General features: G+C 51.3%; 7 protein-coding genes and 2 long non-coding RNA genes across 23 annotated transcripts; 2 read left to right on the plus strand and 7 right to left on the minus strand.

The window, feature by feature from the left end:
• Nucleotides 1–9,449: 9,449 nt before the first annotated feature.
• On the minus strand, nucleotides 9,450–23,485 carry LOC104150527 (uncharacterized). 2 transcript variants are annotated; one of them, XR_011135126.1, is made up of 6 exons: nucleotides 22,056–23,485; nucleotides 20,449–20,996; nucleotides 14,938–15,059; nucleotides 10,735–10,830; nucleotides 10,102–10,330; nucleotides 9,450–9,573 (listed from the first exon to the last, which is right to left on the minus strand). It is a non-coding gene; the product is annotated as an uncharacterized lncRNA (long non-coding RNA). The 2 variants fall into 2 exon arrangements; XR_695625.2 differs by having other exon boundaries at nucleotides 20,449–23,485.
• Nucleotides 23,486–37,983: 14,498 nt separating this feature from the next.
• On the minus strand, nucleotides 37,984–45,936 carry LOC138061374 (uncharacterized). Its single transcript, XM_068911085.1, has 6 exons — nucleotides 45,712–45,936; nucleotides 43,756–43,856; nucleotides 43,444–43,531; nucleotides 41,056–42,219; nucleotides 40,576–40,781; nucleotides 37,984–39,245 (listed from the first exon to the last, which is right to left on the minus strand). The coding sequence occupies exons 1-6, from the start codon at nucleotides 45,761–45,763 to the stop codon at nucleotides 39,108–39,110; spliced, it is 1,749 nt and encodes a 582-aa protein (XP_068767186.1). The 5' UTR covers nucleotides 45,764–45,936; the 3' UTR covers nucleotides 37,984–39,107.
• A 739-nt stretch (nucleotides 45,937–46,675) lies between these two features.
• Nucleotides 46,676–213,915, minus strand: OSBP2 (oxysterol binding protein 2). Of its 7 annotated transcripts, none has more exons than XM_068910958.1 (15): nucleotides 213,608–213,738; nucleotides 174,075–174,283; nucleotides 171,146–171,196; nucleotides 101,491–101,741; nucleotides 71,767–71,965; nucleotides 69,355–69,472; nucleotides 68,624–68,690; nucleotides 68,051–68,218; nucleotides 61,799–62,044; nucleotides 55,169–55,289; nucleotides 53,836–53,939; nucleotides 53,229–53,324; nucleotides 52,509–52,693; nucleotides 50,729–50,949; nucleotides 46,676–50,475 (listed from the first exon to the last, which is right to left on the minus strand). In XM_068910958.1, the coding sequence occupies exons 2-15, from the start codon at nucleotides 174,268–174,270 to the stop codon at nucleotides 50,333–50,335; spliced, it is 2,166 nt and encodes a 721-aa protein (XP_068767059.1). In that variant the 5' UTR covers nucleotides 174,271–174,283; nucleotides 213,608–213,738; the 3' UTR covers nucleotides 46,676–50,332. The 7 variants fall into 7 exon arrangements, with proteins under 7 accessions (XP_068767059.1, XP_068767066.1, XP_068767064.1 ...); XM_068910965.1 differs by lacking the exon at nucleotides 213,608–213,738 and adding an exon at nucleotides 198,299–198,410; XM_068910963.1 differs by lacking the exon at nucleotides 171,146–171,196 and having other exon boundaries at nucleotides 213,608–213,915.
• LOC104150526 (uncharacterized) lies at nucleotides 160,132–169,598 on the minus strand. Its single transcript, XR_011135028.1, has 3 exons — nucleotides 167,106–169,598; nucleotides 166,671–166,830; nucleotides 160,132–162,618 (listed from the first exon to the last, which is right to left on the minus strand). It is a non-coding gene; the product is annotated as an uncharacterized lncRNA (long non-coding RNA).
• A 5,365-nt stretch (nucleotides 213,916–219,280) lies between the features above and the next one.
• IQCD (IQ motif containing D) lies at nucleotides 219,281–226,383 on the minus strand. 8 transcript variants are annotated; one of them, XM_068911218.1, is made up of 5 exons: nucleotides 226,308–226,383; nucleotides 224,425–225,259; nucleotides 222,949–223,182; nucleotides 221,180–221,251; nucleotides 219,281–219,932 (listed from the first exon to the last, which is right to left on the minus strand). In XM_068911218.1, exons 2-5 carry the CDS (start codon nucleotides 225,115–225,117, stop codon nucleotides 219,654–219,656), a joined length of 1,278 nt encoding a protein of 425 aa, XP_068767319.1. In that variant the 5' UTR covers nucleotides 225,118–225,259; nucleotides 226,308–226,383; the 3' UTR covers nucleotides 219,281–219,653. The 8 variants fall into 8 exon arrangements, with proteins under 8 accessions (XP_068767319.1, XP_068767320.1, XP_009683104.2 ...); XM_068911219.1 differs by having other exon boundaries at nucleotides 224,425–225,156; nucleotides 226,308–226,365; XM_009684809.2 differs by lacking the exon at nucleotides 226,308–226,383 and adding an exon at nucleotides 225,475–225,581 and having other exon boundaries at nucleotides 224,425–225,156.
• Nucleotides 226,384–241,027: 14,644 nt separating this feature from the next.
• On the plus strand, nucleotides 241,028–242,877 carry DUSP18 (dual specificity phosphatase 18). The gene is made up of 2 exons (XM_068911212.1): nucleotides 241,028–241,188; nucleotides 242,054–242,877. The coding sequence occupies exon 2, from the start codon at nucleotides 242,108–242,110 to the stop codon at nucleotides 242,672–242,674; it is 567 nt and encodes a 188-aa protein (XP_068767313.1). The 5' UTR covers nucleotides 241,028–241,188; nucleotides 242,054–242,107; the 3' UTR covers nucleotides 242,675–242,877.
• Nucleotides 242,878–250,870: 7,993 nt separating this feature from the next.
• On the minus strand, nucleotides 250,871–255,845 carry SLC35E4 (solute carrier family 35 member E4). The gene is made up of 3 exons (XM_068911153.1): nucleotides 255,068–255,845; nucleotides 252,618–253,041; nucleotides 250,871–251,804 (listed from the first exon to the last, which is right to left on the minus strand). The coding sequence occupies exons 1-3, from the start codon at nucleotides 255,699–255,701 to the stop codon at nucleotides 251,750–251,752; spliced, it is 1,113 nt and encodes a 370-aa protein (XP_068767254.1). The 5' UTR covers nucleotides 255,702–255,845; the 3' UTR covers nucleotides 250,871–251,749.
• A 1,468-nt stretch (nucleotides 255,846–257,313) lies between these two features.
• On the minus strand, nucleotides 257,314–262,143 carry TCN2 (transcobalamin 2). Its single transcript, XM_068911152.1, has 10 exons — nucleotides 261,914–262,143; nucleotides 260,659–260,848; nucleotides 260,495–260,575; nucleotides 260,233–260,387; nucleotides 259,945–260,109; nucleotides 259,680–259,855; nucleotides 258,569–258,743; nucleotides 258,239–258,431; nucleotides 257,936–258,057; nucleotides 257,314–257,524 (listed from the first exon to the last, which is right to left on the minus strand). The coding sequence occupies exons 1-10, from the start codon at nucleotides 261,966–261,968 to the stop codon at nucleotides 257,463–257,465; spliced, it is 1,374 nt and encodes a 457-aa protein (XP_068767253.1). The 5' UTR covers nucleotides 261,969–262,143; the 3' UTR covers nucleotides 257,314–257,462.
• A 3,797-nt stretch (nucleotides 262,144–265,940) lies between these two features.
• PES1 (pescadillo ribosomal biogenesis factor 1) lies at nucleotides 265,941–276,779 on the plus strand. The gene is made up of 15 exons (XM_068911738.1): nucleotides 265,941–266,028; nucleotides 266,232–266,311; nucleotides 267,708–267,861; nucleotides 268,309–268,418; nucleotides 269,703–269,874; nucleotides 270,154–270,243; nucleotides 271,680–271,796; nucleotides 272,041–272,118; nucleotides 272,572–272,661; nucleotides 272,913–273,043; nucleotides 273,198–273,323; nucleotides 273,548–273,732; nucleotides 273,878–274,023; nucleotides 274,972–275,139; nucleotides 275,926–276,779. The coding sequence occupies exons 1-15, from the start codon at nucleotides 266,005–266,007 to the stop codon at nucleotides 276,010–276,012; spliced, it is 1,758 nt and encodes a 585-aa protein (XP_068767839.1). The 5' UTR covers nucleotides 265,941–266,004; the 3' UTR covers nucleotides 276,013–276,779.
• Nucleotides 276,780–279,816: the final 3,037 nt, after the last annotated feature.

A 279,816-nucleotide genomic window follows, 5' to 3' on the forward strand; every position in this document is an offset into this window, starting at 1 on the left:
TCAAAGGGATCTGTGCTTAAAGCAATACACTTATGCATGATCTACAAAGGAGAACGGAAACGTAACACAGTTTGCTGAACTGAGTTACTGAAGGTAGTAAAGGCAAGGGCTGACTGCAGAGAGTTTCAGAAGGAAGTCATAATATTGAGAGAGTGGATAACAAAATGGCAGATGAAATTCAATACAGATAAATGTAAAGTGATGCACAAGGGAGAAACAAATCCTAACTTCAGATACAGTGTAATGGGCTCTGAAAAATTACCACTCAGGAACAAGAGCTGGAGTTATAATGTACAGTTCTGAGAAAATGTCAGTTCAGCTCTCTGCAGTGGTCAAAAAAAAGAAGAAAATTTAATGTTGGAGTGAACAGAGAACAAAACAGAAATCTTCCTTATGCCTTTGTATGATACCAAGGTTCACCTATAACTAGAAAAATCACAGTCTTCCCTGTACCCATCCCCCACTTCAAAAATGCACATAGTAAAATCAGAAAATTTACTGACAAGGGCAGCAAGGAAAACCAGACGTTATTTGATGGAGAGCTGTTAAAGAAGAGGCACCAAAAGGAAGTTCTTGAGCCACAGACTGTGGGAGCCCAGGAAATCACATCTCTGCAGACTGCTCTCACAGGCTTCCCTTCAGCGTTGACCACTGTGCTTGCTCTGGCTACAGGCGAGCAGATCCAGGACAGTGCTCTGCTTGGATGAGGCAATGTGACCAGCCCCATGAGCCAGAGGTCTAGAGAGGTCTGGTGATATCCAGGCACCAGAGTGTGGAACCAGTTGTCTGAAAGCCGCAGGGCTTTCTTTTTAGGCTTTTTTTATACTGTGTGCTCTGGACTTGCGTCTCTGGACTTTATCTTTTGTTAGGGAGGCCCCAGCTATATTTTTATAGACTGTTTTAATGGACACTTGCTAAGAAGTGCATATTCTGTCACCGGGAATTATAAGTCTGTGTTCTCATCTTCACATACAGTTCAGCTGTAGGCCTAACCACAAGCCTGAGTTTTTCAATCATTATGAAGATCAAGTCTCATGGAACTCTTAATTGTGAAGGCTGACCTCTTTCTCCTACCCTCCATTTCCTGTTCTTTAACAGGACACATTTATGTGAGGACCTTCCTTCTCCTTTTGTAACAACTTTAAGACTTCTTTAAGAGCTTTTGGTTAGGGAACTAGGCTTTAGGAAATCCAAGTAGACTGTATCAACCCGATCTCCCTGCCCCCTGCCCTCATTGACTCCTTTGGAGAACTCTCATAAGCAAACTCAGGTGCGTCTTCCATTCACAAAAGCCTTGTTGACTTTTCAATAAATCGTGTCTCATTCATATGCTCCCTACTTCCTTTCCATAATACAGTTTTACTTCATTTGGACATCAGTTTTGGTAATCTGCTGTTCCTTGGATCCGCTCAGAAACATTGTTTTAAACCAAGATCTCACTGCTTTCACTCCCTTTGGTAGTGAGAAAATTTTAAGTGAGCGGTTTCACAGCAGACTTAATTCAGTTAATAGTTTAGCTATTTCATCCATGAGTTCCTTTAGAGCTCTTGACTGAATACCATCCGGTCCTGCCAAACTGTTACTGTTTATTTTGTCAAGTTGTTTTATAACTTAATCTACTGAAACATCAAATTGAGACACATTTTCTGACTCGTCCCCCATACAGAAAAGTTCCAGTCGGGAGACCTCTGTGAACTCCTCCACGCGAACAGAAAGCATTCACTCAGCTTCTCTGCTATGGTCTTATCCTCTTCACTTGGCACTTTTGCATCTGGATTATTAATTGGCCCTAGAGCTGCTCTCACAAGCTTCCTGCTCTGATATGTTTGGAAAAGAAAATACTGTTAGCATTCAATGCCTGAGCAGTTACTAGTGGGCAGTGTGGGTATCTGAGTGCCCTAAAGGCAGTGTGGATGATGCTGTAGGGAAGCTCTCACCCCAGAGAGGTAAACCTCGCATTTTGAAAGACAAAAGCAAGCATGGTGTGTGGCCAGTGCTGGCTGTGCCATCTGCCAACTCATTTGTGCTTACAGTGTGCTGGAGAGCTGCTCATACGAGTGCCTGCCTGGCCCTCCTGGGGCAGATGTGCTCGTGAGAGGATCCAGGGACATGAAATCATGTTGCTGCCAGCCACCCTTCTTCTGATGTCAGCCTCTTCCACTGCCTGCCTTTACCACCTGCCTCACCAGCTGTCACCTACAGGTCAGCATGGGCCCTGGAGGGTAGAGTGGCCGAATGCTTATATAGGTCTAACATTTTAGCAGTGCCAAGGGACTGTTAACTGGGCAGACTACAAGACTCTTGGAGGAAAGGGATCATGTGGCATGGATATGGTGGCCACACAACAGCTTCGGATGCCTTGGCAGGCCCTCTAGAGCCAGAGAACAGCAAGCTATGTGGTCACTGTGTGGCTGCAATGTGTGTGCTGGGCACAAGGACCTGCCAGGTTCCCTGTGCCAGATGAGGGATCGATCCCAGACACCTTCCTCCAACAGGTCCTATCAAGTGACAGTTAGGAACATCAACCCTCTGCACCTGCCTTTCCATGTCCCTGGACCCAAGCCCCCAAAGAATTTGTGCTCCATCAGCAGCCAGAAGGGCCTCCCTGGGCCAAGCGGCTGTTCTTGAAATGACCTCACTAAGCACCAAAGCATCAAGTCACCTCCAAATCAGCTGCAAGGTAACTTTTTCCCTTACCCACTTCCCCATGCTCAAACCTCCCCCCTTAGCATCACAGGGCAGACACATTCTGGCATAACTCTACTTGTGATGTGCTTGAGCAAGCAGCGTCACCATGTACAAGAAATCAGGTTTCTTGAACGGCTGCAGTTTTTCCTTATGAGTTGGCTGTGTTCAGAGCCCTGATAGCTGGGACCGCACATGGGCTGTTAGTGTCAGACAGGCTAGAAAAATCTGACTGCGTATGGCGCTCATCAAGACTGCCAGCTCCCTCCTTATCTCTGGCAGAAACAGGATGCCTTCCCTTCTGCAGCGGTGGGTTGGTGGTCGCTGTAACCCTTGGGTTGCTGCCTGCTCCCTCTTCGGGTTCCACTTGGCCACGTCAGCATTGCTATCGCCTGCTTCCTTTTGTGTCTCGTCACAGAGAAGCACCGCACAACCTTCTCACGCCTTCTTTTCGCTCTTCTATAACAGCCTCAGTTCTGCTCCCAAGGTCTCTCTCAGCCTGGCCCAAGTCTGCGTGTTCCTCCTCAGCCCCTCACAGCTCAGAGCTGCAACCTTTCTCTAACAGCTCTAATTCAATTACAGGCTCTTCAAATATTTCGTTAGGCTTTGAACTGATCGGTGGAATCTGTATCTAGCAAAAACTGGATTTGCTTCCCTATTACAGACACTTCCTACACATGAGAACAAGTTCCCACTGCATTAGCATTCTGGTCACTGCATCACCACATACAAAAGGTACCAGAGCTTTTTTAATGCTTTCCTTCCCCTGCTCTAGAGGACAAAGTCGCCTCCAGTTTCTCCTTGGTGTGTGCTCTGTGCAGAACACAAGAAAGCAGCCTCACAAGCAATCTGCAAGGGTCAGAGAGGATTCTTATTCATAATGGGAATATTTAATGCATTATTTTTCCCTTGGTATTTTTCTTTCCTTGGACACTGCAATCCAGATGCACAGGAGCCAGCCATGTTCTGCGCTGCAGGAAGGGCTTGTTCCTGACCCAGAGAAACATTTTCCACCTGCTTTACAAATGAGGAACATACAAAGTTTCATACAAGATCTCCCCCTCCTAGCTGCTTGCTTCGACTCCAAGCGTAAGATTGAGTCAGATAAAAACAGCCTCTCTCCAACCAAGAGTGGTTCAAGAGGGCAGACTGCCAACAAAGAGACAAGATGAACGTGAAGGAAAGGAACGTGTTCTGCTGCAACTAAAACTCCCTTGGCTATAGTGAGGATGGACTTGTAAATATGCTGGTTTGTAGAAGAGATTTCTCTTCCTGTTGCTTTGGCTGTGCAGGTAAAACCAGTGACCTACCGACTGACTATATGAAAAGGATATGCTTTGAGATAAAGCTCCTGCTCTGCTCTAGCACTCAGGAGGTGCTGAACAAGGCTTCTCTGCTTGCAAGTGAACAATGGTGAACAGAGTGCCAACTCAACTGGGCAGGTAGAGGCGTGCATGAGGAGAGATGCCAAATCTGAGTGGAAAGAGGTAATTGTGTCTTGTTTCCCCTTTGTGGGGCTAGATATAAGCGCAAGCCGTAGGAGTTGGCTTTAGGTGCTGATTCCACAGTTCTTATCCTACATAAGGATACGTGTGAAGGGTTCTGCAGGCTTTGAACCTTGGCAGGCACCACTTCTCCGTGTCAAATGCTTCTTGCTTTTGCTGAGGTCAGTCTGCTCCCCACACCGGGTGATAATATAACAGCAAAAGCTAGTGCTTTGGAAATGGCAGTATTCTAGAGGAAACAGAGTCTTACACTCCAGAAGCATCCAGCCATGAATCTGTATTGAACTGTGTAATCACTTGCCTCAGATGCAGACGGGTGTCCTTCCCTGTAAACCTGCAACCTGATGTGCCCATCTAAAGCAAAGCCCAGCTGCACCTAGATTTGCCATTTTGGCTTGTAGACTTCATACTGCTCTCTATCCTGCTGCTTTTGCAGCAAAAAAAAAAAAAAAAATCCTTTAAGTTTCTAAGTAAATAGGACTTTTTTACAATGCTTTTGCTGTTTTCCAGGCTTTCTGCAGATGAGTGATGCTGAGCAGGGCCTTGCATTGTGTAGAGTGAACTTGCCATCTAGTGGGTGACTGCATCTCTGCAGAGATGGCTTGGGTTCCTTTGCATGTACTCACCCAAGGATGGGATTTATCTCTACTGTGTATCATCTCAAAAGGAGAGCTTCCACCTAACCTAGTCAAGTAGGGTGAGAAAAGGACCTTTTCACAAGGACTGATCCAATCAGTCTACCTCCACTAATTGCATAGAGACGAGACACCCAACTTTGACGCCAAGCTCACTTTTAGCCCGCTAAAATTAGGTGAGATGGATCCAGAGTGGCACTGCCACAGGAAGTAATATGCCATGCGACACTGTCCTGGAGATTTACTGTCCGTCTCTGGCTGCCTTTTCTGCTCTGTGGCTGCAACCAGAGCTCCAGGGCCAGGTTCAGTGACTGTGGAGCTTTTCTTACTGCTCTTCTGCTTGCCATATTTTTCATTGTTCTAATTAAAGCAAGAACTCTGCGTATTTCAAATGTCCATTATAAGCATCTCCTGCAGGTAATTGGATTTAAAAACACACACACACACACACAAATTCTGTTTTTTTCTGGCAGTTGCTACAAATTAGTAGTGCACAAAGTGTGTTTCCCTGCAGTGATATAGCAGGGCTGGAGCCTGCCCTCTGTTAAATGCCAGTGAATGTGCTCAGACCAGCGCATCATGACCTGGTGGCCATTTCACAGTTATATCTTCTGGCGGTTAACCTTAATTTTGCAGGAGTGCGTTAAAATGCAAGGTTAATAACGTAGAAGGGACATCTGGGTTTAGCAGTGGTGCACAGGAGCAGACCAACTTGCCCTCCCTGGTCACAGAGAGCAAACTGGGAGTCTTGGTTGCAAAGGTCTCACAGGATCTCAGCAAAAGGAGGATTTTATTAGCAAAAGAACCATGCAAAACTCCCAGAGTAGTAACAGCTGCATAAATCAGGAGTTACTGAGCTGAGCTAGCTCTCACCTGCAAACTTTGGGGTTATTTACACTCTGCAAAATGTATGACGTGCAGTGTCGAACAGGGTGAAAGATGTCCTTCTCACACCGGGAGCATGAAATACTTTCTTGTCAGGTTGTTACTAGCTTTTGCCTATCATAAAAACAACACTGGCAAATCGTTTAAACGCTTTCATTAAAGTTATTGAAAGAATGGAAAAAAACAGTTAATGCATTGGAATATGAAGTGTTATGTTAAGGCTTTTTCTTTAATGGCAACCGTTACTCTCATGCTCTTTAGCTCTAAAGAACTTTTATGGTAAAACACCTTCTATTTGATAGCCTTTTAGATGTGAAACCGTTAAACGTGAACTGTTTCCACGCGGGTTTAGGAGAAGTCAGTGAACCAGCAGTATAAACAGCCGAGCAAGTGAGGGGGTTGTGAGACTGGAAGGTGCTTGTCCTAGCTGAGGACGGGGGACATAAGCTCCCAACAGAGGAGGCTGGGAGCTCCCAGGGGCTTTACCATCCTAAACCAGTGCCCTACGTGACCTTTCTTAGAAGCTGATTGGGCTCCATCTCCTCCCGGCGATGGCTGTCAGAAGCAGGTAGGATCTCAGATGTTTTGTAGGGATGAGCTCGCCATGCATGCCTCAGTTTCCCTAGGCCAAGGCCCGGAGCGGGTTTGCACAGGGAGGTGCTTGCACTTTGGGGCTGGTCCCACGCACGGCAGGATCTGAAGGAAGGGATCATCCACCAAGGCATGTCTGTGAAATGGTCACGTATGGGGTGATAGAAGGGGCTAGTGGGGCTAAGAGAAAAGGGAGAAGCGGGCAAGGCAGAGGCATTTTCCTAGGGTTTCCTGCCACAGGAGCATGCTTTTATTTTGCTTCCCTTTTTTCTCTTTTGTTCTTATTTTTATTTTCTTCTTTGCTTTTCTCCTCCTCTTTTTTGTCATTTTGTTCCCCATGAGGACTGAAATGTCATTAATTTCCTTTGATTCTTCCTTATTTTTTCTTATTTGTTAGTGTTTTATATCTCACAGGGAGAAGGGGAGACCAGCGCAGCTTTCATTATCTCATCCACCAGTGGGGAGGGCAGGATTTTGGCCTGCATTTTTCTAGGTCTCCTTTCATGCCAGGAAAGCGAGCTAGTGCCTGCTTCTTTGTCTCTTCTCATTTCACTGACAATTCCTTGTTTTGATCAAAAGGATTTATTTGCTTCTGTCTGTCTTCCTTCTTCCCTCACGTTCTCGTGCCTTTGTCGAACCTAATGAAAATCCAGCAGGGTTTGGGGCTTTTTTTTAAAAAAAACTCTTTTTCCACATTTTGTCCAGTTTTCCTGTTTTTTTTTTTTTTAACCAGAAAACAGCTTCCATGAAAGGTATTTTTTCTCATTTCCACAGTTTTTCTAATTCATTCTCTAATTTACTTCCTCGCTTGCCTCATATTTTTCTCATTGCTTTCAATGAAACGCAGCAAGGATTTCCTCTCCCCCCTAGATTTTCCCCTTTTGGGGTCTCATTTGCTCTGGGGGGTAAAGTGAAGGGACTTTTTTTCATCTCTTCTTGCCTGGGTGAGATAGCAGGGTGTGATCCCTGCACTGTTGTTCTTTCTGCAGCATCTTCTTTAAGACGCTGCCCTGCTGCCCTGATGTCATCCCTTACCATGTTTTCCCCTGCCAGACAAAATAAAGGCAAATATTCTTTCTCATTTTCCTCATTTCTTTCACACCATTTTTCATCTTATTTCCATGTGTTCCCCCAGGTGTAGTGACATGGCAGTGGCTTTCTCTCATTTTTCTATTCTTTAATTTTCTATCCAATTTTTCACATCCCCCAAGTGACAACAGCTTTTTTCTTCCCCCTTGGGTGGTGTTGTCGTTTTCCCTCCCTTTTCTCTTTTCGCAAGGGATGAAGCAACAGCACTTCTGTACCGCTTGGTCACACATCTCTTTGGGGTGCTGAGAGGGTGGCAGAGACGGCGTGGAGGGGGCCCGGCGCCTCACGGGCACATTCCCACGGAGGCCGGTGGGGGGACATGCAGCACCCAGCAGCCTCCAGCTGGCCAGGAGGGCCCCGCTGTGGGGCAGTGGGTGCAGCCTTCCAGGCCCACTGCTGTGGGTCAGGTGCTGCTGCTAACTTTAAGTGATCCTTTGTTTTTAGGCGACACCACAGAGAGACCTTTTCAAAAAGGAAACAACCAAAAAAAAAAAAAAAAGGAAACAAAAAAACAGCCAGCACAGCTATTTCTATTTTAAACCTGTTCCCTGTGCTATTTTTCAAACCCTCGCTGTTTCTGAGGAATCCACCTCAGCGGGTCTGAGATGTAGAAAGCAGGACAAATTGCAGTTATGACTTTTTATGTCTGATCGTACTTTATGGTTTCTCAAACTGATCTACAAGCAATACCTTTACTTCATTTTTCATAAAAGAAGGGCAGACATCTCATTTAAAACTGGTGGCATCCATTTTGGAAACAGACCTCACAAGGGAGAAGGACGTCAGAGGAGCCTGTGGTTGGAGAACCCTCACATTTTCTAAAGTGATCCCAACCCCCAGTTGCTATGCCATTGAAAAACAATACCCAGGATTTGCCCAGGCACTTCAAGTTTCCCAGAGCAATGGCCCTTTTGTAGTTTTCACACTGGTCTCTGTGCCCCAGATCTCTCACTGACTTCAGAAAGGCACTAGGGCATTTCCAACTTGGCCTCCACACAGGACTACTAGGATCATATTAAACATGATCACATGAAGGGATCTTTTGGACAGCTCTGCTTTGCGGCACAGTTTAGACACTGGCAAAATACCTTCTGCTGAGGGAAAGGACGTGGTGGGGGGGTGAGGGGGGAGGTCCAAGAGCAGGGACCTCTAATTGGTGTCATGCAGATCTTTTTCAAAATGTACCCATGGGTTAGATTTCAAGACTAGATTTCAGGACATCCTGAAAACGTTCCCAGGATGGATCTTGTCACAGCTGCCTCCTTCAGATAACTCAAGGATTTTGGAGCTGATCCTTGGTCAAGACCTGGGAGCTTGTACCCAAAGGCCCTGTATTTGGGCAAGTGAGGACACCCAGGGCCCTAGTAATGGTCCTTGGGTGATTTGCAACAGGGGCTTCATGAAGTGTTACGGAGTTGCTTTCATGATGGCCTATGGGAGGCAGCATGGTAGTTTTTAGAACTGTGTTTGCTGAAGGTCACCAGAACACCTGAGAAAATGCGAAGCACTCCAGGCAAGCGTGCAGATGACCTCTGAGCGCTTTGAACAGTCTCATGGTGGGGCACCTGGTTTGCTGTAGGGATGCAAAGTATATCTACTGGAAGATATTCACGTACATATTGCAGATGGGCTAGCCAGGCAAACTGAAGATACCACCCCAACATGAGGGGGTTCGAGGTTTGCCTGTTGGGCATTTAATTTCCTGTAGGAAAATTTCCCTGGGGTTGTTTCCCGGTGGAGCCATTGTGTCCTTTTCAGGCAGCTGCTTGTGGGGAAGCTTGAAGTATATCTCTAATAGCCTCTGCCCCTGTGAGTACTGCAGCATGGCTCAGAGGCAACACGGGGGCTTTCTTGGAAAGTTCCTTAGGTGGGGGCTTAGGGACTTAATTCAATGAAGAGGCTTCACTACCACTTCCCACAGTTCCCTAGGAAGGGCAGGAGTTATACACCATCACCCAAGGCTTCCAATTACCCAACATTTTCCAAAAATACAGGAAATAAGTCAGTAGAGAGACTCTACAGCTATACAGCGCTGTAAACCCACCTTTTCCCAGATCGCTGAGGGATGAGCAGCGCAGAGCTCAACTACCAAACTATCTCCAGCTCTTTGGCATCCTCCAGGGATGAGGGGAACTGCTAACGAAAGCACAGCGATGTCTCTGCCCATCATCACCTGCAGTTTCCTGGGGATAATGTGTATTGCTTATGTTCGGAAAAATTGCTTCAGATTTACTAGCTTTTCCTAAAGGGTGTGAGGATTGAGATATATAAGAGCATGCACTGCTGTATGACCACAATTCTGTAAGAATTAGGGTATGTGAGCAACATAAGCAGAAAAGCTGCTGGTTAACTGGTGTTCTCTAACACCAGGGAGATTTAATTACCATAAATCAAGCATGTCTTCAATTAATCACTGTCACTGACAGTTCCTTAGGAATGGTGGCAATTACTCCCATTTAGGAAAACACTTTTGATTAATCTGCATTACATAGAACTAACAGGAAATATTTGATAGCAACCCGTTATGCCTCTGCTCAGCCATTGCTACCCACAGTTCAGTAGGAAAAGGAGCATGGCCCTAGGGGGCCAGGAAAAAAAAAAGTCTTCAGCTGAAATTCTTTAGAAATGCTGCAAAATTGCCACTAACAGGTAAGTATGGCTCGTCATAACCATCATTGCTCAAAATTACAAGGAATAAGTAGAGTGAGTACCTTATCCAAAGTAAAAGTAGAGATACCCTGGCCCCTTGTAGAGATGGGGTTTTTTGCCATGAGTTACATCTGCTTCCTGTTCATCGCCACCATACGCAGCTGCCGAGGGGTAATTCAGCATTGGCAGAAGGTCACCGACTCCTCCAGCACTACCTATGCTCATGGCAATCCGCCAGCAGACAATTTAAAGGTTTCCATGTAATAACCACTTCCTTACATATGCCCTGGACTGGGTATACGAAGAAGAAACGTTAGCTGGAATTCTGAGGAACACTAGGAATTAATCAGCCTATGACAAATCTGCTTCTGATCAACCATCCTCAGCTCCCATTTCCCCAGGAATGGGAGAATTACTCACCATAGGCACAAAATGCCTCCAATTAGCTGACATCTTCTGCGGAGAACGGGAACGAAACAGCTAGAGACAAATACACCCCCAAGTGACTGCCAGTGCCCAAGTCATAAATAATAAGGGAAATTGCTCAGTACAAGTACAAAATGCATCTAATAAGTCTAATTACCTAGAAATTAAGAGAATTAATCAGCTTAAGACAAGCCTATCCCTGCTTAACTACCATACCCACAGTTCCATACTAACGATTAGATTATTCTCTTTATAAACAAAATATGTACCTGATTAACTAGCGCTCTTCAGGGATGATGAAAATTGATCGGCATACGGCATCCATGTGGCCATCACCGCTCACACCGTAGCACTGGCAGAAATTACTAGAAGTAGATGGAAACACAAACAAAAACCACAGTGCTGATGAAGTGGTGAGAGCTTTTGTCATGAGACAAGCAGATCTCTTCACCGCCAAAACTGATGCCTCCCTCTGAAGAGAGTTACCCTCTGGGAGCAAAATACTCCCTACTACTTGCTGTTTTCAGAGGTATTTAGAAGTATTAAATGCATTACAGAAAACAGGTGTGCATCTTCAGCTCACTCTGACCATCACAGAGTCCCCACGAATACCGGGACACAGCACAAGCAAACATGCTTTGGATTAAATAGCAACCTATAGAAAGTATTAGAATTAGATAGCAGAAAACAAATATGCCTTTAGTTAAGCACTACTGCACACTGCATTGCTGTATGATGCTAATAACTAGCCAGGAGAAAAAGTGTCTTTTATGAGCTGGTATTTCCTAGGAAAGATAGAAATTAATCAGTAAGTGTATTTCTATAAAACCCCCATGTTCCACACTTCATATTGACTAGCTGGATTTAGTCAGGATAATCAAAGAAATATATCTGATTAGCCAGTGTTGCCCAAGAATAATAGGAATTAGTTAACATAAGGCAAGTGCATTTCCATCTAGTCAACACAGACTAGGAGCTATGGGCATTTCTCATCATAAGCAAAAATTCTCAGCTTACCTGGCACTTCTTAGGAAACTGCTGCAATTCAATGTGACTATTTTAACTCTGTTTAATCCCAATTAACTGCCATCCCCTACAAACAGCAATAGCATTGGAATGTAGCAGCATAAAGAAAACGTATCTTCACTTAGCCACAATTTGTAATTTCACACAGACGATGATAGTTCTTTATTGTAGCTCAAAATGGCCCTGATTCACTAGCATCATAATCAGGAGAATTAATGAACAAAAGGCAAGTATACATGCAATTAAGCACCCTTATCTCCCATTCTCTGGCAATGGTTGGAGCTCCTTTTGTGCTCTTTCTCCTCAGTTCAGACCCCCAGGAAATTGCTCCAGGCCAGATGAGAGCAATAACTTCTTCATCAGTCATGAGCAGGCCAGAAGCATGGTCCTGCCCACCCTCAGCATCTTCAGCTTACAGGCAGCGGTACAGCCCAGTCTCCAGGCACCTCTAGTCGCCTACTCGCTTCTCCCTTTGGTCTCCGGATCATGCATCCCATTCACATTTGGCTGTGTCCAATTTTTTCCTTGCAGTTATCTGTGACTGCTTCTTCTCAGTATCCCTGCTGGCCTGCATGGGTGCTGTGACGCTTTGGGAAAAAACCTTCTGCTAACCAATGCCAGCTGAGGTCCAGCTGGATTCATGTTAGTTTGTGTGCACCTGCAGTCCGTGATAGCTGTTCGTTCACTTATTAGCCCCCATCCTGGACCAGGATCTTACCGTGCTGTCCCAGGTCACTCCCAAGGAGCTCAGCTGCAGGTCTCTTACCCATGACTGGCTCCCCAGCCTCCTTCCAAAGGCTTTGGTGCAGGGTGATGGTTTCTTGTCCAGTCCAGCCTTGCAAATGGCATCAACAAGGAACATGGCCCACCACTGTGTTTCAGTTCATCCTGCAGACTGATGGGCAGATACACTCACAGTCACTACCTCTGACCACCCCAACAGCTGGGTTCATTATTGCCTTCAAGCACCGTTATTTGTCTGATCCGTTCTCCCAGGTCAGTCCCGGATCATCCTCCTGAACCCTCCTAACCCATGCCCTGCCTTTACGAGCCTACTCAAAGTGGGTTTATTGTACCGTTTCTTTTATCTTCTGCCAGCCCTCAGGCCAATGCTGGCCAGTTCCAGTACCTCCAGTCAGTTCATGGTGACTGTCCAGGGCTCCAGGCCTGGCTGAGAAGGACTTTTGTTACCCAGGCCGTTCCATTCATATTTGCAGTCTGCTCATATCTGGCTACCTCTGGCTTTACAGCAGTTTTTCTACCTTGCAGTCAGTCCTTTTCCACTTCGCCCCAGGCTCTCCACGCTGTTCTTAGCACACGCTTTGACTTGTAACCTTAATGCTTCTGCTAAGCGATGGTAACTGAGACTCAGCTGTATTCCAGTTAACACACACCTGCCCACAGTTACACAGTGAGATCCAGACAGCATCTATTAAGCACCGCAAGAAAGCACAGAGCTCTCGGAAACAGCATTCTGGAAATGCAGTCACTGACTGGTGAAAAATTCCCCACATTTCTATGCCATAATTCTAGCTAATTACCTCACCTGCAATTCCTGCAGAAGGATGGGGATGACACCTTTCTAGTGACAAATACCTCCAATTACCCGGGAGGCTCTGGGGTTGCTGGGACATAATTATCCTGAGGCAACTGTACCTCACCTATCTAACCAGCCTTCTCCCCTTTAGGAAGGATGAGACTTGCTCACACGACATGAGGATGCTACTGATTACTCTGTGTTCCTTAGAATGGGGAACTTAATCAATGCAAAGCAAACATGTCAGCCACGAACCACAAGTGTCTGCCGGCCGCAGGCATTAAAAGATGCTCTCCATAAGTAAATGACTCCAGTACATGAGCGCTCTCCACAAAAACATACAAAATCACTCACTGGAAGGCAAGTACTCTTCCAGCTGAGCACTACTCCTGAAGGGTACATGTTTCTGTCAATAGTAGAGCAGATCTATCTGCCCTCAGTTCACTTCATCCAAACACAAGGTAGGGGCATCTCTGCAGCTTCACCCCTTGGAGGCTCAAGGACACCACGGAAGGTAGGATACAGGAGCTCCCAGGAAAGGTCCCAAGGCCTTAGGGTTCAACGTGCCCATTTCGCCATCCCAGTTAGCACATTGCCTTCTTTTCCCCTCAGCAAAGGAGACAGCAGATGGCCAGTCACAAAGCCTTCAGCCAGCCTCCCCAGGCTGCGGAGCAGCCCTCTGCTCCCTCTGCAAACACCCAGAGACACCAGAGCAGCTTTCCCTGAGCTGCTGTGGCAGCTGTGCAGAGCCAGGCCTGGTGCAGGTTATGATGGATGATGGCAACCATTTCTGCATCTCAAGCCGCACATCCTTAGCTTAGCGTAAGGGCCTCACAACGCCTCGCAGTCCTTTATTGCTATCAAGAGCATTCAACATCTCTGGCTGCCACTGCTGAATATCTTTTCAAAATGGTGTTCAGATGGAGCTCAGCATTTTCCTCAAAAACTACAGAGTGCACATCTAATATATTTGTTTATCACCATTTCCAGGGATTCAGAAGTTGCCAGGACGTTGAAACTCATTCACGTTCCCGGAAGCCAAAGCTTTGGGACTAGGAATCTTCATGTTTTTAATTGCAGCTCTCCGGAGGCATGTTGCAATGCTGACACCAATGTAGGCAGCCAGAGAAGACCACCAACAGTCCTTCTTTCCTGTTTTCCTCCGTTTTGTTCTTTAGGCTGATGCATGCATGAACAGGGGCTCCCTCAGCCTTGGGCTCTGACAGAACTTTCCTGATGTGCTGAAGTTTTAGGGTGAAAAGGATTTGTGCTTCACAGGCGGCTGGTGATTTAGAGATCCTCATTTCTGGGATAATACTTACATGTGTAAGTAGGATAATGCTGGCTGCCAAGGGAGAGAGAGTTCAGCGCATTCCAGCACAAAACACTCCCAAAACAAAAGAGCAAGAGGGAAAACATTTAGCTTAATGTCCATACATGCACATTTATCTAGTAGTCGGCTAGCACACACCAGTTACACAGCAAAAGCTTGCAAAGCAAAGATAACCTTTAAAGATACTTAATAGGATGCTTTTACCTGTAGATAGAGAGGAAAATTTCTTTTCTGGTGTCTCTGCCTGTTTATTAGAGTGCACAGTGGCTTACTAGAGAGGACTTCAGTTTGCAGCCCTGGCAAAGGTCACATTATTACAGAAAATTTTCAAATAGCCTTGCAAATTATAAGCATATACAGGCTATATTAGAGCCATCTTTTATAACCCTCATAACTAACTTCCCAGGCAATCTAACTGACAGGCCATGCTAGAGAAAACAAACAAAACGTCATGGTAACATGTGCCTCCTTCCGGACTCTAGCCCCTACTGCAAACATCCACGCTTCTCTGCAAAACGTACCAAGTAAAAAATAGTTAGCACAAGACTAGTGGAACTTAGCATATTTTTCACGTACCGTCAGAGTAGACACTATTGGAAAAGCAGCATTACAAGGAATCACTGATTGCATAGCGCTGCTGAGAGAGGTCATAACCCTTCTTTATGAGTAACAGGGGGAGTCCAGTGGATCATTAGACCCTAGAAAGGTGGAGTAAGATATGAAACCCAGTTAACAGAAGCAATATATTCAGCCAGAAAGGATTGTGCATGTAAATACAGCCATAGGATTGCTGATGCCGGTTCCAGGTCTGAAGCTGCAAGGGCTGTCCTGTCCAGGACAGGTTTCCAAGCATAGAAGAGCCAAAAAGAAGCATCCTACTGCTTTCTCCTGCAGCTGCAGGCTGGGTGAACTGAAGAGATCCCTAATCTGACACGCGAAACCAGCAACCAGTGAGGAAGACACAGCTGACCCCACAGTCACAGTAGGATCCAGGATTTAAGAGACATTGTCTCTACTAGGCCTTTTTACCATTTGAAGTAAGAAAATCTTTTCTTTTTAAACTTCCTATTTTTAAAAGAAAAAAAAAAAGCATGCCTCAAAAAACCTGCTGAGGTCAATGCTCTACCCGCAGTTTCCTTCGGCTTCATTTAGCACAGGCTTTCCCAGCCATCATGAGACAGGAGAGCCTAATTTTCTTTTTTTTAAAGAAAAATGTTGACTCGTAAGTAAGGAGCAGTCCCAGCTATCTCTGGCAAGAGTAACATTGGGATGCAGTCACCCACTATCACCGTTGTCACATTAAAAAGAGGGACAGCTGACAACGGCTGCAACTGGCATCCCTAATTGTAAGTAGCAGCTTTCTTAAGGGTTCTCCTTGTGCTACAAGACTTCCCTCTCACGCTCTCACGCTTTTGTTTCCTCTGTCCAGATAAGAGATGTGAATGCTCACAGCATGTGTTGTCATGTTTTACCCATCATGACTAACAGCAAGTTTTAAATGTTCAGCTCACCAGAGGGCATGTGAAAACGAGTACCAGCCCTGAGTTTTTCACGGATAGGAGACAGCCCGGGCTCCTCTTTGGGTCACCATTTAAAGACTAGTAACATAGAAAGTACAATAGAAATTAACAGGTCAAATCTCCACCCTGATTAAAATGAGTTATCTTACGAAAAGGAAGATTTGGTCTGATTCCGTGGTAAAAGTCATGAGTGAAGGATTAACAGCTTTCAGCCATGGTGTTTGAAATAGAGAGCTTTCATTCTTAGACACTTTTCTACAGCTATTTCTGTTACGCTTTGTCTTCTCCTGAAGAAAAAGCTCTTTGTCACACAGACCATGCTATTCCTGAAAACTCCTTACATATTCCTCATAAGCCAAATGTATTCACACCCTGACAGGAACTTCATTCAAGTGCTAGTGTTTGCAGCAGGCACCTTCTTCATTCATGCTCTTTGCACAGAGCAGATTTCAACGTGGGGCAGCTCTTCAAAATTTTTGCTAACAGTGCATTGTCAAAAACATCAGCCAAACCCAGACAGTGAAGCATCTGTCAGAGCTGAAATCTGCAGCTTTAACCATGCAGCTGCACAGCACTATCCTTTTCTTTAACCTTGGTTTGAGATCTTTTAAATCTTCCATAAACTGTCTCTCACAAGAGACGCACAAAAAGGTGTAAAGCAGACATTGTCAAATAATAACTTGTTGCAGAGGACAGTTTCTGTAGCATTACAAATTGTACATTCATCAGAACTTTCCAGATGCTTTATAAACACATCTTTTTTTCCCCTCTTTTTTTTGCTACATGATGGTTTATAATCTCTGTTACCATTTGCTCCAGGTATTTCATCCAACTTTCATCAGTTCTTTGGTTATACTAAATTAAAAATAACATCTGTTTGTAGATTCTTGTATTACCTTTAATAAGGACAAATTCTCCACCGGACGCTTTCATGTATCATGCATCAGGATGCCAAAGCTGCACAGCCTGATAGACTTCCGAGCACAGGTCAAGGCAGAAGAATCCAATTTTGTGGTTTCTGACCACAAAAAAAATGAAATCACACCACCCCGTCTCTCCCAAGCTCCCCTGAGCGCTTCTGTACACAGCGCTTAGATGCCACCAAATGAGGCTTGCACCATGGCCTGCATGGGTTTTTATGGCTGTGCAATATGACCCAGGCTGTAGTTATCCTACCCCAGGGCCTGCCTGTAGGACAAACACGTGGTTATGTGCAGGTTTCCTATCATCACTTTTCAAATAGTGAATGCACCGGGCCAGGTTTCACTTCATGTCTCCATAGGCCCTAATATTGACACAGCTGACAGGGAGGTGAGGGAGGGACCAGGGACCTCTTAAAGCAGGCCCTAGGCCCATGGAGAGCAGAGACCTCCTGGCACAGCAGGGAGAGGAAGGGGCACAGCAGCCAGCTAGAGCTGAGGCTATTGCAGCACCCTGTCTCGCTGCACCAGTGCGGCCCAAGACGTGTCCTGCGGAGTGGCAGCATCACACTGGGGAGCATCCCTCTGGCAGGCTCTTCCCATAAAGAAATCCTCTTCAGGAAAGCAGCTGATAGCCCACCGTTCCAGGACAAAATCAAAAAAAAACCACGACTCTGTTAATGCACAGGCCGGAGGAACAGGGGCCTTGATGTAGTGGCGTCAACCCCCTGAAGACAGTCATCCAGCAAGATGGATGGTTAGCGAGGCTAACCTGATGCAGATGCTGTAACTGCCAGCACTTATGATCTACCCTATACCCAAATTAACGGATTGAAAAGAGGTTTCAGGCAGCCCTAAAAATCCATCCCAAGGCCATTACATTAGAGGTCTTGCAGGGACTGGTGCATGCCAGAGCTGTGCCTGGTGTCCCAGAATAGCTGTTTTCACCTCAGTCAATCCCTCACACAGGAGAAAGGGCTGAGAGCTGAATGAGGAGGCAAGACCCACCCCAGCTGCCCTGCTGGTGAGCTCAGTTTGGAGGGAAGCTGGGAGAAGTGGCCGAAGGCAACCTGGCCTTTACAGAATGAAAAAAAAAAAACCAAAAAACACTATCTGATGGTTTTTTTCTTTTTTGAAACCTATGTCCTCTGCCACCTTCTAAAGGTAACCAGCTAACGTGGACACTGCCACATAGCTGTTAACAACATCACACAGGGACTCCAGTGCCTTGAGCTAGTGGGACGATTTCCAGACAGCACGTGGGAGATGCCTTTATTGGAAAGGGGCAGTGAAGAACAATGTGAGGAAGGGTAAGGAAAAGATAAAAGGCTTGAGAAGCAGGATTGCGCACCCAGACCCTACCAGGACTGAACAGATCTCCCCATCACAGGCAAGTACAATGATTTCTAAAATCAGGGCATGCTACAGCACCAAGTCCCCACATGCACTGTAGCTACCCAAAAAAACAGTCAGCTCAGGAGAACTGGACAAACTTAGGCCGGAAAGCTCTGGGCAAGTGGAAAAGGTTCTGGTTCAAGATGCCAAACATGAGGCACAGGCTTTATTGCAATTTGTGCTGTATTAATGAATGGCTCAAGACAGCCTGCAGCAGCAGGATGATACCTCTCTCTCTGATATGCTCTCTCCGCAGCATGTGACCAGGAAAAGCCCTGTGTCACCATCCAAAAAGTTGCCAGGCAATCTTGTGGGAGCTCAGATATCTAAGTCACCTACAAATCACTCCCAGGTTAATTACCAGAGCCCTCATTGGCACAGGAAAGCTGCAAGAGCTGCTGGGCTGGCTCCTGAAAGCGGGTGCTGGGAGCCAGACGAGGAGCAGCGCAGTAGTGCAGACCCTGGAGATGGCATCAGGCACGCTGGCTGAGTATCTCAAAGCACTGGATAAGGCTTTGACAAGGAGGGGCAGACTGGAAATGAAACTGCACGGGTGGATGGAGATGCATGGTTGGATGTGAGAAGCGGACGGCTGAAGACTGTCAGAAATACTGGTGAAGTGAGAACACGACCAGGCAGTGAGTGAGATTGTCACAAATGGGTTTTGTCCTGCTCACTCCCTCCTGGAGCAAGCTGCAAGGAAGAATTGCCTTAGGATGTGGCAGAGTCCACCAGGAACGGAGGCAGAGCAACAGGCAGCAGCAGATACAAGGACTACAGTAGCATCATCCCAAGATAGGTGTTGCTCTACTTGCTCCTCTCACCTTGTCCTTGGTCACACTTGCCCCCATCAGCCAGCCAGCTTTGCTGTCCCCCCAACATATCCCTGTTGCTCACTCCAGGCCAAGAGTCCTCACTTCAAGTAAAATCCTCAAGGGCTGTCTTGGGGGCCCAAATCAGCTCTCAGCACCCTTTCACATGCCCTCAGGATGCTCCCAACCGTACACAAATGCAAACCGGCTGCGCCGAGCTCCAGCTGAAGCTAGAGCCCTGGGAACCCTCGGGCACTGCACATCAACAAGGCCTTCCTACTCCTCCTCACCCAATGGTTGCTGCTGAAAGGGCGTTCAGAGCCGACCAGGCTGGCTGCAGCCTAGACAAGAGGCAGCAAGCGGGTAGGAGTGAACACACGATGCCAGGGTGCTCTGCGGGGCTAAGCATGACCTCTTCACATCCACACTAGGACAGTGATGGGCTCCCCCAGGGAGAGAGAGTGCTACATGTTCCTCAGCCTGCTACTCCACACTAGCCTTTTGCTTTTTCTTCCAGCACAGGGCACAGTAAGAGGGAAACGGATGACAAGGGAAAGGGAACCCAGAGAGAGCTCGGGATGGGTAGAAAACATAATATCAGGGACAGGGCCACTAATCACAGCTGCAGATGGCCAGTACATTCACAGCGATGCCACTGAGCCACCTTGACCTGCCAGACCCCAGCTCGCTACCACTGCCGTACGCGCGTGAAACATCACCACAGCAAGTTTTTGCACCATGCTTAATTCCTTTTGGTGTGCTGCTCCCTCTGGGGGCGTCATGCCCCTGAGCCCCCACGCAGCAGTGGTTTGTATTTCATGGAGGTTTTGATTTGCCGGTATGCTCTGCTTTCCACACCTCCTGACTTCTTTCCTTCTGAACATTGCACTATGCTTAAATCTTCTCTTTATGCATGGTAGGATTTGTACTGAATTGCAGTCTACAGCTTCCACATGTCTGTATCTGTTTCTTCACTCCTGTCTCCTTTGAATTTTTCTTTTTTGTGCGTTTCACAACAAACAGGAGTTTCTGCATCTCAGGGAATTTTTCTCACTCTGCATTTCAATGTAAATTTGGGGTTTGGCAGCTCATGCCACATTTCCATTTTAACAACCCGTTATATACTATTTTTGCAACTCGTCGCAAAACTTTGTGGCTGCATCATGCTACAACCCCCCCCCCCATCTCATTATGTTTCAGTTTTGAATCTCATTACATTATTTCTTTTGCATTACACATATTTCAGCATTTACATCTGATTAACAAGCACAAAACTCTCACAGCTAGGCAGGCAGATACAGTCTGGTCCCTTTTCCTGAGCTGCCCTCATATAATGAGCACACCTCATCCTCGTTTAGGATACTTAACTGCAAAAGCAAAAATACCAGGGGTGAGCCTCACAGCTAGCCTCAGATGGGAGCTTTGGCTGGGTCAACTCACCTCGTCTCCCCGCGTGCTCAGCAGCCTCCATCCGGCTCAGCCGGGCGGCACATCTTCTGCAGCCCACAAAACCCAAACGCAGAAAACAAGCAACGAGTTCAGGCTCTTCGTGACACCGGCACCTGCACTTCCAACTATGTCACGTCCTAATAGGCACCTTAGAGCTACTGGGCTCCCCCAGGGCACAGCGGTGTATCCGAGCGCTGTCAATCAAACCTCCACGACAGACTCCAGTGAACAGGGCAAACAACTTCTATCCATCGGGGCCAGGCCTGGGAAGCCCATCAGCAATCTCAGCCCTGCGTCCTCTTTGCAAAGCCTGAGAAAAAGTTGCCTTTGGAGAGCAGCCGCCACCCCAGCAAGGCAGCCAGCCGCAATTTAGTGCCTGTACAAGAAAACAGGGAGAGGGGCTACAACTGCTACAGATTTATCTCAGGCTGCTGTCTCTGCAGTGAAACACGGCACCAACCTCGGCATGTTTAAATCACCATGATTAGTTTCCCTCTTCCAGACTGAACAGCTCTGGCAACTGATGAGTGGATCGCAACCTGAAATGTAAGAGTAAAGGGAATTACTGAGCATTTTAAGGAGATTCACTATTCCTGAACATCAGTAGGCCTCAACTTGGTTTTTATTTTTTTCCTTTTGTAAATGATCTCTTTCCTGTGGAGTAAATTCCACTCTTTACTGATGGTGCTGGAGACACGCACCAAGGCCTCAGGCACCCCAGGAGGCCTGTGCCTGTTAACCACACTGAAGAGCAACGTGCTTACTCTGAACACAGACACGCTGGTAAGACCAAGCTTACTGCAGCTCCCCAGCCCCTCACCCCAAGCAACTATATAAGTCAAGGCAGAGTTCTGCAGGAGCACCTGCATCAACACCTAGCTCTCCTGGAAGCCCAGCTACGAGCTGGCACTCGCACCTCCTCACAGCCTGGCCCACAGAGTGACACTGGCAAAAGTCCAGTGCATACGCCAGCGTGTGGTCGGCAAAATCTTAATCAGCAGCAAAACTGGCACTGACCTGCAGGATTTGGCTGAGTCTCAGGCGCATTTTAGATAAGCCAGGAAAACACTAACACACTGCCCTGCACTTCTGCTCCACAGTTCAGAGAGTCCCTCAGTACATTTAGACTTAAAGTCATTTTGCTCCTCAGTTGGTAAGCAACTTGAACTCAGCACACGAAAGCTGAATGTAGCACTGGGACGTGCACAGGGTTTCCCCGGTTCACTCATAATCACAGCTATGGAATTAGCTTCCTAGACACACAGCTGCAAGCTCATGCCCGTCATTTCCCTCCGGTGAGAGTCAGCTAAGCATTAATTAATTCAAGTTTAACTGAAAGCTTTCCCCTCCTCTTCTCTCCCCAGCCTCTGTGGTTGTGGTGCTTCTGTTCGGTGACTGTTTTCATGCAAAGCCTGTACTGCAAAGGACCCGCGTAGCCAAGGTGCTACCACACTGCACCTTTATGGGGTCCGGGCTCCACTGGGCAACAGCCTTCAGGGACTTGCTGAAAAACCCTCCCTTGACAAGCTGCCCTGCGTTCATCCTCCCAGGATGTTTGCTTTCTCTCTCGAGGACAGCTTTCCGCTTTCGGGTATTACCTCTGGATTTTCCTGCTGAACATCTTCCTATTATTCCTCATTTCATCCCCTCACCTGCGGAACGAAATAAATCCAGACATTACTTGAACACATTTGCTTGTCCTTTGACCTCGAACACGCAAATGCAAGACGTGACTACCCAGATGAGCACACAGCTGCTTTTAGGGCAGGCCTGGTGAGCTGCAGACACTTAAAAAACAGTGGTAATGTTTGCGTGCCTTCTTTCAAAAGAGATATTCTGGATTGTCCAAAGTTAGTTGTGCAGCCATCAACACCAAGGCCAAAAGGCCTCCACGAACCCAGCCACTCAAGCAAGCGAGGGTTAAAAAATCTTCAAAAAGCATATGAAGTGCGGTGCTCTGAGACCTCTCCGTCCTGTGGCCTCTCCCCGGCAGCCTCCCACGCTTGCTCACCAGAGCAGGTAGCTGGAGCGAGTTCGCTCCTGGCTGCTCCTTGGGCTCCATCACAGGGACACGGGCAGCTTCAGAGACACCAGGGGCTGTTGGGGGAAAAAGCACTTAGGAAATCTTTTGCAGAGCTCAAAGGACAAAGTTGACGCAAGGAAAAGGAGGAGAAAGAAGTGGTTTGTGCAGCTTCCCAGAGCACTGCGGTGGAGCTCAGGAGCCACTTTCCCACAGGGGAAGCGGGAGCTCGAGCAGCTTAAAAAAGCTGTTTGCATCCACCTCCAGCAGCACCGAATGTTATCTGTACAGGTCATGGGCACCTTTCCAGCTTTACTCCTGGAGCAAACATTTTTTCCACATAGGCTAGGAAATACAAAACCCGTCAAAATCAAAGAAATGCTTGAGATGAGCTTTGCTCTGACTCTCCCTCAGAGCCCAAGTCTCTTCTCTAAATGACTATGCCAAAAAGTCTTTACCCAGGGAGATAATTTTCCCCAGTCATATCTGTATACAGCTCCTTCTGCCATTCTTCCAACTCATTCCACTCATCCTCCAAGAAGCTGACCGCGACATCCTGCAACGTTACAAGGGCCTGGGACAAAAATGAAAAACCCTGAGGATGCTGAACAGCAACAACAGCCAGGCTCTTTCTCCAGCTCTAGATCAAGATTTGCCTCTGCAAGCCTTGAGAATAAGGCAGACATTGGTATGGGGAGCTATAAACATCGTTCCAACAGAATGACCCAGCTTCAGGGCTGCCTGGAAAGCATTTTGTTATACATCAGCTTCCATACTAACCTCTTCTGCCTTTTCACGGCCAGAGAACCAAAGCAAGCTTCTTCTCCCTACTATCTCCACTGGATGGCTCCAAAGCAAAGCAATACAATTTGCTAGAGCACCTAAAGCAGCAGAGATGATGCTGCCAGCCATACACAGCCTGGCATTAGCCTTGCTCCCTCTTAGAGTAGGGGCTGCAGGTGCTGGTGCTGAGCAGGTTCCCACCTATACCCCACCAAAACTGGCTAATCAAAACTGGTCAAAATTGGCGGGAAAAGAAAGGTATGTATAAATGTCTCAAAATATGGAAGCACTAAGGTTTGACTTAGCACTGCCTCATGCTCTTTATTATTCTAAAGGTTTCTTCTAGGCATGTGTCAAAGTGCCTCCAGAGTGCAACACTTCTTATGGGGCTGCAAGCTCTAGTACGTATTCAGTTAAAAATCCATCATAAGGAGATTATTCCCCATTCAGTTCCCATTGAAAAGGAGATTTCCCACTCCCGAATCAAATACAATACAGAGAAATTAGATCATGTAGCTTTCAATTTTCTTCTATGATATAACTGTAAGTTATCACTGTTCCTGGCAGCCTCAACCTAAATCAAAGTGTTTCAACCAGGAGTCAGGTCACACTGGGAAAATCCTAGGTCATTCGAGCTGAACCACGGAGATCTGCATGTCAAAACTAAACCCAACAAAATCTAACAAAATTTGCATTTAATAGGAGTAGAGAAGGTGCTGCCTTGTTCTGCAGGGATGCCGTGAATTCAAGCACAACACACGTGCCAGCCCAAGAGGCTCATTGCCAAAGACCTACCTGAGCAGCCATTCTCCCCAGAGGATTGCTGCCGTGGCAGAAAGCTGGAGCATTTGTCCTGTATCTGTAGCCGGAGAGGCAGCCCAGTCCTTGCTGCGCTGTGGCAGATTTCACATCCAAACACCGTCAACTTAGAGTAACGCTGCTTTCACCACAAGCAAAGCCAGTCTTGCTTTTAGCAACGCACCAATATCTCTGCACCAAACTGTTATTGGCCACCCAGTCGAGTGCATGTTCTATTACTGACATGTTCCTACTCCTCTTCCATCCTACCCCTGCTGCAGGCCCTGGTGCCCTCAGCTTTGCCTGCTTCCCATTTATTCCTTTGCTGCATCTCTGTGTTGCTTCCCCAGCCCATACAAGGACTGCTGGGGAAGAGAACAGGCTCCAGGAACACGATACACCTTCCTGGATTTTCTGGGAAGCTGCAGGCAACCTTGGCCTTTGGGAGCTCTGCCTGCAAGACTTCCTCCCAGCCTTGTACCCAAACCCAAACTCTAGTAGGGGACTCAGCAGGCTGGTCCATGCCCCATCCTCCGGGCTCAGCTCTGACATGCCTGCATCTTCTGCAGCACAAAGTATTCATCCCCCCATGGACACACAGCCCTGGGCTCTGCACCCAGAACCCTGCAACCCGGACACCTTGCACCTAGCTTGGCACCCAGAATGCTCAGCCAGGCTCCTGCACCCAGGGCCTTGCACCCAAACCCTGCACATAGCAGCCAGGGCCCTGCATGCCAGCTTGCAGGACCCTGCACCAGAACCCTGCACCTCATCACACCTGCCCCTGCATCTGGACCCTGCTCCCCAGCACCATGCACCACAGCACCATGTACACCACCACCACCTGGCACCACCCTGCACACCAGCACCAAGGGCCCTGCATCTACCCCAGGCACTCCAGCACCTGGGACCCTGCACTGGGGCTCCATACCCTGGCTCTACGCACTCCAACACCTCAGACCCTGCACCCCAGCACCCAGTACTCTGCAGCCAGCAACATACACCCGACCTCCTGGGACTGTGCACCCAGCACTGCGCACCCACCTCCCAGGATCCTGCACCTAGCAATGTGCACCCCTCTTCAAAGGATCCTGCCCCCAGCACCATGCACCCCAGCATCTGCCACCCTGCAGCCGGCACTGTGCACCCAGCTCCCAACACCCCGCACCCAGCACCCAGGCCCTGCACCTGGAGCCCACCACCCCCTGGCAGGGCCGTGCCGCCGGGGAGGATTTCCACGGCTGCCCCCACGCAGCTGCTACCGGCCCCTGCAGTGCTCTCTGCGGCCCAGCCCGGCTGCCACGTTCCAGCCCCGCTTCCCCATACTGCCCTGGCAGCGTTTGGAGTCCGCGCAGCACCCAGCGGGCTCAGCCGCAGCGGCGCTGCACCCACTCGCACAGCCCCTGCGCCTAGCCGGCATCCGCACCGCACCGTGCAGCCTTGGGCTTCCGGCAGCATTGGCCTCTGCCTGCTGGCCACAGTTACAAGCATCATATTTCCCAGCATCAAATTTCCCCGCACCTTCCGCATCATGTTTCAGCGTACCAGCTCTCACGCACAGGCACAGCTATGTGATCCCTCCTTGCCCCCTTTCTCTCCCAGTTCCCTGCTTGGCTCAGGCAAGAAAGCATCCTGCTGCCACCACCTCACCCTGGAGTGAAGAGCCCAAAGCAAAAAGGAGGACTGTTGTTACGATAGGCTTAAAGAGGAGGAGCTGTCCAGGTTGGTTTGCCCCCAACAGCGCCTGGCAAACCAGCACAGAAAAGGACATTACTAGTGACGATCCCCAGCAGCAGCTTAAGAGAAAAGAAAAAGCACAAGAGAGAGGACATGTCTGAGGAGCTTTTCGTTTGATCTGAGCAAATCGCCATCTCATTTCTGGGAAGAAAGAGGCACCCCTACAAGACAATGTAGACTTGGAGAAGTCTCTAACAGATCTACTGAAGGACGAATTATCCTCGACACATGCAGCTGCTGGAGCTGTTGGGAGGCAAAGACTGTCCCATCAGAGAAAATGGCATTAAAACATTCTCTGTGTTATGCAGCCCCAGGAATAGGCTGCCTCAGTGGAGTGACTCTTCCCCAAATCCAGTGATCAGGCAACTCCCCACCAGGCCATGGCCCACCTGATTTTTCAGAATTAACCTTGACAATTTTGGTTTCTATGGAAGGCTCCATGCAGCCAGGCAGAGCTGAAAAAATATATATTCTACTTGTGCTGTGAGGGAGAACACCTGACAAAAGAAGCAGCACGCTGCACTGTACACCAAATCAGCAGCGGACACTGTATGCACGTCCCGGTCCTTCTATTACTAACAAACATGAACCATTCTACTTCTCTGGAGGGCTTTCTTTCTCTCTTTTACATATTCAGGAATCTAAAAAAAGCAACAAATTTTTAATCCAAAAGAAACTAGTGGAGTCCTCGGGAGTAACTCGCAACAGCCTGCAGTTGTGCCAGTGGATCAGAAGTGAACCAGGTCAAACAGATAGCCAACACACAAGTCATTGCATGCTAGGTGCCTGATTTGTTGCATTTGCAGCAACACCAACTTGGCAATGGCTTTGTAAATGCTGTCTCTGAACTCTCCTGGAGTGTAATTCTGTCACAACTAGGATCAAGTTGCACTTATCTTTTCCCTTCCATGGAGTTACCAAGAAAGAGAGAATGGCTGGACACAGACCTCCGAGATTAATAGCTGTAGGCATGAAAATTGTATTAAAAATTGCACAGAGGAAAATAGGCTTTGCTCTTAGCAGGGATTTAGACACTCTGGGGGAAAACGATGCAAGTACAAACCCAAGCATTGCACTCAGTTTCAAGAAGCACAGGCTGCTGCTATATTAAACTAGTAAGTCCTTTTTGGCCTGCAGCACAGGTTTCCTGAAGATCAGAGACTATTCCTGAAGCCAGCAATGGAAGAGCAATGGGCTGGGGACTCTGCTCTGTCATGCCACAGCAGCCACTGCCACATGCCACTCCATGAATTTTTGCTGAGAATGCCTAACCAATGCTGCCAGAGAGCAGTGATGGGACAAATGAGCCCAGCACAAGAAGATAATTGTTTCAGAAATCCAGAAAAGCACAACAACAGGTCCACCAATGAGAAGAAAAGAAGGCTATCTGAGATTTGAATCTCCCTGAGCATCCTGCAAATTCACACCCCTTCTTCCAAACCAGCCAACACTTTTTCCCATGCAAAGCCAAAGCCTCGCAGTCATCCTTCACTGCATCCTTGCACATCTCCTTCTGCCATTCCCCCTCCTCAGAGAAATGGATGGTGATGGACATAACTGTTTTGTTTAAAGAAGCAACAAATTTTTAAAGAATCAATAAATTCTCTCACGAGAAGTCCATTGCAAAAGCAACGTTAATCACAGTTCATCTTCCACTTAAAATGCGTCTGGCCTCCTTCAGAATCATAATCATTGTGCACGTAGCAAAGAGGGAGCAAGCGAGACTCAAACAGGGAACCCCATCGCTCAGATCTCCTAGATGACAACAGTGCTGTGATAATTCAAAGAGATTTGGGAGCCATTTCTGCACCAGTCTTTTTGAAAAAGCATGAGTCAAATCTGTCACTGAATTATTCACATGCTTTGACCAGTTAGCTCAGAGTATCATTTGCCAGGACATTCATGGTGCCCTGCAAGTATTTGGTTTTTAATTAAAAGCTCTCTACATAAAAAGTAGCGTGCACCACAGTCTTCTTTGTAAAACTTAAAATTAAAAAAAAAAAGATTAAATAGCTTCAGCAAGGGAATCATTCTGTCTTAAGTAATTTTGCAAACCTCCCCAAACCAATATTCCAGCAAAAACATAATGAAAAATACTTTCATTTTAATCGGAAAGAAAGCATACAGATACTTCAATTTTCCGGCCCTCTTTTCCCCCGAAAGGAGGCACAGTAGTAAAGTACTGCAACAAATACTCATTTTTGCAACTGCACAGGAAGAAACTCTCCTTGGAATTTCTTCTGCAAATTAAAAACAGTGTTTTCTCCAATGAGATGTGTAAACACTGAGAAATAGGCTTCTCCTTTTCAAAATTAAATGAAAGGTTCTAAACAGAAAGATTTCCCTGTCATTTCTTTTATTAAGCAGCTTGAGTTTTTTGCAACAAAACCTGTACAGGTCCCTGCAAACCTTGCAGAAGCATTTCCAGTTACCAAAGAAATACCTGGAATAGCTCCGCATTTCAATTTTGACAATTCGTGCAGAAGTTTACTGAGGACTTTTCAGTGCAGTGCAAGACAGGTCAGACTGTGAAATCCCCCAGAAAGGTTCCACCTCCCAGACACTATGCCCACTGGGCTTGTCCCCAAGCATGGCACACAGTTTGCAGAGACAAGAGCCAAGCTGGACCCCATCATCCCATGGCAAAGGCAGGAGAGAGAGGAGAGGAGGCAGCTGCTCTCTTCAGTGCTGCGAGGAGGTTGTTGACCCAGCTGAGGTGCTGGAGCAACATCCAGAAGCGCACCTAAGATCATGTGTGGGAAAATTAGTGCCTCCATAAAACACTATCCCAAAGGCAAGGTCTCCAGCAGGGGCATATTCATCAACAGTCCCAGGGAAAGAGTGAACAAGAGCTGCATTTATAAGAAAGTGGACTGCTTTCTGCAAGGAAAATCTTCTGTCAGCCCCTACCCAGTATCTCCATGCTTTTCCTCATCCTTTTTCTGCATTCCTGCCCAGTCCCTGGCACTTGTTCAGATACTTCACTGAGCCAGCTTATTAACAAAGGTGAAAACTGAGTTTGCCAGGTCCCTCTGATACTCTCCTCTGGCAGAACTCGCTCGCAGCATGGATAGACAGCCACTGGAGCCCCCACTTCAAGGGAAGGTGCAGCTAGGAAAAGAAAGAGGAAAGGGACAGCGGAGAATCAGGACCTCCTTCTTTCAGTGACAGCCATCTTTTAAGTAGTTTTGAACACTCCTATATAATTTTATCCTGATCTTGAGCTGGGCTGAGTCATCTCTCTAAGCCAGCAAGAAGGCGGGACCACTTTGCTGCCAGGTTAGTGACCTCAGCAAAGGGTGCAGTTGGTGATAGAACTCCTCCCAGCAGCAGAAAGCTGTTGGATCAGCTTATCTGCCTTGTGCAGCTTCACCTTCAGAAGGTGAAATCCTGACCCACTGAAGAAGTCAGTTGCAAACACTGGCTCTTCTGCAGCCAGTATTTCGGTGGCTCCATGGAGAGTCTGACTCTTCATGGCTCACCATAGGTTGAAATACAGGAAATTCCATTTAAATGCAAGACAAATCTTTACAGTGATCAAACACTGGAACAGGTTGCCCAGAGAGGTTGTAGAGTCTCCTCACTTGGAGATATTCAGCCCCCAACTGGCCACAATCCTGAGCAACCTGCTCTCACTGGCCCTGCTTTAAGCAGGAGTTGGGCTAGACGATCTCCAAAGGTGTCTTCCAACCTCAGCAGTTCTGTGATTCCGTGATTCCAGGAATATGTCCTCAGGAGAATTTGTAGGGCTTTTCTCCTCTGTGCATTCTCTGGTGCGGAACAACATGGGTGCTGCTAACAAAGCTTTTCCTCCCACTTGTCACACCTCTGCGGATGGAGTGTCTGGTGCCAACGGAGGTTTGAGCGCTGGCAAAGCTCTATTAACCACCCGGGCACTTGCAGGTTTTTTCTTCTTATGTGAGTCCTGCCATTGTGCATGGTCAGGATGGATTTCTCCAAGAAGCATTTGGCGAAGGTGTGGCACTGAAATAGCCCTGCTCCCATGGGAAATCTCGTGCTGGAGGAGATGGGAATGCTGGTGGAAGATGTTATCGCTCTTCAGACTCTTGAAGGGCTTCTTGCTTGTGTGGATACTCCAGTGCTTAATAAGGTCAGCTCTTCCCATGTTTACACCAGTGGAAGGATTTCTTCACCACATGCATCATTTGGTATTTGAGGGGCTTGGAGACCAGACTGAAGTATTCCTCTTTGCATATTTTGAAGGACATCCCACTACATTCAGAGCCCAGAGAGCTTTTTGCACAGAGGCAATGGTAAGGGATTGAGTTTATGGCCAGTTCTCAAAAGCAGCTGCTGGCTCTGAGCCTTGGTAAACAGCAGCAGCCCTATTTGCAGAAGGACTTGTCCCCTCTCACAATCTAGCTTCATGCCTACATGTTCAGAAATGCCGGCTATAACTATTAGCATACCTCACTTGCTAGAGGTCTGCTCGGTGGGATTTCTGACTCTATTGCAACCCTGTGCTGCAAACGAGAGGTACCACTTTGCCTGTGCCCAAAGGACATGGGAGCTGAAACCCCCTTTTCACAGGAGTCTGCAGCCTCCTTGGGGCTCCCGGGCCTCCAGGCAGGGCTGCAGCACAAAGTTCGCCTTGCACAGCTAAGGCCATGCTTCTAGCCCAGCAAGCCATCCAAGCCCTGGTACATCACCCCACATTCACTTGTACCAACCAACTTGAATCTTTGCTAAAGGCAAATTTTTAGATGTAAGTGGCCACACCATGGGTGCTTTAATAGAACAGGATCCTGGTTTTGTGGCAGCAGCATGACACTCCCTGATGGGTCTCATCTGGGACTTCAGAGCACTGAATGTGCTGTAAAAATAAGAGACAGGTGCTTGTCCCACTCATTTGATATGTATGTTCCCAGTTGCCCTCCCTTCCACGCTCACTGCACCCTTTCTGCAGGATGCCCCAGCCAGCCTGTCCCGCTGTGGCCTTGCAGATGTTGACACAGGACCTGGCAGGCTACAGATGTTTCTGAGGAGCTCGCTGCTCCCAAGCCTGTGCAAGCAGGCTGCCAGAGCCTGCCAACACTCCCTAGCAGCATTTGCAGTGCATGCGGAGATGAAAGGGCAGTACAGTCTTCAACAAAAGTTTGTCTTCCTCTGTCACGCTTAAGCTGTCTCCAAACAGACGAGCGGGTGCCTAGGACCAAAGCATTTATTCTGCTAGGAGATACTGTAGAGAGAAAGTTTATTTTGGCAGATTTCTCACATGTTTTCTCTTCCCAAACTCACATTGCTGCATGCTTTGCTGCAGGCACCCTGACTCTGTTCTTAGAGCACATCCAAAAGGGATGACGCTGACAACACAGCACCCACTATGCCCCTCAACATCCACACTCATATCAAATGAAATCCAAGTAGAAATATAGGCTTGCTGCGGGCAGGACGCTTTCCCTTTGAATGGCCTGCTGGTACTGGCACCTTGTATTTAATACTAAAAGCAGAGAGTCCACTGACAACTAGCTGCTGTGAAAAAGGGAAGTTCAGCTCCCCCTTTATCTCCTTGCCCTTCATCACGTGCTCTTCCTGCTCACTTTGGTCCAGGTCAGATGCTTGTTGGCTCCGCTGTGAGATGATTCATGGTTAACTCCATGGAAAACCAGCCACACAATACAGAGGGGATAATCTTCTTGGGAGCCAGTGAGAAGGAGCAGAGGCAGAAGTGCCCTAGGCAGCAGCGGGGAGCCAGAGAAAACTCCCCTTGCTCACAATACTGAGCTCTTAAGAGCAGCCAGGTGCTCACAGGACCACACTCTGCATCACAGAAAGTGCCACCCCACCGCAGACACCCAAAAGAAACCCCCAGAGCGAGGGAGCTGCAGTGAGATCCCTGAGCTCCAGTGCTCCTGATCACCATCCCTGGTGCTCTTCCAGGCACTCTCTGCAGGAGAAACCTCCTGAGTCCCCTTCTCTTCTGCCAAGTGGCCCTGCTTTATGCCAATCAGGTACATATCAACGGAACTCATTTTTACACCTGACATGATGACTTACTTGGAATTTGGAAACTGAAACTGACCTCCACGGTACAAGCTTGCCAGCCTTAACAGCACTTAGTTTCTTGGGTTTGGGAATTATTGACTGTCTTGAAGCCGGACTCCTAATTCCAAGGCACTGGCAATATGATTGGCTCCAGTCTCCACCTTGACATGAGAAGGCGCAAGACTTCTTCTAGTGTAAATTCCCCCATATACCAGATCTCCTTGCCTATATCCTTTCCCAGTCCAAAAGCATAAGCCTCAATGCCACTCTGCATCCCTGCAGCTTCACAAATGGTCCTTCTGGGCATGCACAGGGAGATCAAGCTACCAGGGACGGCTCACAGTCCCACTGCCCTCTTGCCCCAGCCCAAATCCTGGCCACAGGAGAAAACCCTTCTTGCGGTCCCATTAGCTCCTGCTGCTCACCCCAGTGCATGGGGGAAAGATGAGATCTGGTATCAGGAGCCTCTGCCACAAAGGAGAAAGAGCGATGCAAGCCCAGAGCAGCATCGGCTCCTCTTCCCCAAGCCCGCTGGATGGGGTTTCCTGGCTTGCTGGGGACAGTGGAAGCAGATGGCAGAGAGCAGGAAGGCCAGGAGAAATGTAAGAGACAGTCAAGTGGAGAAAAAGAGATCCGAAGAAGGTAAGTGGGGCAGAGTGCAAAGGCAATGTGGGCAGGGAGGATGGGCAAGGGACCATGTCCCACAACCCCCGTGGGGTTTCATGGGGCATGAAAACATGCTTCCTCATGGTGGAACAGAAGGGGAAATGCTACAGCCAGCCTGCCTGTGACATGTGCCCCATGGCTTTATCCAAGGGTAAGAGACAGGAGACTAAGGAGAAAAGAGGAGAAGCCACAGCCTGGAAAGAGAAGTGTAGGGGCCCTGCACCTACTCCAGGCAAACTCAGAAGAGGACTCCCTAGGTCTTACATGGCTCTCCCACTAGCAGATCCCTAGGTCCTGCACAAATAAGCCCAATATCACTAATCCCATGCGCTACGCATACTCAATGTGATCGGGGGCTTGCTCAGTCCCCCTAGGTTAGAAACAAAACCCTGGTGTCCTGCGCCCTGCTGCAGGGCTGTACTCATTCCACTCCACTGTCTCTTTGGAGTGCTCTGTGCACCTGGCACAGGCTCCACATCCCACCTGGGCTGGGCATGGTGCCATGGCGCTCTGCATCACTTGTTTGCTTTGGACTAGTGCTTTGGTGAGGCTGTGGCAGGGGACAGTCACACCTACCCAGGGTGTCACAGTACCTTTTCTCTTGCTGTGGTGCCCAGCTCTCCCCTTAGGACAGTCAGGTTCTCCAGGTTGCCCATGCAGTGGGTGATGTTCTCTGCCTGCAGCTCTTGCACACAGCCCTGGCTTTGGTGCAGGAGCCTCAAGGGCCTGAAGTTTTGCTGTTGCAGGCAGGGCATGGTGTTTGAGGACAAGGCAGAGGTGGAGCAGAAGTATGGATATTTGCTTTGCCTCTGTGTGAGAGAGTCTAAGTTTGACCTGGTCATGAAAGGGACAGGAGGGGGACCAAAGGCCTGGTATGGAGATCAGAACTGGGTTGGTTCCCAGACATGTCTCTGCTTCCCCATGACCTAACATTAAATGCTAGCCTCAAAGCCTGCGTCGGAGGTCAGCTGTGGACTCACAGGGCAATTGCACCAAAGGTCTGCATACACCTGTGCTTATCATGATGTCTGGAGAGACATAACACACATGCCTCACAGATGACAATGGAGAGATAGGGTGCACAGAGCTACAACCCCACCAATGTGGTCCCTTGTGAACAGCATCTCAGAATGCCAAATTGCAAATCCTTCTGCCATAGGAAGTGTATCACTAGACAACAGCAGCAGTTGCTAGGGAATAAGTCAGCAGGCCAAGGAAGGACATAGAGCTAGCCTCACAGCCTGCTGGCTGGGGGGGGGGCTGGAGATCCCTGTGGCTCTCTGCTACCCCAGCTAGAGCAGCCCCTCCTGAAAGCAGCCACTAGAAGCCCCTGAACCCATCCAGAGCCTTGCAAGGACCAGGGGAGCTTTGGATCAGGGAGCAGAGCACTCACCTGGATCAGCTGCTCGTTCAGGGCTCTCTGACCTGCCTCCTTCTCCGTGCGAATTCGCTCTCACAGCTGCCTCAGCTCATGCACCCTGCCTGCAGACAGAAACACAGGAAGCCCCAATTTGCCTGCAGCCTGCATATGGGGGTCTAAGTGGGGCTGGAAAGGTGGCTCTCTCTGGTACACATTTCCACCTCCTGTCATGCCGTGCTAGCAGGCTCCAAGGATGAGGAAGTCTCGTTCATTCAAGGGCTGACCCCATCACAGATCCTGTCTACTTTATTGCTGCAAAGAGAGGCAGGGGGCTTTGCAGCTGGTATAGCAGACAGAGGGTCCTCCTTGCTCCATCACTGCTCTGCCTCAACGAGCAAAAATTGCTTCATGCAGGCAGAGGGTGTGAGACTGTGCAGCCTAGCAGCTGCCATCCCCAATTCAGTGCTATGCCCTTGACCACTGCTGGATTTCTCCATAGGACTGTTTTCCCAGCAGTGGCCAAGCTAAGATCACAGACAAGCACAGAGAGGGGAAGAAACAGTCTCTGGAAATCTCCTAGTCTAGAGAAACATGGCTTCTGCTCCCCAGGGCTCTAATGTGCTGCCCCACTAAACCTGTACTTTGTCACAGTTGCTTCCTTGAGCCCTCATAGTGCCTTTCTCCAGCTGTGTAGCCCAGGGAGAAGGTATAGCCTCTCTTGGCTCCCTTGAGCACTGAGGCTTCAAGGAGGAAGAAGCAGGGCTGCGCTCTGGTTCAGGATGACCACAGCAGACATCAGTGGTCCAGAAACCACTCTGGCTGTGCAGAGTGAGACCCTCCTGCCTCCCCCTTTGCTCAAATCACCTTCTCTCTCTGAAGGTGGAGGATGGAGCCCCTCTGGGCTTCGCTATCCTTCTGTAGGTCTCTGAGGTGATGCTGTATTTCCTCCCTGAGGCCATGCAGGACTCGGAGCGCATGGCAGGAAGAGAGTGGAGATGAGCTGGAGGAAATGGGCTATGTTCAGAGATGGAGAGCCAGAGTGCCTGATAATGCCAAGGGGCTTCTCCACAAAGAATGCTCCAGAGATGCAGGATGCAGGAGTCTGCTTAGCCACCAGCCCACTGGCCCATGCTGGGCAGGCATCACAGGACTCTGGCCTCCCCTCCAGGTCTGGAATGCCACGTGGTTAAGGGATGCACCTAAACACTGCTGGTGAAAGGCTCTGCCCCATGGGGTTGCTAGGAAGCAAGTCAGGGAGGCACTGACATGCCAAGCAGATATGCCTTGCCAAGGAGTGCCCAGCCTGCCTTGGCACCACTGGCTCCTGCAGGGAAGTTTCCCTTTGTGGGCTGCACAGAAGGTGCTGCTGCTCCAGCCGCTGCAGCTGCACTTGCAGCTGGGTTCTACCTCGAGCTCGTCCTTGGGGGAGCAGCCACCAGAACAGACACATGTCAGAGCTGTGCCTACACTGCCCCAGAGCTGACCAAGCCAGGCAACAGATAAAGCCCGAGTCTGCCCAAATTCCACACAGCCTCTCACATAAAGGTTGTTAGTCTTGCAGCCATGCCAGAGCTTCTAGGAGGGACCCAGAGACACTACATCCAGCCAGTACTGACCAGGATAAGCTTGATTTGGCTTCAGTGCAGCGAAGGAGTCCCTACCTGACCCACAAACAGGTCATGCACAAAGGCTCCTTGGAGGGCATCTTCTCTGCCCCTGTGAGGCATCTCCAGCTTGGAGCACAGGCCTTGCACCCATGAGGCAGGCAGCTGCTGAGCTTGGCACCTGATGCACCATGTGGACCCCACTGTCCCTGCACAGCCCTTCTGGCAGCTGCCAGCCCAAAGCCCCCTGCCCCAAGCTGCAGCAGCCACGCCTGCTATAAATAGGGTGGAACAGCAGGTTGACCGTGAGGGAACAGCACATCTGGGCTGCTGTGCTCCACTGGTGGTCAGTAGCATTGCTTTGCTCCTCTGTGGCATTTGGGTAGCTGTAGTCCTCAGCCAGCTGAGGGGAGCAGCTAGCTCTGCTAGGGGAGTGAAGATTTTCTGTGGTTGTACATGACCAGCTATGGTGTGTCCTGGCAGCTGCCTCCTGCCCAGTGGGGTTCCCATGCTAACTCAGCTCCAGGGCGCTGAGTCCTTGACTCCTTACACGGGATTGGGGCTGAGCAATGCCACATCTCCAGATACTCGCTCTCCCTTTCCTGACCTGCTCCAGGGCTTCCTGGAGCTGCCGAAGCATGTCCATCTTCTCCTTCTGGAGCAGCACAGGCAGCTTGTCCAGGGCTTCCTGCCTCCGTTGCAGGAGGGAGCGGGTATGATGCTCCAGCTCGCAGAGTCTCTGCAAGGGAAGCTGGGGTCACACTACCCTTTCTGTGTGAGCCAAGCCTGTGGTACGAGCCCAGGAACATCCTGCTGAACTGCAGTCTTCACTCAGGGTGCCAGCCCTGTTGACGATGCCCGAGTCACTCCGCTCCCTGCACCAGGGGAGACCAGGACAGGCAAGTATCTGATGCTGATCACACTGCACAGCACCACCTCAGCCTGCTCACCCCTCTTAGTAGTGCCCAGTGACAGGAGGAGAGGCAATGGGCGCTAACCGAAACCCAGGAGGTTCCACCTGAGCATAAGCAAAATTTCTTTAGTGTGAGCGTGCCTGAGCACTGGAACAGGCTGCCCAGAGAGGCTGTGGAATCTCCTTCCCTGGAGATATACAAAAGCCATCTTGACAGGGTCCTGGGCAATCTGCTCTAGGTGACTGCTTGAGCACAGGGCTTCAGTCCCTCTGGAGCAGCACTGCCAGGAGTCGGTCTCTGCTGGAGCCAGGCAGGACGCAGGACTATTGCTAGGAAGTACCCACAGGCCTAGCACAACTGAGCCTTATGCTGACTGCAAGGCCCAAGTCCTGGCCTGTTAGGCTTGTTATCAAGTTATTACAATAACTTGCAGTGTGAAGCAGCACTTGGTACCAGGTGTCTCTTGTGATGATGTATATTTTCAGCATGGAGTCACAAGTAAAGCCCTTGACCATGAGTACAGGCTGAAAACAAGGAGCTCAGGACTATAAATAACTCAGTGGTCATCAAGTACTGGTCACAGAAGAGATGCAGCCTCCAAAGGCTGGAAAAAACTGCTTTAAGCATAACAACAGAAAGAAGCAGCAGGAAAGAAATATCTAAGCAGTGGAATACGGCACCTGCCATTACCTGGGACAGTAACACCCTCCAGCATTGCACAGTGCATAATGCAAGGGCAGAAGTCAAGTGCTGGGAACCGTTTAGAAACTCAAACTCCTTATGAAAGGACAAATTCTCAAATTTGGTGAGGGAAGACTCATCATTGTGGGGATTGCTACCCCACAGCTGTGGGATCTTTGGAGCTGAGAGAGCTGCCTGCTCCCTCTGCCTGTCCCCAGGACCCTTGCTCCCCCTGCCTCTGCCAGCATCTTCCAGGACTCTCCAAGGACCTTCTGATGATGTCTGGCTACGAGGCTTAGCCTCTAATGAAGGAATTGTTCTACTTGCTCTCTTTTGGTCCCTCTCAGAATCCCTCTGTTGACACCCTGAATCCACAGAAAATCCATGAAGACACTGACCTTCTGTAGCTCCAGTTTCTCTTTTTGCAAAGCTGACGTTTTCCTTAGCTCCTTCTCCAGCCCCTCCTGCCAGTCAGCACAGGCTCCCTAGCTCTGCTCCCACAGGAGCCCCTGTTGAGATTCAAAAATTCCCTTCTTTTCTGCCCCCCGTGTCTTTCTGTCTTCCAGGAGCCAGCTCAGGACCTAACATCGTGGACAGGAAAGAGGCATTACTCTTCTCTTGCAGCAGAGCCAGCAGCTCTGGCCAGCACAGCCTGAGTTGGGCTCTCTTACCCTCTGCAGCCTCCTGTCCTCCATGCTGCCAACATATGGCTGCCTGAGAGCCCCACCAGGACCACATCCCACCCTGGTTGCCTGCTGATCCCCCAGCCTCCAGCCTGTCCCTGCCTCTCACCTATGCCTGGTGAGCCCCCCCGTTCAGCCACCTCCGGGTGCTCACCTCCTTCTCCAGCTCTGTCAGCTCCTGCCAGCACATGTCATTGTGATGCACCACTATAGGGGCATCCGGGATTCTTTCAGATTCTGGAGTTACTTGCACTGAACTCAAGAGATCATCATTGGTCAGATATAAGAATTTATTAGAGCTAAGCGGTTCTACACATATGACGGACATTGGACAACACTACACAGTTAACAGCGGACAATCTACAAGTATAACAAAGCTAAAAAGTATAGTAAAGAACTAAAAATAGAAAACACATATCAGCACGCTATGGTTAAGTCACAGATGCACAGTACAATGACCATTCTTAGATGCACAGTGTAATGACTGCTCTCACACGTTCCTTGTCCTTATGGGTCACCCCTCTGGTATAGTTTTCCCCACATTGTTCTCACCACACTTGAGCTGCGCCAAGAGGATTCAGGTTCTCCCTGGCATTTGGCATCAGCGGTATCACTGTTGATGGGTGGGCTGTCTGGTCCGCAGACCAGCTGACGGTGAGTCCGAGCCCACACAGAGGTATGTGGCTTACTTCCTTTTATTCTTCCCAAGCTTAGTTCATTATTCAGTCGATCAATGCCAGACCACAGTTGGACAATAGAACAGATGGCCTCAGACAATAACAGTATGGATGCCAACAGGATGGTCAACAGAACACTCAGCAGTATGGCCAACAGATATCAGTACGCATATTCAAAAGATAACTGTGCATATTCAACAGCTAATCCAGTACAAAATTCCGCAGCGCCAAGATGCTTACAGTGTGAGCCTGCAGTGTCACTTCTCCTTTGCTGAGTAGGTTTGCTCAGCACTTATGGGGTCACTGGAGGGCTATGGCAACCCCACAGTGTGGTGGTTCTGGCCATGGTGCACTCAGGCTTCCTAAACTCCTGGGGAGCACCCCAGAGTAAACCCCTCTTCTATGGGCTGTACCATCCTGAGTCCCACGCTTGCCTGTGTGGTGCCTATCAGTCATGCGTGTGCTCCAGGAGTGCTGGGCCAGTCTTACAGCAGGGACAGTGTCACCCAAAGGGCACCTGGCGTTTTCTATCTATCTGCAGCACTCCTCTGGCTCTGCAAACAGGGACTCTGTGGAGATGTCCCAGAGCCCATCCGGCACCCCCACGTCCAGGACCCTTTCGTGGTCTCAATACCATCTTCTACTCCCAGGGCACTGGCAGACATCTGTGGGCATGACTGAGCCCAATTCCTGGGGCTGACACTTCAGCCTTAGTGCAGGATCAGTCTCTGAAGGCCCCAGCATACCGGGCTCTGTCTCCTTTGCTCTGAGTCTTCTTTGCACAGGACTCCAGCTCTTGCACTCCTTTCCAGTTCCTCTGCAAGGACCAATACAGCGATGCTGGCTCCCTGCCTGCACACTAGAAGACAAGAGAACGATTATAAAAGCCATATGCTCCTTTCCCCACCCTGAGGGTCCACGGCCTTTGCAAGGCCATGGGCAGGGCTTGCTGCCAGGTGTTGCATTGGACCCAAGGGCAGGGGTCAGGCCTGGCCTTTGGGCTGTGTCCCCTCCCACTCTCTGCACACCCCTGCTGGGCTGTGAGGCTGGGAAGCAAGACCATGGCTAGGCCCCCTCCCACAAGCTTGTGGGGCCTGATTCTGCCTGCAGCCCTGCAGGGGCAGTAGCTCTCTGGGATGCTTCAGTCCTTTCCCTTCTCCAGCCTCTTCTCCTGCCTTAAAATGAGGACAAAGCCAGGCTGCACTCACTGGGCAAAGGTCCTTAGAGGCCATGTAACAGCTATGGGCTAGCTTGCAGGGACAATTTGAGAGGTACTGCATCCAGATGTGCCTGTCCTACCACTGCAACCAGCACAGGTGGACTAGCCACACACATCTGGGCTTGACTCCCCCACACCAGCGTTGGGGCCCCTTCTCCCACATTGCCAGAGTCACCCTCCAAGAGGATGGAGCCAGGGCAGCCTGGTCCTGGGACTGACTCGCTTGGAGAGATCTCAGACCCCAAGGGTTCGAGGATGTCAGCAGACACGTGTGTGTCAGGGGGCTGGCTGGTGGCTCAGTCAACCTTTTCTCATGGAACAACCAGACCCATGAAAGTCCTATGCCCTCCGGCTGCTCCCTCCCTCTCGCTCACAACCAGGTCTTTCAGCACCATTCCCAGCCCCTTGCTCCCTCATGGCCCGTGGGTAGAGCCGCTGACACCTCTTTCAGGCCAGGAACCCACATTTCTCCCCAGGAACATTTCCACTTGTACAAAGAGCAGTATCTTCCCAGAAACCACCAGCCCAGGGTTCCAATAACTCCAGATCCCTGCAGACTTCAGGGAGAGCAGCTCTGCTCCCATGTCCTGCCCTCCTACGGTAAGGGGGCTTCCAAGTGCGACAGACACCCCGACAGAGAGCAAGGCTGGGAGCTATACCCTCACACATCCCTGAGCATCCTGGGGTGTCTCACTGTCGTGTCTCTCTATCTGGGGCTGTCCCGCTTGGTTGGCAGGAACAGTCACTCAAACAGGGATAAAAGCCAGCTTGTTTTCATGTGCAACAAGCCCTTGCCCCAAAATATAGTGTCTCTCCCTTGCTGTAGATGGATGCCATGGGCTGTGGCCTATTTGGGGATTATTCTCCGAGCTCCTATGATAGACGCTGAAGCCTTCACTGTGCCCCAACATGGGGTAGGCAGTGTGCACTCATCTTTGCAGGGAGAGCTGACGGCTGACCCAGGCAGTACCTTGTTAGTTAGGCTGGCTTCCAGCCTTGAACGTTCCCAACAGGGCTTGGCCACTTTGCCTGGGCTCCAGGTCGACCCCTCAGCACCGCTGTTCCACCAGTGGCTGCTCCCACAGGATGATGGATCTTTGGAGGTGTCCAGGGGGCCCCCATCCCTGGAGGAGTGAAGGCTGTACACTCTGGGGGATCTTGCTCCAGGATTGGTACCTGCAGTAAAAAACAGCATGTGTGTGCAGCGGGGGGAGCCAAACTACCACAGCTAAATCCCAGGAGTGACTAGAAAACCTAGAGATGTCCTAATGTCAGCAAGGCCCGGGAGCCTGCATACAGCTCACTCCACCTCCAAGGACAGCCAGCCTGGAGAGGTGGTCTCTGGCCCAGCCATGTTGTTTCCACCTTTTTCCCTCCTGTGCCCACAGGCCCTGCTCTCAGAGGTGGCTCCAGTTCCCCCCATCCTCTTCCAGCACCGCCCCACACTTACAATGTGCCCAGGAGCGAGCTCTCCTCAGCCTGTCACCAGCTCCTTCCACGTCCGCATCAGCCACAGCAAGGGAGACGTCCCCTCCAGACTGTCCCCAGAGAGCTGATGACTCCCTCTGTCTCAACCTCACAGGTCTGCTCATGGGATGCCATCTGGTCCCAGCACCGTCATACCCTGGCAAACTGCTGCCTGCAGAGATTGAGGCTGGAGGGACAGGAACTCCTGCACATCTTGTTGAACACCCTCTCTCATTAGCTCCCTGCAGAGTCCATCCCTGTCCCAACAAATTTGACTCAGGAGACCACCGTAAGCAGGGGCAGGGAGATGGGACAAGCTCAGGGCTGAGCCCCTGCTTGGAAGGCAGCGAAGGGCCTGAGGGAGCGGTTGTGGTGGCCCAGGAGCTCTCTGGGGAAGAGTGCCAATCTACCATCTTGGATAGGCTCTGAGTTCTTCGTGTACTCTGGGGCTCCCTGTCCCAGGCCTGGGTCCTGCTGGTAGAGGTGTCTGCAACTCTCTGGGAATACCCAGCACTCGGCTCGTCACCACTCAATGTGCTGTCCAGTGGGCCTTCCCCAGAGCATGGAGCCCAGCGGGAGGAGTCCTTCTGGCCCACGCTCACCTGTTTGGCAGGGGCTGGAATGGGAGCCCACCACTCTGGGAAGCTGGCTGGCTCCATCCCTGCCATTACAGCGTTGCTCCGGCTCAATCTGGATATCCTTTCTCCCAGAGACTCCAGGCTCTCCCTCCTCATCAGAGATGGAAAGGTGCTCTGCAACAGACAGCCCAGCTCCACCTCCAACTGCTGTGGGACATCCTGTCTTCTCCCTGTGGAGAGCAAGAACTCATCCTGCCCAGTGTCATGTTCCTCAGCGGGGAAAGAGTTGCCATTGCCTACTGCTGGGACATCCCTGGTACACCCGCTCCCCACTGAGAAGGGCTCATCTTCCTCATCCTCGGAGAACAGCAGAGGCTCGACCATACTCTCCTGAAACCTGGCAGCAAAGTCCTCCGTGCAGATAGAGCTGGAGCTGCTCTGAGCCCCTGATTGCTCCAGGCTGGACTGGGAGTCAAGGAGATGAGCCACCCTCCAGCAATCCTCCTTCTGCAAGGGGTTGGCTTCACCCTGGAGGTATCCAGCCTTGGATGCAGGGTATTCTTCCAGTCCTGCACAGGAGAGTAGAGAGTCATGAGTTTCCTGTACACCCTGATGGGCCCAGGGATGGGAAGGAGCTGGATCCATCCACCTGGATCTGAACCAGCTTGGAGGTGCTAGCAATATCTGCCCTCACAGGGAAACTGTCCACCTGAGCTCAGTTCTTGGCTGCCTGACTCACACCAGCACTCCTGAATGAGCGTTGAACATTCAGCCTGTATCTGAGACAAGGCACCAAAGGGATCTAAGGCAGCCCAGAAGACAAGGCAGGCTGTGAACCTGAAGAGGAGCAGATTCTGCTTCCAAAACGTGCATCTTTCTTTGGCCAATTCCAGGCATCGTCCCAGCAGTGCAGCTCAGTGGTAGGCGCATTGCAAAGGCTTGACCAGGCAGTATGGCATATAGCTGGGAAGCTGCAAGCTCTGCTACAGCTTAAGATGGTGTTTCCTTAAAGCAGGGCCTCAGGTAACAGCTCTGAGAGGTGAAAAACATCCTAATCCAGAGGGCATCTGCTCAGAAAGGACCTGCCTTAGCTGAAATGGTATCCATTGATGGTTTCTCCGGCTGGAACCATGCCAGGCAAAGCTACTACCTGAAGTGAGAACCCCTCATCCCAAACTGCCCTTTGCCTCTTCACAAAAGCCACATTATTCCCTCTTTCAACGTTTGTACTGCAACCCCAGTTTCCCAGGATAAAATCCTGTGCCGTAGCATCTGCATCATATTTTGGTCTCTGTGATGCTGTGTTGTTTTGTTTAAATAGTGGCAGCTGCAAAATTCTCCATCTGTGCATCCATTTCCTACTTCCCAGCGAGTCCCAGTGAGACTTCCTCTGTCTACAGGAGGATTTGGACTGTACATCCTACAGAGGGTCTGGCAGGCTGGGGAGGCAGAACCAGCTCTGAGAAATCTACCCATGGTACCTGCAGAGAGCTCTGTGCTGCCAGTAAAACTCTTCCGGTCCCTTACAGGGATGTTCCAGGCTGCTCTTGTGATGCTAAGACCTGGTCCGAAGCAGAACAGCAGCATGTCCCTGGAGAAATGCTCCAGGACATGCTGCAGCAGGATGCAGCTACTGCTGGACTGGCCCAGCTCCAGCTCCAGCTCCAGCTCCAGCTCCAGCTCCAGCTCCAGCTCCAGCTCCATCCCCTGCCAGTGACTGCTCTGGCCACCTCCTCCTACATCACAACAGGAGGGCTGCAACAAGAGACATTGCCAGAACAAGCCACACTCACCAGCTGGCCAAGAGACATTGAGGGAGGTGTCAGAAGAGATGTCATGGTCTCTGCTGCTGCCCATGACTTGCACACCATGGCCCTGCCACTGCAGAGAGGAGAGAGAAAGCGTGGGAGATTGCAGGTTACTGCAGTCCTTGGTGACCAAGCAGGGCTACATGCACATCCCCATGCTTTCAGAACCAACCAGGGCACTGGAGGGATGAGACATGGCAGGAACAGCACAGTATTGGTGCTTCATCATCCCCTGGACTGTCCCTCTAGACCTCCCACATCTCAGATCGATGCTGTGACCCAGCCCACCCCAATCACCTGCACCTGGCTGAGCTGGGCATTGATGGAGTCCAGTATGTGGTTGCAGTGCTCCTTTGCCCAGAGTCTCGCAAGCCCAGGCTGCTTCTCTGTGTCCAGGTCTGCAGAAAAGAGAAAAGCAGAGGGTCTCATCAGGGCAGAGCGTAACAGGTCTTTAAGCACTGGAGGTATAAATCCTTCCTTGCCAAGGGAGCTGGGGCAGTGGGGAGGGGGCACTGACTGGAGACCACCTCTGGGCCAGGGAAGACTGTCAGCATGGCCGCTGCTGTCTGCAAGCTACTGGGCTCCACTAAGGTGGGGGCTTCCTGCAGTCCAAAGCATGTATCGAGCAGTCTCTCCTCACAGGGTCTAGGTCAGCATGTGCACATATGCATGTGCTTGTGTCTATACACATGTGTATGTGCATGCGCATGCACCATATGTAGGGCACCTCTAGATCTGGGGCTAAAGGTTCCTTTTTGATCAAAGGCGCTGGTGGGTGCTGGCAGCCCTCTATGAGCTTCTTTGCAGAAAGCTATGCAGGGAGGTCAGGCCAAAGCATTTAGCAGGAAGCCTCAGAGCCTCTCGGGTTGTTTCTTCCCTCTCAGACACTGTCGTCTCTCCTGGCCCCAGGATCCCCATGAGCCCAGGATGTGAGGTGAACATAGGCCTTCTTGGCCTTCCCTTGCCCTGCAGACACTAGCTGCCTCTCCAGGTCTCTCCTTGCCTTTAGACCTGCGCAGCTCAGTCACTGCAGTGCAGTGAAACCCAGATGGGATGAGGAAGGGCTGCAAAATTAAGAGCTGGTTGAGGGACCCAGAGGGCTGAACCTTGGTGTGGGGACAGGATGGAGAGGGCAGCAGGCAGGAGCCAGGAGCTCTGACATCTTGCACCCTGGGCTTGCAAACCGCTTAGCTACTGAGTGGCCGGGACAACCCCATCCCCGACAGCACAGGAGCAAAGGCTGGTTGGTAAACAGCATGTGGAACAGCCGGGTACATCCATGCCATGGGCTTCCATAGGCTGGGCACTGCCTGACACTGCTGAGATCAGGACTGGCCCAACCCTTACTGCGATTCATGAGTCGCTCGCTCTGGCTGTCGCAGACAGCCGCTTCCATCTCCCCATCTGCCATGCTGCCCGGCCTGCAGCAGAAAGCGCGGCAGCAAGGCTCGCACCCACTCTGCAGCTCTGGAGGGCCCTCATGGCTGAGAGGAGCAGGATGCCCCAAACACAGATCTGCCATGTGGGCTCATGCACTTCACCACCAGCTGCTAAGTCCCGGTGCAAGCAGCGAACAGCAGCACACAGCGGACGCAGGGCTGTGGAAACCCGGGCCGCAGCAGTGCAGCAAGACAGGCAGCTCAGCCCAATAAACCAGCTGAGTTCAGAACTGGCCATCACCCCTGCACTAGCAGCTGGAAAACAGCAAAATATCCCTAAGCTATGCGGAGCCTGGCAGGGCAGGGGAGGTGCGCAGTCTGCTTTTCACAGCAAAGCAGTCTGTAATGCAAACAACTTGCTGGTCCCCACTCCCTGGGACCTCTGTGCAGACACAGCACCTAGCTGTGCGGGTTGTTAACAGAACCGGGTCCTGCTCTTCCCGGTGACAGTAACACATTCTAAAAGGCTCGGTGAACTCATTAGGCTTCAGAGTCAACACGTCAAGAACAACGCGGCCTGGTTCACCCACCTCCCAGAGCTGCTGGCTGAGGCTGCAGGGCGGCGCCGACGGGAGGGGAGGGGAGGCCACGCGTGTTTGTGGGCACCACAGGGGGCAGCGCTTTTCCTTCCCTTTGAAAGTCGAGACACCGATGCCCTTGCTGCACCCGGCACTGCCCACCCGGAACCCCCCTGCCCACCCCCCCAGTGCTGCGAGCCTGCCCAGCAGGCAGCAAGGCCGTCCTAGGGCCAGGGCCACCCACCTGCCCACCCGCTGCTGTCGGGGTCCCCAGCCCCATCCCAGCCCGCGCTCACCTGGGCCCCACGGCCGCAGCCCGGGCAGGCCCCGCGCGCTGCCTGCGTCCATCCGTCACCGGGCAACGCCGCTGCTGCCACCACCAAGGGGCCCTGGCCTGCCCCAACCTGCCTGGCCACCCTGCCGCTGCCATCCTGCACCGCCGCCTGCCCCAGGGCTGGCTCCCCCAGCACTCTCCGTGACCCTCCTCACCCCAGACACCTTCCCGGCCACCTCCTCTGGGCAACCTCTCCCGTCCCTCCTCCCCTGGGTGTCCTCCTTCGGGTTACCTCCCTGGACAAGCTCCTCCCCAAGCCACCTCCCCTGGGCACACCTCCTCCCCTTCTCCTCCCCTGGCCTTCTTTACTTGGGCTGTCTCACCTGGAAAACCTCTTTCCCTGGATAAGATCCGCTGGGCCATCTCCTCCCCTGTCCCTCCTCTGGGTCACCTCCCCTGAGCCATCTCCTCCCCTGGGTCATCTCTTTCCCTGGGCCATCTCCTCCCCTGGCCTCCTCCCCTGGGCAACCTCCCCTGTCCCTTCTCCCCTGGACCTCCTCTTGCTCTGGGCCTCCTTCTCCCCTGGGCCATCTCCCTGGGCCCACCTCACCCAGGCCACCTCTGCTTCCTTTGGGCCAAGGGGACGAACACAGAGCGCTCTTCAGACCCCAGAGGACAGGGGAGACAAACCTGCTCATGCACCGCCAGCGCTCCCAAAGCCAGCACAGGGGAACGCGGCGCCAAGCCTGGCTTCACCCCTGGGCACCCAGCGCTCAGTCTCAACAGCTGAGCTGAGCCACCCCGTGCAGCCCGAACTCGTCGCCCAGGCGGGTGGCCACCCCCTCACCACACTCCCGTCCCTGAGGGCCTCACCCCCACCCTCCACGTGCCCAGGTTCTGCGTGTGCCAGGAGGTGGCCCAGCTCTGGGATCATCCCAGGACCCCACAGCTGCAGCCTCCTGCAGCAAGTGATAACATCAGCACTGTACATTTTAAAACTCCCGAATCCAAGTTTTATTACTGTGTCGGAGAAGAGGGATCACTCACAATATATTGTTCAAAAGAAATACATTCAATAGCATTTACAGTAGAATGACATTAAAATCCTCTAGAGGGAAAATAGAAAGACTAGGAGATGGTGCTCAGATTAAGTGTTGTCACTAGATGACCTCTGGAAGATACAACAGTTTTTTAAAAATTAATCTAAAAAATGTGAGATTTCTTTCTTGGGGTTGTTCCTAGCACCCCCCTGGGCTCTGCTAAGCTGTGCAGTGTCTGTGATGGTGACTTCTAGACGGATGCATTTACTGGAGGTAAATCAGAAAGGACTTCTCAGTGTCTCGGAGTCCAGCAGGGCTGGGCACTGAGGTGCCAACACTTAATGAGCAACATTTCACTCTGCACTTTCCTCAACTGCAAGAACACATGTGTCTTGTTAAGGGATGGCCAGTGCAGGAATTTCCCACCTTTCCAAGCTCTTGGATAATGCTTGCATTGACAAAATAAACACGGAAAATAAGGCATTCTGAAAAGCTAGATTCCTAGTCCATTTTATAAAACTGAATCAGGCCTTCCCTGGAGGAAAACCCTATGTGTGACTTTTCTTGTCATTATAAACCAAACTAGGAGAACAGCATAAAGGAAGGTGTAGTGCAGAGCACCTGCCATTGTCCCACTTACAGGAATGGGTGTCTCCAAAGGAGAAGATATAAATGCCCTGGTGATGGGACATGCCACAGCTCTCTCAGCAGGCTGGATCCAACCAGCTGAATGCCTTTAATGCAGGAATTTGGAAAATTTAAGAGCTTCACTGGCTTTACTGAGCCATAGGCAAACCACCGGGAGGAAACAGTGACTATGGCAGGCCTGCCTTCCTGTAATACCCAGCTCAGCATTTCAGAGACCCAGCTTTGAGGGTCACACTCCTGAATCTGGGGCATCCTGAGAGCTGTCCCTCACACCCCAAATGCACTGTTTCTAGATAGGAATGACCTTTCTCATGAGAACATCTTTGGAATATGACCGCATCTGGCTTTGGAGCAAAATGTTACTTCTCTACTTAAGCAATTACTCAATCACCATTACCCCTACATCCCTACCTCCAGGACAAGTCTAAGGAAATATAGCGTACTCATACTACAAAAACTCAGACAGTTGCTTCTGTCTTCATTATTTTTCATCTATTTTGTACCATATAAATTTAAGCAAAATAATTTTTTATATATTTATATATATATAAATTAGAAGCAAATAAATAAGATTAAAGGGTACATTGAAATCGGTGGGTGTTGCCACTCCAATAGCCACTCACTACTGTTACATCGTACAAGGTCTATATATACTGTACACATAGGTATGCTGTAAATAACAGGTATGGAGGTGCCGTAAGAGAAGGTGACCAGAAGGGGACTGATGGTTTAGGAACCTGATTGCATAAGTGTCCCATGTGCAGCCTGGGTTTTCCAGTTATCATTGCCTCTAAGTTCATTATTGCTAATTATCTTCCAATGTGGATGTGACAGCCACAAGTGGCCTCTGACCCACAGGAGGGAGCAGTCAGCATGATATGATGTAGACTCAGAGAAGAAAACATCAGAAATGAAATCCAATGAGGAAAACACAAGTGTCCAGGTCTCCTTGAGTCTCTCTGACCCAGCAAGACTTGCTGGGCATATTATCTTCTGGGTTCTGCCACTCCCCCCGCTCCATTTCTGCATTCAGGGACCAACTATACCTGCACAAATGCCCTGTGTCCAAGTATCACTCACTTCTGCTCCTCACCAATCATCTGCAGGGCCTGTTCAGCTCTTCCTGGGGCATCCAGTGCCACAGCAAGATGACGGTGCACATAAGGGATGAATGGCAGATGTGGGGCTCCCTCATCTATGTTCTCAGGCTGCTGCCAACCAGCACTCACGGGAAGGCAAGGACATAGGCAGAAGAGAGGCTCCTGGATAGTCCGTGGGTCTTCCAGATGGATACAGAGCTGAGTTCAGCCTGGCATTTTCTTCAGAGACTGCCCCAGGGCTCCAAGGTGTTACGAAGAGTCCCCGTGAAAATTGGGAAAAGCAGAGGCACAGGCTTTGCCAAGGGGATCTCCCATTGCTCCAGGGAGGAAGCAAAGCCTGTGCCTGCTGCATTCAGGGGCTCCAGTGCAAGAGGGATATTTTAGTTATGACCTGAAACTCCTCCTGGGAGAGGTTTTTATACTAGGAAAGAGAAGTAAAACACCTGGAGGAGGCCCAGAGCCTGGCTTTCCTGGCACCAGGCAGCAGTAGCCTTCAGGAACTGGCCCTCCGGCCCTGGAGCCTGTGACTCGGCACATTTGGGGACTGTCTTACTTACTGGGGAAGACATCGGGATGTGAGCATGGATCCAGGACAAAGGCTGCCTGCCAGAGAACCGCTGGCACCCGTGCCTGTTCCAGGAGCATGGGCAGGAACCTGCTAGCAGGGAGGCTGCCCCTGCCTGCTGGCCAGTCCACACTACACCAGCTCTGCAGGAGACCTCTCCACCCGAGCAAGTGGCACCATGCCACCTCCTCCCTGTTTCTCTCACCTCTCCTTTGGGCTTTTCATGTTGCCTGGGGTAAGGCACAGCTCAACATGGAAACTCTGTCTGGAAAGTCCCTGTGCAAAAGTTCAGACTCCTGGGACCACTGGGTCCTGCTGCAGAGATATGGAGGGAAGAGCCCTGATATGCTGGATCCAGCATCATGGAGCATATGCTGGTCTACAAACCGCTCTTTGCTCTGTGCTCAAAACACCTCCTCTGAGCCCGCCAACATAAGCTCAGTATCTCCTGGGTAGACAGCCCACTTTCCTGATCTCAGCAAGAAACTCTTTCTCCTTAGGATGCAGCTGCAGGAAAACCAAACCAAATGTAACCCCAATCACCCCCACAAAGTATCATGTTAAAGACAGTCCTAAACCTTGACTAAACACTGAAGACTGACCGGAAACTGCTCAATATGCTTCTTCAATAAAAGAAATTTAAGAAAAGGTTACCAGCTGAAATATCCTAACTGGTATTGCTGGGATCACAGGGCACTGCGGAAGCCACCAAGAGAACACAGGATCAAGCACCTCAGCCACAGTCCCTGGAGGCAGTTTTCTGAGCAGGGCTCAGAGAGTTGCTTCTGTCTTTAAAGGAACCTGAACCAGGAGCAGATTTTTTTTTTTTTAATCCATAAAGTCCACACACAAATGGGAAAAAAAAATGTCAAAGGAAGAGCTCACACAAATGTACGGCATCCCCACAATGCGAGCATCTTTGGAAGTTGACGTCTCAACCAATACAGCTGAGGCGCTGAAAAATATAGGCAGCAACTCCTGATAGCAATAAATATGTCAGGCTAAAAATTAACCAGATTCAATGTGTCCTCATTCCTAATTAGTAGCTGAAAAAGCCACCATAAAAAAAAAAGAAAAAAAAGAATGCTATTTATTAGTGCGTAAAAAAATAGGTCTGGAATCCCTGTTTAGAATTTCTCTTTAAATTTCTGCACGTATTGACTCTGTGTATGTGTTTCTTTGCACTGTAACCTGACAGCAGGACGCTGCCAGCGTGTCCTCACTGTCCCTCTGTCTATCCCAGTGAAGAGAGAGGTCCAGGGCTGGCCACCCCAGAGCGAGCAGAGCAGCTCAGAAGATGTCAGGGCACATACTCCAGTCCTGCTTGTCCTTGGCCTCCCAATATCCACCTTTATAAACACAGATCAGCTCCCCTGTCATGGGATCCACCTTCCGCTCAAACCACAGTGGGATGTAGCCTTCATAGTCTTTGCCTGTACAAAGCAGAAAACACAGGGTCAGGGGTGGTTTTACCTCTGCCATGAAGTTCTGCCATAACTTCACCAGGGGCCCAAAGTGACACTATGCCCAGGGCCTGAATCAGTGAAGGCTCTGTCCTCCATCCCAACACCGGAGCCCTTTCAGGGCTGCCCAAGTCGGCTATTTTTTACCCCCAGTTTGGCAGCGAGGGGCACTAGGCCCTTGACCCAGCTCTGGTCATCCCTCTGACAGCTCAGAGCATCTCACCTTCCTCCAGGGCTTCCACGGCCTCAGCCTCCCGCCTCCGGCGCACGGCTCTCTGCTTCTCTTCTAGCCGCTGTTTCTCCACATTGGCCTCATCCCACCGCCCACTCTCCATGAGCCGCTGGTCAGGTCTCAGCCGGCTGTCTGTGGGGGCCACTCTCTCCTCAGGCTCATTCAGGGTGAGGGCCAGGTCAGAGAAGAAATACATGTTCTCGGCATTCTCCCTGGAGCCAGAGAGCCCAGATCAGGACGTCAGAGGTAGAGCTTACCTGAGCTAGACCTCTCCATCCATTCATGCGCTTTTGTCTCATCCCAGCCCATCAAAGCTGCTCCTGCTATTATTTTGATCCCCAAAAACACATGTAGAAGGCCCTTTGGGGAGCCCTGCCTCCCACTACCTTAGTGGAGATGCCAGCAACGTCTCTCCTGGACTAATTCTGCCACATGGCCTTCCCGGGGAGCAGAGACACCTCCTTCGTTGGCTAGCTCTGCGTGAGGAAGCTAAACACCTACAAGCTGATTGCAGTACTGCATACCTGAAATATGAAATAGCTTAACCCAAAAGACCTGAGACTGAAGAACAGGGTGGCTTAGTCCCGAGGGGCCATGCACAGCACGGGTGGCACTGCGTGGAGATGCTTTCCACTGGGAACCACTCCAATAGAGTACCTCCAGATCCAAATCAGGGACCAGCTGCCAGTGCTACCAATGGCTGAAGGCTGGTTTGGTGTTTGGTTTCTGGATGAGGCATCCAGCCAACAGGAACTAGCAGGGATGCTGGACACGAGCAGAGAATCACCAGAACTCCTAATACAATACAAAAAGGACTGATTCAATGCACTGGGGAGCTGTCGTGCCACTTCTCTGGATCAGAGCTGTTGGAGAGATGTCTGCTCACACACACAGTTGTTCTCCTGCTCTGCTATGCTACTCCGAATAAAAAAAAACACCATTACAAAATCAGCATCAAGCTGGGCTGGGTGGGAGCAAAGCTGGATGAAGAGGGATGAGAGCAGCCCACTGTGGCCAGGAACGTCAAGAGACGGTTGGTCCCCAGAGGGCTCAAGCAACTAGTGAGACAGGATGGCCAGTGACTAGCCAGCAAGGCAAAGCAGCCAATACATCTCCATCCCATGGTAGGGCTAGCAGTCAGGAGAACGAAAAAACCAAACCTACACGGTGTCTCTGGTTGCCCAAGAACAAAGCCAACTGCAAAAGTCCCCCAAAGTCGAGGAGGACGATAAAGAGTCAGAGCATCTCCCAGTGCGCTTGCATGGCTCGGCTGCAGGCGCACACCTGGACAACAGTGAGCTGGTTAAACTGCTGCCAGCCCTTAGCCAAATACCAAACAAGCCAGGGCAAATTCAAAGTGCAGGGCTAAGCCCTGTTCACAATGCGAACGCTTCCCTGCTCTATGAAGCAGCACACTGGTCCAGGATAACTCTGTGAAGCAGTTTTCCAGCCATGCTGGTATTCGCCTTCTCTTGCAGAGACTGCCCTACCTGCTCTCCCCTCCTGACACACATAACCCAAAAAAAGCTGCACAGCCACAGAAGTCCTGGTCCCTTTCCACTGTCTTCAGCCCTGTGCACAACAGAGACACCTTCAGAGCAATCCCCTCCAGAGCTCTTCCCTCCCTCGGGGCTATCTGCACATTACAGAATTACACCTTTATCCCCAGTGCATTTTGTCCATCGCTGCAGCACAAGGAGGCTGCAGCGGTTTAACAAGAGGAGCTCTGCACCCTAGACCCCTGCACCCTATGCCTGAGGACGTCACTCACGGAAGGGGGTACTTCTTCCACAGGACCCTTGGCGACAGGGTCTGGTAGACAGTTTTCTGTTTGCCCTCTGAGCTGGTGCTGCCATGGCTGCTCTGCACTATCTTGGAGCACTCCATCTTCTCATCCCACGTGCCAGACATGACGTAGTGAGCCTTACCATCAGCATCAGTCACCACCCCTGTCACCTGGCAGAAGGACAGATAAAATTGCAGAATGGCTCTGGTGGCGTTTGAAAGTACCCAGAGGCAAGGAGATGGGCAGGAAGCCAGAATGCCCTTCAAGCAGCCCAGTCAAAGTAGCTGGATCTGGTGTTTCAACTGGGGCTGTAGCGTCCTTGTACATCAAGACAGACCCTAGCTGTCCCTTGCACAAGGAGAGCATGGCCCACCCTGACCCGGCTCCTGCAGTCGGGTCTCCAGCCCATCCAATCCTTTCCAGGTCTTAACCACAGTCTGCTAGTGCTGCAACTTTAACACAGAGCCAAGCAGAGCCGAAAGACAGGCTCTGGTTGACATGGCTGGTTCCCTCCCAGGCCCTCCTGGTGACCTATGTCAGACAGAGGTGCCAGCCCAGCTCCCAGGAATGCTCTTTGCCCTGTGCTGGGTTCATCCTGTCTGCCGTATTGCGATCCCATGAGCTCTGGCTTGGCTCGGAGAGAAAAGCCAGGCCTCACTATGCACAAGGCTGCTAGAACAAGTAGGGATATCTTTGGACACGTACCTTTCGGGGGACATCTCTGGAGAAGTAGCTGTAGGGGGTAAATTTCAGCTGGCATTTATCTTTTGACTTATGGTTAACAATCTCTATTTCACCAGACTAGATAAAAGACACAGAATCACAGGAAGTGAGAGACTTGCAAGGAGATAAATCAGGCATTAGTTGTAGTTTGTGCAGATACAAATAAACATCAGCTGCAGCATTACTTCTGTTCCCAGCTCCGGGGGCAGGAGCAGTGCCACTGCAGACAGCGCCGCTGAGGGACCGGGGATGCTGGCAGCCCCAGCCAGCCCCATGGCTTGCCAGCAGCAGCCTGCTCTGCTCGGCAGAAGCAAAATTTATCACGCACCAGACCTGGCCATGTGTGGCCGGTTATACCATCCTGCTCCATGGAGCTGCTGGCTTTGGAAAGAGCCATTGGGAGCTCCAAACAGCATTCCCCCCACCCCTGCAGGGGAAACACATCTTCCTGTCATGAAAGGAATATTCTGGGGAAGTCAGGCGGGATTGGCACAGCAGGAAGGAAATGTCCTTCTAGTTCCTCTACCCTTGCCCTGGAGCCAGGCAAGGCTCGGACAGGGACCCTCCCCTGGTACCAGCAGCCACTGACCTGGTCAATCCAGAGCTTGCCCACGATGATGTTGTGAACGGTGGAGGTGACCTTCCTCCAGACGTAGTGATTCCCGCTGGCGTGGAACTCGAGGTGGATGGCGCCTGCGGAAAGAGGAGAGCGCAGGGCTCAGCGTGGGAGACTGGAGGGGCAGCGCAGCTCAGGGCAGCTGTCGTGCCTCCCCGGAGCACAGCGACACCCCAGCACCGTGCTCTTCCACGGAGCCAGCCTGGCCCCTCTACCTACATCCCCATTCCCCAGCCCCAAACCGCCTCTCAGCAGCTGAGAAACAGAAGGTTTAGTGCCTTTAGGCTCTGTCTTTACTCAACTTTGCAAAACATGGATTTTTGAGTCTGAGTGCACAGTGTTCCCTGCGGGCAGCGCCAGCATTACATCTGCATCCTTCCTTCCCTTTGCTGCATGCTGTCTTTTTATCGCTCTAGTGAAGTTGCAATATCTGCAAGGTCCTGTGCCCTCTTCCCTCCCTGCAAAAGCTCTGATTTTAAAAGTAGGTCAGAAATGTGCTGCCTGGTCGACTGTTCACTGTCATGAGACAAATCAGCCATCCTCGGTGTTAGCATAGCTCTAGGACGGGCAGAGGGGACCGACCCTGCGTGTGCCTGCCCAGCCCAGGGACTATGAGATGGGACCAGCCCTGCTTGTGCCCACCTCAGCCTGCAACAGGCAGAAGACAAATAAAATAGTTGCAAGGAGACAGCTTACTGAACGTGGCTGTTAGGGAGGATACTAAAACAAGCAGAAACTTAACCTCTGACTATCCTTTAAATAAAAATCCATTTACGGGCAAGCAGGAATCTGATTTCTGTTGTCTGCTGGCTGCCCTCACCTCCCACGGGCCATAGTCCTGCACTGGACAAGGCTTATACAAGGACAGTAACTCAAATATTGTGCCAGCTTGTGTGTCGTCTTGGCACAAGTTAAGACAGGAATGGGGTTACTTCCACATCACATCCACTGTGGTGCTGACAGTGAGCAAACCAAGTCCTCTTCTCTCAGTGTGGTATAATTTCCATTTCCAGGGCAGAGGAGTTGTGGTTGATGTTTTCAGGATTGTCTGCAACCAGGAGTACGAAGATCTGCACTCCTGCTTGCTCAGGATGGAAATCACCCTTTCTAGTTTGAGGCTGTACCTGCTCCTAGTTACCCAGGGCTCCCCCAGTAATTAAGGGAGAGAGACTGAGACCTTCTAGAGATCCCACCCAAGGTCCCAGCTGCATGTGTGCCCAAGGGATCAGCACCTTGGTTTAACTTTGAGAACTGCACAAGCAGCGCCAGGAAAGCCAAGCCCTCGTCCTCAACACAAGTCACCTACCCAGTGGCATGATAGAGAGGTATTTGCCCCTGAATTTGCTGGCGATCGTGATTTCTTGCCACAACGTCCAGCCTCGCTTAGAATACACATGATGGGCAGCTGCCGGGGGATGATGGCTCACCTGGGAGAGAGAAGAAACAGTCTGTCAGGTCACACCAACCCATACCAGAGAGCAAGAGGAAGGAGCAGAGGGCCCCCCGCCCAGGGCTTCTGCAGTACTCAGCCATGAGGGCATGAGCCCAAGGAGAGGCTACAGCTACATGCCAGCTTTGGCGTGAGGATGCCATGCTTTCTGACCTCCCGAAGAAGACTACCTTAATTCATAAGGAAACACCACCTTGGGCTCCCAGCCACGGCTGGGCATCTCCAAGGCCAGGGGAGGCACTAGTGTTACCCTGGGGCACAGATCACCTTCTCCATCACAGTCACTTCCCATGAGGTAGCCTGGCAGCACGCGCAGGTGCAGAGAACTTTTGCCAGGTTTTTCTAAGGCAAAGCATCAGCTGTAAAAAATTTGAATTCAGCAGTTTTCTATCAGTGTGAGACAGTGCTAGACCATGACCCCCTGGAACAAGGCCCCACTCTCCAAGGATCTCGGCTGAGAAAGAGTGATGTGCTGAAATTCAGCCCAGCAATGCCAGTGTAACAGCATCTCTCCCGCCCGCAGCAGCTCCCATTGCTTCTGCCTGGAAAAATCCTGGGGGACACAGCTCTCCACGTCACCTGCTCAGCCAGCAGGGGCTTGGCCTTGCCCCTGCTGGCAAACCAGACTGCAGCCAAAGGAGATAAAAATCTGCAGCACAACCTTCCTGAAGGCTCTGGGGACACTGCTCAAGTAGTGACCCTCGTGATGACTTGTCCCTTTGGACAGTGTTCATATTCCCCTGCCCTGGGACATTCACATCATGGGAAGAGCACAAAGCTGCCTCACAAACGCTACGTGAGATGAGACTAGGCCATCACAGCCCGTCTCCAAAGAGCTCAAGAAGACAAGAGGGACTGAGGGTAGCCCACTCTGCGGCAGGGGCATGCTGGCAAAATGACTTGGTGGAAGAAGGAAGTTCCCTAGTGATGCTCACAACACCTTTATTTCTGCAGTGCAGCTGATTGAGAAACAGCCAGAACGCTAAGACCACGTGGCAGTCCTTGATCTGCTGGGGGAAACAAAGGTCTCCATCTGCATAGGAAAATCTGAGTGAGCAGACTGGGGTGAGCTGCTGAATCACTGTTGTCCTCAGCAGAGACCACCGGGGAAGGAATCAGCCCACGCTGCTGGGCACCCTCCACCTTTCCCTCAAGCGGAGCCCTCATTCAGTCAATTTGTGGCTGCCCAGCACAACACATACCTTCATTTTCTGGGAACACCAACAGACCCAACAGTTGCGGCACTGTGTTAAGAGATGATTTGCACCGATGTAATTACAGCCTAAGTGCCTTGAGCAACTGGATTACAAATGTGAGCAGAACAAAAATCTCTCCGTTAAATCCCACTATAACCAGCAGGAGAAAATCCTGTTTGGATAACTGGATTTCATTCACAAGATTATCAATACTTTGCTCAGCACGTTGGAGGGCTGACCAGCAAACAAACATACACTCCAAGGAAAATTAAGAGCACTGGAAATAACATCCATCTGGCCACACGGCCCCAGGCCCTGGAGCATGACCCATTGCAGCCCGTACCTAGCATGGTGCCAGGATAAGACTGCCCATAGCAAGAGGTACTGCCAATCCTGCACAGGTGCAAACCCATGCTATCTCTGATTTTGCCCTTTCAGATGTGTCCAGAAGAAGGATTTAGTGACTCAGCTCCTGGATCAAAAGCTCCAGAGCGCTGCAACAGAGCAGTTTTGCTCCAGGTTGTGGCAAACCTCAGTTCAAGATGAATCTCTTCTACATGTTCGTGGGAAAGAAACAGGATGGAGTGGAGGGTTAAGAGCTCAAATGGCTGCTATATGCAAGCCTACACTTTTTGAGCATCCAGAATCCACACGTCCCCAAGGCAGCTGGTGTGGGCACACCAGAGGGGACTGAATTTTCCATTTCAATGTGCATTTTGCACCAGGAGCAACTCCACTCCTGCAGAAGTGAGGCTGTAGAGCACCAGAGTGAGAACTGGTTCAGCACCAGTGTTCAGACCGTTGTCCTGCCCTGGCCCACAGACCTCAGCCAGGTAGGAAATGGACAGCTTGAAATCATGCCAATGGGGTCCATTGGTGACAATGGCAGCCCTGGGGAGCATCTGACACCAAGATGTGTGTGGTATGGGTGAGGGAAGAATGAAACAGCCAGGCAGGAGGGCATGACATGACAACGACACATTGGATATGACAGGTAATAGCGTGAGAAGTGACAAAAGTTAGAGATAGCACCTGGAGGGATGGTCAGATTTGGTTAAGGGGAAGCAACGTGAGAAACAGCCAGACCTCAGAGATAACTGGAGGAGAGCGCTGGAGACCTTTTGGGGAGCAAAGTCTTGCAAGCCCAGTAGTACCTAGATAACTGTATCAGTAATAGCATGCAAGGCTGAGATTGCCTAGGAAATGAATCAGAAATACCAAATTTAGGTGGGGATGTAGCAAAACCAGGATCAACAGCAAAAAGTAATTCAGTGTGGGTTGTTTATGTAGGAGGTGACTGGGACGGAGAAAGGGAGTACAGTGATGGTGGAAAGGAGGGCCAAGAAAAAGGAAAAGGGCTAAAAAGGTATGCGAACGATGTGATCCAGGCTATCCTGTAGCAGCTGACAGGCAGCCCCACACTTGCTCACCGCAGCCCAACTGAGGACAATAAACCAAAGCTGTTGCTCTGACCACACCACATATGTGAAACCTGCTTCAGCAGCCAGGACGACTGGGATGTGGGGTGCTTTCCCTGCCTAATGGACAGATTGACCATCCTGGCATCACCATGTCAGCACCCACGCCAGGCATCAGCACCTGCTCACCGCTTCCTAACACTAGGTTGAGCAGGGTCACAGGTGGCATTAGGGAGGTATTTGAGAATGTACAAAGCCAGAGAAGCCAGAGAAAACACGTGATCATCGTTCCCGCTCCTGACTGCTTTGGCTTCTTGCTCCCCCAGCCTGGAAAGCACATTCTTCACTAAATTCTGAGTTATTTAGATATCAGTCATTCATCTGTACTTTGAAGCGACAGCAGAGGACATTCATAGCTGTAGTCCATAATGCTCTGGTCAGCAGTGCCCTCGCTTGCTGCAATCCCTGGCATGAGCTCTGGTGACTGAGACAGACCACATGGACATCACTGGTCACTGCAGGAGAGAAAAGCTGGCTGCAAGCAGAGCTACCCCAGTCAGATGTGCAGCTTTTGGTGGCATAAAGGGACAGCAGACGCATGAATGCTGGAGAATATCTACTGAAGCACCTTTATTTTTGTCACTGGCAAGAGGCCACACTTCCAGGAGATCCAACACAGCCTGCTCGCTGCTGGGGCAGGCAGGGCCCATGGCTTGCTACTATCACTGCCCAGAGGAGCACTGCAGGCTGCTGCCAGCCACTGCCAAGACAGAGGGGCAGTGCAGAGCTTGAGAGCTCACGGGGGATGATGCAACGGATGGATATGATGTGATGGGAAGTGTCACCCTGCCTTGGGCTACAGCTTTGCCAAGCATGTGCCAGACTTTGGGCATCCATTATCATTGAGTAGTTTTTGTTTACACCTGCATGTCCTGCTAGGAGCTGATTGCAGAGCATGAAGCCTGCTACAGCTGCTGCTCCAGACTCAGGTGCAAAGATTGGCCAAGAGCTCCTCAGAAATAGCTCAGCCTTGCACAGGAGCCATGCTGGCAGGCAGGCCAGGCCAGTGCTCTCAGGAGGGTACCAAGCAAAGAGAGTAACGGGAAAGTCTGCAGGGATAGCAGCGCTGCCTGTTTGTAGCAGTGGGCTGCCTGAGGAGGAGGAGATAGGAGCTTTGCAGAAACACAGAGTGCTCTCTGTGGAGGTTGGGAGGCTTGGAGCTGATTGCAGCCACCCACAGAAAACACCACACTTTCAAAATTAGCTGAAACAGAGACAATGTGGAGCTTTCAGGGGAGTGCAGCAGCCCAGGGGAAGACCCAGCATCCCCTCCTTGGAAACCTGCAGCTTTCTAGGACAGGGAGCTGAGCACCGTTCGCAGATATCTCAGTTCACTCAGAGGCATCCCGGTGACATCTGGGATGGCAGTTATGGGAATGCACATACCGACAAGGCTCAGAGCACACGAGGCATAGACCAAATGCCACAGGGGACATGAGAAAAAAATGCAGGGACCAGACCATGCTCTGTGTCACAGGGAGACTTACACCCCACACTGGCCTCATCGCTGCCTCACAAGCCCTGCAACCCCAGCTGCAGGTCTCTCACCCTCCACATGGCTCAACACGTTTATCCAGCTGCTGAACAATACTACCACGATGAGGGACTTCAGTGAGTACAAACTCAGTCTAGCACTACCGCGCTGGCAGGGCTGGACAACCAAAATCCTTTCAAGCAGAAAGCAGAGACAAACAAAGCAATGCCAGGGGAACGCAGAGGTGCCTGGACTTCCTCACTGCATAGTCCCGGCGTGCCTGTCTGCATGTCTGACCACGTCAGATGCGAGCGTCATGTAGCCCAGCACAGCATGTCCGGATTAGCAGCAAAACCCTTTTCCCTTACTACACCCCTCTACGGAGCTCTGTTTTTGTGCAGCTCTGCCAGGGCGCATCTGCTTTTTCTCAATAGAAAGCACTCTCTGGCACTCTGGGCCAACTCACTGCCAGGGTAGTATGACACCCAGCATAGACCTCCCCATGTCCTTGGTGGGTGCCCAGGCACATAATTTCTCCTTGCCAGGGACTCTCTATGCAAAGCTTCTATGGGGAGCTCTCTGCAGCAAGGGAGACCAGTTTGAGCAGTGTGCACCATCTCCAAAGCCAAAGGGGACTGGGCAGAGGGGGGCCTCATGGCCACCAGGCACCTGGAAGATGTGGCTTGCAAGCACCATCCCTAGCTCTGCAAAAGTCGGCTCAGCAGAAAAGTGGCTCATCCCCAACAGCAGTGCCTGGGGTGCAGCTGGGGAGACCCTGGCATGGCAGGAGGCACCCAGCTTTGACCGGACAGATCCCACAGGCAGCAGAAGTGGGCTGCACAGGCTGCTGGCCCTAGCTTCTGAGCACAGTTCAGACTGCAGGCTGGAAAAGCCTGAGCTCAGAGCAGGCTGGCCTGGAGGCAGAGGTGGTTCTTCACACAAGAGCTGGGCTCTGGCACTTGATGGGGAAAACCAGCTCAAGACACGCAAGACACTAGGGTAGAACCACTTGCTTTTCCCCTTTCCTGGACCCTGCTACTCTCACCTCAAAGCTAGGATCCTCCAGCTACTGCAGTCCTGGGCTATCTCCCAGTGCCCGGCCGGCACTGTTCTCCCTCAGCCTGCAGATGCCTCCATTCTATTTTGGGCTCATCTGGGAGATAGGCATGAGTACCAGACTGTGCTGCAACAGAGCGTACTTTTGCCGTGCAGCTCTAGCCTGTGGCCCAGTGCTCCTGCTTCATGAAGGCATTTCTCACCTATTTTGACATTAAAGACTATCACTTTAAATCCCAAAGGAAACCAGTGCAGAAGGGGGAAATAAGTTGGGTGTCCAAGCACTACTGCAGCTGCTAGGGCTGATTCCCATACCGTGAATCAATGAACTACAGCCCTGACCCACAAATCTCACCTCACCAGTCTCAGTGGGTACTGCCTGCCTCTGCAGGTCTTGGATCTACACTGGCCTTTGCAGAGGGATCGAGATTTGTGATTCTGATTGAAGTTTCTGAACTTTGAAAGCTGTGATAATCCCTCTGCTCCAGGGATCCCAGCCCCCGAGACAGCGCGGAGATCTGGACAACACAGACCACCCCCTCCCACCAATATTGTGTCCCACCTGTCACATCCAGCAAAGGGTTAATAAATGGCCCAGGAAGGCAGGATGAACCAGCCAACTGTGCTAAATGTTATCTTCTCAAGAATCAATTTTCTTCCCAGGTCTCAACTCATTAAGCACTCCAGGTTTTTAATTAAGACCTACTGTTTGACTGATGTGTGTCAGATGTGCTCTGCGGTTAGAGCATGAGGATGCCAGACATTCTCAGGTTGTCCTCAAGCTCTGAAACCAAAATCTTTTCAAGCCAACAAGAAGGAAATAAGACCCAAAGACTCCCTCTAGCCTGAAGAGATGCTGAGAAGTGGGAGGAAACATGCCACAGCTTGCTGTTATCACTGACACTGGCTACAGGGGAGCTCAGGTGAGGAGAGTTACTCCTTTTTTGCTTGAGTGTTAAGGTGGTGCAGAAACTCCAGCCCCAGGACAGGCTGCCAGGAGATCTGCCAGCATGACAGAGGCCCTTCTCTTCCCCTCTGCCCCGTGTCTCCTGCTCTGCAACACTAGGGAACAAATGCTCTTTTTCTGCTTCTGAAAAATGGCTTGCGTTGGATCCACTGCTCCTTCTGCCAACGGCAAACTGCTCGCTGTTTTGGCCTTGCTCAATGCAAGGAGATGCTGGTTCTTCAGGGAAGGGCTATTTTGGGCAGACATGAATCGTGGGACAGTGCTCCAGCTGCTGGGCAGACATCAAGACCCCCGCCTCTGCAGATCACGACTTACCTGCTCACACAGGGACCGAAAGCCAAATTCATCCAGCCGGTCAAGCTCATAGGTTTCCCCCAGCAGTGGGTTGAATGGCTTTGCTGTGCGGTGGACAGTCGTCGAGTAGGAAGACACTGAAAACGCAGCAACGAAGCACATCTGCTCCGTGGAGCTCTCACACTTGACGGCTTTGTCCAGCAGCTCATGGTACTCCAGGTCCTCCGTGAGCCGCTGCAGCATGGAGAGCGGCTCATTGAAGTTTACCTAGCGAGGGGGAGAGGAGTGAGGGTCAGCGCGCAGCATGTGGGGCTACACAGGAGGGATGCCCAAGTAGGCACTTACCCATCTCCTCTGCAGAGTCCCTGCCCCACCAGACCCATGTGCCCCGCGCCCTGCCCTGCCAACCACCTGCATCTCACGCCTCTGCCCTCTGAGCGCCGGGGACCGAAGTGGAGCGGATGCACTGCAAGAGTCAGGGGTTCAGGGAGGACGGGAGCTTCACCTAGCGGAAGCAGCAGCCTTTTAATCCTTCCTGCCCTCCTCTCACCCATGCATCAGGCGAGAGCTATAGCAAATCTCCTTTAAAAGGCCCCCATGGGACTGTGCTGCCCTGGGAGAGGTGAAGGGACCCGAGGGCAGCTCACAGATCAGTACCCTGCATGGGTGTTGCCTCTACAGCTTCATCTAAAAAACATCAACTAAAGACGAGAAAGTCACACTCTGCCACGCTCCCCGAACCATACCACGAGAGCCTGAAGGCTTTGAACTGCCCAGCTGGGATGAGCTGGGAACAGCCGGAGCAGGGAGCTGGCGGCCCTGTGAGCTAACCAGATATCGTCCCCAGTCACGCACGCACGCACACTTCGCTTCAGATCTCCAGCGGGCACCGATGACTCCCAAAGCGAGTCTCAGCAGCAAGCCCAGCTCCCTCCTGCCTCCCGGCGAGCATCCCGCAGGCCTCAAGCTAGGGGCAACACGGGGGGCAGAGATGCTGCTCGTGTCACTGCTGGCACGCTCTCCCTCTGCTGAGAGCAGTGGCAGCATTTGTCCTTCTAGGGATCCCTCCCGCCACAGCTACTGATGCTGTTAAAAAGCAACCCCTTTCCAGGCAAGCGCAGGGCACAGCCCCGTGTGCTGCTCCTCAGGCCCTTGCATCACCTCCTGGCAAACAAGCCCTTCCCATGCAGTCCTACACATCAGCGTGTTGGGAGACCCTTGAAAACCTTGCCCAGGGCCACCGAGACCGGCACCTGTCCTCCCTCCCGCACAACGCATCTGCCCAGCTTGCAGGTGCAACAGTCGGCGAGCCAAAGCATGGCCGAGGAGCGGAAGCAGGGCTGAGCCCCAGGCACGTTCATCTGCCTCCAAGATCCTGCTCGTCATCGACGTCTGTGCCCTCGATCCTCACCAGCCCCACGGCGGCAGCTGAACAAGTGCAGGTGTCTCACTGCAGGGCTGCCATCAGGTAGTGTCAGGTCGAACCTTGTCTGACTGCTAAACGGAAGCTTAGGGAAAATGATATTTTCTGTTACATGAGCGGAAGGTCTTCTGCCTGGAAACAAGCTGAAATGGGCGTTTTACATTCCGTTTGGAACAGCAAAATTATTTTAGAGCAAGCAGATGTTTGGAGGATTAAAGAACTGTTTTTCACATAAGCCAAGCTACATGTTGTACAGTAAGAAAAACAAACCCCAAAGCATTCCTGTCTAGGATTTAGCCTGTAAGCACCAGAGATCGTAGAGCATCCAAGAAAGAGAGAGTTATGTAGAAAGGGTAGCAGTGCATCCACGGAAGAGCAAATCACGACCAGCATGAGATAACTCTCAGAAGAAACCCAGGCAAAGCAGCCCGTTCAAACAGGCAGTACAAGAACAAAGCCAGCAGCTGCGTCCTCTCCATCAGAGCTGCTCAATGACAAATCAAAGTCTCTCCACGGAGGAAGAAAGATTAACCCACTAAAAATGCAAAATCCTCAAGCTATTTTACTCCATTTCAATGCTGCAGATTTGCTCATTCACAGTAAAAATTAACAAGTGTGCTAGTAGTTCACACACAGAAATTTTTCTATCCATCATGTCCCTTGGGGAGAGGATGGTGTCTCAAAAATGCTCCTTAAAGACCAAGAATCAGGTGGAGCACATGGAAGTAGAAACTCCTCGCGAGTAGAAACTCGCCATCGGCAATCCCGATCCACAGCACACAGAAGAGCCTCGCCGACTTTCTGTACTATATATAATTAGTTAAGTTTCAAAACAGCCCTTCCCAAGCTGCCTGCTCTGCTTCCTTCTCATCTCTCCTTTGCTCTGTTAACTGCAGCGTAGCTTTAAAGACCTTATTAGACAGCTCCATTTCAATTCACAGAGCTGCCAGTTTCTCCTGCGCTCCGAGTAAATGTGCCCGGCAGAGAGAATTTAAATGGCCATTTAAAGCATATTAAAGGGTCGCCCATCGCCTTTACCACAGGCTCATTGTTCTTGGAGTAAATCTCCCAAATAAATGCCATGCGAGGCTGTGCTTCCAGGGCGCAAAGCACCTCTCTGTCCTCCAATTTCAGACAAGAGGAAAAACCCCTTCTGCACCTGGGGGCTTGAGGGCTACCTTTATTTCCCCATAGTAGAGGATATCAAGACAGAGGAGCTAACGGCAAGCGGCTAGTGCTGGGCTAAGCAGTTTTTGGACAACACAGCTCTGTTGAACAGCTTTAGAGTCAGTAGGGCTGGGAAACTCTGGATCCGCTTGCCCCAAGGAAGGATGGTGTAATTACTTCCCTAGAGCTGACATCGGAAGCTGTTGTGGGAGGCAGAACATATTGTTCTCAGGTTTTTATTTGGCTTCAGCAGCTCCTGGAATGATTTGATTGATAGGAAAGGTATGAATTTCCTCTCCCCAGGCACTGCAGCTGCTGTATTTCTGTGGCGGATATCAAGACCTGAGCTCATTCCTGTACCCATCAAGCCTTTATCTGATATTGATGTTGATGCAGAAACACTAACAGACAGCACTGGGCTGAGTATCGCTGGTGGACACAGCACAAGGAAGAGACCAACTCACATCTCTGACTTGAGGGTTGTCAGGCACTGTCCTAAAAAGACCTAACGTATAACCAGTTGAGCAGGTAAGCTTCTGTAACACACTCTTTCCTCTATGTTCCACAATAGTACCACAATAACCTAAAGCCATCTTACAGTTCTCTCAAGCTTGTCAGGACTTCACATTTTGCTGGGAAATGGATGATGTACAGCAGCACCCGGTCCCATTCATGCTGCTAACTGGGCAGGTCAAGACCTGCTGGTGAATCAGCAGCTGTTTTGCTCTGAAAAGCTCTTTCTGTTGCAGTTCTAGGGGAGATTGCGTGGGCTTTGGCATGGACAGCACTTCATCTGGCTGGGTACGAGCTAGCATGACCCAGCCCCATCTGCAAAATCAGTGGCAGGATCCGTCTGCCCTTGTGTAGGGGACTGGAAGTTACACGGCTCCATCCGAGCCTTGTCTGTTGTACACATGCCATTGCTGGCCAGCCCTTTCCCAGGGAGCGCTGCTCATTAGTTAGTCTGCTGACAAGCCACATGCCGTGGGACACCTCCAGCCTCTGAGCAGGACAGGGAGTTTGTCACAAGGCGCAGGCTCAGCTCCTGCCAGGAGGTGGGTCTGGAGTTGCTCTAGGTCTTAGCAAAGACTGGGATTTCTCCTCCTCTTCTTTGAACGCAGTGAAACGCCTCCAAGCTCAATGGGAGTAAATGAGGCTCAGCATAGTTTATCTGTGAGAATTAAATGCACTGCCCACTCATGTTCTGCAGTAGCCCTTGTAAGAAGACTTTCTCCAGAGAGACCCCTGCCAGCAAACCCTCTCTTCTGAACATCTGCAGAAAGCCAGCACCCCAGGGAGTGAACGAAGCAGCATCCGGTGGGGGGAAATCTTGCCTGTAAATTTTTCCTGGGGTGCCTCCTTCACTAAAAGGCTGCTCTTTGCAGGGAAGATAAAGGTACTTTGGGTCATCAGGATGAGACCCACAGTCCCTCTGTGGGCCTCCAGACCATCTGCTCAGGGAGATCACAGTCTCCTTAGGCAATGCAATTGCTTGTAAGATATCTGTAGCCCTCACAAGAAAGTGTCTTGGCTCACATCACTAACTGGGGACTTACTTATCTAAAAAGGTCTCTGCTAAATAGCAAAGCTCTGTGAGAAGGAGCCTCAAAGCACATAGCTGCAATACATTTTCCCTCATGCAGGTGAATGAGACAGTGTTCAACCTACCAAAGTAAGACACTCCATGCCCTGACTGTGCAAATTCAAAATGTTGGCTCGGGAGACATGAGAAAAGCAGCATTACTGAGAGCTCCAGGATCCAGCCAGCTCCTGCTTTCACTAGGACAAGGGATGGGGATCCTGGCTAAGCCAAAGGAGACTGGACCAGATCGCAGCACGGTCTTCTGGGGGACAGCACCTTCCCACACTCTGCTTAGTGAGGACTCACAACAGGGAAACTGTGCTCTCCAATAAGATCTCCTGGTCTTAGGCCTTGGGTGCAATGCATGAATCCAAAGGGATTTGAGCTGTCCTGGTTCTCTCCTTGCCTCTACACCAGTTTGATTTGCAAAGGACATTTAGGCGATGCTCCTCTCTGTTCTAGCTCACCGTGGGCACTCAAGGGAGCAGATGCATGCGAGCAAGCTGCCAGGGATGCGGGTGCTCCAGGGCTGTCTGCATCCAGCACAAGGGCAGGAGAAGGGATCAGACCGCAAGAATGGCTTCAAAAGGTCCCCAGCCTAACAGTTACAATGCAAAAGCCGGTTACCACAAAGCAATTAGCAATACAGATTCATGGTACTGCATTCATCAGTCAGCCCCAGACATCTACAGCTCATCCGCTGTGGGCTGGAAGTCCACAGAAGGGAGGGAAGGATGCAAACAGCCTTCCTCCTGTCGGGCAGGCTTTGCTCCTCCTCAGCTTGCTGGCGCTACCCGACAAGACCACCTGCATTTGGCAGTAGGTGGAATTTTTCATGGGCCAAATAAATTGCAGGGAGAGAACGTACAGCTCAGTCAGACCCAGCAAAGCTGACCAACGAGGGCATATCATTGCTGCATCGTGGGGCTGGGAGGGAGAGGAGTGAAACGGCTTTGATGGGCTTTGCCAGTGCAGTGGGAGATGGCAGGCACAGGACTGCCAACGGGGCACGGCTCGTGGGAGAGGCAGCTCCATGCTCGACTTAAACAGGGATCCTGCAGTGGCCGCAGTCCCAAGGGGCTTTGCTCCAAGATGGGGGATGTTAGAGGAAGGAGCAAGACAGCCAGGTTAGTTCCTTGGAACTAACCCGAATTCCTTCCCCGAATATGCCAGCCATCTCCTTGATGGACAACATTCAAGCTGCTCTTACCTTCACAGCTGTATGTGCTGTGTGTACGTACGAAGAAGGACTTTGTGAGGGGCACCCAACACACTCGACAGCTGCATGACCAAGGTCTGTAACCTGACAGCTTCAAAATGGACAGGCCAGCCACAGCCAGAGACACTGAGCCACAGTAGCCACATCCTGACCATCACCCCAGAGGGAGCTGGTGACATGCTCTCTGTCCTGCCCAGGGCCTGCTGTGCTACCACAGCACCTCACTCATCGATAAACTAATTTGGAAGCAGATCTCCACCAGAAGCGACCAGCCAAGAAGGACTTCCCCAAACTTTGCATCTTTCAGACCTCAGGTCCCTGCTGCCTGCAAATGCCTCCTCAAGGTTTGTTTCCTCTGCACACCCTCACGTTGCACAAATGTCACCTGAATTTTGAAAGAAGACTATCCCCTCCACACCCTCCACACACTCTGGTGATGTTCTCCCTTCTTTGTGTGACACTACGGGCCTGCAGGTACCACCCAGCCAGTCTGTCCACCGCAAGCCAGTCAGGCCAAAAAAAGCGTTTAATCTGCTTTCTAAGAGTCGCTCAGATGTCAGCCCCTGACACCATGGTGCTCTATGCACAAAGCCTGGCCTCTCCGAGACAGGGCAGCCGGCCTCACTCTTCTTCACTCTTGGCTGATACCTGCAGACACTGCACGCACGCAGCTCCCCTGGCTGCTAGCAGGACCAGGCACGGCCCGTGGTCCCTGACCTGAGGAGCCAAAACCCAGATCCTTCATGTGGCGAAGAGCTGTGCCCAAACCAAGACCTCAGCTCAACGCTCACATCATGGCACCACCCTTTCCATGGTCCCTTGGCACTGCTGGCCACCCACTCGGCACCAGTCTGGTGGAGTGGCTGCGATATGCTCACTTACAGGCATGGGGATCTTGGACAGTTCTTTGCCAATGCAGTTTTTCATGATGCTCCAGAGGTTAAGGCTGTAGTTGGGTTTGTCGGGGATGCGGGTCCGTCTCCTTTTCTTGGGTAGGAGATCTTTGCAAGTTGATTCATTGTAGCTGGTTTGATTGGAGCTGTCAAACACCTGTGAATGCATCAAAAGAAACACAGGTTTAAGCCAGACTCTCCCAGCAGACCCAACCAGAAAATGCCAGCTCCTGGGGCTCCAGCTCTTGGACGCTGCTCCCTCCCCACTCAGGGCACATCGTTGGCATTGCTCAGTAGAGGCCAGGTAGGCTGGGTCAAAATGTAATGGGGTAACTGTCCCCCTTGCTCTGTCCTGCTACCCCCCAGGAGGACGTCTGAGGTGTTTCTGTAAGTTCATGGACATCTCTCCCACTGTGGCTCACAGAGCAACCAGCTCTGCTCCCATCCTCAAGGCCTGGCAGGGAACCACACGGAGAGTCCCGCAACCAACCTCTTCCCTTGCTCATCTCCCCTCATGCCATCGCACTGGGCCTGTCCCCCACTCCCTGTGCGACAGACTCACACTGTCCTCCAGGTTCCAGTCCTCAGGATGACCCTCGCTGGCCCCGCTCAGGTTACTGCCAGAACGTCTGCAGGGAACAAAGTGCCAACTGATAAATGCGAGGAAGGCAGACAGGAGCCATGTGCGGCACCGCGCAGCCACCGCCACCCAGGACGTCTCCCTGCCCTGGGAAGGAGACAGGGGGACAGAGGCTGTGCCGTGGGCATTACGAAGGGAAGGTCAGCACATGTGGCAAAGAGCACAGCAGTGCGAAGTGGGCCTCTAGCCCAAACAGATACCAAGGGAAGAGTAAGGACGGGACAAGGCAGAACCAGACAAGATACATCTTCCTTTGCCTGATACTCCCAGCCCCAAGGGATCTCTCTTCCAAGCTCCTGCCTCGGCTCCTCTTGAGCCCATGTCCGTGTTTTGCTGATGCCAGCTGCTAGGGCAGAGGATTCCCATCTTTGCCAGAGGAAGGGCTTAAGTCTGCCCATCCTCAGCCTTGCAGGCTCCAGGGATGCAAGCACAGACAGACACAGCAGGGACGGGCAGCCAGCTGGACAGTAGGCTGTCTGTTTTTGGGGACGTGCATGCACTAGTAACTCCCCCTCAGGAGAGGATGCTGCCTCTAAATCCCAAAAGCAAAGCCAGGCTATCTCTCCCCTGCTCTTCCCACATCCAAAGCAGGTTTCATCAGGCTACACCTTGCAACTAGTGGCCCTGGGGTGGGGGTGGGGGGGGGGTCATACCTGTGGTGCTTGGGGTCTGCGGTTACAGTGATAAAAGCTGGTGCATCCTCCATGGCATCAAAATACTCTGTCTCCTCATCTTCATCACTGGCTTCTCCTTTTGCAGACTGCACGCTCCCTGTTGGCACAAAGGGTCCGAGCTGCTCAGCTCACTGCTACCTCTGCAGCAGGATATCCATGCGTCCCACCAGCACACACCGCTGCTGCCATTCCCCCGAGCCCACCCTCCTCCTGCCGTGTGTCGCCCTCAAACGCTGGCTCACTTCACATCCTCGTCCCTCTCTTCTCCATCCCGCTCCATGCTGCTGAGAGACCGCTGGGCTGACTGCAAACTCCTCTGAAAGCAAGTATGTGCCCGGGCAGCCCGAGTCCTACTCTAATTCAGGAACACATGGCTCCTCTGCCATGCTTGAGAGAACCTCCAAAATGCCCTCAGCCTAAGTGAGCCAGATACATGCACGTCATGCAGCATCCAGTCACATCTGATACAGCTCCCATCCCAGCATGGGCTCGTCTGCCTGGAAATCCGGTTAAGATTGAAAGAAAAATAAGCCAAGTGTTTCGGGTGGTGCCCAGAGACACTTCCTGGTCTTCAGCCTTCCCAGCCACACACTTGTAAACATTTCTCTTCCTCGCTGCTGGGGGAGAGATCGCTGCAAAGACGGGAACTGTCTGCAGCCTGGTCTGCTCTCCCAGCCGGGGCAGAAAAGCAGCCCTCGCACGTGCGGTCATCCTCTTGCACCTCCCGCTGTGGCTGCAGCCTCCCTTCACCCTCCCCTCATCATGCTCCTTCGCCCCTCTGCAGACCCCCGTGGGACCCGAGCGCTTCCCCTCAACTGTCACCGCTAGCCTTGCGTGCCTGCTCACCCTGCAGACGTTAAACCCAGCTGCTTTGGAGGCACAGGGTGCCCGCTCCTGCCCTGCCTGCTGTGCCGCTGCCTGCGCCCTCCCCAAGCAGAGCCCCACCTCGGGCACCTGCCTGGCCGCCCTGCCTCAAAGTCATGAGTCAAGCACCCTCTCCGTGTAACTGAGCACCCACGACAAGGCAGGGCAGGTACGGAGAGCTGACAGCCTATAAAGCACCTCTTTCTCCAAGCGACCCGCAGCCACAGAACTGTGTGGCGGTGCCCACTGCTGCTCTCGCCTGCAGCCACCTGCCCTGCTTGGCTCCCAGTGCCTGTCACCTCAACTTAGGTTCACGTTAAAATGTGAGGTCTGAAGATGGACAATGTCCTTCTCCATCAGGGAGCTCAGGGACATTGATCCTGCTTGGGGCTACCAGGTGGTACTGCTGCACTAGCAAGAAGGGATGCTGCAGCAGCCACGCCGACCTGGGACAGCCCGGCGCTGTGCAGCCAAACAGCGAAAGCAGGACACCTGGTCTGCAGGCTTTGGCCATCTCACTGCAGCGCCTTGTACTGCTGAGTCGTTCACGCATCTTCCCGGTGCGGAAAATTTACCTCCTTCCTGGCATGATGGCTACGTTCTTCTTGCTTGGGGATGAACCACCGGAAGAGCAAGGTCACCTCTCGCAATGGGGTCTATGGTCAGGTCAGTCTGGATCTGTGTCGTTGTCTAAACTGATTGAGCCTCTGCCCACCCCAGCTGTGATGTATGGCACGCTGGGAGGTGTCCGGAATGAGGGTAACATAAGTCATCCCCTCCAATGGTAGCTATTCTCTCCCTTAGTCCAAGTTCTTTAAAAATAAGACAGGCTCTATCTGCAGTTTTCCTTTACCAGACTACAACTACTGCCTTCTTCATGGAAGGAGAGGATTTGGCACTGATATCAGAAGCCATTAGATTTTATTGCCTGCTAATTCCTGTGAACAGCAAACGAGCTGTGACACCAGCCTCCCTACCCAGCAGTGCAATCAGCAGCATGAGGGACCTGTTGGGTGCCTCTGAGTGATAAACCTGCCGTCCAGTGGCCAGAGACACGCCTGCAAGTCAGGGTTAAGGCCATTCAAATATTCCAAAGTACAGGTGGGCAAACAGGTCTAGGGACACTTCCCTCTCCTGCACTGATTTCCAAAAGCCTGGGGAGACACAAGTCCACAGGCAAGAGCAGCTGGACAATCAGAGATGCTTCCAGGGCTCCCGTGGGAACACACCAAGGGTGAGCTGCGTTAGCACCTCTACAAAGGGTACCACTGCCTTTCAACCAGCTTGTACTTAAGACAAAAATTCACGGGCCTATAGGGCTTGTGCATCCTTCTAATCCCAGCTGCTGCCCTCCATCCAGCCCACCAGCAGCAATGGGGTGGAAAGCCCTCGTTCTTCCCTGCTGTCCTTACGGCTTCCCTCCAGGGCTCTGCCCTGTAGCCATGCCCATCGCTGGCTGCTGAGTATGGGGCAGTCGCCCACAGCATCCAGTGCTCCCATGTTGGCACCCACCCCAGCAGCACTCACCCTTGGCAGCGTTGGCAATGCCCGTGCCACCTGATGACAGGCCGGGGGCCCCTCGGCAGGCTCGCTCCAAGCTGTTGTGCTGCTTGGCTAGCTGCTCAATTGTCTCCTCCAGGCGGATCCTCTGCTCTCGCTCATACTGGAGTGCCCGCTGCCATTTTCGACTGTGAGTTTCCGCTAAGTCCAGGAAATCACGGCAAGCCTGCAGGAGAGGCGGGAGCATGTCAGGAGCCAGCAGTGATCACCCAGCACAGCCCTTGCAACCCAGGAACTCGTTACAGGGACTGACACATTTTTAACTCCCAAGGTGGCTCCTCACTACTCCACCTCCTCCTAGGCCGGTATCGCTGTTTTAAGAAGCGCAGCTCCAGAGCTGTGCATGATTCCCATGTCCCTGGAGCTAAGAACAGTATAACTCAGATCATCCAAACCTTCATCATCTCAGCTGAGGTGGCCACAACGCGGAGGATCCCCATGGGAGACCCCATGGGTCTGGGAAGCCATCACTCCGATGTGATGCCTCATCTCCCACAAGAGCCTGGTAACTCACCGAGTGGGTTCAGCACAACCCCCATTTCCTATTCGTGCTCTCCTCCCCACTGATGGCTCTGATAAAGCTCCCATCCCAGGAAGTCCAGACTGGACTTTCAGAAACTTTAGCCAATCCTTTTCCAAGATAAGCAGCCTGGGAACTCAAGCAGCAGCCTCAGGAGACACAGAGAGGCCAGACAGGATGATGCGTCCCCAGGTGATGCATAGACGTAGCCGCAGAAGCTCAGCCTGTGAGCTGGAGAGCCCTTTCCTCCAAGGAAACAGAGAGGGGGGGCTGCCCGGGTTCTCCACAGAGCTGCCTGCACAGCCCAGGAGATGGTGAAGGGCCAGGCCTGTCCCCTGCAATGTATCTGTGACAGCTGAAAGCCCTAGTCTTTCTGTGATGTGTCCTTTTCAGGGGAATGGGACAAATCAGACACAAGGATGCATGCACACATGCTCAGCATAGCAAGGGAAGGAGGGCTCAACCGCTCATGGGGCTCTCGCGGCACCCGCAGGTCCCTGCCCTGGGCCACCAGGAATGGGACAGCGGAGACGCTAGGACTAAGGCTTGTGTGGTTGCACAGGAGAACTCCTCGGTGGCATTAATCCTGTACGTCATCAACCTGACGCAGGTCTGTTCAGCATCCACACACCCATAAACACACTGTGACAAGGCACTGCCAGGCTTGCTACAAACCCCAGTGGGGTCTGGAGGAAGGAGAGGACCGGGCATCAGCCCCAGCCCAGAGTGACCCAAAGCGATTTCCTCCCAGAGGCAGCCTGGAGGCACACAGGAGACCGAAGACTGCTCTCTGCCTCATCCCTTGCGGGAAAGAGGCTCCATTTAAAGTCATCCCCACTGCTTCTTCGCTGACAGTCCCCAGAGCACAGCCAGGACAGCGCCAACCCCATGGAGCCACGTGTTCTCCCTCAGGTGCGCTGGATGCGGCTCTGCATGGACAATGGGCTATTTCCGGGTGCAGGACGTCCACTTGCTGCCAGCTCCAAGAAGCTGCGTTTCTATTGTTTGACAAGAGGGAGAGACTTAAGAGCTCTATTTTTAGATTTTTTTCATGTTTGACCGAAATACCGAGTCTCCTCGGCTCCACAACTCCCTTTGCAATTAACCACATGTGAAATTAAATGTGTGCTCAGACACGGGACTGCACCTCCTCTTCTCTCCCCTAAATCTGTGCAAGGCCAGCTAGGAGACTCCCTAAACTTCTTATTATGTTTAAAAGTGGCAAAATGTGATTTTTACAAAAATTTTACAGGAGTTTGGAAGCAGAGTGGCATCTCACCGGCAGAATAACTGTGTTTTGGTATGGGAGATGATGTTTGGCTAGCTCCATCACATTACCATACAAAGTTAAGAACATAACATAACTCTTAATATAAATGCTGACCGAAACAATTGAAAACAATTCAAATGACTAAAAAGGGAGAGAATTTTGCATATCTAACAGACTTCTGACCAACAACAGGACCTAGACATTTTCTGTTTCAATCTACTTGGATTTCACACGAGATTCATGCAGTTCTTTGCACCTTACTCAAAACCTGGACTGACAGATTTTACCTGAATATCTGGTTAGTGCTGCTCTCCGTGCAAGCACTAGGCTCTGGGTTTCAGCTTCCATAAAGTGTCCTGGAATTACCAGGATTTGACCAAAAAAAAGTTTCGACTCATTAGTTTTTCGTGAAACCTTTCCTTTGGATAGGAGCAGAATTTGAGTCTAATCCAACTTAAGAAATCCTTCCTTTAAAAACATCAGAAAAAAATCATCAGGAAAGTGATAAAGAGCTGCAGGATTTCACATTTCAGGTGAAGCAGCAGTTAACAGAGGAAACTAATACCATAACGTGTGAAATATGGGAAAATATGCTGGGATGAGTGCGCATGTCTTTGGTTACATCCTGAGCACCACAACGTCCCCCATGAAGTCACTTCCCAGTTTCACATAAGCAAACTCCCCATTCCAGGGGAAGAGGCAGGGACGAAACTTAGATCAGATAAAGGAACGACAAATGCGACGAGTTTAGAGCTGCCGTTGTAGTCGTTACCTACATACTCTATTCCCAGTTGTCTGTTGGAAAAAATTGGTGTAACGCATCATATTTGTAGGGATGTTTTACTTTTTATTCACTTCAGCTGTTTCCTGCTTCCTAATATTTGCATCAAAGGACTTGCACAGAAGGACATGACCCCTATGCAGGCTTACACAGTCTCAATTCGACCCCGAATGCAGTCTCTGGGTTGCTCTAGCTCTGCAGAGCTAAGTCCAGAGGCAGGTTTCTGCAGGATCAATCTGAGCATCACGCTGGCCAGGGTGAAGTTAAATCTACAGGCTGCACATTCTTGCAAACCTCCTCCTCTTACAAGTGTGGACTGGTATATTTAAGCAGCCCCCAGGGTGAGCTACACTATACATTATTATTCAGCATCATTAAGGCTCTCTAACAAGATGCAACTGCATGCAGTTTTGTTAGGCAGAAATAACTCAGCCAGAAAACATCTGCAAGTTCTGAACACGGGTTTGTCCTACAGCCATAGCTTCTCGGCCCCTGCATTTTCATTTGCAGCCATCAGTGATGCTAGGAAGCAACTCAGAAGCGCTGCCAAGGCTACAGAAATATATGTACCTACCTCACCTCAATAAACATGCCCCTGCTAGCATCATGTTGAAATGTCAGTAAGGCTGTATCACCCACAAGGAAAGAGGGTGGAAATCGCTGCCTCCCGGTGCAGGGCTGAGAGGGACGAGCAGTTTTAGTGGCAGTGACCAATGGATCAGCTCAGCTGCTCATGAATGAGGATGGAGCACCCTGGTGCCCTGCTTCTTCCCCGCACCACGGGCCAGGCTCGGCTCCGGGCTGATGCACCGACCCTCACCACCTCACTTCCCACTGGAGGCAGGCAGGGAAGTGTGGGGCACCCCATCAGGTCTGCCAGTCCTGTCCCATAGCTGTATTCCCATCCTCACCCTCCTGACATCCCCCAGCCCCTCAACTGGACAGGGACCATCCCATTCCTCCTCACATGAGCACAGATCTCATAGGGCTGCATGGATGGGCACGGGAAGGAGATGCTCCCGGGAGAGCAGGGTGCCAAAGGGCATAGCCGAGGCCTGCCAAAGCTCTCCTTGCTCCTGATGAGGGAAGAATAAGAGACTGGACTGCAGATTTTCAGGGCACTTCATAAATCACTGCATTCTCGTCTCATTTTCCGGCAGCAGCTCAGCTCCTCTCCTCCACCCAGAGAAGACTCATTTGCTAGCTAGCCAGCAGCCACAGAGCATGCGGCAAAGGCACACAGGACAGACACTGCATTTCCCAGCCTCAAGTTGAAGTCTCCTTCCAAGAAAAAGACTTTTTTTTACCCTTGTGCCTTTCTGAAAACTGTCATCACTAGATAAAATTAAACTGTGGCCCAAGCTGGCACGCTAACTTCTTTTATTACGCTGATGTATTGCGATAAGAGGATGATACCACAATGGTAAGTAATCAGATAGCGGCCTTGACCTTCGCAGCCAGGGAAAGCTCATTATCTGCTCTGAAGGGCCTGTCTCTGCAGTCAGAGCCCACGCTGCTGGCACAGAAATACTCATTTCAGTGCCGCTCGCTGGAACATAATATGGAAATTACCAGCTGTCCCCAGCTCAGGAGGTTGCATGTTTTCAAATGATGCACTAGGACATCACCTGTAATTATCCTTCTGCAATTAAATGCAATTTTTAAGATTGTTACGGGAAATGGAACATTGCTGGTATAAGGGTAAATTATGGAAAAAGTAGGTGATTACAGATGAGCTACATGAAGGCAGCCTTTCCAAGCATTTCATAAGAGAACTGGAAGCCCAAAGGAAGTGGAGGAGAAATCTCAGGATCCATCAATGTCCTAAATAAGAACTGTAACAGATAAAACCTTGGGTCCTCCTGTCTCAAGGCTCCAGAGTTTCTCTGAGGAGCCACGCTTCCTGTTACAGAAGGGATATCTGCAGAGTAACTTCATCCCTATCCATGTCAAAAAATCCACACCATTGAGAAATGGCCATCGATGCTGTGCACGCTCTCCTCCACATCTCCACCAAGCCAGGCTTGAGCGTGGCCAGGTCGGGAGGTTTCAGGAAGGTCCCAGATGGTCCTGATGCTGCCAAATCTGCCACCATGGCTTCCCAGGGTGCACAAGACACCACACAGGAGGCAGTGGGACCTCCCCGCAGCCCAAGTAGCTGTGTCACCTGAGCAGCGGGTTGGGACAATGCTCCTTGCAGCATCCCACAACCTGTGCCTGCACAGATTTACGGGAGGACAGGGTATGGGGAGGACGGGGGAGATTTGGAGTAGGGGGAGGTGCCCAAGCCTGCCACTGGCCTCCTCAGGACTCTCCCTGTGGGGCCATGAGGCCGGAGCTGTGAATGAGGCCACACCCAGGAGCAGAGAGAGAACGGGCTCCGTCTCCTTCACACGTCCCAAGTGCTGTTCACTTGCACGGTTGCACCAGGGGTTTTATTTCTCTGCGCAGCCCTGGTCCCTGCAAGAAGCCCTTTTTAAGCAGGTGAAAGTGAGTTCCCTCTTCTGAAAAAGTTAAACGTTAAACTCCCACTCTGATCAGGCTTCCCTTTGGCGAAAGGCCACCAGTGCCGCGTGCACAGCGTGCAGAGGTTGCGACCCGCCCCGACACTGCTCAGCCTGACCTGGAAGTCTGTGCGGACCCTCTTGCCTTGGCGAAAGGTAACCAGAGCCGTCCCATCATAATGGACACTAAAACTACCATGCTCGAGATCTAACGAAGCATATGGAGGCACCAACCCTGCCAAGAGCAGCTGCCTATGAGGTTCAGGGCTTGGGGGCTGCATGGCCTATGAGCTGAGCCCAACATGTCCAAAGAGCAGCATCACTCGCAGCAAAGGTCTCCTCTTAACCTGCCACCATCCCTGGCCCACCGCGTCCCACAGGCCCTCACCAACCAAAGGCAGCAATGCCACAGTGCCATTGGTGAATCTTCCCTAGGACAGTGGTCTCCTGTCTTCCCAAACCTGCTGGTACAACTACGTGCAATTAACGTTGCTCCTGTCTGGCCCATTTGAGTTTTTAAGCGGATGCCCATCACCCACACCAGGGGTGGGTGCCACTTCTAAGAGTGGAGGATAATTCAGCTTATTAGAGTGCTTTGGGACCTCAGGAACCACGTGGAGTTGGAGTAAGGAGGATGCTGGACTCCCTCCTGCCGTTCAGCCTGCCCAGGGAGATGGCAGCTGCTGTCGAGCTGTATTTCTCTTGCAGCCCCTGCCATTGCAGGAATTGGTGTTTTGATGTATTTCCCTCCTTGTGTTATTTGCTTCAAACACAAAGTATTCATAAACTGCATCAGCACCGTGGGAGAAGGAAAAGATAGCTGCTGACGGGTGTCCTGTGAGAGCTGCTGCATGGGGTGTCCCTAAGCTGGGAAAAGCACAAGCCTACGAGGTATCTATTTCAGGAGATCTGTGACACCAGTCCTGTCCTGGCAATGCTCCTTGATGGAAAATGGAGGCTGAAGCATTGCAAGTGGCTCCTTTCCAGCTCCAAGATCCAGCAGAACAGGATTAGAAATCTCAGCCAGCCAGATGGCTCATGGGTAGGCTCTAACCCAGCAGGGTGATGGCAGTGAGCAGCCTTTTCACCCCAAGGGAGGCTGAGGGTGCAGAACCAGATCTCAAGTTTGTCAGGAAACAGAAGACTGCCCTCCCAGTGAGGCCAGAGGGGCTCCAGAACGGACACACAACTGACCCAACCAAGGTTCAAAGCCTTTCGTGCACATCCCTGCTTGCCCACCATGGGGTACTGTGCTGTCTGCCGACACCAATGCCTAGGGCTACTGCTGCGGCCAGGACACAGACTGGACGGCCCCATGTCTCCTCAAGACTGGCAATTCTCATGGTCATTTATTTGAAGACAAGTGATGCCATGCGAACGCCGGGATACATCAGAGGCGGTAACAGAAGAACATCCTGAGACAAGGTTCTGCAACCCCAGACCTTTAGTTGCAAGCATCAGCTTAACGGTGAAGCGAGCTTATTAATCTGGTTTTATTGCAAGATCGTGCAGAGTGTGAAAGTGAAGACCACAAACATCCACATCATGGCACGGAGTTAAAATTGACACCAAACAGGGCCCAGGGAACATTTTTCCACCTCCGCCTCTGTCAACAGAGCTCATCCCTGAGCCAGAACACACCTCAGACCTCCAGTCTCGAGCTTGCAGGGAGCTCTGCCGATACCAGCCAGACCTAGCGTACTGCAGCCTAAACGCTCTGCTGGACCTGGGCTTCTCCGGTGCTGTGACCTCTCCCCCCAGATCACCAGGGCATGTACCTCATAAGCAAGGGAAAGTGAAGGAAACTAACCCTCATGCACAAAGGTGACTGCAGCTATGGATGCTCACTGATCCATATGGAGAGACATGGTGAGAACTGCTAATGCCCCAGCATGACTCATCTTTTGCTCCCCAGTCACCCCGCCTTCACTGTGTTTATAGGATGAGTATGGAGCAGGAGGAAGGCCTAGTGGTTAGGGCCCTCCTCTTCCCCACGACTCTGACAAAAAAAAAGAGTGACTGAAATCAACGGAGCTTCTCAAAGCAGAGTCTTGTACCGTGGGCCAGTGCCAGGGTACCGCCCTCACATCCCAGGCCCTCCTGAGGTCTCAGCTTGCTCCCCTTTTGCCCACTGCCCTGGGCCTGATCCTGCTCTCACAAACACCTTTTACAGCCACTTCACTCCACTGACCTTAACAGCTCTAGTCCTGATTCATGCAGGTGTAAGCAGAAGCAAGGCTGCTCCCTCGGTCCATAACAAGCAGCATCTTGGCCCCTGGCCAAAGCGATGCTCTGAGCTCCATCCTTTGCTCAGATCGTCACTTGTATCCACTGCCGTGCAGGCAACCAAAACCCTTTTCTATGACCACACCTCGGCAATGAAACCAAAATAAAGCCAGTGCCTGTGCAATTCCCACCCTCTCTCAACCTGTCTGATGACCACAGGGCCCAACTCACCCCAGCTTGCATCCCCAACGTGTTAGGGTCCAGGACAGACCCTGCAAAGGCAGTGCATGCCCTTACACCATCCAAACCTCCACCACCAGACCTCAGCTCTGCAGCCACCTTAGTCAAGGCTGCTCCTGCTGTTCCCAGCCTAGCTGATCTCTGCAACCACACAACAGGGAGACTCGCTGGGATGTTATGTTAAAGCTCCAGCATTTGGTTGCAAAGGCTGTAGCACCTGTTCGAGCAAGGAGCAGCAATGCCATGCAAATCTTTTCCTAAGGCAAAGAAACATGCATATTAAACACTGCTGTGCTATCTGATGGTCTCTGCAGCTGGAGCCCTCCTCATCTGTCAGAAGTAATGATTAAAATACTGCTCACTGGTGCCTTCCACCGAAGGACATGACATGACTTTCCTGTGCTGACGGCTGCCCCCCAGACACGGGTGCTGGCGGGGGCAGAGGGCAGGCTGCACCCAGCTCTGCCTTTCCCTAAGCACCGATTGACTAATTCTCAGCAAAGCCAGCCCAGACACACAGATCAGCTTTCCTTTTGCGAGCACACGGCATCCCAGTGCACTTCAGCCACCCAGGCAGATCCGTGGGAACATTCAGTAGCAGGCACAGGGCATTGCAATAGCACTTACGATTTTCACAGTGCTTGCATTAGAGCTGCAAAAGTCGAAAGAACTGCACACTTTCCCCATGATCTATCTTCTGCTTCTAGGAAAACTGTAGTACGCTGCCTCCATCCCCTCAAGACACATAAAAAGACCTGTTTGACGTACCACACCTGGAGCTGTACAGCTAACAAACGGGGGAGACACACCAGTGAGACATGGTGCTGCTCTATATGGTGGGACGCACAGACAAGGACACCCCACGTCACCCAGATAAAACAACTCCTCCGGAAAGAGGAAACTGTTCACAAGACTCCTCCAGGGGCAGGTCAGCCAGAGGCCTGCCACTTTAGAAACACAGCCCAGATCCCCTGCTTTAGGCTGGAAAGATTTTGCTCTTCCTGAGCAGCCATCCTCAGTGACATCAATCAGTGGCCAGATGCTTCTTCCAGCCGGCTGAGCACCTTTCTCATGTCTTTACCGGCTCCCAGGGTTGTTCAGTGCAGTTACAGAAGAGAGACAGTGCTCCATGCAAACAGCACGAGCCCTCCGTGTCCTACCGGCAGCACTAGGCAGAAGCAAAGCGAACAAGGCAGAAACCCCCCAGAGAGGGGGAGGAGTTACTGAGCAGGGCGAGAAAGGGACCTGAGAAAAGGTGGACTATGCAGACAGAAAAAGGGGTTGGCAGCAAAGGGCGAGGAAGCAAGAATGCTCTCAGCACAAGAGCACTGCAGGGGGAGGAAGGTCAGCAAGACAAGCTGAGGAAGGAAGAAGAGTCCCAGGTTCTCCAGCGCTGAGGGTGGAGGCAGGACGGTGCAAGCAGGTACAGGGGAAGGCTGAGGGAAGCCCTAGAAGAGACCTGAAGGGGCTGCAGGACCTCCAGGAAATAATGCCAAGAAATAGCTGGAAACACCAGGCTGGGTTGCAGGAGCAGGAAGCAAGAGTGAGGAAGAGTACAATGACAAGCATATGGGACATCAGGGAGAAAAGGAAAAAGAGACCAAGGGCAACAAAGTGCAGGTGAGGATGGGGAAATGCCCCATCAGCACAGCCGTGGATAGGACGGGACAGCAAGCATGGGGGTGAGGGCAATCTAGGCAGCAGCAAAGGGGACTGAGGGGCAAGCCTAGGACGGACAGAAAGGGATCTGAGAGTGCTTGTACGGCCAAGAGGAGACCAGTTTCTGATCGCTCCTTTGCAAACGAACAAAACAATTCAGGCCGTCACGCATTGCTGCTGCCACTTTGCACTGCTAAGGCTCCCAAGAGGCTGAACCCAGGCTGACACATGCAGATTGGCAGGTCTAACAGGTTGGGCAGGGTTGAGGGCTTTGCATGGGAAGGATTACAAAGCTTTTTGGAGAAAACAGAACCTGCAATGTCCCCTGGGGATCAAGGCAGAGACAGGCTGAGCACCACAGGCAGAGGAGCCCAAAGGTGTCCCAAGGGATGCAGCAGCAGCAAGCAAACCTCAAATAATCCCCCAAATCATCATTTACCTCCATGTGCCACACGCCAACGCTCATGTCTCCTGACTGCTTCACATCTGCCTCGACCCAAAGCTCACCGCTGTTGCTCTCCGAGCTGAAGCAGGGGCGCTGGCAGCTGCCCCCCCGTGCCTGGAGCGCTGCCAGGCGCAGAGGGGGTCCCCAGGCGAGCCCACAGACAAACTGCGGCACAGAGCTTGCATGAGCTAATAGCCAGCAGGAAAGGCAGGAGGGTTTGAGCCCGTGCTGCACAGCAGCTGGGAACCCTGGGGGCTCTGTCAAGCTCCTATTGTAGCAAGGGGGGGCCTGACAAACCCCTGCACAGCCCAGGGCAGGATTTAACCCTCGGGCTGTTCCAATGCCAGCTCTACCATCATGTCAAATGAACCTCCCCCTCTCCCTCTCCCCAGAAAATCCTCTCCAAGCAGCAGTTTTGACAAACCTGGCAAGGGTTGGCTCTTTCCTCTTCAAATCCACACACGACTTTATTTCAAATTGCCGGCACAGTGTCTACCTGCCCCACTTCCCGGGAGCAATGGAGAAGCCTCCACGTGGCCTAGTAACAGTGAGAGCAGCAAAGCTTTTGGGGCAAGAGGAAAGGAAGAGCCTCTTTTGCTCCTCCACAAAGGAAAGTCTTCTCCAGACTCCAAGATCTGGAGGGCAGCAGAAGGGACTGCTTTAAGTAAGATCTGATTTTACTGATGTAACTCCACGGGGCTGCAGTGCATTAAGCATTGCTGGCACTTTCAAAGGTGACCCCCAAGCATCTCTTCCCCGGCTGTCATCCACAGAGCGCTCATGGATCTACGGCACCGAACACACCGTTAGCAAACATACACTCGACACTGCAACAGCATCCTAGCAAAGGAAGACAAGCATATTAATTGCAAGAAGGATTTTCACCCTAGCCCCCTGACTGTGAGAGCATGGTGATTTTCTTGGACATTTGCAAGAATCGATGCTCGAGCTCTGAGCAATAAGATGGAGTCCTCGAGAGAGCCCGTTAGCATATCTTCCTGCGCATCATTGCCTCTCGCCAGATGTCCAGCGCAGGAATCAAGTAGCCATTGCACTCCATCTGGCAAAGTGCAGCAGCAGCTACAAGGAGCCGCGGTGGGTCAGCATCAGAGCCCAGGCGCTTCAGCGCTCTGTGCTGGCTCTGCAGCCAGCAGGATTCAGAGTTGGCTAAATGACTTGGTGCTCTTCTTGCTAACGTGCCCTCTGCAGAGAAGTACTTGAGGCTCAGGAATTCCCATTAGGCAGGTCCCGTAGATGGCGTGGGGGGTGCGTGAGCCAGCCCCGGGCAGCTTTCCTTTTTGTGTTGGATAGAGATGGTGCATGATGAGAGCAAACCATGCAGCACAAAAAAGGGAGCAACTTTCCTTAATAGATTTGCTGATGTTCCTCTAATTTTCACTCTCCTCACTGGAAAAGCTCTTTGAGTGCTTGCACCGTGAAGAAGCCCTGATGCATTGCTGTTCTCACTGACCCAGTGGAGAGCAACTCAGGACTACACAGAGCTGGGAGAGTCCACGGTGAACACGTCTGCAGCTCACCACCTGGGGGGGAGTGTATCTGCAGCACGCAGGACCGCCCGTGTGCTGGATGACCTCCTCGGCTTCTCCCAAGCGGAGCTACACTACACAGCTGGGACTAACTTGGCCCCTCAGGCCCCTGGAGCAAGAGCTGAGGATTCCTGTTGTAGCTCAGCTGCAGGCTCCCATGCCCACAAGCGAGTCCACATATTCGCTCTCCTTCTCCCAGGCGGGTGGCAGTGGTGCAGGCAGAAAACTGCAAGCCCAAAGTCTGCCCCAGCAAAGCCAGGAGCAGCCCCCAGGGAAGGAGCTGACTCAGGCAGAAGCAAGTGGAGGTGCAGCTCAATGTGCCCCTTTCGGAGCTGTCGCCATGTCCCCTCCTCGCAGGAGCCGGAGGACAGGATGGGCTGCGTGCAGGGATGCAGAGTTCTCCCAGCACCTCATAGTCACAGCAGTGCCAGCCTGCGCCACCACCACGGCCGTGCACATTGCCCCAGTGCCCCTCATACCCCAGCCCCAGGACCCGCCACACGCCAGCCCTGCCCAGGGCAGTTCAGCGGCGACAGTGGTACTGCAGCACCTAAACACGCCAGGGCAACCACGAGGATTTCTTTTCTGCTGAAATCACTCATGAGCTGTTCCCTGGGCTGAGCTCACCCTCAGCATCCCCATTGCAACTCCACTGAGTGACAGCCCGCTTCGTCGCCCTCCCTTCGCAGGGCATGACCATTTCGGAAGAGGCCAGGGAGGCTGAGCGGCTGGGGACTCACCTGCCTCCACCAAGGGCACGTGGCATGGCTGCTACCTTACCTCAAACAGGCGGTGGAAGCACCAACAGGAAACCCAGACCATCTGCGCCACCACTCATACCCCTTGCTCTGCTTCCTGCAGTTCAGCATCTCTCAGTGTGTTGTACCATTTCATCCCAAACAGCGACAGATTTTGCAGACTGCTCAGGACAAAAGTCTAAGCCCCACAGAGCAATGGAGCAGGCAGCTCGTCCATAGCGCTCTACGAATGCTTTAATTTTTAAGCCTCCTCACTCCATCAACAGCTTTAAACTTTAACTCACAAGAGAGCCCGTCCTTTCTCAAGCGTTTGCCTTCCCAGGGTGCAATCCTCCTTCCACAGCATCAGCCGTCACCACTCAGACCTGTGTCAGCCAGTCACCGCCTGTGATGTGGGCACGGCGAGAGGGTGATGAGTCCTGTCCAAGCAGAGGTGTGCAAAGCAGGCGGATTTTCCCTGAAGGTGCTGATCTCACTCTGTTGAGCGCACAGGGCTCTCAGCTGCCTGGCTTGGACCAATCCTGGCATGGATTACCACGAGGCTAGGGGACATGAACCCCAGGCTAAACTTCAGCATCTCAGGTCATTGCTCATTCATTCCGTTAATCCCTCACGGATTGGCATGGCACTTCAACACTGAAAACAATTGCATCCACTGAGCTTTCTTGGGAACAATGTCTTGAAATCCAGCTTATAAAACACTTACAGGGTGATGGCTAAATTTAGTTACAGATGAACCTGATCTGGATTCTGAGCAAGACATAGCCACAAATCTATGTTACATTTGCAGAGCCATTTTCGCAAACGTCAGTGGACAAGAGGCTCAATGATGAACCAGGTATGTACCATAAAAGAGACCGCAGTCCCAGTTTGCAAGGTGAAAGCAAACAGAAAGCAATTCCCAAATGAGCTATATGACACAGGTGTCAAGGCTAAGTGTATATGAGAATATAGCTTTCATACAGATACAATCATCAGCTCCAACTCAGCTGCATACCTGCATCTAGCAGAGAGATTACCCGCGCCACAGCTCCTCAGCCTTTACTGAGCGCGAAGCAAACCACATCACGTCCTATATGCCAAAGTCTCCCAGGCACTGCATTAAACTGAGCAATCACTGCCCCATCGCAGCTGCTGCATTTTAGCAGTGTTTCTTTCACAGCCACAGTGCCTGGTCTTTCACCTCCAGCGCTGTCAGAGGGAATGTCTGGACACATGCTGACTCCTTCCCCTTTGCTGGACAGCCAATCTAAAGTCCGGCTGCTTCACCTAGAAATGAGATGAGGATGGTCTCCTTTCACAGAATCACAGAATCGTTTAGGTTGGAAGGGACCTCTGGAGATCATCTAGTCCAACCTCCCTGCTCGAGGAGGGTCCTCTAGAGCATATTGCCCAGGATCACATCCAGACGGGTTTTGAAGATCTCCAGCGAAGGAGACTCCACCACCTCTCTGGGCAACCTGTTCCAATGCTCTGTCACCCTCACAGTGAAGAAGTTTTTTCTCAGGTTTAGGTGAAACTTCCTGTGGTTCCGTTTCTGCCCGTTGCCTCTTGTCCTGTTGCTGGGCACCACGGAGAAGAGGCTGGCCTCATCCTCTCGACACTCCCCCTTCAGATATTTATACACGTTGATCAGATCGCCTCTCAGTCTTCTCTTCTCCAGGCTGAACAGGCCCAGCTCTTGCAGCCTTTCTTCAGAGGAGAGGTGCTCCAGCCCTCTAATCATCTTGGTAGCCCTCCGCTGGACTCTCTCCAGGAGTGCCATGTCTCTCTTGTACTGGGGAGCCCACAATTGGACACAGTACTCCAGGTGAGGCCTCACCAGGGCTGAGGAGAAGCGCAGGATCACCTCCCTCCACCTGCTGGCAACACTCTGCCTCATGCACCCCAGGATCCCATTGGCCTTCTTGGCCACAGGGGCACACTGCTGCCTCATGCTTAACTTGTTGTCCACCAGCACTCCCAGGTCCTTCTCGGCAGAGCTGCTTTCCAACAGGTCAGTCCCCAGCCTGTACTGGTGCATGGGATTATTCCTGCCTAGGTGCAGGACCTTGCACTTGCCTTTGTTGAACTTCATGAGGTTCCTCTCCGCCCACCTCTCCAGCCTGTCCACGTCCCTCTGAATGGCAGCACAGTCTTCTGGTCTATCAGGCCCTCCTTCTAGTTTTGTGTCATCGGCAAACTTGCTGAGGGTGCACTCTGTCCCTTCCTCCAGGTCACTGATGAATACATCGAACAAGACTGGACCCAGGACTGACCCCTGCGGGACACCACTAGCTACAGGCCTCCAACTTGACTCTGCGCCATTCACCACAACCCTCGGAGCTCGGCCATCCAGCCAGTTCTCAAGCCACCTCACTGTCCACTCGTCTAGCCCACACTTCCTGAGCTTACCTAGGAGGATGTGATGGGAGAGAGTGTCAAAAGCCTTGCTGAAGTCCAGGGAGACAACACCCACTGCTCTCCCCTCATCTACCCAGCCAGTCATCCCATCATAGAAGGCTATCAGATTGGTCAAGCATGATTTCCCTTTGGTGAATCCATACTGACTACTCCTGATCACCTTCTTGTCCTCCAGAACAACCTCCTTTCCTAGCCCCACCACTGCCACAGCCAGAGGCAGCAGCCTTAGCAGGAACATTGGCTGACATGAGAAAAGCACCCAGTGCGTTTGCTTTCCAGTTGCCACTGCACCATTTTATATGCAAGGAGGCTGCCTGTTCCTCCTCAGCTGTCTGTTCCTTGGGTGCTTCACAAAGCTTGCCTGCATGCAAACAGTGACAGTGTCAGAAAGCAACTGTTTTTCATGCCAGAAATAGCCAGTCTAAAGTCCTTGAGTTCTGCTGGGATTTCATTCAGCCATTAAAGGTGACATGGATGGCTTTCCGTGCAGCGCACAAGCTGGGACAGCTGTTCCTCTGGCCTTGCCCCCATCCAGGTGCAGTCCTACAGACTGTCACCCCAGTGCGAGCTCTGCTTGACCCTCAACTGCGGGCCATTCCCTCATGCACCCATACTTGCAGCGAGAACTCTCCTTGCCCAGCTGAGAGCCTTTGACCACCACATGCTGTCCCAACCTGTCTCCAATAGCAGACCTCTGCAGCACTGATACATAGCAACAAGCACATTAAAGTAAACCCCAAATCCCTCTCCAGGGAGGGAGATCCAGCTTCTCTTCATTTGCAGAAGGGACATGGTACAACATGCCACAGCTTTTGCTGCAAGGCAGTAGCTGAACAGAGTCCAAAAGTCCAATTGCCAAGGTTGCAGCCTGGAGCTAGCTCATTGAGACCAACCACATCTTTTCCTGTCACCAACACAGCACAGAGTCAAAGTTTGAGAACACTGGCCAAGATGTTCTCAACTTTGCAAGCAAGCATGTTTAAAGAAAGAAAAGCAGCCCTCCCAGAGAAGATAAGGCTAAGAAGCCAAGCCACTTAGTTATCACCAAACATCTCAGTCGGTGCTTACAACTCATTTTATTTGCAATTCTGGCAAATCACCAGCCACTAATGATAAAAGGAAGCTTCATCCATCTGCACTACAGGTGCAAAGTCCTGGGGAGAAGCCCAGTACTACTTGTGACCTGGTAGCAGAAGAGATGGAGGACTCTCCTCTTCTCCTCCAGGGGTAGAACAATTCATATAGGGGGTCCTAAATCAGCGTTGGATGGCGAGAGCACACATCACCATAAAGACTGAAGCTTCCACAAGGACAAGGAGGCAGGAGCCAAGCTGACCGGTGCTATTTGCCCAGGGCAGGGCTAGCAGCCTTTGCATTTGTCTTCTCCAGGTAGGAGTGGGAAGAGGGGAGGAGGGCAGCTCTTCCCCAGGCGCAGCTCTTCCCATGGGTCTTCTGGGTCTTGCACAAGACCTACAAGAGCATGTCTGTGCGGAGAAGCAGCACGGAGGCCCCTGCAAATTAGCGCGGAGAAAGAAGCAAGATGCTGCCGAGATCCTGCCTGCGAGGAGGAGACGCAGTGCCGCATTGCCAGCTTTGTGATCTACAGCAGGGCCCTGAAGCAGCAGCAAGAATAGGCAAATTTAGCAGATTTCACACATTTGTCATGGCAAACATAGCAGATTTCACAGTTTGTTTCAGACTAAAAGGAATGTCATCAAAGTCCTGCAGAATATTTATACAGCTGAAAATCATCATTCCAGGTAACCTGCGTCCTGCCAAGGTGAGAGCCTGACACATATGAGTAGGCTTCTCCATTCCCCTCTCCTGGGGAGCCATCGCCCACCCCCCAGGGCACGGAGCAGTGACACTCCCATGCTCTCCTCAGAGCCTGGGATGTCACAGGGAGCAGACAGTCAATATCAGATATTCAGAATAGAGAGAATGACTTAACTAGATTGAAAGTGCTGACTGTTGTTGTACCGAGGCAAACGATCACATCGGGGCGGGCCAGGTTCCTACTGCCGGGCTCTGAACTACGGAAGATGACGAGCTCTTGAGGAAGCCTCTCAGGGCTGCCCTCTCCAACAATTTCACCGCCTCCAAGGAGATACACCTCCAACTACCCCAGGAAGATGTTCAGGGAATGCATTTAAGCCTGCAGTCTGACCTGCCCAAACAGTCCCAGACGAACAGCTCCTGTGAATCTAACTGCAGGAGCAGGGCTTGGGGAAGGAAGAAGCCTACCAGGGAAGCACAGACTGTTCTTCGGAATTATATTTGCTGCTCGCCATCTAGATGCCTCCTTTGACAGCACAGGAGAAGAACCACTTCATTGCCCAGGAGCTCCAGGAGAGAAGGAAATTGCCAGATGTGTGCAATCATCTCTTTTTCTAAGGTGAATTATACAGCAAGAGCTGTTACCTCATTCACTGGAGCAAAGAGCTTCTTGCCATTTGTACGTGTCTGGTGCCTCATAGATAAGTGCTCACTTCCTTCCTGGATTCATCAAACCTAGGGACACATCTGCACTGCTGCTTACCAAAGAAAATCCCTCTGAAGGGAAAGGCAATTTCTGATTCTCTTTTTAGCTAAGTCCTACAAGCTTTGAACACATTAACACCAGGTCAGTGCTCCAGCCACATGGCATGAAAAAGAAATTAGCAATTTGTATTTAGAGCAGCAAGATATGCACAGCATTTGCAGCGAGAGAGGGTTAACTTCCTCCTCCTACTAAAACACTCTGATCAGAAACCAAAAGGGAAAATACAAGGAGTGCAAAGAGGGAAGACGGGAGCCAGCCTGAATCCTAAGATCATCTTGCATAAACAATCAAATTGCAATGAGACGTGATTTCGAGTCTAGTCATCTGCCCCGACAGTGCCAGTACAACACAGCCACCCAAGGGGCCTGAGGACAGCCTGTCTGGACACTTATCAGAAGCAGAGACACAGAGAAACATCCCTATCAACACAGATCGCTTAAATGACAGCAAATCTGCATGAAACCCTTGGAATGACCCTCAGCCTGCTCAGAAGCATCCTTGCTGCCCAGAGCAGAGAGGACACAGGCACTCAGAGAGCCGCTTTTCCTAGCGGCAGGTCTGAAGGATTGGTGGCAGGAGGAGCGCCTGGAAGAAGGCACTGGACTGAGCCCCTTGTCAGGTCAGGACAGTCATTCATTAGGAGCATGAGCATGATCTGGGCATGAAAATAGAGGCTATACAGGGTATGGTCGTGGTAAAATAATAGCTGGCACATAGGGAGAGAAAGTGAAAGAGATACCACCAAAAAGTAAGGCAGAATTGTAGTAAAAACCGGTGGGGACAGGAGGTGTCATTCAGATGTTGAAAAGCATCCCATTCCCTGTTGCTGTTCTTTCTGTCTCTCTCAACTTTGTATGGGAAGAAGCTCTGGATCCAGAGGAAATGGGTGCCACAGAAATGCATGGACACAGCAAAGTTCACTAATGTCCCAAAGGGGAGCATGAAGGGGAGCATGAAGACACCACAGCACAGTGAGGTCTACCCCACCTCTTGATGATCTGCAGGCACACACTGCACTCTGCTAACGTCAGCATCTCAGTAAGACCGTAACTAGTGACCTGAGGTCCCGGGGCAGGATCTTGCTCCTAAACTTTCTGCAGGTCCCATACAAGGAGGTGACTTGTGCCCCAGCAGCACCTGTTTCTCTCTAGGGACTATGAAGGGAGTCCAAGAGGCACTCCCTGGAGAGTCAGATGGAGACATCTAAAATCAGGTGGGAGTCAGATCTGGACTCACAGGTTGTCTCCCTTAGAGTTTTACTGATTTATTGGGTTATTTTGGGCCATCCACCTAAATGTGATAAAATCACTAACCTTAACCAGCCTCAGTGAGGGCTTGTTGGAAGAAGTTTGAGAGTCAGCTAAGGCTCTTGGTTGGAAAGGTGCAATGTGACTGCGAAGCAATATCTTTTGTTAACTGGTCACAATACACTGCAATGGTCACTGTCCTGAATAATGGGCTAGCAACTGCACTACTTTAAAATAGTAATTTTATCATCATAGATGGTAAACTAACGCCAAAGCTACGAGCCAGTTCTTCTGCATTTCCACAAGTCGCTCTCAGGGAGCAAATTAATCTATTCGGCTACCCATTTACTAAACACATTCTGTCGGGGGGTGTAGCTCCTCCGAGACCAACCCATCCCAGATCCAAACCAGCAGAGGTAGCCCAGGGATAGCCCTGGCACTACAGCAAGAGCCTGCCTGCAGCAAGCACTGTTACGGATGTGTAATCCACCCCCTAGCAATAAAGAGAGGATTAGCATGGAAAGAGTGGCAAATCCTTCAATACAGCTGTGTTAACAGAGGCTCCTTTAATCTGTTACCCATACAGCAGTTATGTAGGCTACAGAATCCATAATCATCACGCACTAGGCACGATAAAAGGAAGTATTCATTATGGTTCTGAAAAGTGGCATAAAGGAGCCACCACTCCTTACCACCGGCTACGCGCTGAGCGCTGCAGAGGGGCCCAGCATGTCCCGCTGCGGAGCAGTGCGGGGGCCGACTGCTCATTTCATTTACTAACACAGCCCCAGGCTCACTTCCTTCTTGCTGCAGATCCCAGGTCGGCGGGCGGCTGACAAAACAGTACAGCAAGGTACGGAGGAAACTCGCAGCGTGTCACCTACTGAAGGGCGGCCTACGGGCCTTTGCCCTCATGCCACCACCATTCATGGGCTACAAATCAAAGCAACGCCAGCAAGGACCTTTGGCACAGGAAATATGCAGGACCTGGTTTCCACAGCTTTGCTCTCCAGTGGCAAACCAGTGACGCATTTGCTTACGGTTTAGTGTGACAGCATCTGACAGCAGTGCTGTCCAAATTCAACCCAAACCTTGGGGGGCAGAGAGAGGCATCCTCCGTTAGCCATGCCAGAGGGCTTGGCTTGGCACTGCCTCTGCACTGCAGCATGCTGGGGAAGCACCGTGGCAGGACAGTGAGCCAGGTACAGAACATGTACTGGGAGCTCAGGTGGGACTTTCCCACCTCGCACCGAGAAGCCTCACAGAGCCCAGCTGCCAAGGAGCCCAATGGTCCCTTGTGGGGTTTTGCTGCTCTTTTTCGGGAACACTCACTTTTTTGGCTTCTCTTTTTGACACTCCTACCTGCTGCTCGGCTTCCCTGCTGCCTGCTACCAGCAGCATGGACTCTCTGTTCCCTGAGTGTACAGCCTCATTCTGCCAGAGGGCACTAACCCTGGAAGCTCTGCTCTTTACACCGGCCTCTTCTCCTTTTGCACTGTAACTAGGAGAGGCCGCTGGAGCCGTTTCCTTCCCCTTTGCTTACCCAGACCACCAAAATCATTGCAGCAGAGTGCGGACCTTCACAGGGAGCCGGTTTGCAAAGCAGCAGAGTCATCAGCACCAGAACAGCAGGTCTCAGTGGGCTGCCTCATCACCGAGAAACCGGTATCCCAGAGCAGGAAACCCCTGTTGCTCCCTGACTAGACTCATTTCAGGGGCACAGGTCAACATCTCTGCCTTCCCCTTGCCTTGGTGAAACTTTGCAAGGGTGGGAACTGGTTTCTGTGCTGGGCTTTTAGAGCATCTGGAGGCCTGATCACGTCCCTAGTGCACTGGGATAGCTCTCTCCAGCAGATGGCTATCACGAAGAGAGATTTAATGAGGTTCCTGCTTGACTCTGTCTTTTCTCATTCACCCAATGGAGTGAACTCCAGAATTGAAGAGCGTCAGTCCCCAGCCCCACAGAGGGTGGCCGTAACGTCAACACACGACAGCTAGCAGCTGGGTTTGCCAGTGGGCAGCCCTGACCCGGCTGGCTTCATAACATGGAGGAAGTCACTTCTTTCTGTGCCTCGGTTTCAGCCTCGTGCAACGTGCCTAACCACACTGTTGAGCTTGCAAACTGCTCTGCAGGCAGCCAGTGAGAGGTGCTGGATGAGCAGTAAGTTATTTCTATGAGTAGCACATCCAGCTGAAGCATACCCGTTATTCTCCACTCATCTCCAACAGTGACCACTGGAGGTAACTTCTTCCCGGGTAGATGTGCAAAACGGCAGTGCCTCCATCTCAGTAAACCGTCCTTTGTGAGGCACTGCAGGAAGGGGGACTCGAAGAGATGCGCCATGTGTCACAGTGCATTAGCCTGGTGAAGAGCTGAACAGAGCCTTTGCAGAACCAGAAAAGGGATTAATGACCCAGCGACATGTCTCCTTACTATTAGCTCTTCTATGTCCCAGTCTTGTCCTGAAAGTGTAAATAACCGTTACGCACAGCAACAATGCAGCTGCCTGCACATCTGCAGCGCTTGCTACAGTCCGACCATGTGTCCTTATAGGTAGTAAGGACGTTCACATCCCAGAAGAGCGGACAGAGTATTGATAGGGCTCACACTGCTATGGCAGGTGCGGTTTTTGAAAACAACTGGCTAGCCTGTCTCCCAGTTCTGCAGAACTGCTGGCTAACATCCATTTTTGACAGTGTCACTCCTGTCTCCTACGTGCTAACCCCACTGAAAAGCAACCCCTGTTATACAGCTGCTGCCTGGGCAGAAATATTCAAAACACTCCTTCTCCGAAGCTGGACTAGAAAAGTTACCAGGCTGAGCCGAAAGACCAGGCAGGGCAGAGCTATCTGGTGCTGGAAGAGGCATCCTTGGACTCTGGCTGCAGAAACAGCCCCCATCTCCTTCTAGCATGAGTCTCCAAGGGGAACTTGCAGGAGAGAGGCCAAAGCCTTCTGGAGGGCAGGTGAACACAGCACCCCTGGGAAACATAGCATTCTGGAAGAGAGCTGCAATAGGGAGGCATACACTGTCCCACTGCTCCCCTGGCCAAGACCCCAATTCATGGTGAGGACCAAAAGTCATCTTCATGATTTTCATGCACAAGTCATCTGCAAGTCATCTGCGGGAGCATCAGCCAGCATGTAGGCTCCCTGGATACGCATGAGGCATGAGCACAGGCACTTCCAAAACAATCTGGCTGGATCGGAGTCCGGCTGTGTATGTCCACAAGTGGTGATGGAAGGTGGGACAAAGCCAACCTCCCCCAGATCCCACGTCCTCTACGTTGCTCAGCAGGCTGCCCAGGATGCTCCTAGTGCAGAGGAAGCTGTGGGGCCTCTCAAAGGGCTGCCTGGGGCAGAAAGTGAGCTGTAAGAACTCAGCAAATGGTAGCAAAACTACAGGGAATGACAATGAGAGGAACCTGAGGATGTCAGGAAAGGGGAAGGCACTGCTGGTCTGGACAGGTCTGGTCAGAGATACCCTCATACTTATATCCTCTAAATTAAAGAAGCAATAAGGGATGTTCCTGAGAAAAGTGCTCTGCCTAGAGGCAGCTTTGAGTTCAGAAGGTTCTGCACCTCTGCTCTCCAGCTAACAGTGCTAGCAGCTCCCCCGGAGCCCAGGGCCGCACCAGGAGCTGTACGCTTGGGGATGGGTCCCTCAGAGCTCAAACAAGTCCCAGGCCACCCTTTCCCCCAGGAGCAGCGGAGCAGCGGCAGTAAACACCAGGGTGATCTCACAGCTCTGCTCCTCCAGCCCACTGCATGTCCCCATCCCTGATAGCCTGTCCTGCCCTAGGCAAGCTCTGCTCTGCCACCCTGCAGGGCAGCGCCATCTCGCCTCCTTCCCCAAATGCTTGGGAGCAGCACTGACCATGCCCTGGGCTCTCTTTCTCCAGCAAAGCAAGAGTCAAGGAGACCACAGCAGAGCCGGGGGAAAGAATAAATTCGACAGCAGAGAACTGGGGCAATCCACCCCATGGAAGAAGTGCCTCGTGGTAGCCAGGCGCAGTGCCAGATTGCAGGGCAGACGTGGCCTCTCGGACCCCTCGCCGCAGCTTTCTCGTCTGACAAGGATTAGGCTGGGGTTAGAGATTTAATTCCGAGGCCACGAGATTTTTGGGTCTGTGACATGGTCTTAGATGCGATGATTAGAGTAAATGTCATAGCGCAGCGCAGATAATTATACGCGCCCTGTTACAGAGCAGGCATAGAAGAGCAGGTCCACAACAATGTCACCAAGGAAGAGAAATCATGCCAAATTGCAGGGCTTTGCCCTAATTTTATGCAGTAGGGTATCTGTGTGGGGCCGCAACGGGTGATGGTGTAGGCAACCCCCATCTGAACCTACTCCAGGGACCAAAGCCAGTGTTTGCTAAGCTTGGTACCTGAATTAACCCCCATGCTGCAATGATACACAGGACGAGGGCTCTGCTGGGACCCCGCCAGCCCCTGGGCAGCCCCATGAGCCACGCTGGGCTTAACAGGGAGTAGGGTCTTGGCAGGCTCCCCTCATCCTCCAAGCCACCCAGGGCAGCCCAGGACACAGGAATGGGAAGGACACCCTGAACTTGAAAGTGAGTGGAGATGCTTCACTCCTGGTGCATGCTAGGCTGATCTGGCTCATGCCTGGGGTAGTCCCCCAGGACTCCCCAGGAGGTGTGGTGGGATATCCAGCACGGAGGGGAGCACAGACACTGCCCCCAGGACCAGCTGGGACATCCACCCTTGCCAAAAAGCGCTCTGGCACATAGCAGCGAGACCCTCTGCAGGGAGAAGCACAGGACGCAGCCAGGCCCATAACTGCCAGAGCCTACGGAGCGAACCACAAGCACAAGGCATTCTCCTCCTGCAAAGAGACGACGTGCAGAGGGAGATGTGCTACAAGCAAGAGCAAAAGACTCAACAGTGCCATTTCAGAGGTTGCTCAGTCCCACTTCACCTGAGCAGGGGCACTTCTGCTGCACAGCATGGGCTGGATCTCGCCATCCATCTCCAAGCAGCCCATTCCCACCTGGCACCGGATGGAAACACTTCTCTGGGCTGGCAGCAAGCTCGGTGCAGGAATCCAACTGGGTTTGCACTAACTCAGCAACTTTGCTCTGATCATGAGTGCGCTACCTTTAAAACGCACATTGTAACCCCAGCGTCTAAGCCCATTTGCCTCCCCGGGGACGTGATCCTGGGGAAGTTGAAGTTACCCGAAAAGGCCTGGCCAGAGAAGCGCTGATGCAGCCCTGCACCGCTCAGCCGCAAACGCTGACAGCAGCTCGTTTCTTCTGTCGGAAGCAAAGAGGGAGTCAGCAGCTCGAACACGGGATGAAGAATTACTAACAGTGGGTGAGGAAGCACCAGCAATAGGATCTAGGGCCCATCAAAACAGCACTGCAGTGCTGGGGTACTCTGCTGCCTATTAACTCTAAGCAATTTTTCATTCAAATATCCAGACGTATACAGTTGTTTATGCATCACTAAAACAAGTCATTAAAAAATACGCCCAGGGCTGGTACCTGCTCTCTGCTGCTCGGTGGGGAGTCTGAAGCAGCTCAGAGCATGTGCTCGACATCAGAGTCTGGTTTAATATTGAAATAATTTTCATATTACAGATTAATCACTGAGGGCCGTAACACTGTCACCAAGGGGGCACTGGAGGCTTAGCGTTTCATTCAAATAGCTCTGAATTTGTGCACCGCCTCCCACGCAGGGCGCTCAGGGGATTGCAGGAGCACAGCCCACGAACGGCCCTGGGGAAACGCTCCCTTTCTCTTCCAGCACCACTCCCCTGCTCCAAAGCTGCTGCCGGCAGTGCCAGTGGGGAGAGGAAAAACGCACCCAAAGGAGAACTGTGACACCTCCTTTTTGTAGCCAGGAAAGGAGCAATGGTGCCAACCTGCTGGCATGCGATAGCCAGGCTCTCCAGGTGCACACATGCTCTCAGCTCTCCTCCGGGCAATAATGCCGTCATCCAGCACTGCCGGGAGCTGAGAGCTGCCTGCACACAGCGTGCCACAGGGAAAGGCCAGGAAGGGTGACAGCAGCAGAGCTGGCCCCGAGGGCAGGAGCAGGGTGACCGCACACAGCCACCGGGCAGCTCTCTGAGAGGCTCCTGAGCAGAAGGTGGCCTACAACAACCTTTCCATCCCAGCTCGGATCCACCGTGAGCCTGGCTCAGCCGGATACACAGACACGGGAGACGTAGATGTGAGTCACCTTCACCTCAGCCAAGGCTCAGACTAGGCACGGCATTAAATGCTTAACCTGGGACGGCAGCTCTAAGTGTCACAGCCAGGGCAGGGATGGCCCCTGCGTCGGCTGCACGCCCGGGTCCCAGGGTGGCACTGCTGCTGAGGCCACGCAAACCCGGTCACCCCGGGCAGGGCACCTGACTTCAGGTGCCTCCATTCAGTGGATCAGACCGCAGAGGCTCCTGGGGGCAGTGGCCGGCTCTAAGCAGACGTTGGCTCCTCTGCGGGGGCCGCTGGCACAGGGTCACCTCTCTCCAGCCCGCATGCTGTTGGTCAGGCTTTGCTTTGCTTAACGCTTCATCTGCCCGCACCCTTTGCCTGCTGCCCGTGCAGCACCCAGTTCAGAGCACCGGAAATATTTATGCCTGGCAGCAATCACTGGGCAGCAGCGCATGTGTTTTCGAGAATATAATCGGGAGCCCTGCCTGTCCGCTCAGTGCTCCACCGTGCAAATTACCCCAGCAACGTCATTCCCACAAACTAGACGAGTCTCCGGGTCGGCCACCCCCATGCAACACGTACACATGAGCCGTGCACGCACGGCCTCGTCCCAGCACCTCTGCGCTTGCCGCTCTGCTCCCAGCCACTGCCGGCTGAGGCGAAGGAGGGGAAAGTCTCGGCAGAGAGCTGGACATGTGGCTGGACAGCCCAGACGGCATGGAGAGGCTGAACCGCACGGCCCGCAGCCCTCTCCTCCCTCCCTGGAGGGCGGGAGGCACTTTAAAAGTAGATCTTATTGATCCTGCTTCTGATTGAATCACTCTGTTTCCCATACTTCAAATTGTCCCTGCAGGTTCAGATAGTGACAGGACTCCTCTCTGCTGCTGTCTCGGACTGCTCTGGAGGGGGGACCAGGCGCCCCAGGAAGGTTCATTTCAAAATCTTTGCCCTGCTGCTCTCCGTGCTCAGATCAGCATGTCACTTTAAAAAGCACAGAGAGAAAAAAGGAGATAGTGGCTATTATGCTGTTCCATAAAGTTCAGCTGCCTCTGAACTTCACTGTAGCAAATCCATTCCCATTAAAAAGCTATTTCCAGCAACACCCACCACATTTCGAGCTCTTCCGGACTCCCAAACTGGCTTCCTCAATGTGTTTGCAAGGACCTCTCGCCATCTGTCTGCTGCAAAATTATTAGAAGGGAGTTTGCTTTGCTCATTGGAAGAGTCTACGCAACGTAGCACGCTGCTTTTCATCTCTGCTCCTCTAATTATCCTTTTAATTTCTTTCTTCTTATTTTTATGAACCTCCCACTCCTCCCCCATGGCAGATTGCGACTTGCTTTTCTGCGTCTCCTGTTCATTGCTCCTCACAGCTCCACTTCCAGTGGTCTTCTCTCTGCTTGGCCTTAGCAAGGCTGAAACACCGTCGCATGCTCTCACCAAGCTTGTTATTATGTAAGATTTAATAATCAGTACAGGAGTGGAGAGAACAGGTGGCTTACAGGGGTGTGGGCTCAAATTTCGGCTCCGCAACAGGTCACCTCTGGGCCCCTGGGTGAGTCATGCAGTCCCTCCATGTTTTGAATCCTCACCTGTAAAACATAAATATCTGGCACATCCTGCTCTCTTCTGGCTCTGGCCAAATCTACCTCTTCCATCCTATGCATCACTCACGCAGTGACAAGGTGCACCACTTTCTCCTCTCACATGCCACAGAATTAAGCCAGGGAAGATCTTCTAAAGGAAAAACACCCCTCAGTCGTCCAAGGCAAACTAGGGCACTGCACACAAGCTTGTCAGGTCTCCCATAGTAGTGCACAGCATGTTTACACCAAGGATGTCACCTAAACAGCAAAGTTGATTTATTTACATATGTATTTATTTATTTCTACTTGCTTGATGCTCTTCCCCACGGCTCCAGGGATATTTACATAATCAGATCATGCACAGCTAGATGGAAACCGCAGACACGTAACGCGCGCAGCCAAGCAGCCCGGAAAGCGCTCCTTCCTGCCACAGAGAGCAAAGCACAGCCCCTCTGTGAAAGCATCTTCTCTGCCCATCTCTCGCCCACCAGCGAGAGCAGGCTCGTCCCTCAGGGAAGGGACCAGAGTGCAGAGCAAAGACACACTGCCAGCCAGGGACTTGTGGGGGCCACAGAAAGAAGCAGGAATGAGCACGTACATGGTGTGGCTTCCTCTACAGATCAGCTGGGCAGCCCGTCACATGATGCTTGTCTCCAGCAGGCCAAGGCACGGACGTGAGCGATGGGATGCCCTTCAAAAGCAAAGCTCTGCTCACCAGGCACAGATGAGAAAGAAGCCCTCCCGCCTCGGGGCTGCCCTCCGCTTCAGCTGGGCTGGGTGGCAGCAAATTAGTGCCGTTTGGCTTGCCCGGATGGCAGCACCACTCGCACCAGTTCCCGGCTCTGCGCGTGACCGGGGGCGCCGCACGGAAAGAGAGCATCTGCAAACTGAAACAAGCCTGTCCCTCCTGGCTGGGATCTCTCTGGCCAAAAGGACTTGTGCAAGGATGATTTGATTTCTCCTGCAAGGAACTACAGGCCTGTCAAAAGCATCTTGCCCTCACTTGGGATCAGTGGCCCTGAGATGCCTACAAGAGTCTGCATGGACTCAAGGACAGTGTATTTTCATCTACTGCCAGGAGATGGCTTGATGCCATGTGCTGCTCTTCAGCAATGATTAACATTTCAACGTGGCAGATTTTGGTACCTTTCTATTGCATCCAACCACCCCCAAACAGGAGGACTCTGCCCACAGGGTCTTCACAGCAGTTCATAGAAGTCTGGGGCATTACACCATGCTAAAGAGAAGATAAACTGAGGCACACACTGTTCACGGGATCTGTACAAGAAAATGTGACAGTGTCCAAGTCTCTGACAGGGTCTTCCAAATCCATGGCCATCACCACTTCCCTTCACCTAGTATAACAGCCTGAACCACAGACCTGCTAGGAAAACACCATAATAGAGAGTGATTAATCACAATGGATAGTGATTAGTCACTGCCACCGTGCAGCCAGGAGCACCAGGCCACCATGAGGGTACGCAGTGTTAGGCTGCAATGGGTTCCCTCACTCCTGGGCTCTCACGACTTTGCCCACTGCTCCTTCTCCTCTTTCCTTACGAATCAATCCTTCAGAGGCCCTGCCCCAAACTCCCTGGGGACTCTGGTCTTGATCCTGCTTCTCTTCCCATGGCACCTTACTTCTCAGGACCCTCATCCTAAAGCAATGGTCTCATCAGAAAGCAGAGAGAGGCGAAACTACTGCCCCAGATCTGACCTTCTGCTCCCATCCTGCCTTCTCACATGATACCATCTTTTCTCTTCTGACATCTCCTCGAAAAGCTTAGCCATAAGCTGAAGTGAAAAAAAAAAAAAAGACACTGCTAAAACAGACCTCTCTGACGGCCACCTGAAAACACCTGCCTCCCTGCCGCCTTAGCAGTGGACGACACGGGCCCTCAGACCTGTTACCTCGCCTCTGCTTTGGACCCGGTCAAATCATGTTGAATTCCTGCCATTTTTTCCCTACCCAACAGTTCTGTGGTGTTTCCTACCATCCAGAAAAACCCGCACTCAAGCTCTTATCATCTCATGTTACAATCACCACAATGTGCTCTACTGCTCTGCTGGTCTCTATCCAAAAGGCTGCTGCAGAAGTCCTCTGCCCCAGCAATTTCCTGGCCAGGCAGCTCTTTCTGTATCCCTCCCTAGTCTTCCTCTGCTGGTAACATCGAACCCGAGCTGCCCCTCCCGCACAGAGGGCCCTGGCTGCCCCGCTGCTCCCTGCCACCTCTTCTGGAGCACCGAGAGCCAGTCGTGGCCTCACGCCACTCGTGACACTGCACGATCCTCACTCAAAAAACTTTAACAAACTCTCCACGAGGAGAGCTCTGCACGAGCACCAGCAGAGCCCCTGCAAAACACAAAACACCATCTCAGGAAACCCTTTTGCCCAATAACTACAAAATCTGGAGAGGAGGGGGGATCCGGTGAGTGCTGCGACTGCCTCCGCGCCGTGCTGCCGGGCTTTCGCACCACCGTCTCCCGCACCGCTGGGCGGCTCTCACCTTCGGCACCCGGCGAGGCCCAGTGCCGAGCTCGGCCCTGCCGGCTGGCGATCAGGCAGCGCCGGCTCCCGGTTCATCACTGGTCTTGGTAGGTGCTCTGGCTGCAGTTGATACCAAAAGCCAGGCAGGCTGAGAAAAGAGGTTAATGAATGCCCTCCGGCTCCTGGCATGAAGCCAGGGGGAAGAATTCTTTTTTTTTTTTAAACACATCTTTAAAATAACACATTACCTTTTGCTTTGGGGGAGAGATGGCTCAGAGACAGCGCTGCTCCACTCACGAGTCCCTGAGCTCTGCTGTCATATATCATGCATTATTCCAGGTCTGACAGGCTTCCTTTTTTTTTTTTTTGGCTTTAAATATTTTATTTAGTTTTGTTCACAGCACTTAGGTCACTCTTCCCCGCCCCAGCGGTCCCCAGGGAAAACGAGGCTCCTCGTGAAAGGACGCTTCCCTGAGATGGAGGCAGATCCACACGCCAGTCAGAACTGACATTGCCGGCCAAAAAATCAGAAAGCAATGTCATGCTGCGCAAAGGGCAAAGAGCGGCGACTGACTGCCGGGCACTTCGCGACCTACGATAAACCGGCCGGGGAGAGCGCGGCCGGGCACGTGGCAGCTCCTGGACACCCGCGGGCAAGTCCCCAGTTTGCGTAAAACAACGGGGAGAGCTTCACAGAAGTCAAGGAAGACGTGCATGATCTGGCGTGTGGATCTGAACCTGCAGCGGGAAACGGGCCCTGAATTGCCGTGCTGGCCGGAAAGCAACCCGAGCAGCTGAAAAGCCCCTTACAGCCTAAACTTCTGCTTTGCCGTGGGGACGTTTCGGTGCCGCCTGCCCAGGAAGGGGTTGTGTGGGCTGAGCAGACGCGTGTCTCAGCGGGCTCGAGCGGCTACAGAAGCACGGCAAAACGGGCCCGCTCCTTGGGCTGCGCCTTTCAACTTTGAATCCTCTGCCGGCCGCTCGCTGCCGTGCCCGAGCCGTCAGTCAGCGCCGCGCTAACACCAAACCCAGGCGCCAGCGCCTTCTGCTCTGCTCCGCTCCCAGAGAGCCAGGTGGCGGGGAGGGACCGGGGCGCGCAAGGGAGGAGGGAGACTTTGGGAACAGGAGGAGAACGGGGACATGCAGAAGGGAAGAGGAAAAGGAGAAAACGCTTCCCTCTGCGCCTCCGCCACGGACGCAAAAGCAGCCCCGCGTCGCCGGCAGGCAGCCGCTGCCCGGCCCCCGCTCGCAGCCCGCCCGAGAGCCGGCGGCTCGCTCCGCACTTACGTTGATCATAGCATTGGAGGTGATCCTGAAGAGCGTGGCTCGCTCGTTCACCGCCTTGATCTTCTCGCCGCTCTCGGCGGGCAGCTTCAGGTTCTCCAGCTCGCTCAGGGAGCGCTGCAGAGCCGCCCCGTGCTTCGCTATAAGGTCATTGCATGTGCTCAGGTCCTCCAGCTTGCTCGAGAGGGTCTTCAGCGTGCCGTGCAGCTCGCTCTTGTCAGACTGCGAGGCTGGCTCCTCGTCGCCCGAGTCATCTGCAAAGGGGGGGACGGAGAAAACACCGTTTCCATGGCTACCCCCGGACTGCGCTCAGCCGCCGAGGCAGCGCGGGGAGACCTCCTCCTCCTCCTCCTCCTCCTGCTCGGCGGCGGCGGCAGGGGGCAGCGGCCTCGTGGGCGCCCGCGCAGCACCGCGGCGGGGCGCGAAGCCCTCCCTGCTCCTCCAGCCGCCCGGGGAGGCCGCGGGCGGCGCAGGCGTCGCGCCGCCGGCCGAGCCAGCCGCGGGGCACAGGGCACGTGGGGACGCCCCCGGGCCGGGCCGCAAAGGCCGAAGGCAGGGTTTGGCGTTGGGCGGCTCTTCGGGACGCCAGCCGGAGCCCCGCAGAGGCGTCAGGCGGGCCGCGATCGGCTCACTGGGATTCGGTTCAAGGCGGCTCAGCCTCAGCGGCCAGGGGTGACGTGAGGAGCGGCCGGTGCCACCGAGGGCTGCCGCGTCCTCGCGCCAAACCTCCCATTCCCCCGCTCCCGTGGTTACAAAGAAAAGGCTCTGGGGCAGCTCCGGGCGCAGCACCCGGCGGCCGCAGCCCCCCGCGCCGAGGCCCGCTCGCTCACGCTCTCACGGACATGTCCGCGGAGCCAGGCGGCCAACGCGCCTGTGCTAAGACTGCACCACTCGCACCAGTTCCCGGCTCTGCGCGGCCTGGCTTGCAAAGGGAGAATGATTGCACCTGACGGAAAGGGCCTCAAAACGCAGCCTTTCTCCGAAACCATCCCACCTTCAGAGGACAGAAAAGTCTCTCCCCTCAGTCAGCGCTTCCCCGTCCCCAGCAGCCTCGCTCGGCAGCGGCGGGGAGCTGCACCGGGCCCAGGCCGCAGGGCCTCATCTTCCGCCCCGGGGTGGGCGGGAGGACAAGGTCCCCGACCACGATGCCACGTATGGCATCTGTTTTAAGATTTGCAGCAGCGGTGAAGAGAGCTCCCTTGCAGAGGGGAAGGATCTGTGGCCAGCATCCCCCAGGTATGTGGTTATTCCTGTGATTTCAGGATGCTTGGGTGACTTAAAAACCAAAAACCAAGCCAAAATCGAGTAGCGAGTACAACGCAGTGGATTCCTTTACACTGCGACACGCTGCCTCCCCCGAGCGGGTGGAAGAAGTGAAAGGCTCTGAGACACGGCCTTGCCTGAAGCATCGGACACAAAAGGCGAGCGCGGAGCAGGTCTACGCAGGGAAAGGGTACGGGCACTCCCGCTCTACGTCCTCACCGCTGCGCCGGTCTGGCCGGGGACGTGCAACCCCCAGCCCGTTTTAGTATCTGTGCTTGCTGCGGGCTGCCCTGCAAGCTCCACGGAGAGCCCGTGCTCCTCTGAGACAGGTCGCCCAGCTCAGGGCCTGGCTCAGTCTGTCCTGGTGCTCCGGTTCAAGCAGACTGCAGTCCCGTGCCCACCACGGGGTCCTTCGGGTTCGCCCTGGCCTCCAGCATACGCCCCTCCAACCTGAATGGGAGCGGCCTGCTCGCAGCAGCGCTACGACGAGCCGAGCTCTAGTATAGCTACAAGAAACCAGGGAGGTGCCTGGGACAGAGCCAAACGTGAGTATCTCTGGCCGCAGCAAGGTGATCGTAGCATCTAAATTACTGGGCAATAGATGAGGAGAACCTGCCCAGCCCTGTGTGCTGCAAATACCTGAATTTAAAATGGGGACACTTTTTATACACTGTGGGCTCGATGGAGGGATGCAGGCCCTTGCAGGGCATGCTCCCCCTGCCTTTTGAGCAAAAGGAAGTGCCCCTTAGCAGAGGCTTTTTCTCCCCCTTGAGTGAAAAATGAGCATGAGGTGAGGAGCTCAGCTATGAACCCCACACAGCACCAGGCTCATGCAGAGGCCTGCAGTTCTGCAAGTCAGCAATGGTCGGGCCACGAAACTACTGTAAAGAAAGCATCCGCCCGCATGGGCAAATAACCCACGTGGAAGAAAGTAGAACGTTCAAAGTTTGCCTGCATCACTCTGGGTGCAGCCAAAAACCACCGAGGTAGCACAGCACAAAATGACCCCTTCATTTCCCCTCCTTTAATCCCCTGGTTTTGGGATTATAGAGATGGAAACAAGCAAAACCTGCCTCCAGGGCAGAACCAGCAAAGAAATCTCCTACTGAAAGCCAAGGTGACTCTCTGCTGGCAAAGATCAGCAACAAGAGAGGGGCTAGGCCCTGAAATCCAGACAGCTGGTGCTTAGGGGATAGCTATCGAAGGGAAGGCTCACCAGGCTCTTCAGCCAAATCACCTTGACTCCACCATGCCAGCAGCTCTGGGCAGTAGGAGATCAATGGGCTCAACCACCACTGCCATCCAACATGTCCTCCACCTCACATCAGCCATGAGCCAGGTGCCACGTTTGGGCTGAGAAAAATGTTATCATCTCTCCACGAGGTGCAAATCTAACAAAAGTATCTCAACCTACAGGATGAATTTCTTCTCACAGTTAATCCTTCCTATCTAGCAAATAGATAGGCTTTGGGAATGAAGACAGGACATGCTTCCCAGTGGCTGCAGCTTCTTTGCTGGGGCTGGCGGGGCAGGGGGGAACGAGGATGTCCACTCAGTCAAACAGATGAAGAGACACCATGATGTTGCAAAGAACAGACCTTGGAGGTGCCTTGGTTATAAACAGGGATGTGGCACATGGCTTTTCTGTGCTGGGATGCAAGGAGAGAAGCCTATACTTGGCTGATATATGGGTGGGGGGTTTTATTCCTAGTTCATTTATAAGACCTCTCAAAACATTGCATTGAGAGTGATGTTCAGCCATCACTCAATATAAGCATATTGATTCTATAGCTCTTGGGTCAGCTAAGGAAACTGGAAGAAAAAGTCTTTCATTTAACAGTATTGAAGCTGCATTTCTACTATAAGAATCAGATCAATTCAGATAATTCAAAAGGACAATCAATGTAGAGAGTCAAAGTATCCGCAGAGCAGAACGTGATGGTACGGTCCGGAGCATGCTGGAGATGCACAGTTTGCAGCCAGAGGCGTGAACAAGTCTAACAAAGTCCCTAGAATCAGAATAACGCCCATGCCCACATGCCACAAGCACTTAGCAGGCCCCAAATGGCTGCAGCCACTTCTAGTGTAAAAGGCAACAACTCCTTGAACACCTGCAGGATCAAAGTACAACAGGCAGGGCAGCCAAACAAGGTAATTCAGCTGTCCTGAGCTGTGGAGTTAGTCTAATCCTCTTGAACGTGGACAGTGGTCCGTGTCCACGTAGAGGCTTCCTAAGCACCTGGTGGGACAGACAGGGCTCCCAGAGGGTCCACAAAGAGGCATAGTCCAATCAAGAATAGCCAAGCATAAAGGCCCAACAGAGAAACCAAGTTTGACCCAAGCACTTGGTGCCTCAGGATCCACCGCAGAAAACGCTGCTGGAGAGCATGGCAACCAGGAGCAACACCAAGCGTGCGAGATGGGGTGTGGGGAAGGACAGCATGCAGAGGCTGAGGGACCGGCAGGACTGGAAAAGCCAAACCTGTTGGTGCTAAGGAGCCAGGCTCTGATACCACTCAGCAAGGGTGCTGTAGGAACAGGACATAGGGGCCAGAGCCAACGCTTATGCCATACAACACGATTTACCCCAACTGCCTAAGGAAGACAGGAGAACAAAATAAGGCCTGTTGGGAAACAGGGCACAGAGTAAAAATGCAGGCCTGTCTCACGAAGGAAAGCACCAGGGCAGGATCTCCCTACACAACCACTTGATCCATCCGCAACCCAGCCCTGGGCCACCACAGAGCACAAACTTCTGATGAATATCCAAAGCAGTTAATAAAGCCAGGAGGTAAAGTGGCTTGTGGCCATCAGGGACAAGGTTCAGTAAATAAATAAATAACCAGTCAGTGCCAAAACCCACAGGAAGCAAACTGAGACCTTTCCCAGGAAGGCGAGCAGCCACATCAAGGTGCTGGGAGCAGAGTTTGCTCCTGCCGAAAGGTTGAAGAGCCATTAAGCTGCACTTCAGCAGGGGAACAGCTACGGTCCCTGGGATAAGGCCAGCATTTTGAAAGCATATTCAGTACCAGGCCTCAGGCTCAGAGGAAGGAGGCAAGCCAGGGAAAGAGGAAAAGGAACATGCCGAATTGGATGGGTTACGGGCCAGGACGGTGTCCAGAGGTACAGCAGACATGGGCTTATGTTGCGGGCATCTTGTAACGCAAACTTCAGAAGACCCAACGAGAAAATTTAAATCATTTTCTGCCTGTAAGGAAACTCGCCAAGACCTCCCTGAGCTCCTCTTTCTGTTTCAAGTATGTCTAAGGAGCCTTTCAGCCTGGGGCAAGCCATGGCCCTCTGAGTCACTGGCAGCATCTGCCTCCCACCGCGCTTTGAACATTGCCTTTCCGTCTGCCCCGAATGGGCACCTTTGAAGGATGGCGCGCGCTGTACGGCATAACGCCTCAAACACCCTCCTGGAGAGGCACAGGGAGGCACATTGCTGTTACAGCCCCTCAGAGCTGTCTCGCTGCTGTTCCTCAGGGTGACCTCAGGTGAAGGCCTTTACCCCTCCACTTTCATGGTGTCCTGCCCAGTAGCCTACACAAAGCATCTTCCCTTTGCTGTCAAATATAACATGAGCTTTCATCTGAGCTGCTGCCCAGCACCACAGCTTCTACTTTGGGAGGCTCCAGCTACAGCCGCTGGCTTTCACCATGCTGGAAACCTGTCACACAGGTGATGCAACATCACCATGCCACGTGGTCCCAGGCTGGTCCAGGACATCCTGTCAGTCTCCTGGGATGACACCATGGCCAGTTGTGAGCAGGGACACAGCAGGGGTTAGCAGGGCGCTGGAGCAGGCAAGCTGCAGCAGCACAGGATCCCCAAGCAGCCCCCTGTGGCTTGCAACAGCCCAGGAAGGGCTACCTAGGGGCACAACCATGTTCATGGGGCGACACGTTCCCAGCCGCCGGGGCTGACATCGTTGCAGGGGAGTCGGCAGTGGCGGGGCGGCCAGCGCCGCACTGACAGGGATGCTGTGCACAGCCGGGGCCAGGCTTAGACCCAGGGAGCTTCAGTCCCGCGCTGACATCAATGGGAGCATTCAGGGCTCCAGCTGCTTCACACAGGAAGGCAGCCAGCACCTTCCAGGCTTTGCTTTCGCCTCTAGCTAGTCTGAAAAGACATGAACCAGCAAGGAAGCCGTGCACCTCTGGAGCTGTTGGAGATGTGGCCTGGAAAAGCTTGCCCATGCCCAAGAGATGCCCAGGCTTTGCTTGGGGATGGCAGGAGGAGTGACAGCAGAGGGGCCGACTCCTGAGAAGGGCCAGCCTTCCCACGGTGCAGGAAGTGCATTAGCCTGGCTATTTTCCCCCAAAAGCTGGACCACAAAGCTCACAAGAATGTTGCTTCTACCTGGACGGAGGACAGAAACCCCCAAAGAACCTACCCAAAGTGATGCCTGTCCAGCTACAAAAGCCACACGTGTGCCACATCTCTGCTGTGATCACTGCCCTGATCCTCCCCTCATCCCAAGTGCCCACAATAACAGGAAACAGTGCAAAGCACTGTGCATCACCGCGCACCCCGATGGCAGGCGCATCTCCTGCGGCATGCCCACCCGCCATAGCGTGCGCACCCGCGGAGAGCAATGCAAATATGGCATGCCGCTCAGACAGCCAAACTGCACATGGAGCCGGAACGGGATGGTGGTGGTGTTTATGCAGGAGGGCTCAGCCCAGCCCAATCCACCAGCTTCCAGTTCAAGAGACCCCTCACCGCCTCCAGCATCTCCGCCCGCGCTCTCGCCGCGAGCATCCCCTGCAGCTTCAGGGGCACGCTGGCCCCAGCAGGCTTGCAGCGAGCTACCTGTGCTCAAATAAGTCAGTGGGAAGCACCTTTCTTCAGTGTTCAGTGATCCGGTCACTAATGAATCCAGTCATTAGTGCCTAAATGGTATTTTATAAACCTATCAGAAGAAGCCAACCCAGAAATTTGCTCATGGAGAAGCCAACCACCCTGGCTTGGTTTTCATCACAGACACCAGCCAGGCAACCATCACTGTGTCAAAAAATGCCATTACCTCTAGGTGACTCAAGGTGATGGACCCAGTTTGGACTTTTTCTGTTTGTTTGTGGGAGGAGTAGACACTGGTGATACTTCTTAGGCCCAATCTTGTCTATTTGCAGCGATTGCTGGAGGAATGGGGAAGGTGCAGGAGAGCCGATGTCCCCTTTTTGTGCCGTTGTTTGCAAAACCTCCGTGCCCGGCCTCTGGGGTTCGATTCCAGGCCCTACCGCTCCCCTCGTGTCACCTGGGCTTTTACATTCACAGACCTCAACTTGCCCAACCACCTCAAAGGGAACTGCAATAGCGACCTCGCAATGGGGCGCTCAGGCCAATTGCACTCCCAGTCACCGTTTTGAATTGAAAAGTGCTCCACAAAGGCCTCCGTCAGTTATTCGCAGGGCTGAATCCTGGCCCCCACAGGCTGTCCATGCTTGGCTCTTTCTGGGGCACAGGCTGTACAGTCTGCCTTCCTATGCATGGGCAAACCTGAACCAGAGCCTGGGGATTTTGCCTGTCGTTAAAAAACCCCAACACAGGGATGGCTCAGCTGTGCTGCGAGAAAGGGACTCCATCCTTTGGCGAAACGTTATTTCCTCTCCTTCACTCCCTGTACATCGAGGCTGCTCTAATGATTTCTCCTTGTGCACTCAGCTAAACACAGCAAATATGAACATGGCATGGCCCTCCCTTTTTTTTTTTTTTTAACCACTGCACAGAATTATATAAACGCCTCGAAGCCCAGTGAAAAGAGCTCCTTTCTTGCTGGGAGAAGGCACCTGGGTCAAACCATGACAGTTGTGATACTGTCCTTTCAGGCCGAGTTAGTTCAGATGAACGTTCATCAGCGGAAGCTAGTTCAGAAGAATATTCCTTTTATTCCCTCTTTATATAACGCCAGCAAATACCAGAGCTCAGTGAGACCCCGCTCAAATCTGCAGACTCAAAGGTCGCTCATCAATAACCAGCTTAGAAAGAAACTACAAAAGAGGAGAAAAGAAACACTGCGGGATGAACAAGTGCTGCTGAAAAAGCCTGCCAGCTCACAGGAGGCGTCCAAGAGAGGGGCCGCTTGCACAAGTTGCCCGTCTGCCTAATTGCATGCCCCAAAGCTGGTTTTATTGTCGGGCTGGGACCCAGGTGAGTCAGGCAGCAGGATCCCACATTCATCCGCTTTAGCCCTTTCAGGCCCAAATAGCACAAATCGAGAAAGGGCCTCGCAGGCTCTACTGAGGCTGCAAAGTCCAAACCAGATCTTGAACTCAGGCCAGACGGTCGCGACACACATGCAGGAGGGAGCAACGTGCAATATCTGTTCTGGAGAACTAAAGCACGCACAGCATGGAGAATGGAAACATGCTGTCCCGCGCGTCCCATCCCCATACATGTGTCCCGTAACCCCCAGGCAGCTCTGCCTCTGGCTGCAATCCTGCTGCCCAGCCCGCACGGGAGCAGGGAACAGTTTACATGGCTTCTGTGATCCACAGTAAAATAAAAATATCTCATATAACATAATTTGCTATAATTAGCTCCAATCAGAGTATAGGAAGAAGAAAGCACAACACTACCGTTGCATTTAAATCAGAGCAAGTTAAAGAGCAAAATGTTTGTGTAAAACGCACCCAAACAACCCTCCCGGCCCCTCGCAGTGATCCGACCGGGGCAAGCTATTAAAAGCATCTTTGAAGATCAGTTTCTAATCTGCAGCTGCAAACACTGAAATACCATCAAGCATTGAAATACTTTCAAACACTGAAACACTTTCCTCATTACTGTGCTGTCCCCCTGCAGCACCAACACAGACCAAATAGGACTGAGCAAGTCCCCTGAAACGCGTCTCTCTCATTCCTCAAGTAACCACCAACCTTTCAGATCTGCACCAGATTGCTGGTGTTGTTCCTAAGAGCATCCCAAGAATCAGAGTGGACAGAGGCCTGTTTCCATGTAATCTCCATCCAGTACTTTACGTGCTGAAATGGAGACTCGAGTCTAGCAAGAACAGTAGTTCTCCAGCTGATGTCTGTGTACCACCAGGACAACCACCGTAGGGGGAACCTTCCCATTTGTCCCAGCAGGATGGCTGGGATCACAGGAGACGGGGTCGTCTAGATCTGGACCCTACACTGAAAACAGGTCATCGGCCCTCTTTCTGCCTTTTTTCCCCATCTGGGAGAGAGAGGGCTGGGACCTAAGGAAGTCACCTCGCTGTGCCAGTGCGAGACCCTCTGGCTGTCACAGCTACTGCCAGCACCTATTTGTGAAGCGCTTGAAGAGAGAGCAGTAGCAAAAATTATTCTTGCTGCTGAGGATAAAGGATTCACTCATCCAGAAAGGTGAAAGAGCCGCAAGACGCTGCCTGAAGGTCTCCGCTTTGGATACAGCCAAATGCCGGGACATTCAGGGAGATTTCCCTATGTCAAGCCTTTGTAACCACCCAGCCAGGGAAGCCTGGATTTTGATTCAATGAGGCTGGTGAAAACACCCTAAAGGTCAGCAAATACCACAGTGAGAGACAGATTCTTTTCGGGTCTCCTCATTCTGGGGCCAAAACTGCACATAATTGGCACAAGCACCACACAGTGATGTCCATGACACCTGCCTTGCAAACTCCGAGCAGTCACATTTTCGGCAGGGAATATCACAGCCGCCCTAATGTAGGATTTTCTAACTTCTGCAACTTAAGATTTCAAACTCTCTTGGAAACGGGAGAAACTCATAAAATGCTCGGGGGCTATGGAGGAGGAGAACACAATTTCAAATTATTTCTTCTCTCGCCAGAATAGGTTCAGCTTGGAGGAGACCCGTTGAGGGCAAAGCTATTTCTCACGGAGAGTCAAGCGTCCTGTCGCGTAAACAGTGCAATACTCTTAAATAAAAGGGGCTCTGTGAATGACCCCTTTCCTTCCGCAAAGGACCCAAATGTTATTTTTACCTGTACGGCAAGCCCTTGTCTCTTCTTCGTGCATCACCTGGCGCTGCCGGGAGCAGCTCTGCCATCTGCTCTCTGCAGAAGGAAAAAAAAAATCCTTCCCTAAAGGAGCAAAACCCGGCTGATTTCTGCAGTTTGGCGGGGTGCGCTCCGCAGCGCCGGACCCCCTGCGCACGTGCTGGGACGCGGGTGCGCCTGCATGTCCGCAGCACCCTGCTTCATGTCCTCCGCCACCAGGAGGGGAGCAGAACATCCCTAGCTCACCTCGGCTCACCCCATCCCTCACGACGGGACACGCTTACGATAAAACAAAGGCTACCTTTGTTGAGCAAGAATTAACGGCGCTCTCTTCCAGCCTGCGCTTACAAGGCTGCAAACAAAAGCTACCAAAGGAAAAAAAACACACAAAGCTGTCAACAAACACTTGACGGCAAATTGCCTCCAGGCTTTTGTAGATACCTCTTAGCAGGTGGATCCTCGTGGCACCAGAAATGTTTCATGCATGCGGTTTCAGCTTGCCATATGATCAGCATTTCTTGGCACCCAGCATGCACGCAAGCCTCCGCGAGCACGAGCTTGGACACCAGTCACTGAGCAAACACTCAGCGAAGGACAGATCCTGCCCCCGGCTCGCAGGGCCCAAGAGAGCAAAAGCACTTCTCCAGCGGGACTCTGAGCAGACAGCGCAGTCAGAGGGTGGGAGCAGAAGGGGACAGGGCTTCCCTACGGTCACCCAGCAGGTTGATAAAAGGCACAAGGGGCCCGAGTGAGAGCCCTGGCGCTGGGGGCCGGCACGCTTCACGTGCACGCAGGGTCGTTCGCAGCAGCTTTTCAGAAATCTTCCCTGTAGGAACTCGCACGGCTCTTACTTTGACACGTGCCCTTAGTCCGTGCACAGTGTGCACCCCAAAAAACACCAGTCCCTGCAAACTGAGTCCTTTCTTCCCTTAACTGATACTTAGCCTTGACCTGCAAACAAACTTGAAGGAATTCTGTTTTGAGTTTTATTTGTAGGGCACTGGCATGAACCAGTTGCTATAGGAACAGCCGGCCTCACCATAAGCCGAGAAGATTATTTTTGGAGCCGTGATGCTATTTAATCTATGTAAAATGGATCAGCAGCCAGCAGCCGTAAGCTGCCTCCGGCCCTGGAGAGCAGCTACACGAAACCTCCGGGCGCAGAGCAGCATCGCGGAGATGGGGCCGGTAAGGGAGAAGCCGCCGCTACGTCACCGCCTCCTTCTCTCTCTGCCTCTAGAACTTCCTTCGGCTGAATGGTTCTCATTGCCTGCGGTCTTCCTGGTGCAGGACTGCTCGCTGGAGGGCCAGGCGCGACGCAGGCGTCTCTCGGGGTTGAGCCCGCTGCAGCGCGACCCAGTGACACAGGCGGTACGCGGGGGACAGTCGTCCCGCAGCGCACCGGAGGGACCCGCGGCAATGCCAGCACGCTGCTGCTCACAACCGCGTAATCTCAGTGGTTCCCCCGGTGCTGGCAGCCCCCTTCCGGAGGGAATACGATAGACTATAAGGAGGCGACGGGATGAAAGTGATTATATAGTGTTCGTCCTTTTATTCTAAAATTCCCAAACTTAATTCTGAGTCAAGCAGTAACATCTCCAGCCCAAAGGACAGCCAGTAAACCACATCTAGGGTATATAATTACTCCCCAGCGAGCTCCTTTACTCCTACCTTTCCCTCCCAGCCCAGCACAGAGGCTCTGTTCACGTTCCCGACATCCTGAACATTTCTTTTTCACCCTATTAGCAGAAAACTTTCCCTTCCTGGCTATTCTCACTTCCAGAAAAAGTCTTCTCCTTTTCACATCCTCCTTAGCTATCCTCTGAGCACCCTGCAACCCTGTTAACTGCTCGCCTGCTGCTTTGCTGAAGTCTCCGGAGCTTCTCAAAGGCAGCGTTGGTATTTTTTGGTAAGTTAAACCTGCCCTTTCTGCTGGATGGAAAACAGCGCAAGCAGACGAGGGCAGCAAAAGAGCAGGATCAACGTTGCGGAAGCACCGGCAAGCCGGACAGGCTCCCGTGCTCGGCAATGCCGGACACCAGCCCCGGAGCTGCAAACAAGGGCAGCCCCCTGCAACCGTTACACAAACACAATGCAAAAGCAAATTGAGCTGCAGAAAGACTTTTTTTTTTTTTTTAATCAAAACAGTTTCATTTTTCCTATAGGGAAAGGGATTATTTGCTGCTGTCCATGGGTGAAACCATCACGGAAGAGTGCCGCCAGAAGGGAGGCACGGTCTTCCATTTGGTCAGCTCGCTCAGGAGGTAGAAGTGGCCAATTCACCGAAGCACGTGAGCGTACGTTGATGTTTGCTTTATTTCCCCTTTTTCAGTGTCTCTACTCAAAGACACCAACGGGTGACTTCTCAGCATTGCCCCCGCCGCAAAACGAGCACGGGATAGGCTTTAGACACAAAGGCAAAACAAGAAAGTTTGTGATTCCCTCCAAGTCATACAGACTCTGGAGGAAATAAATGACCCAGGGAGCCAGCCCCAAAGCCAGACACCAAACTAGGCCACCCACAGCCCTCCCGGGGTCCCCCAGCCAGGGGTTTCCGTTTGGGCCATGGAGTGGCCGATCCGAACGTACAGATCCGTTAAGGCATCCGCACCAACAACCCAGCTCAACGTAGCCAATGTCAAAGTGGATTTTCTCATCCTGCTAAAATGAGGCTGGATCAAAGAAGCACTGAGGGGCGCTTGGTTTGGGAGAGACAGCTCGGGGTTTGATCTTCCCACCTGGGCACGTTACAAAGGCAGCAAGACCCACGCAGCGGGGGGAAGCGGGGAGCTCTGCTCCCTGCACTGTCGGCAGGAGCACCACGCACGATGCTAGAAAAGAGGGGAAGTGGAGGGGGAATCCACAGAAAGCAGAAACGGGGCCGGACAGGTTGGCTGGCACATCCACTCGTTCGACACACCACGGGAACCAACGCCAGTTCGCTAAGAGATGCCCTCTTTACCCCATCCATTCCTCTACCACCAGTTTCTCTGCTGACACCGTGGATTTGACTCAGAAATGACATCCATCCCCATCAACGATTGTCTGTATCTCTTGGAAGCGTTCATTGCTAGTCGTTTCTCAACCGGAGCAATATTCATGTTGGCTGTGGAAGACACATCTGCTTTCATCACTTTAAATAGCTATGAATATTAAATGGAAACTGGTATCTATATTTAATAGTCTAGCCTGGCTGCCAAAAGATAGGCGAGTTTTTACAGCATCTGCAAATACAGGCATAGGCAGAGCGTTCTGGGGTGTGAAGAACTGCGCTGGAAATTAAATCACCAAAATAGCATAGCAAATGATCACTATAAATCATTCCAAATTTTGGTGATCACTTAACAATTACCCGCAACCTGGCAAGGGTATTTCTTCTATTGCTAATGTAACTGGACAGCTGTTCAAGCAAGCAGAGGCCTAAAAGCAGCAAGTATTTGCTTGTTGTTCAGCTTGGACACTTCTTGAAGTCACACTCAGCAGAAGTAGGCAGTGGAAGAGAGTGGAGGGCATAAGGACCCCATCCTGGGCCAGCACAAGATCCCACAACGGGGCTTTCCACAATAAGTCCAGGGTTCAGAGATCTGTGCTCCTATTGCAATATCCGATCAGATTTGCCAGAAATCCTAAGTATTGTAGAAAGAAATGAAATGCATACATTTTGCAGAAATTTAGGTCTAAGGACTGGAGTAATCCGATCTAAGTTGGCCCTGGGTTGTGCAAGGGGTTTGGACCAGAGATGCCCATAGAGCCCTTCCAACCCAAATTACTCCACAACTCCATGTTAAATGAAATTGGGCTGCTTGAAATAATTGGTTTTGGATCATAATCAGGTCTAATGTAAAGCTGTAATAAAGGGGTTAGTTTAATATATATGCAAATGAGAAACATATTTGCATAAGCACTAAGATGCATACATACTAACATATCAGAATATCTGGTTAAAATATAAGGAAAATGAATACATAAAATAGGTAAGATATGAAAATGGGCTTAATTTTTGGAGCCTTTCTTTGGGTTATAGCTTGGACAGCACACCACCCTTCAATCCATGCTGAAATAAAGAAGGTAAGTAACCGCTTTCGTTTTGATTTTAAAAACTGTTAATACTATCTCTTGATTTCTGTAGCTGTGATTTCTTTAATACTTTAGTGCAACTGGCTGGAGTGAAACCTAACAGCAGAAGTGCCACTTTAACGTGGCCCTCCGTCACTTGCTTTGCTTTGGGCAGTGAACACCACAGCGACAGCAGGTCTGAAAGACCAAGAACAAAAGACTCAAAAGGATAAAAAGCAGCTGGGGTCAGTCTCTTGGCACCTCATCCGCGATAAATTACTGCTTATAAGAAAAGCAACTGGCAGAAATACACTGTAATAGTAGAGAACATGCAGAAACTAATGGAGACAGGACCCCAAAATCAAGGTAACAAGGCTGACTGCGAGATAAACATGCATGAAAACGCCTCCTTGGAAGAGGGGGCTGCGTGCGTAATTCCTCCGAGACATCAGAAAGTCAATGTAAGCAAGGAAGCTAAACAGAACGATCAACAGGTCTTGAGCTATTTTGGCACTAGCCCTTCACTGCTCTTGTGATTGACACTTCTGCTCTGATAAAGACACATTTCCAAATGAGGGAACGCTCCGTTCAGAGCTGTCTATGGCAGAGACGCCAAGTAAACTATCTGAGCTACCAGCCTGAAGCAAAATCTGCAGCAGAAGTGGAACTGCTTTCGAACCACGGCCCCAGGTCAGCGCCAGCACCCTACAGCCCTGTGAAATGAGTCTTTCCTTCAGCACAAGTGAACCCTAGGAAAAACTTTCCTTACACCACGAAGGAATACCAGAGGACCAAATTTCTGAGAAAAATCTGAAACGGAAAAGGCTGTTTTCACACTTTGTGCTTTTTTATTTAAATATACATTTTCAGAATTCATTTGGGAGGCACAGGACATTTGTCCCTTTTTTGCACAGTGCCATACAGGTTCTAGTAGTGGACTTGCCGTAGATTCCCATTAGGTGATCTAACCTCACAAATTTCTTTTGGCACAAATCATCTCTGCCATAAGGGTCCTGAAACCAGTGAAGTGACACCTCGGATGATTTTTGACCCACCTTACATTATCTGCTTCTTGTTCCGTGAAGTGAATGCTAAAGTACCAGACTGGTAGACCAGTCCATTAATGCTTGTAAAGGACTTTGGTTTCTTAAGACCAAAGCACTGGGAAAGCACAAAGTATTGGTATTACAATTACGGTAGCGTGCCCAGTCCAGCTATTGAACATTTTATTGCTGCAATTAGAAAACGATGATGTTACCAGTCAATAAGCCTCAGCAGCAAACGCTGCACTTTGTCGAGACTGCAGCCATTCTCTTTCCCACACACATGGGGTTTTCTGATTACCCAATCACCTACACCAGTCCAATAAACTACTAAGGCAACGAAGACGTACACATCAGCTGAAAACGCTGAAAGATAGAGTTCAAATTCAAAAGAGTTTGGACAAATTGGAGAAACGGAGTCTGAAATACAGGACACACAAAATGCTAGATACCATATTGCACCAGGTAGAGAAAACCAACTAGACATCAGACAACCACTAGTTCAGCGGAAAAGGATCCAATGAGCATAACTTATTATAAATACAATATTAATTAAAATGAATTTTTAAAAGTGCACTGAAAAAGCAAATAAATAGTCATATGAACAGAATAATACTATCTAAGACATGTGATGTCATTTCTGATAAATCTCCAACAGCCTATGCCCGGTTTGGAGTACTGAACTCTTAAGACACAGGGGCACCATAAAAAGACAGTTCATGGGAGCATCCATAAGAAGGATTATGTGGGCAGGAAAACACATGCTGCAGGGAGAGATTGAATGAAAGGACAGCGTTGAGCAAAAATGGGAGAAAACTCATTGGAGATATGGTAACGGTCTACAAAAAACCCAGGAAGTTGTTAACAAGCAGAAGGGAATAATCTGTTCTCCATGTCCACAGTGGACAAGACAAGAAACCATGAGCTTAAATTATTGCAGCAACACTGGATATTCGGAATAACTTTCTATCCACAGGGGTAGCAAAGCCTCAAAGAGGCTTCCTGCAGAGACCGTGGGAACTCAGCGCTGAGATCTCTGGGAACAGGAACAGCAGCCATCTGTCAAGAATCGTTTGGAGAGAGCTGATCCTGCCCTAGGGCAGACGGATGAATCTAACAGCCTCTTGGGGCTTCCTCCAGCCTCGTTCGCTAGGATCATTTAAAAGAAAAAAAAAAAGGCTAGAGAACAGTCAGGAAACAAACCTGCAAAAAGAAGTAAACAGGCAACCGACAGGCAACCGCATCACAAGCCAAACTGGAACCCTGCTGAGCTTAAGAGGAATTTTGTCTTGACTTCAGTGAGCCAGGGAAGGGCATCAGTGGGTAAAGGATGAGTCACAGGCATGTGTCAGTCCTGTTCTGCACACGCTTTAGAAGCAATTGTTTTAAAAACTGTCCCAAAACTCTTCTCAAGGGAAAGCAGGAGTAGGACTTCCTTTACAAGGAGATCTCTGCTTGCTGGCTTTTGGAGAAGTTGGAGGGTTTTTTCGATCCCTTTTTAGACTACAATTTTCTGCTCTCTCTTTCCAGGGGAATAATAAGTTTGGCAGATACCAAGAAAAATATCAAGCCAGACCACGAACCTGCTAAACTGGAGGCATACATTGCAAGGAGCAGAACTGGCCAGGAACACAATCAGAGCTAAAAATGAGTCCAGCTGATGCTATTGTTAAAACATTGACGAGCCAAAGTTAGCCACGCTGGGCAGAGCCAAACGAACGCTGTATACCCTAAAAAGAGTTCTGAATAACAGTGAAAAAAATTGTGGTGAAGGTGTGATTATAGGGAAAGAACCGGTCATTATCAGGCAATTAGCAGCTCACATTGCATATCTCAATACTAGGAAAAAAAAATGGCCAGATAAAAATAGAAACTTTTCCACTATACAACTTGGAAATGCAGTGGCACACCATCTGAGTAACTGAGAGGGTTCAGGATGCAAAGCACTGCTTCACTACAGGTCTGCTTAAAAGCAGAGGCATCTGCCTCCCGTTTTGCAAGCACAACCAACCGTGGGCCCCAGAGAGAGCTACTTTGCTTTCATTCACACCTGCAAAACTGCCCAGGGGACCCTAGCACTTCCCGCTGAACAGGCTGCGGTGAGCATAGTGGGGGCTCAGCACACCGCAAATTGGCTCCACGTTTCACTAGTTTGAGCTTTTGCAGAACAACTAACACCAAGGAGGAAACCCTGCGTGCAGTGACCTCACGCTAGGATCAGTCCAGGGAAGCTGCCTTAGGCAGGTTGATAGTTTTGAAGGGAGAGATGGAGACAGTCCCCGCTGGGAGCACACGCACGGACGCAGGCTGGGCTGCTCTGGAGCAGCTCACGGCACTACGCCCATTGGCAGGACCCCAGTTTCGCAGCACACGCACTGACAGCAGCGCTTTGAAGGCTGCTCGGCCCTCCCAGGACGAGCCTGAGGAGCACTTTGGGGTCTAGGTCGGAGCAGCAGATGTGGTCTGTGTGGAGAGGCAACCCACGTGCTTCTCGGAGCAGTCCCAGCTAGGCACTAGGAAAAGGAACAACAGATATTCTGCAATAGCCAAGAGGGGCTCTGCTAACCAGCATCCCCATAATATTCCCATTTCCCCTTCCCAAGGCACATAAATTTGAGAAGAAATTCCTTTCTACTAGGATGTCTCATCTGCAGAGGGAACCCAATCCCTCTTTGGACGTTTAACAACTGCCGGCTTTCATGCCAGATCATTCACAACATATTAAGAGTTCGTTGAGCACAGAGGGGAGCTTGCAAGCTGCTGAAAGATGAAAAAAGTGTGCTGCACCCTGGGATCACCCTGTCGGCTCCCTGGATACAATCCTGTCTTTTTCTGATTAAAGCAGACATAGGAGGACCTCTGTGCAAAGCAGCACTGCCCGGCAAATGACAGCAAGAGGCTCTGAGCTTGCTAAGCCAGTCGACCCCAAAGCCCAGCCAGTCTCAAGTTCAGTAGCTCTTCCCAAACACGGAGAGCACAGCCTCACTGACACCGCTACGGCATCATCCACAGCTTTAATGTCTCAGCACCAGCTGGTTCTCAAAAGTCGTCCCATACCACTCAGTTAGGTTTGACATGCAGACCCGTGGCAGTGGTGTGGGGCAGCAACACACACACACACACACACACACCCTGTGGGGCTGCAGCCTCCCGCTGACATTATCCCCAACACTTTGGGCTGAAAAGCAGACTAGTCCTTGTGGTCCCAAAGAAGAGAGCCAGAGCCAAGCACCATCGCGTGGACACAGCCATAGCGGGGGGCTAGCTCCAAGGCAGTAAGTTTGAAAGGACCCATTATGACAGTCAAGTCCTTTTTGAAACAGCAAGCAGCTGGCTTGCCAGAGCCACATTATAAAAGGCTCCAGACAATCTAGCCCATGAGTGCTACCCCAAAAGTCTCGGACACAGTCTCCGTTTGCTTCTTCCCCACAGATCTTCATGAAAGTAGTAATGATGGCAACAACGCAGAGCGAGTTCCCAGCCCACTTCTGGTGGCCAGTTCCCCTTTCAACACAAGCTTCGTAACAGCAGACCGATGGTAACATTTAAACCATCCCTTTGGAGTATAGTAGGATCTTTAAATTACTCAGCAGATGGAACTGAGATCAACAAATCCACTGTTCTGGCAGCCCTGATAACACTTGCATTTAAAAAGAAATCAGAAGTCAAATTCATGCTGCAGGTGTCAGACACACAGCCCGGGAAACAGAAGCCTCCACCAGATAGAGCAGATCATCTCATCACGTCGTGTGCCAGCTGCTGCCAGCTCTGATTTGGACTCTGTGTTCTTCAGCTTTTTACTTTTCTGTGGAGCTCACGGTTCATGAGGTGGAAAGACGTCCAGACAAGGAAGCCTCCACGCAGCCATGCCTTGGGTAACGAGGAGGTTTTTCTTCAGCCCCCCTAGCACTCTGATGGGTGACAAGTTTTAAGAGTGGTTTGCTAGAAGCAGGAATGAAACATTGCGTCTCACCTTGCACGTGTCACTGAAGAGCCCTCGGGAAGCTGGTGTGGGAGGTGACCTTGGAGGAGGTCCCGTTTACCTCCCAGCCTCACTCTACAGTTTTGCACATGTAAGCAGAACAGTAGGAGGTCTGGTTACTTGCTCTACCAAACTCCCCATAAAGCTGCTTGTGAAAGCATATTCCTCTGTTGTTACTATCTTTGGATATATTCATATCAACAATGCAGAAGTGAAAATCTCCATGACACATTCTCTGTCTCCAGGGCCAACAAGATCCACATCCAGATGAACATCACTAATTCGCACTTTACTAAACCGTCCCCCCTCTAATTTGTATGTAAACTCAGAGTTCACAGCTAATGTGCTATACTAGGCAACTCTGCAGGGAGGATTTATACTACCTAAGGCTTCAGGATTACCTCCAAGTAGAACGAAGAATATTTAGCCACACAGACAGAACTGCTGCCATAAATAATTAAAAGACATTTGCTCTTGTCTAACAGATGAACAAAGGCCATGAAAAAATGTATGAACCTTGTTATTTTTTAATTATCTGTCCATTTACTTCCTCAATCCTTTAGCATCAAGTGACTAACATGAATTTGCACAGTTCCTCTGCTGTGCAATAGAAGAGCCAATAGAGTTTGGTGGCACTTTGAGCAAGGGAACAAGAAGTCCCCGCATCTTCGCAAGGCAGTATGCAGGAGCACAGGTGCCTATGGGGACTCTATAGGGAAAGGTATTGGATGAACCAACCATGAGGCATGAACAACCTTCTTTGGCTGAGACAAGCCAGGACAAAGGCAAAAGTGGCATAAATCTTGCTTTTGACCTGGCGTTACTGAAGTTTTGTTTTTATGAAGAAGAAGGAAGAGAGAGGGCATGTTTCCAGTTAGAGAAACAACCAGCGCGAGGTGCAACAGAGAAGTAAAATCGGAAGGGACAAAGAATGTACAAAGAACGGAGCTTCCTTCCCTTCGTACTCCTCCCTTTCCTCTTCCTCTCCTTTCCTAAAACTTCCTCTCTTCAACGCTGTATTTCTGCCCTGGTGGCCAGCTGGACGGGCCCCTCCTGTCCTCACAGGGGACCATGCTGCGGGGACATACAGCCCGCGCTCTGCATGTGGCTGACATCCCCAGGCGCCTGGTGTCCTCGTGGGGACAGGACAGCTCTGTGACAACGAGGTTAAGGCTCCATTTTCTCTAACAGACGGCATTTCCAGGCTAGAGGATGCGTGACAGGGTGTTTCCTGAGCGGGGATGGCCAGGAAACTGTCCTCCTGTCCTCCTGTCACCCACTGGAGCTCTTTCACTTTATGGAAATGAATATTCCTCAGAGCAGTAACTCGGACCAGGGTCTCCCTCACGCCAGACGGGCACAACGACCATCCTTCAAGACGTGGGGGCTAAGCCATCTCTCTGCAGTATGGAGTCCCACACTGTCTTGGTGGTAGAATATCTTTGATGGTGAAAGCCTTGCTGAAAGGTGCACAGGCGCTTTCCAGTTCAACAAAATTACCTTTGGGGTTTTTTCTGAAATGAGAACCTGCTGCACTGGAAGTCCCCTAAGCAGCTCTATTGGTATCATCGTCCTTCTGAGCCCGGCCTGTGGAAATACATCCTTGCTACCACCACCAAGGGGCAGCCACCGCATCAGACCTGGAGCCGAGCACCTCCCATCCCTGCCCCGTCAGGGACATCAAGGCCCTCTTCTTCCGCGTGCAATGGTAACAGCGCCCTTGCATACAGCTATTTAATACCATCTCAGGTCTTGGATATCTTCCTAAGTGTGTCACCAATCATACATTGTTAATCACGTTTAAACATTTTCCAGCCTCAGGTTCATCTACGATTTCACCAGTGCAAGGAGGGGAGCTCGCAGATAGGTTGCTATCTCTTCTTTAGATCCGCAAGCAAAAGGAAAAGGAAACACTGGAAGAACACAACGTGCCCCAGGCTTTCTCTTCTTCTTGGAAAGTGGTCAGAGATTTTCACAGGACGCTCCTATATCCCTGTCAACCCTCTCGCAGCTAAACCTCAGTAATGAGAACAAAATGACAAGGGACCTTGTTCCAGGGAAGGGGAGCAGCGATCTGGATGGAAACAAGGAAGAGAGGTGCAGGGCCATGCTGGGAAGGCCCGGTGCACAGACAACACCCTCCCTGCAAAACCTGCAGCTGCACCAGGATCACATAGGGCCTTCAGTAATGTCCCTACAGATGTATAAGCTCTGCTAACCCCATTTGAAAACCAGCTAGGTTTTGGAGAACCCAGTCAATAGCTGTCGAGGCTGAGCTGCCAGACAGCAGGACTTGGACACCCTCACATTAATGCATGCCCTTATGTGCATCTAAATCTGCTTGACCCGCCTGTGCTCAGCTTACTCATATGTAAGAGGATCAGGGTTGGTGTAAGTTACAGATCTTCTTCCAATTCCACAAAGGTCAGAAAATGCCAGTGGAACGGAGGGATGCTAAGCAAGCAGGCAATCTTCTAGCCCCTTAGACCTGCTGCCCAGCATGTAATTGGGAGCCTCGCAGGTGGAGAGGTGAAAGTAGGTCACAAGCAGTCCAGCTAAGCTTACATCCTCTTGCCACCACTTCTGCATTCGGTTGTAAAACTTCTTCCTTGGGCACTGACAAGCACATAAGGCAAAGCCCTGGCGAATACGCCTCCACTAACCTCTTCTTGACCACTTGGCATTCGGGGGGTGCTGGGAGAGACATTCTAAGGGTTTGAACTGGAAGGAAAGACGATGCTGCAGTTAGTCTTTTGGTAGAGAGCATTTTTAAAAGTGCAAAAGACGACAAGAGCGAAGCTTGGCCTCGATAAACTTTTGAATTTCACTTAACAGTAACAGATTTTTCTAACTACATGAAGTAAACAGCCAGCCAGCATTAGGACAAGTAAAACCATCAAGCACATTGTGTTTGGGTCTGCTCTGAGGGCTGGAGGGCTCACAGATAACTTGCACGTGGATCTTCAACTGCATGTAACAACGGGATGCACACATTTACAAACCAGACTAACAATTGTTACAAAGGCTTCTGTAACCAGTGGTTATTTTCTCCCAAAGTAAGGCAGGATGAATTCCTGCACAAGAAAAGGTATATTTTATTTGACTGTGTGACCATTAATTAAAAGCTGAAGTTTATTAGCACCACTCAATCCTTCTTACGTCATAACGAACAGTGAAGCTGCAAAGACTAATTAGTGGGCTGCACAGTAGCTCGTGGCTATCCTGAATGATGCTGGTTCAAATCTGACACAAGCTTAGTCCAAAATGTGTAAGAACAGCAGCACTAAGAGGAAAGGCCTATTTTCCCTGCTTCATATTTCTGCAAAATACTGGCGAGAGGCTAAAACGCTGCGTGTCAGAGCAGCACAACGCACGGCACAGTGCACAGCCACAGCAGTGCTTGCACTGGGAGCTGGCTGGTCCCGGGGCAGTGGTGACACTGAGATGTTGCATTGGGTGGTTGAGCAGTCCCAGCCCTCTTTGCACTTTTTCCTTTCTTTGCCCCTCTTCTGTCCACTTGCTGGCAGCAAGGGTCTTTCCAAACATGCCAGAGCACACAGGTATCAAAGCACTGTACTCCTCAAGGGGGGGGGCCAAACAGAGCTCATTAATGGGCAAACAACCATAATAGCTCATTTCCTGCAAATGGAGAGGCAATCTAATCAGTCCCGCTCGATGACAAATAGGCCCATCACTGCCAGGGCTCACTCAGGCGTTCAAACAAATTTAAAGCACTAAACAGTTACTCCGACCCTGCTGATTAGTGCCTGGAGTGGAAACCCTTCTGCCACCCACTAGTGATGGACTCTGTCACATATGGGTCCATGCTCAGCTCGTGTCACCATCGCACCCCAATGGAGCCTTTCAGCAGCAGCACATTCATGCTCCCAAAGCTTACAAGATACAAAAAAATAATAATTTTCCTTTGGCTTCCACCCAGTTTTTACAGCTCCCTCACTGAGAGCAGATCCCACGCAGCGCAATGGGATCGCCCCTCCTGAGCTGCTGCTCCAGCCAACACAAGAACAAGAAACTTGGGGACACGCAGTGGTTGCCAAACATGCCTCATCCCAGCGTAACGGTGTGTCCTTACTCCAGCCCCATGTCAAAGATGTGGTTTCATGCGATGCACAATCCGGTGTAACTGCAGGCTGTCATCCAAATGGATGCTACACAGCTCTTTTCGCCCTTCTCCCACACCCCAGAACGTGATTCCAGCCATGGTCCCTGTGATCACACAGCTGCAAGATCTGTCAGGTCAGCAAGAACCAGCTTCCTCAGGAGCTGCTCGAGCGGATGCAAGGGCAACAGCAGCAATAGGAAACAAGGCATAGGAGCAGGCCAGATTAGGTACAAGGTGAGCTCACACCCCCAAGGTTTAATAAACTCCTGTGAAGCATGAAATCCCCCCGCAAGGAGTTCTGTATTTAATGAGAGGGAAACAAATGGAGACGGAGGGACGTGAAGAGGAAGGGTGTCAGCAGTCTGTACAGCAATGCAAAAAGGTCTGCAGTGAAGTGCAGCATTTCGCACTCTGTTTCACAAAGGGCAGAAAAAAGTAAAACGAATATGCAAAAAAAAAGCAAAACAAAAACAGCAAAATAGAACAAAAATACCTAACCCACTCTCCCCCAGCCGGGCCAAGACACAAAACCAAGTTCCTCAGCTTAAAATCTTAAAACGATGAGCAGGGACTGTGTCCCCCCTGCTGCGTTTGGGAGGCTATGCCAGACCCCACAGCACTACTTGGGGGAACGTTCTTATTTCCAGCCTGTATTTACTCAGAGCGAGTTTGCAGCTCCACATCCTCATGCCAGCTCTGTCCTTACGGCTCTTCTCTTTTGTATCGATTCCAGCTTGAGGCCATTTCTTCTGAATCCAAGTAATTAAACCCAGGGGCGTGCGTGTAGTCCCAGCGTATCCTGTGCAGCAGCACTACCTACACTGGAAATACATTCAGACTTAACCTCCTGAGTCCCCTTCCAGCTTTGGCACAGGTATGAACAAGAACACTGAGATTATACATGCTCATTCACGAATATAACCAGCCCTGTGGGCAACCTCATCTCTGCAGTGCAATCCCACACCTCTACCAACACAAGCTACCATCCTCCAGTGCCCATGCTGGCTGCTCCACGAGCACAGCTGGTTTCCCTGGGCGGTTTCCAAACATCTGGCAACTCAACACAGTGTCACCTGCCAACCTAAGTGCCAACACATCGTACTTCTGAGCTGATCCTTTCTACTCTAAAGGATGTGCCTGCAACCAGAGAAGCTACTTGCAAGGGTGAAGCTGGCGGCTCTTTGTGCTGGAGAGACCTTTCCAGCCCCATGCCACAGCGCTGGCATTGCCAGCGTCACATTGGGAATCAAGGAGGAGCACAGGCAGGTCTCCCGGTCAGTCTGGTCGTTTGTCAGGATAACTGAGCCATTCCCACAGCTACAGGTCTCCTGCAAGGTGCATCTGAGAGCCCCTGCACATCAAGGAGATGAAGAGCTGACCGAGCAGACAAGCGAGGGAAGGGGAGCTGCAGTCCACCTCCATCACACCAGCAGCCCTGTGCGGGAGATTTGATGAGTGGGGAATAAATGACATGGAAAACCGCAGTGTTTCTTTTTCTGCTTTACTCAAAAGAGCTGCAGGTGAAGGGCTTTGGGCTCAGCCAGCACCTGCACACTCAGCTCTCTCCATAAAACTGTAACTCGCAGCTAGGGACACCACCAGCCCGGCAGTCACCGAGGAGCGAGCACAGCGGGCTCTTGCTAGCCCACCCCGAGCAGTCGCACCGCCACTCTCTTGGGGCCCCCCAGCACAGCCTGCCATCCTGTTGGAGACAAACAGGGGGTAACTGCAAGCAGAAACCAGCCGCAAAACCACATGCTCCTTGGAGAAGGGACTAAAACCTTAAATGTCAGCTGGAGAGCGCAAAGCAAGTCGTCCTCTTCGGACGATTTCATGACAGGATGCGGACACCTCCAGGGGAGACACGTGGCCAGCTCAACTGCTCGTGCAGTCCCTCTTCCTCCTCGTTGCCCAAAGCCACGGATAACAGCGGAGCTCTTCTCTCTGCTACGTACACCCCATGCCAGTCTGCCAGGGACACCCGCAAGGTGCCGCGACACAGCTGCACGCACCCTGTATTGACTCGCCAGCAAACAGACAGAAGCATTCGGTGGCCTTGATCCCACAGGCCGTGCTTGCCTTCTGCGAGGTGGAGAGATGCATCTGTGGTGTTTAAGTAGTAGTCACACAACAGTTCCTGCTGCACACGAACACATCCGAATCCTGTCTGGTACCAACAACCTGCCCTAACGTCACCGGAGCAACGGCTGTAGCCAGGGTACAGCTGGAGCATCGCCACAGTCACACTGGATGGGTGCTCAGCAGAGATGAGCCACAAAGCCAAGCTCAACAGGGCTAATATTTTGGGGGGCATCTTTATATTCTCAAACAGGACAGCTCCTTTCTAGAGAAGGGGCGGTGCCTGTGTTTTACTTTACAACTTCAGGGATGATATAGACTGCTTTTTTTCCTGAAGATGCTTTAGATGACTGGCCTGGGCTGGGGAGGAGGTTTCAAGAACTGCATCTACCATGATGCAGAGCAGGGAAGTCAGAGCCACCCTTCAGTCACCCAAGACTTTGCGAGGACAGGTGCAATCAGGGAGCTTCTATCAGCACTTAGAGGCTCCTCTGGCCGGGTTAGTTTTCTGCTGCATGAGCAAACATGAAGTTCCCTTTAAACCCCCGTGAGCAGTGAGCACAGCACTAACAATGAGCAGGAATGAGACACACACTCTTTGAAAGCTGCTCTGCAGGACTAGGAAGCCAGATGGGAAACAGATGCTTTTCAGCAGCTCACTGAGGTCCATTTACACTACGGTCTCCACATTACAGGTGCCACTGATGACCTGCTGCAAAAATATCCACCAAGCTAGCAATTCACCCCCGGAATTGCTCCCCCCACCAGCAGCCTCAATCCAGGTTCGGCTGGGAAAGGGCCCAGGAACAGAGCAGGGCAGTTACCCTGATGCTGCTCTGCTGGTAGCATCCTCTCCCATAAAAGCGCTGCGTTGGCTATCAGTGAAGCCTAGTCAGTAAAAAAATAAATAAAATAAATCAATTTCTGCTGTACACAGGGCCTCTACTTAAAGACTCATATGGATGGAGCTCCGAGTTCATCTCAGATTTTTCCAATTCCAAATGCATTTCTGGTCTCTAATTACACCAGCAGGCTGTCAAGACGGCCACTTTCTCCATAATTATTCCCCTTTGTTTTTAAGGCACAGCTAATAAGCCCGCATTGTTAGTGACGGCTGTTGATTACCTCTGATGAGGAGAGCATCTCTCGCCTTAAGCTGAGCTGCTCTGGCCCCAGCTCTGCACAGTGAGAGCTCAGGCAGGCCAAGTGCCGTTACAGAGTGCCGCGGAGCGCCACCACTTCCTCTAGCACCTGCGCGCCCTTTGGGCCGGGTGCTTTTACAAAAGAGTCTCGCGCAAGCCCCTGCACATGTGTGCAGGAGAAGAACTGGGATTGCTTTGAATGAAACCAAATGGACGGTCCTACCCCTCCACATGCAATTCTGCTGGCTGCAAAGCCCCCCAGAGCTGCCGGCACGCTCGTGCCTTCGGCACGTCCCACCTGCAGACGGAGGGAAATGCCCCCTTCCCTCACCAGCGAGCAGCCCTGAACTTTGAGGGCTGCTAAGCTTCGAGAGCTCCTTTCTGCAAAAGATGTGGCCTGGCTGGCTTAGGAGGCAATGCATCACTCGCAGTTTTCAAAGCCAGACCTGTATCAGGCAGCGGTTACACAATATATAGTGCTCTCTACCCTATGGGCTTATCCTAGCAGGCTCCAGAGGCTCAGCAGATTGCAAGCAGCATCCACCAGTTTGCAAAGCCTGCGGTGCATCATCTTGGGCATGCAGGTATCTGCACAGCTGGCTGGTCTAGGGAGGAAGAAACATCTCTCTCTTATTTGGCAGCTGAAGGGGTCACTCTTTCCATGCTTCTTGAAGCAGTACTTGCTGCTCTGGTAACAGGATGGTGGGTACCCACTTAGGAAACCGTTTCAAGTAAGCAGTCATCACATACAGTTTTGTTCATCTAGGCCCAGAAGCACTCACTGCTCTTTAATTCAGGGCTCCCACAGCCCAGGGGGAACAGATGTCAGAGCTGCTGTCTTGCCAAGGCTCCCCCTGCTAACGGGAGATGTCCCTTGGTACCACTGGTGAAAAAGGAGGGTTTCCAGGTTGATCCCGAGTGGAGGGTTAGGAGAAATGGTTCATATCACAGCGCTTCTGTATGTAAAGCTGGGACCATCTAAATCACCTTAAGGGAAAAACATTTGTGAAGAGTTATTTCCAATTAACCCACAAATCCAAACATCACCCTTTTGCAATCGGCAGACGGTGGCAGAGCTACTGCAATTAACCTCCCTGCACAAAGGAAATGTTAACCCTTCAACGCAGGCAGGACTGGGCAAACCGGCAGAACGTGATGGAAGCAAAGGTCAGAGAAAGCAAGCACATTAATGAAAGAGGTAGCACAAGAGAACAGGCAAAAAGTTCAAAAATCTTCATTCCCGGGAAAATTGCTATGTTCCTTCTCCCCCCAGGGAGGATACTAAAAATCCTTTTGCAATATTGCCAAAGGGTGGAAAGGCTTTTTTCTCTTGGCAGTCACAACGGGGATCTTTCCTTTAGGGAGTCCTGAGTGTTTTCCCTTAATTGTCAGCGAATCCATTCCTTGCTATAACGCATGCAAAACACTCACACACCTCCTTTCTGCTCTTCTGCCAGGAGGTGAAGACTCAGGGTCCAAAACGAACCCTGCTAATGTAATCCGGCAGTCTTGGATCAGCACTGTCAAAAGGCAGGAGGCAAGCACCGTCTCCAAGGCACGAAGGACAGGGCAACTCCTGGCAGCTCCCAGACTGCCTGCACAGACCCTCCTTTGAGGGAGCAACAGGAGCTGAGGCTGAAGCCCACCAGGAGGGTGGCCGAGGCTGATACCTTCTTGTTTCCTACATACGGACAGATTACAGACCCGATTGGGCTTTTCAAGCGGCGCAATTGCCCCAGACTGAAACAGTCGCAGCCAAGCCGGGTGGGAGGAACAGCAGGGACCATGTAGAGGAAAGCAGGGAGCTGCTGAAGAGGGATGCTGTAATGCCCCCAAACACAGCTCATCAATCATGAAGACGATTTCTTCATTTCAACTGCTGTATTTCAGAGGAGGATCGAGGCAAGAAGTACAATCAAAATACAAAGTATGACAAGCGAAAACAAATAGAAGGTGACAGCAGTGAGCCTATACAAGGAAATAAGAAAATACAGAGAGCTGCTAAAGGAAGCAGTGTCTCCAGTGAGAGAAAATCAACAGTTGAAAGCTCATGTCGTGCACAGCCGCCTTAAAAACTACAGACATCGTTCAACTCTGATAGCAACTAACACAAGAACAAAAAAAACAAGGAACCAGTGGATTTATCATCACTTCCTGCCTTCACATCCAGGCGAGCTGCATTTCTAGGAGACGGGCTACCCAGACGCAACTCTATCACACAGGAGAAAAGAGATGGGTTGGGGGTCCGAGGATTTAACGGGACAGATATTAGATACTGTACTCGATCCTTGGCTCCCTGCTGTTTGCGGCTGCCTATGCTAAGGAAAGGAGTGCCATAAATCTCATGTAAGAGCCCTCCTGGGAGATTTCTAAATAAATCAGGAAGAAAGGCTGAATCAACATTTCAGCGTTTGGAAAGCAGGCTAGAGCGTCGCGTGGCCTCAGCAACGTACACCACCTTTTCCTGATGACTACGTGTGCATGTTCCCTCCTGGAAATTTAACATAACATTAATTATATAGCAGGCTTGATCTTTACAGCAGCTTAAGAGATTCATTTGAATAGTTTCTAACGGGGCCATCAAATACATAAATACTGCTGGGAATGTAGCTGCATAAATGCATTTCTTCATCTATTTATTTGATGGCCCCGTTAGAAACTATTCACACACACGTGTGCGTCGTTTTAGATGCTCTGTCATCTGCAAGCCCAATGCACTCAGGAACTAAAATCAGCATTGTGCAAACAGCGGGGACTCCTGCTTGCTGCCAGGTGGCAGCCCTGGATTTGACTTTCAATAAAAGAACATCATCCATGTTAACATCAAACATTAATGATAAATTACATTTGCTGACATTTCAGAGCAGGGGAAATCCAGGCCTTATTACTGTCCCCACCACCGAATGCTCCAAATGGACCTGGCAAGCGTATTTAATTCTCCTCTGGAAGCAGGATTATCGTATTGACTAATTTCTACTGCAAAGTACTTTGAGGTCCTCAAATTAAATTAACTAGAGATGAGCTAATTATCTTTATCAGCTACCTGCTGCCCTTTTTCGCACAGCAGGTGTGGTCCCCGTATGCCTGCTAAGCGGTCTAGACAATATTCACGTAGCATAAGGAGGGCTGTAACTGTAACCCACTGCCATAACGTAGAATAAGATGCTTCACTCTTCGGAGAAAGATTTCAGCACCTTGGGTTTTCTGCCTTAATTTGGCCCAAGCCAACATCCCTGAAGCCAAAAGACAAGTTCCCATCAGCTTTAATGGAAGCAGATCAGGTCTTTTATGTACAATACAGAAGAGTATATCTCCTTCCTTTCATTTTCACGTTTTTTCCATTTGCTCTCCAATCTGCAAGGTCTGCATCAGCTTCATCTTACAGACACACAGAAAAAAACAATTAAAATCAACCCCAAACCTTCAGACTGAGTGGTTTTGTTTATAAGAAATCTCCTGCGGAGCAAAAAGGCTGGGCTAGCTATCCCCTGGACTCCTCATTAAAAGTCATCACATTTTAGATATACTTCAAACATTTCCGTTTTGGTGGACTTAAGTCCTAAATTTTTGTGGAAAACAACTATTACAGCACATGGATTTTCAAATGAAAAGCAAGGTGTCCTTGGAAAATAGTTTCCCTTCTGGAAGAAGTATTGGATTTTCAGAATGTAACGTGCTTGCCAGAGTCTCTTTTACTGGACAGTTTCTACATTAGGTTTTACAGGAAATTGATTTCAAAAGCTGATGCATTCCCAATTTTTCAGTTCAGTTTTCTGATTTAAAAAGGTAAAAAATATTTGTGTTTTTCTCCTGGTTCTCCTTCACCACCTCCACTGCTAACCTTGGCCACGGAGCAGTGGGGAAGCTCTCCCCAGCCTAAGGGCTGCATCTTGTTCCTGTCCCAGGACACTCAAGAAATCATTCATTGGACAAGAAATTTCATCAGACAAGAAATCCTTCATCCCCATACTTGGGGGAAGCAGCTCAGCAACATGGCCTCTCTTCCTCCAACTGGGAAGGGCAAAGATCCCTTTGGATGTGCCAGATATGCTCTACATCTGGCATAGGCACGTGCACTCTGTAATATAGTGCAAGCTTTATATATTGTTAACGTGAAGTTTGTCCAAAAGCATTATTTTTTCCACCAAAAAGCAGAAAAGCCCAGCTAGGAGAACAATGCCCATTTCCCACTGGCTGGGTGAAGCACCATTGCAGCGCCTCTGCAAGATGCTGTGCCAGAAAAAGGAGTTGCCAAGAGAGACGTTAAAGGGAGTTTGGGAGGACAAACCCTATATTCACCAGAATGGAAGAAAAAAAGCCATCCTCCTGATTTAGGCTATCCCCTTCAGCAGGGCTCGGTACCACCTGCCATCCATGACGGGAGTCTTTACTCTGCTCAGCCTACTGAGATCAGCTGGGCACCACCTTTCATGGGAAAGGTTAATGAAGAATATCTGAAACTATTTAAAATCACATGTCTATTTTGTGTCTATAATACAATATAGTTTACATTTTATATGTGCATTCCCATGAATAATACCCTGCGCATTCAAAGTGCCCAGGAAAAAAAAATGCAAGAGCACATGTGCCTGGTCGCTGAATACTGCCCTGTGGAAAGATACAACCGTTTTGTTGGCATCAGATGGAAAAGGGCATTTCAGATGGAAAAGGACATTTCAACAGCTGGGCAATAGTTTTGTGGAAACAGCACAGAGAAAAACTAAGGAAACCCCTGAGGACATGTTAATTTAAAGGTTTCTAAACTGCAAATAGTGTGTTTTGTGCTCTCCCTCGTTCACTGTTGCAAAGACACAAAGCTGGCAGGGTTCTTTAGAGGTTACCTAACTTCTTCCCAGTCCCAAAACACACTCAATTTGAAATTATCTCAGACACCCTTGGGAGATATTTTCCTCACTTCCTTCTAAAATTGTTTAACGAGAGAGAGTCTGCAGTCTCCCTACATTAAGTCCTTACAGTTACAAAGGTTTTCCTAGCATCTGGCCTTGGCCGTTACTGAAGTTCCCCTTCGGTTTCAGCCGTGCCCTCCACTGACCATCTTCCCCTCAACTTCGTGCAATAGGAATCAGGCCTGTTTCAGTCAGCTTTTTGTGAGAATAATTCTGGTTTAAGGCATTCTGTTCTTCATTGAAACCTCGTTACGTAAACTGCTGTGCATGCATGTACAAACCTATGCTTAGACATATATCCTTATGTCATGTAGCTATAAAAACAGCTTGGGAAGAAAATCAGAGGAAAGTGAACAATCCGGATTTGGTAGAAAAGCTTTTTTTTTTTCCCCTCCACATCTGTCTGAAGCCTCCTGTAAATCCTGACCTGCTTGATTTTTGATTTGGCCTATTTGCATTTCTTCTTTCCTGGCCTTTTGCTTAAAAGGAAATTACATTAAGATAAAACAACTTACTGTGATAGTACGCTTGAGGGTACGACAGAGCCACGTGTACATGCACAGGGACCACATCAAACAGCGGCTAATGCTAGTGCAGGGCTCTGTAAATACAATTTCACACCATATACTGTTAAAAATAAAACAGGACCAGCGTTCCCATTAGGGAACTGGTGAGTTTAAGCACTTATATCTAAAAAAGGTGAGCTGACTCATCTCACCTGACTTGTGATAGTCAGAAATGAGAAGTCCAAGCCTGAGGAAGTCTCCCAGGCTTCCCCCTTGGGTCAATGGCAAGAAATCAGCACATTCAGAGGCAAGTTGTCTGCCAATCTGCAAAATCTAGTTTGGGAAGACGTTCTCTGAAGATGCTCAGTTCTCTTCAATGACAACAAAGAAAACTTTGGGTCACTAGATCGGGCTGCAACTTTTACATTTTAAATGGCTACAGTTAGGTGAGACAAATCCCACACTGAATGAAACAGTGACTTCATTTCTAATTAATTCTTGCATGATTTTTGTCTTTTCCTTCTTTGAACCTACTCAGTTATCTCAAACTGATCCAGAAAAGCAATAACTACACTGGACTACCTCAGAAGTTCAGGCATGCATCACCCATGACTGGTAGCTCCCAGCCATGAAGAGACCCTCTGGCACTATAATAAAACACAGAGAGCAATAAAAGCTGTTATCATTCCCCAAATCATCCCATTTTTTAATTAGGAGTCTGGTTTCTACTTAGGTCTTCCCTTGATGAGGTAGCATGAACATAAAAGTTGCCCGAATTGAAAAAAGGCTGTAAAACTAAATTCGGTAAATCTATGACAAAGCGGGAAAACAGCTACTTTCAGTTGCAGGAGAGAAGACAGCCAATCACTGCAAAACCACAGCAACACGATTCAGACGCATCACCCTGCCTCCTCGAGGGCCGCTCTACCCAGTGTCACCCTCTACCACCTCCCTCACTACGTTTGACAACGAGGACCCCCGACACGGAGATCTGTTCGGCTTTGTCGCAGGATCTACCCCAAAAATAGCAATAAACCACTAAATTTTTCAGTAGCGCTCCTAAGCAGGGATTTCTGTCCCAAATCGGTGCTGATTTGGGCAGAGGATCAATTGTCTTATAAATCACAGCTCTCCTGTGCACTGAGTGAGCAGCACTAAACTCTTGGCGGGGTTTTATTATAGTAGGAAATTCCCAAAATAACGGGCCAAGCAATAAAAGGCAAGTGCTTTTAGTGCAGAACCTTATAAGATAGCCTACCGCCAATGATACTTGTTACTCACAGAGAAATGTTTCTTGGAGAACATTTCTGCACTTCATATTAGGTGAAACAAAGTGCTGGCAGGGTGGGTCAAAGGACAAACAGGGAAACATTCACATTTTGTTTTAATTGCGACACATTTTTGCCTATAAGAAAAAAAGAAACTGATTGCCTGAAATCAAATAACAGGTCCAAAACAGACCATCTACAGCAGGAACTAATTCACCCCTGCTGAACAAACCAACCAAACGCCTTTTTGATGTTAAAAGGGCCCAAAATGCTAAAGAATAAAATATCATAAAACTAAACCCTTGCAACACTAGAATGTATATTTGAACCGTGGGTGAATTCTTTTTTTTTTTTTTTCCAACATCTGGCGAAGCGGAAAGAGAAAGTGCCATGCACTTTACAGGGCTCAAACCGACAAAGGATGCAGCAGATACGTCTTGAGAGCCCCTTCGGAGACACCAGTTCAGCTCTCTGCCCGGCAGAACATGCAGCGCCGTCATGCAAACACCAAGGATGGGCTAGCACAGCCCGTTTTCTCTTGGGGGATTCAGGCTTCTGCAGGAGGCTTTATACAAAACCACAGCACGGGAAGACACCTCTGCGGCTACAAGACACCCTCCATCACTCCCAAACGCATTGCCAGACAACCTGAGCGCAGGAACGGTGGTGCGTGGCAGCTGAAAAACCCATGCCTCCAGGCGCCGGAGCGCACACGCGGCTCACTGGATCATGCAGCGATACCCCGAGGGCTGATGAGACGAACACAGGCCTCCATGCGGAAGCCGGGAAGGCCACTGACCCTTCTTAAATTTATTCAGACAGCCGGAGTTGCAGAAGGAACGCCCGGATCCTGTCTCCCAGCAGCCCCTACCCTTCATGCCCACCGCTGGACGGCTCTCGCGGAAGCTAAGCGCTACATTACTATTAGGACGGAGGAGAAAAACGTCCTTATTCAGCAATCAGCTATAAGGCTGCATCGCTGCACTTACAGGTCCGCATTTCACATTATAAATTCTCGCCCCATGCTGTCCCCAGAGCACTACGGCTCTGAACTCGCAGCAACCATCAAACCACCTCGTTACCAGAATGCACCACTGCTCACTTCAGGCCGCGGAGCAGCCCTTAACTCCATCCGCGCCAGAAAGAGAGAGCGCCTTTCACAAAAGGGGGAAAAAAGCAACACCACGTACTGCCAAGTGAAGCTTCTGCAGAGGCTGTCTCCGAAACGATGCAGAACAGGCTTTAGGAAATTTAGGCTGAAAACTGAAGTGGTACTATCTCCGGGGAGAGAACGGTATTTGGAAGCTTGTCCCTTTAAATATTGCTGGGGGTTATTTTTAGGACACTTGCTTAAAGCATGCATCAGAATTTATTTCGTTTTAGAAGAAACTCGATTACACGTTCTTCTCACGCGGCTACGTTACAGAGCACCCCGAGAGCTCAGGAATAAAACCTTCGAGATTTACACCGATGATCACGCGCCCTTGTGAGGTTTCTATTTTCTCACCCCCTCTGTTGTGGGGCGATTGGACTTTCCCAGCCTTTAATGCTTCACTAATCTCGAGGGAACTGGCAGGTCCAGAGAAAAAATGCTGCATCAATCACATTTAAGGGTACACGAGCAGCTGCGGCAAACCTGTTACTGCATGTCAGCCCGTTAAATGAACAGTTCTGATTTTGGGAACTGCAGCTGGAACCGCTGTCAACTACTTCCAAGCATCACGAGTTTATTCTTGACAGTCCTCTCCAACTTCTGCTGGATTTCACGGCTTTTATAGCAACAAAGCAAGGGCTTATAGTCTGGTTCTTAAAGTCATACCCACTCTCTGGGCATGCATATAAAAAAAGAGCGACTGTCAAGGCAGTCCAGGTGGAAACAGCACGAAAAGTGAGCTTTCACACACTACGCGCATGGGGCAGAGGAAAATAATACTGGCCACACACATGCACACAAAGATTTCAACTCCCGTTTGTGTTTACAATCATGCTTAGGGTAAGAACCGACAGTTTGCCAAGAGGAGAACATGCACATCATATGAACAGCGCTGTTTCACTGGAGGGGAAGGCTTTGCCGAGGTCTGGCTCAAAAGGGGCACCTCAATTTCTGTTATCAGATCCAGCGTTCAGATGGAGCCAGGACCCGCGTTTTGACACGAAGGTTATGGTCAGTAACTATCAGTACTCATCCTTCAAACGCAAATACCCGACCCATGCATTAGCATAGGCATATGCCTGTTATCAACAGAGCTCCTACTATCACTGAAGTCTCTCCGAGTTCAGGTACACCTTCTGATCCAAGCACCCAAACCTGAGTAAAAGACACAGCTCAGCAAGGCTGGAGCTGAATAACCTGCTGCATACGAGCACGTCTGACGTAGGCGCCTTGAGTGCCGGACGAACGCACAGCTCATCGTCCAGGGTGAGGAGCAGCAGCTCGCCAGACTGCGGCCACGGGGCAAAAGGAGACACCGAGCCGCGCTGCTAATGAGCTACCGAAACGCCCATCGCTGCAGCAAGCTCGGAGACGAAAGCAGGAGGAAATCTGGAAATTTAAGTGCCGAGCACAAAGGCCTTCTATGCAATTACTTAAATCAGTACAACTCCTGATGGGGGCAAAAGCTCTTCCCACCAAGACACCCTACTTGCTTTGCTGGCAAGCCCTTCACTCAGCTACATTTTAGTTAAATGTCCATTGAAGTAACTGCAAAAAAGGCTCATAGCTAAACAAAGACCCTTTCAATCAGTCTAAAATTAATGAGTCTTTACAACTAACTACATCTCTCCCACCAATGCCATGGGCCTTCTCCTGCAAACACTTAAGTCACAGCCACAGAGCTCCTCACGTAAATGCGGGAAAAATTAGTCCTGAAGTTCCCTACTAAAAATACATTGCAGATTTATCACTGAATTTAATGCACTGTACTAGAAGAGGAGAGTTACTGAGCAAACTGCCTTAGTCCCTCAATCAGCAGAAGATACCTGGGAAATATTGCCCTGTTGCATTACCGTTGTGTACCAAGATGAAATTCCTTCTTGTTTGCTTTCTATGAGAAATACTCAAATCAGTTTCCATTAATTATGTGGCTACTTTTGCTTTTCTTCTAGCAGTCTGACGCTATGTGTTTGAGCACACTGGGCCTCAGTTGACATTTTAGGAGTGTGGAAAGCATATGATACACTCAAAATGACAAGAATGAAGTCAGTTCTTGCTGAGCAGTAGAAAAGAAGCAGGTGAATAAATGGTGAAAAAGGCTGCGGGCAGTGTGGGACACTCAGTGCTGACCGAGGGGAGCCATAGGGAAGGATTCAGGGAAAGACCTGGATAAAAATGGTGAATGAGAGGACCCAGAAGGAGAAAAGCTGTCTCCTCCTGGCACACGGAGCATCTTTACACCAATGCCGGGCCTCTTGCGTCACGGGCTCTGCCTTTAGGCCTGTTACTGAGCCTGTTTCCAGAAAACCATACAAGATTTTTAAAAATACATCTTCCCTTGCAACTTTGATCTTCCAAAAACTTAGCGTGGAAGAAAACAACACAACAAAGTTAGGCTGATTATTTCAGTCTTGTTTCTAGTATAACTTCCTTGCCCAAGTTTGATGAAATTCTAAAACAAAGACACAAAGTATTTTCTGCTTTCCTCTTCTAGAGTGTCACCTCTAACATACAAAATAACTACAAAGTTAGAGGGCTATAGATTTTAATATGACATTGTGTTTTTTTTATTATTATTCATCCAATCTTGAAAGCCTCTATAGTCCTTAATTTTCTTTGCAGCTTTATGCATATGTGCTACATCCATCTCCAAAACCAACGAATAAAAATGTTAGATTGATTTACAAAATACACAGCTCTTTCAATAGCATGAGATGTACTAAAACAACCCGTATTCCAGCTCCTCCTTTAAAAGCCATCAGAAACATTGCATTTGTAGCTGCTGAAATCAGCTTCTCTCTGGTTTAATTACAGAGATCAGGGCTACGTACAACTAGGAAAAAGGGCTGCCCCATTCGTTTCTGCAACGGGTAAAGTGACACCTCTGCCTACGAGTCTGCAAACTCCAAGGATCGTTCATATGTGGAAAGTTTCATAGGTTTGACTTCATGAACTTATACATTAGTTTGTCACGTGTGTTACCAACATCAAGATCTTTCTCAGATGGTGGCATAGCCCCCACACACTCATCACACGCACAGGAACGAGCACAACCATTCAGGCTGCAAAATCAAGCACTTGGTAAGTGCTAAAATTTAGGTTGCTCACGCATGCTAAATTCACCCCACCTTGTGCATTTTAGCAGCTGGTAATTATATAATTACATACTGTTTTTTCCACAGCACTTCTTCCTCATTCAGTGTGCAGACGGGCTCAGCTCTGCAGTTGAATCAGGGATGTATTGTGGAAAACATCGCAACTGCAAGGCTCCAGTCAAGGACGATCTTCCTCCCGTGAGCATCTCAGCAGGCTCCAGACCCTAATTTGTTCCCTTCCCCTTCCGCCTCCTCTCCGCAGCTCATCTCCCCTTTGCATTCGAGTCAGGGAGATTCCTCCCCTCCCCAGCTCGGGAACCGCTCCGCACAGCCCTGGCAGATCCTCCGCTCGGCGTCACATCGACCAGTCTTTGGCGAGTTGGACTCACCCAAAGACATCTACCCCTGGGAAAAGCCAGTTTCATCTCCTAGCCTTGCACTGGAGCAGCTCAGCCACGTTCTGGGAGCGCTGCCTGCACGGTCTGACCAGCACCAGCAAACGGGAGGGACAAAACCTGCAGAGAGAAAACGGGATCTTTGGAAATTTCAACTGCTCAGCTCTTAAAAGTTTCTCATGGAAAAGCGCAAAAAGTCCCTTTTCACAGGCCTCTTCTCGACCACATCGGAAAGATTACCATTTTCAGAGTGGCAAAAGTTGCACAGAGTTGCCCCCTTGCCAAATTTCAAGTCCTTGCTTCAAATCACACGGGAGGCAGTGTGATAAAACCTCCTTAAAACAATTCTGATGACTTTGGCCCGCGTTGAAAAAACATATTTTTCCCTCACCAGAAACACTCCCATATTCCAAAAGATCAAACAAACTAACAGCCATAAGTATACAGCTAGGACATAAAAAACCAAAATAGATGGGTAAAGTTTAATATAATTACAAGGAAATGGAAAGAGGGTCCTATAACGGGAAGCACAAAGGGTAACAACGAGAGGTGCCTATAATATTTACAACAGCGACGTAAGACCACAAGGGTGTCGAGAAGCCCTCCCTCTGCACTGAGAGAGCATCAAGAGTATCTAAACTATCTCCGGCAGCTGCTTGTCCAACCCTTTCTTAAAGACCCTGCTTCCAAATGCTCTCCAAACAGCATGCTCTGATACTCACGTATTTGTATAGTTGGAGAACTAGTCTCAGCAGCTCTCAGAGAATTTTCTTGCTCCAAACTAAAGAGATTACCTCTGCCCCCTGCAGACATGAAAAAGAAATGCTCACCGTTCTGAGATGCAAAAACCTGCAGCATGTTAGAAAGCATCTGTCATACTCTGATAACCAGTCTCCTTTTCTTCTAACAAGAAATTTGATTCTGTCACGCTTCCTAGATTTCCAGGTATTCCTCACAATTCTTGTCATGTTTTCCATTGTTTTAAAATATAATGCCCAAAACAGATTGAGTATCCCCCCCAACACAAGTAAAACTCGTCTCTTGCATACAACACCCCTCCGAATACAGCCATGAATAACACTGTAGTGTTGGAACATCTTCAAGCTGCAATTCACACCTGCTATATATCTGATACGACTCCCAAAACAATTTTGAATCCCTGCTGCTTTGCCAGTTATTCCTCATTTTGCATTTCTTTTTTTTTTTTTCTTTTCACAGATACAGTAATTTGCACTTAGTTTTCCTGCATTTCATCTTACTGGTTTCTGACCAGTTCACCAATTTCCAAAAATCCTTCTGAATTTTGACTCCTCCTGAACTTGAATCCTATCTTCCCTTTCAGAAGTGATTTACACAACGTCTGCGAAGCAGGAAAATCCTCAAGATTTTCAAGAAGAAATCCCATTTAGCTTTTTAAACATTCTCCTGCCAACTAGGTAACGCTACACCTTCTCTCTATCCCTATGCACCAAAAGAAGAATTACTTCAGGGCTAAAAAATAAAGAGGGATAAAAATGAAAAACATTAACAGCATTTTGCTCCTCTCTTTAGACCTTCTCATTCTTATCCCACCCATCCCATCTAAGTTTATTCTTAAAGACAACCAGTGAAGCCTGTCCTTGTCCTCGGTCCTTCTGATAAATGGCATCACGTCCAGCAGCTCCACGAAGGGATTCCCTCCTTCTGGCAGCAACCTTTCCATGTTCCTCACCACTGTAACCTGCTTTGGATGCAAACTAAGCCAGCTACACTCTGACACAGGATATACTCACTTTTCTAGTCGGTGCATCAGTCCCATAGTGACAGGACAAACACAGAGATCAGGGCATCAGCGCCCTGCGCCTGGTGCTGACCTCTCAGAGCGCGATTCTCCCAGAACGGGCGAGCAGGGTGGGCTGGCCGAATGAAGATGTGCTCCTTCCTCCAGAAGGGAGGATGCCATCCGACTGCTCCAGGACGCCGGCAATGTCTCCTCACCGCACGATTTCCGCTTGGCTCCCCTGCTCTGGTGCCGCTGCTGCCCTCAGCAGCCCCGGGACGAACGCCGGGCGGCACGGCTGCAAGCGGGGCACTTGCATTCCCCAGCAACGCGGGCTGGGGCACAGCTAATGTGGCTCCTCTCAGCCAGGGAACCAGCTTGGGAAAGATCGCTTTTGCTAGTAATTTGGTCCTTACCAAAGAACAGAAGTGCATCTCTACTCATATTCACATAGTGCATTTCCACCTCCGCAACGGCAATCCCTGACACCACGAACCCCAAACAGGCACCCGCTTATCTCCCCAGGGGACACAGGGGTGCAAGGCGGACTAAGGCATCGTACACAAATTGTCAGTGACTTCTTGGATCATCTCTCCACGTTCCCTTCTATTTGCAAGTACTGTACTTAATCTTGCATTGTCTTCAGCGTTCATTCATTGCCAGTAAGTCTGCACCAGCCTAGCAGCACCCAGTTCAACCATCTCAGTAAAAGAGCTTGCAGAGGGGGCACATAAGGCATGACACAAACCCAACGGGATACGGCTGCAAATCCAATCTGCCCCCTCCAATCCCTGCAGACCCTATTTTTCACAATCAACTTGATTCATAGGCAGAGTCAGGAAACTAGGACAAAAAGGCCATTCAGGGAAAGAAATCCTCGCTGCTTGGTTCGACCTTTCTCAGCCCCCACCGTATGCGCTTAAAATGCAGCAGTGCAGAAAAGCAGGGTAAAATTGCATCGGATTATTACTGTGGGTATTTCTTTTCCCAGTACTCATTTTTTGGAGACTAACATTGAAAAGAATTTCAGCCTCCGGATTTTCCCGTGATAAAAACGCATCTTTCTGTTTTCTGCAGCTCACGGGAACTGTGCAGGTCCAGAACGTCTTAAGCCCAAGCTCACCCCTGCCCGGCTGCGAATCTCATACCCGAGACAGCCAGAAGCAAAAGCGCATAACTTGTTCAAGGTCGGGCAGAAGGGCCGTTTCCAGAGAAACATACCTGGAAGGCCTTTAATTAGCCCTGCCTAGTGATTCGCTTTTTCCTTACTTTTTCTTCCTTCCTCAATTTATATTCTTCCACACCAAAAGCACTACTGGAATGAGAAAAAACACCCGTCGGCTCCATCTTGTTTACACTGAATTCCACAGAGGATTTGCGTACTATGAAAATCTCAGATTACTAAAGAATGTGTAATTCACCCTAAAGACGGAAATAAATGGAAGGCTGCTTTTTAGCGTGTCAGTCACTATAAGGTCACAGCCTATCTAGTTGGATTCACAAACTGTTAAGAAAATGCATTTTCTACACAACTTATCTCTGTATTTTTGTTTGTTTAGTCAGGTTTTGTTCTCTTCATTGCCCACATCAAGGAAAGCAGGAACAACTCACAGAAATGTAGTGCATTAAAAGCACAACAAATGGCTACCAAAAAAATCCACAGAAATGACAAAAAAAAGGATGCCAAACTTGATCTATCCTGTTGCTGTTTATCCTTCATAATGTGAAAACCTAACGAGAAAGCTAAGCACATGGGAAAACGGATTCCTGAAACTAAGGAGTCTCGCGTTTTCACAAGAGATGGCTTTAAAAATTTGTCTTGCAAATTGTTTTGGCTCGATGCAACACACGTTCCAAATTCCTGCACCTACTAACAGGCCGTGTGCGTCAGTCTGCATCAACGGCACACAACAGTTTTACTAGCTTCTAGAAAATATGTCAGAACATTTTTTCCCGTGGCCAATTTTTCATGTGACATCCAAAAGCAAGCTACTCCAGAAACACAGCAGTCGTTTCCACGTTTCACTACAGCGTTGAACTACCGCCCATTCACTGAGAAACAGGAATAAAAAAAAACTAGCAACGCCCAGAAATGCATCATGAGTATTAAAATCGTATTTTTAAACGGGCTGTCCCATGCGGGGTAGTAAGAACAGGACAATTCTGCTTTAACGCAATCCTGAAAGTTTCATTAAACCTTTATTGTCTTTGCTCTTGAATCTCAGTATCAGGAGGAAACACCCTGGAAATGAAACACCTTTCATTTTACATTTCTGGCATTTTCCATCCAGCTGTTTCCTTATAACGGTGTCTGTTTTCTCCGATGAGCTGTATGTAGCCCCTCTGTTCAAGCCTGATCACTCTAACCCTCTAGTTCAGGAAACCTGTCACCTAGAAGAACGGTAACGTGCAGTGTCACAACTTCCTTTTTTTATAAGGCAAACCACCGATGAAGCAGGAAACAAAAAGCCCAGAAAAACTGATGCCTGAGCTATAAATCCAAACTGCAAAGACAACAGCGCTGTTCCTCCTCCAGCCCAGGGAACTTGACTGCCACGTGACCGGCAGAGATCTCCGACGGCATTTTACGCTGGGATAACGCGGTCCAGCTCCGCCAGGCCGGCGACCCCATCCTCAAAGCTGCCCCCTGCGGGAAGCTGGTCGACACCCCCCCCCCGCTAGCTCAGAGCTTACGGCGACCGCGCTAGGCAACAGCGTTGCAAGACGACCTTGCTGTTAGCCACGCTTGCTCTGACTACATGCAAAAAACCCTTTTAACCAACAACTTTTCATAAATCTGGCTACTCGTTGTACACACGTGCTCTAACTCGGTGACTTAGCATGTCCCACGTGCCGTCGCCTCGCCCCCGCGGGGGACCGGGGAAGTTCATACCGCTCCGTGTTTCGGGCCGGCTCGCGCAGGCAGTCCCTGCTCCGCTCGCTGCGCTGACCCTGCAACGAACGCACGCCTTTGCGTTCGCTTTTTTTCCCCAAGTTTCAAGGGCAGGGAGGGTTTGCAAGCAGCGCCCTGCCGAACGACACGCCACAGTGGTCGGGGCTGAAAAGAAGCGCGGCTGAACGCAAACCGCACTGTGCCCGGGGGGCACCCCGAAACGCCTCTCAAAACAGCGCCGCCCTCGGCAGGGCCTAAGGCGAACGGATCGTTTTCCCGGGGGCCCCGCAGAGCCGCGGCAGCCGAAACACCTCGGGTGCCAGGGCGAAGCCATCGGTTTTCCAGCCCGTCTGCGCAGCTCCGTCCTCCCACCGCCTTCCTCCCCGCCACGCTCCGCGCTTCAGCCCCACGGCGGCTGCCGGGCCCAGACCCAGACCCACAGCAGCACCCCGGGTGGCACCCCAGGCCCAGACCCACAGTGGCACCCTGGGTCCTCATGTGGGCCAGACCCACGGCAGCACCCCAGGCCCTGGCCCAGACCCACAGCGGTGGCCCAGGCCCTCGTGTGGGTCAGACCCAGGCCGGCGCCCCAAGGCCCAGGCCCACGGAGGCACCCTGGGCCCAGCCCCAGCCCCAGCCCCATGGCGGCAGCCTGACCAGCAGCAGGGCCTCCGCCACCCCGCGGGCCGGCGTGGGCCGAGGCAGCGCCGCGGGCAGCCCGGAGCCCGGTTTGGGGGCAGCCAGCGGCGAGGCGCAGGCCCGGGCCGCGCCAGGGAGATCCCCCCGCGGGCGCCGGCGCCAGGCCCGGCCCCGGCCTCCCCCGCCGGGGCAGCGGGGCAGCCCCCGCTCCGCGGGCCGAGGGGAAGGAGTCGGCGCCCGGCTGGAGGCGCCGGGGAAGGGGAGCGGCGGCCCCAGCGGGCCTCGAGGCCCCTTCAGCGGCCGCGGACGAGCACCCTGGCCGAGGCGGCAGGCGCGACGTCCTCCCCCTTCCCGGGGCCACGGTTTGGCGCGAGGACGACACACGGCAGAGGCGCATCAGCCGGCAGCGGTGCATTAACCAGCTCGTTTAGCACCATCTAACGAGCGCGCATGGAAGCGACACCTCAGAAAACGCACGGCGGCTGCCCAAGGACCCTAAAGATCAGGATATAATTTTTTAAGATAGCTACATTTAAGTCAAATCACCTCCGCCCTCAAGGTGACATTACGCATTTTAGCCCTCGGAGCCCTTTGTTGTGGGGCTGTCTCAGTCAGAGGTTTTTCTCCTAAATTTCCCCTTGAGCTGATTCCCTAAGTTGAGCACTCACGTAAGTACGAAACACCAAATTAACGTTCTCCTATTAACCGTTCTTCCTCTGATTTCACCGAGGGCCTCTGAGAATAACCAGAGCCAATCTGGTGCGGCACTTGTTTGCACCCTCTGCCGGACGGCATTCTCAGCAGTCTCTGGAAACCTCGGTGCACGTGCTCCGCTGAGGCTTCAGCCATCTCCAGAGAGTCCAGTCGAGAGCTGCAGAGCCTGGCAAGAACGGGGAAACTCAGGCCTGGGGGCAAATCATCGGCTGACCGTATCAGTAAGGATGATTTCTTTCAACCCTTGATAACCTGACTTTATTATTTAACGGCTTGGTATAACTCTTCAACACATTATGTTGGTATGTATGACGTTACTGTAGACGTGCAAAGCGGTACAAGAAAAAGTGAAGCCAAAGGGAAGCTGCAAACCAGGAGAAACAAAGGCAAAAATCAAAGCCACTAAAGCCCGGGAAGCTCGGTCCCTAACGCCGGTCTTGCACACCTTCCTGCCCCTCGCGAAGCTCTCTGGCCAAGTAATGGTACGACCAAGAACAAAAATAACTCTTTCACGGCTACTGTAACACGTAATCATGCTTGAAAACTAGTGCCCAGGGAGGCTTTCTGGAGACCCTCCACTGCAGCATCAGAAACAGCACGAGCGCTAAAGGGCCGGCCCATACCGTGCGGAGAGCACGCTTCATCCTCATCACGCTGCTTAGTCACACAGAGAAGCATCTCCACCCTGAACCGCTCTCTTCTGTCGCACAGCCTGTCTCTAAGCTCAGCAAGGCTTGCTAGGCCTTGGATAGTAGGAATCAGAAGTTATTAACCTTTTAATAGCACTCAGAGCTTCTAATTGCCCTCATTTTTCAGGCTCTGTTTCAGTGTCCATTACCACGCCCCAGTAGCTAACACAACGTATCCAACCGTTCAGGCATTTTAGAAACTCCCACTTTTTTCAGCGTCCACGCTCATCGTCTTGGCATGTTCTCTGGAAACTCACTGCCCAAAATCTTTCCATACAGTCATGTCTGTGAGGGTCAACTTCTGGCATAGCACTTCGGGGGGACCTCCAGGACTCTCCTTCCAGCACAGGACATGCAAAATGGGATTATGAGAAAGCGATGATTACGCTGTAGCGAGAAGCTATTTAATTTAGTATTTAGGGCCCACCTGACATTAAACAGCCATATGGGGAAAATTCACCCCTGTGCAGAAGGAGAACACAAGGCTCCTTTCAACCCCCACTTGAGCAATACTGCTTCTGAAGAATTGCAGTGCTCATGTTTTAAATATCTTCCTGCCCTCTTACTGAACACAGCAGCTCTGGAGGTGACCACTGAGACATTCCTTGGCTTAGTCAAGAATTTATCAGCAAGGTACCCTCATTCCTCCTGCAGCTTCAATGTGTTTTCAGTGTCAGAACTGGCACTTCTGAGTGCTGCTTCCGTCTCCGCCAGCAACTGCCTTTTGACCAAGGATCAACAGAGCATCTCTGAGATGAACTTATTCAAAGCAGATAATGCTGTTAGCATCCACAGCACCAGCCTTCACAGTGAGGCAGAGGTAAAGGAAAAAGAAAGAAAAAAACATATTCAATTTTTCCCTCTTGTAATGTTACATACTTTTAATTTTGCACACCTGCTATTAGGTGCCGGGCCCTTGCAGGTATCAATAAAAATCCCACACTATTCATGGATAACAAATCTCCTGCATGGACAAATGCAGCTCTTCTGCCTGCACTCTCTGTTGAAGGCACCTGATGTGATGTTCTCCAGGTACAGGCAGTTATGAAGTAAATAGTAGAATAACAGACAAAAATCTATGCTGCCCTTCGTCAGATTTCAAGTGCCTTTAGATGCTCCCTTGGGTATATATTTTGTTTGCCTTTGATGTATAAGAACACAAAATACCTGAACGGGTATTGGGAGGCTTAGGTAAAAGCTCAAAAAGCTCAAAATCTAATTCCACAGCTCCTTTTTCCAGTATTATTCACAAAGAAAAAGAAAATACATTATATATGTTAAAAATGGAGCTAGAATATTTGCTGGGGCTTGTGTGCCATTAGGCAGTGGGACAAATACATTAAATGAGCTGATTTTAAAAAATCTCGCATGCTTTAGAGAGGGAAACTTCACATTGCCAAGTCCTAAAAGATATGCCAGGAGCAGCTCAGGATGGACAGCACAGGAGCCTCTAGTCCGTGCTAGATAAGTCAAGTCCACACACAGATTTTGCACATCGCTGGGTGGGCTGTAATAGCCAAAGTCACTATATGGTTACCACTGTTCTTGCAAATGTTGCTACTCAGCTTGTGCACAAAGATTTGGCCTTGATTATCCCTTTATAAATCTCTGAATGGAAGGGGGATAAAGGATACAAGAACTGTTGCAGCAGAATATCAGCAAGTAGGGACATTTGTCTTCTGCTGACACAGCCAGGTCTGAAAAGGGACAATGGGACACTGTTTACAGAGCTTATTCTTGAAGGGACCCAGAAAGAAGCAATACTGAGGTAAGCATCTTTATACTGACACAAATCAGGCACAGGAGAAGTTGTAGCATATAAATACACTGGCTAAAAATACAACCCTGATGAACATCAGCACAAACCTTTGGTTGGTGCCCAAGACTGACTGAAATCCCGTCCCCTCTCAGCCACTCAGATGGCCATCTCTGGGCTCCTGTGAACACTGCTGATCAGTCACCTTGTGGCTGATGCTATTATTCCGATCAAAGACCTTTGACAAGACCTGAATTTCTAGCAGTGGAAAAAAGACCTTTTTCCAAATGAAAGGCTCAATAGGAAGGACTTTCTCCATAGAAGTCAACACAAAAAGACACACATTCATTTTTCCCTCTTGTAGTTTAATTTATTTAATCACTTCCTTGACATAGTTATTCTGCAGGTTTCTCAATAGCCGACCAGAAATTATCAATAGGTCCTTTCTGGCTCTGCTGCCAGGTCCAACTGTGCAATCTATTTAAGGGGCCGCTTAAGTTCTTCACCTTCTCTGCCCCCTATGTCCATCAGAATCCACAGCTGCTGTACCACAACACTACATTTTTTATTAGTCAGCTCTAGGAAAGAGAGCTGAAGTTTCTTGTGGCTCAAATAAAATACAAACTGTGGTCTAACAGCCATTTCAGCATATTTAGCTATTTAGTTGTCACTAACTAGAAAGAGAAACCAATTTGCAGCCAGTGGTTTAGACAGATATGCTATGAGTCCTATTCTTTATTAGTGGTGTCTCCATACAATCCACACAGAACGGAGCTGGACCCACTGAAAATGGACAAAGGACCTATGTGCCGTAGTTTAGACAACCGACCTCTGGCAATGCCTATTTCTCTCTAGTGACTATGAAGTAAGAGTGGAGATACTGGTCCAAATCAGCAGGCATCCAAAGCATCACTTGGAAGTAAATGAGATGAAAGTTTTACAGGGTTAACTGAGCCACTTCTGAATTTTCACCAGTTTCACCACCACGACTCAAGATTTGCGCTAGTACAGGTGCAACAAGGAGGAGGCCCACCAAGCAGATGTGACTGGGAGTCAAACTATTAAAATTAAATGCCACAATACTACATTTATTTAGTCCATGGCTAGAGAGGCTTCTGTTGCAAGGGGCCTGAATGGAGAAGGGGTTGCTGCTGCAATCAAAGATAGTAGATTGGAAGTGCCACTCCATTTCACTCCCCATTTCACTGCCTCACCACAAACACTGCTGTGTCAGTATGGCAGAGCATCAGAGGGTTAGGGCACACAGGTGGGGGCAGAAGCTACCGAACCCAGCACTGCCATCAAAAATGACATGGGACCACAGCCTAGGTGGAAGCTAAAACCCTCCAGACTTAAAAAAGGCTTCTCACAGCCTACAGCATAACAGCATATAACCTCGTCTGTAAACCTGCCAGGTGGACTGTAACCTAGGAGCCCTTCCCCATTTATCTGGAAATGCCCAAAGAATAGGCTGTGTGCAAGAAAGCGTTTGGAGACAGTCGCAAGAGACTGTTGCACACAGCAGTGTCCTGCTGGACCATCCAGGCATGATGGGCCTGGATGTCCCTGGAAGTTAGGAAATTGGTTCAACCAGGAGTCAGGTTGCAGCTGGTTGCAACTTCACTTTTTGCTGTTGCTTCTTTAATCAAGCCATTAATACTACAGCATGTTTTGCTGGTGCTGTTGCCCAGCTTACTAATAAGATGCTAAGCAATGAAACGGAGCAGGATCATGCTTCTCTGAGTCAAGGCCGCCAAAGTTCACATAGCACAGGCAAAAAGGAAGACGCTTGCCAAGCTGACATAAAACGAAAGAGGATACAAAAGGGAGAAGGAGAATAGAGATCACCCCGCTAGCTCGGGGAGGCAGAATATCATTGAAAAAGAAACCCCACAGCTAGCTCTGCGGAGTCACAAGAGGTACGAGCAATAGCAGCCAGTTTCAGAGCCAGTCACATGCAGAGCTGGAGATAAAATATCCAGCTGCTCTCCATGGAGTCGACCATTCCCTGCAGTCTGCAAGAATTAGATTTAGGCAGGAGAGCTCTTCCAGTCCTCCTGCGTAACCTCCAGATAATTAGGTGCCCTAGGTCAAATAGGTCATGGTCTTTGCCCACACTATGAGACAAGTGCCTGGAGCCTGTAAGATCACCTGCTCGATCTCACACTCCACGACCTCGTCCAGACGGTAATGAGCTGTACTACAAAGGAGTGGAAAAAAACACCAGTAATTGTCAGAAATAAAGTACAAACTGCACCAATTCTTGGAAGAGAATTCAACTGTCCGATGACTCCAGGTATCGACATATTGACAGCCTGGCTGCAAATTAACAGCTCTGAACCTTGGCAGCAGCGTTATCGGTTGTGCCTGTGAGAATAACAAACCTCCAGCTGTCTTCACGAAGGATGAAGATAAACCCATCCCCACAGCCTGGAAACCTAGTCCTGCAGCAGAGGAGCCTATTTAGAAATGCTAAGTGCTGATCTATCTCCTTCATCCTCTCTGAAGGCAACGTCAGCATCCTACGCCACCGGGGCCTTTTCTTCTCTGCCTCGTTGCTGCTTCTTTTACCTCTGCTTGCGTAAAAGACCTCTCTCTGCATCCTTCCTCATGTCAGAAGCAGGGCTGATTACCGATGCCCGTTGTGTCAAGTCACTGTTGGGCTCCTGCACTGCTAAATATAACACCTGCTGTTTCCCTTGAGAAGGCTCTGTCAGCAATTTACACTCCTATCAATACATTCAGGGGAAATCATAAATTGGATTTTTATCAGCCTGTCATGCTTCCATTACTCCTTGCTCTCCCCTAAGAACTTGTCGAGCTTTAGTTGTAAATGAATATTTAAGTTTACAGTGAATGGCTACTGCCAAAGGGAGAATTTCTCCCTGAAGAGATTAGCTTAGAATTGGCAAAACTCCTCAAAGCCATATTTTCAGTTTAAGCTACACATAAAATAACTGAGGTCAAAAGCCACTGATTATTAGTCATGATTAACATCTTTCCTAACAGTATAGTGCTATTATACTAAAGTGAGAAGTGATTTCACACAGAAAAGGCCAAGCCTCCATGCTGCATTTATCATATCTGACTTTGGATAAGTCTCTTTGCATCCCATGCTAGTTTTGTGTCTTTGTGTTTGTCCAGGAGTACAAAAAAAGGCAGCACAGCACCATAGGAGATGTACTGCACGCTGCCCTGCCTTTGCACAGGTTGCGTTCATGGCACCCAGCGCTCACGTCGAGCCTCCCAGGTGAAAGCTTAGGCTGCAATTGGGTGAAGCGCCCAGATTGCATCACCCTTATCCCAGGATAGGGGTCCTACAGAAAAGGCTGGTGAACTACTGAAAAGAGGGCTCTGCAGGACCTCCGGGTGGATCAGACAGACCTCCTCTCCTCAGAGAGAAGAGAGCAGGGGATCCACAAGGACTTATGGTCTAGGGAGGAGAGTTGGGTGCTTTTCCTACCCACTAGAGAGAAGGACCAGACTGAAGCTACTAGGAGACTTTGTTCTAGTATGCCATCTTCATTCATGGCAACATCATACTTCCGCTTACAAGGGGAAAACAGTCATAACTCACCAAATCTGTCACTGTACCTAGAGTAGGAAAAGGATGTTCTTCCTCTTCTTGAAACACTGGTGGCTTGAAAGATGTACATCCAGAGTAACTCTACTGACATTCTGCTGCTGCAAGTGGGATTAGACACTGCCCCTTTTGGGGGGACTTTCTGGGGATTGCAAGTGCTCTACAGGTAACCAGAAATACTTCCTGCATGGCAAAACCCCCAGGGCTGCCCAGCAGAGCTCTTCCTGCAAGGCAGCAAGAAGCCCACAGAAGGCTTACGTAGAGCTACCAGTCCTGGGGCACAGTAAGAGGATGTTTCTCTGTCCATGCTTGAAGGCAAAGACAGAAATTTGGGATCTATAAAAGGATTTAACAACAGAGATTCATGAGAAATAGCAGGCAGGAGAACATTTTACTCCCAGAACTAGTTCCGACAGATTTGGGCTTTTCTGTCATCTGAGATAGATTTCCTCAGCGCAAGAAGCCTCAGAACTGCCTTCAGAGCCTGGAGCACCTCAGCAGCTCATCTGCAGGGCTCAAGGCAGAGGCATCACCAATTACCAGCTTTATAGTTTACAGTTTTATAAAGTTTATAGTTATAGTTTTATATAGTTTATAGTGACTCATTCCAGGAGAATCCGGTCTAGTAAAACTCTAATGCAAATCAACATGGACAAGGCAGAAAAGCCTAGGGGGGTTCCTAAACCATGGGCTTCAGGGACGTGCATCCCGCCCATTTCCAACAGGCTTTAAAGAATCTTAGGTATATCGGGAACATCTACCTCATCTGCTAAGATAAGATGTTCACTGAATCATCAATCCTTTATGTCAGTTCCTGCAAGCTTGACGCTCTTTCTGGTACCCAAAGGCGCCTTCAGGTCCTTTAAAGACGACATCAGGAAATAAAAGCAGTGAGTCAGGAGGCATCTGCAAAAAGCTTAAAATAAAAGCCAAGAAACACCACTTGCTGCTCACTTCAACGCTGCTCGTAAGCCAGATACCTTTAAAGGTCTTCAGGATACAGGTAATGAATTATCTTATTGTTGCCTTTAGTGAACTTTGCTCAGACAGCTGCAATTGATTTCCGCCTGTGACCCCCCTACACCTTCCGGACTAAGGAAATTGTGCTGTGTAACGACACATCGTGCTTCCTTCCCAGGGCAACATGCGAGCCATCACGCTCCTCGACAGCAGATATTCCCTCTCTGGCTCAGCTCTGCAGCCACGTCCTTCCCACCGGCACACAGATTCACCAGCCAAGTTCACGCGTCCCATGGAGCACGCTCGCTTTGGGAGTTCATATCTTGCACTTCTTACAGCCTGTTTACCCACCATTAAGCTACCTGCAGAAATATTCTTGTTGCAAAACCCAACACCCAAAATAAGTACACAGGGTTATTAACGTCCCTGCAATTGCAATTTGCCCTCCCCACTATTCACTGGGAGGCAGCTATTAGCGCACGCAAGAGGCGCACCTCCTTCTACGCGTTTGCTCAAACACAGAGCTCCAAAATAGGGACCAGCTTAAAAGGAAAGCGAAAACGCCATGTAAATGACGCATAACTGCCTCCTCTTCAGTGTGGAGGTGGACTCCGCAGAAATAGCAGAAAACCCTCTCAGCACTGATCAACACTGCGTGGCTCAGTTACTCCTGCGGCCAGCGGCAGCTGGGAGCAGGGAACGTGCTCCTGCTCCTGCAGGACAGCCCAAGCGTCTCGAGAAACCCTGTAAGCAGCACGTGCAGTGTGGTCTCCGCTCGGTCCTCAGGGACACGGCTCCTCTTGATCTCCATGCCAGCTCACAGGTCCTGTCTCCCTTCCCTAAGGGATCCAAGGATGAAACCCGCACTGGATTTGCCCCGCTGGCTCTCCGTATGTGCTCAAGCAATGTCAAGACCAACCTTGTGCTTTGCCTCTAGTCATGGCAAAATGCTCCCCGCACCCTCCCTTGCAGAGCACCTCCCTGCCAGCCACGTGCCAAAGCTCAGCCTCCGTGCGGTGGCCTGGGAAAGCTGCCTGCAGGGCCAGCTCCCGTAGGGCAGCCCCGGCAGTGCAGGGGTCCCATCAGCACAGCCACCGCGAACAACACGTACATCTCATTACCTCTGCCAAAGCTGGGTGCTGGCGTGAGGCTCGGACACGAGGGCACTGGGGGTGCTAACAGCTCCAGCCAGGGCGAATGCAGCCCTTGAGGTTCGTGCTACCTGCTGCCAATGCTGCTAGACGGGCTCAGGGCCTACATCGCTCCCCCGCAGGGCACAGAGCCTCGTGTCCCAGGCTAACGCAGGTTGCCACAGGGCCAAGTACGTTTGGGAAAGGACAGTTACGTACTTCAGCTATAAAAAGAAGCCACTCGTAATCGAGTACATAGATATGCAAATGAAGCTTGCAGTATCTTAGCCCTGGGATTTCTAATTGCAGATATAATATTTCCCGCTAAGTCTGTTTTTCCTTTGTAAAACCTGGTCTCTGCTTTGAGGGTTGGACTAGGTGACCTCCAGAGGGGCCTTCCAAACTCCAAAATTGTGCAGTTCTGTCACCTACCCCTTCCTGCAGGATAAGAAGTCACCTTCATTAGCAGAAGGTCCTTTGCCACGCGAGCCATGATGGGCAGACGCACAGACAACACTTGCTGGTATCTCCCCAGGGGCAAAGCAGCTCCCTTGCTGTTCTTGTGCCTCCAGGCAAGGGAAAAGGCCTGCAGCTCCCTCCCGGCGACATGCCCAGCCTAACAGTGGGCAAGGACAGCGCCCTTAGTGCTGGCCCTGGGGCCAAAAGCAGCTCAGAGCCAGCAGAGAGATGCTCCGGGAGCAAAGACACCTGGGTTTGGCAGACATGCACGTGGTGGCACGCTCCACGTCACGGTTCACACTGACCCAATTCCTGCACCACAGAAATCAGGGAGACAGGCCCTGCATTCAGCAGGAGCAAAAATAAAGCCCTGTACCAGCAGAAAACATGCTCAGCGCCGTCTTTCCTAGCTCCATTTCAACATAAACGGGAGGGGAGAATTTCAGCGCAAAGCCGGACCCTGGGAAACGCCCCAAAGGAGCATCTGTCAGCATTAAGTGGAGCAACCCTGAGTGCAAGGAGGAGAGGAGGGACCGCAAGAACACAAAGCACCACAAGATGACAGCACAGACCAGGCAGATGAGCCGCTTCTCCAGTGATGTCTCCGCGTACCAGATGTTTTGGGGTCTCCCAGGGGTTCCCCAGACTGCAAGCGCTATGCTGCAAAGGGCAGAAAGTCAGCCAGAACCACAACTGGGCCCAGGCAAGGAGTCAAAAACGCAACGGAGAGAAGAGGAGAGATCCTGCACCCCAGCTCCCTGGGCAGCAGCATCCACACCTGTTAGAAACAGGCATAAAGCAGTGCTAAGACCAAGCCAGCAGCACTTTGGAAAGTGTAAGCGGGCCAGCCAGCAGGAGAGGAATGAGCCCCTTATTCTCATCAGATCACCTTCTCTGCCCTCCCAGACAAACAGGGACAGGTCTGGCCACAGCGCAACAGGGGTAGACAGCAAGGGGACATAAGTAGAGACCATCTTCTGCACTGTCCTCCTTTTCCCTAAGTCCTCAGAAGTACCCCTGTAAGAAATCACATCATTTTGGCCAGCAAGGGAAACGTGAGTTCATGCTCCCTCATCAGCCCATTCTCATCCATAAAACGCCCTGGGGAGACCTCCCAGGCACGCCAGGTGGGCTGGCGTTGAATCTTGCCTGTCGAATCCTGTATCTCCTCCTCCCAGTAAGATCAGCATCTGCTGCTCAGCGAGATGCAGAAAAAATCTTAATGCATAAGCTCCTCCAAGTAAATTCCTTGATGTTGCCTGGAAAAAAGTAATTTTTCACTGCAAAGGTCTGAAATAACTCCACTAGCCCTTACTGTAATGACTGTTTTATAAGAGCCCTTTTCCAGCCCCCTTCCCTGAAGTCAGAGGCAAGGTTTCCTGGGAGCAAGGCTCCTGTGGACTTTAAACAGCTCTGACAACACCACCTTGATGAGCCAGTCCTACAAAAATACTCAGCCTCTGATACTTAAAACTCGATATGTCCAAGTATTGCTGGGGGTTTAGTCGTGAGAAGAGAACATTTTCCTACCCCAATGGAGAGTCAGAGCTGGGTTTGTCCACTGAACCTCTCTCTCTCGTAAGCCATCCTTAAAAGGATAGTTATAAAAGCAGGCAAATATCTTCCAGGCTTCAGCGCCTTCAATCCCAGGCTCTCTGCAGGTTGTCTCTTACACAAGAATGCAAGCGTCTCATGACAAATCCCACTGCGAAAGGCAAATTAAATTCTTGGGCTGCAGGGCCCGCTGCTCAGCAGTGCATCCGCGCTGCCCTAACAGGGAGCTTAGGGCTTTGTGGCAGGAACATGCCAGGAGAGGGCAACCTTATACTGCATCATCTTGGCTTAAATAGAGTAAAGCACTGACAAATCACCGCCGGGGCACCCGGAATCACAGCGTTCTTGCAGCTACAGCTCTCCCCCTATACCTGCCCTGGAAAGACAAGGTATTTCTTAAAATGAAAGTCAGCCCTTCCCAAATAAATCTTGTGGCAGGTTTTCTTGCTTTTCCAGAACTATCCCCTGGCTGAGAGCACTTGGGAGAATCCTAATCAACACGGGGAAAAATTACGTTAGCCCCACGGAGAGGTAGGGAAGGAGTAGGCACTGCTGGCCCATCGAGGGTGGAGCAAGCCATTTGTACAGCAGCTCTCCAGCCGGCGACACTTCTCTTCTCTTTTATAACCCCTGGGTCACCTAAAATTACTGGAAAAATTCTGCGGACCAGCCTATGCACCGTTATCGTGGTGGTTTTCACTTATGTCCAACCCCCTCCCAAAAAAAAACAAATTAAAAAACCCCAGTAACCTTGAATAAAAACATTCCCCTGCTCTGAGCCCAAATTTAATTCTTCATTTTGTACATGCTGGCTTGCTCGAGGGGACAGAGACAGAAATGAAGCATGCCAGGAGGCTTCCCTTTCAGCCTTTCGCTCTTTGTTATAAAACACTGCCGATGCTTATAATACTGCCTAAGCCCAGTTACTAAACAGATGCCTTCAGACTTTTTGAAGGGATCAGCTTTCATCTAATGACTCATTTCTAATTAGCTAGAATTGTTATTATTTTCAGAGTGAAAAATTGATTTTCCTCCAACAGCCGTTTTCTGTGCCAGCAAAAGACGCTCGGGAATTTTAAATGCCTAATAATAACACAGAAATATACTGAGCCAATTACTGGAGCTGAGAAAGTTCCCTCTTGGTGCGTCCAAGGCACACTCCTAACCGTACGAAAATCCCCGTTACGTTATTCAGGGTATTAAAAACCACTTACAAACGAAACGCGCTTTGTTTAAAACTTTTTAAGTAACGAGCGTCTCTAGTTCACCATTTAGGAAGAGGTGAGAGGCGGCAGAGCCGCGCGCTGAGCCCTGCTCCAGCTGCCCGCGCAGCCGCTCGGGGCCCTCGACGCGAGCGGCACCTACGACGCGAGGCAGCGGCAGCAGGCAGGTAGGGCAGAGGGAGGACGCAGGCCACGCTAACGGCTGGGTTTTTTCCCCCTAGAGTATTTCTATCCCATCTGCCACTGTTCCCCGGCATGACCCTGCCGTCGCGGGCTACAGCTGAACGGCAGCAGGAGCTCTGGGTTATCCCAGCAGAAGCCTTAGCAGGTGGCAACTAGGGCCATAAATCGGGATTTGGCCAGAGGTCCTCGCTTGCGCATCTGCTTGTTCTTTATCGGACGAGCGCCACGAAAGGCTGCGGCGTTGCCCGCGCATTGGGAAGACCTGTCAGCTGGGCCCCTTGGTGCCTTTCCAGAAGCCACGCTTGCACCTAAGCAGTGCCAAACTGGCCCTTCCAGCTCTCACAGCTCCAGCAAAGAGGACGCTCCACGCTTACCGGGTAACACGACCGCCGGGAACGCTGCGTGTGATGCAGCGGCGCCTGGTCCCACCGCGGCCCGCAGCTCGCTGAGCCAAGGGCCACGGGAAGCAAGGCAGCCTTGCAGCTCAACAAGACTCGCGTGCCAGCCTGCGCACGTACCAGGCCGAGCTGTGCTCAGCGTGAGGGAGGAGAGCTCTTTTTTCAGTTTTTCACAAGTAGCTGAAGTGATATGGATCAGCTGAGAAGGCAACAACTTAAACGTGTCCCGTCCACACTAGCACATTCAAACACCCGGAGCAACAGGCAAACACCACCAGATTTCCTCCTTAGAAAATAAATGGAAGGACAACAATTTTGAAGAAGCACTAACGCAACTCGCTCTAAACGTGTTACGAATTGTTGGCCATTCGCTTTGTTTCTCGCTATACACGCAGGATCCCCTCCGTGTCCATGTTAATTATAAATCGGCGTACGATTTGTGTTCAGAAGCAGCACGTGCTCTGTGAGCTGCTGATCACAGACTTACCTGGCTCGAGATTCATGAATGAGCTGTTGCAGGTTATGAACATCAACCATCCGGACTGAGGAAGTACAACAGCAACTTAAAATTGGACCTGGGAAGATTGCCTAGCATTCAAATCAACAAACTGGCCTTCTGGCATTCAGTAAAGAGAGACCCAACTCACTTTCATCCCGACTCCAGCTATAACAGTTAACAAAACGACAAATCAAACTAATATTAGCAAGCACAGCAGAAACCTAATGAAGCAGATCAGCCTTCCCACTTGTTCCACCCACGCAGGGCTTTTTAAATCGCAGGGAACAGACACTGCGTGCAAGGACAGGGCAAGAGAGAAACTCGCCTTTGGTGACAAGTCAAGTCTCGCAGGCTGCTTAACTGCACTTGCTCCCCAAAAGACAGACCAAGCTCCAGGGATTGCCCCAGGGACGGTTTACCAAGGCCATTAAAGGTGCACGCTCCTCATATATAATCTGCACTGAATATGGAGCTATTGCTATACATCCAAGTATTTAGGCAATTGACTGACGTGGTTGTCTACTTATTGAACTAAATAGGGAAGGTAGGAGCTAAACAGCTGATTGAACCTAGGCTGCACACAGCCAACCTCAGTCACTCATACGCGCCCGGGCGATGCCACGCACCAGCGGTCTGCAGTCCCTGAGTCTGCAAAGCAACATCAGTTTGATGCTTAAATAGAATAAACCAGATTGTACGTTTAAGCAAAACCTTGAGGGGGACAGAGCACCAGTTGTTCCCAGACTACATCTTCACAGCAGCCCAACACAGGGTGCTGAAGTAACCTGAAGAAATACCGCAGCAGAGGAAATTGCCCTTCTTGTCTGAGCCACGCAAGCACGATGCTACGTCCTGCTGCACAACTAAATCCTTGCAACGCGAAGGGGGCGAAAGCCAGACTTTAGAGATGAAGATCACCCTGCATCTTCAGAAAGATGCTCACAGCCCATATACACCTACGCCCAGCCAGGCTCTTCCCAAAGAGCAGCTGGAGAGCTCCAATCTTTCTGTAAGCTTCTTTCAAGGCAGGAGGCTTCCTGCTTGTAGTTTCCCAGACCCATCGCAGAAAGGGCAGAGGGCTGATGGCAGACAGGGCTTGGCCTACAAGAACATTTCAGCCTGGCAAAAGAAAGCCTGCAGGCTTATGGCTTTGCTCCCCACGATCTCCAAGTGCCGGACCAAGCGCTCAGGAACAGGACACGCATCAGCCGCTACTGCTTCCCAGCTATGAGCCTTTCCAGCTGATCACCAGCATCTGCTCCAGATCCTACAACTCGGCTTTGTTTTTGCTAACTGGCCTTAAGGACAGTTCTTCCCTGAAGGAAGCTGGGTAATAAAGATTACAGAAAGCTAGCTACACGCCAGCTCCGTCATGAAGCAACGAGCGCGCGCCGCTCGCCAGACACTGCTCAAGCATGGCCCGGTCAGAATTTCCCCTTGTCACTGCTGACGGGAACAGGAGTGAAAGAGCCCAAATTCACCACCCATTTGATGGCTGGACACAAAATGATGCCCCCCTCCCCTAGATAACTGCTGCCAGGGGAGGACTGACTTAATACTTGATTCAGCTTTGTTTGCAGACAGATACAAATTGGTCACTGAGCATACACTTTATTAAATCGATCCCAGAATTATTTTAAAGCATCACAGGCACTCAAGCTACAAAGGCAAAGGAGCCCCTGTTTCCATCCCATTCTCAGGGCATGGGATCACGCTACCCTGAAGGGACAAGGCACACAAGTGACATGACAAATTCCCACCAAGTTTACACTTGTCAGGACTAGGACAAAAAGGTAGAAGAAATCAGAGCTCACAGTGGCAACCCATCCCCCTTGTGCTCCCACTGCCTCTAAATCCAGGCCATCCCCATATTCTGGCATGGGCAAAAACACCCAGACTTCGTTTGGGGGCAGAACGGCGACACCACCAGCGCAAAACATTTGAACCAGGGTTGACAGGAGGAGAGGAGAGTAATAGGTGTTTACAGGAGAATGAGAATATTATGCTCTACAAGGAGCACGGCCTCGGGCTGCGTCCCCACCCCTCCAGCACGGAGATCTCAGGACAGCAGCACGGGCAGGCAACCAGCCCCCTGCTACCTACTCACAAGCCTTCAGCTTATTTCTCTTACAGCATCAAACCTTGCAGTCTCCCTGGGGAAGGCCCTTGCTGAAGAAAGCTGCTGGTGAAGGCAGAGACTTCAATCTCCCGGTGAAAAGGTCCGGAAGGGCCCTGCGCTCCTGGACTGAGGTCACAGAGGAGCGCCGGGCTCGCGCCCATCCCAGAAGTCCCTTTACGATCTCCCAACAATAGGGAAACATATTTATTTAAAGTATGTGCTTCTCCTGTGATGCATCTTCTGCTGGAGAAGATATTAGCAGATATCTTGTCAGTCGGACAGGCCAAGCAGCATCCCCCTTCCCAGCACCCTCTCCCAGCATCAGGCACCTGATAAAACAGGTCAGGCTCTTCAGTACAGCAATGAAACCCAGCAGCAAACCGTTCTGAGGACCCTTGGTGTACCGTCAACGGAGCCTTTCCAACCAGCCCCTGAAAAAGTCCTCGTCCAACGGACAAAGACAACAACATTGATGCAAATCAAAGCTAGGGCCTCTCTTCTTTCACAGTTACTGTTTGAAACCAGCCAGCATCATACTAAAGCCAGAGGGCTCAGGCAATTAATCCTCCCCACGACGGTTCACAGAAGCAGACATCACCCATGGATGAGTGGCACGTTGCACTTTGCGGGTTTCAGCATTCATTTGGAACCAGTTTGGCACCAGAAAGCACCCACCACCAGCTCATGGGCCTGTCGAGATGAATTTGTTCTGGTCTCTGCATTAAGCCCTGTAAAAAGCTACACAGTCAGATGCAATGACTCCCCCTTGTTGCATTCACACACTCAGAACAACAATTAAGGGGAAATGGACTGGACACACACAAAGCAAAACCTCCCTGACCCAGTCTACCGCAGACAGAGGATGGGACCCTTCAAGGGGAGAGGAAAGGACAGACAGCAGATAGTTATTTCACAGGGGTTTGAACTAAGTGCCACTTGCCATTTTCAAAATGAGGTACCTGAATATAAGTTAAGGTAACACGTATGCACAACTTCCCCCCACTTTTTTTTTTTTTTTTAAAGTTTTGCTTTTTAGTCCTGACAAGCGACCTTGACAAATTCTTATTTCTTACAGCATGTTAGAATGATAGAAACAAATGGAAGCAACAGAAAAGCCACAAAGCATTAGACAAAGGAAACATTTATTTACAAACAGCAGAAAAACATGAAATGATGGAATTAAAACTTACTCAAGCCATGCACTCATACACAATGAATCAGCAGCAGTGTTTGTCCACAGCACAGGGCAAGAGTCCAATAAGTAATGAAATGAAGAAAAAAACATAAGTTTTACACAAGCAAACAGGACGAACACAGGAAATAAAGCAGTAGCATGATGATCAGTACTTTTTAAATAAAATTTTTACAGCAAATACAAATATGGCAAAACAAAATACTTAAGGAGTAGCATAAGCCTCACAGATATACATCCCTCCCCCATTTTTGCTGATGAAGATTTTGCTTTTCAAATGGTGGAAATTTGCCAAGGGGAAAGAAAATAGTTTATCACTGTTGCTACAAATAGCTACCTTTGGGCCTTGTCTTTGCCCAACCTCCTGCTCCTACAGCCATGATGGTACCACCGAGTGGAGACCAGGAAGGATTTTCTCCTTCCTGCAAACTTGCATCAAACTCCTCACGCATCAGCTCCATCAAAAAAAGCCTTTTCCTTTGCTACAGCTGTAGCCACATGAAGGTCCCTCTTGCACAGCCCTGGTAGCTTTGCAGAAGAAAGGAGGTTGAACGTTTCATGCTCCACACACGCTGCACCAGCAGGCTTCAATGCAGCCTTATCCTTGCTGGACTCAAACATTTGCAAGTCACAGAATTAGCAGCCCCCATCCTTAAGTGAGCTGCACGTAGAAGGTATTTTGCACAGAAGGGATGGCCAGAAGGACAGCCTGGGGCTGAGGACAGATGCAAGGTGGGAGAGTCCTGCACAGTGCGGTTCCAAGAAGAGTCACATTGCTGCAACATTAGCAGATCCAAAGGAACAGTGAGCTACAATTTAACAGTAATATTTGTCCTATAAAAAAAATTCAAAGGCTTACTTCAAAAATCACAGTGAAAATGGTTTTTCCGCTGAAAAAGTTCTAAGTCACACTCAAAAAGTTCCAAGTCAGTGAACCCTCACAAAAGCAGAGTTGGTCATGCAGGTCAAACAGCTCGCAAGTGCTTCAAACACAGATTTGACGCAAACTTTCACATCACGCGTCCTGTTTCTTCTGGCAGAACTGGCTTTCCAAGAGCCGGGGTGGGAACGAAGGCTCCTGCCCACCATTAGATGCATCGCATCACTTCTGCGGTGGCAGCTGTCAGCATTTACTCTTGAAAGCAGTTTATAAAAGCTCACCCTACTAGCTCCTCTGCACAGTCACATTCAATTTTTTTTTCCCCCCTCTCCTCAAGGGCTTCCTTAATGCAGCCTCACCTGTAGCCCCTGAGTATACAGGAGCCCAGAGCGCTCCAGAAACAAGTGTACTAAGAACAGGCAGTATGGTCTGTCATTGACATGGAGCACATCTCATCCACGCACAACCCACTCAGTTACCATCTCCTGTGACGGGATTTTAGAAGGCCTGAAATACGTCTCACAGGTTCATGCCACCAGTCTGCCAGACCATGGAAGAAGTGCAGTCACAGCGTGCCGGACAAGTTTCAGTGCAGAGGTGACTGACAGGCCAGCACATCTTTTTACCTTGTCATTTTTAAACAGCAGTAGCTCAGCCGTACATCTGAGCATGCACCTCTCCTTCTCCAACTTTGGAGTGCTTCACTTTGCAGGCTGGTATGCGCCATGAGAGCAGGGAGATGGTGAAGCAGCATGCTCAGAAACCAAAGCAGCTGCCTCCATCCTTCCTCCTGCACCCTGGCACAGCAGTGCAAATATTTTCTCCACTAATCAAAGTGGTTACAGAACCACAGAAGGGTTGAGGTTGGAAGGGACCTCTGGAGATCATGTAGTCCAACCCCCCCGCTCAAGCAGGGTCCTCTAAAGCACATCACCCAGGATCGCATCCAGCTGGGTTTTGAATATCTCCAGGGAAGGAGACTCCACTACCTCTCTGGGCAACTGTCCCAGTGCTCTGTCACCCTCACAGGAACAAAGTTTTTCCTTATGTTCAGACAGAGCTTCCTGTGTTTCAGTTTGTGCCCGTTGCCTCTCATCCTATCGCTGGGCACCAGTGAAAAGAGTCTGGCCCCAGGTACTTATACACACTGATCAGATCCCCCCCTCAGTCTTCTCTGCTCCAGGCTGAAGTGTCCCAGCTTCCTCAGCCTTTCCTCATAGGAGAGATGCTCCAGTCCCTTCAGCCTCTCAGTGGCCTTTGCTGGACTCGCTCCAGGAGCTCCAGGTCTCTCTTGTACTGGGGAGCCCGGAACTGGACGCAGCACTCCAGGTGTGGCCTCATCAGGGCTGAGGAGAGGGGGACGATCACCTCTCTCAACCTCTTCCCAATGCAGCCCAGGATACCGTTGGCCTTCTTGGCCACAAGGGCACACTGCTGGCTCACAGTCAACTTGTTGTCCTTCAGGACCCCCAGGGCCTTCTCTGCAGGCTGATTTCCAGCAGGAAAGTTTCAATCAGGACATACCTGAGCTGTCAGAAAGGCGTAAGAGCATGTTCTGCAGAAGAAGTGAAGAGCACGAGCTGGGATCTCGGCTCCCATGCTACATCTGAGCCCCACTTGATCCCACGTACACCACTCACCTTTACAACACTACCACGTACTGCTTCTCAAATAACACTATGCGCTTTCTCTTTTTTTGTCTTTTAAAACAAGGAGAGAGTACCTGGGTACACGCTGTCAGTCTTTCCCTTGCCTTTAACTGCTGCTGCACAGTAAGTTATTTTCCCACCTGCACTGCTCCAGCAATCAGCTGGCAGGCGTGCAGCGCACAGAGCAGCAGCAGCGCAGCACGCCTTCAGTTTATTCCAAAGGACGAGGCTGCAGCAGTCGAGATGGCCTATATACTGCAGCCTCCGCTATAGCTCTCTGCTGCAATATTTAATTTGCAGCATTATGTAAGTACCAGTTTCTGTGTTCCTGTGCTATGATTATCACGGATCACCTCTGCTATAGAATAATAAGTAACGTATCTTTATATGTAAGACAAGCAGAAGATCAGTACCAAATTCAGGAGTTGAGCATATTTCTCAGCTAAGTATAACACAGAAGTGAAGTGGAAAAAGGTCATAGGAAAATTTAAAATTATCTTAAAAAAAAAAAGAAGGGATGCATTTTATGATATATGGAAAAAGCCTTGAGAGATTCCCCCCTGCATTGCTAGGCAGAAGCTTTCTGCTTCTTTAAAATTCAGCTTCACTAGTCTTCAGAGCAAGCAGGAACCACAGCCTAAAGAATGGCAGTAGTAGTTTCAGGCTGCTCAAGTTGCAGGCTGTTTACAGTTCATTTCAGTTGAGTATCCATTTATCAAGGCCTCATCAGTGGTAGCTATTCAGACACCCTGATTAAGCATTTGCCCCTTGCTCCTCGCATCTCCAGGCCTTTGAAGCACTGAGGGCTTCTGTGAAAACAGTGGAAGCACCTACTTAGTCTGCACACTCTCAAGGGTAAGGAAAAGCTCCCAGGCTCATCAGATCTATGCTAAAGCAGCAAAAAAAAAAAAAAAAAAAAAGGGGGGGGGTGGCTAAGCTTTTCTCCCTTCCATTTTTGAACATTTATCTGGCATGTTCTAGGAAATGCAAAACACTTACTTGAACAGCCTGCATTTTAAAAAGGAGTCAATCCTCCTTCCCCCTCTGTATTTGGAGGGTTTGTTGCAACAGCTCCATCCGTGCTAGTCCCTAAGCGTTCTGCCTCCGACAGCCTAGGAGACAGGGTGGGCTAAGGCCATGTCCAGACATCTAAGCCCAAATGCTCTCACATTGCCTCAGAGGCCGCCCTCCTCTGTTCCTCACAAGATGCCCAGATGCCTTGTTCCATCAAACTGCATGATAGCTAGGGACAGACTCTGCCCCACAGAAACGCTGTGTTAATAGAGAGGCAAAAGCTCGCGAAGCAAGGACTGAACCGCAGCAGACCTTGCTTGAGCCCTGCAGGACGTTGCCAGGATGTAGCTTCATCAACTCAAGCTGCAGGTTTACAGCTAACCAGATTACTGAGAGAACAGGGAAAGTAAGGGCTATTTTTACAGCTTCTCCCCCAAGGTCAGGTTTTCAGTATTGAAAGTAAAAGGTTATGAAACCAAAAGCAGCAGCACGTAGAGAACACAACAGGGGACAGAAAAGCTACACAATCTCCCACTCGAGTTGGGTCAAGTAGCTCACTGAAACCGGCTGGCAAAAAGCTTCATATTCTAATGCTTGATGCCGAAAGAGCTTCAGAACATAGCCTTCATCCGACCCTGGATGTCGGACCCCATCAGGTATGCAGAACTGACAACCAGCATAATTATTTCTAAGTGAGCCTAAATTAACCCCATCTTGCAGAGACTAAGCGTTCAGAAACAATGTCAGTATTAGACCTTGCCCTTCTATTAATGACACATTACAACTCATGTGGGATTACCTCTGAGAAAGGACTGAAACAACTAAAAGTATTCAAATCTTTTCTGGATGCTGCCAGAAAGACAAAGGATAAAAGGCCTTTCCAGACACTTTTTTATATACATATATATGTATATATCTATCACATAGATATATAGGAAAAATCCTGAAGGCCACTGTGAAGCATTCAAAGAATTTCCCCTTGCCATTTTTGAAAGGGGTGCAACAGACTGAAATTCTGCAAAGTTCAAAAAAAAAAAAAAAACCGCTACTTGGACAAAGCAACAAACCTCTTCAGTGGCGTCTAACACAGCAGGCGCAGTGCCGGCTGGTTTCCTCTGCTGTCGGGATGGCTGGTTTGCAGGGGATTCACACATCCCACGCTCCTAACGCGTTACGCCATCCCTTTGGCTACAGCGGGAGAAGCTTAAGTATTTACCATAGCACACAGGTTGGAGCAAAGCCGAGATGGAACAATCCATCTGGATAGCAACTTCACAGGAAAACAGGAAAGAGACCACCATGATGACATGTGTTTGCAGAGAAGAACAGAAGCGAGCAGCAGAAGACACTGAAAAGAAACAGGAATCACTGAAGACTGGGAATCCAAGAAAATTATTCTATCTCCACAGTACTGTCAATTATCCTTTCCACGGCAGCGACTCCTGGCATGCTTAACAGCAGCCCGCTGTCCTAGGAAACTCCAGGCTCCAAGGATCAAAAAGATCATTAGAAGAACAGAGTAACCGCATGCTGGTAGTGAACACCTCCGCAGATATGAGCCCTACAAACAGAGGGTAAAACAGTTAGTAACAAACCAGCCGGGCAGATAAACAGGATGAAGAGGCATCACAGGGAGGATGGGAAAAGGAGCATTTTTGCAGAAAGAGCTGATAACAGCTAGAAATAGCAAGCACTCTTATGACAAGAAACGGGATGGAGTCGAGAGCACATGGGCCAACAATGTCGATGACTGTCTGCGCTCACCACGATCACAGCCCAGAAACACAAGCAAACGCCACCTGCCCAGGAGCTAGCTGCAAGGAAAGGGAGCAAACCGACAAAGGCATCATTCACAAAGCCGGGGCAGGGAAGGTTGTGGATGCCTTACATTATCACATTCCCAAGTCAAAATATTCTCAAACAAAAGAACCCTTAATTGGAAGGAAAGGAAAAGCCCAGTCAAAATACATCAAGCAACAAAACTGAAACTACCACTGGTAGAACTACTGGAATAGGTAAGAAACTACTAATTTTGGATCCTTTTTAATAATAATACTATAGAGCCACTACAAACTAGCTGAAGCTAACATGATAAAATAGCAGAACTACTCGCTGATAGCCTGCTTATGCAAGTTGCAACCACAAGAGCTGTATCTTGGCTCTCTCCCTACCACCTGCAAGCCAAACCTATGGGTGGGACTCCTGGCCTCCAAGGTAACATCTTTGCCCTCCAGAGTTGCATTTACCCTTTACGTTCTGCTGCAGAAACTCATCATGTGAATCAGAGCAGAAGACACCAGAGGCATGAACCGAACCTTCCGTCCTTCTCCATCTGCCACCTTCCATGACACTTTGCACCACTCTAAGCTCCTGACCTCCTACAGTCTGCAACTGTGGGAGCCCCCATGCAGCTGCTTTTAATCACTCCCAGTACTAAGAAGAAAACAACTGATTAAGTCAGTAAGAATAACCATACCCAAGCAGTCCACCTCATTGTCCCAAATCCCTTGAACCTTTCCCCCCTGCCTTCTCCAAATGTATGTTCTGGCATTGCTTCACTTCAAAAAGTGTCAGCGCTTTGAGTGGGTTCACCTAAATGTAGATACTCCCACAGGTGCTGTGTGCCCAAGCCCCCATTACAGTCAAGGAGTCCAGACTGAGTTCACTCAAAAGGGATGAACTCAGCTGAATTGCTTAAGACTCCTGATGAGGTTTCCTCTTCCCCATTCATCAGCAGCTCGGACCCACAACTCACACAGACACACCTGGGTGTTGATCCAAAACTGAATCCAGCCCCCTGCAACTGCAGGGACCATCACAACCCCAAGAGGCTGAAACACCGTGCAAAGCCTGACACACAGAATGGTGAGATTTCAGGGAGCCCCACTAGAACGGCAGACTTGCCAGTATGCTCGTACCAGCTCAGCTGAAACACCCGTGCAGCTTCGTCTCTTCTCCAGCCAGCGAACAATGATAAATGTTTAGGAAAAAGGATAAAGCATGGCACAAGTAATTTTTTTCTGGGCATGTTCTCTAGCTTCTAGTAGTATGCCGTTTAAGGATCTCCTGGGCTGCATCCTGTGCACGGAAAATTACAGTTAATATCCTTCAATGACTAAATTATGCGCAAATCTGTCCAATCTCTAACCAAGCTTTGTGGCTTCCTGCAGCGAGCTGCACCATTTAGTTTTGTGTTATATGATATCCAAATTATTCCTGCTTAAAAATTTTAAGACTACAGTCTCACAATTTCCTCTTTGTTCTTGCTATAAGTAATTGTTCCCTGTCTTTTCCCCAACATTTACTGTCTTCCATATCTGCAGCTGTTATTTTTCCAGACTGAAAACTCTTACCTTCCATATGTCCTCTGTGGTAGAGGTTTTATTAGTCTGGTTAATCATTGCCACTTTCTTATCTTCCAGTTCTGCTGAAAAGCTTTGGGAGATGGCATGATGAGAACCACAGTTTTTCCAGGAGGTAGGTATCACAGCTCCATGTGGAGCAAAATTTTCGGTTCTGTTATTGTTCTAGCAATTCCCAACTTTGCTTCTGCGCTGACAGCTCCTGAGCCCTGGCATTAGGCACTAGACGCCTTTGGGAGAGGTTAGTCAGGCGAGCTGATTTTGGCATGGATGCAAACACTGACCTATCTAGCTCACGCCTGTATTTTTAGTATTTTGCAGAAAGAAAACGCATTGGGTCAGCCCATGTTCCTATGTAGATGCTGACCCCAGGCGTAGCAGTGGATTTCACTCTCACAGACCACAGTGCAAGGGATCAAAAAAACAAACCACACAGCACAAACCTCTGATCAATCACTAAGCAGTCCAAGTTCATTCCTGGGTGCTTTCTAGCACAATATAAAGAATTTAAAGCACCAGAAATGACACATTTCTGCCCTTCCCTTGCAAGCTTTGCCAAAGACCCCCTCACTTACAGAGCCACAGGATTAATTCTCGAACATTCAGCATTCACAGTTTCACATAATTAACTCCTATATCTCACAATACTGCCCCAAAACCAGCAGATATTTTCGCTCCCTCAGCAAGCGTAGGTTATCCCAATCCAATATTGTAACTTTGCATCCCCGCGACTTCCAGCCACGTCTGCAGAGAGAAGAAAGCCCACAGCGCCCACATAAAAGTGTTTCTACCATACATCACGCCTGGCCTGGGAGACCTGCAGGCGTCTCGCAGTATATCACGCTCAGCCACGCAAGCTCAGCCCAGGCAGGAGAGAAACCACCTGCAAAGGAAGAAAAGCCCTGTCTCGCAAAAGGCACAACACAGCCGCGGCAGGTGTTTTCCTCCCTCCCAGCACCCGGGCCTCCCTGATACATTTCACCACCCCGCTCAGTGTGAAACTCAGGCTAATGCATAAGCTGACAAAAATCCAAGGGGTGATATGAGTACAGTATGGTAAACAGAAAAGGCTGGAATTATTTGAGAGCTTACAGTAATACAAACAGCGGGCGATTACAAAAATCTATTTTTGGCACAGATAAACAGCCATTCACAAAGGGCCAAATCAAGTGCTGATGCATATATAACCCGTTCTTGCTGTTTCCATGTGATGGTTGAACTGGGTACCACTGAAGCGAATCAAATTTACCAGGACTTGGGCAACGCTTTATAAACGCAACTGCAAAGTCGTCCAGATTTTGAAGAACAGGAGGCTACAGGGGAGCCATTCAGCTGAGTTTATTGCCCTTCTGTCACAATATTAAAGGAATTAAGTGCTATACTGTCAGAGCGGAGAAAGATTAGACAGCAACTCAGCTCTGCTCTCACCTTCTGCCACTAATACACTGGGTATCAGCAGGTGATACCGGGCAGCTTTATGAACACCTATCAGTTTCTCATCAGTAAAACAGGATAAGAAGCCAAGCTCTCTCACATAACATCTGCAAGTATTTACATGCAACTGTCCCAACTCACAACCAGAATGGTCTTTGCTTCACAACAGATAGAGTGGAAATCAAACCTCCTTCAATTACAAACGAGCAGAAACAGCAAAGCCTCCGATCTCGTACTTGGTTTGGATATTAGTTTCACTATCGCTTAAGAATAGAAAGGGGAATTAACCCCGCGAAAGTGGAATCTATCCTCAAGCGCACAGTGGTTGAGTTACAAGAGGCCTTTGTATATGTTTATTTCAAGAAAACTACTGAGGGGGGAGGACAGTTCTCATCCACCCCAAAATATTCTCCCAGGAGTCAGAAACTCGTATAGTTAACCTGAATTACCAGTCCTATAACCTGTTAAATCTCAAACACCGGGAAACGCTCCTGGTGAAGCGGCCACACTTGCACTCGCTATAACCCTGATCTTAGAAGCTGCAGTACCAGGTACAGCAGTTGTAGCAGTTATAGAGCACTTTTACTAACTAGGTACACACTGTCGGCTCCCTACCGTTCTGTACCTCCTGGGAACGGGAAAGCAGTAAGAGATCACTTATCTGGGGAGACATACAAATTAATGGAAAAACCTAGGTTACACTCAGGCCACATGCGATGCTCCTACGGTTGAGCAATAAACGTACCTGTTAAACCCAAGCTGACAGGTAACGAAAGGTGCTCAAAGGCCCCAGAACAACAGGACGCCTGTAACACAACTTTGTACAACATGAGTAATTAAGAGATCCACCCAAGGGCTGCAGATTGCTTCTCAGCCAGCCCTGAGGTAGATACTCCGAAATCCTCTTGAGCATCAAGCTGCACGTGTTATGCTCATTGTTACAAAACAAACAAGTTAAGCAGCACGGCTGACAACTGGGCTGCAGTTCTGATTTTCAGTAGCAGCTAAAGTGTGGCTCATTTTTAGGACATTTCAAGAAAATAGGTCAAGCTTTTTTTTTTTTTTTTGGGGGGGGGGGGGCGGCGCGTGGGGGGAAAGCTTTTTGAACACAATGAAAGGAGGACTCCAAAGGACCTCGGCTTCTCAGAGCTCCAGGCGTGGGAGCCCTGGGAAGCACGGTCAATCCAACCCTAGTCTTAAAATAGAAAGCCCCCCAGAACTGCCAGGAATTGCAGACTGGTTGTTTGCAATCCAGGGACTAAGGACTCCTGTTCACCAAACAGTTAGGTAGGTACTTACCATTACTTATCCTAAAGCAGGATTATAGCTGAAAGAACTGAAACATACCCCCCCCACACACACCAAAAAAAAAAATTAAATTAAAAAGAAAAAAAAAAACACACACACTGATAATTCCTCTGTTGACAAAGGCCTTGAAGAATACTCAGAGGATAAACAAGTGTCAGGGAGTGGGAACACAATCACTTCCTTTCCTCTCCTGAGTGCACCTTGCCACATCCAGAGAGACCTGCTGGAAACCACACAGTCAGTCAGAAAAGCTTCTCCACATCCGAGACTGCCACACTAGCGCTCGTCAACTGGAGATGACTCACAGGAAGCTCACTTGAACTCACCTGTCTTCTCCCCAGAAGAAAACATGCCACCTCCCCCAGAGCTCCCCTATTCCTGTGCACACCAGCGGGGACCACCGAGGACAGACCCCTGCCACATCCCAGGCAGGCCTTCCCTCGAGCTGGGAGGGCACCAGGCAGTGCCCAAGGAGGAAGTCTCTGTAAGGACACCTTCATTCCTTCCCCCTCTGTCTTCCCCAGAAGCGCAGGCAGCATTAGACACAAACCTATTTCTCCATCCTCAACAAGCCTGTTCCTACTGGAGAGACCAAACCGGGAGTGCTGGGCCCAGTCCTGGGCTCTCCAAGACGACATGGACTCAACTGGAGCAAGTCCAGCAAAGGGCCACAAAGATCATTAAGAGACTGGAGCATCAAAAATAGCAGAAGCGACTGAGACAGCTGGGAATGTTTCACCTGGAAAAGAGAAGGCTCAGGGGTATCTTATCCGTGTGCATAAATACCTGATGAGGGGAATAAAGATGACAGAGCCAGACCCTTCTCAGTGGTGTCTGCTGACCAGACAAGAGGCAACAGGCACAGAAAATTCCACTTAAAAATAAGACACCCCCCATCCCCACCCCAGGAGAGCGGTCAAACACTGGAACTGGCTGTCCAGAGAAGCTGTAGAGCCTCCATCCTTGGAGCCATGCCAAACCCAACCGGACAAGATCCTGAGCAAGCTCTAGTTGACCCTGCTCCATGCACAGGGGTTGGATTAGATGACTTCCAGACAGCACTTCCAACCTCAGCAATTCTGTGATCCCTTGTGCTTCAGTGTGCACTACTCCAGCCACGCCAGGCAGTTCTGCTGGAAGTTTCCTCCTCATGACCGGCCCCATGAAACTCCCATCCCTAGCAGGAAGGCAAGCTGCAATGCTCTCTGACAGTTTTCTGGCCTCACAGAGCTATCGGTGCTCTCTCCTTGGCTGCATGCATCCAAATGGGTACAAGCTGCCCTTCTTACCCACTGGCCGAGACAGCCCTGATGCATCAACATGGGTTCCGCAGAGCGGTCCTGCAAAACACATGAGCATTGGGGATCATTCAGGATGAGAGAAATCAACTCTGAGGACTCTTCACTTGAGCCAATCTGAAAGACCTAGGGACTCGAACATACCCACAGCCTCATCCCTGCACTTGTAAATACCTACCTCACGGCTTCGTGCAAGGCTCAGGACTTACAGGGACAAAATGCTGAGACGTTTATTTCAATTTAAGTAAGATAGTCAAACCTAATACACATGCGTTCTTTATCTTAATTAAAAGGTCTCTAGCTTGGGACAGAACAGTACCAGCTAGCTGAAGGTAAAAAGGCATAAACTAATTCACCAAAGTGCTCAGTTCTGATTCTGCAGCACAAGAATTCAGCACCCGTTTACAGAGTTCTTATCCTCTCAGTCAGATCAGAAAAGCCTAGCAAAACCAGAGGTTATTTAACCCAGATCAGCTCCCTGGCCTAGTTCACAGCACTGCCTCACAAAGAGTTGGGTCAGCACAATGGAGAAGCAGTGCAGGAATGGAAGCGAGCAGCTGGGAGTATTAACACCCAACAGCAGCATCAGTGCTCAACTTCATATCAAACTGTGGCCTGAGCTTACTGAAATTTGGAATTCAGCACGTCCAAAGCCTTAGACAGGAAGTCTCTATGTTCAATATTTTAATGTAAAGATAAACCAAAATGATCACATACAACTCTGAAGGCAACATCACTGCTAACTTCAGGAAGGTATGTACCAAACTGCAACTCAGTAGTAGGCTGTCCGCTCTTAAAAGCGTGCCTTCACATAACCAGTGTGTTATGCAACCTCCATGCTCTAATGTTCAAAAAAGTGAACGTAAAGGCACTGATGTAGGAAAACAACTAGCAGTAAGCTCCTTTTGCCTGCATATAAGATCCTTTTCAAATACCTACCCGGTTAAAGGACTTTGTTTTCCTCTAGGGAAGAAGCAAGGTTCACACAAATGCTGGCCATGCCACACCCATAGCAAGTTCACCGCATACATGACCTGGCAGAACGTCATGCTTTGCCAGGCAAAACAAGCGCGCCTAGAAATTTACCCTCTTCTGCATCTTAGTTTTATTCCCCACTAGGATTTGCATGCATTCTAGAACTGCAGTATCAAGGGCCAGGGGGTTCACAACACTGTCACTGAATCTGTAGCTACTAGCACCATGGAACTCATTCATTTCCCATAATTATTTAAATGCACTAAGTGGCTTATGCACTAATCAACTGCTATATGAACTTACAGGACAGCTAATTATACAAAAAATCTGATCACATAACTCAGGGACTAGGGGATCATTCTCCTACAAATCAAACTGTTCATGTTATGGCATTCTGCTGCTATCTTTAAAGCATTATGTTAAGCACAGATTGCCAACACTACGCCCCTGGCAGCCAGCATCAGAAGCGACTGTACCACTGATACAGAGACAAAAAAAAACATTAAAGCACTGCCTTCCAAAAGTGTGGTCCAATTCTTATTTTAACTTTGACTGTGCATTTTGACAAACCAGAAGCATTAAAAAATGATCCCTATCCACAGTCTAGACTGCTGCTCAGGAGGAGAGCTGCACCAAGCGCACCACATCATGTTTTGTTGTGGATATGGCAACGCTTCCCCTAGGAGAACAGAGGTTTTCACTGATGCACTGACCCAACCGCAGCCTCCTTCGGTGGCAATTCTGAAAGCTAACTTTTAGGAACACTTTACTTACGTATGTACAGTCATCGCAGCTGAAGCCACAAAGCAGCATTTGCAGGTGCCCCAAAGCCCCACACTTGCACCAGGAGAGCAATAGCCTACATGCTATGCAAGCACTGACCCAAAGCAGCCCCAAGCTGTAAAGCTGTGTAATAAATGTCTTGCCACGACCTTTCAGTCTCTCCTTCCCACACACCCATCCTAAAATACTCAGGGCATTTTATGAAGTTGCATTTTCATTTTTAAGTAGAACGTTATAACGACCATACCCAGTTGATCCCTACATCTTGTCCCTTGAATAAAGTCCGATTGTCAGCAGTCAAGGTAAGACCTGAGAGTGATTTTATTCTAGGGCAGAGGGGGTGGCTGGCTTTTTAATACATTATGTATTATTTTTGTTTTCTGTGACTTGAAGCCATACTTATTTGTGAAAGAAAAATCAACTATTAGTCCCAGAAGAGTATGAACACTGAAAGATTTCTAAAATATACTGTTAAGCATCTATTCCATGCATTTCATAAAGGAGCAGTAAAAATGATGCTCTTGGGAGGAGCTGCATAATGTGCATGTGGCTTTGACAGCTTTACGTAACACAGTTGCCCCAAGCATACACTAATGAATACCACGCTACATTTGGGGGGGGGGGGGCAGCAGGGACAGGAAATATGCATTGAGAGAGAGCATTGAGCTAAATGCAAGTTTCATTCATCAAGGGATTGTACCTTACAGAACTATCAAACCATGACTGTATAAGAAAGGCTCTGGCATTGCATCGTGAACTGGTGCTCCTCAGAGTGCCACTCACAGCTGCGCGTAGTGTTTCTTGTGGTATTCCCTACCCACTCTGACCCACTCAAATTCTCCAGGAGGAAGCCAGTTCATCCCACTTCCCAGCAGAAGTAGAAGTTCATTTCTACCAACCCTCTGCAAATACAATTTATAGTCATTACCAGGGCTTTAAAAAGATTGGCTTAATGCTGCGCAACCAGAAGAGAAGACACTTGGGGCACACAGTACTGTTGAAAACCCTCTGCAGCTCAGGGGAACTATCACTTGTTTTTAATTGCGTATGAAATAGCATCTCCTAAGATTTCTGCACAGTTAAGCAAGCACAGAAGAGTTGATTTATAACCAAGTTTTAAAAAGGATCCAGCTCCATGTTTGCATTCTAGCACGCACTCTACCTGACTGGTTGTTCCTCATGCGGATAGCTTTGGCTTTGGCCAGCTCCAGGGCCGTGACCCATCGTTGCCTCTCCACTTCCGAGTTTGCCTTTAAGTGGTATGTCCTTCCCCCATTGGAAAGCACAATGTTACAAGAGTCCTCCGTATCGATATGAGCCGTTGACAGGTTGATGGTTCCGCGACACGTGTGGGCCATTTCAGCCTGTGTCCTGCACAGGAACAGAGGAAAAGGAAGCATAAATCCCTCTGGATTCACTCTGCCCCCACATCTTCCCTTCTGCTCCTGAACACCCATTGCTCGCTGCTGCGGGTACACCCTCTGAGGTAGCGAGGGTCTACAGTAAAACACTCTGAGAACGCAATAAGCACACTTAAGCCAAGAAAGCTAGAAAAGCTTCTCAAACAGAAAAACAAGGAACAGGCTAAAGCGTTTGGATTGAGCTGTGTGGCTTGTTGCCTTGCATCAACTCCTGTATTACCCTCAACCCTTACACTGGTGGGTTTCATACGCAGCTGCTGAGCTCTGGTGTTGCCCCAAAAATAAAACTACTCCACTGTACATCACCGGCATTTCTTGTCTCATTTGCATTGCTGCTTTTCTCCCTCTCCCTGCTATTCCACTTCTAGTAGCTAGCATTGCGTAGCTCGTTATATCTGCTCTTTTCAATCATGGTCTTTTGTCTAACAGTTCGATTAGAACCTGCATGCAGAGATCACCGTTTGTAAAGCAAACGAGCATGGCATAATTCCTCTGCTGCCATTAAAACACCTTGACTACCGACAGCGTTGCTGCCTACTTCAGTAGGTTTACTTAGATCAGTGACGAGAGCAGGATGTTTTTCTGGGGCTAAGCTCCCAAGGAATCAATCATTTCACCCCAAAGTAATTCAGCTCAGCACACCAAAGAGAAATGGGCATGCTGGCACTACTGCATATAACTCTTAGCGACCAGTTTACAAAGCAGCAGCTACAAAGCCTCCCATTCAGTACAAACCTTTCACGACATCGTTATTCGGGGATCAGGCTCTTTGCTCAATCTGCCCTGCAGCAGACTTGATCCACAGCCACCCCACTGCTTACAGCAGCATCCCAAGACTTGATGCTAAGAGGCCAAAGTCAACAAAACCTTGATAAAAATACGACAGGCATCCCTCTCCCATACGCCAGTTCTCCTAGTCCAAAAGAGAAACAAAGGTACAAATGCAGCAGACTGATTCAAAGCAACCATCCTTCAAACATCAGCGGTAACTGCAACTCTCCCTTTCAAAAAGGCGTATTTCTGTCTTTGAACGTTCTTAGGGCTTTCAGCTTTATCAAAACTAAAATGATTACTTGTCTTCATTATTAATTTTCCTTTTTTCCTTTGCTTCTCCTTCGCAAGAGGGCCCAAGTCCCACGAGACTAGCAGGTCCCACACTGACTGCCAGCAAAGGCTTCAGCAGGTATCACACCAGTTGGAAGCTGGCTTCTCGCCCAAGTAGAGATGCTTTATCTTTTCAGAGCACAAAAGCTGTGGAACAGTCGCATACAAATTGATAGCCACTTCCTAAAATACAACTTAACATAATGTTTTCAGAAGCACGTAAAAAAAACATTTTTTTTTTTAAATGATGAGTTCCAGAGACTAGATTTTAAGGCACTTGGGCACAAAGATAAATACTGCCACACCCACTGTTGCATTTACAGAAGCCTAAAATAGCTCTACAAACATTCAGAGAGTCCTGAATGCTTGCCACCACCCGAGCAGATGTACTCAAACCAGCCAGCTCAGACGCTATCAGCAGCACGGCGATGTTGGCAACACCCCGCAAGAGCCACCCGCGCCACGGCACACGAGGGGCCTTCGCTGAGCTCCCTGCTCCCCGACTCCAACCCCCTTCCACGCGTGCCCCATATTCCTCGCTTTTTATCCCCCTTGACCACTTCCTGCTGTCCAACACCATCTCTCCCTCTTGGTTGCTTACTCCATGCCAGAAAGGAGGAGTACGTTAGTGGTTGTGACACCCCTGGGTCTGCAAGTGTTTCCTGGCTGCCTCCAAACTTACTTTTGTCCCATGCACGTAACACTACAAGCACTTCAAACCACAGACTACTTACTACCTCGCGTTTATACAGCACGTTGCAAAATAGGGTCTTTCCAGGCTGGAATTTACTACAGTCGTCTTTATTAAAGACAACTGAAGCAGGACAGACGTTATTAACATTCTGAAAATTCAGTTCCTCCGCTCTTCTCCCTGCTACTGCTAGCTATCACTTCTTATAGCATAGTTTAATCTTGTCAAGCACGTTCATCATTTTCACTCACATAATAAGTAGTCAGGGTCCCAGAAGAGTTTTTAAACCCAATTTAAAACCCTAAATCACCCAAAGTCCACGTGATTATGCTGGGGAAAAGAAAGACGGATCAGAGCAATGCTGTCATTGGGACCAGAGGCCTTACGTAGTTTTGCACGCTTCTTGTCCGAATCATTCCCAGGGTCTTCATTTCAGGATCTTTTCCCTGACATTAAAACATGCTGGAACTGGGTCGATTTCAGACAACAGTTAGAAGGATTTTGCTAGCATTTCACCAAAATGCATTGCTAAGCAGTTGCTCATGGAACTGAAGTATCATAGGAATTTGCAGAAATTTCTTTCAATTCCTAACAGCTCCCTCATTTTCCTCCCCCCCCCCCAAACATAGCAACATAGTCCTCACTAAGGAACGTCCCCAATGACAAAAGTTTGTCATTCTTCACTTCAGCTCTTGTGGATAGAGGCATTAGATAATGCCATAATTCAAGGAAATATTTTCAACAGTTTAAAACATGCAGCAATAAGAGGCTACCAAGAAGCATCACGAGACTTCCGCCGAAGGACTCACTACTCTGGGAAGATGCACTACCTGCACATCACCCAGCATACTTTAGATGAACATGCACACAAGAACAAGTCAGACAACAACACATAAAACCACTAGGTTTAGCAGCAGGACAGGTGAAAGCCTCATTACACAACTGCTTAGCTCCAGCATTTTGCAAGAAGTTTGCATCAGCCACTGATCTATCAGCTTCTGTGAGCGAGGAGAGCCTGCTTCACTCAGGGTGGCAAAGCAACTCGGAGCAAAAGGGCTATCAAAGAGCATGGCGCGTGTGCTCCTCAGGCACCCAAGTGCTTTTTCAAAGAAGCAGTTATTCTTTTCTCTACCACTAATAATAATACCACTCCGTTACAACAGCAGCCTGTACCAAACAGCCGCCCATCATCCTGCTGCATAGCTCCTCACCGCCTCTCAACTCTCACAGTAAGCTGCATTTTCCTCAGTTCACCAATGCGACACCTCGCTAAATGCATTAAAGTCCAGATGTGATAGTTGGCCACAACTTCTAAAACTTAAGAAGTTCAGAACTGCAAAGACTTATCTGCTCAGCTCTGACACCACTTCGGAGAACAGATTCAACCTAGCATCACATCCAAGCTCAATGTGCAGACACGGTATCCAGGGACCACGTAGAAAAGTAAAGCTCCGAGTAGCTAAGAGGTATCAGGAGAGGTCAGCTCTGGCAGCACCACAGGTTAAGTTCAAACCCGGTGAGCACAGTGCGGTTGCATTTGTTTGTGGAAGGGGTGAATTTTGCTCCAAATGAAATCAAGCACTGGTTTTCATCTCAGAAGTCATCCTCCTTATGATTCAGCACACACTGACATTTTCTCAGGAGGGAATACTTTTCACTTTGAGAAAACTGCTAAAACGTTTTCCTCTTATACAGAAAACAAAGGTCTCCAAGGTGACTGCGTTAAACTGATTTAAATCACATAAAACAGCCTTGCTCTTCCACCCAAGAAAACTGTTTCTGCACAAGATATTGTTCTTTAAGCTACCTTTGAGTGAAAATTTGCATGGGAAAAATCAATTCCTATCAATCACCACCCACAAGGCAAGCACCTGACCAAGCTCTGAGCCAACAACCAAGCAATTTTCTCTGTCCTCATGCAGAAAAATAAGAGGTGCCCTTCAGAAGCACTCGTGTTTAAATGAATCTGCTTATTCATTGCTAGCAGCTCAACTATTGCATAACATGATCCAGGCAGATTTCCTGGTTCTTGACTTTCTGCAATAATCTGAGCGCTACGCATATGGGAGACCACGTGGGCAGGCCACAAAAAGCTGAACTGAGGTTAAACATGGACATAGACCACATGCAGAGGTGGACACTGCTGAATATCTGGGATTTTTTTGCTGCTCCTTCAAACAAAGCTAATTCACAGGATCCACCTTCAGAGGTTCACAGTTAAAAATCATGCATGGTACCTAGGGGTACCCAGAAGATGACTGCCATATATATATATTTTATATATATATATATATAGTGCTTGTCAACATGCACAGTGAAAGAGGCTATGTTGCTCCTGTTGATCGGATTGCAATCACAGCAATAAGGCTACCAGAGCGAGAGAACTGGCTCCCCGCTCGTCCCCCCTTGTGCTCCTGACATGCTCCTCCGGCTTCAGCCTGGGATGGCGTTAAGCTACACCTGCACAGAATCTGCCTCTGGTGAGCAAGACGTGGCTTTCTCCTCCCAGACCCCCAACGCAACTGCAGGGTTTTTGAACACGTCTCACACAGGCCTGTGAGCAAGCCAGAGGCTCACTGAAGCAGCTTAGACCCAGTTTAGCTAACTCACCAAGCAAAACTACCTCCAAGAACACAGATTAGCCAATCCAGTGTATATGCAGTGAGACATTTAAAAGATTTTCTCTCCCCTCAATGCTAACAATTTTATAGCAATTATTAGCTATAAGTGCTAAAAGAGTGGGAAAGAGCACTGCTGTATAATGGTATGGGAATATTTGCTCTGATTTGTTCAAACACAGGTGGTTAAAAGCGGGGAGAGTTGGACTAAAGTGACTATCGAGCAAGGGGATCCTCAAACGAAGGCAACACCAAAGCATGCGCATGTCTGTCTACTTCACCTCCCCTAGTGAAAAAGGGCTACGCACTAACCCAACTGAGACTTGCTTGGAGCAAAGTCAATTCACTGCTTTACAGGCAAGAGGCATACAAGACTTGGGGCAACTCCACACAAACCTTGAGCAAGTAGCAGTTACCTAGGAACAGGCTGCAGAGCCCTCCCAGGGGATAGCACAACTCAAGTTCACGGCCCTGAAGGAAAAAAAAAAAAAAAACTTAACTATGGAGTCAATTGCGATAACTTATTCCCAAAGGCTTATCAGAAAGGAGATTTTTTGCTCTGAAAGCATGAATAGACTTGATCATGATGTCGCCAGGTCCTTAATTGAGCTGTCAAACCTACTCTGCATGTACAGGTCCCAATTCCTGAACAGATTTTGCCAAAGCTATCAGAAGGTGCTTCTCAAAATAGAGTAGAATTAGCTTTTATTATTATTTCTTCTACAGCATGTAGGATACAGTAATAGAAATTTAAGACTGGCATCATCGCTCAGGTGTCCTACCCATAAGTATAGCAAAGTTCTTGTATCACAGTTCGCATAATGCCCTATTTCACAAAAACTTTCAAAGATCTTCTAGTTGTTAAAACATTACTTGCAGCACTTATTTCTTTGACCAGAGATGCTGCTAAGACTACTTTAATACCACAAATCTAAACATACAGAGCTTGACAAGACAACTTACCAGCTTGTCTTATTTCAAAAGGCCTTCAATGTAAAACTCTAATTTTTGGCCCTCTGATATTTCACAGCGTGATAGATCAGCTGCATGCCATAATGTAATAGAAAAGGGTAATAAACCACAATTTAAAGATCTGCTTTCCAGTTCTGAAGGAACACTCAAGCATTGCACAAGATTGTCCGGTGTGTGTCAGCTGTACAAGACGCTCCCACTTTTCAACTACTGAAAAGAATCTTACAGTAAGATCTCTCTCTTTCATAGAAGAGCTCAGAATTAGCAACCGAGCACAGAGGAAAAGGTGAAAAAGCAGGTAGTAATGTTTCTCATCTAGTGGCTCCATAGTTTTGATCTCTGAGATATCCCCACTTTATATACAACAGCCTAAGTTTCAGCTCCAAATGCTAGTAGGATGTTGCAACAGCCAGCGCCTGCCCATTGCAAAGGCTTCCTTGGAAGACGTGGGTGGGGAGAAGATGGCAGGCAACTTCCCAGCCAAAAAGGCACAAGTGAATACATTCAAATGCAGGAAACATTTGCAGGTCTACTATGTTGACTTGCTTCGACTTTGGGACACTTGTGGAATTTCTCTGGTCAGCGTTTCCACCACCAACCCTAAACACCGTTTCTTCATAGTCTCATCTCTAAAACTTGACTTCCCTTCTTTTCGTAGCTCAACCTATACCAGGCAGAGAGCCTAGAAAGAGAACAAAGACTGCGCTGCACAGCCTCGATCCACCTTCAAAGCAGCCAACACTACTTCAGCGTGCTTTACACTGTTCAAGCACAGGCAAGGAGATCATGAATAGCAAAGCAGTCCAATTTTCAGATCAAAGTAGACATTTGCAGCCCTGGCAGTTCAAAAGCTATTTCAGTTCAACCGAGCAAAGTGGATACGGCACGCGTATGGAACCTCAGTATGTTACTTCCTGGCTAAAAGCGTTCAGCTTCGAAAGGGCGCTAAGAAGGACTCTAACAAGCAAACAGTTCTCCCAACTGGATCATCCCAAAAAATAAATAAATAAAATCAGAAAGATGCTACACAAACACTGACCTGAACTTCCTAGGCTGGAAGGGTCAATACTGCCTGCTCACGTATTTCCACACAGCCCATTCCATATCACCAGGTACCTTCACAGAAAAATCCAAACAACTACAAATTAAGTTATAGCCATGAAAATGACTTTCTGAAATGCTTTCTTCTTCTTCTCTTTCTTCCTTTTCTTCTGTGATCTCAAGATAATTTGCTCTAAACCTCAACAAAACAATACACCTGATTCTACATCTTAAATGCCAAATTCATGTTTTGCCACTCATAAACCAGAGAGCAAAACTGGCCATAAATCCCAGTCTCTGCAGGGCTCCAAAATCCATCACGGTGCCGATAAAATTGGCCACCTCCCTGCTAGCACAAGATGATGGTCATTTAAAGAGTCAGATGCTCTTTTCTTTCCTATTCAAGTATATCCATCTCTGGGTTTCATTAACTGCAGTTATGTCAAAACCAAGTAAAATTCGGGCATGTACATTAGAGGCCATACCTGCACCTTCAAAGGTCTCTCAATCACGCGCGTAAAGAAAATTTGCCCTTCCTCTTCCAGTATAAGGCAGTTATGATGAAAGCTAGCATAATTTACAAGCTGCTGTCTGAGTCATTCTTCCTTTATGAAAGCAGCACTGAAAATGTTCGAACGTAAAGCTGCTATATAAACTAGAGCCCTGGCAACATCCAGAAGGCATTAATAGAAACTCCAGCCCATTTGCCAGGTTATCTTTCAGTTATAACAGTATCTTTGTCACTGTTTACAAACTGGGAAATATTTTAGTATAAACAGCATTTACATGAAAATCAACTGCTGTTGCCATGCAATCTTTTCAAAGTTTATAGCTCAACTCATTATTGGAAAAAAAAAATGAAAAACTGGTCATGCGCGGATGAAGTTTTTCAGGGACGTTTTAACATCCGCATTTCTCTGTCCCGTTGTGAGCATTGGTTCAGATACAGCTTCCTCAGCACTGACAGCATCATCAGCCTGGTTGTTCTCACCCAAGCGCTTTGGCTCATTTCGACGCAGCAACATCCCAGCTTTCCCACAGAACAAGGGGGTACTGCTCCAGGGAGCTGCTGGGTGGTTAACAGGGACTGAACGGAGCTCTTCACTGCAGTTACACAATGTGACTGGTTTGTCCTCCAGGGTGTAGGATTTGGGGAGAAAACATAAGACATATATGAAAAGTTGAAAAAGGAAAAGCCACAGCCCGTCAGGGAAGGGAGTGAAACTATTCACCACATTTATGATATTTTTGAGTCTCTGGATGTGAGGTATGAAGAACTGAATATCACCACTACTCACACTACGTGAAGTTGGAACAAATACCATGCCCATATTTTGGGCTATGAAACAGACATGAAGAAGAGTTTCCCTAAGTGAGTTCCCCCATCAAATCATATTCTAAGAGCCAAGAGTTTGGAAAGTTTGCCACTACCGTAACAGAGAAGAACTATGCATCTAGTCTGCTACTCTGCTATTGCAGATCACCTCTAAAGAAACAAGCCAGTACTGGAAGATTTCTTAAACCATCAGAAGTAAACACTTCTTCTATAGCAGGTGGAACCACAACACATGGACCCATTTAAACCCATGCCCATGGAGCATTCAGCTGGTACAGCCAGAGTTAGATATGAGGCACAAGGTCTTCCACAGCCTGTAGGAAACAATTCCATGTACAAGCTGAATGACCAAGACCAGACAGTCACTGAGGCAGCGAAAAGATGAACACAACCTAGACGATTTGGTTTTAAAATGGAGTGCACTGCAGAACAAGTCAATTATCATCTTGCCAGATTTCAGAGCGTTTAACTCATTTATAGCTTGATTTCTTCACCATGAAAACATGCATTGGGCTGAATGATTATATCGGTTAAGAAAGAACCCTGCAAAAGGGATGGGATCACTCCACTGGACTTGTTACAAGATCCCGGTGCAGCCACTCTTGCCAGAGCTTTCCTTCCTTCAGCACTTGCCCGAGACTTTTTCCTCAGACAGCCTAAGGTTATACAGACATTAGAAACTTTGCCGTCTCCTAGATATTGCTCGCATCCATCAGCTTTTGAAAGCAGAAAGCGAAAGAATCCTCCAGAGGGAGATAAGAGATTTAGACATAGGTCTGGAAAGAACTTTCCAAGTAGAACACAATGAAGGCTAAGCCACTGACCAACTTTTTAAAAAAAAAAAAACCAAACCACCCACACCCACGCACAAACACACACACACCCCCATGCACAAACACACAGCTTATCGAGCTGAGCCCTGGTCTACCTGTTTGGTTGGCGTTTTGTCCACCCACCTTGCCTTCCATGATTAGGCAAGCAATCAGATCTCCAAAAGCAGTAAAACTCTTAAACATAGAGACTTTGCTCTCAAAATAACCCTAACATATCTCCTTTGAAAAGGAATGAGAAAATCGAGGGATGAAGGCCCAGAAGAATTAGAGGTTTTAATCAGTGCTGTAATTTCCTTTCAAGCAACATTTCCTACTGCCTATTCCAAGAAGATGGCAAGTCCTTATATCCCACCTTTCAAAAAAAAATACTTTTAAGGGACTTAAGAGGGATGCTTATACTCCCCCATGAAATCAGAGCAGGGCCTCCAAGCCCAACTCTTCAAATCTCAACTTTTACCTTTGTAGTATACTGCACAGACCTAGAGCTAAAAACACATTACTTCACCTGAAACAGGGCCACAGGGTTGCAGATCAAGACATGACAATCCTTGTACCTAGGGGAAAACAAAATGAGCAGAGTATTTCATCCCAACAAGGTCAAGACATTACAGTTGCAGGTCTGTTATAGCTTCTTATGACTCACAGATAGAAAAAGAATTGATTATTAACGCCCATTAGCACTCAAAAAAAATTCCTTTTTGCATGTTGATTCAGTCTTGCCATACAAACATTTATTCATAAATCTAAGCAAGAATAGAATGAGCTTTCTTCTCAAAGTCCAACCTGGGGATAGAGCAAATCTAACTCATTACAGGGAGAAACAAGACCCGGACTAAAATTTGCATTGGATGACGCTTCATTCTTTAATTGCTTGAGTAAGAAGTCACATAAACAAGACCTCGCTTCTAATGTTAAGCTGAAGCAAAGTCTATCCCAGACAAGAATATGGGGTATAATAGACTCCCACTCTACCCTCTTCCTCCTCTCATACAATCCCTTATATGAACTGGTAATCCCAGAACTGTACCAGAATCAAGGTGGAGGGGAGGGAAAAAAAAAAAAGACACCTCCACTTCCATATATTTATTCATCATCCTGTCTTTTGCATAAGTCCAACACAATCATCCTTAACTGCTGCTCTGTATTTGGGCTGAAGAATGTTAAGTGCTTTATCTAGTGGAGATAAAATTTTGATATGTAAATTTTTATCCAGTTTAAGATAAGAAAATAGGATCCACAAAAATTGCCACCAATAACCTGAAGAAATAGCTACATCACCTACAGTGATAAGGGAAGGCTGCACAGAAAAAGTAGCAAGAAGTGTTCAAAAGATAAAGGAGTTCAGGAACAGCACAGAAATGTTTCTCAGGGATATAAAATGGCAGAAGACACCGTAGGTGAGAAAGTCTGGAAGATATTAAAGTGAAAACAGCAAAGATGTTTTGAATTTCACAAAGTATAAAATGGGGACCAGGGCTCTCAGGTACTTGGCTGATTCTTCTTTCTATACCTACCACATCAACTGGGCTCTGGGAATCAAATGGCAAAGCTGCAAAGTCAACAGCACGGAGTCGTAAGGAAACTCGGATCCACTGCAGTGTCCTCCAGCGACTGTGATAAGCACAGACACACACAGGCAGTCGGGATTAGATGCAACTGGTATGAAATGTGACTTAACATTGGCCTGGCCTTCTAGGTGGGTCAATGTCAGCATCGTGCTTCATACTCGTGACACCACATCTCTCCACGGTTTATGGTCTAGCATCTCACATGGGTGGACAACCTGTAAGCAGATGTGATTTCTCCTAAACCTATGTGATAAGTACTGAACACAGACATACAAGTAGGACAGAAAACGATGACTTAAATCATTTTTAGTCACTTATAGCCCAAAGTTGTGCTCAGGGTACAAGTTTAAGCAAAATCTTGGTTTTGGAAATTACTTTCTCCGGCTTGGATCAGAATGCCACGTCACAGCCTGAGCTGCTCTAGAACTGCATTAAAAAAAAAATATATATATATATATAGAGAGAGAGAGAGAGAGAGAGAGAGAGGCTGGAGGAAACAGTGCTACTAATTAACTACTGAAACAAGAAACGCAAAACCAATGGTCACAAGGCAGCGCTGTCTTCCTTGCCATCACTCCATACCTACTAGGCCAAGACCATGCCTACAGAGAGCTCACCTTCCTTGGCGCTTTGTCTTGCCACTTGCGAATACTGCAGATATTACACATGCAGTCAAGGCCAAAAGAGTTTAGTCACATAATACACATTTCAATCTAATTACACATATTTTACTCCAGGCTGGGAAGACTGCTCACACCATTCAGGCACTGCAGACAAAGAGTACATCAAAAACTAAGACAAATGAAGCAAGCAGATGTATCATACCTCTTCATCTGGAGCGCATGAAACACCTTTCTGTGTGACAGATTGCTAGAGGATCAGAATGACATCTCTCCAAACTAGACATTAACAGTTCGGAAAAAACAGTATACAAGCAATACTGCACTGGACACTCCAGCACATACGACTGCCAAGTAACGCATCCGAGAGGCACTTCCCCAGGCAGCGAGAGCAAGCCCTACTCCTGCCTCTGTTCACGGCTACATGACAGACTACTCAGGAAAAAGTTAAAGATATAACGCCTGCGACTTGCAGATAGCAGTTCAGCTCCGCATCCAGCAAGAGTCCCACTGCAGCACGTCTTTTTCTGAAGATTTTACAAGCTTCCAATCAGGAACTCTGCTGTGCACTTACTGCCCAAGGGAAGAGGGCAGTTCCGCACACAATTACGGAGGACATCATCCCCGCAGCACACGGTGGCCTAAATCAGAGACCTACCCTCCCGACCGGCATGGTACCGCAGGGGAAGCAAACTCACACTCGCAGCAAGGTACGTTGTTCACATCTCTGCGCTCCCACCTTGTATTAAGGGACATAGGATGAGCAGGTAAAACAGAGTAGGTGTTGTTGTGTCTACCAGGAAAACAAATACGTGTCGAAACTCATCTAAATGAAGCTGCTTTTCTACTGAAGAAGGCAGTAAATCAGCAGAAACAGGTAGGAAATCAATGTAAAATCCCAGTATAAATGGCTGCAAAGCGTTCCTCTGTCCAAAGCCGCCAACTGTTACTATTTCCACTGGCTGTTTCAGAACAGCATAAGCATTTAACTCGGAAACTGTGCAGACTTTTCTTCACGCTAGCATTTGTGTACAAAAAGAGTATTTCACAGCTGTTAACCTTGCAGACAATATGAAGAGTATTCTCCAGTCGCCAAAAAGCAGATGTATTGGACCAGTCCTCTGTGATTTTATATCTTGACTATACAGCAGCCAAGGTGCAGCTTACTAGCACAGCTTAGCAACAAAGCCAAAAAGAGAAAAAGAAAATCCTGGCAAGTCCATCGTTTCTGCTGCAGCACTTGTAAAATCATTACCCCAAACCCAGGATTGAGAAGAAAAAAAAAAATCTCACAGTAATACTTTTTTTTTTTTAAACTGGCATTACAGAGCACATTAATTACCTGATTGTACTAATGATAAATGACTGTATTTGACATCAGCATTGTAATCAATTTTGCCGACTTGTACTGCACAGAACTACTTTTTCATCCGAGACGAAGAAAAGGATTGCAGTATTCGTTGGTTTTGAGCTTTTGTAATGAAGAAATCAATATTAGCCGATTTTCTTAAAGAAAGATCAAAACTGACTTTCAAGAAAGATTATGCTGGTACACTGTCCCTTTTGGGAGCAGGTTCCCACCTCTAACTGGCGATTTCAACCCAAAACTGGATGAGCTGCTGGATTCCTACCATGCTCCGCGAGACCCTCTCCTCCCCCATCCTCCCGCCGAGAGAGACCTTCCCCGGCCGGCCGGCCACCCTCTGCCCTGCGCACTGAAGGCCACAGCAACACAACAGGCGCCTGCAGCGCTGAAATCTGTGCCGAAAATCTAACTGGTGAATTCCACGTTTCCTCCCCAGAACAGGTTACCACAACAAAGCCTGATTTTTTTTTTTTTTTTGGGGGGGGCAAGAAACATTAAACAGCTACAGGGGTTGGTTCAAAGCTCAGTTCAGGCACTCAGCAGCCTAAGCCACAGGTAACCAACAGTCTCTGGGATGAAAACTACTAACCACCTCTGCTCTTCCTGGAGAGGAACGTCTTGGGGCCGTTAAATCTCTGCAGTGACATCCCTAAGGTACTCAGGACTGACACAAAACACTAACACCACTAACTGCCCCTAAACCTTCTCCTAGAGAAAGGAACTGGAAAAACCTTCTCCTAGATGACAGCATCTCCGTTTCACACAACGCCACCTACAATACATGTCTCTCCCTACTGCAAAACATTAAGACCTGCCTATTTTCCCTACAATATCTTTTAGGGATTAAGTTGACATCAGTTTGACTTTAACACCTTCCTGCTAATTCCCATTGTGCTGAAAGATTAACACAGCCGTAACTAACTTAATGGCTCTGCTGCCAAGGAATCGTATTGACACCGACTACATCACGGGGAAACGGCCTGTAGAGCAAGTTGCAGGGACTGCTGAGGACAGGGGCAAGAACAGGGGAAAAAGGGCAGGGAAACAAAACTGGACAACGCAATAGATGTGGACAGCAAGCAAGAGAGAACAAATTTACGCTCTACCTGACCTGCGAATAAGCCCAATGGATTGAAATACTTTCAGCAGGCCATTTTTTAAAGATCACAGTGAAGAACTGTCATGGTCCACGAGGGTAAGCAGGCTGACCCTTTCCCTAATTAATTGAGGAAGGCAATTTCTCTCGGGGGATTTTGTTTCATTACAGGGAGCACAGGGCAGCACAACAGACGAGGTGCAACCGCAGACGTTCTCAGCACAGGAAAAGGCCGTTTGCAGCCATTTGCTGCACAGCTCATCAGGAACGTTTAGGCACTCTTCCCATGGGAAGCTGCTCTCTATTTATGTTTCGTGAAGCACGACATCAACTCTTGAAGATGCACGTGGATTTCCACACAAAATTCATCATCTAAGATGACTATCCAGATCAGGTCAACTGCTCTGATCCTCCAGCTCTGACCTAATCCCACCTTCCCCTGGCAGAGCCTACCAGCTGATCCCCCTCCATGAAATACTGCTTGCAACCAGCATTCACTCCACAACTGCCAAAGAAGAAATCTGGCTGCCACTTGGCTGCTGGCCTGCAGAGGTGGCCCCTGCCAGCCCACAGTCCAGCCACCGCGGGGAGGTCGAAGGCCCTCTGCTTTCCCATGGCCCGCTCCATCGCCACTTGGCAGATGGACTTGACTTGTCTTCAGGACCATCAGCGATGCTCGTTTCACCAGCGCAAACGTTTTCTTTTTGGAAGAAAAGCAGTCCAACCGCAGGTCAGAGGAGGGTCTTGATCAGCATGACTGCAGGGTCTGTGATCTTGCAGACATGACCCTCACCAACGCGATGGTCACAAATGAGTTTTAAACCATGTGGAGATTTAAAAAAAGAAACCCACCCACGCTCACCACCGCACGACACTAAGCGCTTTGTTGCACGTCGCTGACAAAGGCCGGCTGCGTAGCTGCAGAAAGGGCAGCCTCCCACAGGCCAAAGCATCTTCTGCATGAGCTGACGGCACCTCGGCACCAAGTCCAGGCCCTGCCCGCGCTGCAGCGGGGAGCACGGCGGCAGCGCTCCCAGCCCCACAGAGCACAGCTCCCGCGTGCTTTAAGCCTTAGCAGCGAACCTGCACTGAAATTGAGCGCTCAGTTTCAAAATCCCCGTCACCCCATCTTCGATTCACTGACGCTCCAAGTATTTCAAGTTCTCAGGCCACAGAACTCCAGCTGCACAGCTGCTTCCATGCTTTTTCCTACAAACCGCGATTCTGCCTGCTCGTTTTCTCAGAAAAGTTTGGGGAGCAGGGGGTTAAGTCAGTAAAACCTCTGCATTCACTTTCACGTTATGTGAAATTCCAAAAAGCATTTTAAAACTGTTTTTCCTTTGAGGCCAAAAGTTCACATGCCTGAAGTTAGAAAATATAAGCCCAGACACCAAATCTCTCATGGTTATTACTCTCTCTTGGTTCAAGGAAAGACTTTTACAATGGCTCAACTCCAGCACACAAACGTCCGAGAGCAAACAAGTGCGTGGCTGAGGAAATATTTTCCCAGCTTGCACAGTAAGCAATATGCACATTCAGCCCATTTCAAGCTTGTTCAGCAAGTCTCAAAAACTGCAAGCTCCACATGATGGAGCTTTTTTCCTTCCTTCTCCCCCCCCCCGTTCACAAAACCTACAGAAATTGCAAACAGAAAACCCAAGCATATGGCAACTGTTGTACCGAGCTTTCTGCAAAAAGATGCAATTTACTTCTACGTGAAGGGCGACTAATCTGCAACCAGCTGTAGTCAAGATGGGTACAGATTAGTGACAATTAGGTTTAAGGGGAGAAAAAATACACACATACACATATATTATATATATACACATACATATATATTTTTATATATATAATATATAATAATAGATTAATAATATATATAGTAATATATATATAGTAATATATAATAATATATATATAATATGCATGTATATCAGCCTCTTCTCCCAGAGTGCTGTAATGTGAATATATGCAGTCACAGCCATCAGTAGTCCAGGAGATGGATTTAAAAAATTAAAAAAAATTAAAGTTAGAAAAAAACCCACCAGCAACCACCAAAAAAACCACAGCCAATACCGCCCAGATCAAAGCTCAATTTCCCCCAACCTGTCCAGCAGCTTCACAAGCAGGCTTCTAGGACAAGCCGTTACCCGCACACAGGATCTAACACAGATAAGCCTCAGCCAACGCTGAGCCTTATCACCGAGCAAGGTTTAGAGTTGAAACAACTGCTAACATCTCCTTTAAACAGGAGGCTCCAATACAAGAAGTAATCCTGGTTTCACACTCCTTTCTCCAATGCTTTTCCACTTGAGTTTGGCCATAGTACCTACACAAGGGCAGAGAAACCCTTTAAGGAAAAAAAAATCTGAAGGATCGTTGTTGCTGGTTTGTGTCATTTACAAATAGAAGTTCTGTCTCTCCATGCGGTATCATCGTCTCCAAAAAATAATTAAAAAACTTAAATACAGGAGGGCTAGGAGGAGATAATTTGTCAGAAAGACATTCTCATCCACAGCGTTTCAGCGGAGCACGGGACACCGCTCATATTGCTGACACTGTGCATCGTACGGGTTTAATGCAAAAAAAGTCACTGCAAAATCTCAAGAGCACAGTTCAGATACGTGAGCACACACACGTTTGAGGCATCTTCAACATAAAAGCAGGCCTAGGAAAATTCTTTGGTAGTGAAGTACACGGATCTAGTAGACAGCCAGGCCAAAAAAACCCAGCAATGATGCCAAGCTGCTGAAACGTCTCTGAAGAGCCTCAGGCTTCTTCCCTGCCAAAGAGTGTGACAGCCTGGCTGGCCAGACATCTGAACAGCACCTGGCTCATCTACAGGCAGCCTTCTCTTCAGAGCATACAACGTACCCAAGCAGGTACCATCAGCCTCTTGCTTCCTACGAAGCCACACTGTGAAAGGCAGCGTTTATAAACGCATATAAATTTACAAATGCTTTTACCACTAAACGCCAGAACTGCATCAAAATGCCAGGGTGTACCCCAGTTTCCTTCCAAGCCCACATCTTTCCCCAAAGAGGTGGTGGGCTTTTTGTTTTTTTTGTTTTTTTTGTTTTTAAATAGGGCTCTTAACAAACAAGACTCCTGTACCAAATAGATATTTTTACACAGTACCCTTTTATTTATTGGATACATATTCTCCAGGATTAGCTTTTGCAACCCACGTGTCAGTCTCCTTGTGTACAACGCAAATTTCCTGCCAAGAAACCTTAGTGGCTGGCAATGAGGGGGACTCATAAGCCTTCACGCAGAAATCAGGGAGTGCAAGACAGGATCTGACAATGGAGGTTCCCTTTGTTTACTTTCCATGAAAAAAAAAAAAAGAAGAAACTTTTTTTAGAAAATCATTTTCTTAAAAGTCTTAAAACAAGAGTGAATGGCATTTTAGTTACCAGTACGTATCCACACCCCTCCCACCAAATAGTGCTATCGGCATTCAACTTCTGGAGGCACTAACATTGTCTCCACCTGATAAGGGTATCAGCTCCACAAACCTTGGTACGCAAAGGGAGCTCTGAAAGCTGGTGTCCTGGGACAGCATCCCCACTTGCTTCGTGGGGCGAGTTGCTCCCTTGCTCCAGTCCCTCGGTGCTGCTGCAGAGGAGGAGGAATTGAGGCAAGCCGGTAAGGCCGACCCTACCCCACCACCTCTCAGAAAGGCCAAAACCCCCCCGAGGAAGAGAAGGGAGCCAGTGAATCATAGAATCACAGAATCGTTTAGGTTGGAAGGGACCTCTGGAGATCATCTAGTCCAACCTCCCTGCTCAAGCAGGGTCACCTAGAGCATATTGCCCAGGATCACGTCCAGACGGCTTTTGAATATCTCCAGCGAAGGAGACTCCACCACCTCTCTGGGCAACCTGTTCCAATGCTCTGTCACCCTCACAGTGAAGAAGTTTTTTCTCAGGTTCAGAAGCTCACTGGACAGGTGCCAGCCTTGCAGGATCTACGACACTTCAGCACGCTTCAGGAAAGTCGAGCAAAAAAGCTGTGCTAGTGTACTCCAAAAAGCATTAAGGAAGTAGTAAGCGGAGGTTGTCGGCAACGGTGGGCCCAACGGTAGGGCCCAGCTTCCTCTCTGCCGAGGCAGCGACCTTGGCCAGAAGAGGAGCCCGTTACTACTCGAGGGCTTTCAGGCCTCGCCTTCTGACAAAAACTGAATTAAAGGCTGTAAAGGAATCAACTCAGGAAAAAGAAAGCAAAGCATATCCAGCAGGGAGAATATCTTTAATCAGAAGGAAACCTAGTAAGAGCATTCGAAAGTAGTGAGCATCCCGTTTCCGGCAGTCAGCCAGCAGCTGATGCTGTAGATGGAAAAAAAAAGAGTTGTCTGTCTCAGCTGAGAAGTGCCAAACACGAGGTCAGCAGCTTTAGCAAAGCAATTACTGTACGCGAGGAGAGGGTGAAAGCTGCTGCAGGTTTTGACTAGCTTTGTTTACGGATCTGTGAAAGTTTAAGGAAATGCATCTCCTGCAAAGGCAGTGAATTCCCCCCCCCCCCCCCCCCCCCCCGCCGAACGCTGTAAAAATTTGTGGAGCTTGCTCTTAGAAGACTTTCAACAGACCTGTTCCGATTTCTGTGGGTTTAGAGAAACCCAAGCATTCCCATTTATCACTGTGCATTCAGAGACGGGCGTTTCAAACCGAGAGGGGATACTCAAACGCACGCACCCTGAGGTTCAACAAGGTTTTGCAACAAGGGTCCAGTCTCCCACGCGGTAGGTTAACCGGAATCGCATCGCGCAGCACGGCAACAAATTTAATGCAATGAGCAATGAGATGGCTAGGGCCATAATTGCGCTGCTGGTAAAGACGGCAGCACTGGAGCTTGTCCCATTATTCAAATTTTGGGCTTCAAACTCCAAATATGGGGTGCCTTCACGAGCAGGACAAGTTTCAGAACTGCCTCATGGCTCCTTTCAAAGTTTCTCAGTCATCCCCTCCTGACCCAAACCAGCTGACCAGCCACCTGTAACAACTCTCACTAATAATCCCTCAAGCACCCTGTGACTAACACACAAGCTACAAACGCCCTGGAGCTGCTGGGCCTGGCTTTCCAGGGCACTCAAGGTGAGTATGCCCTCTTAGGCTGCCAACCTAATGAACCCCAGAAAGCAGGCATCAGAGAGGGCTTCTGGAAATGCTTCTACTAAAGGATCACCAACAAGAGACAAAGGAGATATTTGTTCATGCAACAACTAGAGCAATTTAAGTTCACCTTTATTTATCATCAGTTGCTGTAAGGATCATTTTGGCCCTGAGTTTGAGGCTCCACAGCTCACAAGAGCGCTCCAAAGCGCCCCTCTTGCAGAAAATGCCCATATCAAGATTTTTATTCTTAGTATTTTCATTTACATTCAACTGAGGAAAGGGCTCTCACAGCCACTTGTGTCTATAGCATAGACACAAGATACTGATTATCCTAAAACACATCATGCATGGCTGACAAAAGATTTGAGAAAACAGAAAAAGTTCTCTTGAAAACCAGATATGTTAATAACAGCCTCAGCACTCCTTCACCTCTGTTTAAGGGTGTTGGGTTTTCTCCCATTTAGACTCTCCCCAGGCTAGAAATTGCCTAGGTTTATTTCTCAAATAGCAAAGTTCGCTTTAGGAATATGCTCGGATAACTTTGGACACCAACACCTATGAGAAACTGCCAAAGTGCAACCTCCAGACACACGTGGATTAGGGCTCAAAAGGCACAAAAGCAATTTCACAAAAGATAACTTTGATAGGCACAAACTCAGCTTTTAAGAGGACATTATCAGCAAAGTCTATTCACCAATCCTAGAAACACCAGAGAAAATACCTCACTTTACTGTTTTATTACTTTCCAAGGAAAAATGCTGAAAAATCAGGGCAACAACATACAAGATTTGTAGACTAAGACTGCTACTAAGTTTATCACCTGAATTAAGAATTTATTGAAGGTCTGGCCCAAATCAAACGATCGCCGCTGAAGTTAACTCACACAAAGGCTGGGAGATGCATGAATTACATATTTGGTGGCTCTTTTTTTTTTTTTTTTTTTTTGAAGTAAGGAGGAACAAATTACCATATACAAGGTTAATTTGACAAATGCTCTTACTGCACAAGAACATTGAAATAAATGCAGTACAACAGCAATGAGCCTCAGGCAGTAATTTACCTGGTTATAGTCTCTGCTTTTTGCTTTTACTGGCCTCTCAGTCCCTCTTGGCAATTTTGTGTTAAACAAAAACAAAACATCACTGTGATCTTCCACATTTATATTTTCTCATCCACATGCCCAGGAACATCATAAGAGAACACAGGGCACAGTTAAAGTCTCATCTTTCATTCTTGTTCCAGCAACACGTGCTCATAACTTCCAAAACCAAGACTGGCAAAGACTTCCTATTGCTTCAGACTATATAGATTTGGGGTGAGGGTGGTTTTTTTGTTTTATTTTTCAGAGTACTAGCTTTACCCAGTCTTTCTCAAGGCTCTCAAACTTAGACAGAAATCTGAGCGTTTCCCAGAAATTCGCCACTAACGCAGGCAGCTCTGCCTTTCTGCGAGGTACAGTCAACGTTAACGCTTTCAATACCGAGTAAGTTTTCTTCAGAGACATCTCCTCCAACTTCTGAGACCATTTTAAAGTTATTGTGCTTCTGATTTTTTGCCAACTTCTAAACAACTCTAAAGTTATAGCACAGAATTTTGTTCCATATGAAACACTTCTTATGGAGATACCCAACCAGGAGAGTCAAGCCAGGTCCAAAATCCACACTGCTGCACAGAGGCATTTCTCCCCCTCTATTTTAAGGCCTAGGCACAAGAAGGCAAAGTCAAGCAGGGTGCATCTTCTCACCAGGTACTGTCAAGTAACTGCATCTGCTCAAGGCAAATACTTCACGCCGCCAGACAATGCCGAGTTCCAAGGCCTCCTGCCGCTACCCAGAAATTTAAGCCATAAAAAAAGTGTTCTAGCATATCCTAATTTCAACAGCAATTATCCGTTCTTCTCACGGACGAAAGATCAGACTATGCAGCTGCCTATCTTTCAGAACCAAGTTAAGTAGTAAAGTCTTTTGGTAGTTGGCATAATAAATTTAATATCAAAGTCTAAGCAGAAGAAGAACGAGCTTGAAAGCTGAAGGAGGCACTCATACATCCAAGGTATTTCTAGCATCTACATTATTATCTCTATAAAACGATCAGATTTACAGGCATACCCCACAAGCTCTTCAGGACATGTTCCTGTAAAGCATAGAGGTTAGAAGTTCATCAGTTAGCAATTTTTCCCCATAAGAACTGATGAACAGACGGGGGAAGGCAAGCAGGAATTTAAAACTTGCATGCAATTTAAAAACACAGGGACAATGTATCACACAGTAAGTTCTTTCCCATTTCTTATAATGCCATCGAAAAAATAAAATAAAATGTTGGCAGCTAGCTTTCCAGAAGCTAGAGATGCCAAGCGCTTTTTTAAAATAAAAATTAGCTGCTTATTGGCCTGCAATTCTGACTGGTAGATCTCTTAGATCAAATCTTGCAAATGCCCCAGTGTCCTTGTCCAACCATTCCTGGAACAGATCACTGTTCTGAAACATCTCAGCTGCTTCATCTGCAAGACGATGCCCAAAGCAAGTCTTTTAGCATTACTCTCTTGAGAGCTCTTTAACAGTTACATTTTCATTACCATGCACTTCCTTAGATGACCGCTGCTCCTCACGTCAATCAAGGATGAAGCATGGAACAAATGTATTTACACACAAGGTGTATTTTTTTCTCCATGGAATCAAATAATCAGAGTAAGGTATTAAATGATAAGTGACAAATCTCCAAAATAACAAAGAACATTTGGTGAAGGGGTGTTACTGTATTTACCTTCACAAAGTAAAGGCCAAAAAGACAGTCCTACTGCTCCTAGTTTTAACAGGGGCACCGTTCCCTCCCAGCCTCTGTGCAGGAATATATGCTCATTCAAAAGCACAAGTTTCACATACTTCAGAGAATTTAGCCCAGGAATCTGGGTCATGTCAATACTTTGCATTGGAATCAGTACTTACAGCTATACATTATCTGCAAAAACCTGTGGATATGGATTGTGTGTTACCAGGAATAGAAAAGTTAAATGTATGGCCAAGAGGGAAAGCAAAGTCATTTACCTTCATAAAGGACTGCTCTCTCACACAGACAAGGATGAGTTACAGCTTGCAGCAAATTTCCCAACTGCTCAGTCCAGATTGTCAGTGTTATTTTAGTATACTGTGCCACAAGAGAATTTCCCTGGAGCAAGGGACACTTCCAGTTTTTTATAGGGATATTAGAGCTGCTTTGACAAAGTTGGAGACCTGTCCTCTACTTTCACTGGCAAAGATTTTGATTTTATTTCCACTGAAGAGCTTAGTGTTTATCTGCTAAAAATGCAAGCCTATATACTTGTTTCCCAGGCAACACTTCACAGGATATACCTTCTTGAGAAGTATCAGCTGCTGTCAATCAGGAAGACTTTTGATCCTCTCCCCATCTCCTCTACCAGGTAAGGTTCACATCCAAGAAACAGCAGTAGATATTTTATCCAAAGGCATCCCATTCTTCTGAGCAGCCCTCCGACAAGTACCTTTCTGCAGGGTCGACAATACACCCACTTTGGGAGAGCAAAGACCTTCCAAAGCAGCCAGCTTTGGAAGGCATCAGGAAGGTAGATAAGCACTTGATGAGCAACACTTGATACATTTTGCACAAACAGAGGCTTCAGTCAACTGAGCAAATGGACAAAAACCTACCCAACTGCTCAGGCACCTGGGAAGCCCAAGGGGTTTTGCCAGTAGGCACCAAAGCCCCGTTGTGGGTTTGGGCCCTGTTGCTTCAGGCAGGGTGGCTTTAATACTTCCTTCTCATGCACACCGGAGAGTACGTGTCCAAAAGTTCACACTGAAGGAACAGAACTGGAAATAGGTTATTTTTAGACCTCGTTCTCAGCAACATTCATTTCCGCAGCAGATACGCCAAATGCTTTTCTGTAAAAGTCCGCCGCCTTTGCTTCTCTAAAGGATTTCAAAATTTGACTGCTCGAGACAGCAGAATGAGGAGGGGGGGGGGGGGGAAGAGACCTGTTTGCTAATTAGGACAGTTTAAACTGGACAACAAAGGCAAGCAAAGTGTTAATATGTAAGAGGACAATAGCCAGTTTGCTTTGCCAATGCCAAAAACAAACAAGAGTGAAAATAGGAAAAGGGGAAACTTATTTGCCATGTACGTTTACTGATATCACAATACTGACATAAGCTCCTCTAATACACTATGAGATCATGGATAGTTACACCTTTGAAAACAAACAGTGACAAGTACAGCTCAGAACTAGAAGGAACTCGGCTTTCCGAAGCTTTCTCACAGCTTTCAAGTTTCCCCAGTCAACAGAAGAAGAAAGTTTAATTCTGTGGCATAATTTTAACGTCTCAGATACTGAAGAACAAACATTTATACAAGTGTTAAGGCAGGTCAGATACAAGACAGGCTAAACAGTGTAAAAGCCACTCTTTCTATACAGACTTTCTGAAAAGGGAGGAAATCTAAGAAGGTACTATTAGAACAACATGACCCACCACTGTTGTTCTAAGTCCTACTTCACACTCTTTCTGGAGCCACTGTGACCTACAGAAATAATCCAGGGACATCAGAAAGCAAAGGTTCTCCAACAAAAGACATTTACCTGACACAGTTAGCCTTTTGTGTTCAGAAAAAAACATCTCACAAAAGCTCAGACGCCTGTGAAAGGTTAAGATATCCCCTTGTCGCATCCACTTTATCAGTTCACAACTGAGAAGTCAAAAATACTCCAGAGGCTTTTGGAAAAAAATATATTAAAAAAGTGGAATAAAGGTAAAAAAGAAGGAAACTCCCCATTGCTTTGATGTCAAACAGAGAATGGAATGAAGAAAGCTTCCAGGGGGGCACAAAGTTCCAACTCCAGATAAATCATTTCTCTTTTGGCAGAAAAGAGACAAAAGAATAGGCAAACACTGCAAGTATGAGCGTGGGAGAATCCATCCTCTGCTTCCAAACTGAAAGCTCACCAAATGCAGAAGCCAAAGATACTTCTAGATTTACACTAAAGACAAGACTATGAAGTGTTTTAACCCCAGCACATCGCCAAAGAGCAAAGCATCACAGCACAAGCCAACCCAACGGACAGAACTCTGTTGCAACAGTTTCTGCATCAGGACACTGTACGTGAGGCCAGAAAAACTCTACGGTTTCCCGGGGAGGGGATCCCATTTATCTCAAAAGAAAGCTTTGTGCCTAGAGATCTTCAAGGCTGCAATCGTGTTTTCTTTAAGCAGCGTAGCTCTTCAGCCCTCTATAGGGCAATGGAAATCACCTAATTTAGCACCATTTCTTGCCATCACCTAAAATTAACAGTCAGGAAGATACCCTCGGTATCAATCCCATTTCTCTCGCTGCCTACAAAAGCGCAGCTTTCTCTGGACACAAGCTGTTATTGAGCAATGTTTTAAGTACCACGAAGTGCAGCTGTCAGCATCTCAGCTTCTCAGAAAGAAGTACAAAGCCCCAGCAAGCAAACCCAGCTAAAGTCAGTCTCCTTGTATTAGCTTCCTTTAGTCCAAACGGCAGCTTAAAATGCATTTCGCTGATGCCTTCCTATTGTTTCATCTCCCCACTTTTTTTTTTTTTTTCCCCCTAAACGCGCTGCAAGATTCACTTACAGGGGAAACCAAAGGAGCTTAAGGGCTCCAACAGGCAGCACGGCGGAGGGGACTCGGTTAATCGTCCACGGGCTCGGGGCAGGAGCGACAAGGAGATCCCAACCGAGATGAAAAGGAGTTCAGCCTGCTCCTTGGCCATTTTTCAGATCACTGGTCTCAGCTGCCATTATTGCCTTTTCTGGGGTATACAGAGGACAGAAAAGTCTCAGTAATTTTTAAAGAGCATAAAAATGAGCTACCAACACAAAACCACATTTTACAAAGGTGAAAAATAAAGCTGCATTTATTCTCTTCCTTTCCACCCCAGATGCACTGGAGTGATTTTATACATGAAGACTAATTTTTGTTACCTTTTCTCCCCATGCTCCTTTCTTTCTTCTTTTAAACAGGTGATGGAAGAGAACCATTAAAAAGTCTGAAGTCTTAGTTATTTCTTCCAGGGGACAGGAGAGCAACAACAAATGCTGCAACATGGAGGAGGAGGAAGAATACTTTAGGAAATCTTTCTCCAATCTCAAACCAGTATATTAATGAATACAAAAAAGTTTCTCTAAACTTAGATCTGCCTTTTGGTCAGCTTCATCAAGCCAAATCAGAAAAGCTTAGAGAAAAATATCTAAATTGCCACAAATGGGTTGGTCAGAAGTGATACTAGTGAAAGAGGCAGATACTCTTTCCCAAATAAGCAGGCTGGATGACCAAGTCTGAATACCGTGCGAGGAGAAACTAAGCTGTTAGAACTGCAACGTTTGTATGCAGAAGCAAACTCTTTTTATAAAGATCTGGCATAGCAGAAAGGTTATTCTTGAGGTTGTATTAAAGAGCTAAAAGGTGCACTTAGCACTAAGTAGTATTACAGGCTTTCACTTATTCTAGTCACGTGAGTATACTGAAATTGGGCAGTGATTTTAAGCATTCCTCTAGCTTTACATTCCTCAGGCTATAGATTCTCCCTTAATACCCCATACGTTGCCACAATCCTGCTCTGTTTTCCTCCTCCCATACCAAGCCAACAAACCTCTCCATGTTTTCTCCCACCAACTAAAGCAAAAATATGTTTAGGGCAGAAAACTACCTTACAAAGTTACAGCTGCACTACTGCACAAAGCAAACCCAACCGGTACAAAGCCCGCCCGCCCCTTCTCCATGTTCGAGTCTCACCACAATAGACTTGTGTTTTGTCCTTTCATCCGATGCGAAGATAAACTTAGCGGAGAGAGAAATAAAACGGAAGGATTCACGTCGCTTGCATTGTCCATCTTCGCGCCAACAGCATCAAGAACAAAAACGGTGCTTTGAAGAGCGGTCACCACTCCACTATTACTCCAGCTCTAGCAACGCCGCTCCCTTAGGGGAAGGGATACAACGCACTTTCACAACATCTGCCAGGCAGCACTCCCATCTCGACAATGAACATGACGGGACGTCTTCCCGTCTCCGGATAAAGGAATAATCTCTAATGAGGGACAGCTGTAGTGCCGTGCACTCTCTAATGCAGGGTACAGAAAGTTTTTCTGCAGACAGCACGAGAGAGCAATACGAGGATCCAACGATGGATCCTTTTCCATTGGGGAAAAGGATGACAGCCCCATACACTGTAAGATAAATATCAACACTTCTTTTGCAACGCTTTCATTTCTTCCAAAGGCACCTAGAGTTTCGCCCTGGAAAAATCCAGGGCTTTTGAGACAAGATAATACCATACTCTGGCTTATTTTCTTAATGCAATTCAAGGAAGATACATCAATAAGACTGCAGGAGAGAGGACACCAACTTACCTAACAACACACTCTGTAACCTGCATGCAAGTTCTCTACTCAACTTAGACCCAAACTCCAGCGAGACGACGTGGCGTTCGAAGCCATATGCACTGCATTGCCAAACAGAGTTGTCAAGTTACATTCAAGCGATTGATCCCACTTTTTGGCAGCACACAAGTTCCTACAGCAAAATCTTATTCCATTGTTTTGTCTGGTCAGGAAATACATTTAAAGGCTTTCCTGCTGGGTTTACTATAACACACGCGTGGCAGATCAACAGCACTTGATTAGCTGCATGTAAAGTCAACAGCACAGATACACCGGCAATTCCATAAACAAATCACAATTTATAAGTTAAAAATATATATACACCTAATGGTAGTAATGTAGTTTACTCGCACAAAACATGGGACACAGGGTTTGCAAGAATTAACTTATTTCCATTACAATGCAAATGAAAAACAACGAAAACTGACAGAAGCAAGTGTTGAACGTGAGACATAATTCACTGCATGCCTATGATGTGTTGCTTCAGCCTACTTCCTATCATGATTAAAAGCCAGCTTAATATTGGTATTTCAACTAGTTATAGTTATTTCACAAATTCTTCCTTTCTAAAACCACAGAAATTGTAACTCTTCATCATGGAAATGCCTTTGAGAGTAAGTTCACAAGAACATTAAACCCACACTACTCTACAGCTAATTACATGGTTCCTACTCCTGTTACAACTATTCAGCTGTCAACCTTTATATCCACCCATGAAATACGGAGCATTTAACGTAGCAGTTAAATTATAGGAGTAAACTTAATCGTCACATTCCTGGCACAGAGCACTTTACTACAAATTTTGCCACCGCCTTCCTACAGTATTTGTAGGTATTTTTCCCTGAAGGACTCGATGTCCAGTCACCAAACAGTACATTATCTATGGAATTTAACTCATAAGACACAAGATCATTTTGAAGGCCTTTCCTCTGTTCCCATGAGCAAGTACAACCTAAACTCACCATTAACCTAGTTTACACTTAATGCATACTTGGAAATCAAAAGTAAAAATCCTGATGGAATCAGTCTTGGTCCCACTTCATATGCTTTATGGAATAGCCAAATAATGTCAACATAGTGCTCTTTCCAGAAGAAGAAAGTCAGATAATATATTAACCTGTAAAATCCCCAAAATGGAGACCATGGCATATGAGCAGCCTAAGAGATATTTAGTTCTTGTACAGTAAAGGCAGATGCAAAGTAGAATCTAACTCAATACAAATATCACAGACCTTTATATGTAGTAAGGTGAAGAGTTGTGTGGTCTAAGGTACTTAGAAGTGAAGTTCAGGTATTGGCACCTACAGGCTGTAAGTAGGAAAACAAATTTACTCGTTAAAGGATGACACAGAGCGTCTCAAAGGAAAAATAAAACACCTAATTAAGGGATGACTTTCTAGATCTCTGCAACTAAACTTCCAAAGTTTAAAACTAAACTTCCAAGGAACTTGCATGCATAGGTTTTCCACTTCAAAAGAGAAGGGTTTTTTTAATACTTTTCTATAGGTAGGGAAAAAAAGAGGCCAGGAGATGAAAGGTTAAGTGGCTCATCCAGCCTATGTAAAAATGCAGAAAACAGTTTAAGGGCAGTGTCACAGCTGAGAAGCCCCATCAACCACATAGCCCAAAGCAAAGAGCTAAGAATTTGAGAGTCTGTCCCTCAGTCAGCTCCCAAAGCAAATCCCACTCCTAAGGGATTAGGAACTCACCCAGTTCTTTAACTCCTGAGATGTTCCAGCAGGACACTACATTTATTACGAGAGTTAACTAATGAAACCATAATATGACATTAATGCACAGTTTAATCACTTCATAGCTTCAGATTTGCATTTCTATCGGCTTTTCAGACTGTTTTAGTGGTCACAGTGTTCCTTCCCTAAATTTAGAAGCTAACTTTAGAGAATAAGACTTGGTATGATTAAAAAAATAAATAAATAAATAATGGAGAAGGGGGAAAGAAAACAAACAAACAAAAAAAGTACTGCAGTCTCAAAGAGTCCAGGAATTAAGAGCTGCTTGGCATTGAGCTGGAATAGTTTGATGAGGAACGCTAGCTTTTAAAAAAACAAACTTTCAGTACTATTAAAAGTCAACTCCAGGATATGCACAAAGCACACAGTGAGATTACACTGTTTGAGTTGTACCTTGAGCACCAGCGTCCTCACCGATTCCTCCTCAGAAGTGGCTTATCAGATTTGTAAGTGGATTCTGCTTATTTTCTAACGTGAGGCATAGAACAGAGCCCCTGACAATGAGATATATCTTTATACCCTTCCTGCCCCACTCCCAAGCCTACACCACTAGGTCATGACTCAATTCTCATCACAGGGCAAAGAGCTGGAAAAGCAGAGCAGGATTGAGGACCCAAATGATGTCTCAGAAGTAACATCTGGGAGGAGAGAAGCAGCATCACAAGGAGTAAAATGAGTTATTTGTACACTAACCAATGCTCTGAAGTCTGTTCAGGTCTCCCTTCTTCGTATACTGAGGCCTTTCCATGCCATTCTCCACATCAGAAGGTGAATAATCATAGAAGCACACAGTAACTGAGGTTGGAAGGCATCTCTGGAGGTCTCCAATCCACCATGCTGCTCTGAGCAGGGTCACCCAGCTGAGGTTGCTCAGGACTTTGCCTAGCCAGTTCAAATCCCTCCAAGAATTTCCTCCATCTCCCTAGACGCCATCCCAGAATTTGACCCTGCTCCTAGTGAAAACACATTTCCTTGCAACTGTCGGGGATTTCCCATGTGCCTACACCCTGTGCTCTGACCCCAACCACCTCAGTGCCCTTCCTTGGACTTGCTCCAGCACGGCCACGGCTTGTCCTGGGGAGCCCCAGACCGGACCCAGCGTCCCAACAGGCCTCCCCAGCGCTGAGCAGAGGGCAACAGCCCCTTCCCTCCACTTGCTGGTTGCACACTTGCTAACATAGCCCAGAACGCAGGCTGCCATCGCAGCTGGGACCCGCTGCCACCTCCCGGTCAGCACGTTGTCCCCTAGGACCCACCAGGGTCTCTCTGGCAAAGCCGCTCTCCAGGCAGCTGGCTCCAGCCTTCCTGCTGCCTCGGGATTTTGCAGCCCAGAGCCAGACTGCGTATTTGCCTCTATCGAGCTTCATGAGGTTTCCATCAGCCCATGTCTCCAGCCTGTCACATTCCCTCTGAAGAGCAGCCCTGCCTCCTGATGTAGACATGCTGAGAGCATGCTAGGGCCAAGTCATTAACGTTAGTCCCAGTATTTGCTTCTTAATCTGATAGTGTTTACCAAAAAAAAGTTGAAATACTAACAAATATCAAGCCACACAATATTCCTAATTGGTCCCTGACAAGACACAGCTGCTGTGAACATTGCTCTATACCAGCTCCAACAGGGAGTCCTACCTGCTGTCTCAAGGCAATAAAAGTAAAATACAACTCAAATGTGCATATTATAAACTGATAGCATGCCAGACATGCTCAATTCAAATTATACAAGATTAAGAGGATCCTGCCATCTTTTGTACCATTTCCAAAAAAGACATAGCAGTCCACCAGCAGTTTAGAAATAAGAGACTGCTTCAGAGCAAGACGACTTTTGGTTTGACTCTTAACTCCTGTTTATAAAAATTACATCCCAGGAGAGGTTCAGAAACTAGGGAGCCTGCAGCAGTGTCTCACCAACACAGAGCAGAGACACATCAGTGACAAGGAAAGAAAAAATTGCTTGAACAAAGTATAACCATGTACTAGTTTCAGCTGACCACACACTATAAACCTATAGCGCTCTTTGCTCCACAAGCTCTGCTGGGGAACTCCTGGGTGGCAACTCATAAAAACAGGAAGGGCTCCAAATTCAACATCTCATGAAACCAGCAGCTCCTTGAACCGTTCATCCTCGCCGAAACGGTCACGTAGCTCTGCTGCAACTCTTGACATGACGAAGTTAAAAGTTCTGGAGCATATAATTACCGTTGCCATGGCAAACTATTTTTATTATTCGCTCCTTGAGGACCTCGTGCTGCAGAACAGAATACCCTTGAGAGTATTTAAGAAACAAGGCAACAAACAGTTGGCACTTGTGCGACTCTACACTAACCACTGTTTAGTGGGCTAGACACAACAGGCAAGGGAAACACAGCAATACAGTCTAGGGCTCTACAAAACTAAACCAATTACATCACCCAGCAGCAGCCACAGCAGCAGTGTACACACGCACACCCACGCTTGAAAACAGCAAAGCCTGAAGATGTCAGTCGAAAAATAACGACAGCTGTGGACTGGGCTTCTGAGGTCAACCCAGCCCCTACGATTCACCCTGGAGCACGGCCTGGGTGCTCACTCCAGACGCCCCCAGGAAAGGGATTCAAATCAAAGGCTGAAACTTAACATCATTAACTTAACTCTTAACGGCCTGCAGGCACAGTTGGCACCCCTCAGCTGCTGGATATCGTCTCCAGATATTCCAGACAAAAAGGTGTTTTTTCAGTCATGACATTAAAAGCTATCTATATGAGTTTAAGTGATTTTGCTATCAGGTGGAAAGGAACAATACAGGAGCTGAGAGATTAATGGATTTTCCCAGGCTTAAGAAACGAATCAATAATGAACTCTAAATTCCATTAATAATTCTCTACTCCAAAATCCAAATCCATTTCTTACTCTCCACTCATCCACAATCCACCTGGAGATAAGAAACATCTCCTTCCTACTACCATCAGCACTCCTCAGTCAGCCATCGTTATTTTGCAGCCAAGTACATCCAGACTTATCCTGTGTTCTGAACTGTGATCCATTCATTTTTCGCATGTTTCCAAGAAGAGCTACCATTCTTGACGATGGCAGAAGATCTGAGAAAAAAAAAAAATTTGTATTGCAGATGTTTCTTGCACCCTAGTGGACAGTGAGGCTACAGTAACGCACTGGAAGCCTTGGCCAAACGGGAACACAACTGGAAGCTTACAGAATGTTCCTTATGAGTGTCATGGAAAGAAAATTTTCCAAAAATGTAAAGACTCACAGTCCTAGTGAATCAGTTGCCATGGATATTTTCTTCTGTGACAAATACTCTAATTCCACGTTCAAATGACTGACAGGCACCAAGTATGAAGTCAGCTGGGAAGAGTCCAATGCCGCAATTCCGAAAATGCAGCTGCACTTATAACCGGTTGTTACTTAACACCGCAGGGAACTTCACTGATGGAGCAAGTAATGGAGCGAGTAAACTGAACACACGCCCCTGTAGTGGTAGGCCAACCACCTTCCAGAAAAGAAGCTTCACTGTCAAGCCAGGTACACAACTTCCTCCAGCGTTACTGCTGCAAATCCATGATATCACAGAAGCATGCCACGAAAATAAGTTTGTCATTCATTAAGAAAAGATCGTACAGTTGCAGTGCGTAGGGCTGAACTTTTCACCAATTAACAAACCTGAAGTTAAAAGGTCTTTGCATGTAGCAGTAATATGCAAGCAGTAGACATGAAGAACCATAGTTTCTGCTTGGTTCCTTATAAAATACTTAGAAGTCTACTTTAGCTATTATTAACAGATCTTAAAAATCACAGCTTTGTGTTAAAAGAGAAAAAGGGAAAGGCGTAGACTCCTACAGCACCATATTCATCTTCATATGTATTGTGGAAACTGTTCAAATCTAAGTTGCTACGCCTGCCCCTACAGCATTCTTTGTTGACAGAAATAGTTTGGCCCAAATCAGTCTGAAAGGAAGGACTGCTGGATAAAGTGCAAACAGACCGTACCTGGTGCAACAAGTCATTTGTAACACCCATGTGCAAGCCAGAGAGTCAGTACTAGCAACACTGCAAAAAATTTACCGCAGTCAATGTAAACACTGTGAACTGTATGATGTAACATTTGCAAGCAGCAGCATAACCAACAGTTCAGAAATGTTATAAAGTTATGAGCAATGGCATCTGGAGATGCTGGGAGGGAGGGATGACTAAGAGCGGTAAGCTGCATTTCAAAACAGAGCCTTCAAGAGCCTGCGTTTGCAAAGGTAAAAATGAATTATATAATAGTCTGGAGCAGGACCAAGGAGAAGATTTGCTCAGCTGTTATCACAGGGCTGCCACTGCCAATTGAATCATGTCACTGACCCTGTACTACCATGCTTTCAATTTGCATTTTTAATTCTGAAGTTGATCCACGCACAGCCTGAAGGCTCAACACAGGCACACTCACCCACATGCCTGTATGAGTCAGCAATCACTGACCACTCAGCAACAGCACATCTCAGCTTCCGTACCCTCTAGCTTTCACTCAATCTGCAGTTTTCAGAGAAAGAAATATCAAGTAATTAATTATTAAGCAAGCTTTTTGATTGAAACCAAACAAAAGTTGATACAAAATGTATGAAGATCCCTGCCAAGATGCCATAGGAACGATTGAAATAATTGAACTGCATAACGAAGACCGAAAGGAAATTTAACACCTACAGCTAGCTCCGTTCCTGAAGTCTGTTAGCACTATCACAATTTGGGGACGAATCTTCAGGAGTTTAAAGCACGACTAGCTGCCTGCCTTCCAGACAGCAGACTGGGACCACTCAAATTTCAGGGTGATGACCTGAGCAATTGGCCACCAGAACTAGAGCTGAAGAGATCTATGAAAAGCAAAGAACCCTAGTAGCATTACATACCTAAGTTATCTAAAATTACCTGGATAAGTTACCTAGGTCATTTATACGCATGCACAGTACAATACAGAAAATAAGTTCAATAGCGTAACTTGCTATATAATAAAAATCAAACCAAAGGTAACGGAAGTCCACGTCACTCAAACAGTATTTTCAACACTTCATGTTTCACTGATTGAAAGCTTCTCTTCAGAAGTAAATCAGGTAGTTTAAGAAGGATACTGCAAGGAAAAAAATATAAACAAGGGAGCTGTTAGCAAGTTTCTAGCACTACTTCTGGCAGGAGATTATCAGCTCCTTCACCACTGATTCCCTGCAGGTAGGTACAGAGGATGACAGACCAAGCAAGTAGAAATGTAAACCTGCAATTGGAGCAGGAGATCAGAACCATATACGCGTTACCCTGGCAGAAAACACAGACATAGGAACCACACTCAAACAGCAGGTGTGCACCTGGATCAGAAGAGACAACCGTATCATTTCCAGAGCATGCACAGCAGAGGTCCAGGAGCACACAGCAAATGGACTTTTCCACTGCTATTTTTAAGGTAGAGCCAGAGTTAAAGAAAAACTTGAAGACTGCTGACATAACTTCTCAGATGTAAGCAAAACCACTACTATCACTCAGCATCAGTCAGGCCATACAAGCCCTTAGCTACCAGATGCAAAAGGCAGAGCTGAAAAGCAGCTACCAGCAACACAAGGGAGGAACAAAAGACTCAGAAACGACCTTCTCCTGCCTTTGCAGAGGAAAACTGACATAGTAAGAACCCAGGAAAGGCATGACTATACCTAGGCTTTTTTTTTTCCCCGCAAAGCTCAAACAGGCGAGCCTAGAAATATGAAACAGGCTTCTCATTCTCTCATAAGCATCTGCACAGCTGTGCCTGTAAATAGGCTGCGTACTTGCAAACGTACGCAGGAACTGAACCGCAGAGTGAGTGACGTACCTGGAAGTTCACTATGCGGTCCACGTTGAGATGGCAATACAGGCTGCAAGTCACACTGCACAAAACGCGCTGTTCCTCTGGCCATCGCAAAATTTGGTTCTACACAAGATAAACCAGTTGTTTCTCCTACAACTTCATCAAATGAAACACCTGGCTCAGTATACTATCCTTAGGAACATGTCGGGGGAAAAAAGTAACAAGGGAGTCCCCAACTCTGGTTGATTGGTTGCAACCAACAAGCAGAATCAGGAAGAATGCTACAACCAAAGGGACAGGTAGAAAAATTCTGATATAAAAAAAATCTTCCTTTATTCTTACAATATCGGGGAGCAGAGGTCAACTGCTGTACAGTATAATAAACACCCAGTTAGCTCTGTTGAGGGGTAAATAGGTTCAGTGCAACAATGCTAACAATCAGGGTATGATGAAAACACCTGTAAGAACTAGGATCTCTGGTTCACGCTCTCCTACAGCACAAAGAGCTGCGAATACAGTTGCTGCTTTGAGTCAAGTGAGCCCGATTCCCTTAACGCAGTAATAAACTGGAAGCAGAGAAATCACATTTGCAAACAAACAACCCAGGAGAGCTCATTCCTCCTCGCACTCCCTGGCAGCACTCAAATGTCTTCCCACTCAGCTGCAGCTCTGCACTTGCCTGGGGCCTGGTGGAACCTCGCTGGGAGACGCTTGGCAGGGCGCGAACACTGTGCCCACGGTTACAGAACACAGAAGTTGGGTTTCCTCAAAAACACGCAATGATGAACAGTCAACAGCAAAACTCCGTATGGCCGAAGTGAGTATCGTGCAAAAACAAGATGACTGAGAACAAGCGTTATTACGATTAATTATAAAGTTACCATGAAGCTACAGGGCTATCTTTGGGACCTACATACTCAATCACCCCAAAGAAAAAAAGTAATCAAATACTTTCAGCTACTTCATACTTGTGGTGAGACAAGCTGCTATAAAAATCATTCTAGGAGAATGTATGTTGGAAACTGAATTAACACTTCAGTTTTTGACTAATATGACTGATCCCTCTCCTGATTTTATTTTGTGCCAACAAATATAAAGAAAGTTTTTTTTTTTAATCATGAGGTTGGTCAAACACAGGAAGAGGGGCCCAGAGAGGCTGTGCAATCTCCAGCCTTGGAGGCATTCAAACCTCAACAACTCAAAGCCACGAGCACAATCTCACCTAGCGACCCCACACTGAGCAGCGGATTGGGACTGGAGACTTCCAGAGGTCTCTTCTGATCTCAATTATTCTGTGATTCTAACAGCAGTAGCAATTTTCCACCTCCCACCTGAATCCACTGCCTCAGCTTTGCTAGAGCCCTAGCACAAGAAGCAGCAGAAAACATCAGGTCATATTGGGTGTCTCTTTGCTACATGAGATCTTAAAATGCTGATCAAGAGTTAACTGCTGTATAAACAAAGTTATTTGAAGAACCTTGCTCTGGGAAAGACAGCTCTTCTAGGGAATCAAACTGTCCTTCCCCTCCACGCCAGCAGGATACCATAGGCAGGACAGTTAATCCAGTCCAGAAGAGCGATCTGGCTTCTACAGCGTTTTCAGCATTGAGTAGAGCTAAGGACTGCTATCAGGTGAGAAGACTTTCAGGTCACAGCAATGAGCAAACAACAGAGCACAAAACATTTTTTCCTTTTCCATTTGGCACTATTTTAACTACCATTTCCGGTGGCCACCAGCAGTACTGCTGTAGACTCGTCAGACATACAACCCATAAATAAAGGGCTACAAACCAATCCTGTAGAGGAGAAAACCTGAAACTAAAGCTATTTGAAATATGAGAAAGCTGCTTGGAGAAGACAACACTCATCTAGAATATCAACCAGAAGAGCCAAAAAACAACTTTTGATAAATTAATAGTTACCTAAAGATCCTCTCTAATCTCCTTGGGAACCCTTATCTCTTCAAGGTGATTAGACTCTGCCACACATACACTCTAATCACAGCTAACAATAAATCTGTAAGTGGAATCCTGCCACTCCAGTTTGGAGAAAGATTTTTGATCATCGAGTCAAGTACACTAGCTGTGCCATACTTAACTTCTAGCTTCCCACTACAGACATTGTCCTGATTTCCAGGTCAGCCAGTAAACTTATCCCAAAAATACGCTAACAGGGACAGTCAAGGGCAATTAGAATGGTAGAAGAAGAGAAGAATATAAGGGCCTCCTCAACCCCAAAAGTCATTCACAAGCAATGAGAGAGTTGTGAATACCCTGCAGGTGACTCTCCTTACCTCCATAATTTCCAGGGAGAGAGACTGGCTGTAAGCTCAATAAACTGCACATTGTCTGGAGGACTGCTGGTTGCTCCTCAACCTCTCTCATATAGCGAGATGCCAACTAAGACATTCCAAGGCAGGAGAGTGATGTGAAGCACATCCATTCATGTGCCTTCCCATGCCCAGAAAGACAGCCCAGCCCTTTCTCAATTGCATTTTTAACCATTCAAGTATTGGGTTGTGAAACGTAGCTCTACTTTTGTCAGACACCAACCTGCAACTGCCTTGCAGACAAAGAACCACCCAATCTGCAGAACAGGGGTGCCAGCTCTCCTGTTTAATTTCTGTGGTCGAGAAAGGTAATGCACAATGTCTCACTGCCTGGAAGGGAGGAGGTTATTCAGAAGACCTGGGATCTCTTCCTGGGCAACTATCTTGCTGTGCAACTTCTGAAAAGTGCCTTAATCTAAATGCCTCATTACAAAGAGGAGTTCCTCCCAAGACATCTTTAAGAATTATTCAGCTATTATCATCTTCCGCAGGTTTACAGTACATACAGCACGAGCGTACATACTGCATGGAAGCTTCACAGGCGGTATGTCTTCATAGGATTAGCCAAGATACAAGAGGCTTTAAATATTCAAATTAATTTGGAAGGAATATTCTAATTAGAAGTTTTATTTCAGTAAACTGCTCCTGTGAAACCAACCAGGCAGAGAACAAGAGTCCCACCTGGCTGCCTGAGAATACTTCAAGAAGTAACTCCTGCCATATGGCGCTACACCCACCCACACTCTATTACAACAGGACTTCCCAGTAGGCCTCACAAGATTTCAAGAGCTCAACTCTACAAACAAAACACCTAGCAGGAATCACTGCCAGACGACTTCATAGGCTTTTTTTAATTTTTTTTAAAAAAAGGTAACCTAAACAGTGAGCAGAAGGAAATTCAAATGAAAAGCTTCAATCTGAAACTGCATCAATACGCTCAAGGAGGCACTTAGGCGTCACGGTAGAATTTTTCAATTAAAATTACTTTTACAAGCACCAGCAAATTGAAGTTTCTATTGCCTTCCTCACGTTAGCCCTGAATAGTCAACAGCTAAAAGGATGCAAGTCATCAAGAGTGTGCGTCAGGACAACCATCTTCTAAATTCAAATTACGAAGGTGTCAAAAGGCACTGAGGTGAGAGCGCAGTGATCTTTCAATAAGGACACGATTTGTCCTGTAAAACCTTTTGCAGCTAATACAGAGAAAGACAACTGTAGCACGCATCTTCAGAGCTGGAGGAGTACAAAGAACCAGCAAAAAGTGAGACACACAGACCACAGAATATCGAGAGACCTTTACAGAACTTGATTTTTAAAGTCACTCCATAAAAGTCAAACAAACAGAAGACCACATGTTTCATGACAGTTTCCTCACATAGAAGACATGGATGAAAACTCACTGCCTGACACCTGGGGCTTCTTTGCTTCTATCAGTTAGCCAGAAACAGCATCAAAAAATGGCAACATACCCAGGATCATCACACAGGAGTTCCCTGCCATAATCAGTTCTAGCTGGCACTCGATGGCTAGGCTTGTCTTCTACTAAGAGAGCTGGTTTTGAGAAGTATCATGGGGGGGGGGGGTTCCATTTGTTTAATGGGGAAAAAAAAAAAGGCAAGAAAATAAGCACTTTCCCACATGATCTGTACTACATTTTTGTACTTGTGACTCACAACTGAATTAACTCAGTTCTCATCAAGTCCAGCAATGAAAAAACAACTCAGTAGTTCAGTATGTTTAAATTAGCCCTACCAAAAATGCATAATAAGCCAAAGTACTTTACCCAAGCAGCCGCTGCACACCTGAACTGGCCAGAAGTTCCACTCGGTAATTCTAGCTCAACTTTATCATGCACTGCTCAAAATGCACTTCCTTGGGTGATTTTCTGTTGTTTCAGCCTACAGCATATCAAGTTGTCTTAAAATAAATTTAGTTCTTCTCATTTAAAATAAAAAGAAAAGCAGTTAAAGAAAACCAGCTGTTTGCTAAAGACAGACTTGGCAGCAATAAAAAAGCACTCTCACAAGGTTACAAACAGAGCATTAAATTTCAACAACTATTTAAAGCTGCATAGTTCTGTAAGTCCAGACCTAGCCTACAGTTAAAGAGCATAAAAATATCAGAAAGGATTAAAAATAAGTTAGCTGAATTACCAAAAGGTAACTAGGTTCTTGTGGGGTGGTTGGCTTCAGAGCCTTTTTGTTCTGGCTGTGCTGTGGGTTTTTTTTAAGGTTTTTAAAAATCTCCAAGTAGACAGACAGACACACTGTTAAAACTTCTGACCTAGTACATGGCAACATCTGAACTCAGGACCTAAGTTCCAGATTTCTCTTTACCTACTGGATGAGTTTATATTAACAGCTGTTAGTGACTTGACGCTCACTAATCAGGGAACAGGAACACAAACTTTACGCTGAGAGAAAAACAGCTTTCAGTTAGCCTTTAAAGAAAAGTCCTAACTGGCATGCTTTGCCATTTTAAAGATATATACTTTAGAAAACTCTAACCACCTTTAAAATCAGGGATCGCTTCCATTTCCTGAAATACAAGCAACATATACCCCATGAAAGAGAAGGTGAGAGAGCAGAAAGGCATTAGAGGGAGTCTTCCCAGAGACAAGAACAAACGCAGTCCTTCCCAAGGTATAAAACAAAAATCATACGGCATCCATGTATTTATATTTCACCACTCAGCTGATATAAAAACACCGAGCGCCAATTAGAAAGGCATTACACCCAGGATCAAAGCTTGCAGCCCCCAGCCCCGGTGTCTCAGGTACCACAGTCCTGAGACAGGAGCAGCCCATCCGGAGCACAACCATCACTGTAGAGAAAGCTGGGCAAGACTCCGGAGTCACCACTAAAGCGTTATAACGTCCTTCCTTCCTCCAATACAATAGTCTTCTCTCTTACCGGCTTTCCCGAGCCCAAAGGTCGGGCCTAACCTCCTTCTCCCTGGGGAGCAGCACTCACCCTTGCGCACGCTGCTCTTCTAAGTATTCGCAGCCTCCGCGCTTCCAAAACTAGCCCCGTGCCCAAGAACGGCGGGGAAGCGCGTCCCAAAATCAAACCACGGCTCCCAGAGAAGAGAGGCTCATTCTGGGGTACTGCTCACACTACGAGTTTTATTTTAAGTGCAGGTGCTTTCCCGAAAGGGGGGGGGGGGGGGACAATAAACCGGGCAACTTTGGGGCAAACAGCCTGGCGGGAACCTCACCTTCCAGGTCCCCCGGGGGGGGAGCAGGCCCGGGCCGCGGCGGAGCCCGGCGCAGCCCCGCGGAGGCGCCGGCCGGGTCGGGGCCGGGGCCGGGGCCGGCGGAGCCAGCGCATCTCCGCCGGCGGCGCCGCGCCCGCTCCCTAAAGGTCGCACCCGCGATTTGCTCCGAATCAAGTAAAGCTCGATTTAAAAAAAAAGAGAGAGAGATAGAGAGAGAGATTTTCGGGCAGCAGATGCGTGAAGACAGCGGGGTTTGGAACATCCCCCGAGAAAAGCGCCAGCGCTTTGCCGGGGAGCGGCGGGAGGCACCGGCACCGGCCTGGCCGAGCCGGGCTGGGCCGAGCCGCCGCCGCCGCCCCCCGGGCCGGCCCCCCCCCGCCCCGCCGCCCCCCGGGCCGGTACCTGTAGTAGCTGAGGAGCCCGTTGCTGAGCACGAACCAGCGGCGCTGGTAGCCCTTCAGGTAGTTGGTCCACTTGAAGAGCCAGCCCTTGTAGGTGTCGGAGCCCGGGGCGGCGGGCGGCGCCCCCGCCGGCCCCCCGCCGCCCCGGCCCCCCGCGCCCGCCGGCTCCGCGCTCATGGCCGGCGGCTCGGCGCGGCGCCCGGCGCCCGGCGCCTCCTGGCAGGCCAAGCAGGGGACGGCGCTCAGCAGGGAGACCAGCCCGCGGGTGCTGCTGCCGCCGCACAGCGCGGCCGCCTTCCCCATAGACGCCGCAGCCGCGCCGCCCCGCTCCGCTCCGCGCCGCCGAGCACCGGCGCGGGGGCGGCGCCCGCGCTCACGTGACCGCGGCGGCGGCGGGCGGCGGGCGGCGCGCGGGCGCCCCCCGGCGGCGGGGTGGGGCGGGGCCTCGGCGGGACACCGCCGCCCGCCCCCGGCACCTGCCGCGGCGGTGCCGCCCACCGGGACCCGCCGCCACCGGGACCCCACTGCTATGGGGACCCGCCGCCACCGGGACCCCGCCGCCACCGGGACCCCACTGCTATGGGGACCCACCGCCACCGGGACCCCGCCGCCACCGGGACCCGCCGCCACCGGGACCCGCCGCCCACCGGGACCCGCCGCCACCGGGACCCCACTGCTATGGGGACCCGCCGCCACCGGGACGCCGCCGCTCAGCGGGACCCGCCGCCACCGGGACCCTCCGCCCACCGGGACCCCACTGCTATGGGGACCCGCCGCCACCGGGACCCCACCTCCACCGGGACCTCACTGCTATGGGGACCCGCCGCCACCGGGACCCCGCCGCCCACCGGGACCCCACTGCTATGGGGACCCGCCGCCACCAGGACCCCACCTCCACCGGGACCCTCCGCCCACCGGGACCCCACTGCTATGGGGACCCGCCGCCACCGGGACCCCGCCGCCCACCGGGACCCCGCCGCCCACCGGGACCCGCCGCCCACCAGGACCCGCCGCCCACCGGGACCCCACTGCTATGGGGACCCGCCGCCACCAGGACCCCGCTGCCACCGGGACCTGCTACCACGGGGACCCCACTGCTATGGGGACCTGCTGCCACGGGGACCCCACTGCCACCGGGACCCGCCACCACCGAGACCTGCTGCCATGGGAACCCACCACCACCGGGACCCCACTGCCACGGGGACCCGCTGCCATGGGACCAACTGCCCCGGGGATCCACAGCAACCAGGACCCACCACCACTGGGACCCCCCTGCCACGGGGATCCATTGCCACGGGGACCTGCCGCCACAAGGATCCCACTGCCACGGGGACACGCCACCACCAGGACCCCACTGCCACGGGGACCCGCCACCACCAGGACCCGCCACCACTGGAACCCACTGCCATGGGGATCCACTGCCACAGGGACCTGCTGCCACAAGGATCCCACTGCCACGGGGATCTACCACCACAGGGATCCCACTGCCGCAGGGATCCACCACTACAGGGACCTGCTGCAACAAGGATCCCTCTGCCACGGGGACCCCACTGCCACGGGGACCCACCACCACCAGGACCCACTGCCACGGGGATCCCACTGCCATGAGGATCCGTCGCCTCCGGGACCCGCTGCCATGGGGATCCCACTGCCACGGGGACCCACCACAACCAGGACCCGCCACCATGGGGATCCACAGCCACTGGGACCTGCTGCCACAAGGATCCCACCGCCACGGGGATCCCACTGCCAAGGGGATCTGCCGCCACTGGGGCCCACCTCCATGGGGATCCCACTGCCACAGGGACCCACCACAACCGGGACCCGCCGCCACGGGGACCCGTCGCCGCCGAGACCCACTGCCACAAGGATCCGCCACCACGGGGATCCCACCGCCACAGGGACACACCGCCAAAGGGACCTACCACCACTGAGATCCCACTACCACAGGAGTTCCACCACCACGATGAGTCCCACCGCCACAGTGACCCACTGCTATGGGAGTCCCCCCCACCACAGGGACCTGCTGCCACAGGGACCCACTGCCATGGAGTCCCACTGTCATGAGGACTCACTACTATGGGGACCCACCACCACGGAAACCCTCCACCACAGTGACCCACTGCCAGGGGAGTCCCACTGCCATAGTGCCTCATTGCCATGGGGACCCCCCTGCCATGGGGGACCCACTCTTAGGGAGATGCACTGCCAGGGGCCTCAGAGCTATGGGGATCCCATTGCCATGGAGACCTCTCTGCCACTAGAGTCCCACTACCATGAGGGACCCACTGCCATGTGGCCTCACCGCCACAGGGGCCTTACCACCATGGAGGACCTGGCACCACAGGGCTCCATCCTGTGGGCTGCTGGCCCCTGCACCCGGAAGAGCCCTGTGTGTTTTGCACACCTGCCTGGGCTTGCAAAGCCTTCACCAAATTTTTTCCCGGCTGAAACCACTGCAGGTTTTTGTCGAACAGAGCCACGGCACCAAGTGCTCCAAGGTATTTGGGATACTGCGAAATAAATGCATTCAAGAGGCAATTCAACAGACTCGTGGGGAAAGGTTGATAAGGGTCCGAACCCAGTGTGAGGGCACAGCCGGCCCCTTAGCCTGCCATCTGCACACTGCCCAGGCAGGGGACACAGCAAGCCCAGCTCCGTACGCTTGCCCTGCTTTCACCCACCCACCCCGAGCACTGCTAATGACCCAGCAGGCCTGTGACCTCCCATAACTGAAGATTTGGTTCCTAGCAGTAACAGGAGAGGCAAGAAGAGACTTCAGGTGAGCCAAAAAAAAAAAAAAAGGAGATCTTGTAACAGTAGCCACTGCCCTCCCTGGAACCTGAGCTCTGCCATCTGAGCAGGCTGTCGGCTACAGTTACCCTCACCCTGCCCCAAGACTACAGCCAAGAAACAAGGATCAGCCTCCTCCCAGCCTGAGACCTCCTTTTCAGAAGTGCGGAGTGCCATGGCTCCAAAGGAGACCAAGCAGTAGGTGCTTTGGCTGAGCTCTGGGAGAAGCTCCAGGTCTTCTGCAATATAGAAACTCCTAGCTAGCTCCTGACCAGTGGTCTGAGGACCATGGGCAGTCCACCAGCCAAAGATGATCGTATCATTACTTTGACTCCCCCTCTTAAAACAACAGCCCACAGCAAAGTTGATAACCTGAGAAAGAATAAAAAACAGCCAGAAACCATTGAAGAGCCACGGGGACTTTTGACAGATGCTCCTCTGCCAACCGTCCCAGAGCCCAGCAAGGCCCCCTTAGCTTAGTGCTGCCCCCCTTCCAGCTCCAGGGGATCTCCTTTCTCTGATCTCTCTAATCTGCTCTCATCCCCCTAATCGCCTGCAGTCGTATTACGGCTCTCTGATTCACCTGCATGTGCAGGCTGCGGGCCTTGGACTGCGCGTTCGTGCGCAGCCCTGCCAGCACATGTCCCCCAAACCAGGAGATCTCACCGCCTGAGGGTCCTTACCGGGCTGTCCCTGGTCTCTCAGGCCACGACACATCCGGCCTGAGAAACTTCCACTCTATCCACCTTGCTCTGTTCAGTCCAAATGATCAAGAGTCCATTCACAGCTCAGCTGGCCTCAAGCAGCCTTTGAAAGGATCTGGAGTGAGGTTTAAGCTCAGAAGCTCATCCAGAGCAAGAAGAAACAATTCGCTCCCTGCAAATCCCCCTGCTGCCTGTTAGAAGTCTTGCCGCTGCCCAGTGCCACCTTAGTCAGTGTGTGCCTTCCTCTCCTTGTTTCTTGACAAAGACTGAAAAGTCACACCCATTCCTATTGCAGCGTGCCCCTGTTTGGCTCCAAGCCTGAGGATCTGGGCTGGGCAGCTCCTTGCATGAAGACAGATGTAGCCAAACTCTCTCCACTGCTTTGGAGCCCTTCCTGCACCCCTGCAGACCAGTCAAGCATTTCCTCCCATTCTAAAGAGGTGCCCTCGAGAGCCCTTCAGCCATGAGCTCCAGCATCTCTGGCACTCACAAACTTTGAGACAGATCATAACAGTCCTGTATCTGGAAACGGTTTGAGAGTGATTTGGACTCTGAAGGCTGGCATGCTTGCAACAGGTGTTCCTGATCTGTCACCCAGCTAAATGCCTTTCCAGATAGACTCCAACATCTGGAGGCAACTGATAGGTTTTAGACAAACCTAAGACAGAAGGGCATCAGTGAGAGCATCCAACAGCCCCTGCAACACCCCAGTGTGCTCTGTTGAAGGATTATCTAAAAGAATGTCCAGATCTTCTTTTACTAGAAACTCAAAAGGCTGTGGGTGCTTGTAAAACCCAAGCCTCCTTGGAAATGTCTCTCTTGATGCAAATACAACCCCCAAACTGCCCACATTGGTACTGACATGCTAATGAACAGATCTCCATGGACCTTGGAATCTCCTGTGGCTGCCAACAAGGGAAGAAACCTCCTCTGTCCATGTCTGAGGAGAGAGGAATCTCACCTGATCCAGCCTGTCACATCCTTGCGTGAAGGAAGGAGGAGGGAGAGCAAGGTGATTGGTGATGGACAGCCAATGTCCTGCTTGCAGTGGGATGTTCCCACAGTGGGCAGAGCTTCCTGGGCAGAGCAGGAACCCGCCTCAGTGATTTCAGCACGCACTTGGGATCGGGCCCTGCCCAGGATTGGACATATGATGGCAAAAAATCCTTGTGATTCCTATTAAGCATGTAAGCAGACATCACACTGACCCCATGCTTGTAACCAAAGGAATGATGAAAGACAAATCTGCCAGGGCCTTGTATTTGGTACCTGGATGCTGCTGCGCGATCTTCCCCTCACTGCGAACTCAGGCCTTGAACACAGCTAACACCTCCATAGACTCTTTACCCTTAGCAAAATGGGTACCCTCCCCACATTGATTTGCATCGGGGGGAAAGAGCATTTTAAGTCCTTTTGCTTTAGGTACCCATTTATGGACAGAAGTGAGAGGCAGACAAGAGCTCAGGCCTGGCGGCTCTTTGGACTTCGCAGCCAGTGTCACTGCCCTCTTCTGGGAAGACAGGCTGCAATAATGATCCACTGAAGTCAGGGAGCAGAGAGGCATCATTGGCAGTCTAGCTCCAAAATGCTGCTGCCTTTCAGCCTTGTTTAATGCAAAGAATATGTGAGAGGATGTGGCCAGGCCATATTGGCCTTTATGGTAACATATAACAGCCTAGTTTCCCAAGAAAATGAAACATATATGACACAGCACTCCCTGTCTGCCTGGACCCATGCCAAATTTCAGCCCCAGGTGGCAGAGGGGTAAAGGGCTTCACGGTATGAAGTTTCTACAGAGCTATTGAAAATAGCTGAGGGAGAAGATAAAAATACTTTACTCATGCCCTTGTGAAAGGGAAAGCCTGCAGCATGCTCTCTGCACATTAGACATTGGAGAATCCAGAGGAAAGTGTGCTGTCAAAAATAGGGCCTGCATGAAACAGGGCACAGTTTGCTCCTCAGCTTAGGGAGAGACTTGTAGGACTGGGAGCAGAACACAAGTTGGGCTGTGCCACATCCCACCTTTCAGATGGCCACTGCCATCAACTGTAAACTGCCAGGGACGATGCCCAGTCAGGACCTCTCTCACTTTGTGCTCCGAAAAGGAATGAAGTCCTGCAGCTTCCTCCTTTACAAAGAGAAATTGTCTCTCAAATCCACACAAGGAGAAACCAAGTCAGGCACAGCAACTCATCCTGCCCCCAGGAATGATTTTATTGCCACCTTCAGTAACAGTAGAATTGGTACCTGACATACAAAAGCACAATTTGGGCATAGGAACTAAATCTAGTCAGGAATCTGCACTCCTGGTTGGTCCAGTCCCTTCATCAGAGACATCCTCCTCCTTTCAAAGGCAACAGAGCTAAACCTAAAACATTAAGACATGTCTTCATGCCACTTCTTTGATGTACTCTGAGAGCCAACCCCAGCCCTGGAAAGTTTGGGCCGGAGTACAAAGGCTGTCTCGCTAATGCTTTTATCTGGAAGAGCCACAGAAGCCAGCAGCTCGGCCAGGAGGAAAGAACGGAGGAGAGAGAATAGATTTTGTGCTTATATGTAGGACTTCTTGCCCCCTCCCTTCTTCTTCTTCTTCTTTTTCGACTTGAAGAATAACCGGACCAAGTATCCCCTCCAGAAGGCCTGGATGCGGGTGGCAGCAAGGGTCATGGTGGTCAACTCCTCCAAATCCCGTTCCTTCTTCTTCTGACGTATCCTGCGCTCCTCCTCAATCTGGGAGTACTCCTGGATAAGCACTGCATGTTTCTCCTGCAGAAGGGACACCTGGGCCTTCTCCTCAGAGTAGAGAGCATAGAGCTCCTCATACTCAGCCTAGCAAGACAGTAGATATCAGCTACAGCAATTCTGAGAGCATTCAACAGCTCCTGCCTGTATATCCCTAGGTAAGGATCCTTTTACCCTTCCTGAATTCAAGGAGAACCACAACTGGCATCTGAGATGAGCCTTTTCAAAGGGACTAAATAGGAAATGTGTGCCCAGTGCCCAAAGAATTTCAAGAGATTCCAGGTCTTAGTATCTTCAAGCTCCTTTGAAAAATATTCTCATAATTCTCTATGTGGCAAACCACATCCACCCTCATCTGGGTCCTCTGACCAGGTAATACACATGCAACTCAGAGCCTGTCCTGCTTATGCTCTGAGCAAAAAGCCAGGTCACTGCAGGTAGAACAAAGCTGAGCGTAAGCTAACAGCTTTGCTGCGAAGCAGGTTATATCAGAGCGGCACCGAAGCCCACCTAACATGCTGCATACTGTTGGGTGCATGAGAAGATACAGGCCATGTCGGCATGCAAAGGGCTAAGGACAGTTAATTTTGATGGTGTAACCACAGGCTCAGCAGCAGTTTATTCCTTTCCTAATGCATTTTGAGTAGGCCACGTGGAGGAGAAGGGTTAGGGGAACGCGAGACTCCGACCATTCAGCAGATAGGAAACCAAAATAATCTGACATTGTTAAAAACCGGACAAAGTGGGGATCCTTTCTTACAGTTAGCAGCAAGCTTATAGGCTTCTCCCTACATTTTGCTTTGCAATCCAGCAGCTTTTATCCACCTCCATAAAAAGGGTAGGAAAATGAAAGCAACTAGGGCCTTGTCAAAGGAGAGGTTAAGGGGTGCTGACATGATTTTCAGCTTGTTATGGGTAATTTGAATGCCAAGACAGTGATATGCCAGCTGTTAAGGCCAGGAAAAACAGGAGCATGATGCCCAGTTGTCCCCTCACCAAATAGGGCCAACAAGATTGAGAATTGAAGCAAAAGCGAAAGCCCTGTTCTCTAACAGCGGATGGACATGTCTGACAGAACGGAAGTAACCCATCAGCTCTCAAATACTGTGAGATTTAACAACAGGTGTAACCTTCTCTAAAGTAAAAACAGCAGAGAACTCCTGAACACATAGGTAGGGCAAAGGAATATTTCCTTCCAAAGCCTGTACGTTTTCTAGGTGATGGATTGCCCCTCACTTCTATATCCTCCTGTGTATGACCCACACATCCGTTTGGACAGGGATCTACCCGGATACATTACCTCATGGGAAAGCCAAGTACCTTAAAGAGGATACCTGTTTTTCCCCCATGTCCGCATCATATTTTTGGATCCACTTCTCAATTTCCATCTCTACTTTGCACTTCTTCTGAAACAAACAACAGGATATGTTATTTGCAGACACGTGAAGCCTGGAAGAAAGTAGTCTGAGTTAGAAAACAGCATGGCCTTGAGCCTCAACATCACAACACTTCAGCGTAACACCTCCTCCTTCTGGCACACTACCTCCAGCTGACATATATTTTGCCCCTGGTTTGGGGATTCTCATGAGCCAGATCTCCAGTCCCTGAGGCCAAAAGGGCCATATTTGGTTTACAGCATGGGGCTGGGTGAGCACTGAGGATTGAGACACATCTGAAAGGTGTATTCTGTGGTAGGAAATGAACACATCTTATGGAATGAGGTAAGTCATCAACAAACTGGGGAAAGCACCCTAAAATTGAAGCAGTAGGGAGCTGCTAAATGGGAAAGCAGGACAGAAAGTACTCAACAGATGGAGCCTCTTAAAATGAAAAGAGATTTGAGGTATGATTTGCATTAGGTGGGAATTTGAGATTTGAGAGGTATGGCCAGTTTACCCCCAGCTGCTGTATTCACGTTCCATGGCATCACGAAGAGGAAGATGAGCTAGGGCCCATCACATGGGCCACAGAATTTCCTGTGTGACACTGGCCCAGGATGTCCCCAGGGCTTCCAGGCCATCAGGAAGACAGACCTGGCACTTCCTAGCTATTTACACCACAAGTACCGTCTTGAACCACCCAAGGCCAGCACATGTGCTGAGGAATTCTGTGGTCAGTAAATCTCTCTTTCTGCTTGGGCACTAGACTGAGCTGAGCAGCTCAACACAAGCATCAGAAGAAACTGGCTGATAAAGCCACTCTACTAATGGAGGTATAAATACGTTGCTTGGATTTTGTACTGCAGCTCTAACTTGCATTTGCTCCTTTGTCACAGCCTGGCCCCACTGCCACTTTTTTCTACCAGGGCTGCATAGTTCAATGCAAGAGTGAAGATGCACTGTTACTGGCGTGTGCTGTCCTGCCCACAGGAGGTCAGGGTTTGTTTGGAGCAAAAACCAAATAAGGGTAAAATGAGGGGTAAAAAATGAGGGGTAAATGAGCTTTTTCTAGCTCCAGATTCTCACTGCCCAGTGTCACCAAGATGCTCTGCTCAGGCCAGAGCTGCTGATACAGAGGCTTGAGTCTGTCTGCTGCTCTTATTCCCTCCTTTTATGTCTGCTCAACACTTGTGATAAATCACACTTCCTCCTCCTTTGATTCAACCCTGATTCCTTGGCTTGTGTCCCCTTAGCAAACTACCAGACAGACTGGGAACTACTTAGCCTCCAAGATCAGCTGCTTTCAGCCCTGGATACTGCAAACAATAAACTGTTAAAGATGGCTTTATATACAGCCAGTATTATGTTTGCTCTGTTTACCTCGTACCAGCTTCCTTGTTTCTTAACATATGCCTTGCCTACTTTGCAGTAGGCTTGCTGCTCTGAATTCTGAGTAGAGCACAGCCTCTCCAGAGCGCACTGTCACAGCACTGTGTAGAGGTGTTGTTAGAGGTAAGGGAGCAGACAGGGAGAAAAGGAGGACTTGTGAGCACGCTACCTCCTTGGTCGCTGCAGGGTTGTTTTCCACTGAAATCAGCAGAGCATTAGGACAGAGCAGGTATATTCTGACAAACAGCATATGCATCCTGCCAGGAACTAGCCAGAACCAAGTAATTACTTGAAGCAGACAGCAGCCAGATACTAGAGCTCTCCTTCCATGTTACCTTTCTGAGAGCCAGCTCTGATTCCCGATGCTCCAGTACAAGCGTACAGAGTTGTGCTCTTAGCTGCTGAATGTCCTGCTGTAGCTTGGCACACTTGGCCTGGGAAGATCGCAGCTCCTCTTTTTGCTGGTTTTCCCCTTCCTGCGTAATCTGCAGGACACTGATCTTGTAGTTGTTGGCTACATCTTGCAAGGAGTTTTTGAGATTTTTGATCGTATTGTCCTTCCTGTGAATCTAGAACCAGAAAACAGGACAAAGAAATACCATCAAGAAACGGAGGGTAAGGTGAGGTATCAGGGGCAGAAGAAATAAGGCACGTTTGCAAAGATAGAGGTGACCTAAAGGGAGACACTTCCATTCTGGTAGCAAGAGAGACCTGCATTTCGACTGATCTCTGATCTGACCGTTTGTAATAATGACAAGATCTCCAAAGCTAGCAAAGGGAACAGAGTTAGTTAGTTTCCAAGATGCTTTGGAAACCTCTCACAGTTCCTCCGTGAACCTGTGAATAAGGTCAGAGATTGAATGAGCCATGCTGAGACCCACCAGCACTGTAATTTGAGGAAGCTTCCACAGGTGCTGCCCCATCTGAACAGGATCCAAAGTCAGAGCCACTGGAAACAGCCCACTGGCTTCATCAAGTTTGCATTAGGCTCAGAGGGACAGTCCTGGGGACTCAGCTCAGTGGGCTGCCTGCAAAAGAAATACTCATCTGGGACCAGTAAAACAGGTTTATTCATTATGCACTGGACAAGTTGCCAAATGGCACATAACAATCTCAAGTGTCTCAATTCACAGATCTCCAGGGAGTGGAGAGAATTCAGGCCCTTGTCTGCATTAGCACCATTCAGTGCAGTGCAGAACTTTCCTCTCTGACCCCTCTTGCTGAAAGGAGGGGGAAAAAAAAGCATACATATAAAACAAGGAATTGCTTGTCAAGAGTTCAGGGCTCAAATTCTGGCTCAGCCCAAGGTCTTGGGCATGTCCATTAGTTTACCTCTGTTGCTTTCTTTGCAAAAAATAAACATATGTTATCACACATTAATTATAAATGTTCTAAGGTTGCTAGTATTATAGAGTTGGAAGTCATAGAAATGTTGCTTTTAAGCAAGAGTGAAGGCTGAGTAGATATTAAAAATGCATTTTAATACTACTGCATTAATGACAAAATGCTATTGCAGCAATTTGTGCCTGTTCTACATCTCCTTTTTAAACTCGGTGATTTCCAAGGTGATTTAAACTGCCAGTGAGAAGACGATAAAAACATGTGAAATTTAAGTTTAAAAATCAAGCATGCAATAAGCCTTTTAAATTATATTTTGAAATGAAGTAAGTGTATTTTACTTTAGGATCTGGTTTACAAACCATTTTTGGAACTTCCTGTCTAGGGTCTGCAAGAAAAGGATTATTTCCTAGTTTACCAAAATTTTGCCTCATTGACCCTTTGTTAGAAAGCATATTCCCACAATATCATACCTTTTCATCTCGAGACTGGGTTGTTGCTGCCAGTTCTGCCTTTAAAGCTGTGAGTGTTTCAGTGTTTTTTGTAATCCGGCGGGAGATGTTTTCCATGAACTGAATCTTTTCTTTCTCTTCTAAGAGACTAGTCAGCAGTCTCTCATGCATGAAATTCCTGAACTCCCTAAAGGCCTTGATAAACGCTTCAGCTGATGACTGCTTTGCACAGACTTCATATTTCAGAGCCTGACAAAGTGAAGGGTTGGCGAGCAAGCGTCTCAGAATATTTCTAACAGAACTTTTCAGATGTTGCTCTAGCAAGCAAAGACAGTCCCTCTGTTCCTCTGCTCTTGACGTGTCCTCTTCTTGAAAGCTGGAGAGTAGGTCCTCCACTTTGCTTGAAAGCTTTTGGTGCTCAATCAGGTCATTTGTGATCGCAGGGCCCAGCATATCAGCAAACCTATCCAGAGAGTCAATAATACAAGGGATCAAACTGCTCAGCTCCAGCTTGACAATCGTCTCATCCAAGACAGATATGATTCTTTGGGTCTCACGAGTATTAAGTTTTGACCGACTTCGATCTAACATCTTCTTGGCATCTAATCCGATCACTTCCTTATTTGGAGTTTGAACGCCTTTTATCAAGGGCTTATTTCTTTGCTTCGTGTCCCGAGATGATCCTTGGAGCACAGTTGGATTCCCTGTTGCCATGGCTTCGGTTAAATAATTCTGAGCTGAGTCTTCTGAGGTCTAGAAGGGACACAAAGAGTAAGACCACAGAGAATGACTCAGTCGAAGTACATCAAGGTCCCTCTGCTGCTTCTGTGGCAAATTCTTCTTCCTCAGATTTTATCTTTAAAATAAAGTTTGGTGAGAGCATTAGAGAAACAACATTATTTGGGAAAACGTGGGAGTTTCAGATTACACTCTAGTTGTCCCTAGGTCTAGGCACACAATAAGGGCATTGGGGTTTTACATTAGAAGTGATCTCTATCCCAGAGATGCTGTTAAACGTCCAAATGTACCAGAACGCCCATGGGAAAGGAAGAAAACTAATAACCTCCCTACTTTGAAGGATGGTGAGGAGAAAGCTCCCAGCTCCTTCTAAGTAGCAGGTGAGATGGAGATCACCGATTGCAGCTCTACAATGTTTACAGGTGCATGGGGGGGGGGGGGGGGGGCTTGCAGGTCTCTAGGGCCACCTCAGAAGGAAGGGCAGGTTTCCTGGTGGGAAACATGCACCTTCATCAGTTCAGGCCTGGTGCTGCTGGAGGGAGGAAGTGCAAGAGCTGATCCCCGCCTGGAGGGGCTGTGCTGGCAAGGACAAGGGCCAGGGGAAGGGACAGTGAGGGGGCAGAGGGCAGCCGCATGTGGGAGGGTGACAGAGAGTCAAGGGTCCTCTGGCTGTGTGTATGGGGGCACGAGTGCCAGGGGATCCCAGGGATCCCCCGGGCATGGGTCAAGGGGAGATTCAGGGAGCTTGGGGGGGGGGGGGGAATCCCCTGTGCGTGGGTTGTGGGAGTGGGGTGCCAGGGGTCCCCCAAGTGTGGGTCCAGGCCTGTTGGGGGTCCAGGCCTGAGGGGAGAGATGACCAGGGTGTATCTTGGCAGGGAGAAGGGGGAAGAGGGAAGGCGGGGGGGGGGGGGGGTGAAGGCCCAGGTATGTGAAGGGCCAGGGTGTATCTTGGGGGGTCAGGACCCGGGGGTGCTGGGGCCCAAGGACCCCGGGGGGCAGAGGCCCGGGGTGTGTTGCAGGGCCTTGGGGGTCGGGGGCACAGAGGCCCCGGGGGGTATCATGGCGGGGGGGGGGGTCGGGACGGGGGAGGGGAGGCCCGGGGTCGGGTCCGGGGAGGGGAGGCCCGGGGCCGGCGCGGGGGGTCTCCGGGGCCCTGCGGGCGCTACCCGGGCTCCGCTCGGCCCGCCGCCACCGCCGCTCCCGGCCCGCCCGGCCGCCGCCGGAGTCCTCGGGTTGCTAGGCGACCGAGCGCGGCGGGGAGGGGCAGGTCCCCTCCGACAGCCTATGGCGCCTGCTCCACTTCAGGGGCCGCAACACCTCGAGCCACTCAGCGTTCTCCCCCGCGCTTGATGGGCAGCGCGACTGTCCAATGAGAAGGCCACCTGAGGGCGCCGGGCCGCGGGAGCGAGCCGCGGCGGCGCGGGGAGCCGCCATCTTGGCTGGGGCTGGGGGCGTGAAGGCGGCCGCCCCCGCGGAGCGCTGAAGAGCGGTGCTGCGGACACAGAGAGGCGAGGGAGGCAGAAACGTGCATCAGTGGAAAGGGAACGGGGGTTTTCCGCAGCCTGGTCAGCCCTTGCTTTATTTTTGTAACGGCTGCTTACCAGGCGGGGAACAGGCCAGGCAAAGCAAGTCTCCCTGAAGGATTTGGCATCGTCCTCTGCGAGCAGATCCGGGCTCACAGCTCGCCTTCCCGCCAGGCCCCCGGGACACCAGGCAGCGTGTTCCTAAGAGCTCGAAAAATAAGCCGAAAAGTAAACTTCGTAACCCCCTTCCCCAGACTCAAGTCTCCTAGGCCCTCCGCACACAGAAAAGAGCAAAGGCAAAGTAGGGGAAGCACTTTTGCGAGCCCGTGCTCACATCCCCGTCCCCTCTCAAAGGGTTTCCTGCGTAACCGTCATCGCCACGTCTCAGCGCCGCCACTGACCTCAGGAACAAGACGTCAGGAGTAGCAGGTCATCACCGCTGCAAGCCACCTGCCGCCGCCGCACTGGAAACGGACCCTTTGCCTGGGCCCTGATGGAAAGACCGCTCCAGAGCAGGGACGTGGTGCTGCTAAAAAGATCTTTCAGGGGCGCAGAGTGCACGTACGCATCGGTCAGGCCACGGTTACAGAAATTCAGATCATGTAGCAAAATTAGACTGGGCAGAATATAAAGTCTGTGGGGATTTTAAATGTAAGACCATCAGCAACCAAGAAATTACCCTAACTGTACTGTTAAGGAAAAGTAATTTTATATCACACTGCATTCAGTGCTATTAAAATGCTAATAAACTCTGGAAGGCTTCTGCTGATTAAGATGCAGATGCCACACATGCACAATTAGTTGATTAGCCATGAATTAGCGACGTCTGTAGAGAACATACTGGCCCATCAAAACTCAGTGCAAGTCCTGTCCTCACACTGCTGAGGGATCAGCAGGAGGCATCCATGTGGGGAGAGAAAGGCTTGGGTTTCCGGGAGGAAACTTGGCAAAATGCCCAAAGCCAGCGCTAGTCCTAGTGACATGTTTCTGTCTGAAGAGGAAGGAGTAAGTGCTAAGCAATGGCACAGCAGCTGTGGGACCCCACGGACAGCATCATCTGGCATCTCTGCTGCGGCGCTGCATAGAGTCTGCTCACGTCAACAAGAACATTTACTTATTTCTGGGCTTAGCCTGTTTGAGCCAGTGAATAAATCCCCAGCGCTGGAGACTGTGCCCAGCACTGGTCCAGCGCATCTCTTGGCTATTATTCCCTGCACAACGCAAACTAGGATCTGGTGATGGGAGATGGAGTAGGAGTACCAGGGCCAGACTCTCAAAGCCAGGCCCCTGCGAGGATGGATGGGAGGAAAGCACCCCTGGGAAGCAGTTCCTTACGTACAGGTCAGGGACTGCTCGTGCAGTGGCTGAGCTGCCTCCTGCTCCCAGCAACCAAGTCAAAGGAGGAGGAACGGCGCTAATGTTGCCATGATCCCTTCCTTCCCTCTGCCTGGGACCATGCAAGTGCAGAGCCACAAACAGGGGACGGCTCCCTGGTTAGTGTGCCTGGGCTCAGCACAGCACAGGTTCAGAGGAAGGTCCGGCTGGGATTCAGTGCAATGGTAAGTCTGGTTCAAGTCAAAAATGCTGCAGCCACCAGCACAACACCCTAAGTTGGTTCACCCAGCCAGCTGTGGGGTGGGGTGGTAGCTCTAACTCTGTGTGTGGGACAGTCTGTCTTCAGCTTCCAGCAAAAGCACAGAGCTGTCCAGAAGCACCTTCTCTTGTGCCCTAATTTGGCACTTGTGATTATGTCAGCTCCAAATCAGCGTGGCTGTGCTGGCTGAGCAGGAGACCCACAGCTTTAGCACAGCAGGGCCATAAAATCAGAAAGATAGTGTGCCGCTGATTGGATGTTTTCCTAATGGCATACTGCGGTCATCGCAGCACAGAGAAATAGCCCTGGAGACATAGAGAGCTGCTTCTTTTCCTGCCAAGGATTTCAGGAGCGAACCCTGACCCCAGTGAAAGGCTGCCACTCCCCTGTAGACGTTTTGGCAATTAAATCAGTCTTGAAAAAAATGTCTTTTTCTTTCCAAAGCTGATGAGTCCAGATTGCCTCATATGAAATGGGCAACTGCTCTCGGAGAAGTGGAAACTCCAGCTTCCTTACAGCCATGACCTGGAGACAGGATCAACTGCTGTGAGCAATTGTCAGCTGAGAGTCCCGCGTGCCCATGCACGTGGCCTGCCTGGAGGGACAGAAGCATTTTGGAACATACAGAGGAGAGAGGAAGAAAAGGGTGAGCCTGTGGGTCGCGTCCAGACCTCCTCTTAGCTAGGGAAACCCATGGAGCACTGCAACTCCCTTCTGGATGCTAATTAGAGATATCTCAAACTTGCAGGCTGCAGTGGGGGTGATGGCATGTGCTCAGAGCAGCCTCACTCGTCCTGCAGCTTCCAGTACCACCTCCAGGCCGGGAGCAGCTTTTCTGCCAGGAATGAAACCAGGCTGCTTTGGGAGCTGTACGAAATGTCACCAAAACTGTGTGTCGTCCCTTCCTCTTGTCCAGGATGTAGAAAAACCTCAGATCGGTCCTGAAACAATTCAGCCTGCAAACAAACCGGCCCAGCCTGCATCAGGACCCAGAGCTCCAGCACATCCAAAGGTGCTCGGGAATCAGAACTGTATGGGCAAGGGAGCTGTGCTGGGTACACCTGATCAGGAAAGGGGGAGCTGAGAGGCTCTGCGTGTGGGTACAGCCCAGGCATGCTGTCCCCCACTGTTCAAGTCCAGCTGTGTTCAGATGCAAAGGTCTCTGTATATCCCTTGTAACTAAACAGCTGAACATCAAAGGCCTGCTTGGCCCCGTCTGCCTTTTCACCTCCCCATTTGAACCACTCTTCAGACGCAGAATTTTTAACTACTCACTGAAAGGCAGTAATTGGCTCATCCTTCTCCATTGTGGCAAAGAGAAGGCAAGGTTCGGCATGTGTGAGCAAGCAGGCTCTGCTGATCAGCGTGGAAAGCTGTGATCCTCTGCAATTTGGGTTTATCCAAATCAGTTCCTTGCCTTGTGCTACCACCCATCCATATGTGGGTCAACGGAAGGAACAGCAGGGAGGGGAGTATATTGCACCAGTTAAAACTGATTGTGAAACGACAGCAAAAGAGCAGAGGCACACGAAGATGCCAGGCTGCAAGGTTATCGTACCCAGGCCCAGTGTTACTGTAGGGACAGTCCCCTCTCTTCTTGGCCCTGACTGCAGGTCCCTGCCACTAACTTTGTGTTGGCTGTAGCCAGAATGCAGCTGCGGGGAGGCAGAACTTGTTCACTGAGAGCATCTTCTGCTCTTCTGCACACCAGCTCTGAAGCCGTGAACTCCCATCGTGCTCTCAGCACCGAGCTATACTGCTGAGCCGAAGTGGACTGCGTTTGGAGGGCTGAGAGCACTTCACAGGCTGCCACCACCAGCAACCTGGGGTATCACCACAACAGACACCGCGTGAGGAGCTGCATCCTCAGGATGCCCTGGCAGGAGCCAGTTGCACTCATTGCTGTGGTGTGCTGAGCCTTGCATGATGCACTGCTGGGAACATGGAGCTTTGGCACCAAAACAGGCCCTAGGGAATCTGCGGGACTGCCTGATCCCTGACCGCTGCACCCTGCTGCAGCTCTCGCTTGTTTTTACTAGTTCCCGTGTCTTGCTATGAGTCATTGCCAAGGGCATGCTCTTCATCTGTGTTGTGAGCAGGTGGGAGTGACCTGAACTTCCTCTTGCCCCCAGGAACCTGTTAGAAACACTCTGGTGAGGCTCTGGGAACATCATTAAAAATAACAGTATTGTGTCCCTTTCCTAGTGCTTATTTTCCATTTATTGGGGGAGGGAGAGAGAACATTTCATCACTCTTGTTATATGCAGAATTGTCTTTGACCTGCATTCCTTCCACATCCCTTGCCAGCTAATGGGTTGAATGCAGGTTAGCTAGCGCATGACAGGGCTTCGCAAACACCACTTTCAGGTTAATAGTTCCTATTTCTGTGGTGACCTCCATGCATAAGGGCCCAGAGCAGTTTGGGGTTGCACAGAGAAAATGAGACCCACCGCACTAAGGAACACCACTGGTATGAAGCGTTACAGCTGCTTGTTCACACAGAGCAAGACAGCAAAACAGGCTGAGCAGGAGAGGAATCCTGTGCAACCTCCTGGTGGGGATTTTAAACAGAAAGCAAATAACTTGATGAAGAACAGAGATTTCATAGTCATGCTAGGGGCCAGGTTGTTTAAAAAGCCTGGAGGGCAATGGGGACAGCTGGAACAGCTAGGGGAGGTGTCGCTCGCCCTTGAGGCTGCAAGCTTTGCCTGCTGTTCTCCAGGACCAGCCTGGAGGACCTGATCCATTCATCCAGCAGTCAGCAAAGACCACAAACATGTCCCAGGCCTTGCTGATTGCCAAGCAGCTTTGCACCATCCAAGAGATAGTTGATTTCTCAAGGGTGCTCCAGTGCTCTGTAGCCCTCCCTCCCTAACTGTCAGAGAATTGCAGGTCCTTCAGGAAGATGCTCATCTGCATGCACAGCTCCAGTGCTGTACGCTCCTCCAAGGCCAGCAGCTGCTCCAGGATATGGGCCAGCACCTGACTCTGCCTCTCTGTCATCTTCTTCCAGGAGAAGCCAGGACAGTCACCCAGCCCTGTCTCACACTGCAGTCCTAGGAATGTATGTCTCTTCCCACACTGCCCATTGCCCTGGTACCCTCCTGGCATTGGGCAGATGAGTGGAGGCTGGCTGGTGGGGGGACTGGCAACCATTCCCTTCCAAGACTTGGAGATGATGCGGCCACCTTCTCATGGCCACCGCATGACCAGTCCCACAAGAAGTTCCCAGTCATGCTGTAGGGTCCTGGACACAGAAGGGAACCCAGATCCCCAGCCCCACCCCTGCCCGGGATGTGGGGGAAGAGACCATATGCCAATATGTGCAGAATGAGGAACTTTGACCCCTTTTCCTCCTCCATAGCTTCAGGCGAGAAGACAGCCCTGGTGCAGAAGTCCTCTCAAAGGCGTATCAGTGATCTGGTCACATGAAGATCTAAGACCAAATCAAGGGCAGAAATAGCTCTTCTTTCCCCACAGAGGCAAAGCGCACATCATACTGGAAACCCATGCACATAACTGGCAACAATGAACATTTTGCTTCTCAGGCCACTTTCTCCTGTTCAATTTCTTGCTGCTGAGGAGGATAATAATGATGCAGTGCACACAAAACAACAAGCCCAGTGAAAGCTGTAGTGCTGATTTCAGGAGAAGTGCCCGGTAGTTGCTATTTCTTTTCTATTGCACATTCAGCTCAGGGTTTACAAAGCCTGTTCTCATGTCAATGCAAAAATCTGTGATTAAGAGTTCAGTGGATGTACATGATTGATGTTATCAATTATTTTGAGTTCCTTTATGCTCTACTTCAGAGCCCTGCTCTAGGAGCTCTTCATTTTAGTGTCTATCACAGCTCAGTGCAGCTTGCATGTCTTTTCCACCCCAGATTTTCACACTCTCTGTGCTCTAATGCAACAAAAAAATCCTGAGCTCCATTCAGCAGAACTGTTTGGGTATTGACCCCAGTCTCCTAACTTGCTCATGTGGAGAGAGGACTTGGGGAGGGCTCAGGATGTCTCTGAGCTCCTTCAGTCGATGGACAGAGGGGGAGGGAGGAAGGCTGCAGTTTGCAGTCCAGGCTTGAGCAAGTGGGCAGGCAAGGAGCTGCCTGCTAAGCCAAGCACAAACAGGTCTGCCCTTCCTCGGGACTGAACAGAACCACCCCCAGCTGGGCACTGTCTGTACTAGGTCTTGCCTGCATGGGACTATGGGCAAGAGTTATCTGTCTGTATTGACACTGCCCCAGGGCATCTCTGAGCACTGTGAATGGTGTGTGAAAGCTGGGATGTATCACCCTGTTGCTTGGAGCCTCTTCAGGTGAGGAAAGGGCCTGTAGACACATCCCTGCCCAGATCCTGCCTAGCTTTCTTCTACACACAGAGGTCAGTGATCAGAGCTGCCAGGGAGCTGAAACATGGGTTACGTATCGGTGCTGGTGTCCTGCCACCCCAGCAAAGGCCTGGGATTCTTTGATAATTCATCCAGTCCTGGGTGGCACCTACCCACCTGTTCTGACTTGATGCAGCTGCTCCCCTGGGGAAGGTCCAGGCAGGCTGGTACCTCCCTCTTGTCCAAGCACAGCCCCATGCAAGTGATGAGCATAGTGCTGGCGCAGCTCCTTGTTCCTTCCAGGTCTGGCTGAAACCCCAGATCTCATCAGTTCATGCCAAGGCAAATATCATCTCCCTCTTGACACCAGTCTGTCAAATACTGGAAGGTAACAGGTACCATCTCAGAGCTCCGGAGGAGGCAGTGAGCTCTGCCAGGGAAGGATGGAGAACCAGTGAGTTTTCTGATCAAACTGTTCTTGCCTCCATCTCTGCTCTATCTAAACAGAAAAAAACAGAGAGTCCGTGCGGTAAGGGGTCTGCTGAAGAGACAAATGTAGTGGAATTATTAGAAGCTCTGAAGCAAACTGACTTTTAACCTGAAGACAGGGGAGGGCTGGAGGAGCTGCGCTGGCCGTGCAAAGCAAGAAGCCTGGAAGCACCAGGCCCCTCCTTGCTGTCTGGAAGCAGCAGAGCAGCAGAAGAGGGGTGGAAAAGGGACCCTGGCTCAGCCAGCAGCACCCTCTGCAGTCAGCTGTGGGCAGCAACAAGACCTGCTCTTTAAGAGGAATTATCTCCCTGGAGGTGTAGGGGTCACTGAGTTCAGAGAAAGTAATTTGATCCATGGGGAAAGCATCTGCCTGCTGAGTCTGCAGCAAGTCACTGCCTTGGGTCTCCCAGATAGATGTCAGCATCTTCCTTGCTCTGCCAAGTGTGAATTGCAGGTGCTTGCTGACTAGCCTGGCCCACCCAGGACATGCTCAGCAAGCGTACTCAGCCCCTGCAGAGCCACATCTAGGAAGAGGCTAACACCCAAAGGCCCACCATGGCAAATGGTACCACTAACCAACAGCTCAACTGGTTTCAAGGCCAAGGGGCTGAGGAAGTAGGTGAGGCGAGGGCAAATAAGGATCTTAACTGGGCCCGTGGCCCAAGCATGGTGCTGTTCATACTGGGGACAGCTGTTGCATGTAAGGGCAGGCTCCTGCAATGGGGACGTTAGGGACAGCTGCTGCATGCAAAGGCAGACTCCTGCAGCGCCAACACTGGGATTAAGGACAGCAATGAATATGAAGCAGAGTGAGGCTTCTTGTCCTGACGAAGAAGTTGTGGTAGACTGGAGAAACCACAGTTGGTGACTGGCCTTTTCCAGCACGGGGAGGACAGGGATGCTCAGAGGGACTGAATTCTGGCCCCCTAACCTCCACATGCCAGAGCACGGTTAGATTGAGAGCTCCACAGCCCTTTTGCTCTCACAGCAAAAGGGAAAGGATATCCCCTGCTGTCCCTGGGTGCTGCCAAGTGCCACAGACCTGCAAAGACCTGCACGACCCTGGCAGACACACTAGAGAGGAATAGAGGACTGCAGGCCATGTGTACCACCAGAATGAGACATGGCCAGACACAGGACAGTGGTGAGAGCCTACCAGGAAAGGGGGACAGCTGCCTGTTGCCCTGGACAGTCACACATCACTCAGGATCCCCATTCCGCACACGGTGGTTGCCATCTCGAAGATGGATGTATGTGGCTGTTACCTTAGCAACAAAGCTGAATTATTCCTGGGCTGGCTGCACAGCACAGCAGAACTGAAAAAGCCTGACACCTGGACAGGAGATTGATGGAGAGGGGACAGGGCTGAGGGCTCTAAAATCACAAACTGGGGAGAAAACAAATGAACAATCATTCACTGCTTCTCCTCACACAAGAACCAGGTGGGCATGATGAAACTGCCAATAGTAGGTTTAAGGGAAACTTAAAGGAGCTGTTTCTTTACACTGCATCCTGCAATGCTGGGACTTGCTGCCCCAGGATGCTGTGGAGGCCAGACACATACAGGAGAGCCCAAAGGCCAAGGAGGGCAAGTCAGCTGCAGCCCAGATTGCTGAGAGCTGCAGGTGCAGGGGGAAGGGACACTGTCCACGCTCCACTTCGTGGACTCTTCTCTCCTGCTGATTTTCTCTATTTCCTAGATAGTCTGTCACCCTCTCTTGGGCAGAGGTGGGCTACAGGACCTCCAGTGCACTTTTGGCACGATGGTGCATTTCACAAGCTGACAGAGCAGATTCAAACAATAGCTGAAGCGTTGCTTGGTAACGCACGAATGTCTGGGCGAAATCCAGAAACCCTTACTCAGTTTTAAACCAGTTCTTTTCTCACAGCATTTTCCCGCAACAAAAATCACAAGGATGGCCAGCGCAGGTCACCCCCAGGTAACAACCTCCAGGTTCCTCTCTAAAAATTTACTTCATTATTTGCTGCTTCTTCACGTTTCCTTGCTTCTTACGCTCAAAACATCTCTTTTGTTTTTAGTGCTATGCAAGCCAACTGATGCAGGTAGATACCAGTCTGTCACTGGTGCCATAATGACTGAAGACATTTACCATCTGTCCTGTCCAGCAGCTGCCACAGTGAACAACAGATCCACATTTCCCTGGGCAAATGCAGCAGGAAAAAAGCTGCAGATGCAGCGCTGCTATGCAGTTAACTCTGCTAATAATTTCTCTTTCCAGTTGGATGTCACTGCTAAGTTTTTGGGCAGGATCCAGGTGGCAGCATGTTGAAGGCCGACTGTCCATGGCTAAGGTCAAAAGTAAAGGATCTGCTTATGGAGTGAACAGTGCAGGACAAATTCATCATAGGTGTAGTAAAGAATGACAACAAGAAAACGCCTTAAGTACTTGGGGAAAACATGGCATTTATAGATCTGTGGATGGAAGCCAATTCTGATGACTATCGCTGATTTTCTAATTCAGTTCATTCTAGAGCCTTTCAGCACCTGGATCATGTCTTTTAATCACTCTCTGGGGCCAGTTTGAGAGGATGCCTTAAGCGAGGAACAAGCCCTCATAAGACGGGCAAGCCCATAGCCTATTATTGTTGAGATGTCCAAGAGATGAAACGCCTGGCCCCTAAAGTGAAGATTGCTGAGCACTTTTCTGTCTAAGACTTTTAGTTATTATCCGGTGTAGCTTTGCCAGGCAAACTGCATTGAAATTTTGCTTCTGCCAGGTGTCTGAGCCTGGCTGAATTATTTGAAAAGCTCCAGCGAAGAAAGTAGAGAGAAATTTCACTTTTTTCAAGAACCAGAGGATAGGAGAAAGTTTGCTGTTTCTTTAAAAAATAGTCTTATAATGAACTGAGAAACAACGTTGCTTAGTCAAGGCCTGACACCTCCAGATTTTTGAGCATTGTGTGGTGTGGTGTCCCGATGTCTGAGATATGCCTTTAGCATTAATCATGAAAATTCACTTTAGAAAGCTCAACCTAGGATGACAGCTTGAAGGTACTGAGATTTTTTTAATCTGGAAAAGAAAACACTGAGAGAGGACATGACAGCAGTCTTCCAACATCGCTAAGGCCACTGAGAATGATGAACATAAAGAATGATCAGCTTAATTCGAAGCAAAAAAAGATTAACATTAAAAAAGCCCCAATGTTGCAATATAGAAAGCTAACTGAAAAACCAGGCCACCTAGACAAACTGCAGCTTCTCCTTCACTGCAAGTTTTTATAAACAAGCCTGATGAACATTTTTCAAGGACACTCAATGTACACTTAATCCTACAGCAACACAGGGACCAGACTGGATGATCAGTGTAAATCCTTCCAGTTCTGCATTTCTGTGATAAGCTGGTATCCCATCCTGCTGTGCGTCACTCAGCTGTTACTCTGAAAGGCTCTGGCTTGGGAAAAGGGAGGAGGAAAGTAAACCTATTCTACTTGCCTCTAACCACCTTCCCCATCCACTGCTCACCTTATGTCGTCCAGCTAATGTATTTCTTTCCTTCACCTCTGAAAAAGAGAAGTGCATGCTCCCTTCCAGCTGGCACTGTCTCTCCACACTACCCCACCTCTGCGTGCCAGAAACTGCTGGCGTATTGCTGATCAAAATGATTGCACAGGCTGGCAGGCTGGATTTGGCAGAACTTTCACCTGTCTATCAGAGCTAAGAGAGCCAGGAAATGAGCAAATGAGAAGCAGAAGCCAAGTTTCTCCAGCACGGAGAAGACACATCTCAGTGCTCTAGCTGAGACTTAGTGGGTTTTGTCCCTGTCACCACAAACTCAGTCCCTACATACTCACAAAGAGCAAACACAAGGAGTGCTGTGGTTAACTGCATTCAGTGCTTTGAGGTATCGTCTCTCCTTCATTCCTTGCTTTTGCTCCCAACCTTCTTAAGTTACCAGTCCTTCTTCTTTCTCCCCAACAAGGGATTCATTTACCCTCACTGAAACTCAGATAACATTTCTGGAAATCTGAGTATCTTTGAAACGTGTCCTGTTTGCACCTAGAATAAAGCTCTCTCAACACACGAGCTAAGACAAAATTCTAGCCTTTTTACATCAATTTTCTACTGCCTCAAAGGAAATTAGTCCCCTTTGAAAAGGTTTCTTTTACTCCTGCAGCTGCCACACTGCCCTGCTCCCTGACTTGTCCTCAACATATGGCCCTGTAACCACAGCAGCCCCATCTGTGTTAAATGTTAGAGAGTAAATGGGCAGCAATACGAGAGATACTGTGGGATCATGCTGGTTTATGTAATTTACGTTTGATGTAACAAGACCTAGCATTAGCTTCCTGAAGACAAACTGACAATCAGGTAGATGGGCACAAACAGCCAGCAGGAGGAGCTCTCTAGACATCTCTCTTGATCACTTTTCGGTCCGTAGTGGCTGCATGTTTTGAGGGCATCACTTTAGAGTTCCTTTCTTGGGATGTCCCCGCAGACAAACCACCAGTCGAAGGCACAGACAATTTCCCAGTCTTGCGGCTGAACACTTCCAATGATTTCTCAAACCTTTCAGATGCCTTCTTCCACCGTGCCATCTTTCTCTCTTGTTCTTTCAGAAACTGCTGCTTTAAGTGTTTGTGAAAACGTTCAGTCTGCTTTTTGGTGTCATCCAAGCGTTTTATCTTGAAGAAAGCAAATGCAATATTTTCCAGCCAGTAGCCTAACCACAGAGTAAAGAATTCCAAAATGATGCTAGCCTTTGGGAAGAAAGATATCCTGCCATTTCCCTCAGTACTGTCAAACTGACCTCTAAGCAAAGAAGCTCCAAAATTCATTAGTATCATTCTAAACACTGGTCCGACAAAATTATTTCAAATCATCCTGCCTCCCTTTCATTTTATACTACTGTAAGAAGCAAGTCTGGAGGACAGTAGTCATAGTCTCTTGCATTCTTGTGTTTTCATTAGTTAGGTGCAAAGTCTAACCTTGCATCTTAGACCCAATCCATCGCACTGATAATAAAAGGCCCAAATTATAAAACTAATCAATAATAATGTGGTCATCTCCTGATATGAGTGGGCTGCCGATGGAAATTTACTGAGCAAGCTAATAATCTTACGTCACCCCTTAGCACCAGAGGAGTACAAAGTGCCTTCATGCCTTCTTACATGCTTGCGGCCATGCAGTCTCTCCTGCCATAAGCACATTGCATCTCCTTGTGTCTCCTGATTCTGCTGAACAGACACGCAGAGCACCCTGTGCACGTGCATGGCACGAATCCAGGACACACATGCACTGCAAGACCAAACTGGGCCAGGTGTCAAAGCAGAGTTTAGGACTTGGTTGTAGTCCTAGATGTAATTTGTTCACTGTGGCTGCGCTGCCCTGAGTTCTTGAAACACAAATCACAGATGTTTGCCAGCTGCCCACTGCCAGGCGGCCTCACAGCTTACAGCTACCTAGAGGTTCCCATCAGTCTTGCACGTTCCACCAAGTTAAGGAATTAGAGAACGGCAAACCAAGGAAAATATGCCTCAGTTCTCTCTTGTGAGGCTATCATCCCAAAGACAGCAGAAACATTCAGTCGGGACCGGTTAGCATCACCAGTTCATGTCTCAAGTACGTATTTTAGTGAGAGACTCTGGTAATTGAAACTATTGGACATTAAGTTCTCTATTAGATGATTGATTCCAGTTTTTTTAAACAAATCTCACCTGACAGGTTCTTGATCAGGTAAGCTTTTTATCCTTTTTTTCCTTTTTCTCACTAGTAACTGCTCTGGGTCTCCACAGTTGAATGCTTAAGCAGGCTCACTCATGCACGCAGCCACCCTGGTCACAGCTCTGTAGTTCTCTCCGAAACAGTTCAGCTCAAGGGAAGGGGATGGACTTCCCAGCCCCATTTTATCTAATTTTGATTTCAACCAAAAAACTGCTGAAATCATGATGTTGGGTTTTCTCACCAAAGCAGGAAGGCAAAGTTCCTTGGGATTTATGCAGTAAGGTGAGGGCAGAGGATTCAGATGGCGCTGGCTGGTACTAAAGACAAAAGACTTGGCTGCACGGAGTAGAGAGGAGAGCTGAAGGGAACTACTTGGTGCATGAAGGCTCAGCTATGTCTAATGTCACTCTAAATCCTCACCCTGAGGTTATGGACTCAACCTGGCAACCCACGCGTTCCCTCAGGAGAGAGCCTCTCACCTGATATTGTTAATGAATCGGTTACTGAGGGATCGCCAAGTGAGAAGCACTAAAGGGGGGATCTGACTGCTGAAAAGTATGAAATGCTGCAAAAGCTTTGACTAGTTCCCATTCCTTGGAGGCCACACAGTTAGTGCTTCATCCAACCTCTGTAGCTCCTCTTTCCAAAATACAATTTGCATCCAGGCAGGAAATGGCAACTTTGTCCTGAGGTCAGGGTTAGGATGGAGGTTCAAAAGTTCATGCTGAAGACTGCCTGAGAACTGATAGCTTCCACCCTTCCTCACACTCTCTTCCCATTTGCTTCCCATTCCCCTGAAGAGAGCCCCTGGCAACAGTGATTTTGCAAAGTCCTGGGCATCTGCCTCCTGATCCAGCGGGCTTTTAAGTGAGGATGTAAAGGCTCTGAGGAACTGAGACCAAAGTGTTTGCACAAGACATTCCTCCAGCCTTGCCTCACCTGTGGGTCTCACTGCCAACCACTTCAGAGCAGTTCTGGGGAAACACTCTGGTTTTCCAAAACACAGCCACCAGCAGCCCAACAGCGAATGAATCCCCCCTTCCCCTGGCTGGAGGGATGACCCCCTGTCATGGCTGCTTTCTGAACCGCTTCGAGGAGACTGCCCTCCAGCCTGGAAGCCAGACCGCTCTGCCCGCCGGGGTGGCAGCCCCTCAGGTCATGAAAAACGCCTCTGCCGCGTTGCTCGTCGACGGGCCACGAACCCCCTCCAGCTCCGGTTCAGCGGCGGGCATCTAACAGAGACTAGAGATGTGGCCCTTACTTTGATCTCGAGGAGCTGCTGGGCATGGTCGCTGGCACGGAGGATGGACTTGGGCAGGTGGCTATCGGGCAAATTCCTGCCCTTGGCCACCTCGGTGTCCACAAAGCTGTTGCCAGGGGAGGAGGGAACCTGTCACACAAAATGGCAGGCAGCCCCAAGGGCTGCAGCTGGGGGGGGCACCACCGTGATCCTCCCTGAGGCACGCTGTGGGGTGGGAGCAGGGGGTCCCACAGCCCCCCCGAGGTGGGGTGTGTGTGAGGAGGGTCCCACAGCCCCCGGGTCAGGGTGTGGGTGTGGGTGTGTGTGAGAGGGGGGTCTGACAGCCCCCGGGTCGGGGTAGGTGGGGGGGTGTGAGGGGGTCTGACAGCCCCCGGGTCAGGGTAGGTGGGGGGGTGTGAGGGGGGGTCTGACAGCCCCCGGGTCGGGGTAGGTGGGGGGTGTGAGGGGGGGTCTGACAGCCCCCGGGTCGGGGTAGGTGGGGGGTGTGAGGGGGGTCTGACAGCCCCCGGGTTGGGGTAGGTGGGGGGGTGTGAGGGGGTCTGACAGCCCTTGGGTCAGGGTAGGTGGGGGGTGTGAGGGGGGGTCTGACAGCCCCCGGGTCGGGGTAGGTGAGGGGGGTGTGGGGGGGTCTGACAGCCCCCGGGTCGGGGTAGGTGAGGGGGGTGTGAGGGGGGGTCTGACAGCCCCCGGGTCGGGGTAGGTGGGGGGTGTGAGGGGGTCTGACAGCCCCCGGGTCAGGGTAGGTGGGGGGTGTGAGGGGGGGTCTGACAGCCCCCGGGTCGGGGTAGGTGGGGGGTGTGAGGGGGGGTCTGACAGCCCCCGGGTCGGGGTAGGTGGGGGGTGTGAGTGGGGGTCTGACAGCCCTCGGGTCGCGGGGGGAGGGTGTGTCTACCCCCCCCCCCAGGCCGGTGCGCGTAGGGGGCTCCCGCAGCCCCCCGGCGGGGAGCGGGGTCCCGCCGGGCCGCGCCCCGCACCTGGGCGCCGCGATCACGCGGCTGCCGGGCGGCGGGAAGAAGGTGACGCGGGGCCGCCCGCCGCCGCGCTCCTCCATGGCCGCCGCCGCCGGCCGCGGCCCGCTCCCGCACCCCCCTCCCCCCACCCCGCTCGGCAGCCATTGTGCGCGCGGCGCCGTTGCCATGGGAGCGGCGCGGGCGGCAGCCGGCGGGGCGGGGTGAGTGCGGGCCCCGCGGCCCGGCCGGCCCGGGGCTGCCCCGCGGCGGGGGCCTGGCGGGCCCGGGGCGCCGCAGCAGCGCCCCGCGGCGGACGGCGACCCCACGTGTCGCACACCGGCCCCGTCACCCAGCCCCCGGGGTGGCGAGCGGCTCCGGGACCGGCCCTGACGCCCCCTCGCCCATAAACCCCGAGGGCCCCCAGGGCCGCCCAAGCAGGCCCCCCGGCAGGCGGGGACGCGCTCGGCCGACACCTCGTGCGGCCGCGGCCCCTGGCGAGGCGGCCGGCCCCGGCTCGGTGCTGCTTCACCTCGCCCCCCTTTTCCCCGAGGGTAGGGAGCAGGGGCGAAGGGGGCGCTGAGCCCGGGTGAGGCGCTGCTCAGAAAGGGCGGTGACGAGGGGTTGTGCTGCGGTTGTGCTTTAGCAACCTTTCCTTGTCTACCGGTCTCAAGACACGGGTTGTCCGTCGTCGGTCTCTTCTGGCTTGTCTTCTTCCAGACGCATCTGGAGCAACCTTACCATTCAGGCTGAGTCTTCTCCTAGATATACTGCTGAGTGAAATACAGAAACTTAGCCTGCTACCAGATTTATTTGGCTGGGTGCCGTCCTTACTAGGAACCCAATTAGATGGGGGGCTCCTGAGAACGGGGTAAAATCTCATAGTTTGTGCCACCCAGCGGAATCAATCTGGACTGAGCGTACACGGACTCAAAAGAGAGTGGCTGAATTCTCAGATGAGTGTTATTTGCGTAACTACCTATGCAGCTCATTTTAAAACACCCCAAACTTCATGTTTACCAGCTGGGTGGTGGTATTGCACATCTTTGCATCACCCTCCTGCAGTTCCTTATCTCTTTTTTTTTCTAGGCAAAATACACTAAGGCCGCCCTCCACTGCAGCTGCTCTGTAAAATCTACCTCGATGAATACAGCTTTTGGAGCTTTCCCCATGTTCTTCCAGCATCCGTCGGTGTATGGCCTGTCACGGATCACCCCTCACTTGTACCTCAGTGATGGCGCCACTGCCAGTAATAAGCTCCTGCTCTTTACAAATCAAATCACCACTGTCATCAATGTCGCTGTGGAGGTGGTAGACACTTTCCATCCAAACATTGAGTATATGTATGTTCCTGTGGTGGACTCCCCCGTCTCCTGGATCTACAGTTGCTTTGACACTGTAGCGGATAAGATACACAGTGTGAGCATGCATCAGGGCCGAACGCTGCTGCATTGCGCTGCAGGCGTCAGCAGGTCAGCCACCGTGTGCTTAGCCTATCTCATGAAGTACCAGTCTATGTCTCTGGCGAGCGCGCATGCCTGGGTCAAGTCTTGCCGTCCCATCGTACGACCCAACAATGGCTTCTGGCAGCAGCTCATTCAGTACGAGTATAAGCTCTTTGGTACTAACACAGTCCGAATGATCAGCACTCCACTGGGATTGATACCTGACGTTTATGGAAGGGAAGTAAGACTAACGGTACCGTTCTGAATGCAAACTAGCTTTATGACATCTTGGCAAAAAAATCAGGAGAAAGTAAAAGGCAGTTGTTCTAGACCTGTCTTGGAACTTTGAAAATAAACTCTTCAGCTCTGAGAAGTTGTAGCGTAAAGTTTCTGCTGCTAAAAGTATGGGGAATCAGCGATAAGAATGGAGACTTGTGTGTTTTACTATAAATAAAATCAGCACAATTTAAACCACGCAGTTAGTTTTCACACATCATTTGTACTGGGGTCCTGACAGTAACTCTGAAACCAACTGTCACATGTTTTAAAAGTGTTGTCTTAGTCCAGCACAAACTGCACTTATACTACAGGAGAGAAACTAGCTGCAATTCAGGAATTTGGAAAGTTAGCAACATTTTTTTTTTTTCCTAATTGGGACAGGACTTTGGGTTTTGATAAAGCAACCCTAAATCCAGTCATCTTCTACATTTCGGAGAGGCCAGGAATAGTGAAGACTCCTGCATTCCCAGCTGGAAGATACCTATGAATGTCCTGCTTTTTAATACCTGACCCTTTCTCTTCCTCTATGTGATCTCCTAGCCCTTTTTCAGAAAGAAGCTGCTCTGAAGGAGTCCTCTTTGCTCCTATACATGCAAAATCTTCTCAGGTCCCTGATGCTCTTTGAACCATTCCCATCCAGGTAGGCTGGGAAATCAAGATGGGAGCAATAAGAGGAATCCTACTCTGAATCTTTGTCAGTTTGAATCTTTGCTGCAAGGTCAGCACCTTGTTATAAACGAGAAGCCTGATCTGGACACACTGTGGCATCTTTCAGCACCAAGCCGTGTAGTAATTCCTGATGTGTTTAGCACACCCTAAGTCTTCAGTTCTGTTCTAGCTCTGTCCTGAGCTGCGATAACAACTCTTCTGGCATCGTTATCCTCAACTCAGGTGACTGGTTCTAGCATCCAAGACTAGGGCCTACATAGATCAGGACAGAAGAAGATCTGGTCACCTTCAAGACAGAGGAAAAAACAAAAGGCTCTGTGTCTGTTAGGAGGCATTTTCAACCGTCCAGTGGACAGCATTCGTATTTCAACCTTTTCCTCTGCAGTCAGACAAGTCTGCTGATTTCTGTCCTTCGGCTTGAGTATGCTTCTGAGCTGTAGAGCAGCTGTGCTGTAACACGTGGCAGAAGCCTTCTTCAGCCCGCTGCCACACAAGCTGGGATCCCTGACACCCTGGAGGACTCTGACACATCTTTGCCCCCTACTGCGTTCACAAATTTTTTAAAGGCTAGCTATCATATTGTGCCATACCAATGGAGTGCTTCTCCACCCCCACAGAGAGCAACCTGCAGGTGTTAGGAACAGCTTGAATGATAGCTGTGGTGGATAAGAGCCTAATCTTCCTTTGGGTATTTTGGCTTTCTCCCAAAGGGTTCTCTAGAAGCACAGCAAAGACCCAACTCTTCATGAACATTTAAGAATTTTCTGTTGCAGAGCAGAAATGTTCAAGAAAAGCGACAGAATGAGCTGGCTGAGTGCAGGAATATCACAGAGAATATCATGGACATGATATATCTCTTGGAGGAACTGTTACCAGCCCCGTGTGCTATGTGGCCACCTCAGGTGCTTCTCAGATTGGGTCTCTAATTTGGCTCTTCTGACCAGAAGAGGGTGCAGTAGAGTCATTCCCACCCCTTCTCTACTCCAAATTTGCAGCCAGATACTGTACTTGCCCTACCAAGAACAACAGTGCTGCAAGCAGCCCTAGCTTGTCCTGCACATGTCTGGCTCTTGTGGAAGGGGCTACTGGTTAGGTCTCAGGCACCCTCTGAGAGATGGGAGACCATGGCTCGGCATATATGGAGGCAGATGGGGGCTCACTTAAGTGGAAGTCCTGGCTGCCCATAAAGCCACTTTAGAAAAATGCTCTTAAACTTCACAGAGAGCTAACTTTTCTGGGGACTGTGCCTGGAGAATATAAAGCCCCAGATGCTGAATCTTCTGTTCTCAGAAGTTCTTTGATAGCTGCTCCCCATTGCAATGGCTGTCTTGACTGTCAGCAGAGAGGACACATGAACCTTTAAAATCCTGGTTCAGCACTCAGTGTTAGGGAGCAGCTATTCTATAGGGGAAGGCAAGCTGGGAGCTGAGGGCAGCAACAGGGCAGGCAGGGACAGTGGCCTCACCAGCAAGGGCACAGCCCCATAGTACCTGCACGAGGCGAGCAGAGCAGGTCCAGTGTCAGTAACCAAGGTCAGCTGAGAGTCCAGGTCACCAGGCAAGTGTCTAGTGATGAGGCAGGTCCAAGGTCAAGCCAGGAAGTGAAGTCGGCGGGTCAGAGTCTGGATCCAGCTCAATGGGGTACATGGTCAAGGATGGGCACGGCTGCAAAGTAGCTCTGGCAGAGACCAATGGCAAGTGCCTTAGTTTAAATGGTGCTCGCAAGAGAAATAGGGGGATTGGAGATGGTGCTGCTGCTCTCAGGTCTTTATTGAACACCTCTTTCTTCACAGCCATGAGAACCCCGATTCAGCAGTTGCACCAGACCAGAGAGCTGGCCCTGAGCGCAGGCAGCTGAACTCCTAGGAGGTGGCAGTGCACTCTGGGCCCTGACATTCAAGCCCATTGAACCAAGCTCTCATTCCCCTCGACTGGAAAGCCACATAGTGCCAGTACTGACTAAGGTCCAGTGAGTTCCTTCACGCCACTTCCATAGGTGAAAAAAAAGGCAGTGCTCCTTTGTTTCATTAAAAGCCTGTACTCAGTAGAGCAGCGCTTTGGCTTGGGCGTAAGCTGGCTGGCTTAAGATACCAATAAGGCATGCTGGATACATCAGTATCTGCATTTCACAATAGCCCACATATCATTTAAGTTTTTACACAGCAGTATAGTGTTATCATACAGTAACTAGCACAGGATTATAATGACAGGAAATATTTGTATCTTAAACATCTACATTCTTAGGTAAAGTTCAGATATCTTATGAAAAGAAAGTATATGATTCTGTAGGTTTCTTTAAGCTTATTTGGTTTAATCTTTTAGAAGCTCAGCGTTCTGTAAGATGATCTTTCTCAAGCAACCACTTTGCAATGGTTCTTTCTTCTAACAGTTCTGTGCTAATTATATCTCAAGTTAAATGCTGATTATATTTCAAGTTAATAGCATTTAGTAGCTCTATTCAAGGGGCACATTTCTCTTGTGCTAGAGCTGTACTGGTGAAGAAGCAGACCATCCTACCTTTGAATCATGAATCCCTGCAGAAACTATGTCACTTCTTTCCCGTAATGCAGGCTCAAACCCAAAGGAGCACATCAGCTTTTTTTGCACTTTCCTTTGCACTGATGTGAAGCAGGTGCAGTTTTGCTGGCCAGTGCTTAGAGGGAGGACTTCTGCAGAAACATGTTGGTGCTGCAGAAGTGCTGGTGGCATCACTTGAGAAGTCTTATTTTTTTCCCTCTGGGCTCTGCTCCCAGTATAACACTGGGATCACATTGCTACTGGAGATACTGCCTCATGGAGAGATGGAGAGCATGCAGAGCTGCAGTTTCTGCGTGAGTTGTTAGCGGTGAGGACTCACCCAGCAGCTGGGGGGTCCAGACACGACTGAACTGACGGACAGGCAGAGTCTCAGCCTTTGCCACTACGGGAGAGGATGAGAGTGCTGCCCTGAACCTTTCTTAATCATGGTTAAAGTAGATCCCATGGAAGCTGCTGCTTTGGCCTTGGCCTCCTGCAACCAGATAGCAGTATCCTGCTCTCTGCTTTGTACTGAAGGCCTTGCAGACCACCATCCTCATGCTGCAGGTGGGGAAGGTGGCTGCCAGCTGCCACGCTCCATCTCAGGAGGGTCCATATGAGCTTTGGGAGGTGTTCCCCAAGGGAAGATGCTGCACACCTGGACAACTACTACATGCCTACAGGAAGTCAACAGCTTTGTTCAAGCAGAGCAGTGAGCCCCTGTGCCACAGCGAGAGAGCAATAAAGTGACCAAAAAAACTAGCCTGCTCCAAAATGGTTGACAGTGGATTCTGGAATCTTTTGAGTGCTGAATCAGAGAACGTAGAGCTGGAGGGGAGTCTAAAAGGTCATCATGACCATCTCCTGGCCTCAAACCAGGTTCACTCTGCTTCAAGCATCCTCAGATGTTTCTCTACACTGATGAACACTGCAGTCCTTATATCGTCTATCCTCGAGCTGAGCTGTCCTGCCAGGGAGAATGCTTTTCCTAATGTCTACCCTAAAAAAGGCTTTGCCATAATTTCAGGTTGTCATTTCTTGTCCTCTCCTAAAGGGAGGCAAAGAACAGCATATTCATGTCCTCTTTGGAGCAAACTTTTACATATCTAAAGGTCTGAAAGGCCCTAGGTTACACAGCCTCCTCTGTTGGATCTTTCCCGGTGGGCTGTGCACTCTAGGTCTCTGGTCATGGTTACCTGCCTGCTCTCCCCAAAACATCTCCCTCAAAGGCCTGCTCCCCTCCCTGCCCCATTCACCAGCAGTGGGACCTTGTAATGTCATTGCCACCAGAGCCAGGATGGTCTCTGACACCCATAGAGGACTGAGATGCAGTAGCCGGGATTGTATAGTTTTAAGACCACAACTCAGCATATGAGGGAAGAATATAGCTTTCTAAAATGATGTAGTGGCTTAGGCTCCCTGGCTTAGCAAGCATTTGTCCTTGCTGCCCCCCATCTGCAGATCCCATTTCTCTCTGTGCCAGTGCAGTAAACCTCACAACATCCCTAAGGGCTGCAATTAATCCCCCCTCCTGAAACATGGAAAATTTCCACAGCGTACTCAAGGGCAGACAGCTGACAAGTAGTAATGCCATCCCAATTCTCCTTCCCTGCTTGGAAACACGCTGTTCCTCTGCCAAGGGCAGCAGTTCACAGCTAAATCCCCAGCATGGTTCATCACTGCCTCAGAGGAGGATTTCAGAAGCTGTTTAGCAGCTAGCCCAGAGGAAATGGTTCAGCCAAATCCTGTAGCAACCCTTTTCCGTTGCGTACACACACATCTTTTTCTGCCTCTGATTTTCACACCTAACCGGGAACTTCTTGCCAGCGAGCAGCCCCAGCATGGTGGGACCGAGCAAGGGGAAGTGCCAGCAGTCCTTTCACAACAGCAGGCTGTGCTGCAGCCGCTCACTAGCTTCAGAGCTGTCATCCCACCTTGTGTCTCCTTTCAGGAGAGGGGGCATTCAAGAAAGCTTGCGGAAAGGAAGAATGGAAACCTGAAGTCAGTGCCTACGTGGGAAGATTAGCTGGCATGTGCAGAGTGCCTAGGTACTACACTTTTAACCCAGGAGCAATAGGACCTCAGGGGTCAATAGTCCCAGACATAGAGGTGCAGGGGTTAAAAGGCCTTTCAGGCCTGCCTGTAGTAGGGTATTATTTAGAAAAGAAGTGAAAACAAAGAGGATGCTTGGAAGGGGCTGCGGAGAGATGCATGGGCAAAGTCTTCCCAGGAATGAAAGGCCCCTCATCTGGGCAACGAGAGCTTCAGGGATTTCAAAGACCTAATCATGGTCCTTAGGCCAGGGCAATAGTTCACCTAGCTACACTCACCACACCAAAACAGACGGTGTGGGGCTGCCTATCCAAGCCCCTGCCCCCAGCTGTGATAAAACGCCATGATGTGTCTGCTGGGAAGAAGCACTTGCTGAAAGATCATTTCCATTCAGTGCCAGCTGATGTCCACCTGCTTCCTGGTGAAGTGCAGAGTCTGGGCAGGTGCAGTCACAAGCAGAGCAGGAGGGATGTGGTGCCAGCCTGATGCCTGCGAGCGGGGGCAGCAGGGCTGGGGACCAAGGCTGGGAGGAGCAACAGGACATGCCTCCTTCACTGAAGGACTCTGCATGGCTGTGCCCCATGGTACATGGGATCCATGTGCCCATGCAAGGGGTGTCCCCGGGCTCCATCGCTTCCGCTGTGGAGAATATGCCTAATGTCTTATACAGATGCTCCAGCTTTTGTCCTGCCCTGTGTAGCCAGGGTTTTCTCTCCAGAAAGGTGCCTGTATTGGAGTGGAGATGCCCTGATCTGCTCACTCACCAGCAAAACAGCCCATGCTCTGAGGCCCGAGGCACCGCAGGCTCTGCTCTGCTCTCCCCAGCCTCCCATGCAGCCTGTCCGACAGCCCGAGCATCCAGGGAGGAGCGCTGGCCAGGCACGGTCAGGAGCTGCTGCCGTGCCCGTGTCCCCTTGCTGAGCCCACCCAGCCTTTGGGAAACCTGACTCCCTCCCATGGGCTGGAGACAGGGAATGCCAGCGGGTTGAGATCATGGTCTGAAATACCCGGCGTGAGGGAAACTCCACCAGACCAGCCCTTCCGGTGCTGCCACATCCTTTAGGGGTACCATAAAAGTCCCCACCCAGCGCCAGAGCTGCCCATGGGACCCCCCCGCACCCAGCACAGGTCTACCCACCCTCCGTAGGGTGCAAAGAGGCACCCTGCGGTGGGCTGGCTGCGCTCCACTGAGCAGGAGGGGACGTGGCCAGTACTACAAAGTACTCCAAGTACTACAAACAAGGCGAGGCCACACATCTAGGCAGGATCTGGGCAGCCTCAGAGACCCCGGTGCCAGCAAATGACTCAGGGGGAGTGTGTGGGCTGGGGAGGGCGGGTGCTGCCCTTGCGAAGGGCTCCTCGACCCAGCGAGACCGCGGGCAGGCTGGTTTGCAGGTCCCGCTCCTCCCATCCCCTGGCAGTCCATGGCAGGGACAACGTGGTTGTGATGTCCTGGGAACCTCTCCGGAGGGGAGTTTCACCCAGCCCCATCCCTGGGGCCGCACTTACCTTCCAAATGGAAAAGGAAAATCAGACAGATTTTTAATCCTCCCTGTTATGGAAAAGCCTCCGAAATACGAGCCCCGAGAGCAAACACAAGCAACAAACGTGTGTTGCTTGTGACTTCTGGGCTGTTGGCGCAAGCAGGGCTGTTGTGTGATCCCTCGGTGCCCTTTGAGTCCTTCGCGGGCCTGGCGCCGCTCCGGGCACAGGCCGGGGGCACCCTGGCAAACCTGCCGGCCGGCGTCGCTCACGCCAGCGCGCCAGCGTGGCCTGCCAGCCCCGTGAGTCAGCCGTTCGCTCCTCCCTGGGGAAGGAGCCATCCCCGGGACGCATCTGCGAGCGGCAGAGCTGCCGCCTCCCCGTTCGCCGGCCGGGGAAGTGGAAGAAAATTGCTGTTTGGGTTCAAACAGGGTGGGAGGCCGGAGCAAGCGGCAGGGCCAGCTGAGCGAGCGGGGAGTTTCCAGGGCTTGGGCTGGGCGGGCGCTGGGGAGCGGGTTGCCCTCCCGCGCAGGAGGGTAGCTCTGAGTCACGGGGCCGGCGAGAAGGCGGGGGCCAGAGGACGGCTTGTCCAGGATAGGGTGAGGCACGTCTGCAGGAGCGACTCTGCGGAGACTGCGATGCCGGCTCAGGCCAAGACCGGCCCTTCGTTTGGGCAATTACAGCCCGTGACTCCTGTCCCCAACACACGTCCCTCCTGCTGCTGCTCGGGCAGCTGTGTTTCCACCTTCACCAAGTCCTCTCGAGACGTGTTTCCTAGGAGAGGGGCCCAAAGGCAGCCCCAAAGTGGGGCAGTGTCACCCAGCCTGTAGCGCCCCAGGATGGCAGTCTGGGGCTCTTCCTTTCCAGGTAAGTGGAGGCCATGGCACTGCAGTATTTTTGTGCCTCAGTTTCCCGTCTTTAAAAGCAAGTCATTCCTCTGGTCTTCTCAGGAAAGTGCTGAGATATGCCGGTGGAAAGAGCTAGATAAGAGCAGAGCGAGGCGTTCCCGGCCTCACTCGGCAAACGCCTGCGTGTGCCGAGCTGGCTCCCTGGGAGCTTCCCGGCGAGGAGCACGAGCGGTTGGAAGCCACCTACCCTCACATCCCACGTGAAAACACCTGCAGGTCAGGAGCCTTCCTGTTTTGATTTTCTGCGGGCGAAAGCCACGATGCTGACACCCAGCTCAGCTTGGCAAATCTGGCAAGTGCTGAAGCCTGGCGCTGGGGGGGGGCAAACACCTCCCAGTCCAGCCGGCAAAGCACGGACGCTCCCGGGCGCGTTGCCGGGAGGGCCCGGGGGAAGAGCGCCAACTCCGTTTCACGAGCAGCTGTGGGCAGGGGGTCTGCGGTGTCGCCCGGGCTCTCCCACCACCTCCCCTCTCCGTGCGTCTCCACGCCTCCCCCCGCGACGCCCGGCACCAGCCCCTTGGCTCCCGGGTGGGAGATCACGCCAAGAGCCGAGGATGGAGTACAACAAAAATAGAGTTTTATTTCGGGACAAGTGCAATTGGAGCTGTCCTTTGGCCCAGGCAGGGCTCCCTCACCGCCGCGGAGAGCTTGAGCAGGGCAGCAGCCCGCGCGCCGCCCCGCCAGCACGGTGCTGGGGCGTGCGTACGCACACACACGGAGTGCCTGTGATCCTGCGCTCAGCCGGGTGGGAGCACGCGTGCTCCCGAGCGTGGGCACCCATGCACGGGGGCGAAGCTCCCGCACACGTGGGTGCGAGAGCAGCAACGCACTTCTTGGCGGGTTAGTGCCGAGCCCGCGCTCGCCGGGGGGGGCTGCTCGCCCACGTGCAAACGTGGCTCCGTCCCCACGTGGTGGTGCTGGGGGCGTGCGTCGGCATCCGAGCGCGCCCGCGTGTGCACGCGTGTGTCAGCGTGGATGGGGCTGTGTGCGCAGCCGTGCCAGGGCGCACCCGCAGCCGGGCCGGGGGCTCTGTGTGCGTGCGCGTGTCCGTCTGCAAACGTGAGCACGCACACCGCACTCCAGCTCCAGAGCCCCGGAGCGGTGGTGGGGCAGTCTGAGCCATCCCCATGGCTTTGCTGGGCCCTCGCAGCCTCCAGCAGGGAGCCCGGGACGGGCAGGCGGCCCAGGAGCCCTGCTCACGTCTGCCTGGCTCCAGCGGCAGCAGCCTGGGCCGGTCGGGGAAGGCCAGCGTGGGAGAGCCAGGTCCCAGGGCCTCCCGGGCAGCCGCCGAGGGCCTGAGCCGGAGCGGTGGCAGCCGGAGGGGCACGGCCAGGACGCCGGCAGCACCAGCAGCCCCGGGGCGCCCTGGGATCGGTGCGGGGAGCGCTGGGGTTCGGCACATCACAGAGGGGTGGGAGCACGATCTGGGGATGCTCAGCCTCCCCGGGCCCCAGGCAAGCCGCTCGGCCGCGCGAGAGACCCGTCCGCCCTGGAAGGAGGCAGAAGGCCGTCGGAGGTCCTCTGACACCCCCGCCCCGGGTACACACAGCCCTGCGGGCCTGATAGGCTCCATCCCACGGAGGAGAATATAAAAACATATATACACACAGCCCTGCATGCGCGCTCCAGATTTACTCCATCCAGCAGAGCTCAGTAGTGAAGCACACACTCACACTCACACTCACGCACACACACAGAGACACGCACACACACACACTCACACACACACACACACACACACACACACACACACACTCACACTCATGCACACACACACACACACACACACACACACACACACGCTGCTCCGTGCTTTCCCTGGGAGGGGACAGCAACGCGACGCACAGAGCCACGTGTGTGCACACATACCCACCTGCGCAGGCAGAGCCGGTGTTTGCACGCACAGACGCACCTGCAGAGCCCGTGCGCACAGGCAGCCGCGCGCACACGCGGAGCCGGCGCGCGCGCACCTCCACGTGCGCACCCTCAGCTGCGCACACACGGCCGCCCGCCTGGGCACGCAGACACCCACTGGCACACGCAGAGCCCGCGCGCGCCGGCGCGCACCCGCACACGCGCGCCCTCCGCGCCCGGGCTGCGCACGCAGCCCCGCCTGCACCGAGGCGCAGACCTGCGCGCGCCGAGCCGTGCGCGCCCAGAAACCCGCGCACACGCGCCGAGCCGGTGCCCACGCGCCAGCCCGCACGCGGAGACCCGCTCGCACGTGCAGGCCCCGCCGTGGGCTCTCTAGCTCCCCGGATCGCCCCGGACGGCAGCTCTGCCCCCCGCGCGCGGGACCTACTCTCGTTTGGCCCGGGCTTGGCCCTGCCATGATGCCCAGCGGGCAGCGATGAAGTCAGGGTGGTGGTACATGAACATCCCGGCCAGCGTGAGCCCGATGCCTGCGTAGCTGAGCCCGCTCAGGTGGCTGCCGAAGAGCAGCCGGGACAGCACCAGGTTGCCCACGACGTTGAAGTTGCCCAGGACGTGGATGGTGAGGGCTGACGTCAGGGAGATGACGCAGAAGCTGGCCAGGTTGTAGAGGACGGAGCCGAGGCAGCTGAGCAGGACGTAGGCCCAGAGGGTGCTGTCGTACCGCAGGACGCCCGCCCAGGCGGGACCCACCTCCAGCGCCACGGCCGCGCTGAACAGGATGCAAAAGCTGGGCAAGGAGGTGAGGCAGAGCAAGGAGACGGCGTCCAGCCTGTCCTCCTGCAGCAGCAGACCTGCCGGGGACGGGCGGGGGGACAGCGGGTCACAGCGGGGCCAGGAGCCAGCAGGACACCCAGGACCTGCACGCACCACCCGGCGCTGTCACGCACTGACGCCCACCGGCGCAGCGGGTGGACAACCGCGCGACGCAGCCGTGCACGTGGGCGCAGCCCGACCTGCACGCGCGCGCCGTGCGTGCTCACGCGTGCCAGCGCGCACACGCGTGCACGCACACTCCCCCCACCCCGAGCTGGCGCGTGCATCGGCGCTTCCCGGGGCTGGCACCACGCTGGGCAGAGAAAAGCCCCCACCGCAGCCCAGCCCGGCGCCCCCAAAAGCCTCCGCCGCCCCACGGAGCGTGGCCGGGGCCCGCGGCGCCGCAGGGAGCCTGGCACCGGCCCCTCCTCAGCCCTCGCTCGGGCCTGAAGCGGTTAAGAAATCCCCGGCGCACCGGCCAAGAGGAAGAGCAGCACGGGAAGGGGCGGGGGGGCCCAGCGCCTGCCGCTGGCCGGCTCGGTGACACTGGCGCGGGGCGGCGGGCTGGAAGGCGGGCAGGGACCGGGCGATGCTTCGGCCTGGGCTGACGCAGGCCCGCCGCGACGCGGGCAGGGCTTAGCGCGCCGGGGGGCAGCACCCCGTTGGCTGCCAAGGGCACTCGGAGCAAACGCAGCTTAAGTCCCCCCGTCATCCAACCCCCCCCCCCACCGCCGCCCCGTTTTGTCGGCTGATTTTGCAGCCGGCACCAGCGTTTCTGAAATGGCAGAAATCCGAGAAATCTGGGGACGCGGGGCAGTGGGCACAGCACGCGCGCGCACCCCGCGCCCCCTCCCCGGCACGAAGCACAGACACGTGCCCCGTGTCCTCCCGAGGGACAGCGGCGCTCAGGGGACCGGGCTGGAGGAAGGGCCGGGGAGCCAGGGGCGAGCCCAGCCCAAAGCCCGCCGCCCACCCCTGAGCTGGGTGCCAACGCTGGGGCGCCCCGAGCCGGGCCTGGGTCTGGGTCCGTCTGGCACCCAGCGCCCGGGGGCCCGAGTCGGGGCTCGGCGGTGACGGGCAGGGGCGCCCCAGGCGGGGGGTCAGGATGAGTCCCGCTGTTCTCTCCAGCCGGGCCCCGCGGGACGCCCCGGGGGCCCCGCGGGACGCACCGGCGGCGTGCCGGAGCCCCTCGGCGGTGCGCCGGCCCGCGGCCGCTGCTGCGCCCACCTGCCTCGCCGGCTGCCGGGGCGGCGAAGGAGACGTCGTCCCCTTTCGCACCGCAAAACAAAGCGCCCGGCTCCGCTCCGCCGCCCGCCAAGGACGTCGCGGCCCCAGTGGGCACCGCTCCTCCGGCGGCGCGGAGCCCTGGCCTGCCGCGGGCACGGGCAGCGGGCGCTCCCGGGGCCGCGCTTCGGAGCGGGCAGCGCCTGGCGGCTCCGCCGTACTCGTCGCGGCCGCCCCGCGGTGGCCCCCGGCCCACTGGCGCTGGGGGCATCACGAGGAGCCAGCGGTGCCCGTGGGCCACCGCGAGGACACCAGCATGTTTGCTCGTCCCGCCAAAGCAGAGCCGTCTCAGGGCCAGGACCAGGGCTTGGCTCCAAGGAGGAGTCGCTGGGGTGGACGGGGTGGCACTGGGGCTGGGTGACCCTGGGGTGGCACCGGAGCTGGGGTGGGCAGTGGGTGACACTGGGCTGGGGTGGCACTGGGATGGGCACAGGGTGACATTGGGACTGGGAAGACACTGGTGGTACCAGCGCCAGGGTGGGAAGGGGGTGGCACTGGGACTGGGGTGGCACTGGGGCTGTCATAGGCACAGGGTGGAACTGGGACCGAGAAGACACTGTGTTGGCACCAGGGCCAGGATGGGTAGTGGTGGCACCAGGACTGGGATGACACCAGGGTGGCACCAAGGCTGGGGTGGGAAGGGGATGGCACCAAAGCTGGGGTAGCACCAGGACCAGGATGGCCCCGGGAAGAGCCAGGGGACAACGCGAACCCCCCGCAAAGGCAGCGGCCGGGCCGGGGAGCAGGAGGCAGCGGCGCCGGGGAGCGCGTGCCACTTACTCTGCTGGATGGACTTGAGCCCGCGGAGGAAGGTGGCGGCGAAGAGGAAGCAGCAGCCGGCCTGGTGGAAGCGGACCTCGCCGACGATGCTGCAGGCGGCCCCGGCGCACACGGGCCCCATGGCCGCGTACTGCAGCGGGTGGTGGCGGCGGCCCAGCAGCAGCGCCGAGAGCAGCAGGGTGAAGAGCGGCGTGGTGGTGTACACCACCTGCGCCACGTCCAGCTGCACGTAGTTGAGACCCAGGTTGCCGAACGCCACGCTGGTGCAGAAGGTCAGGCTGAGCAGGTAGATCCTGGCGCGGGGCCGGGCGGCCGGGCCGGGCGGCCGGCGCGCCCGCAGCCGGGCCAGCGGGTAGCCCACGGCCACCGCCGAGAGCATGTGCAGGGAGGAGAGCAGCAACGGGTAGCGGAAATTGTGGCTGGCGAAGATCCACTTGTTGAGGCTGGCCATGGTGGTGCCGGTGCCCAGCCAGACGAAGACGGTGAAGACGAGGGGCAGCGCCCGCGGGGACGGCCACGGCGGCTGCCGTCTCCCCTTCTGGCCCGGGTCGGGCTTCCAGGGCCGGAGAGCCCGGCCGTCGCCGTCGCCGGAGGTCATTGCTGCTTCATCGCTCCTCGGGGACGACAGGCACATCGGCGACAGGCCGAGGAGGGGAGGGAGCGCGGCCCCCGCGAGCGGCGGGTGCCCCCGTGCCCGTCCCCAGACGTCCCCGCTCTCCGCAAGCCGCTGTCCTCCTGGCCCCGTCCCTCCCGGGCAGGCGTGTTTTTCCGAGGCCGCGCAGGGATGCTCCGAAAGCAGGACAGGGCGGGAGGAAGCAGCCGCCGCCGCTGGCAGCGATGGCCACGGCGGGAGGGGGGGGTCCGGCTGCCCCCGGCTGCTGCGGCCGCCGGGGTTGGGGAAGGGGGTGGGGGGCTCCTGCAGGTCCGCGGCGCTCAGGGCCGGCGCGCCGCCCGCGCGCCGCTCCGCCGCGATGCCATGTGCGAACGGCTCGCCGGCGCCGGGCAGCGAGCGGAAAGTTGGCTGGCGGGGACCGGAGGCGGCGAGGCTCCTCCCCGCGGGGCCCCCAGCCCGGCCGCGTCACGGCCGCCGGTTGCGCGTGCCGGCTGTGCGAGGCGGCGCGTGTGCGCGCCCGGGTGCCGCCGGCCGGCCTGGGCCTGCTGGGAGCCCGGAGCCGCGCGGCCGCCTGTAGCTGAAGGAACAACAACAGCCGGAGCGCCAGCAGCCGCCATGGCAACGGCAGGCGGCGGGAGGCTGCGTCAGTGGTCCCGGCTGACTCACGGCAGGAAGTTCCCGGGGGCCGGGAACGCTCCTCCGGACTGGCCTTCCCGCGCGGGCCGCGGCGGACGCGGGCAGGCAGGGGGCCGGGGCGTCCTCGGGCCCTCGGCCGCCCGCCCCGGCATGGCGGCACGGCGGCCCCAGGACTCGCCTCCCCCCGCCCCGGCCCAGGCAGCGCGGTGGCACCGGGGGCTGGCACGGTCCCCGCCGAGACCCTTGGGGTGGGGGGAGGCGTTTGGACCTGCAGCCCCTAAAATCCCTGCGGCTCGGGAAGGCCCAGGGGTCGCCCCGCGGCCCGTGTACGGAGGAGAGCGGCCCCGGCTTGTGCCTTGCACTGACTGCGGCGGAGCAGAGCAGGGCGTCACCGTGCTGCAGGGCCAGGGACGGCGCCGGAGCTGCTGCCTGCCCTTCGGGGTCAGATGGGGGGACAGGAGGCCCCGCAGCTTTCCCCAGGAAGGAGGCGGAGGGTGGTGCCCTCCCTGCCCTCTTCCGCTGCGCCTCCGGGGCCGCCAGCCGGGAGCCCCCGGGCAGCCGCAGCCTGGGACGTGGGGGGACACCGGCGGCAAAGGCGGGCTGTCGCACCGTGCACCTCGCTCACCGGCTGGGGCCAAGGCAGGTGCTGGAGCCCGGCTGGGAGCCGTGCCAGGGGGACGAGCCGCTCCAGACAGCGCGGTCAGGCTGCTCTGCTCCTGGGAGCAACCACCTCGGGCACCGGGCCAGCCCAAAACCGAGCGCTTCCCGCTGCCGTCTGCCCCATCTGGAAGCGGGGAAGGGCTCGGAGGAGCTGACAGCGACCGAGAAGGCAGCTCAGGCCTCCCAGGGTCTCGCCGGTGCGCCCATCCCACCAGCTGCATAGGACGCAGCTCATCCCTCCTCCTCCTCCTCCTCCTCCTCCTCCTCGGTCAGATTTGGGGCACAGCATTCGAGGGGCGCAGGGCGCACTAGGAAAGCACAACGCAGCGAGCCCTGCGGCGCAGGAAAGGCATTTCATTGGGGTCGGCCCCGTTTGCCGGAGCTCTCCTCTCCGGGACGGCGGTGCCGGTGGCCCGAACCGCGCGGCCCCACTTGCCGCCCGGCTTCGGCCACGTGCTCCCCGCGCAGCAGCCTGGCACCTGCCGGCTATCCCTTGCTCAGCCGCAGGATGAGGGTCTCCCCGTCGCGAGGCCTGTAGTCGGCAACACCTGCAGAGAGACACAGCGAGCCAGGCTGGCGAGAGCGGTGCGGGGCTGGGTGCTACTGGCATCGGGGACCCAACCCGGCTGGCACCCACAGGTGCCATCCCCCAGCGACTGCCTGCACAGCCACCATGGGGCGGGACGGCTGTTTTGCAGACAGGCAGTTGGTGCCCAGAGGTGAGGGACAGGCGGCACCTCCCACCCCATCGCACTGAGTCCCCGTCCCCGGTGCCGTGCTGCGTCCCCGGGGCAGCCTGCGAGCGTGGGGCCTGGCGGCGCGGGGCGCACGGACGCTCGCAGCACGCCGACGGCTCAGCGCGGGGAGCCCCGAGGAGCTGTAACCCCGTCCCCCGGGGACAGAGCAGCCGCAGGGACCCGGGGCGCTGCCGGCTCCCTGGGGCCATCGCCGGTGCTCACCGGTCTGCAGGCTGGTGCTGGGGGCCGAGAGGAGCTGCCAGTACCTCCGCTCTTGCCAATTGGCTTCCACTTTCATCACCGTCGTTAAAAAGGGGCCGTAGAGGCTCTCCTGGGTTTTAAACCTGGCGGGGAGGGCAGACCAGGAGCAGAGGAGGGTGAGGATGGGGGAGGCAGCGGTCTCGGCAGCCCCCACTCGGGGGGAGGAGGGCAGCGCTGCCCGCGGCGCGCCTGCACCCTCCTGCCCCCGGCTCCGACGCCGAGCGGCTGGGCAGCGGGGACGGGACAAGGGTGCGGGCGGCATACGTGAAGGCCTCGTGTCCCTGCTTCGGGGCTGCCCCCAGCACGTCCAGGAGGGAGGACCCGGCGGGCACGGACACGGACTGGTTGTAGAGCACGTGGCGGGGGCACAGCCGCCTGGGGCACTCCACCACCAGCCCCACGGTGATATTCTCCGGCCCCGAGGGCTGCGTCACGGGGCTGATGGGCTGCAGCGTGTCTGCGACGAGGAGAGCCACGGGGGCGCTGACGGATGCAGGGCAGCGCTGCGCCAGCCCCGTCCCCGCGTCCCCTCCCTCGGCGGACCCACCGCGCAGGCCCAGGGGACTGCTCGCCCCCGCGCCGCCCCGCTCCTACCTCTCTCCTGTTGGCAGCGCATGGAGGCGATGTCCAGGTAACTGCGGCCGTACAGGGCGGGCAGCAGCTGGGACATGGCCATGGGGTTGGTGAAGTTGTCCAGGCTCTGCAGCAGGGCAGCCCTGGCCCGGCGGTACTCCGGCTCCGACTGGCACGCGTTGGTGGCAATGAAGAACTGAAAGCAGAAAGGAAGGCGATCTCGGGGCACGGGACGGCCTGTCTCAGCCCCAGGCGGGAGGCAGCTCTGTTCCCTGTCCCCACTCCCACGCCTGCACCCGCACCCACACCTGCACCTGCGCCCGCACCTGCACCTGCACCCACACCTGCACCTGCACCCATGCCTACACCTGCACATCCACCTGTACCAGCATCTGCACCCATGCCTGCATCTGCACCCATGCCTACACCTGCACCCACACCTGCACCTGTACCCGCACTCACACCTGCATCCACACCTGCACCTGCACCCATGCTTACACCTGCACCCACACCTGCACCTGTACCCGCACTCACACCTGCATCCACACCTGCACCTGCACCCATGCTTACACCTGCACCCACACCTGCACCTGTACCCGCACTCACACCTGCATCCACACCTGCACCTGCACCCATGCTTACACCTGCACATCCACCTGTACCAGCATCTGCACCCACGCCTGCACCTGCACCCACGCCTGCACCTGCACCCACGCCTGCACCTGTACCCGCACTCACACCTGCATCCACACCTGCACCTGCACCCATGCTTACACCTGCACATCCACCTGTACCAGCATCTGCACCCACGCCTGCACCTGCACCCACGCCTGCACCTGCACCCACACCTGCACCTGTACCCGGACTCACACCTGCATCCACACCTGCACTGGCACCCATGCCTACACCTGCACCCATGCCTGCACCTGTATCTCCATCTGCACCCACACCTGCACCGCCACCTGCACCTACATGTGCACCCATGCCTGTGCCTGCACCCACACCTCCACCCGCACCCATACCTGCACCACCCATACCTGTGCCTGCACCTACCCCTGCACCCACACCTGCCCCTGCACCCTCACCCCCACCTTCACCTCTGCCTCCGCCTGCCCCCACCCGTGCCCCCCACCTGCATGGCCAAGGGGGTGCTGAAGACGTTGCCGAAGAAGCCGTCCGGGCTCTGCGCCGCCAGCAGCCTCCCGCTCACGCCGCGCACGGCCTCGCGCAGCTCCGACGCCAGCGGGCCGCTGCCCGGCTGCGCCCCACGCAGGCAGGCGAAGGCCAGGCCGGCCACGGCCTCCGTGTCTGCGGGGGGCACGGCAGGACGGGTGGCCCGGCGGCGCCGCGCGCCCGCCCCCCGGCCGCCCGCCCCCCGGCCGCCCGCAGCGCCTTACCCACGGCGTGGCCGCCGCCGCCGTGCCCCAACCGGCCATGCCGCTCGGCCGCCAGGAGCCGGTGGACCACCTCGTCTCTGACCCGCTTGCGGTGCACGCACAGCGCCAGCACGCCCAGGCCGTACTGGTAGTAACTGGTGAGGGGGCGGCCGTGCCGCTGGGAGCCTGGGCGCGAGGCACCGGCGTCACCCGGCGGGGGCCACCCGACCCCTGCGGGCAGCACGTGGCCGCCGCCGGGGAGCGGGGCGGGGGGTCGAGCCCCGCCGAGGCGCCGGCCGCCGCGCTCACCCGCCCAGTCCTCCTCCAGGAAATACTTGAGCCAGGTGACGAGGAAGCGCTCGGCGCCGGCGTCCATGGGCTGGCAGGCGGCCCTTAGCGCCAGCAGGTACAGCGCCAGGCGCCCCGTGTCGGGCCGGCCCTCCCGCGCCGCTGCCTCGGCGCCCCTGCGAGGCGCCGCCGGCGAGGCCGTCAGGGGGGCGCGAGCCGGCCGCCGGCAGCCCGGCGGGACGGGCGCCTCCGGGCCGGGCCGGGCCGCCGGGCGCCCGCGTACCTGTGGTGGTGATGGGCGCCGGGCGCCGGGCCGCGGGGCGCCGCGGGGGGCTGCTTGCGCCAGCCGGCCGCCTGCAGGCTCCTGCGGGCACACGGCAGGGGCACGGCGTCAGGCCGGCGCGGGGCGGCCGGGCCGGCGGGGCGGCGGCGGCGCGCGGGACCTACGTGTTGTAGCTGTGCTGGAAGGCGTCCTTCAGCCTGGCCAGGTAGCGCACCTCGCGGGCCGCGTCGTGCTCGTCGGCGAGGCGAAGGGCCACGTAGACGCTGGGGTTGGCCGCCCGCGCCGGGTCCTCGGCCAGGCCCAGGAGCCGGGCGCTCGCGGCGCGCACCTGCGCCGCCGCCGCCTCCGGCGCCTCTGCCCGCCCGAGCAGCAAGACGGCCGAGAGGGTGAGGAAGGGCGCCAAGGGGAGGAGGGCGGCCGGCGCGCTCGCCTCCCCTGCGCTGCTGGCCCACGCTCCGTCCTCGCCCAGGGGGGCCGCGACGGCGGCGCGCCCCCTCCTTCTCCCCCGCGTCCTCGTCCGCGCCGGCGCCCCGCCGCGCGCCGCCCTCGGCTCCGGCCTCCCCGGCAGCGGGGCGTCGCGAGGACGAAGCGCCCGCTGGCCAGGCCGGGCGCCGGAGAGCCCCGGCAGCCGCCGGCCACTCCTCGTCCCGGACCGCCCGGCCCCCGCCGCCCCGGGGCAGCCGAAACCCCCGATCCCACCGCGACACGGGGAAGAAAGCGAGAAAGCGCGAGACGAAGCCCGCGGAGGGCAGGGCTCGGGAGGAAGGCAGCCCCGTGCGCCGGAGCGAGCGGCCCCCTCGGGGCGCTCGGCCAGCCCTCAGCCGGGGCGTCCCGCCTGCCGGGACGGGGCGCCGCGGCCGAGGGCGCCTCGGGGGTCTGCGCGGCGTCAGCAGCCGCCGGAGCTGGGCTGGCAGAGGGTATGCGCGGGGGGGATCAGGGCCGCGGCGGCCAATTCGGGAGAGCAAAAGCCCATCGCGTGTCCGGGCGTTCGGTCAGCAGAAGGGGGTGAGGGCGTCGTAGCAGTAACAGGTTTAATCCCAGAGCTTGGCCGGACACGGGGGAAGCGGGGAGAGCCAAGCTCAGGAGCTGCTCCCCACAAAACTCGTCACCGGAGGGTTTTGGGGAGGAAAACGTCCTCCGCGGGGCCAGGGCTGGAGCACAGGACGGTGCCCGTTCCCCTCAGCCCCGCGGCTTTAGCGTCCTCTCGGACGGCGCTGGGACCCCCGACGCCGCAGCCGGGCGGGCGAGCTGCTGCGGGCCGTCCGCGTCGGCAGCCCCTTCCGCGCGCCGTCCTGCAGCCCCGCTCCCCGCCAGCGTCGCGGCCGGGGCGGCCGCGCGGGTGAGGGGAGCGGGGCGCGCGGGGGCACGCCGCGGAGCTGGCGGGGGCGCGCGGGGCGGCCGCCCGCCCGCTGTACTCACCGCACGGCCGGGCGGGCAGGACCGCAGCCTGCAGGAGGACGAGGAGGTGCCACATGCCGGCGCGGGGTCAGCAGCGGCGACGCGGGGGACGGGCAGGGCGGTGGGCGCCGCGGCTCGGCTCGCAGACCCGGCAGTGCCGCGCGGAGCCCGGCCGAGCTGTGCCGAGCCGAGCCGAGGCACCGCCTGGGACAGGAAGGTGTCGTAAGAGGCGCTTTCCGCAGGCTGGGGCCGAGTCAGCAGAAACGGGAAAGGACTTTGGCTGGATGCGAAACAGGGAAACGCGGGAGCAGAGCTGCAGAGCGCCGGGGCAGAGATAAAGCGGTCACAGCTGCTTTCCCTTCCTGCTTCCTCCCGCTGCCAGATAAGCCCTGTCCTTTCCAGGCCACTTCTCAGTGCACTTACTGACCTGGGGCAAACAGCCCCAGCGCCTGCTCACGTCCACGGCCCGCCTGCTGTCTGCACCCCGGCCAGGGCACAGGTACCAGGGGACCAAAACTGCCATGCGTCAGGGTTAAATTCACCACCAGTTTTAGCAAAGGGAAAAAAAAAATACTGAGCCCTCCATCCCTGCAGCCTCTAAAGGAAATAACTCAGCTTCTCGTCTGGAATTGGATTTTTATTGAAGAAAACAAGAGTTAAACTGCACAACTCAGACAGGGGAGCACTACGCAAAGTGCCAGGGTGATGGTCTGTCCTGCTGGAGGCCCTGCTGTCCCACTTCATTGTGACCCACGGGAAATCCTGGCAACCCAGGACACCCTGCATGAGCACCCTGTACTGCCTGACCATTGCCCAGGCACTCCTGTCTTGAAAGCAGTAGTTCTCTGCTCCTCAGGGGAGCCCATTTGCCTCAGCAGCCTGGTAACGGGCATAGCAATGGGTGTAACGGGTGCTGAACCACACCAACCTCAGTGCCTGAGCACACATAGTCAGGGCACTTTAAACCCCTGTCGCTCAGCAGCCACATCCAACCATGTCGTGCCAGGGAGCCACGTCCTCCGGGCCAACCTGCCCCAGCCCTGGCTAGGCACTGGGAGCTCCAGGGAGCCTCAGCCAGGCGGCTCAGGGTGTTTGTCCCAACCACTGTGGGAGAAAGCAGCAGGCCAAAAATTCATACTGACATGGATGGCTTTGTCCCCAGCTGCGGTGGAGCCACCATGGCACCAAGCCCAGCAACTCCTTCTAGATGCTCAAGACATGGAGACGAAGGACGTGCCAGCTGGTGCCCTGAAACAGCCTGTCTGCAGGGCATGCTGTTGTCTGCCCTGATGGAGGATGTGTCACAGAGAAATACAGAGATGCCATTGTGCCTGAACCGCAAACGGTAAATCCCCATGGCTACAGCTGGAGAGAGATAGTTGTCCCATGGATGTGGGTCCTGGGACACTTCCCTGAGCACTGCAGACAGCAGGGACCAGAGGAAGGACCCAGAAAGGGTCTTGGGGTGCAGAGAGAAACAGCTTGTGGGACTCTCCCAATCGGTCATAGGGCTTCTGACCTTGTGTTTCTTGACAGTCAGATATCCGTCTCCTCCAGATGCTAAAGTCAGCTGCTTTCTTCAGGGGCATTTCAGATGGATTCAAGGGCAATTCAGGAAAGATGAAGCATGCAGGGAGGGTGTTTTGGGACAGGTGGAGCAAGTAGGAAGGGCAGCTTAGCCTGGCTGAAGCATGTAGGGGGGACACTGCATGCCACAGTGCCAGTAGGGTGCAATTACTACCCAGGGGAAAACAAGGAGCTCCAGAGAGCTCGGCATTCACCCTACCACGAATCAGCTCTGAGCTCACGTTATTTGTTGCCCCACATTGCGTTCAATGAACTCACATCTCACCTGTGGAATCAAATGAGATACTAAGGGCCTCAAAACCTCTTAGATGTGCCTCACCTGCCTCCAGCTTGGGGACTGCAACCCTGAAACGCCTATAAGGGCTCATTGACACTGCACAGCTGAGCACTGGGGAGCCAGGACGTGTCTCAGCTTGGAGGCTGAGTGTACATTCAGGTCTGCTCCCTGTGCCCAGGAAGCCAGCAGGGCCAGCCTCTGCCCGCAGTCAGCACCACAGCCCCGGGCTGACCCTGAGCATCCCCGACTGCAGCAGGAGTGGCGTGGCACTCAGCGTCTCTCTGGGATGAGAGAAGAGCTGGCAAGGTCTGCGTTGCACTGAGCAATGGTGGGGAGGGTGACTACAGCCATGCTGCTAGAGATCTGGGAGATGACGAAGCATTTCCAAACTTTCATGATAGGAAAGGGGCAGCAATATGAGCAGGGAACCCCAAATTCCACCTGAGAGCCTGCCCTGTGGCATTTCACCTCTCAGGCCCTCTGTCTTTTCCCCCGCCTCTTCCTCATCTCTTAGTCTGGAGGACTATGTACTCATCTAAAACCAAAAAGGCAGGGGGAAGGAGGCGGAGCCAAGGTTATACTGGGATCTCGTTTCCAGGAGATGGGAGTTTAAAACAAAACACCGCAGGATTAATCATGGAGAAGAGGTAGCACAGGCAGGGCACAGATGTTTTTCCTCTGCTGCCTATTTCTGACTGGTTTCCTGGGGAAGGGCTAATTTTCATCTTCAGCTGCTTATTTAACAGTCCACCCTACAGGGACTGAACACACCGGCTGAAGTGAGAACAGACTTGTTTGTGGTGTTGGCATAGCTGCGTGTGTGGACAGAGAGAAAAACCTAAATCAGAGCAGCACAGGATGGAAAACCTAGTAAAAATCTCCAGTAGGTCTGGACAGTTACAGACCCCACTCTGTTTCCTCAGCAATAAGGAGGAAAGCTGGGAAGTGAGGTTGCGAGGCTGAGGGAAGAAGCACAGGGAGCGGGGTAAAAGCAGCACTAGGGTCAGGAACGGGTCTGGGACCTCCCTTAGAACAAAAGGGGCAACCAGGAGCCAAGTCCCAGCAGCTGGCAGAGCTCTCCCAATCCTCCTCAGCGAGGCCACAGCACAGCAGCTCTGGGCCTGGGGGCTTGAGCACACATAGTCAGGGCACCGACTATGTGTCGGGACACTGTCCCAGCAGGTTGGGACAGCCAAACTCCTCCAGATGCATCCATCACCCTGTGGGAAATACTCACACAACAGGCCAGAAATGAGCCCAGGTACCTGCAAAGCCACCTCATCGCTGCTGGGGACAGCAGTTGGCTGCTTCCATGAAGAACAGGGAGATTAAAATGTGGAAAACACCAAGGAGAAAGAAACAGATTTCAAATTACACAGAGAGACCAGTCTCTAAAGCACGCTCTGGGATGAGCTTTAAATAGCTGAACTCTGGCAAACTTTACCCCTAAGATGAACTCAAGCAGGAGCTCACTACGCTGATAGAGCCTGGGGAGGTGCAGCTTTTCTGCAAGGCAAGCACAAGGAGAACAACAACCAGCCCAACAAGGCACACCTAATGCCAAACGGCGTGTTTCAGCGTTAGCACACGAAGGCGGACGAGGCCCTACGCTCGCTCGAGGCCCTAAGCGCCGGCTGCCGCAGTTCTTCCAGTCCCCCTAAGGGAGCTGACGGCTCGCAGCACCGCCAAGCCCCCCACAGCCCGGTCCGGAGCGGGCGAGGCCCCTGGGCCCCAGCCCCGAGCCGGCACCGGAGGGGCGCCGCGGCGCCCTGCCAGCCCGCAGGACAACCCGGCTGCCGCGGCCCCTGTCAGGCGGGGTAACCGGGGACCCGCCACCGCCCCGCTCCCTGTCCCGGGCCGAGCCCCCACAACACCCTGCGCCGCTCGTGCCCCCCTACGTCCCAGCGTGCCCTGCCGCGCTGCCCCGATATATCCCAGCGGGCCCAGCGCCGCAGGCCCCCTCCCGCCCGGCCTGCGTCCATCCGGGCTGCCCGCCGCGCGCCTGCTCGCGCCCCCCGCCGCCGCCCCCCCCGCCGCCGCCCCCGCCGCCGCCTCCCGCGCCGCTCGCCGCGGCTCTACGCGGCTTTGCCCGGCCCCAGCAGGAGCGGGAGCGGACGCAGGCGCAGGCGCAGGGGCGGCTCCGAGCAGGCACGGCGGGGCAGGCGCGGGTCCTCGGCACGGCGTGGCGCGGGGCGGGGCGGGGCGCCGAGCCACGCGGGGCAGCGGCCGCGGAGCCGCCGGCGGCGCCATGGGGGGGCTGGAGAAGAAGAAGGTACCGGCCGCGGGGGCCCTTCGCCGCGCCGCTGCCCGCCGGCCCCGCTCCCCTCCTCCCCCCGCCCCTCGGCCGGGCCGCCGGGCGGTCGCCGGCCCCGGGGGCTGCGGGGCCCCGCGGTCCGTCGGCGGCCGCTCCCCGGCCGCGGTGGGGCCGGGCCGTGCCCGGGCCGCTGCTGACCTTCGCCCTTTCTCTCCCCCCAGTACCAGCGCGGCTCTGCCACCAACTACATCACCCGCAACAAGGCGCGGAAGAAGCTGCAGCTGAGCCTGCCGGACTTCAGGTACGCGGGGGGCTCAGCGGGCCAGCTCCGGGGCTGCCTCGCCCCTGCCCCCGCGGCCCCTTCCTGGCAGCTGCGGCCGGCCCGCGGCTTCCTCTCCCACCCGCTGCTCTGCCCGAGCGAGGGAGCTTCCTGCCGCTCAACCCGCCCGTCGCCTCAGAGCTGCCCCGGGACTAGGACGCCGGCCAGCGGTCCGTGAAAGCGGAGTCAGCTCGAATGAGGCCCTTGAGGCTCTGTGCGTAAAGCTGAGCGTCACGTTCTCCGCTGGAGCTGCCTCACGGGTTCTCTGGACTCAGGTGTTTCCTTAGGCAGCCTTGAGCCCTGCTGTGTTTCAGAAAAGATAAAAGTTTGTAATCTAAACCTGGGGTCACCCTTGAGAGCCCTTTCTGAAGTTCTTCTTGAGAATGGTGGTTCAAAAGAACTGGATGAATCCATGCTTTTAACTTGTGCACACCCGGGATCCCAGGTGTGATTTGGAAACTTTAATAAAAGCATATTTATCACTCAGAAGTAATTTGGAGATGTCCCGTTAGTCCTTCTCAGGACACACCATAGAAAGGGTTCAGGAAGGTAATGTTTATATTTAGGCTGTCGCAAAGCGCAGTGGGGCACCAAGGAGTTGACAGTCCCACACGTTCATGGGTGTTGGGAACTGGATAAGGAAACAGACTGAATTCTTCAGGTGCGTTGCTACTGTCTGTGGAGACAGGCTGCAGCTTGTGTACCTCGGCTGTGTTCTTCAGTAGCTGCCTAGAACAGACAGACAGAGATGTTTGTCTCCCTGGGAACATGCTTTGAGGAGCACAGCAAGATTAGAGGAAACCATTGCTTTACCCAAGAGACTAAGGCACGTGATTGCCTTGGTGGGGTGACAAATCGTGCCCCGGCTGAGTGTCGGTCGGTGGCTGTGCTCAGCAATATGGAAGGATCTTGGCTGCTTCCAGAAGCAGCAGCAGAGATTTCTTGGGATACCACCATCCACACGCACGCACACACTCTGTTGCAAGGTGCCAGTAGGGGAGCCATGCAGCATGTGCTCAGGATTCACAGGGTGATGTGACCAAAACTAAGGCAGTGGTGTCATACTGAGACCGTGGGGATGCAGGGAGGAAATGGAGCATAGTTATTTGTCCTGTATGTCCTGATGTTTCAGACTGCAGAGTTCAACTTGTTTCTTTTCCCATGAGGTGGGAAAAGTGTCAGTGCAGGTCACCTTAGTGCTATAAAAAGGGTCTGGAGCATTTTATTTCTTGGACAGCCCAACTTTGCATCCGCATCACTTTAAACTCTTCTAGCAGGTGACATGGAATAAGAGAAATTTAAAGTTCTTCTGCCTCTCATTTCTCACTTTGAGTGGATGTTGAAATACAGCGTGTCTCATCTCCATCTCTATTAACAGGCGCCTCTGTATCCTGAAGGGGATTTACCCCCATGAGCCCAAGCACAAGAAGAAGGTGAACAAAGGCTCCACTGCAGCCAGGACCTTCTATCTCCTCAAAGATATCAAATTCCTCCTTCATGAGCCCATCGTCAACAAGTTCCGGGAGTATAAGGTATTTACAGTGCTCAAGAGCTTTGGGGGTTGAGTTCATGGGGCCCTCTCGTGGCTGAGTCTGGGATAGGGTGATGAGATCGTCTCACTTCGAGGCTGTTGTCTCTTGTTTCCAGCTCTGATGAGTGTTTGTGGCCCTGGCTTGGCTTATTTCTGCAAGGTACAGTGGAGCTGAGCTGACTAACCATGTGCAGCAGTGGAGTGGGGAAGTTTGGGGGCTTAGCTGTGATAGGTAGCTAGTTAATTTGCTTCCAGCTCTTCCCAAAGAAGCTGCATGGCAGCACCTTACATCTGAAAGCTGCCCTTGCACCCATCAACAGCCCATGCAAGCCATCAGAGAGGCCCTTATGTCCAAGGGCTACGTTTCTGTACCACGTGAGGTGGGCTTCGCTTCCCTCCATCCTCTCCCTGGAAGGGAGCCCTGAGTTTCCCCCTCTCTGCCCTGCAGGTGTTTGTCCGGAAACTCCGGAAAGCATATGGCAAAAGTGAGTGGAGCACTGTGGAGCGGCTGAAGGATAACAAGCCCAGTTACAAACTTGACCACATTGTGAAAGAGAGGTGAGCCACCACCCGCTGGTCGCACTGCTGCCTGGACGTCAGTGTGGAGGAGATGCAGGAGAAAATCCTCTTTCGTGAGAATCTGTTATCAACAGTAAACTGAACTGGAGCCTGTGGAGCCCTTGCTCTGTCCGTCCCCCTTTAAGACTCCAGCTCCCATGGCAGCTCTGGGAATTGTTTGACTGGTAAACTGGTGTTTCTGAGTTAGTGGAGAGGGATACAGTGAGCTATATGCTGGCTGTAACAAAGCATTAGTGAGCAGAGAGTTCCTGGCCGTTGTAAAAGGCTCCACGATCTCTAAGAAGGCGCTGAGAGCTCTCCTCCTGTTTTCTCAGGTCACCCTTGGAGTAAGGGCTGGCGGAAAGTGCATTGTGGCAATGAGAGAAGAGAGGGCCCACAGAAGAGGGAACCTGCTCTGGCAGGCCTGTTAGTTGTCTCAGTGGTGCCTAGGGCCTGGTTGTGTTGGGGTGGAGAAGGAGGAGATAAACAGCACTGAGAGACGGACACTGCCCTGAAAATAGTTGTGCTCTGAGGGTTAGATGGTCCAGGCACGCTGCGCCTGGCTGGCAGACCCGCTGCTCGAGCAGTGAGGCCGTTCTTCGGCTGACTGCAACATTTAACTGCACAGCTTCTCTCTGGGTCTTTTGTCTGGCCAAAGAGCACAATGGGCCAGCTCACAGCACCACGGGCCGTGTGAATGCTTGTCCTCAAGCCCTGAAAGGTGGCAGTGGACCCAGGTTGGGTTTACTCTAACACAGCTGCTGCTAGCATCTTCTAGTTGCTATGTATGTCTTAAAAACCTGCTTTCACTCAGCCTGTTCCTAGCTGCAGAGAGATGCTAGGCTGCCTGCTGGGGGTGTAGGAATCGCGGGCTCCCAGGAGGAGCTGTGTTCCTGCCCATCCAGCCCCGTCCCCCGGCACCTGGTTAAGGCTGTCTTCCCCAGGAGAGGAAGTGTACATGCAACTGCACAAACTGATGTTGCCATCTCCTTGCCAGGGAGGCTCCTGGCTGCTTTGGCTTGAGTGTGGAGGGTTCTTAACAACCCTAGGTACTCCTTGAAGGTGGGTGTGAGCTCTCTGGTACTCAAGAGGGACACGCCAACCCTGAGGATCCCCCTGACTCGGAGGGGCATGTGGGAGGCAGATGCTACTGAGTGGCTCTTGAGGTCCCTTTCCTTCCTCGTAAGAGGTGTCCACCGGCCCCTGCAGCTTTTGGCAGGTGCTGGTTTCTGGTGGCTCTGTGGCAGAGTTTGATTTTCCCCTCCTCCTCTTGCCCTGGCACAGGTATCCAACCTTCACTGACGCGCTGCGGGACCTGGATGATGCCCTCTCCATGTGCTTCCTCTTCTCCACCTTCCCGCGGACGGGCAAGTGCCACGTCCAGACCATCCAGTTGTGCCGGCGCCTGGCTGTGGAGTTCCTCAACTATGTCATCGCCTCCCGCTCCCTGCGCAAGGTGGGAGCTCTGGGGTGGGCCATGGCCAAGACCTCCCTGGACTGGGGGGCTGTGGAGATGGGGCAATGGACTTTTACCGCAGGAGGGCGCAGGGCCAGTTACACTGGCAGCTTCAGAAAGGGGGAGGGGTTTGGACGGCTGCCTCGGATGTCCCTCAAACAAACCTGCTGGTTATGGAAGGGTTAATGAGAATAGGCCTTGCTGGGAGCACAGCCAAGTGCTGCTGCAGGGCCTCCCAGGGCCCCCCTCCATCTGAGGCCTCGCTCTGCTCCCTGCCAGGTCTTCCTCTCCATCAAGGGCATCTACTACCAGGCTGAGGTGCTGGGACAGCCGGTCACCTGGATCACCCCCTATGCCTTCGCCCATGACGTGAGTAACTGGGTACCACGTGGTCCTTGCCTTGCTGTCACCTTTCTTGTGGCTGAGGGAGAGTTTGAGGGAGTGTCTTGCTGCTCTTGCAGTGGAGGAACAAATTAGGCTGTGCCCAGCCTGTGGTAGACACAGTGAGGGCCAGCTTGGGTACTGTGCAAGGCCACAACTGTCTTCCACCCCAGGATGGCTGTGTCCTTGTCCCCTGTGCCTGGCTGGACCAGTCTCCCCAGTTCCTTGTTTCCTCTTGCTGTCAATTATTAAAATTTGCCTAGCTCAACAATTAAAGATTAACCTGCCAGAATGAGATTGGTGGTGCTGAGGGAAGAAGCAAGCCTGACTCCACACCCTCCTTGCTAGGGTGGTTCAGTTATGTCCTGGCAGAAAGATCCTCTGTCCGGTCTGGGCAATGAGCTCTGCTTAGCAGGCTGCAGGGCTTGTGCAGCTCTCCAACAAGGGCCAGAGCAGCTCTGGGAGGTGTGGGACAGACCATGCCAGGACAGGCTGCATGACTGTATTGTGTCTTGCCAAGATCAGTGGCATGCGGGAGTTCGCTATCACAGCAGCTGTCTTGCCTTAACTGTGGGCTTGTCTGGGGGTTGGCATGGTAAGGATGGAGCTTTCTGGCTTCGTGCGCTGGGGGTCACCTCCCCATCTTGCCCTGGCAGCATTGCCTGGGTGAACCCATGTTTTTCCCAGCCAGTGTTACTTGTTGCTCCCTTGAGTTCTGGCTGCTGAGGGACTCACTGGGTCCCTGCTGGGTTTCAGTTTCATTAGTCCTTGCCTTGCTCTTGTTCTGCTTTGCCACTGTCCTGCAAATCTGACCTGGGGGACCAGCCTTTTGACCAAGTCGCACGTAGGCCATGTGGAAAGCTCTAGCCTGTTCCCTGGGTGCCGCAGGGCTGTCTGGGGATACCTCAGTCCCTGCCAGGGAGTGAGTTGCAGGCCCACCTCCTCTTGGGGTCCCCGTCCACAGTGGCATGTGCTGCTCCACCTATCTCGGTAGCTGGGGAAGTTGTGGGCTTGCAGGACCCGCACTGGTGTGGGTTGAGGGAGCAATTCAGGGGGACGGGAGCACTGGCAGCTCGGCCCCATGGGGCCGCACGGAGATGTCTCCCCTCTGCCCAGGGTCTGGCGCTGGGCACAGATCCACAGACCTCACTGTGGAGAGGGCAGTAACCTCCCTTGCACGTGGGGAAACAAAGATGCAGAGAACAACGTGCTGCCTCTCTCAACCCCGGATCAGGGAGGAAGCGAGCAGCAGAGATACTAGAGACTCATGGCCCAGTTTGTGGCTCGGCAACCTCCCAGCACCCATGCCCCAGTTCGGGGCAACCCCCATGCCACAAGCCGGTGCTAGGAGAATGGGCCCTTGCCCCTGCAGAGGGGATCTAGTCTTTTGGCCTTGTGTCCTTACCCCTTCTGTGTGCCCACAGCACCCCACAGACGTGGATTACCGCGTGATGGCCACCTTCACTGAGTTTTACACCACTCTGCTGGGCTTTGTCAATTTTCGCCTCTACCACTCCCTCAACCTGCTCTACCCCCCCAAGGTGAGTCCACAGCCTGCCCCAGGGATGTGCCACCCTGGGAAAGTGACACCCCGGCCCGAGGCCAGCAGGAGCACCTGCTCTGAGCTGGTGGGGAGTGGTGCCCATCGGGGCCTGGTGTGGTTGGTGGGAAGCAAGCACTCATTGGAGCATCGCGCTGGCCCTGGGCACAGAGCGGCAGAGGGGAGGCTGTTTGGGGACTCTGGGTTTGGGAGCTCTGTCCCCACCTATGTGTGTGTGTCTCTAGATTGAAGGCCAGGCTGAGGTTGAGCTGAAACCCGCGGAGGGCGAGGCGTACGCCATGGATTCGGAGAGCTACCTGGAGGTGAGGGGATGCCGCCGTCATCCAGGGCTTGAGATAGGCACCTGCACAGCAGAACCATTGGCCTTTGCGTTCTGACCACAGACCTTTTCCTGGCCTGGGACATCGATCCTGTGGGAACTGCAGAGCAGAGCCTGGTCCCTGCAGGGTGGAGGGAGCTGGCCCCCAGCTCCTTGCCCTCGCATGCTGGCCAAGGGCAGATTTGTGTTCATCCTTCAGGGCCATTGACCTCCATGCTATGTGACAGATGACCCTCAGGATCCCCAGTGTTGAGGACTGCAGGATGAGCCAGGGCATGGAGGAGGCTGAACTTCTGCGGGGATAGGGCGGGGGGCGGGTATCCTTTGACTCTTTGCTCTGAGGAATTGCCTCTCCCTTCCTCTGTGAGGCTGCCTTTTCTCCCATCCCCAAAACACCAACTGAGGATGACACCTCCTTGGTCTCTTCCCTCTGCAGAAGCTGTCAGCTCTGAGCGCCAGCTTGGCCCGTGTGGTGGCACCAACCCCAGAGGACGACATGGAGATGGACGAGTTCCCTGTGGAGGGGGTAAGAGCCTGGTGGGGTGGCCCAGCCCTAGGCCTTGTCACCCTGTCTGCAGCATGTCCTGTGGTTGGACGGGGGGACTCGTACTTGAGGAAGGGCTGGCATTGCCTGGTGCAGTGCTGGGAGGGACCTGTGTGGTCGGGAGGATGGGGAACAGCATCCAAGAGCGTTCCTGGCAGAGAGGGGTTTGGCAGCGGCTGTGCATGGGGAAGAGAAGGTCCCAGTGGAAGAGGCTCTGAGTTTGTTCTGAGCAGGAGACTGCTGAGCAGATGGATGCAAAGAAGAAGGAGCAGGAGGCACTGGAGAAGCAGAAAAAGCTATTTGAAGGGCTGCGCTTTTTCCTCAACAGAGAGGTGCCTCGGGAGCCGCTGGCCTTCATCATCCGGTATGTACGGGGTGGGTTGTTCCTTGGCAGCCCTGCTACCCCTTGCTGGCCTTTTCCATCCTTTGTGTTGGGGCCAGTCTGCCTGACATCCTACAAGTGAAGTGACTTTGAGGGCTGCTTCAGTCTGACTAGCCCCTCGGTGTTTTATTGGCAGGTGCTTTGGAGGCCAGGTGTCTTGGGACAAGTCCCTGTGCATCGGTGCCACCTATGATGTGAATGATCCATCCATCACCCACCAGATTGTTGACCGACCTCGGGTGGAGCAGCAGGTTGTTGGCAGGTGAGTGAGGGCTGATGTGGGTAGTCTGTCCCCCAAAAGGGTGCCTGAGCTAGTGAGCATACCTGGCTGTCTGGAGCTGTTCCACGCGTTCCATCTGCTTCAGATCATGTTACGGGGGCATCCTGTTCTGCTGAAGTCTTGTAAGACCCATGGGCTCCAGAGCATGGGGTAGGACGTGATGGTCTGACCCCTGGCCCTGTGTTCTCCTTCCCTGTGCCCCACAGGTATTACCTGCAGCCTCAGTGGGTTTTTGATTCTGTCAATGCCAAACTGTGCCTCCCTGTAGCCGACTATTTCCCTGGTGTGCTACTGCCCCCGCACCTCTCGCCCTTCGTCACAGAGCAGGAAGGAGACTACATCCCTCCCGAGAAGCTGAAACTGCTGGCCATGCAGAGGGGTGAGAATCCAGGTAATGTGTGTGAGGCATCAACCCCTAAGGTCTGAAGGGGAGAACTCTTAGGCAATAGCTGCTGAGGCAGAGCTGAACGTGCTTCTGTGCCAGACACTGTTCTACATATTGCTGTCCCCGGCTGATAATACCGATCTCTCCATAGGTGAAGAGAGCGAGGAGGAGGAGGAAGAGGAGGATGACAATGATGACAATGATGAAGAGGAGGAGGAGGAGGAGGAAGACGATGACTCTGAAAAGGAAGAAGAAGCAAAATTGAAGAAGATGGAAGAGCAGAAGACTCAGAGCAAGGTAGTGTGCCTGGCAGTGAGATAGGAGCCTCAAGAGGAGACCGCTTTTGTGATTGCTGCCCCTGCTGGGCTCTGCTCACTGCCCAGCTTCCTCTCTGAGTCCCCATTCTGGGCCATGGGACTCCTGCACCCCGGTGCTGCTTGCCTGGACAAAGCTGAGAGGGGCTGAGACTTGACCATGGAGCCTCTCAGCTATCAGAAGGGCTCCAGCAGAGCAGGGGCTGGGGGCTGGGCTGTCCGTGCTGCGCTCCTAACCTCAAACCAGGCTGTCGAAGCATTAGCTTGAGGCTGTGCCTACAGGGCAGGCCTGCGCTTGTCCTGTCACTGTCCAGAGGATGCTGCCCCCGTCCCATCTGGGAGCTGCAGTCCTTACATGGGGGAGACACCTCCAGCCTTTTCAGCTTCTGAGAGCTTCCACCCTCACCGTAGGAAAGAAGTGGCCCTTCTCTTCCGAGGAAGGGATACGTCTGGGCTCAGGAGACTGTCCCCTGAGCTGCAGAACTCTGCGCTCTCTGCTCTTTAAACATGAGCAAAGTGAAATGCAAACCCTCCCCCCACCTCCAGTAGACTGAATGGCCTCTAAGGCAGCCCACACTCCTAGGGATGGTGTGGCCCTTGGTCCTGTTGTGGCTGCTTGCGCTTCCCTGTCCCATGCTGATGTGCTAGGCATGGGACCATCATGGCTACGCTGTTCCTGCAGCAGCTATCGGGCTTCTGTGTCCTGAACCCATGTTCATGAGCAGCAGCTCCTGGTCGTGCTCAGGGCCTGTGTGGTGCAGCTGGCCTCCTGCTGCCTTATCTGGAGGGTGCTGTACCCCTTCTATGGGGAAGAGTGGAGTGGGGCTGATTCCTTGGTGCTGGCCCCAAGTGAACTGCCACACGTATGTCTGTCCCTGGGGAAGGGTGGGCTCCCGGCATCCGGGGTCCTGAGCTCTCTGGCTTCCCACAGGCACTTCCTGTTAAGGTGACAGCTGGCAAGGTACGACTGGAGGACAAGCAGCGCCTGGAGCAGGAGCAGCAAAGCGAGGAGAAGCGTCTGGCCATCATGATGATGAAGAAGAGGGAGAAATACCTCTACAAGAAGATAATGTTTGGCAAGAAACGCAAAGTCCGAGAGGTATAAGTGCTGCCTTCCCACAGCACTGCGCCTGATGCTTCAGGCACAGTTCTGGGCCCCAGGACCCTTGCCTGCATCCCACTCCCCTGCCTGTGCTAGCTTGTCCCAAGTCAGGTTGCAGTTGTTTGAAGTGGTGGGCCTGGGCCCGGTCTGTCTGGAACGCTAAACCCTGATCTATCCCTACCTTGTGGGGGAGGGAACAGCCTCTGCTTCTGAGAGATTGTGCTTTTCTCTGCTCCAGTTGTGGGAGGGAATGTCACCCATGGCTACACACCCAGCTTCCTGCCCTCCTGTGAGTCTCTGGACAGAGCTGAAGCCACTTAGAGTGAGCCTGTTTAGTCACAGGCTGGCCCCATACTCACCAGGCCTGTAAACATTGCAGACACCAGGGGATTTCCAGCTCCGCTCATTGCTTTTTTCCCCTCTGTGTACCTGGCCTGCCTTGCTGTTGATGCTGAACGAAGATGTGGAAGGCTGAGGCTCTTCAGGCCTCTTCCCAAGTATGACCCTGGCCATGGACTGTCCTTGACCCTGGCAGAACAGAGCTCTTCCTGCTCTTCCTAGAGCTCCCAACCTAGTCAGGGGATACTACAGGCTGCTTTCTGTGCTCAGGCAGCTAAGTGTCCCAGGGCTGCCCTGGGCTCCTGCAGCACGTGCTGCAGGGGATGGGTCATTCTGCCCCTCATACAGGTCGGACGGGTGGGTGGTGGGTCTGAGTAGGGCAGCCCTCAGTGTCTGCAGACTAATCTGACTGTGTGTCTTGTGGCGGGGGGGGTTTCTCCTCAGGCAAACAAACTCGCTGAGAAGAGAAAAGCCCACGATATGGCCATCAAAGAGGAGAAAAAGAAAAACAAGAAGGCACGACGGGCATGATGGCACTTCCAGGGCTCCCCTTGAGGGGGCCAGCCCTGACCTTGGCTCGCAGATCCTGGCTGGCTGGACTGGCCTTGGGCCTGCTTGTAGCCAGGCCGTACCTTGCAGAGACCATCTTGTTCTTGGGTGGAAGTCCCTCAGCTTTGCTCTTGAGGCAAAAATGCTAAATTAAAACATGTTCCCTGTCTGGAAATATACCTCCTGCTGTGCCTTTCCCCAGGGCTCCTGGGTTCCCTCAGATCTCCTCTGCACAGGCCTTTGGATTGCGTTTGTCAGTGCTGCTGCTCATCCTGGCTTGCGTGGTGGGATCAGTGTGACAGGCCCAGCTTGAGGACTGTCGTCTTAATGCTGCTGCCATTTCTGCTTCTTAACCTGCAAGTGCAGTGAGCAGAGTCAGAGGAAGGGGAGGAGGCCAAGGGGAGCACTGGCTTCTTGCAGGTTGCTCCTGGGTGGTTCGTTTTGAATTTTCACAGATGTGGGCAAAGGAGAAAGCCAGGCCCTTGCAGCAGAGCAGGAGGTCACCTGCGACTGCCTGGTTTTGTTGGACATTGCGTTGTTTCTTGGAGGGGAGGGAGGCTCGGTGCAAACAGCAGGGCTCTTGCACCAGCCTTAGGGGAGTGGAGCTGCAGCAGAGGGGAGCCTTTCCTCTCCCCAGAACAGGAGCTGCCCTCCAGCATCTCTGAGGCCTTGCGCTGCCCTCCAGCGTCGCAGACTGTAAACAGTTTCTACTTGTATTGGACTTTTTTAATTAAAAAAGGTGACACTTCCCAGGTGGTCTCTGGTGTCATCTGTTCTCTCCTAGCTGTGGCAGGGCAGCGTGACTGCTGTGCTCGGTGATCTGCCCCCTGTTGTGCTATGGCTGTCATTGCTTGTTGCCCTCTGCCGCACGTTGCTGCTAGGGGCAATTTTGGTAGGGTCCCGTCACGCTCTGCTTAGTTGGGATGCTGAGAGCCGGACCCTCTCTGAGTCGGCATAGGAACTGTGCTGCTGGGTTGTGTCCAAAGAGTTTGTCAAAAAGGGAAGAAGCGAGGGTTTTGCAGCTCAAGAGTCCCTCTCCCCTTACAGCAGGCAGCTGGTGATAACCCTCCTCTTCCCCCAGCAGCTGGACTGCATGAGGCCCCTGCTCCAGGGCCCGTTGCCTGCATGGGCACCCTGGTTTCATGCACACTCATTGCAGAGGCTGTTGTGTCCAGCAGACTTTGAGGCTGGTCCAAGGTGCAGGATCTTGGCCAGGCAGGCAATTGAGTTAGTCCCTTGGGGCAGGCGTTTCTCCCTGTTCTCCTCCTGTCGCCTCTGGGAGCCTCCTACGCTTCCTGCCTTACAGCCCTACCTCAGCCAGCCCTTTGCTGGCAGATGACCTGCAGTGCAAATACTGGCAGAGACAGTAGAGAAGGCATTTCAGGGGAGAGGTTATTACAGGTATGCTGGTTATCAGCGCTGAATTGTCTTGCTCGAGTCGAGTGCTGAATAGAGTTGAGGATTTTTTTCCCTGCGTAATCCCTATGAAATGTTTGGACTCCAAAGGCTTTTTTACAGATGGGGAAAGCAAGGCACAGGGAGGGGAGCGCTTCCACCAAGTGCAAACCCCAGTGCCCTGGCGTGAAGTGCCTGGGAGCTGCAGCACTGCCTCCAGGTCTCGTGCCTGTGCAAGACAAGGGTGTTGAATGGCTCCCAAAGCAGTTAGCAGAGGTAATTAAGGATGAGCAGCTTCACCCCGTCATACCTCTGGGAGCTGCAGCCTTCTCTTGTCTGTTCTGCCAGCGCTCGCCTCTGAGATACAGGCAGAGCTGGGCTTACTGAACCGCCTGAAGCTATCCCAGTCCCAGTTTCACGTAATGTGCCCCTTTCCCCTTGCCGTGTACCTGCGGGGCGAGGCAGCATTGCACAGGCAAGCAGAACTGCCCCGGGCAGTGACAGTCCTTGTTTAAAGCGGATTCAACCAAACGTCCCACCGCACTGCCTTTACACGGAGATACTGGTGCCAGGACCAAGCTGCCTGAGCCTGAACAAAGACTGGGTTTTACTGCTAAGGGGGTCGAGTTATTCTTGCAAGGTCTAGCGTTGTCCGCAAACGCTTCCCGGGGTTAAACATGTAATCACGGCGAGGACAGTGCGAGGCTGCCAAGCTGGCCGGCAGCTCGCAGGAGCACCCTCCTGCGCCGCTGTGTTTGCGTGCCAGCGCTCAGCTTAAATTGTTTTCAGAAGACGGGAGCAGCTTTGCCCTGCGCTGACCCTAGGTGCTAGGAAAGGGAAACGAGGCTTGAGTAGCATAAAGGGTCCGAAATATGGACTCTCGGAGAATCAGTCAAAGCTAGGATGGAGAAATAGGAGTCAGTGCTCTGTTTGGGGAGTTTGGGGTGTGGTGTGGACCCTCTCCAGACCTGCGGGTGTTCAGGACTTGGGCTGGGCCCCTGCAGACCCCGTCATTTTTGGAGATGTCCCCAGGGCTGGTGTGGCGCGAGAGCTAGGGGCTGTTTGCCAGCCCCCGAAGCTGAGGCACGTGGTTGAGGGATGCCCATATCTTTGCGGGCAGAGATCTCGCCTCGGGTCCAAACGGGAAGAGGCTGCTTGGAACGAGCTTGCGCAGTTTGGGCTCGACATCTGCTTGGTGCAGGCTCCAGCGGAGAGAGAGGTAAGTGATCTTCCCACTGCGTAAGCCCTGTTTCTCCCCGTCTCCGGCCAGCGTGAGGTGACAGCAAGGCTCAGGAGGAAGCATCCCCCTTTGGCCCGTCTTGCCGCGTACCTTCGTGCAGCAGGGCGAGCCTTGGGCCGGTGTTAGCGACCGCAGGACCCCCCGGAGCAACCCACTCGGCGCGGGCTGAAATCAGAGCTGGGCTTTGCTCGTGGGCCGCCATGGAGGTCTGGGGACGGCTTTTTAGAGGGAGTCCGCCCCAGGCCCGGGCGGCAGGGCTGGGAGCGGGTCTGACGCTCTCCCCAAGCACGCGGCGCGAGGAAGCAGGGCGCTTTTCCGGCTCTTGGCACGGGCCGAGCTGGCCCCGGCAGCGGTTCGAGCTGCGCCCGCGCGGCGGGCTCTTACTCGAGCTGTACGTGTGCGTCAGGCAGCGGTTTGAGCTGTACCTGCGTGTTGGGCTGTACTCACGCATCAGGTAGTGGTTAGAGCTGTAGCCGTGCGGTTAGTCGGTGGTTCGAGCTATTCCCATGCGTCAGGCGGCGGTTCAGGCCGTACCCGGGCGTCAGGCGGTAGTTCAGGCCGGACCTGTGCGTCAGGCAGCAGTTCAGGCGGTACCTGTGCGTCAGGCGGCGTGGTTCAGGCCGCACCGGTGCGTCAGGCGGCGGTTCGGGCCGTACCCGCCCGGCCGACCCCCACGGAGCAGCCCCGAGGCCCGGGGTAACCCGCCCTTCCCCGCCAGCTGCGCCCCTTCCGGCGGCCGGGCCGCCCGAGCCCCCCGCGGCCCCCCGGGCCCTGCTGCCCGCCCGGCGCCGCAGGCCGGGCCCGCTCCCCTCCGCGGGGCCCTCGGAGCCGCCCGCGTCCCAGCCGCCCTCGGCTCGGGGAGGAGCGGAGAAAGCCGGGTTTGCGCGCGAGGTGTCCCCCCCGCCCCGCGCCCGCCGCCCCCGCCGCCGGTTTCGAAGCCGGGCAGCTCGGGGCCCGCCGGCCGCAGCGGAGGCGCCCGCAGCCCGGCCGGGTCGCGGCCTTGGGAGGCGAGCGAGGGGCCGAGGCGGAGCGGGAGCAGCAGATAACTACCGGCCTCCTTTCCCCCCCCCCCCTTTTTTTTTTTTATTTTATCTCTCTCAACTTTGCCTCTAGGAGCTCCTCCGCCGCGCCGGGGAGAGTTTGCCTCCGGA

The sequence above is a fragment of the Struthio camelus genome, chromosome 17, assembly GCF_040807025.1.
Source record: "Struthio camelus isolate bStrCam1 chromosome 17, bStrCam1.hap1, whole genome shotgun sequence".
NCBI classification, from domain to species: domain Eukaryota; kingdom Metazoa; phylum Chordata; class Aves; order Struthioniformes; family Struthionidae; genus Struthio; species Struthio camelus.

Bases quoted from the DNA above. Each gene is read 5' to 3' on its own strand.
- LOC138061374 (XM_068911085.1), bottom strand. From the start codon at position 45,763: ATGGACGCAGGCAGCGCGCGGGGCCTGCCCGGGCTGCGGCCGTGGGGC. The intron at 42,220-43,443 runs GTGAGTGTGGCT...TCTCCTGTGCAG, and splicing joins CAATGTCTCTTGGCCAGCTG to GACTGGAAGAATACCCTGCA. The intron at 39,246-40,575 runs GTACTGCCTGGG...CTTGTCTTCTAG, and splicing joins AAGCCAGCCTAACTAACAAG to TGTGCAGGCAGGGAGCCAGC.
- DUSP18 (XM_068911212.1), top strand. From the start codon at position 242,108: ATGAATACAGCTTTTGGAGCTTTCCCCATGTTCTTCCAGCATCCGTCG.
- OSBP2 (XM_068910963.1), bottom strand. From the start codon at position 213,909: ATGGGGAAGGCGGCCGCGCTGTGCGGCGGCAGCAGCACCCGCGGGCTG. The intron at 69,473-71,766 runs GTGAGTGCTGCT...TTGTGCCAACAG, and splicing joins CATTGCCAACGCTGCCAAGG to GGAGCGTGCAGTCTGCAAAA. The intron at 53,940-55,168 runs GTAGGTGACTTG...CTCTTTCCGCAG, and splicing joins CCTCTCTATCATGCCACTGG to GCGCCATCCACCTCGAGTTC.
- PES1 (XM_068911738.1), top strand. From the start codon at position 266,005: ATGGGGGGGCTGGAGAAGAAGAAG. The intron at 267,862-268,308 runs GTATTTACAGTG...TCTGCCCTGCAG, and splicing joins ACAAGTTCCGGGAGTATAAG to GTGTTTGTCCGGAAACTCCG. The intron at 272,662-272,912 runs GTAAGAGCCTGG...TGTTCTGAGCAG, and splicing joins ACGAGTTCCCTGTGGAGGGG to GAGACTGCTGAGCAGATGGA.
- SLC35E4 (XM_068911153.1), bottom strand. From the start codon at position 255,701: ATGTGCCTGTCGTCCCCGAGGAGCGATGAAGCAGCAATGACCTCCGGC. The intron at 253,042-255,067 runs GTAAGTGGCACG...CGTCCCCGGCAG, and splicing joins GCTCAAGTCCATCCAGCAGA to GTCTGCTGCTGCAGGAGGAC. The intron at 251,805-252,617 runs GTAGGTCCCGCG...GCCTCCTTCCAG, and splicing joins CAAGCCCGGGCCAAACGAGA to GGCGGACGGGTCTCTCGCGC.
- TCN2 (XM_068911152.1), bottom strand. From the start codon at position 261,968: ATGTGGCACCTCCTCGTCCTCCTGCAGGCTGCGGTCCTGCCCGCCCGG. The intron at 258,432-258,568 runs GTAGGAGCGGGG...TCCTCGTCGCAG, and splicing joins GCGCTGCCAACAGGAGAGAG to ACACGCTGCAGCCCATCAGC. The intron at 258,058-258,238 runs GTATGCCGCCCG...CCTCCCCGCCAG, and splicing joins CAGGGACACGAGGCCTTCAC to GTTTAAAACCCAGGAGAGCC.
- IQCD (XM_068911218.1), bottom strand. From the start codon at position 225,117: ATGGCAACAGGGAATCCAACTGTGCTCCAAGGATCATCTCGGGACACG. The intron at 223,183-224,424 runs GTATGATATTGT...TTCTGGTTCTAG, and splicing joins CCCAGTCTCGAGATGAAAAG to ATTCACAGGAAGGACAATAC. The intron at 219,933-221,179 runs GTATCCTCTTTA...CTGTCTTGCTAG, and splicing joins CGGACATGGGGGAAAAACAG to GCTGAGTATGAGGAGCTCTA.